A 238,581-nucleotide genomic window follows, 5' to 3' on the forward strand; every position below is an offset into this window, starting at 1 on the left:
GAGTTTAGCGAGACTGTCCTGTAACCAGAAGGACACAAGTTTAGTCCCCAAAGAGAAACACTGTGGTTGCATTAGCAGCCATGTGTAGTACTAAAGTGCTGTTGAGGACGATATTTAACCGCTTCATGCTCATCCATCATTGGCTGTTGAATAAGTCAAACAAATGCACAAATATAAATGAAATTCAGCAAAGATGCTTTATTGGCCGAAACACAGTGCTGGATCAGCACAATTCTCCCAGCATGCATGGACACGTCCTCTAAACAAGCAACGGATTAGATGTATAATTACATGTAGCTATCAGCACTGAATTTCAAACACTTTTATATAACAAGTTCAAAGTTATTTACTGAATATTTATATTTCCTGTGCTCACTTGGATCACTAACACTAGTAAATGTTTGATGTTTAAACCAACAAGGGTCAGCAGTTGGAGAAATGAATTTTTGAATTTGTGTGTGTGTGTGTGTGTGTGTGTGTGTGTGTGTGTGTGTGTGTGTGTGTGTGTGTGTGTGTGTGTGTGTGTGTGTGTGTGTATATATATTTGTGTCTTTGTGCGTCCTCTGCTGTCGGGGCCGCTGAGAGCAGAGGCTGCGTTTCCCTGATGGTTTTCGTTCAGGCTGCAGGGGGGGTGGTTGGTGAGAAGGGTTTAATCGCTCCACCTCAGTCATGGTTACGGAACAACATTCATCATACAGTTTCACAACTTCACCCTGGATTGTCCTGGTGCCACCCCTGCAAGCTCACAGGGTTGCCCCCCGCCCACACACACACACACACACACACACACACACCTCTACATATCAGTCCCCAAGTCCCAACGCTGCTCCTCTTCTCAGATCCACACTTCACGGTCCATTTGATATTCTATTTTTGTTTAATTACTCTAAAGTGTCCGGCCAGGTAGCTCCAAGGTCTTAGTATGGTGTGTGTGTGTGTGTGTGTGTGTGTGTGTGTGTGTGTGTGTGTAGGCCACTACAGGACAACGCTGTGGCTCATAATAACTAAGCAACTCGGATGTAAACACGGCAGTTTGATAATGTGTGTGCATGTGCGTGTGCGTGTGCGTGTGTGTGTGTGTGTGTGTGTGTGTGTGTGTGTGTGTGTGTGTGTGTGTGTGTGTGTGTGTGTGTGTGTGTGTGAGTGTGTGTAGAGTCCAATACAGGATAATGCTGTGTCTCATACTAACTAAGCTATTTGGATGTACAGCTATAGGACGAGATGCGACATAAGAATTGTTATGATGTAATGTGTTTATGTGTGCATGTGTTTTTAAAGCCTAAGAGCCTAGATCAATACCTTGAGGCTGTCCATCGCTCCCTGTTCACTCATGATGGCATGATGGGAAAATGAGTTTCTAATGAGACATTAGCTCAACCCCTGACCTTGGTAAGAGCATTCTGAGGATTTATCTTCCGTCCTGAGGGAGAATGTGGCATGGTTAAATGCATGGTCTTAGTTATTCATAAGACCTTTAATTATGGATAGCTGTTCAACAGTAGTAAACAATCCCAGTCTAGAGTAGGAAAACAAGATCCCAGTGAAAGTCTTTTCATTTATTATTCCAAAACTTAAAGCAAAATGACTGATGACCGTTTGATATCAGCTTTGGAAATTAAGTGTAAAGCTGTAAAGGTCTGATTACCCTGAAGAACTAGACAGTGATTGGAGGAGTTTGTCAGAGCAGGCTGCCAAAATCGTTTTGTACTCCTACTCACGGTGTAATTTTCCTTCTTCGAGAACAAGAGAGAGAAAGAGGGAGAGAGAGGGAGGGGAGGTTGAATTAAATTAAAATGAGAGGACACTTGGTTCAGATAACAGAGTCTGATGGAGCCAGTTGACTGATGATGCACCGTTTCAAATTTTCTCCACACGATTAGCATCGCCAGAGGATTAATTCTGGCTACATTTAAGGTGATTGATCATTTCTATAAAGTAATGAAACAAATAATAAATATATTAATAATGAATGAAGGATAAGCCTTGCCAGAAAGGCAACCAGCCATGCTGCTGCAATGCATCACTTTCAAATTTGTTATTTGCATTTTTTACAAGATTTACTCATCCAGGGTATTACACAAACACACATGTATGCTCATGGCTTCTTTTCAACACATCCCGTATTTTCTCATGGGGACTCACTCAGTGCACTGGAGTCGATGTGGCCTGTTTAACCCTTCACTTCTCCACTTCAGAGCCACTCAGTCGATGCCATCTCTCACCTGTGATTAAAGAGACAAGGTCAGAGATCAATCTCCTCTGATCCATGCGACAGCTTGAAATATTGACTCTAAAATATCATGCAGTGTTGCTCCCGCGCCAATGAAGATATCAGGGTTTGACCAGCTGAGTGATTGAGTCATTGAGTTGTTGAGCCCTTCTGCCAAATTTGTCGATGGATCCCCACTGACACCGGAGTGGAGTGCCAGGTTCCCCAGCCACAGAGAGAGCGACTAGCCCGGAAATTACATGTGCAGGTCTGCTTCAGCGTCCCATCACTGTCAGTACTGCTCTGCATCCAGCCCGCAGGAAACTTGTCCACTCATCACACTGACAACAGATCTGCACAGTGAAAAAGCAATTACTGGACGGAGCTTGTGATGACAGCTTACTAATGAAAATGGAAATTTCCATGTAATTATGAATTTTTTCAGAATCGAAGTAATGGTGGAATGGAGAACATGAATAATGACAAAATCATTTATTAATGGATTTTGATAATTATGGAATTTCCAAATTAGTTCATTCATACCTCCTTCATATCATTATTAAATTAATGATCTTGTTTTACAAATAATTCTTTACTTTATTTTATCTTCAGACTGTTTTGCAGTAGTTTTCATGTGTCTGTGTGTGTGTAGTGTGACTCATCTGTGCCTGTAGTGATTCGTGTCAGGAGGGAACTCTACCATTCACACAGGATGAGGAAAGCCCTTAGTGTTGAAAAGGTCTGGTTGGCACCCAGTGGTATTTAGTTCCAGTACGATGTCTTCAAATGATTTACACCTAGAAGAAAAAAACAAGAAGCTCTGAATTAATCCCACCCACCTCCACTTACTCAAAACTGAGACATCATTTTACAGTGCCGGCCTAATCTGTATTCAGGAGGATGCTTTTACCAATGTATGCATAATGATCTCTGAATCTAGACAGGTTGCCCATGCTATCTTTTTGCTTTTTGTATCCGTGACCCTGTGGTAATAGAGTTTGGATATTCTCCAAACTCATTTGCTCTGGTTTCCATCTGCAGTCTAAAGACATGCAGCTCAGGTGACTTCTAGATGCTAACTGTTGTGTATTAATGTTTTAACAGACCTGTGGTCTATCAGAGTTGTACCCTTCACCTGATGCTGTGGTTCCCAAACCTTTTGGCTTGTGACCCCCTAAAATAAAGGTGTATCATCACAGCTTTCATAGGTTGTGAGCAGATCAATTAAAGGGTCGAAGAGTCATTCTTCCCATCTTACATCATCTTCCCATATTACAATTTGCAAGAAGGAGAATAAGTCTATTTCCCAAATTGTCAAAAATATCAGTTTAAGAAATAACAATGAATTGCAAGGATACTGTATAATATTTCAATTTCAATTCAATAACTTGATTAATATATTCTCACAATTGTTTGTTCAGTCACAACATCCTGTAGTGTTGTGAGTAAAAGTTTCAGGAAGGAGGTTCAGAGTGGAAGCTGTAATCTTTACATGAATGCATCTTACCCCTCATAAGCTTCGTGTGAAGTTGTCATGGTAAAGCTTCAGTGGAGCAGAAGGCCTATAAAAAAACAAGCAAAGGCGTGTTTTGTTTGCAGTTGCAGTTTGAACAGATTTAGAAACATTTTGATGGATCCTGAAGTTCAGAGGAGTTCAAGTTCACCAAAGGGCGAACAGTGCACAGTTACCTGGGGACCACTATGAATCATGGGTAAAATCTGAATATTGCCTTTGGGAGCACATAGAGCCGTGTGAAGTCAAGCAAGTGCACAAGGACCTTTCTGCTGAGGCTAAGAGGCATACAAAGACCAGACATTGTGCTGGGGCCTAAAGGGGACTCATTAAAAATTCAAAATTGCCTCTGCTCTCTTCATCAGTCACTAGAAATGTAAGGTAGAGGAGTGAAGGGGTGGGGCCAGTTTTGATATTTTTGTCTGGGATTTAATTTCCTCCCTTTACATATTTTATCAAAAGCCCTCTCCCCCACTTCCTTAACCACCCCCCCTTCTACCTTTCTCTCCTCCTTTCCTGGTGTCTTCTGCCTGCTATCCATCATGCGATCTGACTTTAATATGCTTTACAGAGGAATATAAGCCATTCATCACACAGTGGAGAGACCCAGGACACTGCCATGCTGCACATTTCATAGGCCAGTAAGCCTCAGCAGTAGCATGGGCCATCTGTAGAGTTGCTAATGCCTCTATTTATTCCGCCAGGCAGGCCGGGTACAATCCGTCAATCCAGGCTCGACTACTCTGACTCTGTGTCATGCCTTTTATAGAGCCACGAGCTGCTCCTTAGTAAACATCTCTCTAGTCACCTGATTGGCCTTTTGTAAGGATGGATGAATGGGTAGATGGATGCAGAGACAGAAGAAAATGATGCATGGGAGGTGTGATGGAGAGTGGGGGAAAGAAGGAGCAAGCAAGACAAAGGAGGAAGATGGGGAAGAAGAAAATAAAGCAGGTGTAATTCCCAACCCTCTCATAGTGGCCACTATATTGGATAACAATTCTTGTAGGCTATATGCCATTTTTGGCCATCAGTCAACATTCAATAATCAATAAGGACAAAGTGAAAACAGGTTGGGGCTTTTAGCTTTTTTTTTTGGAAATTTATTAAAAATCAAATTGTGCCAAATTGAATTGATTGGACAAAGGAAAGGCACACACCTGTGTATATAGGCTACAGTCCCACAATTCACACTGTATGTCAGGATGAAGTCCAAGCAACTTTCTGTAGACCTCTGCAATAAAATTATGGCGAGGCATTGATAAGGGCAAAGGTATAAAACCATCTCTAAATCTTTGAGTGTTCCCAGGGCACAGTGGCCTCAATAATTGTGGATCCACTTAGACTCGTCCTAGAGATAGTCATCTATGGCCCCAATTAGGGTCAAAGATTTTGAACATGTAAAGTGATGTTCACAAATAATTTCAGTGTCCATAGTTGTAAACCTGTAAGATACATCTGCATGACAAAATTAAAGTTTGTGTGTATATAGAAAAGATTTGTGTTTGTAAAAGAGATTTTAAAAAAATATGACTGTTTGAATAACTGTGTGCCTTTTTGAAATGTGTACCTGTGTGCCTACATGCAAACTCAAATTTTCCCCTTAGCATTCAGTACATTACATTGAAAATAATTCAACAAACAACATTGGCATTATGTAAAAAAAACAAACATTTAAAGGGCTAAAATCCTGGAAATGAATGAATTTGATCAGGGTGATGAGTTATGATCAGGGCTGATGTTGGTTTAAAACATGTATTCAGTGACAGTGGAAAATATAAATGTACAACATTTCTTATATATATTATTTTTTGTTCTTTTTTCTTCATAAAAAACAACAATGGTATACACAATCTGCCATTTAGTGTAATTTTTTAAAGGATGCACAGGGTTAATGCAATCTTCCAATTGTCTTTGGAATGGAACTGATGCTCAGTTATGACATCAAGAGTTCTCTGTGCTATATTCTTCGTACATTTCGCTACACTGGTCAGTTTGCCTTCAGCTGCGCACACTTCACTACCTACAAACCAGAGTTCGTTGACGAAGTTACCATGAAGACATTCAGCTTTTTGAAAAGCATTTGTTGTGGCGGTATGCCATCAAGTTCTGATTCAGACTGCTGTTCTGAATCAGATAAAACAGGTAAGGAAACTGAACACACACAAACAGGGTAATGAGGAGTAACTAAACTAAAATTTACTCAAGTACAGTACTTGCTTGAACTATACTACTTTAAGTATTGCAATTTTATACTACTTCACATGTGAACTCCACCACATTTCAGAGAAAAATGTTTTTCCTCCATTACATTTATCTAACAGTTGAAACTATTACTGACTTTGCAGATTAAGAGTTTGAAAAATTGCTTTATCGGTTAATGTACATTTTTCAAAAATATGTACCTAATACATGATTTACAAAACAAAAATCTCATTTGTATTTGAATATTTTAAGACAGTAGTATTGATTAATCTACTGTAGTAAATTATCTGAACACTTAAGACCGGTGTAGCTTTTGATCATGTTTTTTCTCATTCAGTCTATTTTGTGCTTCTTAAATACCACTCAATGATGCCGTGTTCACTATTAATCAATTTCTTCTTCATGTTGTCGTAGAATGGTGATCAGTTGTTAATTTACATGAGCACGATGAATGCTTTGGTTACATTTGTGAATGCTGTGTGGAGTGAAAGATCCCCCGCTGACTCCATGTTGTCGCTAACCTTCACATGTTCTCCTTGCCTCTTCATGTACTGCTTCTCTGTCAGCAGTGAAAGGTGGAGACAAAAAAGAGGAGCGTTCTGAGGAGCAGAGGAGTGACATATTGTGCAGCAGCACAAATCGCTACCTCTTGCAAAACTACACTGGAGAAGGAAGCTTTGGTGTGGTTGCCAAGGGTGTGAATTTAATCACATCACAGGACGTGGCCCTCAAGATCCTTAAAACTGAGGAGACTTCTGATAGAGAGGTAGATCATTTAATTCCTTTGGATGATTAAGATTTTTTTTTCACATCTTCTTGCTTATGTTTTGTTTATGAAATTAACTGCTGACTCCATGCTGCGTTTTCCTATTTGTCCACAGATCAATATGCTCGAAATAGTGAGCGTACTTGACCCAGTCAAGAAAAACGTGGTTCAGTTCTATGAGGCGTTCAAATTCGAAGAACACACCTGTCTCGTGTTTGAACTGCTGGACAGAAGTCTTTTTCAACTGTGTGCTGAAGGAAACTGTGAACCACTGTCTCTCTGTGAGATACGGCCAATAACACACCAGGTAAAGACTATGTGGCTTTGATCAGTCAGTAATGGCAACATACTCAGCCAGCTGAGAAAGTTACATAGTGAAGTAACACAACTGTATTTCCACTTGATCTTTTTAAGCTTGCACCCTGGACAGTTGGATATTTAACCATCTGCATTGTGTCCTTTGTCTCTGCAGTTGCTGACAGCCCTTGACGCCCTGAAGGGTATTGGTGTCATTCACTCTGACCTGAAACCATCCAATATAATGCTCACAAACCACCCAAAGGAGCCATTCAGAGTGAAAGTAATAGATTTTGGCCTGGCCTTCTCCACCTCTGAGAAGATATGTGGGGAAACAGTTCAGCCTCTGGGTTACAGGTAGGTTTAATCTGCAAAGCTCATCTTTTAACATGTTTGCAGTTGTGTATTCATGCTGTAAATGATCCAGCAGAAACTGTGTCCACCTACAATACACATGCTGAATTTCACAATGTACTTAACAGCTCTTGTGATTCCTGTATGTAACACACAGGGCACCCGAGGTCATCCTGGGCCTCCCCATTTCTGAGGCCATAGACATGTGGGGTCTTGGCTGTGTATTCCTGTTTTTGTACCTCGGCATACACCCCTTTTCAATCCACTGCGAGTACCAGTCGGTAAGTAACCAAATATGTCTAGATTTAAATGCAAAGGCAGTTACATTCTGCCCCAGACACATGCCCAAACCCATCGAGGGGACTTGTTGCAGGATGTCGGCTGATGTGGTTCTTTATATTGTCTCCTCAGCTGAAAGGCATTGTGGACGCAGTGGGGCAGCCAGATGACCACGTCCTCTGCGCTGGAAAATTCACACACAAATTCTTTACGGAGAACCAGCACTTGGACAATCCTAGATGGTGGTTTAAGGTATTTTTTACCTTGTTCAGCTGTTCACATTTTTTTCTTTAATCTCCCAATTAGACAACTCTTTTAAAAAAATGTTTCACACATTCAGGAAGAAGTATCTAACCTACATTTTTTGTCCCTGTAGACAACAACAGAATACCAGTTTGCCAATGGCATTCAGCCTAGAGTACGGAGGGGGGCTTTTAGACGCCTGGATGACCTGATAGTAGTAAGGGACCATTTCATGACTACAGAATAAATTCATAGCAATTTGTTCTGTCGCTGAGATAAAGGAAGCAGTTGAACTGAAGTGTCACCTACTTTGTTTTTCAATCCAGCACTACCCAGACATCCAGGAATCCATTGAGCTGGAGGATCAAAGATCATTTGTCAGCCTCCTGAGATGCCTTCTCCATACAGATCCATGGAGGAGGATCACTCCAGAGAAGGCTCTCACACACCCCTTCGTCACTATGGCCCATCTACAGAATGAAAAAGACATCAGTTTGTAGTAAGTGACTGTGTGTTTTGGGTTGAGTGGGGTTGGATAGATACATGACTGGATAAGTGGAGTAATTTGTTCACTGATTGATCTATTAATCTATTGTCATATTTTATTCAGTGTCACAGATTCTTTTGACAAAATGCTAGTTTGTCAAAAGGACGACTTGGCGGAGGAGGCATCGCCTTCAGTCATACCACAATCAGATGACGCGGGCTCAGTCTTAAGCATTAAAATCATGCTTCACCTATTGGAGGAGGCACAAGGTGCTGCGGGAGGAGAGGCTGCTGGCCCAGCTGTGGAGGAGACAGCTGGTAGCCAGGTTACAGCCATTCCAGCTGAGGGGGCACCACCCAAAGCTGGGTTAACTGAGGAGGGTCCACTTCTCAAAGTGAAGAGGAGCCGGCTGAGGAGGATCCGGAAATTCTTTGGGAGGACAATAAGGACCTTGTTAGGACTAAACAAAGAGGAATGATAAATGTCAGAGGCCGAGGTGAACTGCAATGAGGCAGGAGGAGAGCACTGTTTTTGTTTTTTATATTGTAAGGTCTTGGACTTTATTTGTAAAGTTCCTTGACATGTTGTTATTAAATTGTATTGAACTGAATATTCTTTGTTTTAAATTGATTATTACAAAGCAACTTTGAATTTTTGAATTGAAGTCAAAATGAACTTCAAATCCTTTGTGTGTGTGTGTGTGTGTGTGTGTGTGTGTGTGTGTGTGTGTGTGTGTATGGACACAGGAGACGACACCATGCCTGTTTGTTTAATTCACCAATGTTGTTCAATCATTGCAGCTGAATGTTAGCAACCCAATTCAGCTAAGTGTCTTATTACATGAATCTCATTATGACCAAATAGCTGCAAAACTAATGACATTCCCATCAGCCTCAGCTTGTGTTTCATGCTAAATTCCTTCCTCCAACCATTGCACTCTTAATTTGCACGTCAACAGTCTTGAGCATGCATACTTGTAAATAACCGATTTGAAATCTAGTCAAATGTATACAAGGCAAAAACCCTAATGCTAGACCTATTCCCGAGAAAAAATCTATGTGGGAAATGAAGTTTCTCTTATCTCTTATCCCAATTACAGTAACCAGGTATAGTGTCAGCTTAAATACGCGTATACATTTTGATTAAACATCATCTCAGTGTTACATTCTTTTACCTAAAGAAATCCAGAACAGCAGTGGTCTGCATATAGGCGTGACACAAAGGGACAGGACCCCAATCTTATGGTCGTACAAACATTCATGAGCAATTATAAGACCCCACAGAGTCCTTGCCACTGGCAAAAAGTAGGGTGTGGAGGATCACTGGGAAATATGAGTCCATGGGGAAAATGAACTCATATTATCAAATACCATTCACGCATGGCTTTTAAATGACTGCAATTATTCTTTGAAGCATGATTAGCTTGTGGAGGATTCTCATGAGAACAGCGCGGTGGATTAACTATGTCAGCCTGACACTTGTGTAATTTGGCGGGGGATTGTGAGGGAAAACTGTACTGAGAAACATACAAATTACCGTATATTAATGTGACTTGTGTTGTGTGGTTCTGCGGGCTAATTATAAATCCTCAATCAATGAATTGAGTCATTTGAGTTAATTACAAACAGCCATGCAATAAAGGAAGCCACATGAAGAAGAACAAACCTTTGGGCTAATTAGCAGTGCTGAACCATGTCTAATCATAGGTCATCCAAGTGGCAAAATCCTCACGTAATCTAACATCACTAATCCTTAATGAAGAGATTTGCGCTGTTTAATAATTGCTGATCATTTGTGGACGGTGGACATGTTGAACATTCTTGATTTACGGGACTCGCCATCATCTAAACATGTGACCTTTCTCCATGTAAGAACATCTGACTCACAGCTGAAGTTTAATGCATGAAGTAACAACAAACTGTATGCACACGTCCTCCCAAACCCAAAGCATTTTAGCTGCTGCAACATTTGCCAGTATCATGTACAGGTGTCTGTGCATCTCTGACCTTGGGTCAGTTTGTACTATTTGATGTCCAATGTTCCTCTAAAGGCTTTTTATTCCTCCTTGTTGCTCACCTTTCCCCACTTTCCCTTTTTCACGCTCTACCCTCCTCCTCCAGTAATAAATCACCTTACCTGTCTGTCTCTCTGACCCTGACCTTGATAACTATTGATGAGAGGATGGAACTCTTTATTCACAACCTCATCTACCTGTCAAGCTGATGGAGAGAGAAGAGCAAACCAACCATAGTGTGCAGGCTGGACACGCACACATACCCACATTTAGCAGCAGAGAGTGAAGGAAAAGAGAAATACATAGACACTGCCTATAAGTGGCACCTTCACCCCTATGGAACAGGCCTCTGCGTCCTGGATTGACCTCTGATTTCTCTTAGTGCAGCCAGAAATCCTCTTTTTTTAATGAGCAGCAGTCCGTAATTTCCCCTATGCTAATGGAAACCTTTGACAAGCTAACATTTGTTTCCCCAGCCTGCTGGCCTCCATGTTTGATAGGACATGGAAACAGTGTGGAAAGTTAATCTAAACGCACCTCTGTCTTCATTAGAGTTATTGATAGGCGGTGGAGAGCAGTGAGGGCAACTAGACTAGCGGGGCAGTACCTGTAACCCACCTCAGCTACACAGCCCAGTTCTGATTTAGTCCTATGGATTAGCTGTCACTGCAGGTGAGGCGATGTGTCATAGTGTCTGCCCACAAGGCCCATGAGAGAGGGTGCAGAGGACAACACATATGAGTCATGGCACACTCACTGAAAATGAGTCATTTTATTATGTTGAACTCTAACATACCTCTTCTCTCCTCTCCTCTCCACCACACACTTCAATATGAATCCTATGATATACTCTGGTATTGCCCTAAGAAGCTGCTCATTCTCCATGTTCTAAAGAGAGTGATGAATTTCTTCAACCTACCCTCTGTGTTGTCTGCACTGTGTGGGGGCAGAAGTTAATGGCCATGTTTGATGCTTATGACAGCTTATGAAGCCGTGTGCGTCTGGTTAGGAGAGCGGCCTGTATTTACAGCCATGCTTCCCTCTGTTCGTCTACAGAAATTCTTCCCAGCAGAGGCTAATATGGGCACCTAGGCCACTAAATCTTATGACATATCAGACCCCAGAACAGGGACAGTAAACACAGCCGGCTGGAGGGGGTGGACAGAGACATTGGTTGATCAATAGAAACAGCATTTGCTTCCATTGTTTTCCCTCCTCTCAGCAGAATCGCCATTCTCATAAAGAATCTGCTCCCAGCAATTAGGCTGGACTCGCTGATGGTGTCTTGGGTGGACAGGGGATTAGATTTAGAAATAGAGGGTGAGGGGGTAGAAAGAGAGAGGTGATAATGGAATTGAAATTGTTGGAGACTGGCTAATGCATGAGATTCAAAAGGACGGAAAAGCATAAAAAATGATATATATATTTTTTTTTTTAAAAGGTAGGAAGGAAAACGTGTACTGTGAAGAAGCAGCAGTCTTTGTGTGGTGGTGTATCTTACACTGACAAATATGTCTATATATATATTGATGAATTGGCATTATATATGTACTGTGTGCATGGTGCCCATGTTTTCACACATTTTTTAAATGTACAAGGATAACATTTGATTAAATGAAAGGAACAATTAAACTACATTGAACCTTTACATTACTCTAGAATGTAGTCTTTCCTATTCATATTATACATTTATCATTTTGAGTGAGAGATGTGTTGATATTGACTGTGCTAGCTTTATGACTTTCAATATTTGATCAATAAAAAAAAAGACTGAGGTTAATGCTTAATTATGGTGATACATCCCCATTTTGGAAACCTGGACAGTGTCATGACACTGGTGGTTGTGGGGAGGGTGATGTTCAGATAGCATCAGCATCGGAAAACAGCATTCAGTGTCCTACACATGTAGTTAATTGTGTTAATAAAGACAATGCTGATGAGTCTATTGATTAGAGTTTACTTGAATTTTAAATATATCCAGAGGCAGGAGGCAAGAAGTGGTTTCTCTTAATAAACTTTGGCTAAGATACATTCCTTTTCCAGTTTCATGCCAAAAGGAAATTCAATTCAATTGATGTGAATAGAGCAAGAGAAAGAGAGAGAATATGATAATACACCTTGGCATTACATTACAGATATTTGCAGAATCAGCTGATTCGATTATTTATCTGATTAATGCTTTGGAAACATATATTTTTTTATCAAGCTGAACACTGATGCGACAGTGACAGAGAGAAAGGCGGATAAAGGAAGAAGCCTTGCCCAAAAATAGGAAACTGAAAGTAACATCTGAAAAAAAGGAATCTGTTTCATGACCTGGGCTGACCTGTATGTGCCTACGCTGAGTGTGATCCAGCCTGAGTGACTATTTATCAGCACCAACGCATGCAGACACACAGAGCTGTGCCTGACACAGCCGTACTGTAACAGCCATCATCCCACGTTTCTGCTTTAATGTTGGTTCTGGGAGTTCCAGCACGCCCGCCGCGTCCTGCTGGTCTCTGGACGTGCATGGCTGGGTGAGACAGGCGGCTGGTTAGAGCACTCTCACTGCCTATTACTGTTGAACAGGCACACCTGACCTTCCATAAATTTGCCGCCCACTTTCATTTACAATGCTAAACAAGTACTGTCTGTCTGTCTGTCAGTCCTTCTACCTCATCTCCCTTTCTGTCTCTCCCTTTCTCACTGACCACACTTCTCTATCTCCGTCCCTCTCATTTTTTATTAAAGGTAAAGTGATTCTTTCATAACACATGTCCAAAGTTGGCTCCCCTTCTCTGTTTGATATTGCTGTGCTGTCTGATCTTAGGGGACTGGAGCAATATGAAAATGAGATAAGGATATATTGACCGCTGACTTTCATTGGAAGACACAAAGCTACTCTATATTAGATCCTGAATATTGTGAGAGCTGCAGGATAACCTTTATAGGAAAAATGTCATTTTAATGTGAGGCAATATCCCCAAACAAAAACCTTAAAGGTCTATTATTGAACTGTCTTCAGCCAAAGGTACAAAAGCTACTCCACCTTTTGTCATAGTATGCTTGAGAAAAATCAAAGAGATTGCTATGTTGAGGAAAAAATAGACACATCCTGGTCACTACAACATATTGTAGATTCAGCAGGTACTTAAAGGGTCAGTTAAGCCAAATTAGCCACGCAGATAATTTTGGTTTTATTTGTCCTTCATTTGTTTGTGATGCTTGGAGCACTGAAAATGACATTTTAAAAAAATTATGAAGAAACGATTAAAACTGTTAAATTCTCTTCCAGAATTAGTGTGTCCATTACTAATCATAATTCACATTTTCATATTATTTTTTTGCAGGAAGTAGCTCAAATGAAAACTCTACCGTAACAATTTAATACACTTTCACCGTGCTGGGGAGGAAGCAGAAATCTAAGAGGAGATCTCAAAACGTGAACAACCACCAGAACTATCTGCAGAGCTAGTCTCTACTGGATCAGCGGCTCCCAACCTGGAAGGGTTAATATGAAGGGTCACTAGATGATTAAAGAGACAAGAAAAACTGTTTTCTCGCCGCTACATTAACCCCTCATTTTAAAGGTGTCATAAACCAAAAAGGTTATTGTTTTTTGTTTTTGTTTGTGTTAACTAATTCTTTAAATTACAATCGCTGAAATAGTTTACCTGCATTTACCAATTAACAAATATTTTTTTGAGGTTGTGGAGAAGATAACAGCTTGCAATGAGAAGGGATGGAAATGTGACTGTGAAAGTGTTGCAAGCCCAGACAAGAATACAGCTATGTTGCAATCCTCTGGTGATTAGCAGGTTGCCTGGGCACCGTGATGTTGTACGTGGTTTGGGAACAGTCAGACACACAGAGATGGACAAAGAAACACAGCAATAACCAAGGAATAACACATGTGCCCCACAAAAATACAATAATAAAACCCCCTAGGGTGTCTCTATACAAGAGGAGAACGGCTCCCACTTGTCCTCTGTTCAAACACTGTACCCCAGCAGTTCTCTGATGCACACAACCGTCCCGCATAATCCCTCTCTCACCAGGACACCCTCCTGACCTTTCCCCACACTGTTGTCTGACCACCTGTATGAATGTGAGTGTGTGTGCTCTTTCCTGTGTGCCCATGAATTGACATGTTGGCACAGTGCCCCACTGCACCGGTGAATCTGGGTCAGAGCGAGTGCTCATACATGCATACACACATACACACACGCACGCACGCACGCACGCACGCACGCACGCACGCACACACACACACACACACACACACAGACAGACAGACAGACAGACAGACAGACAGACAGACAGACAGACAGACAGACAGACAGACAGACAGACAGACAGACAGACAGACAGACAGACAGACAGACAGACAGACAGACAGACAGACAGACAGACAGACAGACAGACAGACAGACAGACAGACAGACAGACAGACAGACAGACAGACAGACAGACAGACAGACTCTGGCGACCTTCATTCGAGCTCTTTCCAGAAGACTTGCTGTGCATCGGGCACATCAGAGAACTGTTGTAGCATCCAGTGTTCGACTTTAGATCAAATAAGAACAATGTCATGTTGCATTAAGCCCATCTGAAAACATCTGATGCATAAAATTGTTTTTTCTTTGTCGCTCAGAGGGGTAAAATGGGTATTGCTCCCTGTCACTATATTTGCTGCTTGTATTTGATATAAGCAGATACAGAAAAATGATGCAGTATGCTTAACCTGAATAGTTTCTGCCCCAACAGCAAATGTATTAAAATACATAATTAGATGGAAGGAGGACTTGGGAAAACAACGATGCTGGTTAAATCGTCCTTAAGGACACTGAGTGCCAGGGGAGCTCAAGGACAGCACAGTTAATGGGGCATCAGACATATGACAGGGAAGAAAGGAAATGGTGTGTATGTTAAATAAAAGGACGGCTGACAGGCGAGGAACACTTGACGTCTGTTGGAAAATTTCCATTAGTGATATAAACATGAATAGCTAATGTAATATCCATGGAATAATACAGTCTTAACCATAAGTGGTGGGCAAGTGATGACCACAGTCAGTTGCTTTAATGGCATCACTTTGATCACTGATATTGTTTGTTTTTCAGTTTGTTTGTTCACTGACGTTTGGTTTCTGAAATTAATTCTGAAATACAGTCCAGAAAAATATTGCTGAAGAGACAATTTGTAAGTCTGGGAATCATTTTAACATCATCTAACAGTCCAAAAAATGTTTGATAAATTCTTAATAGCTGCTTCCATATTGATCATGCTTTATGACGTGTGATTTTTTTTTGTGAAGTTCTTTCTTCTTCAGCTGTTGTCACTCTGCTTGTTAGTCCTGCTGCAGCTGCCAACCTGCATCCGAGGCCACAGTGGGATGTCAGCACTCACTCGTCAAGTGAGAGAGTCTATGTGACACTTCTGCCCCACTTCCCTGGGACTTGACCTAGCACCACTTCTGTGTGTATGTGTGTGTGTGTGTGTGTGTGTGTAGAAAGACATATGCATGTGAGAGTAGCCCCCGGTGGACCAGCTGCATGGCTGTTACCTTCTTTGCTCTTCAGACAGTGACGTTTGTACCCTGTGTTTGTGTGAGTCAGAGCAAACTGTTAACTACTCGTGTGTACATCCCATTTATGCACTGGGTGTACAAGTGTGTCAGTGAGCGTATGCACTTTTGTGTGAGTGCCAAAAGTCCTTAGTCAGTAAAATCAGGAAAATCTTTCAAAGATGGAGCATTTTTGTAAGGTTCAACCCTCCCATAACAGTTTTTAGGGAAGGGTCTATATATCTACAGTTGCATCTAGCAGGTTAGGCATTAAAATTAGTTTGAATGTTAAAGTTATGTTTAAATTATGGGATTATTTGGAAAGGTGGTACTTTAAAAGGACCATACAAATGTTTGTATATCCTATTAACATATACGTAACAGTAGTAGAAACCATTTTCCAATCCATAGCTTTAAAGAATGATTTCCAACCTTATAGGCATCCACTGGTTTCACTTTACAGTTGCAGCTCATGACACTATGTAATGAAAATCAATCTAAAGAGACTTATTTTGTCAAATGACATTTTAGTTTCATGTCCTAACGCTCTCAGGTACACCAACACCTACTTACGCATCAAAGCAACAACATTTAAACCAAATTGATTATTTAGGACTATTTACACTGTCCAGGTTTAGGTCCATGTGTGTCCAGGTTTGATATTCTTGACAACATATCCACATGCATGTTAGCACCAACAAGAAACAGTTTTCAAAACAGCTGCTCCTGGAAACAGCACTGTCAGGCAATAATAAACTGTAACAAAAACTAAAGGTGACTAAATACTTAGTGTGATGGATTACTTTGAGCAAGCACATTTAAGGACTCCGCAAGCTCATTATCACATTGCTTTGGAGATATGTAAATCTGTCTAAAATTAAATCACTGTAAAAAGCTGTGGTGTATACTCACATGCATGTCAGATCTTCTCTTGGTCAGTAGGTGTCTGACAGGATCCAGCTGACCACCGCTCCCAGCTGTGAATTCTCTGTGATGGCTCCTCTGAATAATTGTGTGGAGAACGGTGCGTATGTGTGTTGCAGGGGTGCGTCATGAGCAATGAGCACAACATTGGGGAGCTGCAACCTCAGCACAGCTCAGCAACAGAGAGGATCCATCATCTAGGACAGCCCTGGAACAGTGGAGCTGCTGGTCCACATGTACAGACAGACAGACAGTACACATGCAAGCACACACAACAAGCAGGCTTGTTTTATATGCCACCCCCTACCTTCTCAGCCAAGGCTGCTGCAATCAATCCTTCTGTACAAGAGCAGGCCAGTCCAAATTCACATGACACTGCATGATGCTCTGCATCCCACCATCTGTACTGAGCTGTCTGACTGCTGCCACAGATGGTGAACAGCTACTGTGGTGTGATCACACCCTTTCATCTGCACCCTCTACCCAAAAGCATCTCAGACACATTAAAAGTAAAGTACATGTCCTGAATGAAGGTCTAGCCCTGTGTCTGATAAATTTAATTTGCTCTTTGATGAACACAGCCTTGGGGACATTGAAGGTTCTGTAAACTATCGTCACTGCCAGTAAATGTCGCACTAAACCCTCAGTATCCTAAACCAAAACAAATGCTTTGTTGGCCACAACCCCCCCACCCCCCACCCCCTTCACAGTCTCACTCAGCAAGGTGTTACAAAGCGAAGTGGAAGCAGCCACTAAACACACAAGAAGCACAACTGAATAAAGTTCGCCTTTGCACAGGAGAGCCACCAAAAAACACTCCAGCTACAACCAATAGCCCACGCTAGCATTGCAACATTTGCCAAACACATTTTTAAATTGGTAACAGGAAGTTAGCAAAAGGATAGCTAAAACAGACTTGTTACATCATGTACCAATGGAGTTATTTTCACATTTACACAAAAATAAGTGTATTGATTGCAATTCAGAGATTTTAATTAAGTTGGTGACATCTTACAGTGGAAATGGGCCAAATCCAGAGAAGGAAAACTGTATGATTTCCTTTGGCTTGACAAGAGAAGGACTCAAGGGCTCAATGTCACGCAGCTTTGTGTGTAAACTACATTCTTTGACAAATCAAAAGGTCCATAATGTTCCAACACAAAATAAAAAAAATCTTGTAATGACATCTTGTTGTCTGTTACAAATGTTGTCGTTGTTCACATTCCGAGTAAATATGTTGCACTGAAATACATGGATATTTGCCCACATGGCTAGCAGAAGACATGCAAACTGTTTCAAACACTACCCAGCATCATCATCCTGGACATGTGATGATTAATGTGACACGTTTGAGAGATTACTGGCAAGATTTGGTGCAGTCGGTGCAACCCCTATTGTTGTCCCCATGTCCAAGAGAGGAGGTCTGGGTTGCTGATTGTAGGCCTTATGGCTCTGGTGTGCAGTGCAACGACACAGCACATTGAACACATGTAGCAGTGACTTATGACCATTCACAACACAGAAGGTCAAAGGAACAGAAAACAGTGAAAATAACCACATATTATTGATGTTATTTGTGTCTTTTCTACTACTACTGCATTTAAGACTGATGTCGTTTCACTCGCTGTGCTATGGTTGTGTCTTTATCCAAAATGTGTGCAGCACTCTGGTCAACTCCGGTTGTTTTAAACGTGCCATATCAGTAAACTTGATTTGATTTGATTATCGATGCTGATGAGCCCTAAACTTGAAAAGTACAACGAGATAACATTAAATCTAATGAGTCCATTTTGGTCTTGGTAACATCAGGAAAATCTGATCTTTTTGTTACTGTGCATCCCCTCGACCAGGACAGCCATATAAATGAACATGTTCAGGCTCAGTGATTTGGTGTGTACCTGACTGCAATCAGGTTTACCTTACATGGGCAGTTAAACTTCATTCAAAGTGCTCTGGAATTTTACTATAAAAATTCACTCAAAAGTAGCCTTTTCCCCAAAGGAAATATTATAGCAAACGGAAATCACACTCTGGGACTTAATTTAAAAAAATAATTAAGAATTGCCCTAGAAGGAATCCCATGATATCCTCCAGATCTGAAGCAAGCTTAACCATTTGCGGGGTAGAGGCAAAAATATTTTGATAGGAATTTATTTTCAAAAATATCTGCCGGTGTGAAAAACAGGGGTCATCTTTACTTTTCATAATAAATATAGACTTTATCACAGTTAAACAATTATATTGGACAATTATCATACAAAAAGGATCGAGGAGAGCACTGATTGGCTGCAGCACCACCAACCACCACCACCACCAAGATGACAACACCTCAGAGAGGAAGAGAGAGTACAAGGTACAGATTAAACAGCGGAAGGTGGTATAGATGTTTGAGATTTTCAAGACCAAACTGCAGTTGAGGGGCTCAGGTAGAAATTTACTCCCTTCATTTTCACAATTTCTTCTCTCATACTTATAATAAAAGAGCTCAACCTAAGTTAAATAACTTAATTTATCCAACAACAGCTGTCCTGCACCATACAGATTCAATAAATGGACTGCCATGAAGGCATTGCAGAAAGTAAAGTACAGTTGATGACAGTTGTTGATAGACTACCGCCCCCTAGTGTGAGCCAGAGGAATAGTGTCAAGCATTCGAAGAAAACTGAACCCAAAGCCAGGGCAGTAAAAAAAAAAAGAGACAGTGAAGAACCAAGTGTTAAGCAGCACTTCCCCACAATGTTTCTGTTGTGAAGTGAGCCCTTGCCCCACTTGTCTGTCCCTCATCTCCACATGCCTTCCTCTCCCCCAGCCCTTCCCTTTCTTCCCATCCAGCTCCAGGGCATGTTCAGGTACAGTATGTTCTCTCCCTAGGTGAGTGTGTTTTGTGCTCATCAAAGAGTCTTAGAGGATCTGTTCAGTGCTAGATGCAGAGATGTCAAGTAGTCTCCAGGCAGCATATGGGTTGAGCTCCTCCTGGTCTCGACACAGAGCCCACACATACATCATCCTGAGCACTTTTTCCTGGAGAAAGAAAAACGGATGGGTGCATTTATTTTTAAGTGTTCAGTTTGTTTTAATCATTGTAAAACAACTACCAATTTTATATTATTAAAAGGTTTTTTAGACAAACCAAATATAAACATTTATTTTCGAGTTAGCCCAGTCAATACCCAGATGTCCCATATGTATGTAAAACCAATAAAGTTTGAAAGAAGAAAAAGATTTTAAAGTCTGTGACAAAACAAATGACAAAGGAAGGGAAGCTGGGTATGAAGTCCATAAGAGCAGAGTGTATTATCTAATGCCCAGGCTTCAGGATTCAGCTTACAAAACTCAGAAGACCAGTGTATCCACTATTAATCCTCTGGCAGGAGTATATTAATCTGAACACTGGGCAGGAGCCAACTGTATGGTACAGAGTGGACACCTTTTTACCAATCACAGGTGACCCTGAGGAGCACTGAGTGGACAACATGGCTGCTTTACAGCCTATAAAGCTGTAGTCTGTAAATAAATAAAATGAATGCCCAAACAGTAAAAGGTGGCTCCATTGTCTCATAGCATTCTCCTGGTGCTTCATTTGTAAGAACACATTTGTGATCATGACCAAATGCCACCTATGGCTTTGTATTCTTCTATAGCATTACACAGCAAAATGCCAAATAATTTGCATTTGCTGCATTTTAAGATGTTGTTTTTAGTTATCATATGGCAGATCTAAAAAAAATCAAAGACTGTTTTCTTAGTGGTATTTGTATTTTTGTTCAAATATGTGTTACTTACAGGGTCTCCCTCTACAACTTCTCCTTTGGTGTTTCGGATCACCATGACTAACTGAGCCTGGAAGGTGATAATCAATACTGGACCCTGGTCCATCATCTTCCCCATGGCCAACTAGAGAAGAAGATACACATGTAATTTACTGAACCAACAAACACGATTTTTACATTCATTCAAATATAAAAAAGGTTTATAGTGGAGTCATGAATATTCAAAAAAAAAAGAAAGAAATTGATGCAAAGATTTACATACAGCCTGAGAATAGTATCAGCCAAACATAAAATACAGAAAGTTAAAAAGTAACGAAGAAACTTGCTTGTAACTTTTCAAGATGTTTGACAACACTGACATTTGCCTGATTTGGTTGTCGGCCTATACTTTGATTCTGCATATGTGCAAATTTAAAAAAAACCTTGGAGTGCTGATACTTGCAACTTTATTATAAATCTTTTGTAGTGTAGTCTGGTGTTACTTACATCAATATTGTCAATGTCCAGGATCTTAGAGTGGAACTGAAGTCCCATGGCCTTAGCTTGCTGAATTGGGTGTGCCAGCTGACTGTATGTCTACACACCCAGTAAAGGTGAAAAAGAAGATTAGATAAAATTATGACTACACATTTAATGAAGACCTAATCAACTTCAGCCAACATGTGCATGACTGTTAATCAGGGTACTACATTGCTATGTGGGCACTTTGCCAACTGCCTGCACACGTAAATACTGAAAGAAGCATTTGGCATCTGTGTTTCAACACTTAAAGCTCAGAGTCAGTGTGTGAAAGGTCGTACCGCTTCATAACACCAGTCCTTCAGTACCTCCAGCTCCCCTCTGATCATCGCCTGCATGGAGACACAACAAACCCAGCCTTGAAAAAATAAGATGAAAACTTCCGAAATACATTTGGAAGGATCAAGAACTAATCACTTACAGAACTGTAGGTCAACCTGCTTTACATGTGTAGTTAATTTGGATAAACACGTAAAAGTATGTAACTGCATCCACTGAAATTCAGTGTTGACCAAAATAAAACCTTTCTTGATACAGCCTCTGGCTTGAGTCTTAAGAGGCTGGTATCAGCATTGTTTACAGTCCAACATACCTCCAGTATGTTAGGGATGATGTCTCGTTCACACTGCTTGAGGAAGGAATCTTTGTCGAAGGAAGGATCCGCCTTCAAAATCTCTGTCAGCACCTCAGACATCTCCGTCTTAGAAAACAGTCCGCCTAAACGCACATGCCCATGTGGAAAGAGACACATAGTTTAAAGGTAAGATTTTTTACACTTTCTTGTAGCTATTACCTGTATTTTTTTAAAGCAAACATTTTGTGATCAGCTGACTCAAATGACTTCAACTGTCAATATTTTCTTCCTCCCTTAAATAAACCTACCTTTATGAAAAACAAACAAACAAACTACTACCCAGAAATATCTATAAACTGCGAAATATAAATGACATAAAACCTTTAATAAAGACATGAAACATAAATACCTTGCATTAGACGTCTCATTTTTATCAGTTATCAAACAAAAGGTCTCTCACCTATGACGTTGGTCATCTTGTCGGTGACAGCACGCGATGCTCTGATAAAGGCATTGTCGCTCTCATCGTACTTCATCTTCATCTCAAAGAACCCTGCAGTGAGCATAAGAATAAGGTGAGTCAGAGAGAGAGAGAGAGAGAGATGGGAGAAAACAGAAAATCCTTAAAAATTCATAGTAAGTTCATATACAGAGGTCAGGCATCATTTTTCTTGTCAGAAATATGAATTCCCTCCAGTCAACGTGAGGAATGAAAGGGGTAAAACCGAGGCTCAGCAAAAGGCTGCTGTGCATCACTGTTGAGTGACTGATGAATTATCATAGTAATCCAATACATATCCTGATAAATAAACGTAAACACACACTCACATCTCTTCAGTTCACTCTCACACACAAAACATGTACATGTATTTAGCAGAGCTGGGTTTTGGTGCAAAGCTTTCACAATGGACACCTTCACCCCTGCAACAACAGCTGATGCACTGGGGTTCAAGAGGCAGTGCTGGACTCCATGCCTCTCTGAATTTTGCATTAATAAACAAAAAGCTTTTAAACAGAACATAGGCCATGTGATGCCACGAAGAAGCCACAGCGGGGTGCTGCTGGTGTATGCTGTGCAGGATATTGTTCAGATGGAGGTAATCAGTGAATGAAGCCACATATTGCCAGTTCTGTTGAAGTGACAAGGGTTAATCATGTTGCTGATTTCAATCAGCCAAAAAAGTCATCTGTCTCAGATTTCATCATCACTGGTTCACCTTCCGACCCTAATATTTAAGTTACAGTAAAAAGTGCTGATAATGCAATGCTTGTAATAGAAAATTACATAGCTGCAAATCTGTTGACTTTGACAAATGTCCTAACTGTAACCCAGGCAATTTTTTTCCCTGTCTGAATATTATTAATCATCAATGTTGTTTCCCTAACCAATGTGCATAATATCATCTAAATCAACCCTGTGATGAAAGATTATAAAGTGCCCATTCCACACACTCTCCATCTCTCTCACACTGAGCACTCTCTATTAATTGCCTCTTTCAGCAAATTATTATTAGTGGAGAGCCTCATAAGCTTTATACAAATATATGATGCATGTGTTTTAATACTTGGACAGATTTTACAAGAAGATTAATTTATCTCATCAGAACTGTGTAACCTCCAACAATAGCAGAATCACATGCAGGAGAAAGCCGAATGGTGTGGATTCACCCAATCTTTTGCAAACTGTTAAACAAGGCCTGCCACATAGCTAAACTTTGTCCCCACTCTGCAGTTAAATAGAGGGGTCCCCCATTCAATTTGTGACTCTTTTCCCATGCAAATTTGCATAAGTTAAGTCTTTGGCTTTATGCTACTTTAGGCATATCAGCAATGGAAAATGCTGGTATACTCATTAAAAGCTTTCTGTAAGTAAGCAGCCATGGTTGCAGAGACAGACAGAAAGATACAGAGATGAGTTATTCCTTACTATTGAACACCACATTGTTGTCTTTGAAGTCCTTCCACTGCTGGTACCATTTTGAGTCTTTATGGAGCACCACACCCATAGCTTCCCTGAAGAACACACAAAGTAAAAAGTTTTGAACAGCAGGCCGAGGAACATGGATGTCACTGATGACATGCTGTATTCATGCTGACCATCATATTTCAACACAGAAAGGAAAACATATTACATCAAGAACAATAAACTAAATGTAAAGGAAATACTGGGAAAAGTAACAAGGTTCTGCTCTGACAAAATCTACTCCTATCCTAAATCACAGAACAACCACTCACCAGTTTCTCTTCTGGCAAAAAACATTAGACCACAATTTTCTTATCTCTGCAAGCTGCGATTCCTAATAGTAGTTTGAATTTGCTGGTTCAGAAATACTGTATCAAAAATCTCAAATGGTTACTTCTGTCTCTTGTTACCTGACAAGATGTGAGTGTGGAGTGACTGATTAGACAGTGTGAGGCCATATGTGTGGTATTAGCTATCTCTGAAGCTAAGAAGTGTTCGCCTCTCACTAACAGGGCAAAGCAGTGGGCACTCACGTACTCATTGGCCTCGAAGACCTTGCTGTCATCGCCTCCACCCTTGGAGGAGAACTCACTCCTCTTCCTGAGTCTGGCAGGAGGCCGATAAGGGCCAGTGTGACCCAGGTCGCCAATCTCTTTCTTCACACTCTCCATGCCCTGAAATTAGGTAGCAGACAAGAAAACAATATTCAGGTTTATTATTTTCAGGACACTTGTTTGTCATTATTGTAACTTATTCTTAATAGTGGATTACTTACTTAATATTTAACTACATTCTTACAATGATACCCTTGTTAACACAGTCTTACATTAAAGGGCTGAGGATTATGTTTTCATGCGTATGTATCTTTACTTTATATAGCAGACATAGAAACCAATTAATCAAGTTTAAGTTCTGTTAACAGTAAAATATTTTGTATCTGCACCACTGAGAGTAAAGTGACTCCATACCTGAGATATTGCTCTGAACGCACCAGTCTTCCCCAACATCTCTCCACTCTTAGAGACAGACTCTGCAGAAGTCTTAGCTGTTTTGGCCGCTTCCTCCATTCCCTCCTTGATTTTCTTCCCAATTTCTGTTCGACTGACCTCGTCTATCCCCTGTCCACAAACACAGACATACACACACCTTGTAAGGGGGGATGTGTCAAGTATCAAGTTTACCAGCATCTATCATATGACAATGAAAAAGAAAGACTGCATCTGATTGAGGTACATGTCACTTTTACCTCTTTAACTGTCTCAGAGATGGTTCCCAGCTTCTTCCTGAGAACCTCAGAGGTCTTCACAGTTTCAGACTCTATATTTTTCTAGGAGAGAGACAGAGGAGAGGAGCATTGGCAAAAAAATGCAGACCTAACACTTGTTTTTCAGAAGAACACAAATAAAACTTTGTCTGTAGTGTAGCCATATACTAACATATTTCCTTCGAGCTTGTTTCAAAGCATCTGACTCCTCCAGTTTTTTGGCCTCTTCTCTGAACTTCTGGATGCTTTCTTTCATTTCCTTGTTTTTGTTAAGCTCCTGTTTCAGGTTGTCCAGAAACTCCCCCAAGAACCCTTTTCTGCCACCACCTCTCTCCCCTGACAAATACCTTACTTGCAGAGGCGGTTGCCGAGGCACCTGGGTGATATGAAGCAGAAACCACATTAAGGGCAACTTATCAAAGCATGTTTGGAGCAGTTAAATTAAACTTGGATTTATGTCCTTAGTGTTGCTTATGTGCTCTGACGAGTAGAAGTAAATGTAGAAACCAAATGTAATAACATGCAAAGAATGGGAGCACCTTCGAATGACAAATATGCAGCATAGTAGACTTTATTACAAGAGCTGATGTTGTCTTCTTCAGGTCTAAAAACATCAACTGAATTGTCTATGCTGCATATCTATTACTCTAAAATCCATAAACATAACAAAAATATGTAGGACAGTAGCATAGGTTACGTCAGGTGTTTGTACCTGTGAAGAGCTTGTGAGGAACCCACGTATCCTGAAGACATTGGGTCTGTTGTGATGTAGCAGGTAAGAGGAAGGGAACGCCACCAAGCCTCTTCTCACACATATCTGGAGACAGGTACAAAAACAGCCTCAAACTTCAGTAGACTGGTTATGTAGTGACAATCAGGTCAAGGACAAACTCCTGAACTGTGCATCACACTGATAAATCACTTCTGCAACGAACTTTTATAATTTTCGATCAAATATCGGCATAAACATATGACAGTATCACTTGTGAAGAAGCAGGATTTTAGGTATGAAACATAAAAACCCAGCTCATTACAAGACATAGCTGAGAGTGAATACGTGTAACTACCAAAGTTGAAGTTTTACTAGCAAGTTACGTTTCCCGTCGTTGTCCTGAGCCACAGAGTTCAAACACCGGTTGGGTATCTTAACATTCAAAGCTAACTCAGCTAGCTAACGCCACGTTAGTAGCCTGGTTAGCAAAACTCGTAACATTTACTGTCAGTAATAAAAAGTGACACTTCGAAACTACCGATTAAGTTCCCTTTTATTATTTAGTCGTGTTTTAAGTGTTGATATTCAACACAAAATGTACCAAGCACTCACCTGATAACACTGACACAAGGGGGTCGCCATCTTGAATGTAGTGCCTCTGACCTTCTTCCGGTGGTGACCTTCCATGTCCACGAGGGGAGGGTCTTCAGAGTCACGTGACACATCCAAAGCATAATCTCCCCAGTGCGATTTCCCTCCACATGGCACCATTTAACTACGTTTGCATGTTACGCAATATTATATACATGTAGGCGTACTCACATTTTATGAAAATGTAACAAACCATCCACTATACTGACACATAGTGCAATAACACAAAAAGCCAGCAAAGCACTCCAAATATTGAGGTTTATTTATCAAAACACCTTATAGAACAAAGGCAATGACAGGTGAAGCATGACAAAAAAAAAAAAAATTAAAAATTTGGTCTCTAAAAAAAACAAAACAAGAAAAACAAAACAAAAAAAAGAAAGTAAAATTTAGGCATGAACTAAAACATGAACTTTCATTGTTACAAATTACTAACTAAAATAACATTTGCACTGTTACAAATATCTAACAATCCAAGTGTATATATGCTGAAGGACAATTCAGATGATACAGAGCATTTGGACATGAACTAAATGAGAAGTCAGATGTAACACAGACAAGTAACTTATGCATTCCTATCAATCCTAACATCAATCTCTCTTCCATTCAGCCGGTAGCCGTTCATTGTCCTGCAGGCGCGCTCAGCAGTTTCAGGGTTGTCAAAGCGGACCACACCACAGCCCTTGGACTTGCCGTTCTCCATCTTAATATCAGCATACTGGACCATGCCTGCAGAGGGAAGAATGCCAGTGTTAGAAGTCTTCTGATATGAAATTAACACTCATGGTTAATTTTATATACAAACTATGACTACTCTTACCACATGTATTGAAGGTATCCTTCAGCATCTTCCAGGTGAAGTCAAATGGGAGCTAAAACAAAAGTAATTCAAAACAGATTAAAATCATACACAAGATATTGGTCAAATGAATTAAGTCCCAAATAACCTATAGATACTTACATTTCTGACAAAGATCTGGCATCCCTTCCTGACATTGCCTCCCCCGGTTCCAGGCCCGCCAGCTCCAGCTCCTCCAAAGGAATTACCACCAAATCCTCGATCCAGGTCAGCAGAGCGATCAAACTGGCCGCCAACGCCTCCAGATCCCATCCGGTCCATGCCAGAGCTCATGCGGTCGAGGCCACCTGAGGGGAAGCGGTCAAGTCCTCCAGTGGAGCCCATGCGGTCGAAGCTGCTGGCCATTCTGTCAAGACCGGTGTTGCCCATGCGATCCATATTCATTGGGGAACCAAAGTCCAGGCCAGAACTCATGCGATCCAAACCAGACGGGCCTAAGCGATCAAACCCAGCTGGGCCGAGGCGGTCCATGCTGGAGCTCATACGGTCCAGGCCAGGTCCTAGCCTGTCCATACTGGGCCCCAGCCGGTCCATCCCCGAACCCATCCGGTCAAATCCAGAACCCAGCCTGTCCAGGTCAGACACGCGGTCCATCCTGTCCATGCCCATCCGGTCCATTCCTGCCATGCGGTCCATGCTGCCTCCCAGCCGGTCCATTCCAGAGTTCATGCGGTCCATACCCAGAGAGTTTCCTGTGGGGGAAAAAAAAAAAAAAGTATTAAAGAAAGGTTACGTAGACCATCTCAGCTGAAATAGGCATTACATTGATGAGGCTTATTGGAGTACTTGTCAGAGGAATTTCAAACAAAATCCTGAAAATACGAACCCATTCCTCTTTCAAAGGACTCTCCAAAATTATTGCGAGACATTCCCATTTCATTTCGCCCAAACTCCCTGTCAAAAGCACCACCAATCCCACGGTCCATCTCTGACAATGCAAGAGATGAAACCATTAGAAGTGTCCAGCAAAACGTGAAAGTCATTCACGCTTGCTTTGGAGTGCTTAGCACAGCTCCAAACATCTCCTTACCGTTCATTCTGCCCATCCCTGAAGAACCGAAACGATCCATGTTGTTCATTCCTCCAAAGTTCTCCATTCCTATAACACAAGAGAAGAAAGTCTTAGTACAAGGGGACACCAGAAATGCATGGACAGGCCAGGTATGGAATTCTGATGCCAGAGGAAGGGAGCTTAAAATATAAAACGGTTTTACATTTCCATTTTTTCCCCATGCGCTCTCTCACAGTTAAGATGCTTGTAATGGAGATTACCTTCCTGCAAATGCTTCCCAATTACTTGAGGGATCTAAATGAGATTATGTCATGAATTGTTTTAACGTTTTAAATGTGACAAGTTAGGAGAGGCATCGAGTTTGCTCTCGCATCAAAAGTGGCAGTTGACATAAATACAGTGAAGGGCCACAGCAACTTGCAACATTCTGGTACGTACCTCCTCCCATACGTCCTCCCATGTTGCCAAAGCCCATTCCCTCCATTCCTACAAGTAAGAGAAGTGATGATTAGTCAGATTCCAATGGGGTCTTCTACCCAAGAGTTAAACAAAAACACTGCAGCAAGTTACCTCCAGGGCCCATGTTGCCCATTCCTCCTCCTCCTCCTCCACCACCTCCTCTGTTGAGTTGGGTAGCATCAATGGGCTGGCCACCAGGCCCCAGGCCCAAACCGACACCACTCAGACCACCTGGGAGAAAATGGGTACACTATTTTGGTCTGCAGAAATGGACTTATTCAGTATTACTATTCTTCAGTATCAAGGGGATCTCCAACATGTTCATTCAATATAAAATGTTCTGCACAAATTTGAGGTAACTTGATATACATTTTAATTGGCATATAAGAAAACGGTTATAAGAAAATTATCCACAACAACAAGTGCCATCTGGTCCCCCAGCAAAAGTGGCTGTAAATACAGACCTTGGATTGCACAAAAGTAATCTTAAGTACTTTACATAATATTTACAGTGCATTTATCTTTGCTTCAATATTTTTTATCCTAATGAAGAGTAGACTTACGAGGAAGAGCAGCAGCTCTATCAGGTGGTCCAAAATCTTTGGGCAGGGACTTCTCATCCTGAAAAAACCCCATAAAAACATATTCAGACTATGCTCTCAGATCATAATGTGATCCAATATACAAAGAGGTTTAGACAACATACCAGTTTCACATGCATGACCCTGTTGAACAACAGCTGCCCATTGAACATAGCTGTAAAATCATTAAGGAAAGTGTACCAGACATCTTGAAGCAATGTAGTTATACTGAATAAACATTCTATGGTTACAGTAATAAAGGTATTCCAATCAGCCAACATTTTTCAAAAGGATACAGACAGCTTGGACTGCTTCAATGGGCATATCAAAAGTTACTGTGCCCATGCCTCTGCTTTTCCCATCTTTGTCCTCCAGAATGTCAGCCCTCACCACCATGCCTGCCATGCTGAACACCTCTTTCAGCTTCTTCCAGCCCACTTTGTAGTCAAGCTATATGCACAGGGAACAATTTAAGAAATGGTTACTTGTTTGTGCATACGCAAACTACACAGTTTACACATAAATAATAGTTAAATTACAGTTGCTGATACCATTAGTCATTCTAAGTGCTTAGTTGGCTTACAAGGAAAAAAGGTTTTAACCAATTTATCAAGTAACTTTTTAATCAAGCACAAATACCAATTATTTACTGGGTAGTTTTCAAATAAAACAACAAACAAAAAGAATCAAACAATGACAGAAATGTGGAAGCCTCACATTAGCCACAAAGACAGTGCTGCCAATCCTGCCAGCCTGGAGACCATGGATGATCTCGTTGGGGATGTTGGGGTTGTTCATCAGGCTGGGAGGAATGTTGATGGGGCCATTTGGTCCAGGGCCCATTCGATCCATGTTCATGCGATCCATTCCACCCATTCCCCCCATTCCCCCCATTCCTCCCATCCCGCCATGGCCTCCTGGAGGGCCTCCACCTTGAGCCTTGTTGATTTCTCTCTGAGCAATCACACCATCTGGGTCCTAACAAACCACATGAAAATATGACTTCAGCAAATTCACAACTTTTACATCAGTCTGATGGGAAAAGTTCACAAGTTGTTTTTCTTATTATTCTTGCTGTGACCTACCTCCTTCACTTTTAGGGGTCGTCCATTGAGGTTGTGTTTGTTTACCTTCTCCACTGCTTTTTTCATTAGCTCTTCAGTCCTAAACTCAACAACACTGACAAACATATATCCAGTGAGTACAAAATTTTTATTGACAAGCCCGTCCAAAGATCTGCCCTTAACATTTCAATTTTGTCAATCTGAGGTGCCAACCTAACCAATTGTAAATGATAAATGAATAGAATACTTACGCACAACCCTTTGTTGATTGAAGAAGTCAGAAGAGGCCGCACCAAGAGGAGTAAAGAACAATTCAAATTAGTAAAAGCAATAGTTATAGTAGATGTTTAACTGACACAAAAATTAGGCAAAAATAGAGAATTTCATGCACAATCAAAAGTTCAACACCACACAAGCCTACAGCCTTGGCCACAGCCCTGTTCTTCCAAATAAATTATTAAAGTGTCACATTTTCCCCATCTCTAACACAATGCAGGCATGTCTGGTGACTATACAAAGTATTTTTCCAACATCCAAAGGGCAGAAAATCCACAGTGAGATAGGATTCCCGACTACTAAGACATTGGAGGTGACTTTTCCAGTAAAGCAGTTCTACAGAATGAGTTTTATTTAACAACCATCTAACAGCCTTGTAACAACCTCTTTCATACTAGATCCCTTTAGTTCATAAGGAGCAAATCCAGCAACCAAAAGGGAGACTGTCAGCTACTGCAATACCACAGGATTGGCTGCGAAGAAAGCTGAAGACCTGTTATAAGAGCATCAACCCTCCGGATGGCCTCAAGACAGTGCCACAGACGACACCAAATAAAACACGCCTCTGGCATGTCACCATCTCACACACACTCCACCAGGCTTCTGAATCTGAACAATTCCCAACAATGAAAATAAATAAACCAAAGCTGACAAACACAGGTTTGTCTAGGATTATTCATATTTTTTATTTGTATGTATTTGCACTTACCCTCGATTTGCCTTCTGCGTCCATTAAGTGTTCCACGTACGTTACCTCACCCACTACAAATCAGATTCCAGAGACGACACACACCAAGGGGAGAGAAGCCGAGAGAACAATGGGGGTTTAGAGCAGAAACACAAGTAGGGCGGCCGGTGACAGTGAGCTCGGACTGCCAGTCCGGTGTCTTCCCCCAGCACCGCAGCAGCACAATATGGTACAGGTCTACAAAAAGCAAGCTTGGGTCTTTTATTTATTTATTTTTTAGAAAGAATAAAGACTTCTTAGCCTGTCCTTGTTGGAATTCTCCCGAAGCACCAAAAGCAATAGACTGAGGACAACAACTATTGAAATGGCCATCAGCCTTCCTATTTGGATATAATGCCGCACACCACCTTCTATATGAAGAGAATTAACCAAAGAATTTCAAGTCATCAAAACCCATTCAATGCCTCAGTCCATTTCATTGCAAACCTGCGCATTCTTTGTCAGATGTCGCCATTTTAAACCTCAGGCTAATGCATCACTACATTTGCCCATCAGCTGAGCCTAAGAGGAAACCTACAGCTAGAAAACTAACCATAATGTTAATGATGACAAGCTCTTAGGGGACAGAAACTTCTCTAGACCTGTTCCTGGAACGCACAATATCAGAATTTTGATTCAGCGTCGACCACAGCCACGCTTTCGTTTCAGATCACGTTTCTGATCAACGAATGGGCATCCGTGACCAAACCTCTAGAGACAAGGACAGTGCATAAGAAGCTGCTTCATTTTGTAGACCTGTACCCCAAAGAAATCCCCAACGCATAGCTGTGTTTGGCACAACATGGAGATCTGCTGAGAAAACATTTGCTTGTCAAGGTCAAACCTAAAAAAGAAAATGCAATTTAACTCCACAGTCAGTTTTGAAAAAACAAACACCAGGCACTCCTTCTGAAAGAGGATTGTACCCATCTTGACACATGCTTTTACTTAAAATGCCAATGTAGTGCAATACTTATGATTCATCTGAAACTTTCCAAAACCGATCACTAAACAACTACTTTCACATGAATAACAGCACATTAAAATCCAGTGTACTTTTAAGAGAAAACTTTAAACTAATACCTGCTGAAATTCAAAGTTGCTGAAATACAAATGATTTCATTGGACATGTCTCCAGAATTTTGACCAAATTATAAATCATGAGAGCCCAGGTTTTACTGTTTGTTACATGTTGTAACAGAGAAACGTGTTCCTTGCTCCTGGGCAAAATAATTACACTACAGCAAAGTACTGTATATTCTTTCATACATTTCTTGGGGGAAAGCCTCTCATTGTGCCCCTTATGATCCCACGCCACTGGACTTTCACATTAGTTCACCAGCTTTGCACATGTACAAGTACAACCTTCACGTCGCAAAAAAACCCACAAAGGGTTGTAGTAGTCTCAAGGGAGAGTAAGTGTTCAGTCTACCATCCAGGTTCGCAGCACTTGTGCGAGTCTGCAGCAACTCTTTTGTTGGCGGACAAATAAGGGGGACCTCATCCAAAACCCTTTTCCAATAACTCCCACGAAATCTCAAGCAACATTGTACAACTTAAGTACCTGAACAAATTCCCAAAAGCCCTTCAAAGCTGCTGTGGTCAAACAAAGTGACCATGGATCTTTTTGTTATGTCCAAAGCTGACTGAGTCGGACCCATGTCAAGACACCTTACCTTTTTCTTTCATCAGGTCTTTGAGGGCTTGCCATTTCACATCATAGGGGATGTTGCTGACAAAGACACGGTATCTTTTGTTCGCATTTCCATAGGGTTCGTAGCGCCCGCCCCCACCTCTCTTCTGGGGTCTCTCCTTCCTGCTTGAATTGGACTCATGCTTGGCTTTCCCATTCAATTCTCTGTATAAAGAGATCAATTAATGCATTGGATAAATGTAAGGAACAAAAACACATTTCATGTTAGCATGTCAACTTTCTTTTAGAACCCAGTAAAAGCACAATTGGATTCTGAGAAGTGAATTCCTAAAAGTCTTAATAAAAAAGGAAAAAAAGGTGGCAGTGGACACACATCTGCTAGTTCAGGTTACGACCAATGAAATCACACTAAAACATAATACCATTAAGGTATCTTTGCTACTGTATAGGAGCCCAAAATGGGGTCACTGTTGTTACTCAATCCAATAGTAAGAGTTTCCTTTGTTCTGTTAGTGCTAGCAGCCTCTTCTACTAGATAGATTGTTTAAGTGATACAAACTGCAGTTATTTATATTTTTAAGAACAGGTTTTATTTAAAAACCAGTACAATTGTTTGACTTGCAATAATAGCCTTCAACGCAAGGTTGCAATCGGGATGATTGAACTGAAGTCGCATGGCAAGGCCGCTCTAAAGGCGCACTAGGCCTTTATTACGTTAGCAATCAATCGTTTCATAATTTGCATGCATACAACCAAACAGTGAACATATTGGGTCGGTAATAGGCATTAAGTGGCTAAGTAAGCGGACAGCTAACGTTAGGCTACTTAAAATTACGTTACGTAAAATGGGCCGATTCTCCTTGTAAAAAGACGGGCACCAAACACCGTCGCCTAAACGCATAAAACGACGAAATTTAAACACATTGTGGTCGTTAATATAGGATTACCTCGAGTGGATACAATTATTTGATCTTTTTCATTAAATATTGGTCAAAGTACGACATTCCCGTGTATCAGAATCATTAATTAGCAAGTAGGAGCCAACAAAGGACCCTGGATGAATGGACTTACCCCTGCTGCTGCGGCTGCTGCGGCGGCTGCGTCTGCTGCGGCGGCGGCTGCTGCTGCTGCTGCTGCGGGCCTGGTTTCTCGGTAGTGTTTTCGGCCTGCTCGTTAGACATCTTCTTACGCAGTTTAGTGTCTTGCAAAAAATGAAAATGGTATATTCTTGAAATTAATTAAGTTGCGAGTAAGTGACCTTAATAGTAGATACAACAGCTAGATGAATGACTGCGCCGACCACTACTGCGACACCAACTAGGGAAAATGGCGGAGTGTGCAGTCCCGGCCAAACTAACGGATGCTGGGAATTTTAAAAAGGTAGTGACACAATGGTCTACATCCGGTGTCTTCTTCAAAAGTAAAGCTCATCGTGGCCATAGACTGTATAAAAAAAGATCGTGGCCCATAAAGGGATTTTCAGAATAAGAGTGCATCGAATCCAGACAAACATATTAAAACATCAAAACTTAAATGTAAAATGTATGTTTTGTGAGTGTCTGCTTTCGTGTTTTTAGAAAAAAACGAAATATGTGTATTTAGTTTATTTAGTTATTTATCTATCTACTCTTTAAAAGCTCACCTGTTTCCATATGATGATAACTGAGTACTTATACAGATGTAATGGCTCACAAAACCAGGCCAGCAAGTTGCCAGCAGGTTTTTAGTTTTCATGCCCTTCATTATGGTATACTCAGCTGTATGTAGAAATCGGAGTGCTTACACATCTTGGATTTACACTGGTAGGCCATGGAGCTGTACCTTCAATAGTTTTTCTTCACATTGAAGAAATAACTTGTTTAACTGTTTTATGTCATACAGCCATAAATGTATCAGAATCCCTCTGTGTCTCACCTCTCTTTGTGACTTTCTTTCATTTTTAACATAATATATTTAATATATCATACACTACTGTTCGTAGTATGACATTACTATACTATACTATACTATACACAAGAATGAGCAAACTCTACATTCTGAGGAACTACGTCTTCCAATGTATGCAGCAAGATGCTGGAGATCTTCAACCAGTCTATAGGAGCGAGTGTCACTGTATTGTGGTCTGCTGGGAGAACAGCATCTGTTTCAGAGATGCCAGCAGGAGCAATAACTTTATTTTCATTTTCAACCCTGCTGGTGTTTAGAGTTTCATGTTCAGTTGCACTGGTAAACTATGTATTTATTATTATTTTTAAATATAAATTTCTCTTTGAAATAAATAATTTCTGCAGTGCACCGCCAGACCTCACGGGGGCGACACAAAGACGACAGCGCGACCGGAAATAATGGCGGTTCAGATGGCCAGCTAGTGTTCACCTAGCCTTAACAATAGCTTGTGAATATTCTTTATTAACTACATCTCTTGTTTTCATTTATAGTATAAACGTTCTCGGTAATGCTACAAAATAAATATTATAAAGTCGTTAAGTGGCTGTTTGCGGCTCTGTGCTAAATCAGCGTAGATTAGAAATGATAACGTTAGCGTTAGCCTTTAGCTAGAAGCGTATTCTTTGGATAGTACCGCATAACTGAATGAGCGCCTGTGAATGAACAAACAGCATTTACAATTTGCAAGGTGCGAGAAGCGTTAATTAAAAACATATTAAGCCATGGCTACTGGTGCTGATGTTAGGGATATTCTGGAGTTGACCGGAGGAGATAATGACGGCCCCATCAGCAAGAAAGACCTCATTAACTCAGACAAGGTGAGTAATAATATGAAAAGATATCCACAGTGATACCGGTCCCAGTATTCACAAGTTTCCCCAATGATCTTACTCTTAAAACTGCATTAGCTGTGGAGTTCGTAACGTTGACTAGGTGGATCAAAGTTATCTCAGGACGTGAAGGGACTGTAAACATCTCTGAACAACTACTAACCTTAAACCACAGTTTACACCTCAAACATGTAATAACTAATTGACTTGTCTTTTCTAAAATTTTGATCCAGTATTTGAAGAGTTACACATACTGTGTTAGTCAAACCCAAAATCATGCCATTTCTACAGCAAGAAATTGAGACGATTATTTTAGAATATTTGTTATTTTGTGGTTGACAGTATTACCAAAATATTTCTTTGAAATAATCAGTTTTTCCATCTTGTCTCAGAAAAAAACCAAAAAGACGACTGAAACGCTGACCTTCAAGAGACCAGAGGGAATGCACCGAGAGGTCTATGCTCTGCTCTACTCAGATAAGAAGTATGGTCTCCTGTTTTGAGATTATGAGTTTGTCTTCAATTGATGTACTGAGTTACCCTTTAGGTTTGGATTCAATCATCTGTGAAATCACTGCTTTATTCTTAAAGATTCTAAAAATTCTTAAAAAAACTGGTTCAATGTTTTTCATTCACACTTGTAATTATTTTCTAGTGTCTAAATCAAAAGCTATGACCAAAGACAGACAAGTGATTGGCATGTTCAGTGAAGCATTGGAGGGGTTCACGTTTAAGTCTCACTGAAAGGGAGAGCTTGTCATTTGTCTGTTTAGAATGTTCTATAACAAAGACTTGTTTTTCCTGTTAATTTCCAGAGATGCACCCCCTCTGCTGCCTAGTGATACTACTCAAGGCTACAGGACAGTGAAAGCCAAACTGGGTTGTAAAAAGGTGCGGCCCTGGAAGTGGATGCCCTTCACTAATCCTGCTCGCAGGGATGGGGCCATATTCCACCACTGGAGACGTGTAGCAGAGGAGGGCAAGGACTACCCCTTTGCTCGCTTCAACAAGGTAGGGATGACTATAGTCTCCTTTTTAGTCTAATCACTCACGCAATACAAGTATAAACAATTGATGGATTTTTTCAGCTACCCATCCTCTGTCATCTCCTCTATTTTCAGGCATGCTCACTCATTTATTCTTTTCAGTTTCTCAACCCGGTTGCGTGTATTTTCTCTGTTCTTCTTCTCTGTCTCCTTTCATAGACAGTGCAGGTACCAGTGTACTCAGAGCAGGAGTATCAGATGCATCTGCATGACGATGGCTGGACTAAAGCGGAGACAGACCATCTGTTTGATCTGTGCAAGCGCTTTGACCTGCGCTTCATAGTTGTCCATGACCGTTACGACCATCAGCAATACAGAGTAATCAGTTACTAACCTCCAGTACCCACTGAGGATATATTGCAAAAATCATAATCCTGAAAGTTAAACATATATTTGTCGTAACATTTTTCCATGTATGGTTTTCAGAAACGTTCTGTGGAGGATCTGAAAGAACGGTACTACAGTATTTGTGGTAAGCTGACAAAGGTCCGCGCACCCTCAGGGACAGAGCCCAAGATCTACATCTTTGATGCTGGCCATGAAAGGCGTCGCAAAGAGCAACTGGAGAAGCTCTTCAATCGCACACCTGAACAAGTAAGTAATTTTTTCATTTGATTAGGATTCTTAATACAGTTTTTAAATTCTCATAACATAAAAATTGACCAGTCAAGATGAGAAGGAACATGTCAAGCACAAGCCAATTAAAAACCACAGTAAGATGTTCACCAGCCTTTTAGACATTAGATTGCACTTCTCTCCTTTTTCCAACAGGTGGCAGAAGAGGAATATCTTATTCAGGAACTAAGGAAGATTGAGACTAGGAAGAAAGAGCGTGAGAAGAAGGCCCAGGATCTGCAGAAACTCATTAAAGCAGCTGACACAACCACAGAGTTGAGGCGAGCTGAGAAGAGGGTTTCCAAGAAGAAGCTTCCACAAAAAAGAGAAACAGAAAAACCGGTACGACATTCACCCATACAAAAGGAGCACAAGCATTTGTGAAATATTTACCAACTTATTAAAGCACCATTAAAAGGAAAAAAATTAAAATTAATCAGATGGCACAGCTGTGAAGCACATGGTAGTGGTTATTCAGTGCAGTGGTACACTGAAATAATTAAGATTAAGCTCAGTCTCAATATTTTGTGTCTCAGAGTAACTATGAGCTCTTTGTCTCAGTTTGTGAATCACTGTAAAGGCCCAATTTATTTCATAAAAATTGCTTCTCATCTTTCATCAGTTATTACTTTTTTCTTTAGGCTGTTCCAGAGACTGCAGGGATCAAGTTCCCTGACTTCAAATCAGCAGGAGTCACGCTGCGCAGTCAGAGGGTGAGTATAGCTAGATCCTACTGAGGTATTAAAATTACAAAAAGAGTATTCTGAAACATATATTCAACTTAAAACTTCACTATGTTGGTTCTCAAATACTAGTGAAGAAAGTAGATTACTAATCTGAAAAAAAGAACCTGAAACTACAATGGTCAAGATAATCCCATAGATCTATATCAAGAAATTGTATTGTATTGTCTGTACTGTGCTGTGGAATTGATGTAAAAACATTAAAACGGCTGGAACTTTTTTTTTTTTTTTTAGAAGATCAGCTGAGTTTTGTTTGAACAACTACTAATGTCAAAAGAATTTTAGTGAAGCTTGAACCTGCAGTTGATGTATGTGAGAAACCAGAGAGTCTGACTTGAGCTTGCCATCTCTCATTAGCACTGTGATGATTAATTTTGGTAGTGACTAGCTAATATCTGTAAGATCTAGCAAGGGAGCTCTTATTCATCTTCAAGACTGATGAGGAGCTGCAGCTCTCTATGGAAAATGCATTAGTGTGGCTAAAGAAGTGGAGTGCCCCTCTAGCTAATCAGTCAGACAGAGTTCAGTGGATAAAGACATTTTGATCTGGCCTGCTGAAGTGCATTTCATACGAATTAAAAGCCCCGAGGTGGAGCTGTTTATCCTAATATCCCCAGCACCTTAAATCACACCCTTGTGTGTGTTGCCGTGTGTGTCTCTCTGTGTGTGATTCAGATGAAACTGCCAAGCTCAGTAGGCCAGAAGAAGATCAAGGCCATTGAACAGATCCTCATAGAGCAAGGAGTGGGTGAGTGTGAATAAACATTTCGAAGTTTTGTGTTTAAACTCTGCAACAGATTAACAGTATAATGATCCTAAATAATGCATTTAGTTTCAGCACAGCAGGGAAATATGTATGTATTTCTTAATTTCGAATAACGTTTTTGAATTGTGTACAAATAGCACAGTGTGTTAACAGCAGTAAGTTTACACCTAAGAGCTTCTCATTCACCATCTCCACCTGGACACAGTAGTTGAATGCAGAATCTGAAAGAATGTGTCGTCATGTTGTCAGTAATCTCGTAAAGATGTGGCTGTCATTTGCATTCATCATACCAAGGATACTTCCTGCTATATATCTGCTGGGATGAACTGACCTACAAAGGCTTTGCCAAGCAAGTATAGTTTTTAATCAGCTTTACCTTTGTGTCTGTTTGTGCATCCAGATCTTAACCCCATGCCCACAGAAGAGATTGTACAGATGTTCAATGAGCTGCGTAGTGACCTGGTGCTGCTGTATGAGCTGAAGCAGGCCCACAGCAATTGTGAATATGAGCAACAGATGCTGCGTCACCGCTATGAGGCTCTACTGAAGGCTGGCAGCGGAGGTGGGTGTGGAACTACAGGGACAGGACTAGCTATCGCAGCACCAGGTGGGGAACTCAATGCCACCAACAGCACTTTAGCATCCACCCCAGGGGGTGAAATTCAGTCCTGGCCCAGTGTAGACGACATCAAGGTGGAAGCCAAGGAGCAGATCATCGACGTTGTAGGAGCACCGCTTACCCCCAACTCAGTAAGTCTATATTGCTTAGACCCAAACTCTTCCAAACATCACTAACAGTTGGGTGAGGATATCTACCTTATGCAAATGTTTAATCAATTCTAGTTCATGATTCACATGTATTTCACAATTAATGTGGGTTTTAAAACGGTTTTATTAATACAGAAGCCATAACAGGACGATCTAACCTTGAAATCCCCAGTCATGGCATCAGATTTTAACTGAAAAAACAAGGCTCCGCATAACTAATTGAGCAACCCAAAATGCTGATAGAGGCAATCCAAGACAGTGTGTCCATGTCTAAAAAACTATAGTATAACACTAGATTACCTTGCCATGAATGATAACTTTTACTGAGAGATGCAAGAAGCCAGTTGATCACTTGCATCACTGCAGGTAAGCTGTGTATTGCCAGTACTACGCAACTACTTTAGTTTAGAGGCTGATAATTTACACCAAATCTGAGCTTTGAATGCAGATGAGGGAGAAAAATAAAAACATATTTTGGGGATTTGAAAATGAAAAGGTCCCTCGTGCAACTTCAGTCTGTAGCCGATAGGAGATCTTTTCTCCCTATCACCCACCTTATCATTGAGCAGTGTTAACTGGGAGAACCCAGTATAGGATCCAGTCCTCCTTGTTGCCCTAGACTCTTTGTGACTGGTTTCCTGTATGTATCTGAATAGGTGGTGTGGACCTCTATTCACAGTACATCTTCATATTAAAGATTTGTGCTGGAAGATAAAAACAAGTAGTTGGTTACTCCAGTTGTATTGGTTGAAGACACCTGACAGTGAGGAATGCAGAACAAGGAGAAAATTCCTGTTAAAATACACACTTATGTGATTTTGTGCATCACATTACAGCGCAAGCGGAGAGAATCGGCATCCAGTTCGTCTTCAGTAAAAAAGGTGAAGAAGCCTTGATGAAGATGAAAGCGCCAGCTGGTACATGGTGGAGTTACTCTGGTCACAGTGGAGATGCACAAGTTTTATGGTGGGACAAAAGAGAGACGGGGGAGCAGGACATCATATCGCTGTTCACATAAAAGGCACCACTGACTACACACACACACACACACACACACACACACACACACACACTCACTACTTTTCACCTTCTAACCAGACCTCTCCAACCCCTCCCCATTTGGCTCTCCCAGCATCTTTGTGACAAAGGCAACAACTGAGTGACATTTCATTCCATTACTGCTTGTCTTCCTGCCTCCACCATTGCTCGGCTTTAGATGAGGAAAGATCAACTGTAAATTGCCGGGCTGAGCTAATCGGGACATGGGGAAGAAGGTGGGAATGACTGGATAATTGAAATGAATTGGAATGAAGGAAGAGACTCTGTGAGTGGGAGGACCTCCAGCCGCAATGCTCATTTGACCCATCTGAGGGTTTTTTGTAGCCTAATCATGCCATAGTGTTTACTGGAAATGTGTTTTTGTTTTAGCCTGTAGTACCGGCTCCCTCTCGACCTAGGAAAGAGATGCCACTTCCATCTGCTGCCCGTGTTTTATGTTGGACTCACAGGACTGATTTGTGTTGTTTGTCCTCAGGTGACCTTGAAGATGCTTTAGTCAATGATTCAATAAACCTCATTGTATTTTTTTCTTACCCTGTTCCATGCATGTTTGTGCTGTGGTTATCCCCTTTATATTTCAAGCTCTTTCTCAGATGAGATCTTAACTTGGAGGTAATTAGTGTTGAATACACATTTGCCAAGGAAATTGTAGGATCATGACATTCTTACCTTACCTGTCATTTAAGTTAAGTGACAACTAATGACTTCATTAATATGATAATTAAGCAGTGATCATTCTTCGGTTGGCACAGCCACTGAAACTTCATTAGGTCTCCTCCCCATAATATTGCTAATTGCGTGTCAATTATGTCGTTTAGCCTACTTAGTGATTAATTTCTATGCAAATTTTGAATATGATTGCCCAGAAGAGGGGATCACTGTTATCTGGGCATAATGTGCGTATTAATATATCTACCTCTAGATACATGCATTTCAAAATTATATAATCTTCAAATCCTGCAATCTGCATACAAACACATAATTTAGTCAAACATTTGTTGGATCTTCTTATTTGTTCTATTTTATACATGTTCTTTGCATATAATTTTGTTGATTTGACTGTTAGTTATTGCAAAAGAAACAATTCTCAACAGCTAGAAAATAGCAAGTCTTTACCGAACTATCTCACCTTTTTTTTTTTAAGTCTTGGTCCTCTAACAAATTCAGAGGGTTCCTTACTTAACTGTCATTGGTGAAAACACTCAACAACGTAGCCACTGAAAGTTGCACCATCACATCACCGCAATCAAAACATCTTCATTATGAGCTCTAATCAGCGCTGCTAAAGTTGCAGGAGTAAACCCATCCACACACTGTAGACTGTTTGATTGAGAGAGAGAGAGAAAGAAAAGGAGTGAGAGAAGGCAAGTAAACATGGGTAAAATGGATTCTCTGTGTCTATATTTCATGTTGAAAATTGGCTCATAAATCCAGTGGTTTGATCTATGGAACCCGTCGTTGCTTGAAAAAACCTCCGTAAATGTGTAATTTCTCCCTTGACAGAACACAGCCGAAAGGCTATCTTTCTTTTGCTTCCTCCTCCCCTCTCTCCTCCCCTTTTTCTCTGTCTCTCATTCTTGCTCCCTCTCCACCAGCCTGGTGTTGGATTAATGCTTTGCTCTCTTCCCCTCTCTCCTTTCATGCTCCTCTGATATCTTCTTTTCATCACTGCTCATCCATTTATCAAAACTGGGGCTCCGCTCTCCCTCTCTATCTCTCAATATCTAAGCCAGTCTTAAGTTATATGGCAGGTATCTTGTAAGATGGGGCTTCAAGAAGGTGGAGGTTATTAATAAATAATAGTCCAAATTGAAAAGAGGTCGGCAAGGATGCATCACCAGCCATGTGTGAATGATAAAGACCCCCAGCAGCCACCATCTAGGTCCGTCTGCCATGAGCTCCATCCGGGCTACAGTGTACGTTCTGCAACACTGATGTGAAAAGCATGAAGCAGAACACCAGCGTCTTATAGTGTCTTATAATGTGGTTGTGATGGCATTGAGATGGGATCTCTTTATCAAGGCCAGGCTGAGGCTTTAATCACGGCCTAAGAGGTGCACTGGCTGTTTATCATAATTGAACTGTATCCAGGCTAATCGCTGGCATACGTCACTGTCGAGGGGTCGCCCGGCCGCACCGGCAGGCGAAGCTGGTGTTGGTGATTGAACACACAGTTAAGAGAAAAGATGTGTACTGAGGGACATAAGGCAGGAAGAGGCAGGTAATAGCAGATGTGATAGAACCCTCTTCAAATACATCACACCTTGAGGTAATCGCTGATGTGACAATGATTAGATTGTGGACGCCTCCTTTTTGTGGCAGAGTGCTTTATACCCATCATGTCACATACAATCACTGATTACTACAAGGAAAAGAGGCAGGGATGGTGCAATAGGAGTGTAAGGACAGGGTTTGGATAATTTCCTTCCTGGGCTCAGGAGTGAGTGCTTTCTATATGGGCCATAACAAATGTCCAAAACAGAGTTTCACCTCCATGTCCCTCTCTCATCTCCATGTCTCTCACTTTGACTTTCACCCCCTCCAGTATTTAGGTCACCTTGAGGGAGAAAACTTTTAATCATTGTTCCACATCAAATTCACCTGTGCCCTCTGGGACACTGAGCTGCAACAAAAAGGAAGGGAGTCAAAACCGCAGGTTGGAAAATCACAAATGCCCACAGGCCTGGACAGTGGAAGTCATTTCCACTGGATTTTTTGCTGGTGGGGGAAGGCCTGCTACAACACAAACCCAATCACTAGTGCTAAGCAGTGCTTACAGCTAGGCATTAACCCCACTGTCCACTCTTCACATTAAAGCCCCGGGGAGGCAGAAGAGAGTGGAGTGGAGTAGAGCAGAGAGAGTAGGACTAAATCTAGACTTCCTATTCCCAAGGACTGTGCTGCTCTCGGGAACATCTCGGGTCAGGTGTTGTTGTCTTTCAAGGTGTCCTATACCTTGAAATGAAGGAACATGGAAGGGATGGAATAGAAGAAAGTCATTTCAGGAGGAGAACTTTCCTTATGTATTCATATACACAGAGTGTGCAAAAGACAATTTCCAACAAAACAGCCTCACGTGAACGATTTTTTCTATTTTTTTCCCCCCATATTTTATTCAATCTATTAAGACAGAGCAAATATGGTAGCAAACTAAATGTACCTGTATTGACATATGAGACAAGATGCTTAACAAACACATTGTTTAAAAATATATTTTTGTCTGAGTTGTTAAATGGCGATATCTGTCTGTCTGTCTGTCTGTCTGTCTGTCTGTCTGTCTGTCTGTCTGTCTGTCTGTCTGTCTGTAGGTCAGTCCAACACTTGGGTGCAGATTGAAATATGTCATCCACTGTTGGACGGATTAGAAACATTCATGGTCTCCAGAAGATGATAAGAAATCACAAAATATCTTATTCGGACTCATTTAAAAACAAAACTATCAAAACTCAATGAAAGCAAAGAAAGATGTGGTGGTGAGGTGATGGGCAACTGGAAGATGATGGAACAGCACTGACCTTATAATTGTACAGTATACAGCACTTGTGTATGAGTTGACTGGACTCAATTTTATCTTCAGCTTGTACCTGTATTCTCAAATTTGGTTTCGGTGTACATGATGAACAAAGGGAGGCACATCGGGGTGAGCAGAGTGCGGCCTGTTTAGGTCAGAGCAGTGATTGCATGTTGACAAGAGCAGGTTGGACAGATCAGCCTCACTCTGTTCTGCCACCAGCCCTCAGAAACAAACCGGTTTGATTTGATTTGTCAATGAGAGATAGAGACGCCTGTGGACAATATGTGACAGAGTTACCTCGCCAAAGCAGTACAGCGAATGTCTTTCTCCCTCTCTTTACCTGCCCAAGCACAATTCTAACAAAGAGGGAAAAATCCAATTTACCATGCGGATCCACAGCTGTCACGGCTGGGGAATTAAACATTACCCATAACTCACTGGGGGTGCTGAGCAGGTCAGCGGATGGCAGGGATGGTAACATCACTCTGGGGTGCAATAACAAAGGATTTTAACCTCTGACTCCTTCACTTGGGCTGCTGGCAGATCATCCTCCAAACCAACAGCAGCTTTCACCAAGCTAGTTAACAATCTCCGGTTGAGTTGATCACTCAACTTACCAGCACACACCTTACTACTCAATTTTATTGCTCAATTTTATCCCTAACATAAACAGGAAGACATGGGGAAATGTCAGCATAAATGCAATGTTTTCCACCCTGCTGGGTCCTGGAGCAGTTCCTGCACTGCTCCATAGGGGGTTGCTGGGATCCTGTAGCTGCTAGCGTCCCGGTGTCATCACCCACACAGGCTGACTGCTTGCCTGGCTGGCCCGCCACCACCAGAGCCTCAATTACCTGACTGACGTTTCATTAGCGCCTGCAGCTGATCCCGCGGCTGAGAGGCAGTGGGGCGCAGAGGAGCATAGAGCGAGCGAGAGAAGGGGGGAAGAGAAGGAGGCTTCAACGCATTACATTCTCATGTGCTGTCAGTGTCACAGCTCTGAGTACAGCCACACAGCCACTCATTACATTGCAGTCATTTAGTACATGCTCTTATTGAGCTGGACTGTATATACTAAAATAGAGGTGGTTGGGTTTTATCTGGTGACAACAGTTCTGAGCTGAAACTCACATATCTGACATGGATTGTTGGAGCAACTGAGAAGTGTGAGAGGTTGTAGGTGTACGTGTGTGGGCACTTTGATATGAGTTAGCAGCTAGAGGGTCTGTGGGACAAATCAATCAGGTGCAGTGTACTGATCAGAGGTTTCTCTCTCTTCTTGTGTTTCTCTGTGTGTAATCTTAAATCTGTGGAGCCATATATGTGTGGTTGCATGTCTTGTATACATACCTGGGTTTGTGTGTGGTGTGTGTGGCCTCTCCATCCGTGGGGTTAGTGCAGGCCATGTCAGAGATGATCCAGGGCGGAGCTGAGGGGGCTTAGTGAGGGCCCCGGCCTGAGCCTCTCCACAGAGCCCACGCTTGGCTGGCCTCTCCTTCCCATTTGTCATCCTGGGCCAGTAAGACCCCCGGAGAGATTAGGGCAGAGCAGAGAGACTGGAGGAGTAGCAGGAATAAGAGGATCAGTTAAGCTATAAACACAGACAAGTTTGTGTCTCTCACCCACTCTGGCGCAGTGACAGTTTGTAATGGCTGTCAAAAGTTCGTTCTGTGTTGTACATCTTCCTTTAAAGGACACTGCACTGCCTGTGTGTGCCACACCTCATGTGTCGGCAAACACAGCAGGTATAGGAGCTTCTTTCAGTACGGTCAAATGCAGCGTGTTGACTCGAGTTGGACATTAAAGAGAAGAGTTAGCTGCATTGACCCGCATTGACCCAAGCTAATGAACCATGACCCAATGCAGAGCAAAAAATGCAAAGGTTTGCCTATAATTAGAATTATGTGGCACAAAGACCATTAGTCAAATCCTGAGAGCTCCTTCATTTCCATATTTTTGAATATTCTACTTAATTATGCAAAGGGAATAGTGAGGTAGATGAGAAGTTTTAAGAAAGCCTCATAAAGTCCTTATTAAGAGCAGAGGGGATTAATGACAGTTAATATGAGGGCAATCAAACATTTAATGCAAGGCTCTCCTGCAGGCAAACAGTATTTAAATGAGTCAATTAGACATTCATTATCTACAAGCCTATAAGTGGAGTCAGATCTGCATAAATGTTGGTGCAGAGAATCACTCCCCTCTAAGAAGGAACTAATGAAATATTAAAAAAGTTAACAACTTAGACATGGAGAATGTACAAATATTTATTGCTAGAGGGCTGGTTACATGTTGTCGTCAAATCAGGGAGAATGTGCGATATCCACCGGAGATTATCTCATAAATCATAATTATTGAGTTAGCACAATCTCTCCTCCCAATTAGCTATGTAGCATTGTTGAAGTAGAATGAGAGAGGGGAAAGGGGGAAGCCCTCAATTGCCCATTAAAAAATAACATCAAATCCTACACATGAATTTCTCCAGTTTTACTGTAACTGCCTCTAACTTATTGTCATGCTAACAAACCACCTTAAAATAAGAAGACATACACAAAAACATACATATTCTGCAGAGGATGGCTTGAATAATGTACCAAACTATGCAGATATATCATTGTCAGGACCTCCTCCTCCCTCCTCCTCCTATCCTTCTTTCTTTCCCTCTCTCCATGTCTGAGCCTCCACTCTTGTCAGTTGCCCCAGCACACAATTACTGTGTGTGATTGCTATCAGGCGGGACGGTCGGGGAGGCTCCCAAATTAGGGCCTAAATAGGATTTCCTACATGGCGAAGGGCACAGGCCTGGACATGGTAATGAAAGCCTATACATCACAATCAGGCCGACAATCCTATTCATACTGCAACACATTACTCTCACTCCTCATAATTATAGAGGGGTGACAGACGGGCCTGTGAGGCATGGTGGAGGAGGCGCAAGAGTGAGGAGGAGGAGGAGGCGATGGGGGAGGGAGGGGGAGAGGGAGGTTTCTGGGAAGGTGGCTGAGGTGGCTGTCAGTTAGTTTCAAGTTGCTTCTTCTCTTCACTTATGTGATCTCTTGATACCTGAGCTGACCCGATTAGGTGGGAGTCCACTGGATTCAATTCTACATAGTTCCAGCATGCGATCCCGCCACCTATAGATCTGTGTAATTACAGAAAAGAGTTCTAATTTGGGCATTTTCTCCCATTGGGAAGATTCTTCCAATGGGACACTGACCACATCTTCCATCAGACTGACTGACACAGGCACAAACTCTCACACACACACACACACACACACACCAAAACACACACACCAAAACACACTCCCCCACACAGAGCGATGTGATGAGATGTGAGGGGGACAGCTTTGCGATCAATACCATGAGCAGGAATCAGCGATGGGGAGAATAAGACAATGGCCTATCAGATTGAGGTTGACTTCTCCTTGTATGTGTGGCAGGCCTGTGACAATAGATTGGCCCAGAAATCCGATGGCACTCACCGACAGAGGAAAAAAAAGAGGAGACAGATGAAAAGAAAGATTGCTAATGCTCTCCAAGCAGGCATTTTAATCTGTGACAGAGGAGGGATTTGGTGAAAGCCATTATCACAATTATCTGGTGTTGTACGAGCAGCGCAGCACCCCGCGCCCCTTTCTCTTTCTGAATATAAGACAACACTGAATCAAGATAGAACATGGCGTTGGGGGAGAACGTCGTGTTGTGTGTGATGATGTAGTGGTGTGGTGAGTGTGTGTGTGTCGTGTGTGTGTGTGTGTGTGTGTGTGTGTGTGTGTGTGTGTGTGTGTGTGTATGTGTCCGCACCTTTGCATGTGTTTGTGTTACAAAATGGGATATTCCAAATGCGATTCATCGGACCCAAGAAAGCCCTACTCTAACGATGTAAATCACCTTAAGAACTCAGTCAGACGGTAAGCATCGCAAAGTGGATTCCAATCACAATAACCCACTTCACCAGGCAAAGAAACACCCCTGACAACATGAGGCGCATTGTTACATCTGTTCGCTGAGGCTCGAGGGAAGCAACCACCTTCGTTTTGTGTGTTTTTTGTCCTGTGTCTCACTTGAAGCTGTAGAGGCACCTCTCATCTCATGATCACATCACAAGAGAGATGAGATGATGATGGTGTCTGCCCACCCAGGTCACATATTCACCCCTGCTCTGTCAGCTAGGCCAGGTGCTGGAGGTTCAGAAATATGTGTGTGTGTGTGTGTGTGTGTGTGTGTGTGTGTGTGTGTGTTTCTGTGTGTGTTTGTGTGTGTGCGTGCGCACGTGCTTGTGCATGAGGCAGCAGATGGAGAGATGTGTATGACATGACGCTTCCTGATGTAATGGACTGACAGAGGTTAGCTGCGTATAGCCGAGCTGACAATGTGTGTGAATGCATATACTGTGCTGTATATGTGTATACACATGTATTCTTGTGTCTGTGAATGTGTGTATGAACATATTTGCATGTGTGTGTGTGTGTGTGTGTGTGTGTGTGTGTGTGTGTGTGTTTGTGTGTGTGCGTTGGACAGCAGCCTATATCCCCACTTAGTGTGTGTGTGTCAACATAGTGTCCCTTCTGTGATCAGGACAATCCATCAGGCCTTGCCGCTCATTAATCACCAGACAGACACACATGCACATACACACCTAGACAGACACACACATACACACCTTTGGGATCAGGGCAGGCAGTGATGAACAGTAGAGTTAGTTTAGTGGAGCACTAACAGCTGCACCACAGAGAGCATGTCGGCACCAGGCGACACGACATGTCTGCAGACGTGACCAAGGCCTCAGAGAACTTCCTTACATTGTGGCTTTATAATAATGTTACCCCACTTCCTCCTTTGCTTCAGACGGACAATAGTCATCATTTCTACAGCTGTTAGAAGTCTTTGTCCCTTGAATGTAAACATATGTTGATTTGGGGGATTTGCTGGAATGACTGAGTTGTCATTTTTCTTGTGAGGACAGTCATGGTGCTCTACATACAAAGTTTCTTGAGGAGATCAATTTGAGTAGGTCACCACTGGGTAGTGGATGTGACCGTTACAACCCTGAAGTCTTCTTTGCCTCTGCACTCGTCTCGAGTGTCCACTCACGGCCTTTTATTATGGATCATCAGATCAGAGCTGAGCAGACCTCCATAGAACCAGCGTACTGGCTAATTCACTATTGATCCTATCCCATAGACCAATTTCCACTTGTGTTTGGTTTGGAACTACAGTTTCGGTCACGCTTCGTCTCTCCCTTAGGGGCCAGGGAGGAGCCCCTGCCACTCTCTTATCAGGCAGAGAGCACACACACAAAGAGTGTGTGGGATGGAGAGAGATGGGTAGTGAAAGGCGAGAGGGGAGCGTTACTAGCTTGCAGAGAAAGGGAGAGAGGTCATTAGTGGATGGTGATGAGTTCCATAGTTTGAGAGAAAGCAGAACGGCACTGGCTTTGTGCAAGGTCGCAGTGTGTTATGTACCTGTGTGACTTTGGAGGACTGGCCGCCACTGATTCCCATAGTGCAAATCTTTGTGCCAGGAAAATGGGGATGTGTTGAAATTCAAGCAAAAGATAAAAGAGAAATACAGAGCTGTCCATGGTGCTGAAAGGAGGTTACATATTTAAATGCAAGACTTCTTTCTTTCTTTCTTTCTTTCTTTCCTTCTTTCTTTCTTTCTGTCTGTCTCTGTCTCTCTCTCTCCCTCTCCCTCGCTCTCTCTCTCTCTTTTCCAGACACTGAGGCCAGTTATACCAGGAGGTCATTGGTGGTGGCTCTGTGTGTGTGATGGGTTGATATGACTGGGGAGATTCATTACGATTGTGTCACTAAGTAAATGTGTGTTGACCCAGGCCACTGACAGACAGACGAGCTCCCCTGATACGACACTACAAGCCAATCTCCTTCACACGTGCGCACGCGCACACACACACACACACATACACACACACACACACACACACACACACACACCAGGGGATGCTTCAGAGATCAAACCTGTCCATGCCTCACATTCCTCTTTTACCTTCCTCCATCTACTCACCCTTCACTCTCCATTGCTGCTGTCTCCACATCTCTTCCCACCTGCCCCCACCTCCCCCAAATGCACCTTCTCTCCTCTTTATCTACACACCTCTCACTCTCCATCTATCCACCCTTTCCCTCCCTCTCTTCCTATACCTGTCCATCCTGCCTTTCCCCCCTTCTCTGGTTCCCTTCTGTCTCTCTTTTTCTTTCTCCCAGTAACAACATTCCCTGGACTAATTGCAATTCTGTCAGCAGGTAAATGCTTTGTGACCAGCCGCTGACAGTCACGCCAGCCAGCTGCTGACAGTCATTGTGGGGCAGCCCGGACAGCCTCGGCAGCGTTGGCAGTCAGTTAGCAGGCAGTGTATATGGATGTGGCCTCTTAGCTGAACAGTGAGACTCCAACTGTCTGCTAGTGTGTGACACTCCCATTACCCCGCCACAGAAAAAGGTAGACAGCCACAGAACAGCTGGATAATGCACTGTCTGACTGACGATACACTCTACCTCTCACACACTCTGCTTCTCACCTCGTCTCCGGGCCTATGACAACGGCATCTTGATACTGTCAAGTTAGGAACCGGCAAGTGTGACATGTCAGCGCTCACACAGGTGACTCCTGATGTCCAATATTAAAGCAAACACAAAGGCACAGAGGCTGGGCCGGTGGGGGTGGGGATTGATGATGAATGATGGATAAGAGTAAATACAGCTGTAACAGTCATATTTTTATACACAGTTTAACACCTGTCACATTTGAATTAAATTGTAGTATCAATTTGTACACAGTATGTTCTTAATAAACAGCATTTTACATGTAGAGTCAGCCTTAGCATAGCTCCTCCTGACCAGGCGTAGCTAATTAAAAGAGGCTGTTGACAGTTGTCAGCGTGACCCTTAGCACGGCGCTCCCCTGGGGGTCCTGTTAGCATGCTAATGCTAATCCCCAGTGACGGGGGACAGGGCAGGGCTGTCCCCTGCAGCCCCTGCTGTTGTGACCACAGGATGTGTCAGGACAGGCACAGTGATGTGCTAACATGGAGATGTCCCCATGTGCATGTCACACATCTGTAATTAGAAAAGAGGCAGGCAGCGGGAGAGCTGGAGGGGACAGTTGTTGTGGGACCCACTTGATCTCTGTTCGCGACACAGCTTGGAAAAGAGCAATCTGTGCCTAAAACGGGCTTATAAAAGAGCAACTGGTTTCACAGGCTTTAATGCGACAATTTGCCTTATGTGAGCTTTGGAGGCATGTTTGAAATTTGATGTGAGTGGGTTCAGAGAGAAAGGAGCAACACAAGGCTGCACAAAACACAACCACAATCCAGTTAACGTTACTGCTGAGAGGAAAAAAAGAGCACTTGTCTGTCAGTCTATCTGTCTTTCGCTCTCCTCTCCTCTCCAAGGGAAGGTCAAGGACACATGCATATTCATGGAGGAGCCTGGCACAGGATCGATGGCTTTTAATTGTTTTCTCTTGGTTGGTGGAGGGACGTGCCAGTGTCTATTGATCTGTTTGAGCAGAGGCCACTCACAGAGCACGACTGGGAGACCTTTACCTGACTGAACACCGATAGACTGTGTATGCGTGTGTGTGTGTGTGTGTGTGTGTGTGTGTGTGTGTGTGTGTGTGGAGGGGCTGAGGACTGTGTGGTGATTAGGATTTTGACACACACAAAACCACAGGCAGCCCCATGGGGTTTAGCGACAGACAGATATACACAAAGGTGACACACTACAGCAGAGGTGGTAAAGACAAGGGAAACATACTACTTGGTTTGGTAGGTGGGGATTTGAATTATTCCCTAACAAAACACCACTGAGGATAAATGAATAAATACTTTTAGTCCAGCATCATATACCAATGGGTGCCGATCCCGCATTGGTTTAAAAGGCTCACTTACATCACATTCAAGTATAAAAGCAGGCACATATAGTACAGGTGTCATTATGTTTAAAACATGATATATTTTCCAGAGGTGGAAATTAACTAAGTGCATTTACTCAGTACAGTATCTAAGTATATTTTTGAGGTACTTTTCTTAAGTATTAACATTTATGCAAACAGTGAAGAGATGACAGGAAAGAAAGATGTGACAAAGTTCCCCAGCAGGACTTGAACCAACGACATTGAAGTTCATGGTTGGCATCTTAACCTCTAAACCACAGGGATGCCTGTGTATTGACATTTTATGCTCTTTTATACTTCTACTCCACTTTTTTTCAATTCACAATAAAATTATTTGAGAGCTACAGTATATGAATACTTACTATTTACAGTCTATAACATACAATCCATTGTCACAGGTTAAAATCCGGGAACAACAATTTTATTAGTGTATAAAATTGTTAAAACTAGCCTCACCTTGACCAACTACAACAGTAAATACTACTTCCAAACTGAAGCATTAGATATATTGAATAATGTAATTATAATATATCAATCTCAGGAGGCATTTGTCTGTTATATTAACACACATTTTTTAAGACTGTACTTGTACTTTAGATTTTAAATGAAGGACTTACTTGTAATTGGGTATTGTTACATTGATGTGCTGGTACTTTTACTTATGTAAAGGAAATGAATACCTCCTCCACCAATGACATTTTCATAGATCAGTGGTAAGCCGCTAACAAAAACGAACAAAAAAAGCCCTCTATGTGAACATCATCATTTATGTTCTTCTGACCATTTTTCTTAACATTTTTCCAATAACAACATTGGTAAGGTTTCAACTTTAACACAGTTTTTCTGCTTTTCAAAACCATTCACATCTGAATGTTTACATTGTGAATAGCAGCTGAATGTGTTCACCTGTCCGTCTCCCAGTCAGCCAGATCTTTCCCTCTGCAAAGATTATCCCCTTCAGAGGTCTCTTCCCTCTCTTTCATTTATTCTTTTGTAGCTGGTTGAATTTGTCAATTTGAACAGGCAAAGTTGGGAGATTGGCAGCAAGTGTGGAGTAAAAGGAGGGTGCACAGAGTGGAATAGAGAGGGGGAGAGAGGAAGAGAGAGCGAGAAAGATAAAAAGATTGTGACAGTCATCCATTTGACCCAGGCTGTTGAGTGAGAGCAGTCTGGCTTGTCAAATCTCTGTGCTAACAGTGAATAGCCATATCTGTGCAGAGCATAGAAGGGTGTCATGCACTATGGTTTCATGGTTCAGGATAAGGCTGGATAAAGCCATTGGCTGGATGACACACAGACAGACACACTTTCACTTTCTCTCTAACTCCCTGTCTCGCGCTCTCTGTTACTGTCTTGACCTGAGAATGAGAAGCGTGAACACTTATTTCAATCAAGTCTGCCTATTTATGTGGAAACCGACTATCAATGAAAGCCCCTGCTGTATATTTAAACAGAGGAAACAGTTTCTTGCTCACAGATTAAACCTTGCACCCTCTGATTATTGAACAACGAGAAACCTCCACCCCCCACTCCACCCGTGCCCTCCTTCTCTTCTCGCCACTACACTGTAATATCCTCCTCATCCCCACACACACACACACACACACACACACACATACACACACACACACACGTGCACACAGGATGTATTACCAGCTCATTAGCCTGAATCATACAAGAATTAGACTCCAGCCTGCTGACAATAGCTCACAGAATGGGGAGTTTTTTGCTCAGGAGTCAGGGGTTAAGTTACCAATCAAAATAGCCAGGCAGATGTATTCCGACATTTTAATATTGCCCATTGTGGAAGCTCTAAAAAATTTTAATCTCTCACTGGCACGGCTGCCCCCCAAGGCAACTCAAATAACAGTCTTCAGGAGGGGGGTTGGTGTTCGAAGAATTGATGTACCCTGTGGCATTTGGATAATTGTGTTGGAATTGCTGCCACCTTGAACAGTTTTCAGGCTTGCCGCCCTTTCTTCTTTTTACCTCTTTGCTTACCTGGACCATAGATCTCCCTGTTCTCTCACTCCTAATTCTTGGATTCAAGTTCCTCTTCAGCCCCGACTCTGGAACCTGTTCTGCTTTAAATCCCTCAAACCAAGATGCTTCAGATGGAAATCAGTGGGACACAGCCCACACTAGGAACCAATATACTGAGAGTGCTAACACAGACTGTGTTGGCACTCTCAGTATATTGGTTCCTAGACAAAGTGGGCCAGGTGATGCTGTAGTACCACAGTTAATATAATGTAAACCACCAGAGGGGGCCAATGATGAAGACTGGGCCAAAAGAATCAGCTCCAACACACTCAGACATGCGAGCTCACAGCACTGTTTTACATGTTTTACAACTGCTAAGCAGATTACTCGCGTCTCACCTGTCAGGTCTCCCTTCCTCCTCTTCATTTCCTCCTTCTACACATGGTATGGCCCTCCTCATCATCCACACCCTCCCTCCCCCTCTCGGTGGTCCTGTCCTCTCCCAGGGTTCAGACTAATGACTAGTGACAGTCCACTGAGGGGAGCGAGCTGTTTGCAGTCAGCAGTGCGTTTGTTGGTAATTATTTTCCAGAGTGTCACATTAGTGTCAGCCTCATGGCGGTGAGAGAGGAGAGAGGACGGGGGCCCTGGCTGGCTGGATGGGTGAGGCGGGGAGCGAGGGGAGGGGACAGGGTGTGATGTTTGGTGGTGGGGAGTGTTGTGTTTGTGTGTGTATATGTGTGTAGATTGAAGTGGTTGCAGTGGGCTGAGGACACAGGCTGTCACTGCTCTTTACTGTTCGCCTCGTGGCTACATAAGACTAAAGATTAGGGATGGAAGTGAGCGGAAGAAAAGGAAGTGGTGTACTGTTTCAGTTTTCACGTCTGTGCCTGTCTTTCATTGACACAGTAGCCTTGAGCAGGCATTCGTTTTATAGGATAAGGCTGGCAATGAATGTCAACAAACCTCATGAAAAGACCAATGTATTACTACTAGTACAAGTTTTACTATTATATCATTATTTCAAGTATATGTCATAGACCTCATTGTTGTTCAAAAACACATCAGCGAGCCACAACATTGGGTGACACTGGGTGACATGTCCCTTCATTACGATGAACATGGACACTGAAGTCAATTTTGAGTCAGTCCAACATACACTGCACCGCTACTGTAAATATTCATTTTAGCACATCAGGTGTGTATTAATATACGGCTGAAAATAGTCACCAACAAATTTACACCTATTTGTGTAACTGTGAACAAATCGTGCAGCATCTCCTCCGTTAGTTCTTGCTCAGCATTGTGGGCATGTCAGTGCTCATAAGAGTAACAAACAATGTTTTTTATTTTTGCACCTGTGATATTTGAAGCAAGGGTCATATAAAAGATGGATTGTAGAAACTAGACCTGCATCGTCTGGTATCCCACAATGCCTTGTGAGGTGATTTTCATGCATCCCATAGAAAACGAAGCGGTTATTCACCATCGCCATCATCAGTGCTTTGCTGTATAAAGGAATGTCTTAACCTTTTTAAAATTTGAAACTACACATTTGTGACCCACTTGTGACCCAGATTTATGTCTTAAGGAGAAACAAATGGGTTTGGAGCTGAGTGCCACAGACAGGAGTCAGAAAGTATTGTAAAAGAGCTAATGTAATTGGACAGTATGTTCCCTGAAGTCACACACTCTGCATTGCTTATTCTCTTTCCCTATTAAATATTTTGCCTCTTGTAAAACCACTTAAATACACAGTGTTCTCATAAAAGTACTTCTAGTACTACCAGTAACTTCAGCAGTGTAGAAACAAAGTTGAGTACATGCAAACTGTATTGGCCCGCCGACATGGGGTGTGCGGAGAATGTGCAAACATACAGGATGCTGGCGTGTGTGTGTGTGTGTGTGTGTGTGTGTGTGTGTGTGTGTGTGCATGCGTGTGTGTGTGGTGGGGGTAGTCACCAGCCCTCTTGGGAGGAAGCGATCAATGATTGAGACCATAATGCACCTCTCTGTATTCCTCCTCACATTCACGCTCACTGGCTGCTTTGGGGAGCTGTCACACACACACACACACACACACACACACACACACACACACACACACACACACACACAAACACACATACACATACTCCCCCCCTCACACACACACACACACACACACACACACACACACACACACACACACACACACACACACACACACACACACACACACAAACACACATACACATACTTCCACCTTCACTCACACGCACACACACACACACACACATTGTCACATGTTCGACAGCTCATCTCTCACACGTTCCCTTCCACTCCATCTTGTAGCTGTCTGGTCGATGGCCTCTCTCTCTGTCTCACTTCCACTGCTCAGTCTTTGGCAGACTGCTCTGCTCTGGCGCTGTCTCTCCCTATGTTAATATAGTAGCTAACCTCTCTCTCCATAGCACTGCTACCAGACAGTCTCTATGTTGATATACTGAGGAGAGTGTAGCACTCCGCCTTGCAACTACTACCCAACTGACTCCAGAGAACTGAGCACTCTTTATCTCCACCACTGTTACTGCCACTGCGAGGATCCTGCTGGGGCACTCCGTCGTCCTGCACACTTGTTGTTTCAACTGCGGAATCGGACACATCTCTCTTTAGCTTTACCAGCAGGTGCAATCATTTCAAAAAACAATTTTCATTTTTGTCTGTTTTTATATTCTTTTGCTTTTGATTAGGTGATTGTCTGAATTTTGAAGGCAATCTACAATAACTGGAGATTGTGAGTCTCACAGCAAAAGGTAATTATCGCTAATTGGTCTGTGGAAATGATTACAGCAGTAACTTAGTTTACTGCTTGCTCCCCCCAAAAAACAAGATCTGGGAATACAGGGGAAGAGAACAAAATAAAGGCAAGACTATTTACTGTTCAACACTCTAATTACACATACAGAAGGTTAAAAGACTCCACCGATGACCTCTGGCATCGTAATAAAAGAAGTGGAGAACTCTCATCATGTTGATTTAATTTGCCTCGACTCATCTCTTATTTGTCGGGAATTACACACCACGGAAACTAAGCTGTAAATTTTAAATGTTATTAAATTTGCTTGAAAATGATTCCAAACTCTATTTAATGTCAAAAAACAAACAATCTTAGAGACACCAGACATGGAGTTGTGCAGCTCGCAGAACCAACAAAGACACGAAAAGAGACCAAATCAGAGCATAAACCGAATGCATTAAGATGTTATGCTCTGTGCGTGAATGCTTGTGTGTATGACAGTCAAGAAGACAGCCAAGTGACTCACCTCCTGCCAGAAAATGAACACATACAATTAACATCACATCCCATCATCCTCAGCTGAGCGAGCAGGCCTGTAATTGGCTGGCTGACCAGCCTGCGTGGCTCCGGGTGGCAATTTATTCTAGGAGCCATGCAGTTTACCCTGGGCGGCTAACGGCCCCTGTGCCATAACCTGGCTGAGGCAGCGGGCACATCATTAACACTTCACTGGGCCTGCAGGACACACACCCATCATCCACTATACACCACCCACAGCCACTAGCACATGGGGCAAATTGGAGGAACAGGGTAGAAATAATAATCATAATGTCAATTGAGCCACTTGCAGCGAGTGTGTTCACTGATCAGCAAGCAAATAAGGATATTTTTGGCATTTCCTGCTAAAAGAATAGATTAACAGTTTCCTAAAAGATCTGACAACCTGAAGATGACCTTTGATTATTGATGTGTAATGAAACAAACGTCATCCTTCCCCTGAGCAGATTTGATTTGGGAATCTCAGTTCAGTTTGGTCTAACCCTGACCTGTGTGTGTGTGTGTGTGTGTGTGTGTGTGTGTGTGTGTGTGTGTGTGTGTGTGTGTGTGTGTGTGTGTGTGTTTGTGTGTGTGTAGTGTGTGTGTGTGTGTGTAGTGTGTGTAGTGGCATTTGGTTGCCTAACCTCAAAACAATGTGTGAGGGAGAGGGTGCTCCCTAAGTGGAGTAATGACCTTGCCTTGGCACAGAGAAGACATGTGTTACATGCTTCCATATTGGTCTGAGGGCAACACTGTTAGAGAGTCAGTCTGGACTCTGGTTTATGTGTCCATTTAAAGGTCTGCATCTGCTGTCTGGCCCTCTACCTCTTCACCAACTGGCTGTCTTTCAGATTGAGAGGAAGCGGTGCACATGGGGGGCTCCGTCTCAGGGAACACCTAAAGGATGTGAGGGACAGATGAACTGTCCAGGCTAAATCATGGCTCTCTTCAGACTTAGGTAATGTAGACATGAGAGTCAATATTTATTTTTATATCTCAATTATCCAGTGTGTTTTCAGGCTGAGTTAGCACCCACTGATTTCCAGCTACGGCTCCCCGCAAGCCTCCTCTGTATGTCTTCTTCTTGGCTGTGATATTCCCCATTCACTCATTTCCTATCTCAGGACTTTCTCTCTCTCTCTCGCTCTCTGATTACACACACACACATTCACACACACTCACACACACACATGCACGCACACAGGCTCACAGCCAAATGGCTGTTCATTAAAGACAGGGACCTGAGGGGAAGCAATCGTCTGAGAGACGGAAATTGCGTGTCACATTAGATTAGCAGTGTAAAGCCTCTGGATTGGCTCCGGGGAATAAGGAATTATTTCAATTACATTATTTCAAAAAGTCTTTAAGCAATACCAATACCGATAAAAACAAATTAAGAGTGATTTGGGCTGATTTGTGGCGCTCTGAGCTGTGCTTTCTGACAATGTGCTGGAAATCAGATATGAATAATGTAGATATTACGCTGTGTGTAATGTGTTGAAGTTGAAAGCAGATTATCTGTGACAAATAATACCATTGGTTTGCATTGTGTCTCATCAAAAGGGAATGTTCTCAAGTGTCAGTCACACAGGCTGGAGACTGTAGGCTCAGTGAGCCACAGAGGAGAGGATGACTCCATCACCTGCCATTCACAGTAACAAAGCAGTGACACCAACACACATACTCAAAAAGTGATGACTTGAGTGGCTTAACTTGTTTAACTAATGCACTGAATTCAGGCTTTAATGGTGAAAAGTCTTCATGTGGAGTATGTGTGTCCTTTCACACCTCTGACATGAGGGGGTCCTCCAAATCTGAAGGTATTTACAGGTGTGATCCTTGTAAAGGTTATTATTACAAAGCAATAAGACAATGATTGTAATAGAGGATGTACAGGTTTTTTTTTTTTTAAAAATCCAGATTTTGGATTCTGTATTCCCAGTTATATGATCTGGCACCTATAGGCTATATGCCACAAGCTTTTCTAGACTTTTTTTTTCCTTCTGCAAAAATACTGCATTTTTCTTTTGACTCAATTTCACTCTTTACCGAGGGCAAGAAATTGAATGTGTCCATCGCAGGCAGTGCGTCTCAGGGGGCGAGAGCAGGCTGTGGGGGGGGGGGGGGCAACAGAGAAAAGAGGGCAAGGGAAGAAGGGGGTGGGGAGGGGAAGGGAGGTCGGGAGGAGGGGGGGGGGGGGGGCCTGTAACACGGAAGCGCATGAAGGAGACCAACAGAGGCAGACCGACCCGCAGCTAGTCCACTCACTGATGCCCTGATCCTTCCCACAAAAACACAGCGACTACACCTCTCTCAACTACACGGACCTCAACTCCTCAACACTCGCCACATCTGGAGGAGGAGGACTGGGGGAAACCGACGCTGCCCGCACATCAGCTGCACGTCCTTTTCTGTCTTTCTCTCTCTCTCTCTTTTTTTTTTTTTTTTTACCTTTTCTCTCTTTTCCTGCGCCACCAGGAGAAAGTGCCGCGTCCTTGAAATTATAAGTTGAAAGAGAGGGAGAGTGAGAGACAGTGTGGGAGAGAGAGAGAGAGAGAGAAAGAGAGAGAGTTGCTTAACGGCGAAATAAATCCCGCTCTGAGTACTTCATCACGGTAAGTGGCGGCTGATGCTGCGTGATAACACAAGTGATCACAGCTTCATTTGTTTTAATTGGTTTAATTGCTTGTGTGATTGCCATGTGCTCTGTCGGGTGTGAGGCTTTGTGGTGTTTTTTTTTCTTATTTCTCCGAGGTGAGGGAACTTGTTCCCCGTGGCTGGAGAGCTGCGGACGCTTTTGAGACGCGCGTGAAGACTTTTGAGAAAATGTTATTTCTTCACGAATTGAAGGGTCAAATATCGACCTCCTCTGCGCTGTTAGATGTGTGTCATGGTATCTGTGTATTGTCACTGAATCGCAAAGTATAGGCTGTTTTGTTTTTAATTTGTTGAGAAAAAAAAAAAACTCGATTGCACAACTTCTTATCTCATCCTGGTTAATTACAAGAGCAGATGTTTTGGTTCATAAACCAGAAAAAGACTGATGCAAGTTCAAAAAAAGTGAATCAATGGACGGGAACATCACTTTCATATTTAGGCCTCTTTTTCAGGATTAATGCCAAGTAGATCTTTTTTAAATTTCAGTTTAAGAAACAGTGAAATCGCAAATTAGATGAAGCCGGGGTTTTTTTTCGATTGGAATTCATCATTGTTCAACTTTTAGCTTGTCATTTAAAAAATTACCTTCGTTTAATCCTTTTAGGCTGCGTTTTTTATAGATTGTTGTTTTACATTTTAAGGGCAGAAATGTTAAGAAACTTTTATTCCCGAGACCGTTATTCTACTTAAAAAGACCCACCAATGAGTTTATTTTATTGGCCACAATCAGCACCATTTACAGTTTATTGATTTACTGAGATAATTAATTCTTTACAGAGAAAAAAACAAGACAAATCCTACTTTTTCCGAAAGTATTTAGAGGATTTTCCCAAATCTAATTGCTTATACCTCACTATTAAATTTATCTTTTGCAGGCTTCGCCTACATGTGTGTTTTATTGGCAATTTATTCCGTTGTAATTATTTACAGGCACAGTAGGCCTCCTCCAACCCTTTTAAATGAAATGAAATTAGTCCAAAACTGTAATTGTAAAAATGCCTCCAGAGTTGCAACTGGGTGTGTTTCATAAAATGAAGAGATGAAGAATTTTGGCTCAGGGATCATAAAACAATTTCATTTTTGACTTTACAAAATTTAAATAATATTCGATTTCAACCTAAATCAAACTTATTTCTTCATAAGATAGCTCAAATTAATAAGCCTGTTACAATCCAGTGAAGGTGAAAGGAAAATAGTTACTTTTTGTTTGTCACCCTTTGAAACAAGTTTTTCCCTTTCATGTCCTGATGTAGCTCAGCCTTTACGCTCCACCTCAACTCTGTCCTCTCCCTCTCCCTCTCCTCAGGACCACTAACAGGGAGGTGAATGGACCTTCACCGCCCCTTCAAGATGGACAGCCCCTCCTACCTGCCAGCTCCACTGGCCTCCCCTGCCCTGATGGTCCTCGCCACCACTGCCGAGGCCGGCCGAGACGCCTCCGTCCCCTGCCAGGCGCCCAGGCCCTTCGGTGTCCCTGCTTCTGTAGAGAAGGACCTCCACCTTCCCTTCCCCTCAGCCTCCTACACGTTCACCTCCATGTATCAGCGACAGGGCCCCATGTCAGGCACCTTTCCCTCCCGAGACTTCCCAGCCTCCCTGCTCCACCTGCACCCCCAGTTCACCCCACCGAACCTGGACTGCTCCACCCTTGGTATGCTCAACCACAGCGGGGTGGGCGCCTTCCGACCTTTCGCCTCCCCGCCAGAGGAGAGGGAGTCGGGGGGTTACCAGTCGGCTTTTACCCCTGCCAAGAGGCTGAAAAGCTGCTTCCCGGAGGTGGAGGGGAAGGAGTTTGACTTCGGCTCCTCGGGAGGCTCCCTCAAAACCGGGGAGGACTCGGGGAGGAAGCTGTTCTCCATGTCTGGCCTGCTGTCTGACGGAGAGGCTTCATCGAGCCCGGAGGAGCGCAAAGAGCACAGTGAGTACTCACTCGACTCACAGAAACCATACACGCGTGCACATGCATGTTTTGGTACGCATCCGCATCTGTGTCTAAAGCTCACACAAAGTCCCTCATCTCACATCTTAAAAGTATGCTGTGAAATATGCAGCGTTTAATTGAGCACATCAAGACCTCGCTCACACTGACATGACAAGGCGGATGAGATTTACATATCCTCTACAGCTGCGTCGACTAAAGGTGACAAATTGAAAGGAGCCTTTATGAGTAAAGACGTATCTGAAAATATTTTCCCTTTTGCACTCTAGTCTTTATCGTCTAGTTGGGCAAAGTGTTTACAGCGACTGGCTGCAACTGACTTTGACACAAATAAATTGAACAGTGTCACTTATACAGCTTAGTGATCATTAGCCACATATGACCATTAGGCCTATTGGAAGTGAGACTTTTCTTGGCGGCTGAGGAACACAAATACATGGGAGCGTATGGAGGGTTGACATAGGAGGAGTTAAGAGTTGGAACGAATGACACCCTGTCAGAGATAACGAGGTGGCAGAGATAGAGGAAAGGATGGAGGAGGATAGAGAAAAAGAGAGAGGGAGAGAGAGAGAGAGACGTGGCGATGCGTCTCAGCCTGAGCTTCCCAACGACAACCCTCAGCTCAATATGGCCGCCCACACCAGCCGTCTGATTTGTTGACAAATGAGTGGGAGAGGTGTCAGTCAGCTTGCCGTGGAGGGAGAGACGCTCCTCATTACTCCCGGGGATAATTGCCCAACGACGCGGGGGCACAACACTCGCCTCAGAGGGGGAGGAGAGGGGAGGGAGAGAGGGAGCCGGAGTCAGGGAGGCAATGCTAGGCATGATGGGAAATCAAACCCCCTCAGTGGCGGCCGCCAAGGGGAGCGCCTGACAGATGAAAGGGACCAGACAAAGACAGAGAGAGAGAGAGAGAGGAGAGAGAGCACCCAACGGCTCGGCAGATCAGAGGGGGACACCATCGAAAATAATGACAATGAACGGGGGGGGGGGGGGGGGCAGAGATGGAGAGAGGCGAAGGCAGGAGGGGGAGACGCTGATACACGCTCTCATACATATCACCTAAAGAAAACTTTCATCCCACACATAAAGGGCGGGAGCAGGGACGAGTTGTCTTAAGAAAAGTTTGGATTGTGTGCCGTGTGTGCTTCTGTGCATATGTGTGTGTCTTTGTTGAAACTTCCTGATTTTGTCGCCGGTTGGTGGCTGAGTGACAGGGCCAGGGAGGCGGAGTGGCAGGAAGGAATCTCAATACGGAATTTTAATAAGGACGGGAAAGGAAGAGATGCCAGCCAGCATGCTGGTGTGAGAGGTGTGTCTGTCTGACAATGTTTGCTCTGTGCACTCGTGCGTGCGTGCACCCCTCACCTCCTGATTTTGGGAATCTCATTTGGGGAATGTTGACAAGGACAAAAGACGAGATGGAACAGAACATGGGGAACATCTATCCCCCCCCAACCCAAAAAAAATAAAAAATGGGGGGGAAAAAATGGATTCGAGCACATTGGAAGCTGCTTTTCCAGCTTTATCCAATTAGATTGGAGCTCAGGCAAACTAAGAGCTTTAATGCAATTGAGCTCCCAGCACTTTTCTAAGTCTGACATACACTTGTTCCTCTTGACTGGGTAACAGACAGTCACTTCAGGACCAAAAGTCTTAAGCTTGAAATCTTCTTGGGGTGTGAGAGCGTCTACTGCTCGTCTACTGCTCGCATACTGCAGCGGCGATGGCAACGCACACACTCACTCAACCACAAACTAGACCATAAAATCCTACTTTCATACTTTTTAAGTTTTCTTCATTAGTTACTGTCTGTGCGGGTTTCCAATGACGCTTGTGCCAGCTGTCTTCTGAATAACAATAAAAAGTTTTGTAGAAAACACATTGAGACAACATTCATTTTCTTCAGTTTTGCAACTGACGACTTGTCTCGGAGATTTGCACTTCTTTCTAGCACTTCTTTCTAGTGCTGACTACAGAAGGATGTGTAGGAATGTCAGCTTGTACACAGTGGCACACACTGTTGGATCAAGAGTGTGTTAATGTGGCACAGATTGCCCAACAGGAACATTTTTTTTTTTTTTTTTTACCATATTCTCCAGTTCTGAGCACAGATGATCAAGTGCTGTAGATCCTCTCTTAGCTTCTAAGCAGTCTACACAACAAGCGGGTAGGGGCACCTCTTCCCATCTGCCTCGTGTGCCTTTGCCAGTGGACGTCACCTTCCGTCCATTTAGCGTCTTTCTTCTGTCGATTTTCCCTCCCAGACTTGCTTCTGTTTTATCAGGGAAGGTCTGAGACGCACGGTGTGCTCTGACAGCTGTTCAAACAGCCACGCTCGCTTTCAAAGGGCAGATGTCTTCACTGGAGCGAGTCATGCTTATTTTCCTCGGGGAGATGCTTTCCGCCGCAGGCCTGAGCTGGAACTAAAATGGCCCTTTACCAGAAACACAAGTTGGGAAACCGGAGGAGTGGAGTGGCAAAACACACCACGGCCAGACGCTGACAGAGTGGTGTGCGTGTGTGCGTGCGTGCGTGTGTGTGTGTGTGTGTGTGTGTGTTTGTATCTTACTGTGGTGAGTGAGAGCTGTGATAACTGGAGGCAGATGTTTGAGAGCCCCTGTGTTGTGATACTTGTAACACGGACTCGAACTCCTGGATGTGGCTGTCAGAAAAATGAAAATCGTCAATCAACAAACAAAAAAACATAAAGGACAGATCAGTATTTCAGATCATCATGTCATTTCTTTTTCTTTTTCCTTATTCAAATGACAAATCTGTCCTACAGACTTTTTTTGACAACAGCAATTTCAAAGCACTTCTCCAACACAGATCGCAAATGGTGGCAGCTTTTCATGATTTTGTTTTTTGGCCCCATATAAACTTATGCCTCTCTTGCGTGCTCATGCATGGGTGGTCGCAAGAATGGCATTTGTTGTGATATGTGAAGCACATCAGAATTAACGGGAAAGGAACTTATCTCATGCATTGGATGCAAAACAAACGACACAAAACTTGTTGCAACTTTTCATTAGACTCAGTTTGGACCATTATAAACAGATTCATGTGTACAGGGCTTTTTTTTCATACTTGTCACTCTGAGATGTTTTATTAGAATTATTTCAAAACATTACTTTTCCAAACATCATATTGCACAATATACTTAACATGCACAATTACTGAGTATTTCTTATTTGTATGAGCTTAAATAGAATATCCACTCAGCAAGTATTGAATCTGACCACAGTTGTTAAACATGGACAAAACTCCTCACCAGAGCAAAATCTGTGCATCAGGCCTTTGAATCAGACACAGAGCATCAAGGACTTCTGTTCCTGGGATGAGAAGGCACTGAGAGACTCCCCAAATCTTCACCTGAGTGAAAAGAAATCCTGCAGGAAGTTAATAGAGGGCAAACATTTAAGCGTAACACACACTTAGGGATTCTCTGCCAGATGCGCTCAGTGTGTAAGTGTCCTCCACGGTCGGTTATTCATGGGTTGTTAGCGGACTAGTGCAGCGCCCGGACAGAATCAATATTACATAGATTCATCTTAGATTTGGCACATGGATTATCTCTGCAGTGAAGTTTGATGGGTTTCTGCTTGTTCCAGACACAGCTTACATGCTGTGTGTGTGTGTGTGTGTGTGTGTGTGTGTGTGTGTGTGTGTGTGTGTGTGTGTGTGAAGGCGGTAGTATTCCTGTGAGTATATGTTTAGATAGATGTCACTTTGATTTTTAGTATATTACTGCTGTCAGGTGAAAACCTCATATCTCCAAACTGTCCAGTTTTGAGGAATGAACGAAAACAGTGTTGTTTTTAGCCGGACCGCCGAAACAGTTTTGAATCTCTTCTAATTGCTTATTCATTGGGCCAAATGTTGCAGAATGACCCCACAGAGTAGCTTGTGGTCATTCAGTTATTAAATCATCAAAATCATCAAAATTATTTCCGTTACACAGCTTTCACCCAACGACGATGCATGTTTGTGCATATTTTACATACACTTACTTGTGCATATAAGTTTGTATGGTATGTCTCTTTCACACACACACACACACACACACACACACACACACACACACATGCACACACGCACACACAGGTCACATATTCTAGCTGTGTGTGCTGATTTGATAAGCGTCTGTGCGCTGTGTTTTCTGTGAAGCAGTTGACGGCTGCTTGTATTGAGTGGCGCTTCCTGTTGAAAGACACAGTGTTTACATCCCGCTGGCAGACCACAGGAGATCAATAGCAACCACTCGATGCTCATGCATACACATATAGTATCTGCTGCCCACTATTATTCCCATGGTGTATACTCCTTATCACGTGGACTTGCATGTGCAGTCCGTGCATCAACAGTCGCACTCACCATATTCTTATGCCTAGTTTTTTCATGCTGTTTTTCTTCGTTTGTTTTGTTGTTGCAGACTTTAGAAAGAAATCTGAAATAAAGAGGCAATAAGAGTGCAGAAACATGAACAACACAACTGAGAAATGTTGGCAGGCAGATGTAAAGAAGGAAAAAATTACAGTTTTTAGTCATTTTAAAACAGACTGAAAAGAAAGAGAGAAAAAAAAGTGAAAGTCAAGGTACATGAATCTGGCTCCTACAAATCGTGGACTCCAGCTTGAACAACACTGCAGCCACAGTGTTGTTCAGTGTCATTTCAAAGCCGTATCGTCCCAAATAAAGTGACCTCCGCAACCAGCTCTCCGAATGACCACACTGGCTGTCTTGATTTCAAACACTCAGAGAGGGAGCATTACAATATTAATGGTGGTTGTGTTTGATGTGAGAGCACGCCGCGGTTGACTGTTCCCCCTCCTGTTGTGATGGTAGTTTGTTCTCCTAATGTTCTCCCAAGTAAAAGAGGCTTTCATCCTGGCAGGAGGGAAAACTCTTCTCGGCTTTTTACCTCCTTCCCTTCATCTTATAAGGACTAGAGAGAGGGAATGTGGAAGGTTTTTCCTCATGTATTTTTGATTTATGTGTTGTCTGTGTGGTCTTATATGTGTTTATACATTTGCAAATACATGAGGAGTGCAGTGTGTGTATCTGTGTGTGTGTGTGTGTGTGTGTGTGTGTGTGTGTGTGTGTGTGTGTGTGTGTGTGTGTCACAGCTCCCATGCAGGCATCTTCAGAACTTTCAGGCTGTGTCAGGCTGTGGACCACACGGCTTGTCGGAGACAGACAGGATTTCTATAAGTCTGGCACTAGGCTTTTACAGTAGCAGGGGGAAATCTGTGTGTGTGTATGTGTGTGTGTGTGGGGGGGTCTTATTGCAGTGACCATCAGCACCTGTTAGACGGTCAACAGAATGTTCTGCTGAAACATGAGTCATAACACATCTCACATCTTGTATCTGCTCCATGTCCTACTGTGATCGGCCCACACGAACAACACTGCTTCAGTGTAGAGAGAGGGAGGCTCGAGTTGACAGAAAGAAACACAGAGACAGAGAGAGAGAGAGAGAGAGAGAGAGAGGGGGTCATAATGAGTTGCAGGGCCCAGGGGTCGTTAAAACAACAGCCTTGTTTTAACAGAGGCCATCTTTCCTTCTTCCCGGCTCTCCGTTTTTCCCTCGTTCTACTTTTCTGTCTGTGCACCTGATCGACCTGCATCTCGGCTGCCTCTGATCTCACATCAAAGACGTGGTTTGTGTGTATATGTGTGTGTGTGCACGCACACACGTGTGTGTGTGTGTGTGTGTGTAGGAAAGGCTTCGGGTAAAGGCAGAGGGGGTTTTTCTGTAGATTGAATCGCATATGCGTAAGAAGTGGCACACACACACACACACACACACACACACACACACACACACACACACACACACACACACACACACATCCTCCATCCTTTCCCCGGAGCCTAACAAATCAGTCAGGCAGATAGAGAGGGCACAAAGGCCAAATGCTGGGGTTAAACACATGCTGCTGAGGAGCTGAGGAGACAGACAGCAAGACCACACCAACCCTGCATGCCTGGATGGCAGCCTAAAACCTACACACACACACACACACACAGATATATATATATATATACATTCACAGTGCATGTGTGTGTGTTTGTGTGGTGTATATGTGTGTTTGCCTAGTGTCACACACAGACCTCATTACGGCATGTCACTTGTGCTTGTTGCAAGTCTCCCAGCTGTGGAGAAGCTTGACAAAAGCCAATACGTCAAAGACGTGCCAGGCATGATAGCTTCCACTCACAAAAACATGACGGCCCGACATCATTCAGCAGCTTTATAAGCAGGATTTTCAGCCAAAGATAATGTGCAAATTTTTTTTTTAAAAGTTTGAATAAAAGTAAGACATCTGTAGGGAGCTGCAGAGTGTCATGGTGTTTCGTATATGAGCCACTCAAGTGTACATGCTATGGACTTTTCTTTTTTCATTTCACTGTGGGAATATTTTAGGACCCATAAATGTCACTCTCAGAAATCAGACACTCAGGACGGTGGAGTCTAAATATAGTGCACTACAAAGTAAGCAGGGACACAGCCTCAGAGAGAAAGTTAATATTTGTTGGGTTATATAACCACGTCCATGTGACAGTTCAAACACAGATTACTTACACATGCATCCTAAAGACCCTCTGATTGATTAAGTCACACCCAGTGCTGCTTAGCTGTTCGCCAAACTCCCATCAGCGCCAGTGCACCCCTGCCTTAAAGGTCAAAGTTTGCCAGGATTGACCTCTCACCCCGCTGTGTAGGGGTGTAAACACTCCCCCAATTCTCCTCAGAGAATAGCATTGGGTCTGGGCCATAAATCACACGCCTGATAATTGGTAGGAAAACAGCAGTCCAGCAGTATATAACCTTTTACGTGTCGTCTCAACTCTTTATTATGGTGCTAATGAGTGGCCGTGGATCAGGGTTAGAGCCGCAAGCAAAGTGGGTGGAGGGGTGGGGTTGTGTTGGTGGTGGTGGTGGTGGGGGGTTCACCTCAGTGAAATACGGGCTACTGGCTACTGACGCACTCACAGTGGTAGGCACACTCACACACACACACACACACACACACACACACACACACACACACCAGAGGGCAGGCAGACTCTCAACTACACACAGGAAGGCACACTGAAGGATATGCGCGTATGCAAACATTCCCTCACACACATGCATATGCAAACACACACACACACACCCACACACACACACACACACACACACACACACACACAGTGACTGGCACGCTCAGCAGTGTCCATTACTGACTACCATTAGTATGGAGATTGTGCTAATTGTCCCCATAGACCACACAGGCAGAGCTCGGCAGGCCTCGCTGTGAGTCTGTGAGGCTGAGTAAGAGCAGGGACTCTGCTTTACACATCCTATTGTCTCGGTCGTGACCCTATTAGTGCAATTACAAATCAATCACTGAATGATTATGGGATACATGCTGTGGATTGTTTCAATGCAAATGACACCATTACAGCACATCAAGTGGCGATGCTACTGTAGCTGAGTTTCACGTGAGAAAAGTTGTACAGTCGTTTTACCTTGTATAACACTGTAGAAAACCAACCCTCCATGATAATCCAGCACACAGCAAGTTGAAAAATTGTCCACTGGGATCAAGTTTCAAGTACAGTTTCACCTGTGTTGAGAATATCAAGAAACGTTTAAAACAGATGTAATAACCAAGGCACATTTCTTCGGTCTTTAAAAAATGGCTTAATATGAAAACAGCTTTTCGTTGTAGAAGATCAAAGTGTCACTGGGTGCAGCAGGTTCAGTTCTGTTATGGAGAACACAAGTGTTAGTGTAACATTCAAAAGTAAGGTCAGACTGATTTCTAATGCGGATTCTCATTTGTCTTACACTAATCAGAAATACACATTAAATGTATACATATTCATGCGTATCTGGGTTTTCATGGAAACTTTAATGAGTATAAAAATACTCTTGTCAAATACATTTCCATTCTGCCAAAAACTGACTTAACCCTTCTTAAATCTGTATCACAAACACTGACTCTGTCTCTCCCTATTCTGTAACCTTTGACTTTAAAATCTTTGAGCAGTTATGATTTTTAATTACTTTTAACCTGAATTCCATTTTGAAATAGCTGCATGCATCTGAGTTGGACTCTTGGACTCCTTTGCTCTGGGTGGGCTGGTTCAGGGTCCTGCAGACTGGAGAGGGTCCATTCTCATTAGCAGCGGCACAAAGCCCCTGATCAGTCAAGTAGAGGGGATTGAACTGTGAGCGGCTCCTGTGTGACCCTGCTGAGTGAGAACACAGGGGAGAAGATCTATACCCGCTGGCGCTGCCACAGGCCTCTTTGTTCTCCTGTGTCTCCTGTGTTTGCTGACAGGGGGGATCGGAGGGGCGTATCGATGTGGGCTCACACTGCGCTGCGCTCACCAGGGCTACACAGCAGTGTGTGTAAATGATATATACATGAGCACGCACGCACGCACACACACACACACACACACACACACACACACACGTTTACACTCTTTCTCACACACAAACCATTACAATGTGTGCATATTCACACTCTTCATTTCACTTCCCACACAAACACACAAACACACACACACCACACACTCATACACAATAAAACTAGCAGCAAAAGCAAATTTACAGTCTGCTGTATAAGGTCAGCAGTCCACTTAGAGTGTTACATTAAAGCTCAATATGTCTTTTTCTCAACAAGGCACCGGGGTCAGGAGAGAGGAGTCTCTCTGGTGCTGGGATACCAGACACAGCACACAGAGATTTATTTTATCCTCAAAAGAAAACAACAACTATAAAAGAATTATTTACTGCTGACATTTCCTCGCAGTTTAATGCTTAAACCACAATAGAGTTCAACAGTTGGGGAGCACACTCGCAAATCAGATTTGTAATGCAGAATTACAGTAAAAGAATTTCATCATGTTCAAAGTCAAATTGAATCCGTTATAACAGCAGTGCAACATATGTTTTATATTGTGATGTTCATAATGTTTCATTTCTGTTGGGACGTGTTGGTGCTGTGTGTCTAGTGCTATAGTATTTCTATTACTCTAATAAAATGAAAAAATCTGCTAAATATAACAAGTAATTTTCTATGTGTTAAAACGTTTTCTTCACTTTTCAATAGTTTATTTACAAGGAAATAAGTAATCCTCTGAGATCCTGAGTCCTCTTTCCCTTTGTGTGTGGGTCACTGAAGATAAGCTGCTCAATCGTCTCTATCTTTCCACCATTTGAAGATAAAACCATCGTCATCTGCCGTAATTGTTTGCTCATCCAGGCAGACACAATAACATCCTTTAGGAAGTGTGACTAACCCAAACACAGGTGTATCACACAGCGCCAGGTGCTTGTGTTCCTCTCGTACCAGCAGCAAGTCAACACTGCGTTTCTGACAGTATCAGATGTTATCTGGAGTAGGGGTGGGAGGGTGATGTGGCTTATCTCTAATAATGCCCGCTGATGAGGCTGAAAGGAGGGTTGCTGTGGCATGGTGTCCGAAAATTTCAACAAGTTCTGACTGGTGGTCTGCTCACACCACGATCAAGGCCCAGTGCGGGGCTTTGTTTTTTTTTTGTTTTTTTTGGTCACAAATGTGGCATAAATCCTGGGAGAGCCCAACAATTTAGATTTTGTTTGAAGTGTACTACCAGCTCTCTCTCCCTGTTGACTGCTGCTCCCTAATGGCTAAGGTTTCCGCCGCTCACCTGCGCCGCACAAAGTGTATGTGGGACAGGTGTGTGAGGGGAAAGCTGGTGGGTGTGTTTTCCGTGTGTGAGTGTGTGTGTTATGTCAGCTGCCTGAAATTACCACCTGAAAGGGAAAATCTACTTTAAAACATGTTAACTACTCAAAAGCAGCAGCTGATAGAACGTGCCTTCTCTGGTATTTTCGGTGTGGTGGTGTGTTTTTCTGGCAAACACATTATATCATATTGTCTGTCTGTCAGAATCAAAACGGCAAGAGCTTCTTTCTTAATTCATTTTGCTGGTATAGAATATGTTGCTTGGTTGACGTGAACTGTGTTGCTCCCTCAGATAGATTTTCAGATATTTTCATGTCCTAATCTATAACTTTTGTGCACAGGACAGCGTCGTGTCAGTATTTTCTGACTTTGTTGCGGACAGATGTGAGGAAATTTGCATTAAATTTATGAACCCTCCTCCTCCTCCTGCTGCTGCACTGGATACCTTTCTTTTATTTTCTTTCTAAGCTCTTTCTTTATAAGCTCTTCTTCTGGATGTTTCTCGTCTCTGCTCTTGTGTCTTTCCTTCATATTCTCTCTCAGGGCCTTTTCATGTTAGGTATGATTGCTTTGTACCGTGCCTGAGTACGATTTGCCCCCAAAAAAATCAAAAGAAGTGTGTCTTTTCCAACACACAAGAAAAGAACATTCTTCATTCCTCTCTTTGTCCTATTTTTTTTTAAAGTCTTTCCTTCTCTCTGCTGCTCAGTTTAGCGGAGTACCTTTTTTGCTACATACTACAACTATGCCAATAACTATACCTTAAAACTCTCACCACCATCTGGGAACCTCATCTAGATCTTGAGAACGTGCCTCATGCACCTGATAGCAGCAGTAAGAACATAGTAAATCCACAGTTTCTCCTTGCTGAAAAACCATTGTCTGCTGGTGGATGTGTTCACTTTATTCGCTCTGACTGAGACTAGCTTTATTTAAATTGCCAAAAATTGTGCCGTGATGTGTTAAGGAGCCTTAGCCGGAGCTATGGTGCGTGTATATATAACGCTGAATGTGTCAGAGTTGGCACTACAGTCACCTGCTGGATGCTATAAGTACAGGCGTGTTTTCTGGTGGTTATTATTTCAAAAGTATTTTGGGAAATATATATTTTTTCAGTATTCAAGCGAGTTTTTCTGTGTGGAAGCTTATGTCTGCCAAATGATCAAGTATGTGGGAAGAACTTGCCTTTATAGGCTCTATAGTTGTTGTTGAGTCCTGGCGTAATTAAACTCTTGAGTGAGTTCCACACACAGTGACACAGTGTTTGTCCAAGACTATTAAGAAAAGTTGATGCAAGCAACAGAGCGATCCTCTCATTTTCTCCTTGTTAACCACTAATTGAGAGAAGGGGAGGGTGGGGGGGTGATGAGGAGACAATGGAATAATAAGAGAGAGAGAGAGACAGAGACAGAGACAGAGAAAGTATTAATGTGTATTAATCAGTGGTCCAGGTAATAGTGATCTGTATTTTTAGAGCCAATCTAATTACCCTATAATGAGGGGTTGTGATCTGTCTATTAGTTTCTTTATATCTCTCTCACTCTCTCTCTCTCTTTCACACACACACACACATACACACACACACACATACACACACACACACACACACACACACACACACACACACACACACACACACACACACACACAGACACACACACAGCAGCTGAGATGATCATGACAGGAATGATATATAGATTTGAATTAATGGGATAATACATGTTTGCTTCAAAACACACATACACAGTAAAAAGAGAATAAAATATATTGCAGCAATCACACCAGGACATAAAACACAAATACCTCACAGCGTGTTTACACATTTTCCTGAGTTACTCACTAACTTGAAGTTTTTTGTGCCAATTTGTTTCATTGCTGCTAAAAATGCCAACAAGCACGGTGTTGCTGCTGTCTGCAAAATGTCGACCTTTTGCAGAAAAAAAAGTCAGCAACAGAAGCACCCTTCAGCTTGGACAATATTTTTTTAGTTCAAGGGTGTTTTATAAGTCCACGTGTGGTAGATTGAACCCACACCGTTGCATCCCTAAAATTGAAAGAAGAAAAACCATCACAGTGTTCTCATGTTCTTCCTCTCCCTCTTGGTGAAAATTTACTTTAGTCGAACTTAAAGTGCATATAGGAATTGCTGTCCTGACGTTTGCTGAGACAGGTTGAAGTTGTGACAGAGCGATATACTGTGACAGAGTTGGATCTCCGTATATTTCATCCGTCTGGCTTGCGAGTGCGGAATGAGTGACAGGCCACCGGTGAACAGCTCTATATCGGTGTCCGCTGTCAGCGGCTTCTTGATCCAATGCGACTGCTCTGACTTTGACAGACAGCAGTCGGCAAACGGGTGTCAGAGGCTGGATTTGGCATTTTGCTGCTCCAAGTATGAGCTCGATGACGTCTCAAGTCTTGGATTGAGGATCATAAACGTTCAGTTTCATTGATGCCTTTCCTGATTTTGTTTTACTTTTGTGGGGCAGTTTCATGCTTTTATTAGAGACCACATGACAAGAAATGAGGGGAGAGAGAAGGGGAAAGACATGCAACAAAAGTCCCCGCTAAGACTCAAACCAAGGACATTGCAGTTAATAGCTGGCTCCTTAACCCCTAAGCCACTTTTCCTCAAATTCTTTATCAGTTTTTCAGGAATAAGGCAGATTCTGTCAAGGGGGCACAATGGGCCTGAAAACAAACCTGTGGAAAATTTACCCAAAACCAATTAAAAGAGACTCACTCCTAAAGAAACTGAAGGAGAACAGCTTAGTCCTCATTCACAACGCCTGAGGAAGAGCCAAACAGAGAGAAAATCACATCCGTGTTGTCATCTTTGTCAACTATTTGCATGAAAGAAGTGCGGATTTACCTCTTTGTACTTCATGTTCTCCTTACATTTCTTTTCCTCTTCCTCGTGTTGGGAGAGATCATTTTCCATTTTTCCCATTTTTTCAAAGTTAGGCGAGATAAGAGCTAAGATAAGTAGAGATAAGTACACATATTGAAACACAGACAAGAAACAGACAGAAAAAGAGCAGGACAATTATAAAAGATGTTTTCCCATGGTGTGGCTTGTAAGTAGCCTCATATAGGTGCAAATACCCAAGGACAGTCCTAACTTTCCCCCTGACTTCCATTCCCTCTCTGTAATCTGTAAGTCACTATCAAAGATCATTGAGCCATGCATCTCAATGAGGATCAGATTGATTGGTAGAAGCGGAGCGGAGGCAGGGTTCGATCTTTGCCCTCAGGTCCTGAGAAGGGAAATACGGTCACAGGGACACCGTTGCACAGCTAGCCAGTCCACTCTCCATCAACGAGATGATTGGACACATACATGCCGAGCCACGCCCGCACCTGATGGAACAATTGTAGTGACTAATGGAGAAGATGAGAGAGAGAAAGAGCGAGTGGGAGAGAAATTGGGGTTTGTGCACTGATTGACTTGTGGTCAGAGAGGTTATGTCCATTGATCTGTAGGGCAGAAGAAAAGGGCTTTGGCCTGAGGTGCTTCAGAATGAGTCTATTTGGAGTTTAGGATTCCTGTCCATTCCCACCAGGAGCTTTTTCATCATCTGACTCCCCAGGACTCGCAGCTGCCGTCTCCTGTTGTCCACGTAATGCACAGAGCACTGCAGAGGCCAAAGGCCAATCAATGTTCTACAAGAGGTTGATACAGATCTTATTAGTCAATGAATGATCATTAGCGGTCTAACGAGGCATTGATTTGTGCACAGGCCAAAGGTTGTGGTGGTTGTGGTGAGTGTCTTTAATACATTAAACACAATTGATTGCAGAGTAGGGATGGATATTTTTGAAGGATGCTGGAATTAGATTGGACAGTGAGAGATTTGAGGTCAGGCCAGGAGAGGAAGTGTACCTTCATCGGCCGTTGAATGTGGTTAGGATTGAACATACAGCCTAGCAGCACGTTTGTCTTTTATATATTACCGGTGTAGCAATTCTGCAATTAATAAAAAGCAGATATCTAGAAGTACTAAGTCAAAGGCAACTGGACTTGCTGTTTCAAAGGCTGGAGCAGCAGCCTTTGAAAGCTGAGGAAATGACTCTGCTCATAGCAGATGTGTTACTACAGGGCCTATTATGTTGCTCATTAAATACCCAACCTCTCAATAGGCCATTATTTCCCCAATAAAAAACAAACGGCGGCCTGCATACTTTCCCCTCTCCCCCCTCTGCTTCAGAGGTTAGCTCTACCTCACAGACGGCGAAAAACCCTGACTAATATCCTGCATGTGATGCTTTTAAATAGGAAGCAGGCCGCGGGATAGGGTGGGGTACAGGTGTGGCAGGAGCCAATGGCTTTTATAGCCCTCCATCTCCTCTGAAAGTGTGCCAAGGACCTGCCTACACAACCCACCACTGCAGTGTTAGCCGCCAAGCGTTAACTTTACTCCCCCCGCCAATCTCTACATGCCTACTGGTTATATAGAGTCTGTGCTTGTTATGGCTTTATAGAGGGATTTCTGATGTGCTTAGAGAATTGTTTGATGATTGGGATAATGATGCCAGTTGGAGTGAGTTGTCTCAGCACTTTATCGCCAACGAACACAGAAAAAAACAGACCCAGCCGATGCAGACCGAGCTCCACATCCTCCCCTGGATGCTTGCTTGTACGTCCGCTGCCATTCAAAGCCGTCCAATCCTCCCCACGTCAATCAGAATTATACCACGTCCACAGGTCTGTCACCGGGGGGACGTTCGTCACCATGTCTCCCCTGCAGAACAGCCTTTTCATGCCCCAGCATAATGTCAGCGGGTGACATCCAGGCCTGATGTGATGTGGCATTCACTAAAGGTCACGTTAGGCATCTCCGCTCCGTCTGCATCAGCAGAACTGGCAGCCGTCATATGGGCGCTGGCATCGGCCATTACCCAGGCCCTCAGGGGGACTCGATGCTTTGAGGATTTGTCAGCGGGATTCAGATCTCTCTGTTTCTGTGGCGAGTACTGAACCCGGGACAGTCACAGTCCGCGTCTTGATGCAGAACAACAGAAACTGGATTTGACCATCAATCACACAAGAGGAGAATGATGATGGCAATATATTTCTTTTTGTTTCAAAAGATGAACTTTACAATGTCATGATGCTCTTGATAGTGGGGATGGTGCAGACACATATCTCAGTGTTTTGATGGGTTACTCGCTCCAGGGGTGTGTTCTCTTCAAATCTATGGGGAGATAAGATAGTGATTACATTCAGGCATGTTTGTGTATGCTTATCGGTCCAATTCTTTCCTGACAACAGCTGTATAAAAATGGATTTATTGTCCATGCCAGACCAAATGTAAAGGTTTTCCAGTTGTATATAAGTATCATAGAAAAATAATTGTCAAAATAGTCCATAGTCAATTTTGAAGTGAACACAAAATAGAGGTAAAAATCAAACTGTGCCATTCTGATCCACGCATTTTGTTTCATAGGAACAAGAGTTAAATATAGCCGTCGTATATAAACATCCTCCCAAGTGGGAAGAGTGCAAAAGGCAGCTGGCTAAAGGGCTAGACAGTCAGGAAAGGAGGTCCTGAACTGGCGAGACACAAAGAGAGAAAAAGGAAACAATCAGAGACAGAGACACAGTGAATCCATTAGGAGATGGGCCAGTCAAACTCGGCACAGCCCGGTGAGAGAGGGCCAATCCATCCGAGCCAGTTGCCGTAGTGAGTGAACAGTTAACAAGCCCCACAGGCAGGTTTTACAGCCCCCTGTTGTGTGTCTGAGACCCCCCAGGGTGAAAAGGGGCTGAGGCTGACTGATACTGACAGGGTTTATGTGGGCGGGGGCGGAGGGCAGCAGGGGGATGGAGACGTGTAAAAAGGTGGTCATGAACCAACAACTGTCACTTACGAGAGCGCAGCACAAGCTCTGAGACATGCCGCGGCAAAAGCATGTACCCACACACACACACAGACACACACACACAGACACACACACACAGACACACACACACACACACACACACACACACACACACACACACACATAACACACACTCACCCACACACACACACACACACACATAACACACACATAACACACTCATCCATACATCCAAACATGCACGCAACCACATCCATTAAATCTGATGTTTGTGTGGAGCAGAGGTGAATGGTGGGGATGAGGCTGTAGAGCAAGGGGGGCTTATCCAAAAAGTGGACCAATAAAACACCTGAAAATCAAATCCCATTGCTCTTATCGCGGCGCCATTCAGAGACGCTATCTGTGCAGGTAATGTAGTTATAAATTCAATTTCAGCCCAGAGATTTCATTGTTTACTGATGCCTGCATGTTCCGGGCGGCAGAGCGCAGAAAGCTCAGGAACGCTCGATGCGTGTCGAGAAAAGTCATTTAGGCTTCCGCGAGGGGATGCAAAAAAGGCGAGAGACAGGAGGGTGGTGGGGGTGGAGGGGGTGAAACCAGTAGAGCTGTCACTCTCCCAAGGACACCTGACTCCGCTTTCTATTTTCCACCCCATGTTTTATTTAGAGGCCATTTTGTCCTATTTGGTTTCTCATTATGGGGCTCATAGCTCAACTGATGTCAGGGGACGGCACTTACCTACAGACAAGCTTGTCATGTCGCTGGTCATTTGGAGTGGAGCTGGGCAAAGTGTTAGTCCAGTGTTTGGATAATAGGGTGCTCAAGGAAGTTCAGTCCGCTGTACTCCACAGTGAGCTGTCAGAAACTGTCAAAAATACTAACCTGTTTGTAATGCTCTATATTAAAAAGTGTTAAATTGTGATTGCCAGCCCTGTCATCTGTTTTTCCTTGACTGTGTGCTGATGGGAAATTAGGTGCATCTTGCCCACTAGCTCTCTCCATGTGATTGATGGCTTTCAGGAGTAAATCACCTCATCTACTAGGTAAAATCTTGATATAGTAGAGCTCCTCAGGCTCCCAGCTGGCTGCTTATGGCAGTAATCCATCAGTGGGGCCCAATGGGCCGAGTGGCCCTCCTGGGTAATGTTCCTATTGACAGCCTATGATGTCAACACACTGACAGCAGGGGGCCATAGCAGTGTGTCTGTGTGTTTGTGTGTGTGTAACCTTATTTTACTCTCACTCCCACTGTCTGTCAATAGTACAGATAGGTCTACTGAACACACACACACACACACACACACAGGTACACAACTGCAGGGCATCTACAGTATGTTAACAAATTGCAGTGGTGGAAAGTAATTTCACTCCAGTCTTCACAGGTGTTTCTACTTTACTTGAGTATTTCCATTTAATGCTAGTTTAAACTTCCAATACACTTCAGAGGCAAATATAATACATCTGACAGCTGTACTGTTCTTACTTGTTACTTTATTGATTAATATTCCACATGCAAAATGTTGAGTGGGATATTAGCATGTGCTGGATTGTTAAATATTAACCCACCCAGCAGTAAGATAATGTATATGACGTTGCTCAAAACAGCTCCATTCAACCACAGTGAAATGCAGCTTACATATCAATGCATCAGTAACAAATACATCAGAAATTACCCCAAATGAAGGCAATATACAAAAAGAAAGTAAAAAAAAGGGAAAAACTACACCTGCAAGTTTTTGTCCATTCCCACATTGAGCACTATCTCTCATCGTGTTTTCTGTGGCACAGCTTTCTTTACTACATAGCCTGCCTTTACTACAAAGACGCTCCCATAGCCTGACAGACCAAGACAATATGAAAATCACGATACAGGTCCTCTGACACTTCCTTTAACCTTCTCATTCCTCCTCTATCCAGTTAAGGTGAAGGGTCTCTACGACACTCAGGCGCCAATGTGTCCAGTCTGCCAGGCCATTCTGCGACCGGGAGAGCTGCAAGAACACATGGAGCAGGAGTTAACCAAACTCGCCCAGCTGCAAATCAGGTATCACACTCACTCAGGTTTCACTACGATCACTCTAAAATCTTATTTTCAGTCCGTTATCTTTATTTTCCTTTACTTTATTAAGGTTTTTATACACAAATGTCTTTTTTCCTCCAACTTTTCACTTCTCCCATTTATCCCTCTGTCATTTTCCTCCGGTTTTGCATCCCAGGCTTTCTATTCTCTTCAGCTTTCAGAGGATAATTAATGTTGACAGTCTTCTCTGTCACCTGTGTGCAGTGTTTACAAGCTGCCTCATTGTTCCCTACATATTTCATATTACAGCCTCCGGCCTCAAGGCAACATCTCATACAGCGGGGGATAATGTCCCACTAATGGCTGCTTTGAGGCCTACACACACACACACACACACACACGCACAGTCTGAAACATACACAGAAAGACCAGAGGTGCACACACACACACACACACACACACACACACACACACACACACACACACACACACACACACACACACACACACACACACGCACACACACACATACACACATGCATACACACATTACCTGCTGCTTAGACCAGAAGAATGATTCCTCCAATAAAGACATTACACTCCAAATCTGCTTAACGACCGCTCCGTGGACAGTAATGGTTTCAAATTGAACTTGGCCCACGGGGACACTGTGTGTGTGTGTGTGTGTGTGTGTGTGTGTGTGTGAAAGAGAGTGTGTGTAACTGTTACAGTAACATAAAGTGAGAAAGAGTGAAATGAGGTTATACACAGTCTCAGATACAAATTCAGACAAGATAAAAGCAGAGGTTATTTACAAGATGACATTTAAAAGATAATATTATGTTTGTATGTTGTATAAGAAGATAGTGTAGTTGATTTATATGTGTGTGTGTGTGTGTGTGTGTGTGTGTGTGTGTGTGTGTGTGTGTGTATGTGTTGCGTGTCTGTCTATTTCCAATCTTGTTTAACATACATGCTTCTGTATTATTTGCCTCTTTTCTCTACAGTGCCACTCCGGTTCAGCACGAACACCTCTTAAGGACCCCAAAGGTGACATCTTCATGAATTTCAGTAAAGAAAAAAAAAAAAAAAACATCCACCATCATCTTGCCTTTGACTCTTACCCTCTCTCTTCTTTCTTGTTTTTTCTGTCCAGTCTCTCTCTCTCTCTCTGCATATAAAGCGTGAAGGAGGTTCTCCCACCTCACCCCCTCGACCAGCTGAGGACGCCCACTCTGACCGATACCAGGTGAAAATCAGTGTCAGATTTATCAGGAGGAGATTTTCACATGAATGTCCAGGTTTCAAAGGAGTGCACATGGTCGTGAACGTGCATGTATTTCCACTGGAGTTTAGACCTGGATATAATAAATGAAAAATGAAAAAACTTTACAATCTGTACAACATACTACACTCTTATTTCTTGACACCCTCAATTCAGATGAGCAGAAATAAGAGAAGAGAGGGAGTGACAATATTGAGTAAATAAAGTACAAACAGAAAATGTGTGAAAAGAAGAAAACCATACAAAGACATGTTTGGTGTCAGAATAGCAGTCACTTACTTCTATGGTCTATGGTGAAGGTTACTATGGTGTTACACCTATAAATCACAAAGAATGAACACATCTGGTGAAGCATTTGGAAATTCTCTTAACATCTACCGAACTGTTGTTGATTTATTTCAGTTTAAATATCATTTAAAAAAATGTTAAGTTTAAAAGCAACGTGACAAAAAAAAAAAAAAGACACATTCTGATGTTGCTCTTCTGTTTGTTGCAGACGTTTCTCCGAGTGCGGGCCAACAGACACACAAGACTAAATGGTACGTTAATGCATGCAGAGTGAACTTGTTGTGTCTCATTGCTGCTGACTCAGTTTGTCCTTAAGAGAGAGTTCAGTACAGTAGAGTCAGGTCTGCAGTTTTAAATGACTTTAAATTTATACAAGTAAGGAGGCAAAGTTTAAAAAAAAGAAAAAAAGAAAGAAAATTCTAGTTTCCTTTGTTCACACTGATGCGCCCAGTTGTGTGTTTCGTTCCCCCACCCTCCTCCCTCACCAGTCGTTCAGATATCACCCTTTTTCCCACACCATCTCCACTGGCCTAGCGCCCACACGAGCAGAGGAGCTATTAACCTTTCAACTTTGACCTCTTGATATGTTAACAGTCGATGACCTCTGCTGGTGCAGGTGCTACGTCAAATCTGCCCCATTACGCCCCCACAGCGCAGGAGCCCACCTAGACTGCACACAAGCTGGTAAGACACACCAAGAAGCACTTTTTTCATCCCCACACTCATTTTTTCGAGCAGCTAAGTGCTGGATTTAAACTGATGCAAGTTTGAATACTTTTACTTTCCCGAAAATACACACACTAGACAACACTATTGTCTTGTTTAAGTTATTTATTAAGTAAAACTGCAAAGTGATGATTTACTAGTTTTAAAAGTGAAAGTTGATAAATAGTAATGATTTATTCTCTAACGTCACTCTTGCACCTTATGAGCAATGTTTTTTTTTTTATGTTACTATGAAAGACATGAGTTTGATTATTCAGTGTGTGATTTTTATATGGGGTCACATATCATTATATATTAAAATTGAATTCATCTCTCATCTTTACAGTAATGTAAGTGTGGTCCACATCATCGAGCAGTTATAAACCATTAATAACGTTTGGATTTGGTACTTTCAATTTTCCAACTGAGCCCCATAAATTTTAAAAGAACATATATTTTTAATCTCTCCCATTACAGCCGGTTAGACTTGCTCATCTAACAGTTTTAAAAGTAATCTGACAGTGTCTCTGCGCTGATATAGACATATAGATCGACAGAGCAACCTTAAAAGCTGCAGCTGACACTACACACATCTTACTACTGCGATTATTGCTGCAGAGATTCTCTGGCTCTTAGCTGAGTCTTGAAACTGCCAGTGCTGTCGAGGTCTGTTAGCCTTTATTGGGCCTTATAACAGGACAGCATAATGAGCTTCTAAATACACGTCAGGAAAGAAAAAGAAGAAGAGGGGAAGAGGAGGAGGAGGGGAAAGGGGGGGGGGGTTGCTCCTCTGTTGATTAATCAACCTCTCTCTCTCTCTCTCTCTCTCTCCTCTCTGTGTTTGATGAGGTCTTCCTCATCTATGACCGTCTCTTTAACCCTCATTATGTTCGCTGGGATGGCAGCACTCGGGTCATGGCCACCAGCTCTCTGGGTGTCCCCCCCTCGGGGGCCACTGTCATCCAGCAGGAATTAGAGGGCCCTAAAACTTAATGTCCCCTTATGCAATCTGCAGTCAGTCAGGTCAGAGTGAGAGAAGAGGTGCAGTTGGTGTTCTGCCATGTTAACTTTTATATCAGAGAGGAAAATGGGGGGAGGGGCAGGGTGGGATGACAGGACCGGGATGGGAGGAAGGTTTTGCCTCCAGTGTTGAAAAAACCTGCAGCTGTTGTGTATATGGAGCCCTCATTTGTGTAAGTGTATTTCAGGGTCTGTGTGTTACTGTGATTGTGTTATAGGTTAGTCCACACATAAGCCGAAAAGAGTTCAAACAATGTTGTACATCAGTGGTTGTCCTACTGGCCTCCACAGCCCTGTCACATGACCTCAAGCTTCATCAACGCCTGCCCTGTTCCAAATGTGTTCTTTCAAAACGATTTTAAAATGGACATCAGACTGGTTACAACTGTTATTTTCCTGCAGGATATCATGATCCTGGCCGTGTCTGTGTTCGGCTCTTGTTAAAACCACGATACCCCTGGTTAGGGTTAATGAAATGTAAAAGTCACAAGATTTTCATATTCACTAAATAGAAAATTTTTAGAAAGTAGAAAAAATGTTTTCATGAATATAACAGTGTTGCAGTAAATTGCTGCAACTTGTTTAGTAGTTTACCTTAATTTAAACATTAATATCTTAATGGAACTTCAATAAGACCCCTATACAGAGACAAAACTGTAGTCCTCTTCATATGGCAAAGTGCATCTTTATGAACCATGATGCAACTTAAAGTTGTCTCTTTGATGCAACTATTTATATAGCTAATTATTTTTTATGTTGCAAAAAGGCTGGAATAAAATATAACTTTAGGATGAGAACAAATATCCCCATAGTCCCTTCCCCAAAAAAGTCAGTAAACCAAAACCTTCAGCCAAAAAAAAATCTGCCCTCGTCTTTCCCTTAATAACTTTCATACATGCTCTTATTTTGTTTGTGTGATAGATAAATAAATGAAGTCACTGTGGCCTTTAAGTAACTGTATCACTGTCTCTTCCTCTGTTTGTTCCCAGTCAGGATTGGAAAGCTGAAGAGGAGGAAACCAGAGGAGGGACAGGTGTGTGTTTTTTTTTTTCTTTGAGCAGACAGACAGATGGAAATATTTGTTTCCTTGACATTTCTATTGTAACCAGAGATTAATACGTAAAATGTGGAGGGCAGGTTGAGAGAACGGCGGCGGTCTGAACCCTCTGACACCGTTGACTGCCTTTGTTCACGTAGCATCAGGATCACTGTCAGCTCGGTGTGTGTATCCATGTGAAAACACTGCAGGCGTTGGTTCACAGCTATGAAAACACAGAGGCAGATATGCAGCTCGAGGCTATAGGAGGCATACGGACATATTCATCCAGACAGTGAACTTGTGTTCTTTATATGTTTGTGTGTGTGTGTGTGTGTGTGTGTGTGTGTGTTTTAGGAGGGTTCAGCGGACTTGGTGCCATTGGAGGACGAGTGGAATGAGAGGAGAAGGATACAGATGACGTCTATAGTCGGAGGGCTTAAAGGTAAGAATAAATCTTAGTGTGTGTGCGGGTGTGTGTGTGCGTGTGTGTGTGTGCGTGTGCCATCGAGGTACCCATGTGTGTGATCTTGTTCAGTGGAGCGTGAATAATGTGACTGAGTGGCAGTTGAAAAACCACTGAACTTTTCAGTCCAGATTACAGCGGAGCGGGATGCCTGGAAGGTTAGCTTAAAAGTAACAGTTTCCTCTACCCGAGAAGAAGAAAGCTCTGACCTGCAAACTTGTTATACTCTGACTGACAGAAACAAGCGGAGGGGTAGAGAGTTGGGCAACAGAACACTATGCGATTCCAAAATTCATCCTTATTGTGAACTTATAAATGAGAACAAATCCCTTCTCTGATTTGTCCTTTAACAAGCGTCTTCATACAGTCAGGTAGCTGTTTTTTAAAAAAAAAAAGAAGTCTAAATTCATCTAAAATTGTCTTATCAGGTGCAATGCTGGTGAGCACAACTTCTAAGGATTGTCGAGACAGCGATGCAGACCTGGACGTGGACGGAGATGATACTCTTGAGTACGGCAGAGCACAGTATCCTTTACAATGAACGCACAGTGCAACAACAACGCAACATCACAGCATTTTACTGTGTGTTCAAGTTTTATAGTGAAGTGAGAAAAATCAAGCTACAAAGTGATTAAACTATATTTTTCTAATCGATTATGTTGAGAGCAATATTGTCTTGAAATGCTGACTTTAAAAAGTTGATGAAGAATGATTCAAAAAAGAAGACACTTGGAGAAAGTTTGACTAACAATTTTTTTTTTTTTTTAAATCCTTTAGTTTTAGGTAAATAATATTTCTCAGAATTTTATAGGTCAGATTTAATTGTATAGGTCTTACTCCCAACATTTTCCTGAGTTTTATTGTCAGATACACGGACACAGATGTGATCCCCTGCTCAGGAGAAAGCTGCAAGGAGACGACAGTGAAGTATGTTTCCTACCTGAAATAATTATATGCTATATTCCTTATAGATCTTCCTTCAATTTTCTCAGTTTTCTGGCTTTTAAATTTCTGTTTTGTTTTCTTTTACAGCAGCAGCAGCAGCGGCGGCAGCAGTACATTGCCTGATTCCAGAGTAAACCTAGACTTTTCCAAATGGTTAACTGATGGTGAGTTAAGCGAACTCTGAACGAATGAAGTGATTAAATAAGGAAAAAAAGAAGGATTGACTCTTGAGAGTTCATAAGAGCAGGTTTTGCAGGTAGATGTTACTGAGTTTGGTCACAATTTATTCTCTTAATTGTTGTTTGTTCATTCACTCAGGGAGTCCGTCTACCAGCAGTGGAGATAAAGTGGACGGCAGTTTAACTGCTCTGCCCAAAACCTGCAAAAATACTGAGATAGAGATGTAAGTTTGTCTGATTAGTTTCACTCACATGTCTGTGTCACACTTCTCACTGCCAGAAACACCCTCACTGCTCATCATTTCAAAAGTTGTCAGTGTAAGTGATAATAACTTCCTTTGTTTGAATAAATAGTTCTCTTTGTTAGTCAGTTGGACTTCACTACATCTGTCTGCACATACTGTTTGAGATGATGATGGTGATGAAACTTTACAAAAGGAGTTGTTATTGTTCTTACTTGTAAGCTGACGTGGTTTGGGTCACAGGGGTGAGTTGGGTGTGTTGGGTTTAGCGAATTGCGTGTGCTGGGACACGCATGAATCACATCTGAGGAAGTGTAACCATCCCTCTCTGTAGAGTGTATTTTGGCGGCCCGGCTCTCTCTCTCTCTGTGTCATATACGCTCAGACTACCTGCCCCTGCTCCCACCAGCATGATACACAATACTATATCAATGTGATGATATCATCAATCAAGGTCATAGCAGGCAATGCACACATGTACACACATTTCATCACACTTAATGCACTGTAGCCCGTCTGCCTCCATGTACAGTATGTTTGCACATAAAGTCTATCCGGTAATTGTGAGAGTGTTTGTGTGTGTGTGTCTATCTCTGTGAGGACCCTGACACCTCACCGCCCCCCTCCCACCCCCCCCGCCTCACCTCACCACCCCCTGCCTACACTTATGATAAATGAGACAGCGAATGCAGGCAATGTGATTGCTGCTAAATTTCATGCTCAGTGTCCATGTTGGCCAGCGAATAATTTAATCTGTCTTCGATTTATAAATGACTCTCCAGTGTCTGCCTAACTCACGCACCCTCCCCTCTCCCCTCCTGTTACCGTCCATCCATCCGCGTGTGTGTGTGTGTGTGTGTATGTATCTATGTATGTATGCTTGCGTGTGTGTGTATTTGTGTGCACAGGCTCTCAGAGGACTCCACACTGACAACTCTGGATGCACTTAAAGCTCGGATACGGGATTTGGAAAAACAGTTGTCTAAAGGAGACAGATTTAAATGCCTCATCTGCATGGTGAGTACGAAGGCAAATTAAAGCGACAGAGCGGACACACAAAATGGAGATAACAGCGCAGTAGTGCAGAAACTGATGATATTCCTGTAGGGACCTGTGTTTTGAGCTGGGCAATATATCAATATTGTTGGTCATGGTAATATTAAAATAATATTTAAAATCGTAGGAACATGTGTCTGACATCACACTTCAATTACGGTGCAGACTCTCAGTATGATAAGTTGACATGAATGTCATGTGTCAAATCTGTATTATGTTAATATAGATTGATTCATAAATGTAAAACAAATCTGGATCTTGAAACCTGGCTCTGACACCTAGTGTAAATATACTGATTAGATTTTTTTTCAAGACCGTTTTAGTCCAACGCCGTATATTAGTCAATTAATTAAATAGTTTCTATACAGAAAATTAATCTACATCATCACTTTATCATCTAAGTAATATAATGAGCAAAAATGCCACAAATGTGCTTCCATATTCTCAAATGTGAGAATTTGCTGTTTTTTTTCTATAATGAATTAGTTGCAGCCTTATTTTATATACCATCGTATCTCTGGTATTAGCCAAAAATGTAAATAGCTAAGTAACTGCAAAAAAAAAAACTCAGAACATTTAAATTGCTGTTTCATATTTTTGTGAAGCCCTGTGTCCAGGTGGACCTTTGATCAGAGTCCTGTACATCTGAATACACTAATGATCCATACTTTTATTTTGAAGGAGGCAAGTCAAAGAGCTTTTTAAGTGATGGGCTTACCTTGCTTATTTTGATATGAAATGATGTGGAGAAATGCCAAAGCAATATGTATTTTATCATCTGTTAAAAGGGAAACAGCGTAATAAAGCAGTAAACACCCCAGCTGGATCTTTCCGATCATTAAAGGGGCTTCAGTAAAAGTTGATGTAAAAGGAGCGTCTCCTCCTGTAATGCTCTTACTGTAGTTTCACATGGACATCTAGGGGCAGCTTTTTGTACTACAGGAAAGAAATCTTCACCTGTATCATCTCTGCCTCTCTGCCTCTCTCTCTCTCTCTCTCTCTACAGGACACCTACACAACCCCGCTCACTTCCATCCAGTGCTGGCATGTTCACTGCGAGGAGTGTTGGCTTCGGACGCTGGTAAAACATGAGATTCATCTTGATTGCTATAAACATGAAAATGAAGCAAAATGCCCAGATGCATGTTTGATGCAAGTGATTTTTTTTTTTTTTCAGGGAGCAAAGAAGTTGTGTCCTCAGTGCAACACCATCACTTCACCTGGAGACCTGAGGCGGGTTTACCTGTGAGAGGGGAGGGGCTTCTTCTCTTTTAGCCAATCAGGGGTGGACTTGTGGGCAGCTGGCCTGTCATAGACTCCCACCCTCCTTCTTCTCCTCCTCCTCCTACCTTCCTGGTCATTTCTTTACGTCAGTGTACTCCTAAGTTCTAAGTTGAACAACAGCAAACGTGACCTTTGACCTTCCTTTTACAGCCCTGTACAATATCCATGTTCCTGCTGCAACATCAACCAGATCTGAAGACACATTTAAAACCGACTGAGAGCTCAGGCACTGAAAAGACACATAGAGGAAAATGCTTTGGGACAATATTTATCGATTTTATAATCCTTTTGTCTGTTTTATGAAAAAAAAAAAAAAGTTCAATCACATTCAAAGCACATGTACATACTTTTGTGTATGTTTGGATTGGTGTGTGTATATGATGTTGACTAGCAGAACAACCTGACTGTATTTACTGTACAGAGTCTTTGATTAGATCATCTATTATTTGTTTAGCTCCTGCAGGTTCACTAACAGTAATATCATAACATCCAGGCTCATTTTGTCTCTGTCACTGACGTGTTTCTTTGTACAGGATCATTAAATCTAATTTTATCAATGTTACTACAATAAAATGTGTGTCTAAAAACATTGTTTCACAAAATCTTTGAAAAGAGAACGCAAAAGCATCTTGTGTTGGTTATGATGACTGTATGTGGTGTATTCGCCCTTTAAGAAGTGGGTCGGTGTAGGATTAGCCAGGCAGAGCCCATCGCAGCTCATCTGGAGTGGAGGGAACACTAAACCCTGCTATTCTGAGCTTTTACTTGACCACTCGAGTGCTGAGACAACCAGGAGTCAATCACACCACACACAGATGGAAAACACCACCAAATGCACAAGGGGGAAATTGTTAATGTCTGTACCATAATGATATAATTTAGGGTCGATCAGCAGTCAGTTAACAGAAGCTTTCAACTGCATGATTTATTTATTTTTCTTTAAGTTATCCAAACGTAACTCCATTAGTGTGAAAAGTAAAAGAGCAGAGCAGATACTTCCCTCATTTCTGCCACGTATGTGCCCTTGAGCAAAGCTTTTAACCTTTAACTACAAGGCAGCTTCCAACTATGAACCTTCCTGTGAACGAACCTGAAACTATCCTGGATAAATAAAGATAGATTAAAAAAAATAGTAAATAAATAATAAATAAAAATCTTCAACCCCTACTTTGTGATGATTGATTTTTTTCAATTACAGGTCATTTACCTCCTTAATGTTCACCTGGCTTTTTCTTTCAAAGCCAAAAGCCAAAATTCAAAATCTGGTGCTTCAGCAACAAGTCTCTGGAGTCTCAGTGGAAACAACTTCACCAAGTGAATTTGTACAAATCTTCTGCTGCAGTACATCGTAGTGGATTTAAACAGTGTCACTATCATTTGTTCATGAAAACCCTCTTGTCTTGTGGTCTGTACGAAGTGTGCCCTGCATGGACGGTGTGGATAAAAACAAGCCAACACGCACACATGTGATTGGTCGCTGAGCTGAAGGGAGGTGGTGGTAATTCAGACTGACAGTGAGCTGCTTCAGTGAATCAGCGTGACACACACTCACACACACAAATACACACACATTGTATACAGTCCATTAAGAAGCCTTGCTGAAGAATCATCTGCCTCTGCGACACAGACGATACAGACAGAGACAAGGTAAGGTGGAATTTTTACTTGTTAAAACCTGATCATGCAATGATATGCTTTAAGTCATTTACTAAATTAATTTGTACAATGAAAAAACACACAATAAAGCTTTTAAACATGGTGATATAGACACTGACAGAATTACTCCTTACTTTATGCAGGTGAGGAAACTTAGTTGAAGATGAGTTCTGGTTTACACCTCAGCTTAAACTAGAAGAAAGGTACATTAAAGTTGTATTCCACTGTTCAGGTATTTGAAGTTATAATGCACATTCAAAATATAGAAGTTCTAGCCAAAATAAACAAGTCATTTGACACATTTCCATGATTGCTAAGAGGAAAAATGTCCTTCATAAGCATGTTCAGTAAAATGCACTTAAAACACCAAAAATAAAATGATTAAACAGCATTTTAACACTGTGTAGTTGGTTGAGGGGTAGCTGTTTTTTTTTTATAGCTGTAAGCTGTATAGTGTAAATACTGACGTACCACTAAAAATTGTACTAAAGTACAATACTTGAGTAAATGTACTGTTACTGTCAGTTTATGTGCTATTTTTTAAACTGGTACAGATCCTGTGTTATTAAGTAATTGTGTTAATGGGGATTCTAAATCAATTGATTCAACAACATCCCTGAAACATCATCCTCTCCTAGCACAGCAGGTAACTGGGCCACCTGTCCAGGACTCTTTGTGCTGCCTGGCCCAGATCCAATTAATCCTGCTGACTGACCTGCCATGACTTCATTAAGAGGCATTCTTAACATTAACCCCAGGGCCTCTGGCTGTCTAACAAGTCAGCAATTAGGACATGGATGTGCTTTAATATTTTAATTAAAGAAAAAGGACATAGGAAATTTCTAAGTGTTAATTTATTATGAGTGGAGATTAAAGCCACAATAATATGGGAGCAAAGGTCTGCTTTTAACCCTGTACAGTATGGGCCTGTTGGGATGTTTCCTCATGTGTAGTCAGTCAGTGTAGTGGATAAGAGAAGCTTGGATCAAAGGATTAGTCAAACTGCACCTTAGATCAGGGGAGCTTTACCAGCACTGCAGTAGTAATGTATATGAAGAGAGTTTAGCAATGTAAAATACTTCATAGAAACAATAGTTCACCACTCAGGGGTGATGGTAATGAATACTACGATACGCTGTATCTTATTCTAAAAATGGCTGCCATACCTTTAATGCTGGATTTAGTCTGGCACAAAAGATCTGCTTTTAATCCGCTTCTGGCACAAACCTGAGCTCACTCTGTCCCTGTCTGTGTTTGTCTGTCTGTCTCAGAATAATGTCAGGACTGAGGCCCGTGGTGCTGAGCGGCCCCTCCGGAGCAGGGAAGAGCACTCTAATGAAGAGGCTGATGAAGGATCATGAAGACGTCTTTGGATTCAGCGTGTCACGTACGTTTGTGTGCCAACTGGTGATTGGCTTCCTCCATGACATCCTGTCTGGAGGAAGTTGGGCAGGAGGCAAGGCATCTAATGCTGCATTGGCCTGTAGATTTGTGCGACATCAGTAAAACTTGTAATGTGGGAACTGAGATTTTTGCAGCAGCTCAGCATTCCACTTTGATATCCATCAAAAGCAAAATTACTCATGATTTATTGCTTTATTTCTGGATGGGTTTTAATGCTGAAATCCTCTCCTCACAGACACAACAAGAAACCCTCGACCAGGCGAGGAAGATGGCAAAGGTACAGTTCTGGCTCGAAACAGAGCGGTGGTTGACATTTTCAGCACCTTCATGCTGTAGTAGGACCACCACGCTCTGAGATTCACCAAGCAGCAACCCTAGGCTTGGATTTGAATCTGTAGTGCTGTGATAAAAGTATATTTTCTGAACTAGGGTATTTGACAATACACCTCTTTCCTTTTGTGTCTATACCACCGGCCTCCCCGACCTGCATGGTCCACAACAACGCCCACAATACTTCTTACTCCCAAGTGAACTGCACAAATGGTTTTGTCCCCGCTGTATAGCTCCCTTGATATAAAGGGATAAACCTCTTTCTGTGCCTTTTTTGCTTTCTCCATAGGGCTGAACAAACTCCCCATGCTTCTGGGGGCTACTTTACTGCCTGTAGCAGACGTCTTTTCCTCTGAAGACTTAGAAATGTCAACTTCATTTTCGTGTCCAAACGAATCAGAAACCACAGATGAAGGTGACCTCAGTGTGATTCCTGATCAGTTTTTTTTTTTTACGGCAAGAGGGAAGGGGGTTACTTTCATCATCCTGGCACGCTCTAATTGGATTCATAGGAACAAGTCATGTGACAAACAAAAAAATCGAAACAAAAAAAAAAAAAAAAGAAAATGATATGATCTCAGGAATCAGGACCAGACAGTCTACACTTTGGAGTAAAAAGCTTTTGAAAATAGCCCCCTGTGATGCCTCAGTAGTGAGCCCCATCTCCAGTCCAGTGACGTTTAACTGTCCCATTTCCCACTGTGGCCGATAGAGCACTGATGATTTGCAACCATTAGTGTCACAGGATTCAGCAAGTGCATTTTTATATATATTATGTGTCTTTATATATATATATACACATATATCTACAGGGTCCATCTGACCTTTCTAAAACGTTACATCCGTTTAATGTGTTGAAACTTCATGAAAACACTCAGGCAGACGGTCGCATGCTATTCATGTTTCTTCTTTTTTCATACACTGACAATAAGACACTGAATATAGTTTTATTAATCCAAAATATGAGTAACACAACAGTGGATTGTTTGGACCAAAGTGAACTTTTGATCTTGATCATGTACTGCAGTGCCATTTAAAATTTATTGTCTTGCTTTCAAGCGACGGCACAGTCACTTCCTGTTCTATCCAGCATTCCCTTCAGATTGTTACTTCAGTCTCAGCAGACTCCTTCAGAGTCGTTATTTTAATGATTGCGTGCTATCACAGTGGCTGCTCGTGGTAGTAGTAGTAACGTGTTTGTTTCTAAAACTCTGCTGTTTTAGATCTCCAGAGGTTTTGATGTTGTGAAGATGGATCGGGTATGGACAATAAAATGTGTGTGACTGCTTACACTAACGGCATCTTAAGAAAATATTTGGCTAAAAACATATTTCTCACCTTTGCACGCTTTATGTTTAGAGAATGTCTGTTTTTTTGCAACTGCATCACAGTTTGAAATTTAGCTCAGAGGAGAACATCATGCACATAAACACAATCTAAAATATTGGTTCATAGGATTCTCTTTAATTTTGCCTGTGATCACTGTGACGTTCACTATTTATTGTGATAAAACCGAGGTCATCCTTCACTAAACTACAATTCCTTTCCATTGTGCAAGGTTTAATGTCAGATCTAGATTTATTATTAATGTTGCATCTTACAGACTACCACTTCACAACAAGAGAGGCCATGGAGGAGGGCATCAGCAAGGGCGAATTCATTGAGAATGCAGAGTTTTCCGGCAACATGTATGGAACAAGGTAAATAGCCTATTTGCATCTCAGCATGAATGTCACCATATGTAATCAATGGCATCCGGATTTCCAAAAAAAAAAAAAAAAAAAAAAAAAAAAAAGTATATTCCTTTTATATCTCTGTGCACATTTTTCTATTCATTCACTTGCAAAATGTATTTTTTCTTAAATATTATTCATTTTTAAAAGTATCCCAGTTCATAAGAATTTGACTGTTTTACCTGCCAAATTAACTTCATCTGTATGATTTAATTTTTAAAAAAAAATAGATTTAAATACTGTTTCAGAAGCTTTTCCATCCTGCCTACGAGAATGAAAGTAATACAGAGTAAATGAGCGAAAACCCAATAAGATAACGGGATATCAGTGTCAAAATTGATTAAAAAAAAATGAAGTCTGCTGCCTTGTATAAGAGGAGACTCTCAGATTGGGCCACAGGGATCAAAAGGCTATATAATAGCCTTGTGACAGATGGAGCTTTAACGCCCTTTAGGTCAAAAAGAGCAGCGCCGCAGCTCAGCACCTTGTGTGTCACATTTAATCTCTTGCTCTTATTCTGAAGATAACACACTCACTGCGGTCTGAGCAGCACGGATCAATGCAGCGATCCTCTTACCTTAGTCACTACATGTGAGGAGCAACAAAATGCCATGGTTACACATTCAGTACATGTTTGGAGATTATCAAACCCACCTCTGTTCATTTCTGTGGTCCTGGTTATCTAAATGGGTTTGTGTTTGGTGTAATTTCATACTGTAACACTGCACTGTTTCTGCAGTAAAGCTGCCGTAGAAGACGTGCTGGCCAAGAACCTAATCTGCATCCTTGATGTGGACATCCAGGGGGTGAAAAGGATTAAAGAGACTGACCTGAACCCCATCTACATCTCCATCCAGCCTCCTTCCATGGAGATCCTGGTAAATGTCCAAATTTTTATATTGCATTAATGTAATACTGTATATTGCAATATTTCCATTTCTGCACTTAAGCTCGTTCCATGCTTGTGCGGATTAGAAAGTTGTTCGTTTTATACTTTCGATTGTCATGTTAAACAGCAGCAACCATGATGTTATCATATAACTGCTGTTTTGTTGTTTCATGGAGCAGCTCTCTTGCTTAAGATAATGACTAGTTGTAATGTTTTTCTCAGGAAAAACGTCTGAGGGACAGGCAGACAGAAACAGAGGAGAGTTTACAGAAACGTCTGGAGGCAGCACGCATTGACATGGAGCTCAGTAAGTTTCTCGGCAGTTCTGCTCACACACGATGCTGAAATAAAGACAATCGTTGCAGCTGATTCACGTCTTTTTTTTCTAGGTAAGGAGCCGGGCGTGTTTGATATTGTTATCATTAATGATGACTTAGAGAGGGCCTATGAGGAGCTGAAAGATATCCTCAATGAGGTGAGTAAAAGAATAAAATGAACCGGCTGTTTTATTTAAACAAACACTTTGCTACTATTGTCTGCCAGCTGTAGAATACAGATACTTTTATATTCACAAATCTCTGGACAAGACCATCAGTTTATCAGCAAAATACTAAAGTAGTCCTCATTTCTCTTTCTACAGGAAATCCAAAAAGTTCAGGAGGCCAAATCATAAAAAGGAAACAGTAAACTCACCTGAAATTAACTCCCATCTGAAGAAAAGTTTGTTTTTCTTTTACCCTCTATGTAATATCCTCAGAGATGCTCAGATGGAGAGGAGGGACTCTGAGTTGAATGGTAGAATGTGTTAGATTTGGAGCAATTAATGGTCAATATCTATGTAAGAAAATCCTAACCCAAGTTACACATCAAAGAAAAACAATAGAAACAACTGCCAAAACCAGTGAAGTGTGGAGTACACACCTGCATCACCAGACAGTACCTGCTGCGCACACCACCACCAATAGTTAGAAATTGTTTGGAAATTAATAACTTTTTTTTTTTTTTCTGTTGAATTCTAATATAGTGGAAATAAACTGACTCATAATTAAATGTAAAATTTAAAAATGTACTGACATGCTGAATATTACTCAAAGATTACATGACGCTAAAGTCACTGCGTATATTTGTGTATATACTGTATGTGGGGCATGATGAGCACATTCAAAACATGTGCATGTATGTTTGTGTGTGTGAGACTGAATAAAGAATTTGAGGACAATCACTGACCACTTTTGTGCCATTTAATTAATCTTTCATTCACTAACTCATTCAGGTGGGTTTTTGACCCAATATATTATTAATATTAAACTTAGAAGCGTCCAGTAAAACCTATAAATCTAATCAATTTCCCATTTATACATTGCAATCTTAAGGTAGAACATGTAAAGATTTAAATAAAATGCTGTAAAGAACTCAGAAATGTATCTGCCTTCTGTTTGGAGCAGAATGGCACAGAAAATATCTTATACTGTCAGACCAAACATGTGCAGCTGTCTGATGCTGAGGAGAAAAACATGTCACAGAGCAAACAGTGTACGCTCGTGCATAGACTTAACCTTATCCCTGATCTGTTTCCATGGAAACCAAAGCAAACAAAATGCACCGCACTCTCATGTACAAACTAATAGACAAGAACAATTTGGAAACTCATTAAGACGCATTACATTCTCATAATCAGAGGATAGCAAAATTATTTAAAAACGGACCACACAGCTGAAATGAAATGTATCGGTTATAAGGCTGCATATTTTTTTTAGGAAAACCTGCTGGTGAAAGAAAATCCTACTTTTTTTTTTGGCATCATTGCTTTACTGGAAGAAGGGACCCTGCAGCTTGGTGTGGACCAGGTCTCGTTTCTCTTCCTTCTGATTGAGGTAAGCTTTAAGCTTGTCTGTGGAGAAACACACCTTGGATTGTCGGGCTTTGTGTGGCGCACGAGGAGCACGCAGCCATGGGTTCTGGAGACACTCAGCTGCAGTGGGTCTCCCCCTGCAAAATTTAATTTCATAATTTTATTGAATATACACATTTATGTTCCTCATCCACTAATGCAACATTTTACACTAATAATCTTTGGTTTGGTTTGCATCAGAAGAATGACTTCAAAACATGCAGACTACATTTTAACAGATACACTTACCAGGATTTGTTATTCAGGCTGGTCTTCATGAAGTTTAAGGCTCCCTCTGACAGACCAGGGTAACAGCGTCCGAACTGGATCTTCCCCTTCTTGATGTTTCTGTCTTGCTCCCAGCTGAGCTCTGCATGAAACGGGCTGTCGGCGCTCAACCTAGCAAAGAAAGCAATTATACAAAAACATAATACATGCATTACTAAGTAAGTTAATCATTTTGCCTCAGTGAAGTACAGAAGAGTTTGTCTGCAGCACTGTTAACATTTATATTTACTCATAACTTGAGCAAATAAACCTACAGCCTACCTAAATAACAAGAAAATATTATGTACAGAAAGAACATTCAGACATTTTAATCTGTAAAACTGAAATTTTGTCAACTACCATCGCAAAGAATTTGTTATGCTATTGTTGATTGTTGCTATTTTGCAAGAATGGGTGCCACCTTTATCAAATCATCAGTATCTTATTTTGGATTCTAAATGTTTTCTTTTTTTTTTTTTTTTAACTCAGTAAACATGACCACATATTTTCTAAAAGTATATATGTATATGCAGCTGTTCCACCTGTATGTTTGGACTTACATGATGAACGACAGAACTCCAATAGCCCAAACATCAGTTTCAGGCCCGACACCCTGACCCTCCAGGATCTCCGGAGCTTTAGGAAGGACAATATAAACTGGCAAAATAGACAGACACAGGACATTGTTCATAAAGAGTTGTGCTTTTACTGGCTATGCCACATTCACTCACATTTTTAATTTTCTATTTTAAGAAAATGACTAAAATCAGAAAGAATTGGATAAAAAAAAAAAAAAATAGTAAAATGGACTTGGGCTTGTTAGGTTATGGTAGCTAGGATCTGCTGAGGTGGATGAAGTTAGGCTGAGTTATTTCCATCCATCAATCCGTCCTCCCTTAAAGAATATGTACCTTTGCTGCGGCAGTCTGTTGAAGGCCATGACAGTCAAAGGTTTAGTACATTAGAAGAATCAACAACAATGCGAGCTTTAATATCTCACACAATTTAATTTCCCTTTTGAAATTAAACAAGGAATGCAACAGTACCTTTGCTCTCCGACAGGCCCTGGATGTGCTCGATGTTGAGGGGCTGTCCGGGTGTGTAGGACTGAGCTGAGCCAAAGTCCACAATCTTTAAGTGGTTACCATCATCCACCAGCATGTTGTCAGACTTCAGGTCCAGGTGGATGACTCGACGGCTGTGAAGGTAATCGACTGCACTCAGAATCTGAACCAGCAGCTCAGCGACATGAGTCTCTGCGTACAGATCTCTGAAAGGACAGGGACACAGACAGGCACGTTTGTACAGCTTAGTTACAGTATGTGATGGGTTGCTACAAATGGCTACAGGTTGCATAAACATAAGACATTTTAGACATAGGTCTGAAAAAGCCCTAATTTGATCAGCATTGCTCATGAAAACTGTCTCAGTGAGGTCTCCTATTTTGGAATCATGTTGTAATCAGTCTTGCATGGAGTATTCCTCTAACAGGCTCCTCAGGACAAGACAAGGAGGAGGCTTTTTTCACTGCAATGGACTGAATGAACTTCCTTGATGAAATAGTGGAATTGTGATCTGATGTATATCCACTAGACCAGAGGACTGGGGCTCATTACAGTCATTAAGAAACCATGCTCACAAAACCATGAACATCTAGACTGCCTTTTTTGGCAATATGGCATGCTCTGGAATAAAGTGTGAGATAGACCAACCCACCAAGTAGTAAATAGTCAAAGCAAGGATGGAGTTTTCTGTTTGTGAGCCCTCTTTTACCTCGCAGCCAGACTGTAGAGCAGCTCCTTGCCGGGACAAAGCTCCTCCACTAACACCAGGTAGTAGGAGGTGAGGTAGGCAGTGTGCAGCTGCACCAGGTGTGGGTGATGAAGCCTCTTCAGCAGCTGGTACTCCCTAAGCACCAGCTGTCTCTGCTCTGCCTGGTAAGGGGTGATCTTGGCTGCAAACACTTTGCTCGTTTCAACATCTCTACACAGGGTTATTACACTGAAACGACCCCTGACAGAGAAAAGAGCAAAAGATGGAGACGAACAGAGAAAGGCTGTGTGGCAAACTGGTGAGATAAAGGGAGATAAAAGACAAGACTGCTCTGAACCTAATGCATGGTGGAACTGGTCCCAGTCACTTGTGACCCTAAATAAGCAGTATCATTTTGAGTACCATTGGTACATACAACTGAAGTGATTTTTATGCCATACCAAGAATTAAAGTCTGTTGGAAAACACAGATACTTCAATTTTGTCATAAAAGTGGAGAAAAATAAAGATACTGAATATCAGCTTTAAAAAAAAAAAACAGGTTTAAATCAGAAATATCAGTTTGTTTCAGACTTAAGAAACTGGAAAAGTTACACCTAAATTTCAAAATGAAAGCTAAAGGAAGAAAAATATCATCATGTGCCATCAAACGGAAATAAACACTATAGTAAAAATAAAGTATTTACACTACATTTAGGTCATTATGAAGAAAAGGGACGTTAAAGCTCCTCCCTTGGATTTAATTAAAAATCCCACCTGTTAATCTCAGAGAGGAAGCTGTAGTTCCTTTGTGTTGTTTGTTGTTCTGATCCAGTGACCTTTGACCCCAGGGTCTCAGTCAGGGTTAGAGAAATGTGAGTCTCTGTACAACAAAGCAAATAGAGGTGAAAATGTTAAAGCCCTCCATGTAAGTGGCTGATGAACATATAAACTCTCATTGCTGTAAATACTCTGTGAAGCAAAGTCCTAATGATCACAAATACTAAATATGTGAAAAATGAATGAATGATTGAAACCACACATGCAACAGCGAAAATACAACATCGTGCCTGAGAGTATTTTTCTCACCTTCGGGATGAGTAGCCATAACAACAGGTGCTGAAGCGTCACTGAAAGGTCCTGCTCCTGTCTTGGTGATGCAGCCCACCCTGAACACATAAGACGCTCCTCTCACTAAGTCCTTCACCACATAGCAGCTGTCTGTCACATTGTCTGACAGGACTGTCCACGCCCCACCTGCAGGAACACACGATACATGGGATTTACTGCACTGATATTAGTGATTTTGTACTATAGGAAATATAATTTTTAACTTAATGGAACTTTAAGATTAACATGAAGACAAGTACTCAAAGTCAAAACAGTCACAGTGTGAACTTTAACTGGTTGTCAGCTACATGAAATTGAAATAATCTAAAGATGATGGTGACTGAAAAATATCTAATAGTCATTCCAAACACCATGTTCTGCACATGATGAAATGCTTGTTTAAATGCATGGATTTTCATTATGAAATATTTTGACCATATATACAAATAGATTACATTTTATATTTTATTAACTGGAACTATTTGTCGAACACAAACAACTATTTGGTTTCCTTTTAACACAAACTATTAATGTGCTGCTGTACAGTCTCTGTAAACTCACCATCTGAACAGAACTGCACACAGTAGGTGAGAGGGTCACTTGACTGGATCGGTTTCCAAACCAGCAGGACTCTGCCTCCATCTAACTGCAGAACTTCAGGCTTGTTGGGACGGACTGGCAGATATGGAAATAATGGACAAGCAGGCTTATAGCAAAAATGATGACAGCATAGCTATTTCAGACAGCAAATATTTGATCCACAGAATGTAGCTTATTCACTACCTTTTGTCTTTTTGAATGCAGGTATTTTGAAAGAAGGAAGGATTTTGGAGGTCTTCTTTTTTGGACTCTCAAGACCAGCACTACGCTCCCTTTCAGGTGGGATGGGAGGTGATCCTTTTACTATTGGCCCTGTTATAATGGACAAATAAAAAAAAAAATCAGGTTGGATAAAATGTACAGTACGATGTTAATGTACAATATATAGAGTGCAATAACTCACCTCCTTTACTCACATCCTCCTTAGATCTGGAAAACAGCTTGGTCAGGCTAGAAGCTGAAGCTCTCATTTTCTTCCTCAAAGACATGGTGGGTGTATCGGGCGTCATGATCTCTCCTAATGTGGGTCCTAATTCTGTGTCCTCCAGCTGAGAGTACGAATGGCCAGTCCAGGACTGCCTGCGGAAGATCTTGAGCAGTCCCAGCTTGGGTGACTTTCCTGTGGGTGGTCGGGCTTCCAGGGCTGGAGCAGATGCATGCCTCTGCAGGCCGTAGCCTTCCTTCTTGTCCCTGGCCCTGGGAGGCCTCTCTGGAGCCTGGAGAGAAGAGAGGCTGGGACTGGGGCTCGGCATCAACAGGGGCCCTTGCTGACCTCTGCTGTTTGCAGATAAGTTTGGGTTGGAGCGGGTGCGGTTTCGCGGTGGGGCCTGAGGAAACGAGCCTCTGGGTTTGACTTCTTGGAATGAGCAGGGAGATGATGAAATCAGAGGCTCCCCCTGGTCATCATACCCTTCACTCTCTCCTGATCTGTATCTTCCTCTGAGATGACCATGACTCAGCTCCTCGCAGGAGCCGATTCTGCTTGAAGACTCTGAGCCACCGTGCTCCAAAATAGATGACTCAGCCAGGGACCCCTGGGAGCCAGCAAAAGTATCGCTCTCTGTCTGGTCCTGAATCAACCTGGTGCCCGTTCTGTCTCCAGCAAGGAAGTCTGTGGGAACAGTTGTTCCGCCCAGTGTGCGAGTCGCATGTACAGGAGTGATGGAGCCACGTCTTCTTGCAGGTCGTCGTGGGCCCGGGATGGCCAACAAGTTTCTCCCAGCCACTTCATCATCTGTGAAATCTTCCTTCAGACTTTGAGAGCCTTCTTCTTCCCCCGGCATTGTGCGCTTGGGTGAGCTGGGAGACCGGCGCGAATACTCATCAAGAGACCTGCTCCTCCTGTGAGGGGGTACGTTGCCATGGATGAGGCCAACTCCACTGTCAAAGGAGCAGGATTTCTGCATCGTGGGCTGAATAGATCCCCGTCTTTGGCCTCGATTAGTTTCTGTCTCATCCTCCACATATTCAATAAGAGGTTCATTGAGGCGTCCTGAAAAGCTCCTCCTCAGTGGTTTGCGACCTCTCTCCTGTTTTTTGGCCTGGAATTTGTCCCGTAATGACATGTGTCTGGCAGACATGGGTGAAAGCTGATGAGAGGTGCTGTAGAAAGTGCTTCGGATGACGCTGCCCCGAGGGATACGACCTCCGTCACTTCCTGAACCCTCATCCCAGTCAGAGAGGTAGAGAGATTGACTGCTGTCTTTGCTCAACCTACGCTCCCTCTGAGGTGTCTGTTGGCACGACACGTCTGATGACGCAACTGACTGCCTGCTCATACTCCGCTCTAATACACTCGTCCTTCCTACCATCTCCCCATCCTCTTCCTCCCCTAATGTCACTTCCTCCTCTTCCTCTCCATCTTGGTGGAGTTTGGCAAAAGGCTCGGGGATCTGTGCTCTCTCCATTAAAGGATCATAATCCTCCTCTGTTTCCTCCTCCTCCTCCTCAGTCGGACTGTAGTGCCGGAAAAAGTCCAAAGCGTCAGCTTCATCATACTCAGATGATGAGCCACTGCTCAGAGAGGTGCTGCTGTGTTCCTGGAGCTCACGAGGCACCGTCACAGCAGTCTCTCTGAGAGGAGCGTCCAGCAGCTCAGGGACAGGCCTCAATGTGAGAACTGACCCAATGCAAGTCAACGAACGCTGAGAAGATACAACGGTAATGATAATGGTAATGCTTAAGACATAATCTTAGGTAAACTATATAATCTGATGTAATCATATTAAACTTCAAGATTATCAACATTACAAGAAATGATAAATGATACAAGAGAGACAACTCACCTGCCATTTCATTTTTGAGATAAAGACTTTCAAACTTCTCATGTTGATTTCATCAGTATCTTCTCCTGTATGTTTGTCCTGGACACAGTTACAAAGATTTGAGTGTTTAGTTGCATTTGTAGTATGTTTTTTAATACAATAAAGCTTGATTAAAAGACCTATTGTGTACTGTTTCCTCTCACCTGGAACCATTCATGGCTCAAGCACTCAAAGGCAGACGGTCGCATCCTACGTAAAGGAAAATTGGAAGTGCTCAGATATATGTGCTACGTTGCACCTGAAACCACACCTAACAGTGTTGTTAGGGTCTAAGAACTAAACACTGGAGTTCAGCAAAAATATGTTTGATATCCACATTGAATCAAATGACTGTCTTTCATGTGAAATAGGTACTAGCATAGGCACAGAGAAACATCAGCCAAGTTAATGTAGTTTTATGCAGCATTCAGACACTTTTTAATTCATTGTTTTATTTTTTTGCCAGTTTTTTGGTTGAGCCCTACAAGGTCTCACTTTGATCAGTGAGGGTTCAGCATAAGCTAAATGCAGCTTTAACAGGAAAACTGATTTTTTTTTTAAATTTTGTTTTGCATTTTTGTGATATGTTTGATTTGAGGAATCAGAATTGGCATTAACATCACTGTTGTTCCTTTATGCTGATTTGTCACATGAAATGGGATTTCTTTGTCATTTGCACAAACTTTACTAGAATATATCTTTGATTCATATTATTATTTGATGTGTGACTTGATTGATAAGTGGTGGTCTCAGCAATAATGAAACAGGTCTCCTACTCTGGATCTGGCTGAAGGACCAGGTGGAGAAAGTTCTGTGCCTCAGGACTCCTGTATGTGACATCAGGGGCGTCCCAGTTCAGGGTCCCCTCCCCCACTCTCAGCAGTGTTGCCCGGTCCGTCTCGCCCACAAAAGGACATCGACACACCAGACTGTCAAGATAAAGTTAAAACCTGATGTTAACAGCTAACAGAAACTCGTGGGTCAACTGCCCAGCTTATTGATATATTGTGTATTTAAGAATTTGAATTTTAAATGTTTTGAATTTTGAATTATCAAAAATGCAGTGATACGTACCATAGATAGGCTATAACACCCACAGCCCTGACAGAGAGAATGAAAGATATTATTGTAATATGGTCTAATTTTGCTCTCTAATTTACAACGGTGCAAATCATTTTTAGCTTTTATTTAAATCTGCTAGTTATACCAGAGTGGCAGTTCTACAGCAACATCAGATAACACATAATAAAAACACACACTTGCATCTATTTGATTCAAGTTTTAATTGACCAGGTGACTCACCAAATATCAGTGGCAACAGTGACTGGTTCTTGGTGAACAATCTCGGGTGCAACGAACTCTGGTGTACCAAACATGCTGTACTGGTGTCTGGATGCGTCTATTTCTTGGCAAAAGCCGAAGTCACAGATCTTTATCTCATCTCTGGGTGGATACACCATTAGGATATTATCCGGCTGAAGGAAGTGTAAATAAAAATGGAGAATTAAGAACCGCATCAAAAATAAGGCCACAGTCAATAATGCAGTGTTGACTGGGGACTGGGAATCTCACTTTAATGTCCAGATGCAAGATGTTCATGCTGTGAATGTGACCAACACCTTCAAGGATTTGCTGGATGTATGACTGAACCTGAAATAAAATGTAGAATATTAGTCAAGAGCCATACATAATATTTGCAAGAAAAAAATATCTCAAGCTTGTACCTCTCTCTCTGAGACGGATCCTCTGAGTAATAAATGATCCAGAAGTCCATGAGAGCAGCAGCTAGAAATGGTGTTAAAGAACTCTTAAAACCAAATACAAATCAAACTTAAGCTAAACACACTGCAAGGAAAAAGGAGTGATCACATTGTAATATTTAACAGGGAGGATACATTTCTGTGATCAGCACCAGAGTGCGTCTGGTGCAAAAGAAGTCCAGCAGACAGGCCACTCTGGGATGAGCCAGACGGGAGAGTAAGTCTCTCTCCTGGAAGGCCCTCGTCCGAGTGCTGCTCCGCAGAGGAAGGAACTTGGCAGAAAAGACTTCACCTGTCCTTCTGTGGACGACACGCTTCACTACCCCAAACGTTCCCCTAAAACAAGAAACGCATGTCAAACCTTAGCAGAGATCTTGAACAGCTTGGACTATGTCAGTATAATCTAGAGGTTCACCTTCCAATTTCCTCATGAACATCATAGACAGAGAATAACTTCCTTCTCTTCCCCAGCTCCACCTCTCTCTCCTGACACTCCAGTGGGCCTATAGAGAAACCACACAGACTAACAAAATTAAATCTAATAATAATAAAATCGAATTCATCTATGCCTAAAACAAAAACAGTCATATTTAACAGTGAATGCTGTGATCTCACCTTCCTCCACCGTGAGCTGAGCCTGGCATGAGGCATGGCCGGAGTCATTGTAGGCTAAGCAGGTGTATATGCCGCTGTCCTCACCCTCGGAGCACACTATGGTCACTGAGCAGCGGGCACCAAGCTGTACTATCTCCACATTCTCATTGGCTGCAAGCTCTTCTTCATCCTCCAATCACAACAGAAGAGTGAAGTTTTTCTTAATAGGGATTGTCTCTTTTATCAGTAAACTTTGGTCTAACGTTTTGCACTGTAATCTCTTAAAACAACGTGATGACCTCCTGCAACCTGTCACATTGTGAGTGGGAAGAGTGGAAATGTAACCATAAAAAGATCTGCTTCCTTTCTCATGGGAGACAGAGAAGCAATAACATCTGGTATTATAGGAATATGATTTTTCCCATCCCATAAATTGCATATTTGCAAACCCTTGCAATCAATCCGATTTGGAAATCACTGATCTACACTGCCCCTACCTTGTACCACTGTATCTTAGGAGTCGGTCGTCCTGTGATGATGGCTGTAAATGTAGCTGGTTGGCCGGGCTCTACACACAGGTCCTCAGTGGGTACCTGGATGGAGGGTGGAGCTGAACAGGAAATTAGATCACTTAGTGAGCATACCAAATTTGATAGCAGTCATATTCTTATGTATACTCTTATGACAAGAATACCATCTGTAATTTCCTGCATTGGTTCTGAGATGTAAATCTCCTCCTCCTCTTCCTCCAGGTAATACAGCGGCTGCTGAACCACCTGATCCATGGATGTGGCAGCAGGAGCTGTCTCCTCAGTGCTACACTCTGCTCTGGACACAAAGAGAGGACAAACGGGAAAAGGTAATTATCAAATTCTATTTATCAGTCATAACGATGTATGGTAACATTTCAATTATTAACAAAACCACTTCAATTTACTCCACTTACTTTTTACATCCAGTACTAATTTCAAGGCGGGAAAGTAAGGTCAATATATATAAGTGAGACTTAACTTACTGTTCAGGGTGTCCAGGAGGGAAAAGCACCTTGGCAATAGAGGTGGGGCTGAAATCAGTCTGTAACCATTTCTTCACAAAGGCAGTGGACCAGCCCTCTGAGTCTGCATCTACCAAAGCCAAACTGCCACTCAGCCGGAGTTTAAGGATCACAGACTTAATATAACAATATATTTTCTAACTATATTTAAAGGAATTATCACTTTGCCTTGAATGTAATTTATATGTACTGCAACATTGGAGAGTGAAAAGTGAAAAAAAGTACATTACCTTAAGTACCACCAGCAGTAATACTGCATTTCTTACCTCAGGACTTGAGGGTTTTACCCCACTAACCCACCACATCAACAGGACATGGGTGCATGCCCACTCCTGCATGGGCGCAAAGGGAGCACCCGCCCAGCACATGACCATCTTGTGTTCGTAGGAGTGAAGAGTTAGCTGGGCATGCGTTGGCAAGAGGAAAAAGGGGACTGTTGAGTGGTTATTTGTTATCATGACAATGATGACTTACATGGAACGGTCCATGTGAGGAACTTCCTCCTTTACTACTAGTAGAAGGAAGATGGAGAAACGTGTAGGATATGGACAATGGAAGGGAAAACACCGTGAACCAGTGTCCAAAAGCCAGAAAAAAAATATGTGAGTAAGACAACTTTATAGTCAATATAAAGTATATCATATGTCAAACTTACAGCAGGTTTTTCATCCACTCTAATAAGTCCATTGAATTTGGCTGAATTCTATTATTTACTCCATTATACTAGTTGTATTTCTGACCCTGTGTGATAGTAACAGTAACAGTAAATTCATAGATACTAGCACAGTTTGAAAATCGCTACATAATATAGGACAGTAATACTACACACTATATTTAAATTACTGCTGTTAGTTATGGCACCTCGGTGGCTGGGCTGACTTTTGGATGATAACATGAGTCTAATGGGGGGAAAATGATCGAGTCTGTTTCAATCCATGCCCTGTGTGGAAAGTGGAGACATGATGAAAAACACAAAATCATTCCATACAATAAATGTATCATTGTGTTTACATGAGTGAGAGGAATGCTGGGAAATAAAGTATGGTGCCTATGTTGAATGATACCCACTAGATCCCACTGGGTTATGGCAAATAAAAGCTTCTTTTGACATAGAAGTAGTTATACTTACGAGTTTTTTTTTTTTTTTCCAGAGGCAGGGGTTAAAGTGCCTCAGACTCAACACTAGTTAGTAGAAGAGATGGAGTGACTAGTGACACAGATTAAGGATCAAAGGGCAGAAGTTAGCATTGGCTATGTGTAGGTATTAGGTAAGAGATGGTTATGTTTAAGTATGTGTTTAGTGTAGCTAAGGTCACTGTAGTAGTGTGAGAGAGAGATGAACCACTCTCACGGCATTCAGAGAGAGAGAGAGACAGAGAGAGAGAGAGAGAGAGAGAGAGAGAGAGAGAGAGAGAGAGAGAGAGTGTCCTTTCACCTATAGCATGCATGATGCACTTAACTCAAATGGCAGCAGTAGAAATGGAGAAATGAAAAATGACAGTGTAGTTTTATCTCAGGCATACCACTGTATAATGCAGTTAATAGTTGTAAATTCAAATTTGCCGTGCCATGCAGACAGAAACTACTTATTCTTTCCGTTTCATATTTTAGGCATTCATCTACAGGCTGCACTCCATGCCGTAACCCCAGGGGATCTAGTGACAAGTGGTATGGTAGTTTGAACTACTTATGATGTGAGTGTCTGTGAAATGGGAAAAAGGAAAATGTGAGTAAAATCTCAAAATGGTGTGAACTTGAATCGAATGGATGAATGGTAGTGGTTGAAAGTGGAAATTGATGCAGATTGTTGCAGTTTGTTGTAAAGTGAAGAGATGTCACATGACGTGATGCAGAGAGGGTGACAGGATCTGAAGTGAAACTGGACAATGGCATGTGCTTCATCCCTTCTCAAACACGGCTGAACTAGTGAACGTGTCGATCAGCCGCATGAAAACCCTGCCACTAGTTTCCATCATATGTGGAGGATATTTACCTTCAGCAACTTTGCCAGTCCTACCTTTAGGGGGTAAATCCTTTGGTTGGTCATCCTCGATGTCAGTCGGTGGTATGTAAGTGGGGCATAGACCTGCTTTGCACTTGACACAGCCAAACTCATTCCAAAGCTAAGCAAAACAAAACATTTGATATACTGCATCTTAAAAGAAGATCTCTGACATTAATAATGCCAATCATCTTAATACATTGAAGGTTTTATGTATGTGGGTTTTATACCTCACACTCATACTGTCCAATATCTGCCGCTGTTGCGCAGATGACCGTCAGACACAAGATTCCACTCCGAGCATCATTCAGGATCGAGTATTTTTGCTGGTCAGTCAACTCTCTGCCATCTTTCAACCACCTGCCAAACCCAAAGATGGATGTGTTTGACGTATTCACCTCACAACCACTGCGGTCACAGTCATCTTTGCTTTTTTTCTCGCCATACCTGATTCGTGGTAAAGGAGTACTGAGTGTGGAACAAGAGAACTGGATGTCCTCTCCTTCTATTAGACAAGCACTCTCCAGCCGACTCACAAATCTGGGTGGAGCTAGAGAGAAGAAAAAATACATTAAATTGTCACCTGTGTCCCTATAATTAGAAACAGGCCAATAATGGCAGTTTTAGTAGTGGGGTAATGACAATATTAGAAGGATCAGCAGTCAAAGCAGCAATAGTAGTAGCAGAGGAATTAGCAATAGAAGTGACCAGTAAATCAGCCTGCAGCAGTGAATGTATTCACAGTAATATTATTAGTAGTAAATACAGCAGTAGTAAGACAAGTTTTAGAAACTACAGTAGCAATTATAGTAGTAATAATAACAATAGTAGTAAGTGTGACAATTGTAATTACAATGGCACCAGTAGTAGCAAGAGTTGCATAATAGCAGTTGTACAAGTAGTAGAATTATTACTAGCTCTAGTAGTTGTAGAGGTCATTGTAACTCTACTATTAATAGTAGTAGTACTAGTAATAATATAGAAGTAAGAGCAGTAGTAGAAGTAGTGGCAGTATTTGTGCTTGTAGTTGTAGATATGCTAATATGATGAAAAAAAATATGAGGTCCGTCATCTGTCCTGTGTTCCTTTGTGACAGTGTAGGTGTTGCATGTAAGGCATTCATCTACAAACACACATATCGCTGTATGGTAACGAACTACTGAAGTGACCCAGGCTCATCCACAGACTCACCCTGCACCACAACCTTAGCCAGAGTACCAGCAGTGCCCATGGAGCTGGTAGCGTAACATGTATACTGTCCAGAGTCCTCTGCAGTGAGATTGTCCAGGATGACACTGCAGGTTCCAGACCGGTCCGCTGTGATGATGTGACGGGGGTCATCCTCCAGAGGAAGGCCATCTGAGAAGCAGACATCAGATATTTTAACTGTGAAACCATGACTTGCTGTTTTTTGCTACACATGCTCAGCAAAACCTACTCTGATACATTAAAAGTAAAGAATTTACATGACTATTTTATTATTTATATTTTAGAAAGCATTTCCAGACCTTTGAGCCAGCTGACCACTGGTTTGGGTGATCCTGTGACCTTGCATGTCAGTTTAATTGTCTGCCCTATCTTTGTTGTGCAGTCAGACAACAGTGACTCAAACACTGGTGGGCCTGTTGACGCACACACAAATACAGAAATTACACACAAAGCATTTGGTGAAAATATTTGCCATATTATGCCACAAAAGTTTTGTGACCGTCTGTGACAATGTTCAGTTAATGTCATCCTGTTGCTGCCATTGTCATTTTAAGATAAAAACATAAATTTAAAATAAATAGGAAAATATTTGTTTATTTCTTATAATTCAATGTCAAACTTCACCTGGTGTTCACTTTGACTTACTGTTAGTGGGCAGACTGGAGCGTTGCTGGAGCTCCTTCAGGTCTTTGAGCCAGGGCAGTTTAACCAGCGTGGAGCGGCCCTGCAGTGTGTACCTACGCATTGAGCCCCTGTGCTCATGCCACAACCCCCAAGACTTTTCATCTCCACCCACAGTCTCCTTTATTTCCACATCATTCAGCTGAGCAGATAACAAAAGCAAAGATGACAGAGACAAGTGAGAAGGATGGTGAGGTCAAAATGTGGAAAAAGAAATCAGAGTAAACTGTGCTACAGTAATCATTATGGAGTGTGAAAAGCTATGATATTAAACAGTTTCTTTTTTGTATTGCCCCACAAACACAAGTAGATTTAGTAGGAAAACAGGAGCATAGATGCTACCTTCATTTTGTTCTTGAAGGTGTAGGTGTCACTGTTCATGCGAGTGTCCCTTTTCAGTTTACACAGTACGATACATTCCTTGAAGAGAAAGACTTGTCTCTGATGCCCTCTAGAGGCCGTCTTAATTTCTGGAGATTCCTCCCACACTGTGAAGACTCCCTGGAGGGAAGAAGGCAAGTGAAGACCATACGATGACCATATGTCAGCCTAACTCGGAGTTTATAATGAAAACATGTCAGTCGTCTGTAGGTACCTGTCGCACAGGCTCGCCCAGGGCAGTTAGAGGAGCTGGGTAGTTCTCGATGAGGGACACTTGATGCAGGTTGTCAGACCTCCAGGGCAGACAGGACACCGTAGAGAAGGCATCCTCTAACAGACAGCAGCTCTGACCACCTTTGGCTTTGTTCTTGATAAACTCCTGCCAAAAAAATGTTTTTCATTTACATCCCAGGCAATCAGGTGACAAATTTTCAAGAAGACACTGCCACGTGTGCAACAGCAGAACAAGCGGAGCTCGTTAAATATGTTTAGTTGAAATAAATATCCAAGATACAAATATTCCTGGTTCTCTACAATATTCCTGTTTGATTGTGAGGGGCACAATAAAGAATCAAACAAAATTTTGTCAAAAAAGTTTAGTCTGTGGAATTCTACACAAATTTGTAAATGAAACTGTATGCTGACCTTGAGTAAAGCCTGGTAGGTTTGAATCCTCTCCACTGGTCGCTGGAGGAAGGTAAGGACATCCATGACAGGTGCGTCAGGCTTACCAGATTCTGCTAACTCCTGAAGTGTAATGAGCAACATATTAAAGAAATAAAGAACATTAGATACGTGCAACAATGCTGCTACTCAGCACCTTAGTTTCCACAATATTCATGTTAAAGGTTTATGTTTAAATCCAAACAGATTTTGTCAATACTTTGAAATATTGCTGGGTAGCCTTGTCGGTGACGCAGGCTTCAGCTTGAGCTTGTCCCACCATGTAGTGAAGATACTTTTCAAAGTCCTCAGTGTGCTTGATCAGATGCATGGCCACATCATCGTCTGTGGCACAGCCTCTCAGACCAGGAAGGACGCACCTGGAGTGAGAGAAGTGAGAGGCAGTGTCAGGAAAAAAAATTTAAAAAAGACAATGCTTGACACTGAAAACATCAAAATCAAGAAGTAACGATTGAGAAAAAAATAGAATGAATTACATACAATATAGTAGAAGTGCAATACATTTCTGTGTGTGTGTGTGTGTGTGTGTGTGTGTGTGTGTGTGTGTGTGTGTGTGTGTGTGTGTTACCTCTCATGCAGAAAGACAATGTCCTTGATATTCCTGAAAATGATCTCTCTCTGGTTGAGGATGTTAATGGGGACGTGGCAACTAGAGTCCAGATAATTTAGCTGGTGAGAGGTGAACATCTTCATCTCCTTTACAAACTCCTCCTCTCCGTCAATCAGGCCTTGGATCAGTTGGCTAAAGAAAGAAGGACTTTCATTCAGACTGGACATGGCTCAGCAGTATTAGTTTTTTGCAGTTTTCCTCTGAAATTTGCAATTAGAACAAATTCAGTCTCCATTATCATAAAATATCCAAATGTAATTGTCCAAATACATGTAACCAATCATAATGCATTTCAATAAAATTTCAATAAAATTCTAAATCTAATCCTAAATCCTAATAAAAAATAAACTGTCTGGTGACGTTCCTCCCAATTTTTTTTTTTTATGTCAACATATAATTGCAGAATAACAGACCTCATAGCTCTCCGATATTCTTCTCCTGTAGACCCTATTCCATCAAGATCCTCTTGAGGTGCTCTCATTTGTGGGAAGGTTTCCTGTTCGAAACAACAGTCATGTATTTATTATCTTAAGTCTTATCTTAAGCAAACCTAAATGGTTAATGTAACATGTTTATTCAGCATTGGAGAAAAAACATCCGGATCTATACATCCTACCTTTCTCTTCTTTTCCAGGTAGGCTGGACACACCCATCCCTGTCGAGCAGGGTTGGTTTTGGTGGGTTTGGTCCTCACCAGCCATCTGTCAGGATGAACAGAATCCAGGACCTCTACAAACTGGCCCTCCTTCAGGATGAAACTGTTCTTATTTCCACTGTTAGGACTGCAGTCAGCTCGAGCCACATACATTTCAAATGTCTGAGGGGGACAAAAATTACATAATTTACGGCTTAAAAAATTAAATGTGTAATATTACTTTGTCAGATTTTGACTTTATTGAATCACATTTGTTACATTAATATTTATAGAGCAGATAGAATAAGTCCATAAATACATCCATGCTAGAGCAAAATACGCAAAAAGTACCTCTCTGCTATCCTCTTCCCCCTCTGACTCTGATCCAGATACCGTACTTGCTAAGGGTGTGTGGGCACGATGGTGCTTTGGAGATGGTGTCCTCATTCTGCCTTCATGAGCTCCTACAGATTATAGAGGAAGAAAGCTCTGGTATTACCTGACAGGAAAGTAGAGAACTAGTAATGGAAAGGTGAAAAACAACAATGAACAAAATCAACATAGCTTACCTTTGACCTTTAATAGTTTCTTAGGAGGTTGTGGAGCAGCTATCTCTTCTTTATTGTCCTTCGCAGATACTTGATCTTGTGGTTTTGGTACTTCCCTGTGACAATATAAAAATATATTTTGGGTATTTTCATGAGAACAAAAGACCAATTTTGCACTGAAATTCAGATAAACAAATCTTTTCTTCTGCACTCTGACCTTGAAACAGCAGGAACAGTTTCAACAGGTTCCATTATATCCAGAGCCGTGTCATAATCAGAGGGACTTGACACTGTTGAAAGCACAAAATCATATGCACTATACTGTAAATATATGACCAAGCAAATCCATATGTTTTGTCATCACACCCGGTATATAAGCGAGTTACTCACTGGAGCTGGCAGCAATGAGTGATGATCGTCTCCTCTCTTCCAGAGTCATCTGTGCAGTCAGCTCCGTCAGGTTGTAGGCCTCCCACAGAGAGACACTCACACTTTCTACATAGTTTGCAGCATCTGTAGCTGAAGTGGGTATCTGTGCTTGAGTCTGAGGAAGATTCAGAGTCTGTGTTTTGGCCTGGACCTCAGGCCTTGGTGGGGCAAGTTGCAGAGGAGTTATGGCTGCAAGGGGTGGGTGCACAGGCTTCTGGGCTGTCGGAGCAGCCTGCTGAGGCTGTACTACCGTTACGTTTCCATTGTAGGAGGTCACACCAAACTTATTCACCACCTCACAGGTATAGATTCCACCGTCACTGGTGGTAAGGTTTTTGATCACCAGTGTGCACACGCCCTTCTCTGTAGTCTCAGTACGGCAGCGCTGGTCATTAGTGATTTGTTGGCCGTTTTTCAGCCAGCGCACTGTGCTGGGTTTTCCTTCTACAACACACACTAGAGTAATTGTACCATGAAGATCTGCACTCTGGTTCTTAAAAACCTCTTTAAAGACAGGTCGCATGTCTTTGCGGGTTTTGTAGCCTTTAAAGGCAGCCTGGATCTTGACTGCTGCCTCTTGCATTTGTGGTTCATCCTCAATGCTGATGTCAATCTCTGGTGGAAGACCAGAGGGTTGAGTTGACCCCTCATTACAAGAGCCAGTTGGGTGGACCTTCCCTGGTATTTCCGTCAAAGCCTCTGAGAAAGTTTCGTCTTCAGAAATATACAGAAGGGGAACATCTTCTGTCATCTTCGTCTGTTTTTCTTCCTTCCTTCTCATTGGCTCAACTGCCAGTTTAATTTCCTGGTCAACTTCAGGTTCTTTTCTCATGGGTTTTACTGGTTGTTTGATCAGCTGTTTGGTGTTTGCATCTTTCTCTGCAGCTTTCACAGGCTGCCTTATTTTCTCAGCTATCTCACTGTCTGTTGTTACTGAATGTTTCCTCTCAAGTCTGGGTTTCTCTTTATCCTCTTTTCCCACAGACCTTATTGACTGTTTTACTGGCTGATCATCCGTTGTTTTCACCACACCTCCTGTCAGCTCTTGTCCTTCTTGATCTGTTTCTGTATCCCGTGATAATTGTTTTTCCATTCCCCCTTTTGTTTTACCTTTTATCCTCACAGGTGGTTTTGGAGGGGTAAATTCTGCCTCTCTTTCTGAAGGTTTTTCTGGTTGCTCTACTGACAGCACTTGCTTGAGTGGCTTTTTCCCCCTCTCTGCCTCTGTGGACACTTGTTGTCTCACATAGTCTCTCTGTTTATGGTCTTCCTCAGAGCCATTTACTGTAGTCTTTAATGCTTGGGTAATTAACTCCTCAGGTTCTCTTAAAATATGCTTTATTGGTTGCTTCCCCTCCATTGTCTTTCCTTTAGATCTTACTGGTGGTTTTAAAGGTTCCTCTTCCATCATGCCTGCTGCACCTTCCTTTACTGTAGACTTTACATGTTCCTTTATTGTTTCTTTTCCACTTGACTTTTCTAGTGCTTCAACAGGCCATTTTTCATCCTCACTGTTCTTCCGCAGAAGCGTCCCAGGATGTTTCACCTTCTCCTGAATTTCACTTGTTTTCTCTGAGGGCTTTCCTGCTTGTTTTAATCTCTGTTGTTCAGCCACAGTGTCACCCAGAACCCTCTCTGATTGACTTACTTTAAGGTCAGCTTTAACCATTTCCTCCAAATTCCTTCCTTGTTGCTTCTCCAGGAAAACTTCATTTTCTGTTTCCATAGACCTCCCTGGCTCTTTGACCTTCCTGTCAATCCTGTCATCCTGCTCTAGTAATCTCACTGAGTTATCGGCTTTCTTGTAGCCCTCACTCTCCAGTTGTGTTATGTTCTGTACAACATCAAAGTCTTTCTCCATAGGCTTTACAGGTTGGGTTCCTTTTTGGTCTTTATTATTTTCCTTCAGCACAGACTGCTTTAGGTGCAATACTGGCTCCTCATCTTTTTCTGAATTTGTAATAGATGCTTTCCTATGAGATCTCTTTTTGGGCTCTGGAGGAACAGGTTTGGCCTCTGGGAGGCCAGGCTCCTCACTCTCGGGACTAGGAGTTGTTTTAGAGACAGCACCCTTTACCCGAGGTAATATTGTGGGAGGCTCTGTGTTTGGTGGAGCAGATTGTAGTGCTAGGCAAAAGAATGAGAAAAAAATGTTGACAACTTATTTATGTGTGGTGGAAGTTGAAGAAAAAGAAAATGAATAAACGTGTGTTTCTTTAACTGTAACTGTAACTCAGGTATCAAGATTCACCCACCTTTCACTGCCACCATTGCAAAGGTCTCTGCACTTCCTACTTGACATGTGTAGCTGCCACTATCCTCAGATTTGAGCTCCTTGATGTGCAGCTGGTGGAGGCAGCCATCTTGTTTTATCTCATACTTCCTGTTTGCTCTCAGTGGAAGCTTATTCTTCTTCCATTGCACTGACACTCCAGGCTTAGACAGCTCACAGGACAGGGAGGCTGCCTCTCCCTCCTCAGCCTCCACATTTTTTAGTTCTTTCTTGAAGAATGGAATGAGCTCTAGGTAGGTGGGGCAGAACACAGCAAAAACATTATTTGAGACACTGATTTAGCTTACATACTGTATGTGCCTAATAGGTAGAGTGTGCTACAATGGAAAATACAGTGAGTTCATACAATCATACAAGTATCTGAAAAAGTATAACCTCTATCAGTGAGAATTTGAGAGTAATACAACAAAATTTCCCATGTATACGCCCACAACAACCATACGCACACACACCTTTCACTGTCACAGTTGCAGTGGTCTCTGCACTTCCTGCTTGACATGTGTAGCAGCCACTGTCCTCAGGATTGAGCTCCTTAATGTGTAGCTGGATGAAGCAGCCATCTTGTTTCATCTCATACTTCCTGCTGGCTCTCAGTAACAGTCTGTTCTTCTTCCATTGCACTGACAGCCCAGGTTTAGACACCTCACAGCACAGGGGAGCTGATCCTCCCTCCTCAGCGTCCATACTTTGTAAGTCCTTCTTGAAGAATGGGGGGAGCTCTGTGAAACAATGTCATAAAGAGGAGGAAAATGTCTTTACCAAAAGAGAAATAGTGCCCAAGACATTAGCATATGTGTCTACCTGCATGTCCTTTAATTGCTTTGTTACAACTTATAATAAGTCTCAGAAAGTTCAGTCAACTCAAGACAGTACTTAGCCACTGACAATAACATTACTTTTCTGTGGCTCGAGTGTGTGAAATAGTAAAGTTTGCTTTGCACATTGCCAAATTTACACACCTTTCACTGTCACAGATGCAGTGGTCTCTGCACTTCCTACTTGACATGTGTAGCTCCCACTGTCCTCAGGTTTAAGCTCCCTGATGTAGAGCTGGAAGAAGCAGCCATCTTGTTTCATTTCATACTTCTTGTTGGCTCTCAGTGGCAGCTTGTTCTTCCTCCAGTGAACCGACACTCCTGGCTTAGACAGCTCACAGTGCAGGGAGGCTGCACCTCCCTCCTCAGCCTCCACATTTTGCAATTCCTTGTGGAAGAATGGAGCAAGCTCTAGGTAGGTGGTACAAAGCAGACAAAAACATTATTTAAGACGCCAGATAAAGTGCCAAATAAGATCTGAAAATATATTCAGTTTTCATGTATTGATTTTGCTTGCTACTCAGGAAAATTTTGTGTGTTCCAAACAGTTCAAACTATCACATTTAAGTAGTTTTAAATTTTGAAAAAGGATACCCTCCTATCATCAAGAGCTTAAGAGGTGGAATACTAAAAACTTTCAGTGAATACACCACAACAGCAACAAAGCACCTTTCACTGTCAAAGTTGCAGTGGTCTCTGCACTTCCTGTTTGACAAGTGTAGCTGCCACTGTCCTCAAGTTTGAGCTCCTTAATGTGCAGCTGGAGGGAGCAGCCATCTTGCTTCATTTCGTACTTCCTGCTGGCTCTCAGTGGCAGTCTGTTCTTTTTCCACTGAACTGGCACCCCAGGTTTAGACACCTCACAGAACAGAGAGGCTGTAGCTCCCTCCTCACCCTCTATACCTTGTAATTCTTTGTTGAAGAATGGAGCAACTTCTGCGAAAATAGATATGGATTGGAAAATATTTTCAAAAATTATACATCCTAAGTGAAATTGGACAATAAAAAGCCTGAGATGTAATTGTTAAAGACTTTTGATCAACTTACAATGAACATTCAGTTTTGTTACGTGGTTAAAAGCATACAGAGCAAACACTACATTGTTCACTGGCAAATTCACACACCTTTCACTGTCACAGTTGCAGTAGTCTCTGCACTTCCTGCTTGACATGTGTAGCTGCCACTATCCTCAGGTTTGAGCTCCATGATGTGCAATTGGAGGAGGCAGCCATCTTGTTTTATCTCATACTTCCTGTTTGCTCTCAGTGGAAGCTTATTCTTCTTCCATTGCACCTCACAGGACAGGGAGGCTGAACCTCCCTCCTCAGCCTCCACACATCTTAATTCTTTCTTGAAGAATGGAGCGAGCTCTGGGAAAATGGGCAAGAAAAACAACATTATGGATCTATAATGTAAAGGGAACAATGCTTGAAACCTCATCAGGACAGCATTTGTAATAACTTTTTATATATTTTTTAAGACTACCTATAGGTAGGTTAACATAATGACTACTAGGGAGATCAGAGAGAACATGGAAGTTTTGTACAATAAAGTGCATGAAGCTGTAACACTAAAATGTTCTGATATAGTCAGAATGATCCAAATTCACACACCTTTCACTGTCACCGTTGCAGTGGTCTCTGCAGTTCCTGACTGACATGTGTAGCTGCCACTGTCCTCAGGTTTGAGCTCCTTGATGTGGAGCTGGAGGAAGCAGCCGTCCTGCTGCATCTCATACTTCCTGCTGGCTCTCAGTTGCAGTCTGTTCTTCTTCCATTGCACTGACAGCCCAGGTTTAGACACCTCACAGGACACGGAGACTGAACCTCCCTCCTCAGCCTCCACATTGTGCAATTCTTGTTTGAAAAATGGCAGGAGCTCTGGGAAATGTCAAGTGTTTAGGGAGTAACTGAGTGGGATGTTTTAGCATAACAGAAATAGCATTTTAGACATTCTCAAAATCAGGCTAAATAAGGTGCTGTAAAAAAAAAAATATCAGTGATAGACACATGATTTTTGCTGTTGTTTGAAGTTTAGATTAGATTAACAATTTGCTGACATTGCAAAAATGTATCACATTTCCAAATTCACACACCTTTCACTGTCACAGTTGCAGTGGTCTCTGCACTTCCTGCTTGACATGTGTAGCTGCCACTGTCCTCAGGTTTGAGCTCCTTGATGTGCAGCTGGAGGAGGCAGGCATCCTGCTTCATCTCATATTTCCTGCTGGGTCTTAGAGGCAGCTTATTCTTCTTCCATTGCACTGACAGCCCAGGTTTGGACACCTCACAGCACAGGGAAACTGAACCTCCCTCTTCTTCCTTCACATTCTGCAGTTCCTCTTTGAAAAATGGTGGGAGCTCTGGGAAAGATAAGAGGGTTGGAGTGACCAAATAAGTAGTATACATCATGTTAATGTTTTTATAGTCTACTTATGCGATAGATGAGTAGTGTTTGGTCCAAATAATATCAAATTATTCTGATCGTCAGTAAGTTTAGATTATCATAAGAACTATTTCTATGATTCAGATGTTACTGACACGGTCACATTTGCCATGTAAATCTCCAAATTCACACACCTTTCACTGTCACAGTTGCAGTGGTCTCTGCACCTCCTGACTGACATGTGTAACAGCCACTGTCCTCAGGTTTGAGCTCCTTGATGTCGAGCTGAAGGAAGCAGCCGTCCTGCTTCATCTCATACTTCCTGCTTTCTCTGAGTGGCAGTCTGTTCTTCTTCCACTGCACTGATACTCCAGGTTTAGACAGCTCACAAGAGAGGGAGGCTGAACCTCCCTCCTCAGCCTCCATGCGTCTTAATTGTTTCTTGAAGTATGGAGGGAGCTCTGGAAAAAAAGGGTTGAGCGGGAGAAAAATGAAACATCTTTATGTTTGAGTTGTCACACAAAAAGGCAGAATGGTCATTTGTTATCTTACTATTTTAGCATAAGGGTACATGCAGTATTTACATTTCAGGCAGGTTCAGACAATCATAGGAAAGTAATTGAAAGTTACTGTACTTGACACTAGTATGTGGGCTGTGTACTGACACCAAAATGTACAGTGATAAAGTTACATTTGGGAACATCTAGGCGGGAACTGCTATGTTGGAAAATGTAAAGAGTTCAGAAAGTCCACTCCCTGCCATGCACATATCCAACTTCACACACCTTTCACTGTCACAGTTGCAGTGGTCTCTGCACTTCCTGCTTGACATGTGTAGCTGCCACTGTCCTCAAGTTTGAGCTCCTTGATGTGCAGCTGGAGGAGGCAGCCGTCCTGCTTCATCTCATATTTCCTGCTGGCTCTTAGCGGCAGTCTGTTCTTCTTCCATTGAATTGGCACTCCAAGTTTAGACAGCTCACAGTACAGAGAGGCCAAACCTCCCTCCTCAACTTCCGTATTCTGCAATTCTTCCTGGAAGAATGGAGGGAGCTCTAGGAATAAGAGTTGGAGACATTTGGTGATATAAGAACATTTCATAGTATAATTTGACAAATCTAATCAATGTTCAAAGAAAGCAGGTACAACAATTAGCATTCCAAGGGAAGACAGAAGGTAACAAGTAAAATTTTACAGTATCTGCATCTTGTTAATCAGAAATGTAACATCAAAAGCAAAAATATTTGCATTTTTACCTGTTACAGTAAGCTTGGCACTGCTTTGCACATCTCCTGTATCACAGGAGTATATGCCAGTATCCAGGGGATCCACATCATGGATAAGTAGCAGGTTGACTTTTCCCTCCTTACGCAACTCATATTTATCACCATTGCAGAGGGGTATATGGTTGCGTGTCCAGGTAACTGGTGAGGTATAGTCGGAGATTGTGCAGGACAAAGTGGCCGTCTCTCCCTCCGTAAGCACAACGTCTTCAGGCTTTTCCTCAAATAAAACTGGAATTTGAAATCACATGCCAATTTATGATAACAATAACATAAAATAAAGGAGATACACTATGTTTGTAACAAATGCAGCATCAAGATTGTACTTGATAAGTGTTGGGTTTCTCATTCATTATGTAACAACTGACTGTAAGCTGTGGAAGCTGGTATTAATATCAAATATCTTTCTACCCTATATCTCTTATGTTTCTGCTCACCTTTGGGCTTAGGGACCACTAGCAGACATGCAGAGGTCCTCTCATCCCCAATCACAAATGCCACGGTGCCCGTCTCCTCAGGTGTTGTCATGGTGAGGACCAGTCGGTGCTGGCGACCCTGGCACATCATCTGGTTCATCTCGTTCCTTTGCAGTGGGCTGGAACCGAGCCACCAGACACCTTCACTCACGTCCGAGTGGCTCAGCTCACACACAAACGCCGCGTCCTCTCCCGCCGTCACCGTTATGTCTTGCAGCTCTGTAACAATCCGCACGCGCTCTGTGGAGGAGGAAGGAGCTAGATACAGCTGGCTTTTTAGAGATTGAATCTGATATATGTACATGAACTTAGCTGAGAACGGCCTGTCGGTTATTTTCATGCCACATTTCTTTGAAAGTAAATGAATTAGCCAAATGTATCAGTACATGATAGATGAAATTCCACTGTAGTATCCACATACCCCTCACAGTCAGCTTGGCAGTGGTCTTCTTGCCTCTGGTGCTACAGCAGTACTCTCCAGCATCCTCCAGAAGTAATTTCTTGATCTCCAGAGAGTGCGTGGGGCCTTTTTTCTTTAAAATGCACCGTCCTCCTTCTTCTACCACAATGTTGTCCTTCTTCCAAGTAACAGGGACATTAGCACTGGTAACTTCACAAGACAGCAGCACAGGTTTCCCCTCCATTACCACTTGGTTCTCCAGTTCCTTCTCAAAGAACACACCTGCTGCCGCTGATGAGAGACAGATAGGAGATAATGTGTTACAAAAAGTGGAATTTTAACTCAAGTATAATAGAAACAATGGAATCATCTGCTTATTGAGGAAACAAGATGTGATCTAATTAATCAGTGGTTATGATCAGGGTTTGGCAAATGTTGAGTAAATGCAATTAAGTCAGACAACTCATGTGGAACTGGTTTGAATACAAAGTTTATATTTAGCCTGAGGAGTCATACAGAACCAGAACCATGGGTTAACAGTGGCTTGGTGTGAGAAACAAAAAACGCAAGCATGTCAAATACCTCTCACGTTCACTTCAGCCACTGTCCTCTGCCCTCCAAAGACACAGCTGTACTCTCCAACATCCTCTGGCTGGATGTTTTTGATGTGCATCTCTGCTACCTTCCCTCTCAGCATCATCTGATACCTCCCTCCATGATAGAGCTGGTCCTCTGACTTCCACCACTGCACAGGCACCCCGGCCCTGGACAGTTCACAGCGAAGGGTCACGATGCCTCCTTCAGGGGCCTCCTGGTTCTTCAGACCCATTTTAAAGGTGAGGGGAATAGCTGTGAGTTTGGGGTGAAAAATCAAAGTTCACGTTGTGTTTTGAGAGCAGATACAAAAGGCAATTTTTATACAGTGAAAACCGGTATAAGAGACATACATAATTCAATAATAAAAGAGATCAAGAAAATTCCCACTGCTTGGGTAGGGTTGTATCTTTTACTATTTTACTTTAAAGACAATATTGTTCTACTTTTACTCCTTTTTAAATTCAAATACATACTTTTAAAATCTACATAATCACAAATCAAAATTTCTGTCAAAATTGCCAGAATTTCTAAAAAGAATGCAAAAAATACACAAACATGCTTGTATTTACAGTCTTCCCTTACATGTAATGGTGACGTTGGCTGCGGTCTTGGCATCACCATAGATACAGCTGTAGACACCACTGTCCTCCAGCTGTGCGTTTTTGACGGTCAGCTCCATGACACTGTTTCGGTTTTTAATCTGGTACTTGAAATTATTCTTCAGAAGCTCTTCTCCTTTCCTCCACTCCACAGAAAGGCCAGGCTTAGATAACTCACAGCTCAATGTCAGGCTGTTCTCCTCCTCCACCTGCAGGTTCCTTAACTTCGTCTTGAACGTGATGGGAGGAGCTGCAAGGGGATGTTTTGAGAATGCCCAGTTAATTCATAGGAGTTATTATTAATTATTAATCATGGTTTCGGTGTAAGATCTCTGTCCTACCCTTGACGCTGAGCTCAGCAGTTGATTGGCTGTCTTTGGTCTTGCAGGTGTATTTCCCAGCATCGCTCTCCTCCACATTGTTGATGATCAGTTTTGTGAGACGTCCCTCTTGTTTCATCTCATATTTGTATCCAGGTTTGAGGATGACTCTGCCTTTCCTCCAGTCCACTGGAGCTCCAGGTTTGGAGAGCTCACAGCAGAAAACTCCACTCTCCCCTTCCTTCACTTCCAAAGTCTCAACCTCTTGTTTAAATGTTACAGGGAGCTCTGAGAAAAAAACAAACAACAACATTAAGCAGATTTCTTAATAGATCTGCTGTGTTCGTCATATGGAATACCAAGCCTATATCACTGTGGTTAAGACACAAAATCAGCACATGAACACTGTCATTCCCTGTTATTTTTCATCTGTGTCAGGTGTAGTGAAGCATACCTCTTACTTTGATGTCAGCTGAGGTCACAACAGTGCCAGCAAAACAACAGTACTCTGCAGTGTCTGTGAGAGTTAAATTTTTAATCAGCATCTCGGCCACCCTGCCCTCTTGCTTCATCTGATATTTTTCTCCCTCTATCAGAAGTTGAGCATCTCTCCTCCACTCCACTGGGACTCCTGGCTTAGAAAGCTCACAGCGCAGCGTCACACTGCCCTCCTCCACAGCTTCCTGGTTCTTCAGCTTCTGCTTGAAGGTCACCGGGATCGCTGAGGAGTGATACATCAGAAAGACATGGAAAAGTGCAGTATAAAATGTGAAAATTACCAAAGTATGTTTTGTTACATAGTGATAGCGTAGAACGCCTCTAACCAGTGATGATGATGGTGGCAGTAGTTTTTATGTCTTCACAAACACAGCTGTATGTGCCACTGTCCTCAGGCTGGCTTTTCCTGATGAGGAGCTCCAGTGTGGAGCCGTTCTGCTTCATCTGGTATTTCTCTCCGCCGGTCAACACATTGTCTCCTTTCTTCCACTGCACGGGAGTGTCAGGTTTGGAGAGCTCACAGCAGAGACTCACCACATTGCCCTCCTGCACCTGAATATTTTTCAGTTCTTGAAGGAATTTGATGGGCCGTTCTGGAGAGGTCCACGAGACAAGCATTAAAATGACTGAAAACATGTCGATAAATATCTGTTTTGCCACTCTCTGTTCCTGGCGGATAAGTCAAAGTTACAGTAAATTACATGTAGTTCATGAAAGTTTTCACAATTTCCTCTTTTTCCATTGACACATTTTACATCTCACATTTTGTATCTGCAGCATCACCGCTGTTTTCTTTGGAGTTAATGAGAAAAGAACTGTAACGTTAGCAGCAAAAAAAAAAGAAAAAGAAAAAAAAGAAAACCAGAGACAGAGAAATGCAAAAGCTATCAAGAAAGAGGTGACAACAGAAACCATACTGTAATGGGAAAGATATCACCAAAATGAAAACAGCCGAAGACAACTTTCAGAGAACTTTGTGTTTCATATTAGTCTTCAAAATTCTTAAATAATGAGCTGAACTGTACTTCAATTGTGCTAACACAATACCAACTTGTTATATCACCCTGCTGTACTGATATAGTCCATATTTCAGAGTCAAATCCTATTCAGTGTATACTATATAGATATACAGTATATACAGTGGGTACGGAAAGTATTCAGACCCCTTTAAATTTTTCACCCTTTGTTTCATTGCAGCCATTTGCTAAAATAAAAAAAGTTCATTTTATTTCTCAATGTAAACTCAGCACCCCATCTTGACAGAAAAAAAACAGAAATGTAGACATTTTTGCAAATTTATTAAAAAAGAAACTGAAATATCACATGGTCATAAGTATTCAGACCCTTTGCTCAGTATTGAGTAGAAGCACCCTTTTGAGCTAGTAATGCCATGAGTCTTCTTGGGAATGATGCAACAAGTTTTTCACACCTGGATTTGGGGATCCTCTGCCATTCTTCCTTGCAGATCCTCTCCAGCTCTGTCAGGTTGGATGGTGAACGTTGGTGGACAGCCATTTTCAGGTCTCTCCAGAGATGCTCAATTGAGTTTAGGTCAGGGCTCTGGCTGGGCCAGTCAAGAATGGTCACAGAGCTGTTCTGAAGCCACTCCTTTCTTATTTTAGGTGTGTGCTTAGGGTCATTGTCTTGTTGGAAGGTGAACCTTCGGCCCAGTCTGAGGTCCAGAGCCCTCTGGAAGAGGTTTTCTTCCAGGATATCTCTGTACTTGGCCGCATTCATCTTTCCTTCAATTGCAACCAGTTGTTCTGTCCCTGCAGCTGAAAAACACCCCCATAGCATGATGCTGCCACCACCATGTTTCACTGTTGGGATTGTATTGGGCAGGTGATGAGCGGTGCATGGTTTTCTCCACACATACCGCTTAGAATTAACGCCAAAAAGTTCAATCTTGGTCTCATCAGACCAGAGAATCTTATTTCTCATAGTCTGGGAGTCCTTCATGTGTTTTTTGGCAAACTCTATGCGGGCTTTCATATGTCTTGCACTGAGGAGAGGCTTCCGTCGGGCCACTCTGCCATAAAGCCCCAACTGGTGGAGGGCTGCAGTGATAGTTGACTTTGTGGAACTTTCTCCCATCTCCCTACTGCATCTCTGGAGCTCAGCCACAGTGATCTTTGGGTTCTTCTTTACCTCTCTCACCAAGGCTCTTCTCCCACGATTGCTCAGTTTGGCTGGACGGCCAGGTCTAGGAAGAGTTCTGGTCGTCTCAAACTTCTTCCATTTAAGGATTATGGAGGCCACTGTGCTCTTAGGAACCTTGAGTGCTGCAGAAATTCTTTTGTAACCTTGGCCAGATCTGCACCTTGCCATAATTCTGTCTCTGAGCTCCTTGGGCAGTTCCTTCGACCTCATGATTCTCACTTGCTCTGACATGCACTGTGAGCTGTAAGGTCTTATATAGACAGGTGTGTGCCTTTCCTAATCAAGTCCAATCAGTTTAATTAAACACAGCTGGACTCCAATGAAGGAGTAGAACCATCTCAAGGAGGATCAGAAGAAATGGACAGCATGTGAGTTAAATATGAGTGTCACAGCAAAGGGTCTGAATACTTATGACCATGTGATATTTCAGTTTTTCTTTTTTAATAAATTTGCAAAAAGTTCTACATTTCAGTTTTTTTCTGTCAAGATGGGTTGCTGAGTGTACATTAATGAGAAAAAAAATGAACTTTTTTGATTTTAGCAAATGGCTGCAATGAAACAAAGAGTGAAAAATTTAAAGGGGTCTGAATACTTTCCGTACCCACTGTATACTGTACTATAAATATGGACATTTATACAACAAGATGTGGCCCAGAAATTCCTTCAGTAACTCCACACTGTCCATTTTGCATTTAGTTCTTGATGTCGTTTTACTCTTTACTTTTACCCTTACTTTAAAACCAGCAACATTTACATGTGCCACATTTACATTTTACTTTTTTGACATACTGTCAGGTCATGACGTCCTTGAGTACTTGCAAAAGCATTAAAGCAACAAAATGCACCCTGCTGTGTTGGATGCAGTGCTCACCATTCACCATGATCCTAGCTGTTGTCCTCTCTTCTCCACATATACAGGTATAATCTCCAGTGTCATCCAGACTGAGGTCCACAATCTTCATCTCCACCTGGAGGTCCTTCTTCCTCATCTGGTACCTGTCTCCATTCTTCAGCAGCTCACCTCCTCTCCTCCACTCCACCGATGGGGCAGGTTTGGTGAGCTCACAGCGCAGAACCACACTGTTCCCCTCCATCACCTCCTGGTTAACTAGCGGCAGCTTGAAACTTGGCGGTAAAGCTGTCAACAATCGAGAATGAGAAAAAATGTTTAAGCACTTGTACAACAAATGTGAAAACCTCCTGAAAAGCTTAAAGAAGTAAATACTATGGCTCGAATGACCACATTAGAGATTAGCCAATAAACCCCAAATGAGGGTTTTTCACATGGTACAGCTAACACAAGGATACAATCTAGAGGGAAATGAGAATGGATGGAGAATGAATACACAAAATGACCCTTCTAAATTCCCCCTGCTTCAAAATAACTAGGGATGATAACATGGTAACAACAGTCAACATAACAATGAACAGAATAAATACTCCACTGACATGTTGCAGCAGTGATGTAAGCAACATGGCAGGTATACCTACAAGACAAGTCATGCTCATAATCAAACTATTATATTTACATTGAACAGTGGACACTGATGACGGATTATAATACAATCCATTATAGATTATTTAATAATAATGGATTAAATTATATTCAGTTATCAGTGATTAGTTAAATCAAATGTAATATTACTTACATGAAAAACACTAATGCTACATGTAATACTAATGCTACAGTTTAGTTGCGGATCAAAATTCAAACTATTGTCTAAACATCCCATATGACATGAGCCATAGTCAGGCTGTCAAGATGGATGACTAGATGGGCAAAAATAGACTCTCCATTAAGGTTTAGTGAGACTACAGTACAGAATGGAGGTCACACAGTGCTAGCACCTACTGGGTCTATTTTGTTTTTATTGTACTATTTTGAAGCTGACCTCTTTGTCGTCTGCGCTCAGGTGATTCTGTTGAATACATTGGGAAAATTTACAAAAGGAGAAAGACAAATGTTTTACAAGATCAGGAATCAAAAGTTTGAGAGAGAATTTCTGACAAGAACCTGTCTCACCTTGTACGGTGAGTTCAGCAGTTGATTGGCTGTCTTTAGTCTTGCAGGTGTATTTCCCAGCATCGCTCTCCTCCAAGTTGTTGATGACCAGTTTAGTGAGACGTCCCTCCTGCTTCATCTCATATTTCTCTCCAGGCTTCAGGATGACTCTGCCTTTCCTCCACTCCACTGGAGCTGCAGGTTTGGAGAGCTCACAGCAGAAAACTCCACTCTCCCCTTCCCTCGCCACCAGGCGTTGGATCTCTCGTTTGAATGTCACAGGAAGTGCTGTTGCAGACACAAAAGAAACTTTATTCACCCTGCTCTCTCTGCTTACTCCAGGAATGAAGGAATTATAACTCAAATTCTATGAGCCCAGGCAGAGCCCTCTTCAAGACTCTTTGGGCTTTTCTACTGAATCCTTGGATTTTGTTTTTGCAATATGAGGAGCAGATACCTAAATATTTATGCTGCTGTTCCTTGTGGAAATAAGCCGTGCATTTTGGCATCATGGATATGTGATTTTTGACTTTACATTATAGTAAATTTATGTATATTTGTATTGTTATATAATCTAATGAGATTAAGAATTACTAGAAATTTTGAGAACACTGTTCAAAACCAACACCTGAAAAACTGTTCTGTAACTATGCAGTTGCCTTTGGAGTGATGATAAGGTCTTTTCATGCTGTAAACTTACGTTTCACTTTGATTTCAGCTGTGGTTTTCTCATCTCCTGTGATGCAGCTGTACTTCCCTGCATCTTCTGGTTGGACACTGAGGATGGTCATCAGAGCTGTCTTTCCTTCTACTTTCATCTGATACTTTCCTTGAGATAGCTCCTCAGAGAGCTCCTGGCCCTCTCTCTGCCACTGCAATGGGACTCCCTTCTTTGACAACTCACAGCGTAACGTCACACTGTTCCCTTCTTCGGCCTCCTGGCTCTTCAGGCTCACTTTAAATGTGGCAGGAACCGCTGTTAAACCAAACACAGATGCTGTTTATACATGTAAAGCAGAATACCGGCAATACTACTGACACAAGTGAACAAGTACGCAGCAGATTGCCATCACCACACACATCACACACATTGAGCTTACCAATAACTTTAACAGTGGCCTTTGTCTTCTGCTCTCTACACACACAGGTGTATACACCACTGTCTTCAGGCACAGTATCTCTGATAGTCAACTCCAGAGCAGAGGCCCTCTGCTTAATCTGGTACTTCTCTCCGTTCTCCAGAAGATCTCCTGAGAGCCTCCACTCCACTGGGACTCCAGGCTTAGAGATCTCACAATACAATGTGATGTTGTGTCCTTCCTCGACTTGGAGGTTCTTCAGCTTTTGCTTGAAGGTGATGGGAAGAGCTACAAGACGACATTAAAGTCATGTGATGGAAAGGAATAGAATCATTTCAGCCCTTGAAATCAAGTAACTGTATGCATATAATTTTGCTTTGGAATTACAGTTCTCTTTCAATCAATCTAAGGAAAACAAACCTTAAGTAAACAGATAAAAATAATCTAAAAAACCTAAAAAAATAATGTAAACAATTAACACCTACCATTCACAGTCAGAGTTGCAGTGGTCTCTATATTTCCACAGATGCATGTGTAGATATTGCTGTCCTCAGGTGTCACATCAAAGATCCTCAATTCAATCAGCAAGTCTCTCTGCCGAATGTGATATTTCTCTCCATTCCTGATGAGTTCATCCCCCCTCTTCCTCCACTCCACAGTATGACCAGGTTTAGACAGCTCACAGCGTAAAGTCGCTGTGTTGCCCTCCTCGATCTGCACATTCCTCAGCTTCTGCTTGAAAGTGACCGGGAGGGCTGGGGAGACATGGATGAACATACATTTAGATAAATAATTATTTAGAATTATAAACTTTATTTGTTAAAATTTAAAACTCATCAATCAGTCTATTGATAAATTACTTCCCACCAGTGATTTTGACAGTGGCAGATGTCATCTGATCAGCACACACACAGCTGTAGATCCCACTGTCCTGAGGCACAGGCTTCCATATCAGAAGCTCCAATGTGGTTTCCCATTTCCTTATCTGGTACTTGACCCCATTCTTCAGCAGCTCATCTCCTTTCCTCCATTCGACTGGTATTCCAGGTTTGGACAGCTCACAGCGCAATATGACATTGTTGCCCTCCTCTGCTTGCATGTTCTTCAGTTGTTGTATGAATGAAATAGGAATAGCTGGAAAAAGAGGAGGTGGCACAACACACATTTTCAATATAATTAATAGGCAAATCTAATTCAGATGCTGACATACTGTAAGATGTTAAGTCTAGCTCATCTGCAGTGATATTGTACCACGGCTGCAACATGGGAACTAAACTAGCATTCAGCATTCAACAATATCATTCCAAGTGAGTTTCACCTTATGTCAAAATCATCTGCACTATCCCTTTAAACACAATGTCAATTAAGTTGTCAGTCACAAAAAATACTTCATTGACTTTCAGTGTAAGTGTAACAGATTAAGCCCTCTGAGAAAAACGTGTTATGTAGTGCTTCACCACTGAAACCGGCCATTTAAATAATGATTTTATTAAACTGAACATGAAATTGAATTGAAATTGAACCAAAAGTTTTGAGTAGGATTTGGTAAAATGTGATGACAGATGAATTAAATGGGTCTTACCATGTATTTTGATGCTTGCTGTTGTGCGGTGATCTCGGCACTGACAGGTATATTCTCCTGAGTCCTCCGGCTTCACGCCTTTGATGGTTAGAGAGTTGATTGTCTTCCTCTGTTTCATCATGTACTTGTCTCCAGGCCTGATACTCTCGAAACCTTTCCTCCAGTGGAACTGGACCCCAGGCAAAGAGTACTCACAGGTCAGGGTTACAGTCTCTCCCTCTTTGGCCTCCACAGTTTTCAGAGGCTGAGTGAACTCTGCTGGGATGGCTAAAAAAAAAAAAGAGGGTACACCATTACTCATATTTTTTTTCAGAAACCTTTGTCATTCAGTGCTAGTCCAAAGCAATGAAAGTCCTGTAGCAATAGACTTTCCGATTTCTATTCATACCTTTGACAGTTACAACAGCCCTAGTTGTAACAGATCCAGCGCTGCACTCGTACACCCCAGCATCACTGTTGCAGACCTCCCGGATCGTTAGTCGAGCCTCACAGCCGGAACGACTGGCAAAATATCTGGAGGAGCTCCACATCAGGCAGCCATCTTTGTACCAGAGGATGTGACATGGCTTGGAGGTCACACAGGACAAAACCAAACCACCTCCTTCAATAGCCTCACAGTCTTCCAGTGCTTTAATGATGGTGGGGCGCCTCTCTGGGAACAGAAAGAGATGAAACCAAATCAAGGCCAAAAGAAACGTGACATAAAAGCACAGATTACAACTCTGATCAAAGACTCACCTCTAACCAGTAGTGAAGCGTACGATCTTTTGTCCCCTGCTGAAAATGAAATGGTGCCAGTGTCTTTGCGGGCAAGCTGCTTAAACGTGAGGGTGTGGTAGCCTCCGGGTACCATCTGAATCTCATTGAGCTCATTGGTGTACAGCAGAGTCTCATCCAGGTACCACCTGACCCCGATGTAGTCACTGGGACAGATTCGACATCTGAATGTGACCGTGTCACCTTCTAGACACTCAACATCCTCTAGTTCATCCAGGATCAATACCTTCTGGCCTAAATGAAACATGGAAGACATTGAAAAGTCTTTAAAACCAATACACATCACATTGAGTAGGTACTTGAAGCCTCAACCAACATCCTTAATGTTTATTTATTGAGTATTATACTCAATAATGATAAAACCTGCATTATTTTTAGACTAGCATTTATAACCATGTTAAGGATATTGTGCTGACATGTATCAATTTGTCGATATGTTGGCAGTTCTGTTAGTATTGTTAGTATATAACATGTATCAACTGCATCAGTATTCACTTTGTAAATTAATTCATCACTCAGTTAATAATATATCCCAGAATTTCTACCACTGAGCTGACAATTGATGTAAAAATCTGTCCTGGTGTCACCCACAGCTACCACTTGGCCCCAGCTGACTTTAGATGAACACAACAAAACCACAGTGATGCAGTGCCCAGTGTTCCCTTGCCCTATGGTCTCACCCTGCACAGTCAGCTGTGCTCGGCTCTGCATGGTACCGACATCACATGTGTAAACATCCGTGTCTGACTTCTCCAGGCAGGTGATGGTCAGGGACAGCACCACACCCTTCTGCCTGATGACGTACTTCCTACCAGACCTCAGGTCCATCATTCCTTTCAGCCATTTCACACGCTTGGCTGGCCGTCTGGTCTCACACTCCAGGGTCACTTTACCCTTTTCCTCTGCTCGTGTCTCCCTCAGCTCCCTTGCAAATGTGTGCTGGAGTTCTGAGAGGTATAGTGAAGTTCAGAAAATTGAGTCAACCTTCACACTGAGTACAGCAGTTACCGACCTACATTGTAAAATGGGACATCGGAGAGCAGCACTGGTTTGCACAACAGTGCAGTAAGGAACACTCCATTGCATTGTTATCGGATACCATTTATTTTGAATACTCTCACCTACCTCTGATCTCCAGCTTGGCACGAGAGGCAACACCTTCGGCCTCACAGCAGTACTCCCCAGAGTCTCTAATGGTGGTATTCTTGATCACCAACCGCGCCAAGTTCTTCTCCACACTCATCTCATATTTAGGGCTCTTTCTGATTAGATGGCCATTTTTCAGCCAATGGATGGTGGCCTCTGGTTTGGTGATTTCACAGCTCAGCTCAGCGTCCTCGCCTGGCACTGCCTTGACGTTCAGCAGGTCCCTGAAGATGTGCATCGGTTTCTCTAAAGTAGGGGGAATGCGTTCACTCACATTCAGGCATTTTTTGTATAAATGCATCTACAGAGTTGCTCTTTTCAAAATAAAATGCAGAGACATGTATCCTCACATATACAAACTTAACTAAAATTGCTGATAATTTTATCTGACACAGCCAGGTATTCACCTTTTACAAAAAGCATGGTCCTACAGCTGAGGTCGTTAATTGTGAAGACCACGTCTCCAGCGTCAGTAAGTAAGGCATCTTTGATGGTCATCTTATACTTGCGGCCATTGTTGATAACCTGGACACGGTTGTCAGCGGCCACCACCTGGCCATTGATCGACCAGAGAGGCTCATCATCGAGATCGTGAGAGAGGAGACACTCAAAGGTGCAGCTTTCACCCTCCAGAACTGAGGTTGTCTTTATACGTTGAACAATTGTGATGTGTAAATCTGTAGATAAATATAACAACACAGTAGCTCTATTACAGTAAATATATCTTATCAGTGGAACTTATATTTAACTGTACCACCTGTGTACCAGATCTCAAAGCTGCAGAGAGAGAAACACTTGACACCACAGAGTCATTTAACATCTTTGTAACAGAATGGCATCCAAGTGTCATCTGAGGTTACAGCTTAACAGACATCTTTATGTATGCAGAACACTTGATTTTCAAGGAATAGAGCTCTTCCCAAATAACCAGCAACATATTTCCTCCTCCTCACCATGTACTGTAACTTTAGCCTTAGAATGGCTGGTGCCCAGGTCACAGGTGTACTGTCCAGCATCATCCTTGCTCAGTGAATGGACAATCAGCGCCATGGACTTCCCAAACTGGAGTATTTCATGTTTATCATCAGCTGTCAGGACCATACCATCCTTTCTCCAAACAGGGGTGACCATCTCTTTGGAAATTTCACACTGCAGGCAGACCTCCCCTTGCTCTTCGCCTACTGCATCCTCCAGAGACCTCAGGAACACTGCTGGGCGCTCTGGAGACAAAGAGCAGCATCATTTCATTAACGGTGTTCAGATGTTTCTCAGAAATTAACAAAAAAAAAAAAAAGTCTGTTCATACACTTCAGTTATTGCTATGGCTGACCTTTGACCCTTAAGGTTGTAGTCTCAGAGAGAAGGCCTGCTTTGAAGGTGACCCTGCTCTCCTGTGGCCGCAGCTTCTTGATTATGAAGCTGTGCATTGTGCCCATGTGCTGGATCCTGTTGATGGCGTTGGAATAGAGGCGGACATTGTTGAGAAGCCACTCCACGTTGGCGACCACATAGTTAAGCTCACATGAGAAAGTGGCGACTCCATCTTCCTCAATTTCCACCGGCTCAAGGTGTTTGACCAACTTAAGTGTTCGTGCTACAAAACAAAGACACAAGTGATTATATAAAGAAATTAACTGAACTAACGTAAAGAAAGCAGTATGATAAAAATCTGAATATATTGAACAGTACCATATAGCACCTTATAACCCAGTTTTCCCAAATCATGTTTAACCTACCTTCTACCTTAACATGTGCTGTGCTCTGTGAACCTCCAGCCATGCAGCGGTACTGCCCTGAATCCATCGCTGTCAAGCCATGAATGGTCAGCCCTGCTCGTTTCCCCTCTCTCTTCATGCTGTACTTGTTCGAAGTCTTCAGAGCAGTTCGACCTTTAAACCACCGCACCACCCTGGGAGAAGGGGCAAACTGACAGCTCAGAGTCACAGAGCTGTTCTCCTTCGCCTCCACATCATCCAAGTGGTGAAGAACCTGAAGAGGTCGCTCTGCAGGGGAAAATATGTAAAGAGTGCTTAAAGAGACATTCCTAAAAATGTCCACATTCATTCACTTTACAGTACCTCTTAGCACTGATAAAACATTAAACAGGAAAGGTTTCCAGTCCCTTGTAGGGCAAAGACACAGAGTAGGTACTTACAGTTCAATGCCTGTTTTCAGAGATGCTCTTTTGAGATGAAAATTCAGTCTGACAACAAAATTACTTCTTTTTGTATTACTATATTATTATAATTTAATTCGCGTCTCCATGTATGCTCCATCCTCCTGTTGCAGAGCTAGTAATTCCTAGTTACAGTATATGAATAAATAAAAACAACAGCTGATTATTGCTAAGTCAGTGCAAAGATATGTGATGGATGTGGTTGTGGTAGGCTAGACAAAATAATACTCTAAACACTATATGATATTTCATTTTCATTTTTTTAGATTAAGATTAAGAACATTTCGATACTCACCTTTCACAGTGAGCTGAGCGGTGGAGCGACTCTTTCCAGCTACAAAGAGCACAGGGCCGGACATTGAGCTTTCAGTGGAGGTGAGACAGAGACTGTGGAGGGTGCCCTCCCTGTCGATGTTCACCGCTGCGCATGGCTCCAGCACCTCACCGTTCAGGGTCCACTTCGGAGGCCTCCCTGACTTCAAGCTGGTCTCCACGTGGAACAATGCCGGCTCTGGCTCCATCACCTCCACTGCGCTCATCCCCCGCACTATGCTGATAGCCTGCTCTGCATGTACAGCCATAATACACATTACCACTACTGACGCAACTCCTGACTGTTAGCATTCAAATAAAGTCTTCTGACTGTATAGTTCACACATGTGCATATGTGCATCAACCATTTGGTTAAGTATTGTAAAAGTGTAGCTACATGAATGCAAAGCATACGGTTGGCCATCAACTTGACATTGTGACTGCTATGATTACTGTGAAAACAGGTATCTCACCCTCTACCAGGAGCTGACATGAGGTTTTGTCATCTCCTGCATCACAGGTGTAGGTGTCCTCATCTGAGGAGCAGACATTATCGATGGTCAGCTGCCTGTAGACATCTTGGCTGATGACTTGGTACTTCGTACTAGGCAGGAGCTCCTTCCTGTTCTTGTACCACCTGACCTGTGCATTAGGCCGTGACACCTGGCACTCCAGTAGACCCCGGTGGTGATACATGGCTATCTTGACCTTCAGAGGACGCACAATTTGGACTGGGAGCTCTGAAGAGGAGAAGAAATAAGGACAGGCATCATTTCCTGCATAAATCCTTGTTATATTGTGATATGAACAGTCTGGTGGCTCACCTTGTACTGTGAGAGTTGCATAGGATGAGACACGCTCTGCAGTGAATCTGATCTCTCCAGCATGCTCTGGCCTGACTGACCTGAAGAGCAGGGTGTGAGTTTTACCTGCAATCAGATCAAAGCAAAATGTTTATTATCTTTATGTATTGTATTTACCCAGGTTTTTATTTCTTTCTTATATATTTACACCTAGGAACTCCCTATTACAACCACTATGCCCACTCAAACACAGCTTCTTTGCAAAGTTGAATGTAGGCCTACTATGACGCAAGCATTGGGGAGGATTTTATATCATTGGGCCGTTAGTTTCTGTAAAGACCATGTGGTTGATCACTTGCCCTGGTGTCTGATCTTGATGTTGTCCCCAGGTCGGATCCTGCAGTCATCTCTGTACCACCGACCATCCACATCCACCTGGTTGACCTCACACAGGAAGGTCACAGGTTGCCGCTCCATTGTGTCTACATCCTCCAGCTCCTTCATTATATGGATGTCCCTAGCTGGCAGAAGATACCCAAACCATGCCCATAAACTTTTCAGCAAGTGTTTGAGTGTTGCTTGTTCATTCACTCTAATGTCGTGGTTCAAAACGACTGAAAGTGTTAAGTGTTAAAACAAGTCTAGTCTACAGTGTTGGTGGATATGTGATACTGTATTTAGGCGCAGTGATGTTTTTAGCTGAATGCTTACATCATAATGCTAACATGCTCACAATGATAATCAATGTTTAGCAGCTATAATATCTACCATGTTCACGTCTTAGTTTAACATATTAGTATGCTAACATTTCTAGATTTGCACTAAGTGCAAAGTACAGGTGAGGGTGACGGGGATGTCATTAGTTATGCAGGTTCATACATTTAACTAGTGGACAAATTGAAATTCTGACCTGATGATGGTGCTAGATGATAAGTCAGGTGGATCAAAGCTATTACAATTCATTAGAATACATCGTCTGGGATCCATGAATGTCTATGCGAACTTTTGAGAAATCAATCCAATAGCTGTGGCTATATGGGGGTGGGTGGGTGCTCTGCCACTAGCATAGTGGACTTATTTACAGACTTATTTATTTGTTCATTTATAATTGTATACATTAATAAATCTTTTTAGGTGTATTGGGCTGTTACCTAAAGTGGTATGATCAGACATACTTATGAGGCTGTCCCATCATTTAAATGTTTAGACCTTGGTCATGTCTTGACTTGACTTGACATTGGAAGTAGTTCATTCTGTTGTGTTACCTTACCTCTCACACTGAGTCGACCTGCGGTCTGAATGCCATTAGCCTGAAAAGAGAACTGGCCAGCGTCACCTAGAGCCACCCTCTTCAATATGAGGGAGTGTTTCTTCCCATGCATGCTGATGCGACAGTTGGGCTTAGACTTGAGCTGCATCCCATCCCTGGTCCACACACCCTCGATGTAGGCCAAGTTCAGGGTCACCTCAAAGGTGCAGCTCTCACACTCGGACACCTCCACATCCTCCAGACCCCTCACCACCTGCAGCCGGTTCTCTGGCAAACAAACACACACACAATATCAGAGATCTGAAATCTTCTCACTCACACTGAAAGAACCACACTGAAAGGTACAGCTGTGTATTTGAGGAGCACTTACTTGCTGCCGCTATTATTCCTCCAGGTTTGTTGTCTCCCATGTCTCCTGCTCTTCTCTCAGTGTGATTTGGGAATCTTTGCTTTTTACCACAGAAATCACAGAAGGGCTAGAACTGCAATATGATTTAAAAAAATACATATCAGGTAATGTCTCATAATCCATCTTACCACTATAATAAAGAATTTTCTGTCCTACCATGAATCTTCCACCAACTCATTCACAGCTCATTCACATTGACACTGGCATTCAGCTTTTTTCAGGGACACTCTGTAGATAGAGTTTAGTAAATAACCTGTTGCAATGTATACCCTGTATTTGTTATGAGTACAACTATGTTTCAAATGACAAACAAATTCTTCTCATGCTAATAATGATATAAACCATTACTTCAAAAAGGCCAATCAAAATGCATACAAATGACTACGCTCTCATATGGTTGATCCCTGTGATGGTGTGCCAGTCCTCCTCAGTAATGAAGAGCAAAGTAATCTCTGTCACCTCACTTGGCTGAGCTCAGCACCACCAATATAGACTCAGCTGTGATGCCTCCTCTATCACGCTGCATGCACTGAACTCAGAGAAAAGGGAAGTCTTAAAAAAAAATAAGAGGGCAATGAGAACTGCCAATTTCTAAACTGATCGATATGATTGAAATGATAAAACACTCTCTCATTATTTGCCAACTAAAATGATATTTCATAATGCATCACACAGTGACACTAAATTTGCAAAGAATTATCTAAACTGCCTCTAGAGGCCTAATATGAGGTGATATCTTCTTCAAGATGCCACATAAATGATTAAATACTATGAAAATAAAAAAAAAATACCTTGGTGATTGTGAAATACTGTATTTACCTATTAAGACTTTAACCTTTTATAAGACATTTCCTAATATAATTGTGCAATATAAGACTCAACTTATCAAAAACTTCCATTAACACCATGTTCAATGGTGACTTCCCTTTGGTGCTATTAAAGTATGTAAACAAGCCAAACAAATAATGAAGAGATACACTACCAAAATAAAACCAGAACATACCAGATCACTTGATGTACCCACTCTAGAAAGAAAAGATCCTTGCATATTCTCTTGTTGCACCAATGCCCTTCACCTAAAAACAACTGGATAAAACATCCACCATGGCAACAGATCTGTCCAGGTCTTGTCTTGTTTTTCACAAAGCCTTTAAGATTAACAACAATCGTTCAGCCAAAGAAGAACATGTCGAGGTCTGCAAACTGCGTCCCAGTCTCTAAAGCAGACAGCCTATAGCGCTTTCTTTTTTTTTTTGCTGTGATGGAGCGTAGTGCTGAACAGCTGACATATCTCTCCCCACATACTAACCTCCAAAATAGCCTTCTGTCAGTATGAGCGCAAAGATAGCTTTGGCTTTAATTGTGTGAGGCAACTCATGCCCACCATCAATGGAACCATCGAAAACAATCAAAATGTATACAATGGGCTTAGTGTGTTTGATGGTTTTCTTGAGTGAGACACAAGTGCAAATTAGTTGAAAGCATCTGTCAGTGAAAGTTTAAGTTACCTTCACGTGGCATGATGATGTAGGTCAGTGGTCTGTATAACTTGTACCGTCTGCAGATGAAAGTGTTGTTTTACATACAATCAAACACTACCCTTTTTTTTGTACCAGGTTGCTCGCACTGCGATCTAAGATCTCTTCCAATAAAAATTGAGCATTCTACTAGTATACGATTGATGCAGTTTTATCACATGCTTTTTACAATACTGACCCATATCTGTCAGTGTCCTAAACCTCAGGTCAGAGAGATCAAAGTCCATGGATCTCCACAGGGAGTTTCCACCACTGCCACAGTTGAAAAGGTCACAAAAGATTAAGCAATATTAAGCTCCTATTTCAGCAGGTCATCACTAGTGAGTCTACACATGAAAGCCCATATGTACCTGTCCTTAAACATATACTGTATATATTACATAGAAAAAGTGGCATAGTGGTTGACCACTGTATAAAACCAAGCCCTGAGAGATCAAACTGAAAAGCACAAAACATTCAGAAAAATACAGCAGCCATGCAGTGTAAATGTCCATTCACCTACAGAACTGGTTAATGCCAATCAACCTTCCTCTAGCTCCTCCTTCTCCGAGAAATGATGGACTAAGGTGTTCAGTTTGTGGGGTTCCCTCATCCAGCCATCCCGACAGAACAAAGCCAGCACTGCCCAGCGTTGTGTTCATCTCAGTTTGATAGACAGCTCCATGTGCCACTGAGCACTCCTAAGTCCAGTGAAACTCTATCAACAGGATAATCTCTATGCAGTCCTGCTAGGGCACACAAAACAACTTGTCATCACTGAATGGGGAATGGTGGCCCACAGAAGCAAACCAGTCTCTCTTTTCAAGTCTCCAGCAGCCCATACATTACAAAGCTTTTAACAGTTTTCTCCGACATTTGAGTATGACAGAATAAAAAGTGAGTTTAAATACACATATAGACTTTTTGGTATTTTTATGTACCCCCAGCAGAACACTTTGTATCTTACTGGGTTAAAATTCAGGGCATTCTATGGTTTTTTGATGCTGGTTTCTAAACAGGATGCTATACTCTTCGAAAGATGAAGGAGGCCCCAAATCATGTCCTGCGACATTGAAGCCAGCGAGCAGCGATCTTGAAATGTGGGCCTTCACGTGTGCAGCATCCTATTGATGGTGCACATAGGCTAAAAATAGACTAATGTTAAAAGAACCAAGGCAATGTGAGGATGTGTTGAGTGAATTTAGAACTTGACAAAACAGCTGAACACTCCACCTAAGCCCCTGAATCCATGTATGGAAACACTCCCCCTCCTGTGTGTCACATTTCTTCTGGTCCAGAGTCTCTTCACCTGACAGCGGTCATAATGAAGGAATACCGGAATATAATAATATACAAATACTGTATATTAAATCACAAACTTGCGCCTACAGTAGTCATCTAATAATGGGCTCGGACTAGGTGACCCACAAAAACACTTCACCCCGCTGTTGGGTATAAGACCATGATGGTAGTTTTATTTCTGTCAGCAACATCCCAAATGTGGTACTCACAACCAAGTGTCATAGCCAGGCAGCTATAGCCATACAGCAAAAACATTGGATGCCCTTGAATGAAGCAAATAAAACAGACAATCTTGGCATGTCTAATTACAGCGTGGCCTTGGGTCTGATAACTATAGCCATAGGAGTTTGTCCTCTAGAGCCATGCCACTTAATTTATTTTAGATCACATTCTTATAAAGTATGTAGTTTGCTTGGAGGCATATGAGCGCCTTTGGTGGGTTATGTTACTGAGGTAAATATTTCATAAGGATCAGTCAACTAGTAGATCCACTCCAAACATATATGTAATCACATGCAGGAAGTAGTTAGGACAATGTTTAAAGCATCACATAAAATATACGATGGAGATAGTACACAATGCTGACATTCAATAAGTGACAACACAAATATAATGACTATTTATGTTCTCATTAGAGGAACTCTTAATTTGATTACAAGACAGATGTTAGCACCTTCCCATATGAATGTACAAAATCCTATTCGTAGAATGTGAGCTGTGGTGTTCTGTCTCCTTAAACTAAGTTTTAGTAATAGTACAAAGAAGATTTTATCTACTTTACATCATATTATATACCATTACAACATGAACAGGCATTTCACTGCATCCTTAAACTCTGCTCTCATGGTATTGGAAAACTCACTTTTTATTCAATTTTGTATTTATTTTGTAGAGAGTGGGACAGTGTTGTCTTCATCAGCTAATTCTCATTCGAGCTTCAATAAATATTTAACTACATTCAGCTGTGATTAAAAAAGGGTCACAAACTATTTTTTCCCTTTCTTCTTTGCATCTTTGCCTTTAACCGGGGCTTCTTCTTCTTCCTTTCCTGTGGCAGCCTTAATCCTCTTCTTTCCCAGGGGGGTCTTTGCGTACCAGTTCTGGTGACATGCAAGGAAGAAGTATAAACAAGCATGTTTCCATTAAAATAGACTGACAAATAAATAATCACAGTGATGAAAATGTAATGATGAATAAATTAAATATGACATATCCAATTTACTTTAAGGGCTTCTTCCTCTTCCTGAAACACGGGGTCAAACTTGGCTAAAGGAGCAACAAACTCAGCAGCAGTCAGGGGTCTGTTAGCCTGCTGAAGGATGCGACGCTTCGTGACAACACTCTGGACCACCTGGACCATGTGACCTGGAGTGTAGCCATCAGAAATCTTGGCAAGAGAGCTGAGGTCCAGGGCCTTGGTTACCTCACCTCCCTTCTTTTGAATCAGTTGCTTCCACAAGACTGAAGGCAAACACAGTCAGAGGAGTCACTTTTCATAACTACTTAATAAAGACCACAAACATAAATTTCAATACTAAAATTTCTCTCCTATTGTACTCTTTTCTTACTGTATCTTGAGCCGTAGTCAGGTCTTGGGATGAGGATGATTTTGCTGTACATTTTGCACAGTGACTTAATATCAGCACTTAGAGGGTCTTTAGTTGTTCCTACTATCAGAACACGATCTTCCCCTTTGATCAACTTAAGGCACTTGGGCAAATCTTTCTTCAACCGCTTAGGGTCTAACTGTTTACACACAAAAAACATTTATAATCACCATGTGACTAAATAACTGAAAAATTAGTGCAACATAATGATGCTACCCAGTGTTCATGATGCTCAGGAGTACCTCTTTTTCTTCCTTGGGAACTTTCTTATAGAACATTTTCTCTGCATCTTCAATCCATATTACTGAAGGCTGCAGCAGTCTCGCAACCTGTGCGAAGATGATTGAGGAACAGCATTTTTACTTTCTGGACGAGTCAAAATATAATAATTTTATGCTAAAATCACCATATTTTATACTTAACCAGCATTGCTGGGTATTACATGACAACATACTGCCCTGCATACCATATATAATGGTGGTAGATCTGTAACAATGTTAACCTTTACACATATAGACTTACGTTATAAACTTGCTAGATGGCAATGGCACTGGATTCTTTTGAAAACCAGTGTCTCACCTTAAAGACAATGTGAAGCATCATGGCGAGGCCACTCTTGCCTGGGTACTTTCCTGCCGTGTTCAGAGGTGACAGATCGAACAGGTTGGCACCTGTCTCGTGGCAGATTGCATGGACCAACATCTTCTTACCTACACCTCCCGGCCCTGTCAGCAGGATGGCCTTTATCAGAGGAGCATTCTCGTGTACCACCTGAGAGCCTGCAAATAACACACATCTTATATCCAAACTGCAAACCATTTTTAGCTATATTTATTTTAAATATAAAGTGAATAACTTTCATACCTAATGGTAAAATTGCATATAGAGTTAAGACTTGTCGCACATCTGACAGTGAAGGCATGGGCTCAATGTCATTTTGCCTCAGTGTTGTCCCAAGGTAGCTATAGTCGCCTAGGAACAGGAGGGAACAACTATTACACTAGTAGTTATTCATCTGCATGGTTAATCACTGCAAAAACTCCAAGAAAGAACTTCAAAATCTGCATTTGACCACAAAGATTACTGTGCTCATTTGGAATTGTTCATTGTGATCATAGTGCTTTGGCAGTCACCAACCAGAAGAGGGCAGCATGCCACTACATAATTTACCTGGACTATACAAAGTAAGAGTTCTGTATTGTGTCATTGCATCGATTGTAGTCACATTAAAATCTCACATACAATTATGATCATAAAAGACAAAAGACAGGACAAAAAAAGCTCTGAAAGATGACACACCAGTCTACACAAATAATATACAAAGTCTTACCCAAGTAATCCTGCAGGCCAACATTATTTGCCTTTTTCAACAAGCCCTGTTCCACCAGCTCCTGACAGAGAGACTCAAGAGTCCTAGTAGATGTGAATGAAGGATGTAATCGTTTTCTCCAGTATTTGCATTTACTAATTTATCCAATTTATACAATTCAAGTCTGTACAGAAAACCATACACTGTTCATCAGGTATAGGCTCTGTGAGACCTCACCTATCAGCTGTCAGATCTTTCTCCTTTTTCTTCTTCTTTCCACTCTTAGATCCTTTCTTTTTCTGTGGAGTAAAAGAACATTATCAGGAAACAGCTCAAGGAAATCAATGTAAACTGTGACCACTGTCTTTCACTTTAGTACCTTTGCATTTCCTTTGGTTTTACCACCCTTGTCTTTATCCACAGCTAGCTTCCAGTCAGCCAGCTCTTGTCTCATCTGCTCATCTACCTGATATAAGAAGAACAGACCACTGAGTGCAACAACAAGTGGTGCTGTTATCACTTTTAAACACCAGTGTCTGGGACACTGAATTGGCCAAACACAAAACAGTGTAACCCCAACTTGCAAGCACCACCCTGCAGTTTTATCAGCCTGTAAAAATGACAGTACTGGCTTTTTGCTTTAGTATTCTGTGGTCAGCATCACCTGCAATCGAATCTCTGTCTCAATGACTTTCCTCTTTTCTTCTTTGATCAGTTCCACCTCGTGCCTCTGGCTGAAATTTTTAGATTCATTGCGGGTTTTCCAAACATCTGAGGATGACAAACATTTACTTCAGGCCTTATCAGGAATGAGTAATGGCCACCTACTTAAACAACATACCCTCAAAGTGCTATTAACTACAGGATATCTTCACCTGTTTTTGATTTAAACGTACCTGTATAGGTTTTGTTTCCCACTTCCAAGTCTGACAGAAAAGCTGAAGGAAGCATCTTCAACCCTGCCTCCTCTTCCTGCGGTTCCAAATTCAAGTTCAAAAGTTATTTTGGTTCACTGAATGTGCAATGCAAAGGAGTGAAACAGCCAGCAAGAGTTGGGTTGAAATCCCTCTTGTTAAATACTTTTATCCATCTAAAAAAGGCTGATAACACCAGAAGTTACTCAATGTTATATCAAATAAATAAAAATGTATTTAATAACATTGAGGCCTTACTTCTTCTTCATCTTTCCCCTTGTCTTTTTTCCCCTTTTCCTTCTTTTCCTCCTTCCCTTTTGGTTTGTTGCTCGAATCCACCTCTTCCTTTTCAGCAATTTCTTCCATTAACTGAAAAAAAAAAATGTATACCCAACAGGATTCTCCTTCTGCAAACTACTGAAAAAATATGCAACCATACTCTTGACCGAGGGCTTTACCTGCTGAGGGTTCTTTTCTGCAAAAATTATAGCTGAGCCACCATCCTCTTCATCAGGGTAGTCTGGAAATGATCCGGTAGCATCACTGTTTAAGAAAAAACAAAAAACACACACCCACACACAGGAAAAAGGAGAGAACTAATTACATAATTAATGTCACTAAATGTGTAAATATTATACTATTATAGCAAAAATCATACCACCCCCTCTGCGCCACCTTACCGGCATTCAATGAACCACTGCCGAATTTGGTCTTTCATTGTCTTGCTCATGTCATGACCCTCCACATCTCGTAGTTGTTTTGTGACAGCTTCTATTGACTTTTGGTAGTCTTCCTCATGCTCTTCTTGTTTAATGTGCGTGTAAGCTTGATTGGCCTGGGCAGTGATTTCCGCAGGGTATGGCACCTGGTATTTTGGATCCATGACCTTAGATGGGAGTGACCAAAACATAATGAATATGTTAAAAACCTTTGATCGTCTCAGAAAGAAAATAAAGGACAGGAATGTCAAAAGTATTGATTCACTCTGAAATTAAACAAGGAAATGTGGCAATACAGCTTCAAGTTTTTAAAAATACTAGTCTGTCTTAACTTAAGCTCAAGCAAAACAAAGAATGATAGAATACAGATACACACACATATATATATATATATATATATATATATAGATAGATAGATAGAATATGTAGTTTTTCAGACCATAAGCAAAATTGATGAAACTCACCATTCCTAGAAAAATCATTTCTTCATCCCGAGCAATCTTTGCCCTCTTCCGCTCTATGTAGCCCCTCCACACCTACAAATCATATTTAACCAAATCTTTCAGCATGAAACAGACATGGCAAAGACAGAGGCAGAGAAAAAGGCATATATTACTATGGTAATAGCAGACAACCTTCTGAATGCAGACCGCAGCCGACTCAATGCTAACTGCTCCAGAGTCCTTGGTCCTGTACATCTTGTTCATATTTCTGCTCTCTTCATTCAACTTTGCCCTCAAACGTCCTTGGCGGGTCCTCTCCACCACTTGAATAATCTTAATGGCCTCCTCTTGACTCATGTCCTTGACCATTAGAGGCTATAGGTACAATAAAAATAAGTATATAAAATGACATTTGAATACATTTACTTATTTACATCTAATGAAATACAGTGGGTACGGAAAGTATTCAGACCCCTTTAAATTTTTCACTCTTTGTTTCATTGCAGCCATTTGCTAAAATCCAAAAAGTTCATTTTATTTCTCATTAATGTAAACTCAGCACCCCATCTTGACAGAAAAAAAAAAAACAAACAAAAACAAAACAGAAATGTAGAAATTTTTGCAAATTTATTAAAAAAGAAACTGAAATATCACATGGTCATAAGTATTCAGACCCTTTGCTCAGTATTGAGTAGAAGCACCCTTTTGAGCTAGTACAGCCATGAGTCTTCTTGGGAATGATGCAACAAGTTTTTCACACCTGGATTTGGGAATCCTCTGCCATTCTTCCTTGCAGATCCTCTCCAGTTCTGTCAGGTTGGATGGTGAACGTTGGTGGACAGCCATTCCTTTCTTATTTTAGGTGTGTGCTTAGGGTCATTGTCTTGTTGGAAGGTGAACCTTTGGCCCAGTCTGAGGTCCTGAGCCCTCTGGAAGAGGTTTTCTTCCAGGATATCTCTGTACTTGGCTGCATTCATCTTTCCTTCAATTGCAACCAGTTGTTCTGTCCCTGCAGCTGAAAAACACCCCCATAGCATGATGCTGCCACCACCATGTTTCACTGTTGGGATTGTATTGGGCAGGTGATGAGCAGTGCGTGGTTTTCTCCACACATACCGCTTAGAATTAACGCCAAAAAGTTCAATCTTGGTCTCATCAGACCAGAGAATCTTATTTCTCATAGTCTGGGAGTCCTTCATGTGTTTTTTGGCAAACTCTATGCGGGCTTTCATATGTCTTGCACTGAGGAGAGGCTTCCGTCGGGCCACTCTGCCATAAAGCCCCAACTGGTGGAGGGCTGCAGTGATAGTTGACTTTGTGGAACTTTCTCCCATCTCCCTACTGCATCTCTGGAGCTCAGCCACAGTGATCTTTGGGTTCTTCTTTACCTCTCTCACCAAGGCTCTTCTCCCACGATTGCTCAGTTTGGCTGGACGGCCAGGTCTAGGAAGAGTTCTGGTCGTCTCAAACTTCTTCCATTTAAGGATTATGGAGGCCACTGTGCTCTTAGGAACCTTGAGTGCTGCAGAAATTCTTTTGTAACCTTGGCCAGATCTGCACCTTGCCATAATTCTGTTTCTGAGCTCCTTGGGCAGTTCCTTCGACCTCATGATTCTCATTGGCTCTGACGTGCACTGTGAGCCGTAAGGTCTTATATAGACAGGTGTGTGCCTTTCCTAATCAAGTCCAATCAGTTTAATTAAACACAGCTGGACTCCAATGAAGGAGTAGAACCATCTCAAGGAGGATCAGAAGAAATGGACAGCATGTGAGTTAAATATGAGTGTCACAGCAAAGGGTCTGAATACTTATGACCATGTGATATTTCAGTTTTTCTTTTTTAATAAATTTGCAAAAAGTTCTACATTTCTGTTTTTTTCTGTCAAGATGGGTTGCTGAGTGTACATTAATGAGAAAAAAAGAGAGCTTTTTTGATTTTAGCAAATGGCTGCAATGAAACAAAGAGTGAAAAATTTTAAAGGGGTCTGAATACTTTCCATACCCACTGTATAACAAATAATGAATGATAACTATTATTTTGGTTTTCCTGATGCAATACAAAATATGTAACACATACAGGCTTTAACTAAAATGTAGCTCTTTTTCAACTCACTTCTGGGCTTTCAGTAACCTCTGCCATTTTAAGGATATCTGTGAGCATAGTCTTTCGTTCTTGCAGTTCTTTGTTGCGTTCAGTGATGAAGTAGAGAGGGATAGGGATCTCAAGGTCTGCCTAAAGTGACAACAATGAAAATAACTGTTGAGTTATGAAGAGACATTCCTGATAACTTTATTCAGATCTCAGAATTTCAATTCAGTTTAATAACTATGAAAAATTAAACTCACAGGTCTGAGCTTTAAGTCGTGAAGGACGTCATCCATGTAGTGGTACTCTGAAAACTCTTTTTCCACCATTTCATTCTTCAGCTCTATCACCCTGCCTATGACACCATCAAGCATCGCCCGAATAACTTGTCTCTTCTGAGGGTGGACCACCTGGTCATAGACCTTCTCCAGCTGTCTGAAGATTTGGATGTAGCGCACATAAAGCATGGCCAGACGCTGGAAGAACACTACCCTGTCCTTTTCTGGACGAGGTGGCTCAGCAGGCAGCTCCTCAGTTAGCAGACGGCTCAACTCTAACTGGGCCTCTGCCCACAGCTCGTTGTATGCCCTGCAAATGTAATAACAATCTTTTTGTGTTCAGTCTTTGTACACAATTTTTCCAAGACTGTCCTGAAACAATAGTCATGTGCCCATATTAACACTGAAAGACGTATTGCTTGCTGTAATTATTCCTCCTGCTCGTAGTGGTCATTATGAGATCCCTAAGTGATGAGGGACAAAATCCACAGTCATTCTAATTCAAAAATTCAAAATGAGGCTTCAGTACTTAGTCAAATAAAATGGATATCTTCCAAAGTTACAGTCTTTCTAGGGTAATTTCCACAGGGTAGATTCCACACTGTTTCCTTGCTAATCTGCGATGAAGAGGTAGCATCAAAAAAAGGGAAGTTAGTACTTTAAAGACAACTGTAACTTTGTAAGCTATCCACTTGATTTGTCTACCTCAAACTCCTAAAGCCTCATATAAACTTCAGATAAACGTTGCAATACAATTTTGCAAGAATTGCAAGCATTTGCATTTTTACAAGCAGAGCAGTAGTTTTTGCCCCATTCACTTATATTGGCCACACATAAGGGAAAAATCGATTCAGTAACAGTATCACGCGTCAGTCTTGTTGCTATAGTTAGTCACTGCTGCCACCCTGCTGCCATAAATGAGGTATGAAAAAATAGACTTTCAAATACTTTATTTACCTGTATTGCTTTGCTCGTTCGTATGCCATTACAGAAATGCTTTCAAATGTTAGTATTATTTTATTCGCCTATATTTTCATGTTTTACGCACAGTTTTAAAGTACAACTTTGCTTAAACGTTGTCGGGGCTGTTTGCATGAAACCAGCTAACTAGCTAAATTCACGTAAACTACGGTAGCCGGTGACCGTACAACATTAGCGACTGTGCCTGCTTGAAAGTTTACCTTTGCGACATGTCTCTGCCTCTGGAAAAAGGAAAATGCTTCCAATGTCTCTTATCAAATAACCAAACAAGTTGCAGACAGTTAAATTTAACTAAAGTAAGCCACAGTGTGTCGAACAGGAGGTCAGCTTTCCTAAGTTGAAACAATACTCGGCCCGTCTCCATAGTAACAGTGATTCCGGAAGTTACTCACCTGTTTTTAATTTACATTTTTTGTGGAAATCACTCACAATGTGACTATGTAACGGTTTTTACCCTTATACTTTAATGAAATACTACCTCCTCCTACTACTACTACTACTACTACTACTACTACTAATAATAATAATAATAATAATAATAATAATGTTAACAATAGCCTACGCCTATTGGGTTTACCCCCACTTTCTTTTTTAATAGAGATTGCACGATAAAATGTGCACTTTTATTTAATAAAAGGCCCACAAGGTCTCTGACCCACATCACCGCACAACAAGTGAGACACCACCAGGTGACGCCCTTCATGTTAGCAAAGATGCGGCTCTCGTCTAATATACAACATAACGTAGTGGGATGCATGCAAAGTGCAAATGCAATGTATTGCTGCAAAACGTCCTCCACATCTCGGCAGATATAAAGGGAGCTGTAGCAGAACATATTCCCCATTGCAAATTACAGGTGAAAATACGAACCAATCTGCAGACTTCATGCATTAATTAATTAAACTAATTTACATTACGCTGGTTTGTCTTTAAAGGGGTGACTTATCATTCAGACAGCTGAGCCAACTATTCACTAACTTTTTGGACTCTCTTTAAGATGCATCTTGAAATGTAGGCTACCCTAAAGTGTCATATTTCTTAAAAGCTCTATCACAATTATAGGCTTCTGTTCAAGGGTGGAAAACAGTCGGATGGCTGCTTCTGGAGGCGCATTCTCTGCTGCGCTTAGGCGGTCACAAGACTTGGACATCGGTGAACAAAAATATCGACACGCTGACAGGTCAGCTAGAAGCTTACAGGCCCACAGTTTCTTCTCTTCTCTGCGTTCAACATCCAACAAGTTGCTCTATTTGGGAAACTACTTTCTTGCGCGCTGCCGCGCCACGGTCTTTGTCGTTTATTTTTTCAATGGAAATTTCAGTTGGGCTCTCTCTTAAACGTTAAACCATTACTCTGTTTGGAAAAGGGTCGTTTATATCTGAAGTTTAATAGTCAATTTAAAACTACAACCAGTGATGATTGTGTGCGTAAAGGAGGGGCGCATGCCAAAGTGAGCGAATGCCACTGGAAGAAATTGCACCAAAGATGTCAACATTGCTTTACCACCCACTCGAAATCGATTGTATTACCTTCAAGAAGGTGGCTCCTCGTATAAATAGGGACGCATTATTTCAAGAAAGAAGGTGGTGAGCAGAATCTACTGGCTGTTCTCCCTCTCTCCGATCGGAACTACAGACAACGCCTGGAAGAATTTGCTCAAGACAACTGTGTCCACTCTCCGGGACATAAGCATCTTTAACGCCCAAACTAGTAAGTCTAAAGTTGGATTAACTGCATTGGTTTTACCCATGTATTAAACTGGAAGAAATGCGACTATTTTGTGGTGATTAAGTCCACTTTTAGAAGCTCTGTATGTTACCTCTGATTTTTTTTTGAGCAATTTGGGGAAAGTAAAGGATCTTAAATGGTAATGCTGATACATCTGTTGAGGTTAAGCATGGTCAAAGTGTACAGTTATATTTTTGGTCGTTAGAATTAAACAAATATGATGATTTTTTTGACTTTACAGAAATCATGTAACTCCTGAGTAACAAAACTTGTTTGCATATGTTTTCAGACAGTGAAGTCATGCAGGTGGAGAGGAAATGGCATATACTGTTGACTATCTTCTTTCTGCTCATCACCTCGGGCCAATGTATGGACAGCAAGGAGGTCAAGCAGAAAGAGAGAAGGACCCTTTTGGATCTAATCTTACAGGTTATCAGAGACAGCCAGCAACGGGACAAACCCGTCCCCAGGCGCTGTAGCAGTGGACTCTTCACTTCTGCCCAAGACATGAAGTTCTCCTCCCGTGAAAAGCCTTTCTATGTTCCAAGGCTGGATAACAGTAGACTCATAGGTAAGCTGATAAGATTTATTTTTAGGTCCTGATGATGAAAGCATAATCCCCATTTTACTGTGGGAGACAGCTGTCAATGGTCTGGCTTGTGCTGTACATCTTATTTAGGAGCCTTATTTAGTTTGGCTGAATGGAACTTCAGTGTATCGATGTTAATCAAAGAAATATGGAAAATGAAATTAGGTTTGCCTGTTCATATATGGTATTTGGCAAGAGTATATTTAAAAGACAGGGTAGAGTATCAAGATATTATTGTCCTTAAATGTCCAACTTAATTTTTTATAAGATGTAATGCAGGTATGCTTAATCTTTGGAGGACAAAGAGGTTATGTCACGTTTATCATAGTTGGTGTTCCTATTACTAATAGATATCTTTTCACCACGTGTTTTGAACACATCACTCCCTCACTCAAACTGATTGACTGATGAAGGGAGACGTGGATAGGTGCTATGAATTCATGTAGGAGGAGCACCGTCACACCAAACTTGTGAATGATTCATTCAGTATGATTCATTGTGGAATCTTCAAGATGAATGATGCCCCCCCCTCCACACACACACAGACACACACACACACACACACACACACACACACACACACACACACACACACACGCACGCATACAACACAGTATGGCATCCTAGAAACCCAGAAAGCATCGCCAATCATGAGTATCTCTGCAAGATGGAGCGAGGCTGTGCCATGTCACATCCATGTAACTTACAGCGGTGTATCACAGTCACTGTTACTCAAACACTGCTTTTGACTGTAATCATTCTCACGAAAATTAATTTTCAATTAATCATTCCCTGAAATGGTACTGAGGTTGAGGATGTGCTCGGTGTAGCTCTGCCCTTATTGGCTTAAATAAAACATTATGTCCAGATTTAAGCCATTTAAATAAATCTTTGATACATATCTCTTCAATTATCTGAGATCCAAGACAGAAGGTTGGCCCAAGTCAAACTGTATTAAAGAAAAGGTATCCAGAAAACCCTTTTATGTATAGTAGCTGTTTTGATTGCAGCAACAGATAAAGTTACCTCAGAGTGCAGTCCAGGATAGGTATGTGCAATAGGAGTTTATTAAGTGCCGAGTGAAGATAATGTGTTGGGTCCTGCAATTTCAGATTCTCTCAACCATCACTATCAATTAAATCATGTTTTAGAGTTGTTGAACAGGCATCGTGCAGCTCAAAGTCTCAGCCGCAGCTTATGCAATTGGAAAAGTACCTTTCTCAGACCACTGACTGGATGGAATTTATCTTTTTGAGGATATTAAAAGCAGCATATTAGCAACTGGTGCGTGTGACACTACCAGAGATCCGTGGTCACGCAAGGATAGATGCTTTAGATGCAATGAGGAGGAAGGGGTAGAAACATCTGTGAACCCACTGATGCGTTCACCCTATAGTTGTCCCTGTGTTTTTCCTCAAAAGTCATGGCTGTGTCATCAAAATGACAGCTATGACAAGACAACATAAAGAGGTCTGTATCTGTTACAGTTTCTCTTTTCATATGTATGCCACAAGAAATAAGCTTCAAACTGGCTGTTTTAGACTTTAGCATTTTATTGTTGTGGTCATGCATTTAATAATGGCCAGGAAATACAATACACAGTGCTTATGTAGTGAAACCACATTATCTGACTTGTGTAATCCTGGCTGCCCTTGTCACTTTTCACATCTGGGTTTTGGCTTGATGGCACAGTTGACTCTTACATGTCCATAACTCTTTTTGTTATAGTAAAAATATATATATGAAAATATAGGTGTGTATATACTTTAGGGTGGTTTGTTTCGGCTTTACTGTGTGTCCGGACTTTAAAAGCATTTAAAATAACTTCCTGTGATTGCTTTCAAAATTGGCAAAATTGTTTCATCTTCCTGCAGTTAAATGCATTTGCAGCATTACATGTTCCTGGGGCTGGGGGCTAATGTAATGTTAGCTCAGTAACTAGTTGCATGGACTTATTCTGATGAGCATTAAACCCCCATACAATAATCTCTTTAGCCTGTTAGCATGTGTTGCCTGTGTGGGCATTGAGTACAGAGGAGTTACCTGATGCCCATCTAGACCCTCTGAAATGCCTCCACTGATCTCCATAGAGAATAATGTCAAGGTGTAGGTACATCATAGAAGCACTACATATATTACACCACTGATGAGCATAATTCACAATGAGTAATGTTCATTTAAAGTGCTGTGTTTATAAATTGTGTTTACAAAAAATGCAGTGAGTGCGGTGAAGTACTTCTTTCACCTTCGGCCAGTGTAGGAAGAGCAAAGAGGTGAAGCAGAAGTGCAAGTGCACAGCTGATGAAAATGATTGTTGATTGACAAGCTAACAGTGATTTTCTCTTCCAGAAATTGTTCCTAGAGATGTAAACATGAAAGGCAAATTCATTCAGCATTTCACAGGTAAGAAAATTGACATCAAGTATAATATCACGGTTGCAAAGTTTCAGCCTTGATTTTATTTTGCTGCTGTCCTCTCCAGACATTGCAAAACTGTTTTATCTGGCAAACATATTTTAGAGCATTTCTGGCACTTTTCCCATGTAACTTTTGGCTGGAAGTTTAATGTTTTTCCCCTTTGAGAAAATGATTTTCGTTCCTGTAAGACAGCATACAGTATGTTTAAGGCATAGAAAGCTGTGTAAATACTGGCACTGCTGTGGGTCAGAAGAGGGTTGCCTGGCTAAGCTGTGGGGCTGTAGTGCAGAGAAACAGCACATGGTCTGAGGCCGACAGAATTAAGTTGAAGGCAGTGCAAGGTTAAGCTGATTATTTGTCTCAGGACCTATGAGTAGACTTCATTATTGGTGTGAAAATCTGGAATCTTAAATGTTGGTGCACAGACTCTAAGGTGATTATAATTGAAGACTCACTTCTTCTGTTCACTAAGGATAGTTGAACCCTGACTCCCTAATCATGTCTGCCATAGAGCGCTGTTCACTTTCACTTTGTGACTTGTCTTTTTTATCACTTGTTTACTCACATACACATACTGTGCTTGTAGTGTGGTTATACTAGCAGATTGGATAAAGAGGAAATAATGTATCCTTTGAAACCTTTTTCATTTTGACTGATGAGACCTTTTCTATTAAGCAGGACCAGTCAAGTTCTCGTCGGAGTGCAGAACACACTTTCATAGACTTTATCACAACACAAGGGATTGCTCAAGACCAGCATGTACGTATGGCTTTTTCTCTCATGTTGCTCTTTTTATAATAGTATAATAGTTTATAGTGCTCAATGTCTGACCTGTCATCCTTTATTATCACGAATATTATGCTTTAAAGGCCCTAAAAATCAGGATTGGTGGAACCATTGGTGGGTTGTTTGCCATTGTCAATCACATGTGGTTAAACCACACCCAGTGCTCAACTTTTTAAGTGCTAAACTCTTAATAAATTATAACTAAGGATGTCTTTCCCACACTTTAACTTTTATTGATGCATATTTAGTCATGAATACTTTTTAGTGGCGTTAAGCTTCCTTTCAATCAAAGAAAAGCATTTTGAATCGCAAATTGATGTTCTATAAGCAAATACGTAGGATTTAATGAGTGTGGCGTATTCTAAGTGTATACTGGATTTTACAAAGCTGATAACTTCTGATAATTGCTTTTTCTAAGTTGATAGAAAAGGGCAGCTGTTTACAACTGCTTTGGCATATCACAGTCTATTTCTGACCCTTTGGCCTTTTAGGTTGCATATTTCTGTGATTTGCAAGCAGTTAAACCAAAGAGGGATGTTCCCTTCATGGATTGTTTTAGAATCATGAAGATGTAAAACTAGCCAGTATTTCATAATAAAAAAGCAAATATTAGAAAAATATGTGTAAATATGAAATATGTGTAAGTGTTGAGAACTGCTGATACAGAAACACCCAGGGCTGTAACCTCAGTTTGCAAACTGAAGGATCGATCCTTCCCTCTGGGATGTTTACATTTGGGAATTAAGAAAATGACGTCAAGCAGACATTGGAGAGTTATTGCAGACAATGTTAACTTGTTGCAGATGGATATCTGTTTAACTAGACTTGTCTTTACTGGACAGAGTGAATCAGAGACAGAGGCCCCTCTTTTTGCTGCTGCCTTCTGTATCTCTGATGCAGTTAAGTAAGCACCACATTCAGTAGGCAGTTTGGTTTAAGCCAGGAGACATGATGGACAAATACAAATGACAACTGTGTCACAGCCAGGATTCAGTCATCTGTTAGACAGGATGACTGCAGAGAATTGTTGAATGCAACATTTATGGTTCATTTTATCATGGTAATTTAACTGTTGATGATATTAGAAAACATTATTAATTGTGTATGTCGTGTGCCGTGCAGAGCACATTATGGAACATTACCTATTTAAATGCTCAGGAATTAATATATCGCAACATCTCTGACATCAATACTGCTTCTTAGGTCTTTTCCATTTTTTCCCTCTCTCACTTTGACACTGACACTGGATAAACATGGATATTGAGTACTATGTTATATTTTTTATGTTTATTTTTATTTTGGTCCTTAAAGCAGAGAATAGGTATTAGGTGGTTTTAATGAAAGGAATGGTAAGGGACAAGGGAGAAGGTAGCAGGTGAAGGCAAGAGACTGGTTGGAGGGTGAATGGCTCTATCCAACTGGAGTTTTCGCAGCAGGTATGGAATAGAACAGGGGAGAAGGAACACAGGGGAATAACTGGGAAACACAAGGGAAGTTGTGAAAGCCCCCCACCCCCCAGATGCCCCAGGTTTGTCCATCCTGGATGAGAGTAGCATCCAAGGTTGAGGACAATCTTAAAAGATCCAATGTAACAGGGAGCCAACTTATTGGACTGGAGGAGCAGGTCATGGGAATGAAGCCATACCTTCTAACTTGGCCTGGTATTCAGGTGCAGGGGTTTGGTGACAGAAGAAGGGAAGACTGAACCTCTTTTCATATTTGACAACACCAACAGGTTGGCCTGTACTGATGGCACTGTTACTTGGAAAAAGGAGTGAGGCCAGTGAGGCCATGAATGGGGATGTACCTGTTGCAGCACTGGTGAGGGAGTTGAGGGTGTACTCAACCCATGGCAGCTACGTTGTTTATGAAAGTCAAAGTGCGATGAAAACCGGGGTGACTGGTAAGTTTGGAGGAATGTCACTACTGCAACACTTGACACCTGACTGAATTGGGCACAAACAGACAGTTGAGACAGGTGACCCGCTACCTGGGTTTGGCTGGGAGCGCTGCACTTTCTGCAGAAGGGACTTAATTTCCCAAGTTGCAGCAGCTACCACACACGAAGGTGAGTGAATGGTTTCAGGCCCAGTGCTTGGTTTCTCAGGAATGGACTGGCAAGAGAGGGCATCTGGTTACATGAACCTGGACAGTAGGTCAAAGTGAAATTAAACCTCCCCAAGAGCCAAGTCCACCAGGCGGACATAGGAGAAGATGGTAACTGGAGGAGAGACTGGTGATGGCCCCCAAAGCCCGGCAGACAGCCTTCCAGAAACCAAGAAAGCTTACTGAGGTCACATGAAATTCACACTTTTCCACTTTGACAAAACGTTTGTTTTCCAGGAGATGACAGAGCACTAGCCTGACATGTTGAACGTGTCCCTCCATGTTCCAGGAAAAGGGAGAAGATGAGGATGTTGTCCAGATACACAAAGATAAGGTGGTTTAGCAAGGAGTACATCATTGACCATGGCTTGGAACACGGCTGGGACATTGGTGAGGCCAAAGGGCATGACCAAATATTGAAAATGGCCAAGTGGTTGTTGAAAGCCATTTTCTATTTGTGTCCTTCTCAAATGCAAATGAGGTGGTAGATGTTTGGTAGATCCAATTTTGAAAAGACAGTGGCACTATGGAGATGCTCAAAAGCAGAATCTATCAAAGGGAGAAGGCATTTGTTTTTGACTGTTTTGTTGTTTAAGCCACTGAAAATCAATACAGGGGCAGAGAGTGTGGTCTTTTTTCTCCACAAAAAAGAAACCAGTTCCCACAGGAGATGAAGACGGGTGGATTATACCAGCAGCTAGGGATTCATGAATATATTTTTCCATGGCTTCTTTTTCAGGCCAGGAGAGATTGTATGACTCGTGGGTAGGGGGGTGCCAGGGAGCAGATCTATGGCACAGTCACAGGGTCTATGTGGAGAGAGGCTGTATGCACTTCACTTAAGTCATGATATTCAGAGGGAACCATTGAGAGGTCTGAGGGTTCTGTTTGGGGGGGACAGCTTTGACCAGTCTATGTGGGGATTGTGGAGTTTGGGCCAAGGCATTGCTAAAACTAATGGAGTATGGAGAGAGGAGATGACAAATAACTGAATACACTCATGATGATTTCCAGACAGTATGAGATTCAGAGGGACTGTACCATGACTGATGCTTGCAAATAGCTTACCATCTTGGGCGTTAACGTCTTTAGGGACTGGAAGGGGCTCAACGGAGAATTGAGCTTGGGCCACAAAAGAGAAATCAATGACATTGTCATCTGCCCCTGAATCCACCAGAACTTGAAGGGAAATGGAACTGTGGTGGCACAGAAGAGACACTTTAAACTGCATGCAAAATGGAGGGGCTAAAGCTGTGGAGGTGCGGCTGATAGATCAGCTTGAAAATGGGAGGTGAAGACTTACGGGCCGTCACAAAGATGATTATGTTACCATATGGATGGGAAATGAGAGATTCTATCTCATCTTTACTGACCAGACTCTGCTGCCAAAATCCTGAACTCAGTGGCATTTTCTGCAACTGATTTAGTGCCCTGGTGAAGGGCAAGTAATGTGCTAGTTGCCTCCTTTCCCCAGGATGATCAAAATTTTTTCTCATCTCAGCTAGGAATTGGGCATGAGAATTGCACAGAGTGGAATCCCTTTCCCATAATGCTGCAGCCCACTGAGAAGCCTTAAAGCCTTGCCTGAAGATAGACCTAGAATAAAAGCTATGCGTGACTTAGACGTGAAGAGTGGGTAGTCGGATGCTGCTGGAAGACCAGGGACCACTGGAGAAGAAGCTCCTGAGTAACGTTCAGGGGTTGGGAAGAAGGGCTCTCGGAGAGCGGCGCTGGAGCGGGCTGCACAGGAGATGCCACAGGAGGAGTTGAGGGGTAATAAGCGGAGTAAGCTGTTGCACCTACAGCTGGATAGGAGAAGAAGTGGGTAGTCACTTGGTCCATTTGGCCACTGAGTTGTGATGTGCTGGCAGGAAGGCCTGCAGTGTCCACTACTTCATGGACAACTTTATCATGTTGTCCGGCTAACGCCTCCGGGGATGCCAGGGTTTGGCAAAATTAATCTCTGTCCATTGTGGCCTGATTGTTCTGTGATGGTTTGTTATTTTTTGGACCTTAAAGCAAACACAGAGTATTAGGTGGATTTAATTAATGGAAAAATATGGGAGAAGGCAGCAGGCGAAGGCAGAAGACTGGCTGGAGGGTGAAGCAGGGAATGGTTGTGTCCGGCTGGAGGTGTGCAGCTTGAGAGTGAGCAGCTGAGGTGGCGTGAGAGGTGAAGGCCGGCTGTAAGCTGGCACGGGAATCCTAAGCATAGGAAAATATTTGTTAGAATTGAGCACGAATGACATCACAACAAACACTAGAAAAAGACTCAATGGCTGAGTATATCACAACATAACAATCTGGCAACGAATGGAAGGAGAACCGGGGTTCTTGAACTGTGAGGTGATGAGATGATTAGCAACAGGTGTAGAGTGGGGCCAGGAGCCAGCCGGGTGAAGCTGCGCCCACAACCATGCACACACGCATGCACACGCTTGCACGCACGCACACACACACACACACACACACACACACACACACACACACACACAGACAAAAGGGAGGAGGAGACTCACGGGAAATAAAGGGAAACACACAGAGAAACACCAAGGAAGAAACTAGAATAGTGGCAGAGCTGTTTCATACTATTTAGTAAATATTGTTGTATATAAGGTCCAGCATGTACATGAGTATTTTGAAAACACTGAAAACATTTAAAAACACCTGAACTGTATTACAGCTCATAGCAGAATTTAAAACTTGAAAAGTTAGTCCCAGAGAGATGTAGATTTTGGGGCTTTAATTACAAGGGTGTTATGATGTTAACATGTTAATGGCCTTTTTCCCGCTGTCTTTTTTTTTCCAGATTACAAAAGATGTGCAAGATTGCTAACACGATTAGCAATGAGTCCACTCTGCATGCAATCGTAGATATTGTATGTAAGTAAAAGTGTTTTCTCTTTTTGGGAGGGGGGTTCAGTTTGCAGTATATACACAATTACTCTGATTCCTTGTCAACCTCATGTAATGTGTCAATGTCAATGTGTCAATTTTGTATGTATACATTTATTACATTTTCTGTCAGCATGAAGTGGAGGAATTTCTTTGTTGCTCTTGGTCAGATTTATTCTAATTTGTGTCTGATGTGCAAGTGAAGAAAACTGATGCTTGTATAATCAGAAATGTATCTGTAGTACATCTGTCTGAAATTTGTATCCTTTAAGAATATAGCATTACTTAGTGTTGGACACGCGGAAACACTTAGTGCTGGTTGTCTGAAGTTACACACAAATCTGTTTCATCACATGCCGGAGACTGAGAGAGTGACAGAGAAGAGAAAGAAACAAATTTCACACATTAATTTCACTGGAATCATGATGCCAGAAATGTACATTACAAGTGTCTTTTGCATCCTGCTGCAAGAACATCACAAGAGAAGAACTAGTGATACTACTTACTGTATATGTCCCCCTACTGTCCCTGTATTACATGTTCAACACAATACTGTATGCTCGGTGTGCTCAGTCACCTACTGCTGATCCCCTTCGGTCATTCATTGAAAAAAATGCACTATGAGAAATAACGTGTCTGGTGATTTGTAGATGTAACCATGGTAACTATTTAAGGCTGCAACTAACTAACTTATTTTAATTATGGGTCAGTCTGTTGATGATTAATCAGTTCCAGAAAATTAAAAAATTTTGTTTCACAGATTCCCAGGGCCCATGATGAAGTCTTCAAATGTTTTGTTTAGTCTGGCCAACAGCTCAAAATCCAAAAGTTCAGTTTATAATGATATAAAAAAGAGAAAGACATTGGAGAAGCTTGAACTAGAGAAAAATACTTCAGTGATCGATTGATTATTAAAATTGTTGTTGACTTTAGTTCTCTTGATTGACTAATTGATTAAACTACTATATCAGCCCTGCAGTATCTCTATCACCTGTATCATGCTAGCTTTTGGCAGAGAATCCTCACATATAGCCTTTCTAAAACAAAGCATTTCATAATAAGCAATGCACGATCTCAGAGCAAAGAAAGAAAACTTGAACAAAATGGACAGAAACAGATCATGGTGTTTTGTTTCTGTTTTTTTAATGGACCAATTGTTATTGCCAGAAACAACTTCTCTGTGCTTCTTACGCTAACCTTAAAACTCAGCAAAGCTAAGTATAGCTGCTTTCAAGACAAAGGAAAAACTTGGACTATCGTCAGTGGAGTAATTTTGGACAGTCATAGTCATTCCTTTGTTAAGGTGATCTTCGATGACAGCAGCTCTGATGTGTTCACTGCCGTCTAGTCCTAAATCCAACAAGGGTAAAAGCATATGCTCTCAGTCAAAGCAATTAGGTTTAGCTGGTAAGTGATTGCTGCGAAAGAGCTCATCTACACAAGTGGCTATTTTGTGGCATAGGGTTAGAAAATTGAAGAGGCTGACACATTCTCTGGTATTCAGTTTCTCAAGTGAATCAGATAATAAGATCCTTTCCGCACTGTTCTAAGAATTCTGATGAATGTATATCACAATCGAGGGACTTTTGAAGGCATATTAAGTGATTCATTATTTAGTCATCCCGAGCATTTCTGAATGAGCTTAGACCTGACATTGTGGAATGTCGGTAATGGCAGGCAAGTAATGACTGTCTTTAGAAGCTGACAACATGACTTCGTCAGAAAGGCTGAGATGTCTAGATGTGACTTTGCCAATATTGGACAGAAGAATTTTTTACATTACAGAAACTGCTCTTGTTTAACTCTAATCAAGTTTTTTTTTTTTTTGTAACTTCCTTTCAGGTTCCAAAATATTGAAAGAGGGATCAATGTGTTGCCAAGGAAGTGCCTTCAAATCTACAGCAGTCATATGAACATTGTTGTGTTTATAGTGTTTCTATTTTTGTTGTTCTTGTTGTCATTACTGAAAATGCTGACGGACGTTGCTTGTTGTTTTTGAATGGATTTGCTTTTTATTTTAATGTACCTGTATGTACCATATATTTGTAAGGAAACATTAATTTAATATTAAATACACCTATTTATTGAAAGGGTATGTATATAATAATTACACAATCATTAAAAATTTGATTATTTTGGTTATAAAAGTTATATTTTAAGGAGATGAAGCTTTTCTCTTTTTTCCTCCTCATATATTATGTCCTCTTCGCTATTATGCTGATATTATATTCTGAAGGTGGTCTGAAAGATTTTACATGCTCCATAATTGTCTTCATTACATTTTATTTGGCACTTGAGTGATTGTTGACAATGAGAACATATGGAATGACAACAGTGGTGATAATGCACTGCAGTACTGAACAATAAAGAATATTGAAGCACAGCATATTTTGCTATTATTGAAGACACGGGGAAAGAGGGAAAAATATAAAGAGGGTTCGGAGTTGGATATGGATCCCTTTAGAGGCAGGCGGTATGATGGGTGTGACTGAAAATGCACTCAGGGTAGTGGACTACTTATTGAAAAACTGCCAAGTGTGTGTGGTCTATTCATACTTAGCTGCCCAGTTGTCACAGCATTGGGCAAAAAATGCACAAAGACTTCTGCTCAGAGTCATTTAAATTTCTAAAAAGCACTGGAGAAAACTGTGTTTCATTACAACCTTACTGCAGAGGGAATACATTTTTCTTCTCTCTCTGGCTTGAACATATGTGTTTAAGTTTTCAGCACTCACTGATGTAGTCTCCTATGTCCGTGCTCCTCTGAGCAGGTGTTACCATTACTGATTTCCCTCCTCTAACGGCAGTTCATTGCAAAATTTCTGGCAGAGTTTTGTGTTTGTCTCTGGCAATCACATACTCAGTCATAGCTGTCAAATATCTTACACTCTTGGACTTGTTAGAATGTTGAGCAATTTAAGCTCAGCAGAAGTGAATATAGGCTACTTTGAACCTGTAAACACTTAGGGAACTCCTTAAGTAATCACATGTGCAAAGCATTTTAAATGTTTGTAGTTTTCTATGGAGATTGTCTAAATTGTATAGCAATACTTTAATATAAGTGGATAATCCTAGTTTTATTTCCCTCTTGAAAGCACCCTTTTGCCTTTGGGAAGGCTTACTAAATTGCTTTGGCAAGAGTTTCTTGAACAGCTGACAAATGTAGTTGAGGAAGCACAACGTTAAAACAAGTTTTTTCCCAATCATTAAAATCCAATGGATGAAATGTGCCTGGCATTACAGATCTTGTGCTTCAGCCCACGTGTTACAAGTTTGAGTAAACTGGCTGAAATCTGATACACAGCGAGCATTATATCCAGCTTGTCTTGTATTCGCGCCAGACAAGAAAAGTGTTTATTTTCTCTCAAAAGATCTTGCATGTTCGCCTTTTAGGCTTTGTAAATGGAAAATAGCAAACACTATTTATGAGAATTTGAAGAGATCAAAGCAAGCAGAGCTGTGAATTCTTCACAGTGACTTTTCTAATGGTAGATAGATGCATTAGAGCTGCTATTTAATGGAACTAATTGATCATTGTGTATTTCTGCAAGGGCTTTAAATTAACTACCCTTACAGTAACAGAGTGTTGTAAAGTCCTGACAAAAATAAACAGGATACAACATTCTTCCTCTTGTCATGTTGTATCCGATTATACTGAAATATGTGCCTGGGGAATACTTACAGTGATTGTCTGCTGTTTTTATTTGGGTAGTGAAATAAATATTGAGCCATGCACGCATAGGGATGCTGATAGACTAGGTTCTGAAGAAAACATACGCTAAGCCAAAGATTACAACAGCTCAGTTCTCACGCCAGCATGTCTCTACAGACTCAGCAGGAACATTTTGTTACATTGGATCATGCATTATTCAAGAAAGTTTGGCTTGTTGTGGGATCATTAAAAAATCATCCACAGAGGCCGCCAGTTCAAAAGGTAGTGAACTGAAATTGCATTGAAAGGACATATTTTCTTGATGTACAGATCTCATCATTGTGATTGTGATCTCGATCCATGCATTGTTCTCAATTTGATATGAGATGGTCTTGTTCTGAAGGGCCATAAATGTGTGATTTCCGCTCTTCCACAAATCACAGCTTCTTCTGGAACACAAGAGTCCAGCTTAGAAATTTATACTCCACCAAATTCCTGAATATCGTCAAAACTGCAAAACCAAATAACTACCAAAAACTGATTGTAAGACACAGTTGAAAAGCCTCCTCTCTGGCATACTATATCATGATTACCTGACACAATTAATGGAAAAGGGTGATGTTTTCTGCTCGAGCTATAAAAGGATTAGGCAGCTAAAAATACAGCTTCTACCTCATGGGGACGGACTGGGGATCCCTTTCCCTTCGGGTGGGCAGGGCAGGGACACTAGATCCTAATCTGAGGAGGATATCACTTATCTGGAGACAAACAGCACAGATTAGGAGAGGAGACAGAAGATGCACTGGGGACAGCGTGTGGGAGGGCTCTAACTCAATTACACACAGGCACCAAATCCCTCCCCCGATACCTCTGAGAAATGCTGGTGCAATAAATAGTAAATAGAGACCAAAGCCGAGCCATTTCCTTCCTGTCAGACTGCACCCTGCTGCACTAAAGCTCAGCAGCAGAGAGGAGAAACACCTTAATGTTTTAACTACAAGCCACTGTTCTTTGAAACAGACAGAATAAGGGACAGAATTACAGATTTGCTTTATTCTGTAAGAGGAGGCTGTGATTAGGACTGACAGTAACACCAGTCTTACAGCAGACTTTGGACCTTGTAAGCAAACCCCAGTTCTGAGTTGATACCAGCTCACCAAGTCAATGGATTCTTCTGATTCTTGTCTTTAATTGGCTTTTAAATCATTCACACATTTGTAATTTGGTTAGCCTCTTGGCACTTATTAAACTATTTCATGCACCAACTATTCAGGGTAGATTATGACTAGAATATAACCTAAAACCTAAACATGGTTCCTTATGACGTATATCAAACTACCCCCATCCACAGAAGAATTTTGTGGCAAAAGTAAACACTAATCCGATTTCTTAGACCCCAAGGCCTCTTTCAAGCAAACCACCTTATTTATAGTGTTCGCAGTAGCCTTGATGGCTGTAAAATTGTTGTAGAGGGCTCATTGATTCACTCCATATCTCATGATTAATTCATGGATCTTCCAATGTCTTTTTTAGAGTGCATAAATCCCTACATGAGTCAACAATAATATACATTGAGATAATACAGCCTTCATTAGGAATTTGACAGTTGAAAGATGAATGAATTGTCATCATCACGGTGAGCTCTTCTCCAACATTTCCAGCGTGCCAAAATGAAAATCAAATGGATGTGAGTGACTTTGACAGATCTAATAAAAAAAGGAGCTTCTATTGTTTCATTGTGTGCAGTTGCCAAGATGGTTTGGATATGTGTTGACCCATACGCTGCACTTCCAAGTCATTATATAGACTCTGGTCTACGTTACGCAAGGCAGTTTGATGGGAAGTGAGTTGCTGCATCTCTGTCTGTGCGCCAGATGCAGTGTCTTTGATCCCATGTGCTGGAGGTGTTGGCACAGGTCTGCCTGCCACCCCCTCTGCATGCCCCACACTGTGTGTGCTCTGAATCCTGCCATGGCTAATAATGAAGACACTGATTAACTGCAAGGCATCTTTCAAATGAATCTGTTTTTTACCCTGACATGTCACATAGTTAAGTTAATTCACAATTAGCTTTGAATTTGAATAAACGTTCATTTATCAAATGAGGTAAAAATAAATGCCTCAAATATACATTGCAGCACAAAGAAAGTTATTTTTATGAAAGTGATTTGTATATCTGTATCACCAGGCTGGTAATTTATATATTGTTGCATTCATCATCCTGTAACTCATGCCTAAGGTTAAAATTAGCAATGTGACACCATCCCTATGCTGCAAGTAATCTATAATGTCAGTACATTATTTTCCTACAAGTTGCATTTAATAATTTAGGATTTATTTTACTTTTAGATAACTACAATTTAAGTTTGTGCAGACTACTCAATTGCCAGTTTATTTGATCAGCCCCATTTATATCAACAAGGGTAAGCTACTGTAAATAACAGAAACAACTCTTTGTATATACAGTACAACAGAACAGACTACAGCGTCAAATGATCATGAAGGTAAAAGTAAGGTTTCAACAAAAACTGAACATTATAACCTTCATGACAGTAGGATTTATTGTAGGACTGGCATATTAGACATTATTTTTAGCTAGGTGTTCCTAATAAACTGGCAACTTGGTGTGGATGACAATAGTTGCAGAAGCATACAGACTTTCAATCTTTTCCCAACAATAGTATAACTATGCTTAAGTTGCATAATAAAATGTTTGTACAGTAACTTTAATCAATCAATCAAGAATGTTTAATTATATTTTCAATACTTTTCATCATGTTATATATTTGGCAGGCAAAAGCAGCTTCATGAAAAAAGGTGTTTTTAAAGCCACAGGGATGCAGAGATGCAAGACAGTGACACAGAACAACCATCACTATGTTGAGACAGTTGAGGTATTGAGTTATTTTATTATCTGTTCCAGATGAGAGGTTTGTCAAAAGTGAAAATTCATCAAGGCAATTATCAGCAATGTAGTATAATATTCAATGTCACACTCACTAACACACATATCGAGAGCCTTTACCACGTCTGTCTCTTTGACACACGCACGCACACACCACTTAGTATTTATGTCATTTTCATACAGCACATATGAATTATAATTGGAGCAATACAACAAACACAATACAACCTAATAGATTACCTAATTTCATGTGTGCACATGTAATAAAAGGCAATTTGCTGTTTGGTCATTTGAAAACCAAACTGTACAATAAGTTTATAATTAGCATGTGAAATTTGGTGTGAAAATATTTAAGAAAGTCCATTTATCTTACATTTTTGGTAATTTTTCCAGCATTTCTTTAAAATTAAAATATCACGTTCATTTCATTAAGCAATTAGCAGGGAAATCATATTAATTTAATGTGTGTACAGGTAAAGAGTGAAAGGCCACTACGGTCAATACTGTATCTTGCACCAATTTACATTTCACAGGCAACATATACCAGTAATAGTTTCCATCCAAGCCTGTTTATGTTCACATATTATTGCTAAAACTTTCAAAAAACAAGATTATTCCATTCTCTTAAATATCAATGTGTAGGCAACAGCATGAGACTTTATGGCTAAAAGACAGCAATATGCCATGTCCTGGTTAAGGCCAAAACCCTTCCAGCTGCATATACATTGTGTTATAGGTAACATCTAGGCCATTGTGTCATGTAAAGAAATGGCAGGACAAAGTCAAATTTTTACAACACTGTGCCTCACTTGCAAGAGAAAACAATTGTAATGCTGACATATATATATATATATATATATATATATTGGTTATGCAAAGTGTTTGTTGTTGTTTAATGGCCCAAGCCATAATGAGTATAACATCAATAACAACAACAATGTGATCAGTCAGAGAATAGGTTCTGTGTCATTCCAGTTGACAAATGCATCTGTCCATCTAAAAAAAGAAAATAAAATAAAACATGTTTAATGCATATATGGCTGACCCAGGTACAAACTATATGACTGATATTTTTTACAACTTAAAAACAGTCTTTATAGAATGCAGGGAATGTGAACACCCTTGATAAAAAAAAAAAAAGACCTATAAATGTCAAAACATTTTATGGTTCTTCTCCAGAGGTACATATCACTGTGCATGTGGGAGTATGTCCATGTGTTACCTTGTTCGGATACAGTGCTCCAGTGGAGGAATGAGATCAGTGTCAACATCCTGGCAGCTCATGGCCAATTTTCCAACAGCTACAAAGGAAAAACAACATTTTCAGTTGAGGCATACTTACAATTAGTGCAACAGCAAAATAACTAAATGCTACTCGGAAATCAACATGGGAAAGATTCAGATAATTCAGATGACCATGAAAATGAGAAATGAGAAAGAATAAATGTGTATTAACATCTAGTCAGAATGGCTTGAACTACATCATAATCACTAGGGTTCATACACATTTTACCAATAAATTTCCATGACTTTCAGGAAAACTTTCATGACCCTGCATTCACTGAAACGCTTGTGTATACATGAAAAATAATAAAAAAATAAATATCAAAATTTACCACAGTACATCTTAAATAAAATTAATGAAAGCTACGTGGTTTTATACAAAATAAACATTTATTTAAGTAACACTGACACACCAGTAAGATGTTTACAGAATAAAATGTGCCAAACCCAGAGAACTCCATTGTGTAACTCTTTAATTAACATAAATGACCAGGAGACAACGATGTTTGAAAAATAAATAAGTATATAAAAGAGTCCTGTAACACTGACATTAACTTCAGAAGGCAGCAGTGTCAGAGAGAAACTGTCTTTTGGAATACAAGATTTTGTAACTAAGAAGATTTTAAACCAACAATGCCTCCTTTTTACCATTAATCTAACTGAGCATCAACAGAAGATAACCTTGCCTGTTTGAACCCCACAAACAACAATCCACACAGTTTATGTTTTCATATCTACAAGCTTCTCATCAATACACCTTTTCATTCTTCAGCAGAGATGCTTTCTTTTCTTCTGGAGTTCAGCAGAAACTGTTGAGGTGATGAAGGTGAGTTTGCTCTTTGCTTCTACTTTCTCAGCGTATTCCATAAATTTCTCAAAGGCACAAATCTGAGCATTCATCCTAGCCCTTTTATTTTTCAAATCATCAAGGACATCTGTGAAGGCCTTCCTCTTCAAGTCAACAGCTTTATGTTCTTTCTTTCTCCTTTCTCCATCCAGGTAGCCATTGTACTGCCTGACTCCTGCAGCTGAAAGGAGCAGCTCTTTCATGATCTCTACCATGCCCCCAAAAGACCTGATGTGGTCAACAATGAGCCTCTGAGCTACCAGTCAAGGCTTTGTGAATGGAAAATCCCCTCTTCACAGTGACCTGTCCATGTGACAAGACAAGTAGAATCTTCACCACATCCCATTCTGGAAAATGATGGTTTTGTCCTCATTTTCTCTGTCCACACGATCTGTTTTGGGGTCAAATTCCCTGAATTTAGCCTCAGGAGCAGCTGAATCACAAAACTCCCTAAACTCTCTGAGGATATCATCACACATTGCCTCATCTATGTGTTTAGCTTCAAATAGCAAGTGCAGCATTCTTCTCATCTGACATACACACAGTTCCATAAATTCAGCCATGCATCTTGGGACAAGGCACTGCATGTTTCTCACTACTGTGGGATGCACTGGAGATGCACTGGAGCCTTTTTCAGGAACTTCTCAAGAAGTGTGATCAAGAGTATCTTGCACTCCATCTTGATTGCCAGTCTCTGCCTCTCTGGAATGTTCTAGGAAGACCGGGCTTCTGCTGCAAATCAGTATTCAAGTATCAATCTGAGAACTGTCCTTGTGCAGACTGCTGTGCTGAAAAGGGACATGGGGGAGCTGAGCATAGATGTAGCCTCTTGCAGGTGCTTCACCTTCAGAAATTGAGTCCTGTAAATGATGAAAATGAAAATGAAGGGCATTTTATGTTTCAGTTTGATCACTCATATTGTCAAATTTACAAACCATAGGTCAAATGTATTTCCCATTAATTTCAGTTAAATACACCAAATGAGTGAAATTACACATTCATAGCTTAGGTGATACAAACTACAGTGCTGTACGCTGATTCAAATATGTGCATTAAATAATCATTTATTTCATTTCAGTCATTTAAAAATAAATACATAATGTCGTATGTAAGATATACACATTATCTTTATTCTACACTATAATGAGTGTCACGTATTCCTTGTAGAGGCGAAAAATTTGTGTGGCTTCCACATTGTTATGGTTGGATAATTTTTCTCTGCTTATTGTTGTATTGTATCCATTAAGACATCAATAAAACTTACTAATTGTTTTTCCAGAAATTATATACAAATAAAAACCAAACCTAAACATGTGATGGACAACAATGCTGTTAAATTGCCTGTGACTGTTTATGCCTGTTGTGCCAGCCTTATGGTGTTTTATTAAGCTATTGTACTTTTGCTCTGGAGCTGTTATACATTTGTGTGTGTTTCTAATAGACTGTAAAATAAAATATTAGCAATCCCACCATTGTCCTTACCTTTAATTGGTTTGTGCATGTCCTCAGAGAAGAAGAGCAGCATGGGCTGGTATGCCTGATACATGGTGAGGAAGGGGTTGATTTCTCTTGCAATGCTGTTAGATATCCCCACTTTCAGAAAAGAGAAGAGAAGATCAACACAGCGGATTTTCACCTCCTCAAATGACTTCACTTTTGGATTGGATAGTTCACCTCCCCTACCATCTCGATGTAGTGCTTGATATGCGGCCAGGGCAGCAATCCTTTCTTTGATACGTTGATATTCTCAATCCACCGGTATTAGCAAAACTAAAGCATGGGTGTGCTGCATCCAGTCGCCGTCATAAAATCCATGTGCTGGGCAGGTCAATCGTGGAACAGCCAGACTCTTCCCATCCACGGATTTACATCCATCTCTGGATGCAATGTAGCTGTGTTGTGCAACCTGCACAAACTGATGTTTATCAGAGACTTCCCCACATCATTCTGCATTTGCTTCTGGGAGATTTGGACGAGATTTGTGACTGTGATCTCTGAAAGCAAGTCTTTCATTTTCTCAGCAATATCCTGAGCTGACAACCTGACGCACCAGATGGTTTGTTACACACAACCATCTGGGAGAGCTTTGTTGGAAACAGTTGGAAAAGGGCAGATACTTTCAAAAAAACATACTTGGCAGGTGATTGGATGAATCATCTGTCTATCATATGATGTAGTAGAAGAGTGCCAAAGAGGAAACCCAATGACAAGCCGCAGTCTAAGGAGCTTTGAAAGCTAGGTAGCATGTCGGTAGATGATTCTTGCCGTTTTTGTAAGGAAAATTTTTCATTTAAAAGGCACTTAAAAAACAAAACACAGCCACTTCTCCCTGGTTGCCCGTAGTTCCTCCCTCAAAGGACACTGAAGGTCAATCCACACAATCACAATATACCATCCATGATGAGGGAGAGCATACAGCACAAGATGAACATGATAAGCATCAGGCCCCAATCAGATTGAGCACCTTTCGCAGGTTGTAAAACTGGAGGTGCACCAAAATGCACATATTGTTGAAGTGTTATTTTGTTGTGAAGTAAACTCACAGGTCTGTACATGTAATTTAAATATATAGGCTACAGGCAGAGAGCGCTTGCTCTGGCTCTGATTGAAGTTGAGAGGTTGTTCTCAGCCAATATGCTGGACAGGGACACAGAGATCCATGTGGGTATATGAGACCCTCAGAAAAAGAAAAAGAAAAATCACAGGGAGTGCCACCAGCTGGTCCGGGAGCTTCGCCTGGATGATGATCGGTCTCAAAGGCGAGGAGCCCAGGGATGCATAAGAAGTGCACAAAACGCTTATTGCCTATAGCAAAAAAATGAAAAAACATGCCTATCACTCGAAAAAAGTGTATCCTGTCTGATTAGGTTCTAAATCTCCTCCAATAAACTGGCATTGACACACCATTGCCATGTTAGGAAAAATTTTCAAATGGAGCTTCATTGAGATGTCAAATGAACATTTTACAATACAAAGTGTTTACAATACAATATAACTCTATGAAATTATGCACAAATACACTCACACCATCTAACACAGCAGATAAACAAGTTCATGCATTCAAACACACTCATACCTCTCTTTCTCACTGTGTGTGTTTGTGCTTATGTATTTAACTTTGTCTCTGACAGGGGATGTTTGTATGGTAGAAGAGGATCATCTAACTGTGATGGAAGAGGATCATCTGCCTCAACACGATAACGAGGAAAGCCTACCCCCCCAGCGCTAGCATCAGCAGCACCACCACCACCAAGGGCTCAGAGGGAATTGGAACATGTACAATATCTGATGACCCTGCAGAATGGCCTAGTAAGATACCAGATGCAGAGCATTGTTTTCTTGTCAGGAAAGGTCTCATTCAGGTTACTGACCTGGAGTTTCCTAAAACATATGGATGGGAATCCATGAAGAGCAAGAGATCATTAGAACAGAAATATGAATAAATGGGGAAAAGACTCTTGGGTCATGGCTGCTCTACTCTGTAAAAGCAGATGCTGTGAAAATGCACTCAGCAAAAGGTTCAGCAGCTGGAAGAATTTAGGGTGTCAGCTTAAAGAGCATGAGTTCTCAAAACCACATGCAGACAACATGAGATGCTGGCATGACTTGCAAAAGAGATTGGAAAGCAGGACAGCAATCGATCAAGTCCAACAAGACTTGATGCGGCATGAGGTGGAGTACTGGAAGGGTGTCGTCAGAAGAATCATCACCATCATAAGGCATCTAGCTGAAAGGAACCAAGCTCTAAGGGGCCATAAAAATGATCTGTTTGACAAACACAATGGAAACTTTTTAGCACAGATTGAATTAATGTAAAATTCAATCCAGTCATGATAGGGCATGTGCGAAGAATCCAGAAACAGGAAACCAAAGTGCATTACATCAGCATAACATCTATAATGAGAGTATTGGTCACTGTATTGTTCTTGATGTACAAAACAGAACTGCCTTTTTGACATGCTTCTGGAAAAGCCAGAATAGTACAACCTAAATATTTCAGACAGTTGTGGCCAGTCCTATGACAGTGGGAGCAACACGATGGGACACAAACAGGGGGTTCAGGCAAGAATACTGCAGTTGAACAACAAGGCATTGCGTGTTCCCTGCAGCTGTCACAATCTGAATCTCGTGGCAGATGTAGCAGAAGCTTCGGTGCTGTCCATGTCCATCTTTGGCAGAGACAACCTTTTTAGTTCTGCAACAACATGTCAAGGACCGCGGGACCAGTGAAATCAACATCAGTGACATGATGGGAGGCGAGGATCGACAGTGTGAAGGTTGTGCGGTACCAGATGACAGAGATGGTACAAGCACTCTCAGTACTGAAGGAATTTACTGTTGAAAAGAAGGACTCTGAGGCAATGTCCTCATACCAGATCAACCATGCAAGCAAAGCATTACAAAGACCTACTGTTTCCATCTAAACACTAAGAACAGAACTTGGACGAATCAAGAACTACCTTACAGACTTCCGGGATAATGGGCTTAACTTCTGCCAAACAGAAACAAGAGGAATTAACATGAAGCTTCCCAAAAAGAGAACACCAAGAACATCAAGGCAGTTTCTATATGAGGGCAGAGAAGAAACACTGTCTACACCAGATGACCTCTTCAGTCAGGATTTTTTTCTTCCACTGGTGCATACTGCCCTCAGTAGCATCACTATTATGTTCTTAAAGATGGAGTATATTTACAACCTGTGTCTCCAAACAGGAAATGACAGAGGCAATTAAGTCTTGAAGGGTTGAGAAGCAGTCTTGAAAAAATTTTTAAAAATTATGGATGACACTATTTGAGAGGAGATGATGATGATGATGGAGGTCAGGGCTGCTATCCACATATTCCCTTATAATGTGTCTGTCTCCCAAAGAGAGATGTTGGACTGACAAGGTGGAACTTCTAGATCTCCTTGAGAATCTCAGTGTTGCTGTTGCTCCTGTTAAGTCTTTCTGTCACTGTTGCATCTGGCAAGAGAAACTTCTCATACCTGAAGCTTATATTTACCTGAGGTCCACCATGAGCCAGGAAAGGCTTTCAGGGCTGGGTCAAATGTCTGTAGGACAAGAGGTCAGAAGGTCTTTGGGCCTGGAAGATCTGGTAGCAGCATTTGCTACCGAAGGATGAAGACGGCTTGTGTGTGTGTGTGTGTGTGTGTTTAAGCTCTAAAAGCAGGGGTACTTGGGAGCTAAAGGTGGCTAATTCTCATTATTCCTCCATTCCTTCCATAAGTCATGTAAGGAGCCAAGCCAGCTTTTTCAGGCCATGTTCCCCACCAACCAGATAGCTGCCAGATTTGCATGTGGTGAACATAAGTGCTCATATATATGTACATATGGACTAACTCCTTGTTTTAAGAAACTGACTTTGTCTAAAGTATTGAAAAAAAACCTTATGGATTGATGGTGCACCGGCCAACCAGGATTTCAGCCAGCCAGCCATGGCCAGTCCGCCCGTGCCCTGGTCTTATCTCATTTCTTTGACGGAGGCCTTCGTAGTTTCGTCATGGATGAAATTCTTAAAGGTTGCAGAAGATGCAGAAGTGCATCTCTCTGCGCCAGTCAACAAGCGATTCTGCTTCTCTGCTCTTCTTTTAATTACACATAGAGCTGATCTTTATACTAACCTCATGAATTTATAACATATGGCTTTTTATGCGTTCCTGGATAAGCAGGATGTTGCTTATCCAGGAACACTTGTCTATTCTAAACAGTACATTTTACAGTTAATGGTCCGTTAATGAGCGTCGGCAAGAAGTCAGAAAAAAAATTCAAAATTAACATCCCTTATAACTGAGGTGAAAAAGCTAGTGATGGAGATGAGAGTTGATTCACACACAGCAGCGGCTTGGTGCTTAGCTCCAAGCTAGCATTGCCTCTCCCATGTTCAAAATGTCAAACATTTTACTGGACAGTCCACATTTTCCATGTCCCGGGTCCTGGTCTTTCTCATGCCATGTCTTATACTTGTCCAAGTGGAGCCAGCCATTATTAAATCTGCATTTTCCTTGCATTGTGCAAATTTACCTTAGTCCGTTATGTTAACCCACACAGAGAACAACAACAATTGTTGTGATTGATCTTCCTGGAACATTTAAGTATAGTTTAACCAATATAGATTCTTCTCAGTCAATCTTAAACAAGTGGCAACCTCCAGGGCTGGAAAATGAAGCCAACATGGAAGTGCCAAAAAAATGCAGTTCCTCGAATGACCACTTGAGGCTGGCTCCAAAAGTGAGTCAATCCCTATAGACTCCCATGTTAAAATGCCCAGAAATAAATGTCTACAGCTTGGTAAAAAAAATGGTTTTGGTCTCTATAGATAATTTACTGCTTCATGACAACTGTAGGGAGGAGAATGTTTTATATAACTCACCTGTTTAAAATTTATTAAGGCCTAAAGTTATGCATGATTGAAGGCATTTGTAGCTTGCCACAAACTAGCATGCACCAAAGTCTTGGCTCCAAATTCCATAATTTTCCCCAGGTTTTTCATGACCGTAAAAACCCTGAATTACAGAAGTTATACCCAAATCCCAATGCACATTTTTCTGAGTGGTCATTCAGTGAGGGGAGGTGAGGGGATTATAAGAAACAACATTAAAAAACAAAGTACACACGCACTGAGACAAGTGGGACAAGTGATGTTACATACAGACAGTGAGGCGGATCTCCTCCTGTTGATTGGCCAGTCCGTCATAATAATAGAGGTCAAACTCCAGACCTTTGCCTGGATTGGTCAACAGCTCCCTCTGCAGGCCAAACAGCACACTGAAGTGGCTTTCACTGCATACCACCCAGATAGGGTAATGGGGAGTCTTCAGGTAAGCTCCTACCTTAGATAGAAGAAAATAGAACACAAAAGAACAAACTAGTATTAGTATGTTAGGTAAAATCATTTTGAGAGTTTCATCTACTCACATCAGTCATATAGTTTCATGAAGCCATGGTACACATATTTTCTCCAGTCATAGGGAAGTGTCATATGTCTTTCTCACAAAAGAATGTGTTGCAGTGCACTATGACAGTGTGGCAGTGAGTCAGTATTCAATTACAAGGACCATGAAAACAAGAAGCTAAATGGAATTCAGGCATCATCAATTTTATTATCTATACCTGTGTTTTTCCTGCTGTGACATGTCAAATGTCTTCTGTGAAAAAGACCAATTAGGATGATGTCTTGCTACTGTTCTGTATTTCAGTGTGATAAAGGATACTGGTGTTAAACTGTTAAATATGCCTTGCTGCTACCAGAGTGGGAGTGAAGAGAAATTAAAACAGTACAAAAAAAAACACATTCACACACTGGTTCCCCTGTCTGCCGTTAAAGTTTGTACAAGGTCCATGACACTACTTCCTCTCTATTTCAGGTTCTGGTACATGCCACCAAGTATCTAGTCTCTCTGAGTTAGTTCAAGTTTTTGAACGTTGGGTGTTTTATCCAATTCCAATTGAATAACATCTTGAGGACTCAATAATTAGAAACGTCAGGGCAAAATCTGCAATTAATCAGTGTTTCTTGACGGCAGATATTTTTTTTAACTACTACTCTATTTTTCCACACATCAAACTCGTCAAAACATTTTCACATGTCCATGATGTGATTATTAACCTTCTGATTATAATCTACAATTATGCGCCTCAGTGATCCTTTTCTCATGCATGTGAACCACTTTGAAGTGGGCATTTTCAGGCTGTGTATGTGTTGTTAACTAACATATAAATCCCAAAATAGTCTTAAAAACATTCTTCTCTGTGATTATGGGCACATCTGTGCCGTTAGCAGCACAGATGTGCCCATAATTACAGTAAAGACTGCCCCCTAAGGACTTGTGTTTTAACCTGAATCTGACTAGTATCTGGTCTGCCAGTGGCAGGGAACCAGAGAGTCAGCCAGCAATTTTGCTCACCTTACAGATGTTATAATGTTCAAACAAGGACAGTAGGCCAACGTCACAGTGGCCTTTGATTCCCTTGAGTAGAGTCATGTTGCCATTGCCTGAGTCTAACTCCATGTCATTGTCAAAGACATTAGAAACTGCTCTGCCACAGAGCAACAAGTTGACCAGCTCCTGGTGAAAACAAACAAAAAAAGGAATGTTAGTACCAGAATAAATTTTGTATATTGCGTAGTATAAGTGCAATAATATTTTTTGTGTTTCACTGAGATTCATCTGTTGTTGTGCCATCAACACATTCTACGTTCTGTGTGCACATCTGTTACTTGATCACAGCACATTTTTAAATGTTTGGTTTAATTTTTCAGTGACAATTATTTGCAGTTGTTGAATTATAGAGATGACATAGCTTTGACGCAACTCTTGAGAGCTTTAAAAAAGCAATTGACTTGGAGAAATACAAGCAAATTGATGCTGTTAACACTTAAAACCACTTTATTTCAACATGATGAAATCATAAACCAGTGGCACCCAGAGCAGTTTCTTTAGATTTATTATTATCTGAGTCACAAACAAACACAATCCCCAGTGCTCCTAACCTATTTGATTTGCATCAAACCTGAGTGCAGTAACCATGGGCTGCAATGAGTGTGGTGGTGGGCACGTCCATATCCTCTCTTATTCTTCAGAAAAAAAGAGAAAGCAAATTTAATGATGGTTGTTTCATCATCTGGCTCATACCGATGTATACTGCACATTTTCTTGAGTAATGGTTTTAAAAAGGCTCTGCATACTTTTCAATAGATCGAGAGAGAATGGCAGATATGGTCAGCAGAATGCATCCTAACCCACCAGTCTCGAACTGTGCGAAAAAAGATAGATTGAAAGAGGAAAGCTGGCAATCTATTGTAAATCTGACAAGCAAAGTGAAAATGCAGAAGATGATAGTGAGTCTCTCACCTGCTCAATGTGCTGCTCCAGAAACAACTGCAGGTCCTTGATATTATACACAGTGAAACATTTTATCTATAAAAAAATTTAACAAAAAAAAAAAAAGACACTGCATTGAAAATAACAGCTTTTCTCTAAATTAGACATCACCAGTACAGTCAAAGATAAAAAGTAAAATGTTAATTTGTAAATGACTTATTTACAAAGCTACACCAAATCATTACAAATAAGAACAACAAAGATAATTACCAATGTGCAATTTGATTTTTGCAAATTCAAATATGGTTATATATCAGTTTCTGCAATAATATTTTAGACATGGTGATATTCTAAAAATCTAATCCTGTAAAAAGCCTCATTATAGAACAGTTGAAGTCTGATAGAGTTGCTGCTGCATTCAGTTGAAATATAAGTGTAAATTCTATTCGGCACACTTGACTCTAACTGTACTACAATACATACATTTTGGCAGGTGTGTATGCAGTGGCATGTCTATACCTTTTCAAGCACTCCTTCAGATTTGTAGTGTCCTGTTGGGGTGAAATGATTTCTTCCTGAACTTCTGTTTGAAGAAATAAAAAAAAAAGCAGACAAATAGGGTTAATCAATGCTCCAGTAGATTTGTCAAGTAATTCTGAGATGAAGGAGCCTGACAGGTGCAGATAAAGATAGGGATGGTGGTTGAAGTCTTGGCTTCTAAATGCAATCTAAGCTCAATTTAACTAAGCAATTGTGTGAGATCTGGATGTACTGGATTAAATAGTAAGATCTTACATTGCAATTGTGGCTTGTTTTTCCTCACCAGCCCTCCACAGGATTTCAGCCACAGCTAAAACAAGACACTTTCTTCTGGTATTGCTGAAAGGTCTTAACCTCCTAAGAACAAAGTTGCATTTGGGTAAAAGCAGGTTGTCTGGGGTGATAATACAGTTAATACCAAAGTGCAGGGAAATACATAGCAGTAGCTACAAAGGTCTCCTTGATGTGAATTAATGGCTGTGAAAAGCATTCAAGTGACTACAGTAGGTCAAAGCTCTGAATTGAAGGACATACTGAAGGCCCGCGTTACTGTTTTCCATGTTTTCAAACAGCAGTTTCTTAAGAACAAAGGCTTGGATTGATGCCAGAACTCCACAAGGACCACCCTAGAAAATAAAAGAAATGCACAAAAATAAGAATATAATGCATAATACTAAAATTCAATAAATTGTATGAAAATCAGTGTGCTGGATTCCTGAACTTTAGCAGGACAGGAAGGTTGAGCCAACCTTTTTCTGCACAATTCCGTATCTCAGGTCATGTGTTTCTGAGAATGTGAAACCCTGATTTCTCCACTCAATGCTGAAACAATTTAGGCTGGAACCAAGAAGAACCATTTTCAGTTCCTGGAGAAAAACAAAAACAGAAAACACACTAAAAATGAAAGGCAACTGCAGAAACTGTCCCCAGCACTTCGCAAGAAACACTGCTATAAATCACTAACCATGGCAGTGTGTTGGTCCATTGGGCAGCCTGCATAGCTGTGCTCTGCAATGGTTCTCTGAAAAGACACTTTGGAGAGATCTTGCATTTCCTCATCATCATCAATATCATCTGGAAATATATTCACATACCATCAGCTTTGACAAACCCAAGGCAACAAGTTGATTGCCAAAAAAGGCTTAGACATATAAAGCACCTACCTAACACCATCTCAGACACATCCAAGTCAGCTACATTTGGCCTGGTCTTTACTCTAAGAAAAATGACACAACACAAACTTATGAAGAAAATCCTGAAATTTGAAAACATGTTCAACTGTGTGGAACCATGAGGTCACTGGTTATGAGGATTGCAACATCTTAAAGCTCTTTACTTTCTTGTCTTCAGTGAGGCTTGTCGCACTTTTTCAAAGCTGTTTTCACTCTGCATTCTCTCTTCTCCACTTCGCAACTCCTGTCTCCCTCCTACGCAGTTCATTTCAGTTAGGCTACTTTCTAAGCTTTTTGTATGTAAGCCAGTTGTTGCAAGTCCATCCCTAGATCGCCTGTGGTCTTCTTCTTTTCTCAGCAGCTGCGGGGGAACTTCTACCCTTTGACTCTGCCTTTTTTTGTTTGATTCCTAAAAGGAAAACAATCAGTTAAGGACAAGAATTTGATGAATATGGGATCAATATGTTTTTAAGAAATGCATCAGAAGTTCAGTACCTGAGGTGTACTAGCTATTGGTCCAGCCATCATTCCACGTTTAATTCGATTAGTTCTGCTCCTTTGAGTGCTCTCAGTGATGGGAGTCTTTTTTTCTGGCTCTCTTCTCATGAAGCTCTCATTGTCCTGGACAGGGGCCAACAGTGGATAGCTTCTGTGGTGTCCTGACTGATAGGCCCAGCAACCTGTTTGATTATAGCTGAGACTGTCTGTTTCAGGCAACAATGAGGTATATGTAGGCTGAGAAGGGGAGGTTTCCCTTATATCAGACCTGTGAGAAACAAAAATCCTGTATAAGTTCAAACCATTTTTCAAATAGTCAAAACAGCACAAAATAATGTATTAAAAACAATGCTTGTGAAATACCTCAATTTGATGGGTTTGCTAATAACAAAGGCTCCTGTGCTACCCTCTGTCTTAGTGGCATTCACTGCTGTTGGTGTTACTGCAGAAGTAAGTGAGCTGGTAGCTGGAGCAGACTGCTGAGGATCACGGTCACTACTGGTGATTTTGTCATTCTTAGGGCCCGAAATGTGATGCTTTACAATAATCTCCAGTAATGTTTTTAGGGGGGAGCTCTGAACCTGGAATGACAGAGTTGTTAGCTACAGAGTTTTTATGTTATTCACTTACACAGCTGCCAAACTCCAGCTCTTAAGACTGACCTTATTCTCTCTGTAGAGACCGTCCATATTGAGAATCTGCCTCAGGTGAGACCTGTTGTTGATACTGGTCTCTGTGCGTGGATTCTCCTCATCCATACAGGCAATGGTCCTCTTAAGTCCCTGCACATCAGTATCATCAGGAGCAGCGTTATACCGTACTCTGACCTGAATTTCAGCCATTTGGCAGCTACGAAAGTTTTTTCCATGATCATATTGCCATGATTATACGTGACCCTCATCCTAGCTAAATACTATACACGGGATCACAAATTATACATTGGTATCCTGGTTGAATCTGGTCCAGCACAGATTTCTACAAACAACGACATAAACTCTTTAGCATAGCAGAACGGAGGCTAACACTAGCGATGTTAGTGGTTTGCACAGAAAAGCCTGTTCACCACCTAGCGTTAGCTGACTTACCTTTCGACTCAGGTATTCCCGCACAAGGGACGAAGAAACCTCTTCAACTGAAACAACCATGATGGGAACATAGACTCATTGATTCTACTATAGATCATCAACAAGAGGCTGTTCTGACTGTGGCGCTAATGGACCGACTAGCGAGCCTTAACGCGGCGATGGGATGCACAGATCTGCACTATGGTTGACGGGGCCGTGAACGTTACGGATACGGTCCATGTGTGCTAGAGATCAGTGAAACTGCGAGTCTTGCAGATCTGTTGTTCACCAATGTGCGTTTCCATGGTGACATCAGTCGCTCCGGATCTCCACTGCGGATATGGTCAGTGGATGAGGTATACAAATATGGCGACCTGTTGTTTCCGATGAAAATGCTCATCTGAAACGAGTTAAATGCTGCTGCCTGCCCAGCGCGCTGGAGGGAGTATAAAGACATATCAATTCAACAGTAAATTCTGTTTATCTTTTCTGAATCTGTTATAATCTTTGTTTCTTTACTTATGAATTTATGTGAATTTTACCTTTTTTTTGGAAATTTGAAGGAAAATCACTGGTTGAACTGGCAACAAGTGGTACTATGTGAAACCTATGAGGAGCATGGACAGCATAACCTCTTTGGAGCCCTGGATGAGAATTTGGCTGAATCCAAATGTCTGGCCTTCAAGCACTTGCAGAGGTGAACTGTCCAAATCCACACTTCATTAAGTCGACAAGGGCCTCAGAGAGACTTCCACAGAGTCTGCTTGGCGTCCAGATTTCACTTGGCTTGGTATAGCAATGGGGTTGATATGATGTAAAAACAAATAAATAAAGGGTGGACATTTGGATTCAGCTTGTGCTGTTGAGCCCCTACTGATCCTCCACCCAACACCCTCCGAGCTATTATCTATCACCTACAAGTTCAAGTCTGGAGCAACCACTCCCATGCGGAAATAATATTAAATTTGTGTTGCTTTTTGGCAATTTGATTAAATACAACTCGATCAGGAAAATGCATCATGTGAGCACGAAATGAACAACAAAGCTCTAATAAGGTAACACAAGATCCCTCTCCAAGACATGGCCAAAAAATTAATTAGTAAGTTAGCAACAGCCTTAATGGAAATTGTACTTTAGAGGTACAAATTCCCAAACAAATTTGAAGTTAATTAAATTACCATAATCAACTAGCATGCAGGCCCCCAGGGCAGTTGCCCTCTGCCTATGGTGCAGAGTGTTACATGACATGCAGTCCCGACTTTGGTCACTATAATAAAATATTCCTCCACAGCCAAAGGGAACTGTCCATCTAAACCTAAAACCTTCACCCAAAAGCAAAGGAAGTAACATGTACGACAGATCAGGTAGCAGGTAGCAGTTATTCAAGTCTTCCCTATGTAACAACAAAAGACATCACAAAAATTGTGTTATTTTTGTTTGTTTTATTAAAACATTTTCATTTATAATATGTCACAAATATTCAGGCTAGCCTATGTTTTTCATTATCAAACCATAAAACGGTTACCTACTGTCCAGCACAACTGAATTATGATGACTGTATCAAGAGTATTACATTTAACTCAAAAAGACAAAAGGGGGATTGGTGCATGAAAAATCAACATATTAAAATTGTTTATATGCTGCAATTAAAAAACACTTTATATGGACCTAAAGAATTTCATTGAAAATTCGGATGTACATAAGTTCAAATTGTTTTGTTCCTCCATTATGCTGCTACCATTACAATGTCATATCATTGTAAACAAACCCCACAGAGATGACTAACATGTTACCCCACAATATAATACCAGGCAAGTATCACAATACCATTGACTAATATAGAGAAGGGTACAGAAAACTACATGCTGATTGATACTGATGAAGTTGTTGAGCAGTAGTAGAATACCCAAGCAAGCATGTAAGATGTTTTACTGATATTTCCGCACATTGTTCTTTATAATCAGCAGACAAGGGCATTGCATTTTTTTTTACATTCCAGTGTCTCAAGCATCAAGTTTGCCATGTATGGACCATAAGGTGTGATATTTACAATACAGTACTATGATACTTAAAAATGGCTGGTATCACAACTATCATTGAAGGGCCTCTCAGTGAAGATAGTTTTGAAATTTTTGCAATCCTTGGCATAGGAACAAGAATCATGTCTGTTTTTGGCACAGTTATCATCCTACTCTAACAGGGAGTGCAGCTTTTTACAATTGAGCAATACGTAAACAACATCTTGCTTTTTTTTTTTTCTTTTGTGTGTGTGGGTTTGTGTGTGTGTGTGTGTGTGTGTGTGTGTGCGTGCGTGTGTATCCCTCCCTAAGGAATGCCAAGCATACTGCAATTTTCTTCCCTCTGCTGTTTGACCATACCATACCATGAGGGACAAAATTTTACAAAAGGAGTGAGAGACAACAGGGAAAGTTTCCAGAATGTGGAAGGGCTTCAATCAGTAGTCATAAGCTGCAAGAAAGAAACAGAAGAGCAGTTAACCACAACTGCCACTCAGTCCGAGTTCACGAGGAAGAGGAGCATGCGATCCACTTTATAGAGAGATGTTGAAATCCACATAGGAGGTATCATGCAGACATGCAATCACACCAAGGTGGTCTTACTTTCTATTGTGAGGATGCAGGTGCTGGCTGCTGTGCCTCTGCTGTTCACAGCCTTGCACATGTACTCTCCCTCGTCCTCTGGGAAGGTCTCTGGCAGGTACAGGCAGTATGTCTCTCCTCTCTCTATATACTGATAGTCCTCACAGTCCTGGAGCATCTCTCCCTCAAACCACCAGGTCACCTCCGGCTTCGGCTCCCCGGTGATCTTAACGGTGAACCGAACTGGCTCTGAGTCCACCACTGATTGATTCTTAAGGGGCTTTTTAAACCATGGAGCCCCCGACCTGGCGTGATCCTCCTCATCTTCATAGGCCGCAGAGCCATTGATGATGCTACCCTCTTCCTCCCCATCATCCTCCTTTTTCTGTAAATAGATGACAACAAGAAGCACAGATATTTACTAGGGCCAAAGAAACTTTAAAGCGAACTCTTGCTGAGCTGTCAAACATTAGGAATACATATATGGTCATAAACAGGGAAGATTTACTTTTTGGAGGGCAGCATCAATCTCTTGCTGCTCAAACTGCATCCTCTGCAGCTTCTGCTCTTCTATCCTCCTCCTCTCCTCCTCCTCTCTGGCTTTGGCCATTTGCTCAAATCGGGCTCGCATGTCCACCTTCTGTTTGAATGGAGACTCCTCGGCCCTCATCGGAGTTGATTCTCCTTCCTCATCCTCCTGAAAAACACAGAAATTTCAATATGTGACCCTGAAACAGAAGTGGGTGTAAGTCACACATCTGAAAATCACATGCAAGTCTCAAGTCTTAACCTTAAAGTCTCAAGCTAGTCCCAAGTTGCTGTGGTGAGAATAAGTCAAGTCAAGTCCCTGCTTTAAGTCAAGAAAGACAAATCAAGTCATCAAGCAAGTCACAAGTCAAGTCAATAAATTAAATTCTGTTGATCGAACCCAGTTTCCACATCAAAATCAGTTAAAAGACGTGGTCATGAAAAGTTAAGTTTTAAAAACTGTTTGTTTTATAAAACCTTTTAAATCTTGCTGATATTTGACATTTTGTGGCAATGAGTCCGGATCTGTCACAGCAAGCCACCTACTGCTACAATTATTATTTTTAGCTTTATCATTATCATTATTGCCTCCACCAAGGAGATTATGTTTTCACCGGTCTCTGTTTATTTGTCAGCAAAAAGTACTGAACTGATTTGCATCAAATTTGGTGGAGGGATGGGGCAGGAGCCAGGGAAGAAGTCATTATATTCGGGTGCGGATCCAGTTAAAGGGTCGGATCCCATTATTTAATCACCTTCCTTAATATGTAGGATTGTTTGGAGGTATGTGCTCATTGTGCTTGTTCTCTTTCTTCCTGCAATCCAAATTTGAGTATTTTTGGATGAAGCTCCTCCCTATGACAGCTGTTTTGCGGGCATCGAACTAGAAATCCCCCAATCATTTTTCAAAGACAAAATGTAAAAATATGTAGAAAAACGCACATTCTAATGGTCATTTTAATAAATCAAACTTTTTTGATCTGACCACTGTTTGTGGCATTTTGTATTGATTGATTCACATTCCTGTATGATGCGGGGGTATTCTTACCTCCTGGAACCTCTCAGCTTCTCTCTCTTTAATTTCATCATCAACGGCCTTCCTCCGTGCTCTCTCCATCTCAATCTTTTTCTGAATTTCCTCATCAGTCAGTTGCTTGATCTTCTCAAACTTGGACTTGAGGTTTTTGGCCTGGATGGAGCCGGTTCTCTTGAGCTTAGTCAGCTCTTCATACTCTTTGCTTACAACATCTGAGCTTTCGTTTATTTCGTCCTGTGAAATTGAAGCACATTTAATTGTCATGGCAGGTAGTATTTTATAAATTCTGGAAATGTGCAGAGCAACAAATGAAGAGGTTAAATTTGGAATTGCAATGAGGTGCCCCAAAACGCAAGTTCTGCATGTTTGTGATGTGGAACTTATGTAAATTGCATTTGTTTAAGCTGATATTAAAACAATCAAGTAAACAATTAATCAAGTAAAGTAAAGTATGCTCCATATAAATTTTCAACTGTTCCATACTGACCTCGCCCATTTCTTGTCTGAGTTGTTCAAATTCCTGCTTCTCCTGCTCCATTTTCTTTTTACGCTCCTCCGCCTTACGTCTTCTCTCAGCTTCCTCCTTCTCTTTCAGCAGCTCTTCAAAGTTGATCTCCAGTTTTCTAGGGTGCAGTGCTTCCTGAGAGTCACTCTTCACCAGCCCTTCTTCCTCATCTGGTGCCTATAAACACAAGCACACACAGGCTTAAGTTTGTAACAGAATTGAACTCCAACTACTTACCTAACATTGAATAATGTAATAAAACCAGAAAAAAATGAAGCAGGTGCCATTTCTATTGTTGCATATACCATTTAAAGACAACATGCATCCAACAAAAAGCCACAGCATCATCTGGATGACGTGTCTCTGTGTCCAGGTATTTAGATCAGATGTATTATTACTGGCATATCCTATACTGTATGAAGTGTCATTTCCTCTTATGTTTCTGTGAAACAAGGACATTTGAAATTGAAAATATCTTACTGTTTCATCTCCATATGCAGACTTTTCCTGATCCAGGCCAGGGCTCTTAAAAGAAATAATTTGGACAAGGGAACAGCAATGCAGGTGTACCATTTGAGCCCATAAGAATGATATACATGAACAAAAATGATGAATCCACATCCAATTAGAATCCAATTATAGATAACACATTACATATGTAAAATAAGTGTTAGTTTGACCAAAACTGCTTTGGTCATAACTGATATTTATTTATAATGAGTTATATGTCCTAAACATAGCCATGATAATAAGAAATATGTACAGTTTATATGTGTATTGGGCTATTTGAAATTTTCTTATGTTTCTCCCTGTTCTTTTACCGAGGAAAGCTCAGCAGCTCAGCAGCAAATCAAGTCAAAGGTTGAACAACAATAACAAAGCTCTGACATGTTAGTGATCAGCCATATGCATGCACACTGTACGGCTTTTCGTCACTAAGCCATGTGCACTTACCATGCTCTTGCGGGCCTCAGCAAAAAGCCTCTTCTCCTCTTCCAATCTCTTCTTGGCCTCCTCCTCGGCTTTCTTCTGCTCCTCTTCTCTTCTCTGGCGCTCCAGCTCCTCAAAACTGGCGCATATTTTCCCAGGCTTATTTCCCTCCAGATTCAACAAGGCCATCAGCGCCTCATCATCCTCATCTACAAGCTGAGTAAAAACACAACAAGGTAAGCTTTGACGACTGTGTATAAGAAGTGGCGGATGGCGTAATCATCTTTGGCCAGTTTTATATAACTTTTCAAAATATGGACTTGTAATTGTAAAAAGTGCAAAAGCTAATGAATTGTTGCACATTTTGGTAAATACACTTATTTGCTTTCTGGTGAAGAAGTAAATTAAAAGATTGATACCACTCTCAAATCTGTCTGGTAAAAACAAAGCTACAGCTGGTTAGCTTACCTTAGCACAAAGACTGTAAACAGGGAAACAGCTAGCCTGGGTCTGCCCAGTGGCTACAAAACCCACTAAAGCCTCTAAAGCTCATCACTTAACATGTTATATCTCATTTGCTTAATCCGTACAAAATCTGTGCAAAGAACAATTCGCTGTTTACTGGGGGATACATGCTGGACTATTTCTTGGCCCTGAACAGCCGTCAGACTCCAGGCAGTTACTGCTTCCAGCCCAGTCTAGATGATAACCCACTATAAAATAGTATTGTTTTTACACTTTGGTTTTTGTACTGATTAAACAAATGAGATATTATTGTTAATTCAAGATATTTAGAGGAAGTGATAGAAGGCTTTTGTTACCTTCACAAAAAACCAGGCTAGCTGTTTCCCCCTGTTTCAAGTCTTTGTGCTAAGCTAGGCTAACTGTATGCTTACTGTAGCTTTATGAATAGACAGACATGAGAGCCCCATCAATCTTCACATCTAATTCTCCCATTTTTATGATCATTGAGAACTTGTCATCCCTAACTTGAGTTGTTGTTGTGGGGAATTTTGTACTTATTTATTGAAAGCATACTGACCATGCTCTTCCTGGCTTCAGCAAAGGCTCTTCTCTCCTCCTCCATCCGTCTCTTGGCCTCTTCCTCTGCTTTCTTGCGCTCTTCTTCAACTCTTTGCCTCTCCAGCTCTTCAAAGCTCAACCTCAGTTTTCCAGGTCGGAACTCCTCCTTGTCTTCTTGAGATTGCTGGGCGTCATCCTCATCTTCTCCCTGATAATACACAAACACACCATAAGCACTGAGTCAGCTCAACAACAGTTCGAACATTCAAAAATCCCCTACACAAGAAATCTACATGTGGAAAAAGATGAGGTGTAAATGGATTCTAATGTTGTAGGTTATCAAAACGGAAAATGAATTTGTCTGATATTGCTGTTTCAGTGTCTGTTTACCATTCCCAGCCTGGCCTCCTCAAAAGCTTTCTTCTCGTCTATCAGACGGCGTTTGGCCTCCTCTTCAGCCTGCTTCTTCCTCTGCTCCTGCCTTTCCTTCTCTATCTCCTCAAATGTCATCTTCAGCTTTCCAGGAGTCACCTGCATCTTCTCAGAGGGCTTCTCCTCTTCATCCTGAAGGCAAGGTGTGAGGTTGAAGGCATTTTTAACACATGATTCTCGATCCACATTTTATGTAAGCTGAATGTTCACAAAAAATGTCAGGGTATCCATTTACCCATATTCCTACCTGTTCAACAACCGAGCGCCGCTTGGCTTCCCTGAAGGAGCGTCTGTTTTCATCATACCGTCTCTTCTTCTCTTCCTCTGCTTTCTTCTTCAGTTCCTCCTCTCGATTCTTCTCCATGTCCTCAAAGTTCATCTTGATTCTGCCAGGAGGTCGTGATGGTTTTGCTGGAACCACCCGTACCAGGATTGTGTCATCTCCTTCCTAAAAAAAAAAATGTTTGTTCAAAGTAAGCTTATCCAGGGCACGGAATAAGGAATTCATTAAAAATAAATAAACGATGAAATATAGACCATGTTGGCAAGTCATGTGCAAGGGGTTGAGCTCTTATAGATACAGTGACACACTGACTATTCAGAGGTGGAGGAAAATTTAGGTCACTCGCAGTGCATGTGCCCAATACACATAGACTGGGAATAAGAGTATGTGGGTGGTTTTGGTAGGCAACTTTATTGGCCAAATGTCACCATTTGCAGTAGGTCAGAGGATGGGTGTCAGTCTAAGATAGCAGAGTCTAATTCAGTCACAGTAAGGAGGTCTAAAGCTAATTTAGTCACTGGGAGGTGTGGGAAACAGTTGCCAGTCATATGCTGTCTACACCTGGCAGCTCTGTTCCAGTTGTTTCTAGACAATCAACTCAGCGCTTCCTTAGATTTAAACAGGATCATTTTAATTGTGAGACATATATCATTCAGTTTTGTTGAAAATCCTCAGATGGTCAACAGCTGCTCCTAAATTCAGGACAACCAACTAAACTAAAATGACTGTCTCACAACTTTGTCTGTCATTTTCTGTTTCTAGGAAACCTCCAAGTCAATTTGTCACAGTTATAGACCCAGTAAATAAACATCACAGTTTAATTTCCCAACGTGAAGGTCTAAAGCCCTGTCCACACTACTAGGAATACAGTTCAGGTGGTGAAATGGAAATGGTGAAATTAGCTTAAATAATGTCTAATGTTATGTGAACTCCGACAAAGTTGTTAAAACCCCTTAATTCCAAATGAAAACTCTAGAGGACATGGTCCCAGTCCTATGGCCTAAAGGCTGAGTTATAAAGATATATTTCAAGTAAAAAGCTGAATTAAACAAATGCTTTTATAACATATAAAGATTTCTATATAGCTGTTGAACATTTAAAGTATTGTTAATGTTATTAGAAATTTGACTGCTCTCACTGTACTAGATCAGAATTAGGGCAAAGAAGTAGCAGGTAATTGCCTTTAATTGCCTATCTGGTACAAGAATGCTTATGTAACCATTCCCAAGAACTACACTGTCTGTCCGAAGGTACAGTATAATAAGCGTAAAAACAATGTTCACGTTGTCTCATCTGTAACAAGTCTTACTCAGTGAGATGAAATAAAGGTGATCCATTTACCATGAGTTCACATGCTGGTCATGTCAACAAGGCTCCTAGTGGTTTCAGACCTATATCCAGCCTCTGCTCAACTGTTTGGATCTCAGATGCCACTTAAAATAACTCATCTGAGTGGCAGCTGAGGATTACCTGAATCATTACAGATACAAGTACGCCATTCTCATCACAAAGGCAGCACTGAACCACTTAGACATGCTGTCCCACTTCCCAGGACAAGGAATTCACCGCAGGCTCACTTACCTCTGCTGCTTTCTGAGCCAATTCTTTCTTGATTTTGGCTTTTTCCAACTTGTCCTGGGCTTCCCTTTTCTTCCTCTCTTCTTCCATCCTCTTCCTTTCCTCCTCTTGTCTTTGTTTTTCCATTTCTGCAAACTTCCCCTTCACACTACCTGAGGATTTAACAGAGCATGACAAAAGTCTTCAACCTCCCCCTCCTTCCAGATGAATATCCATCTATTCTACCCTTTGTACCCTTTGTTTTGTCTTACCTGTGATTTTGGGAACGTAGGATTTTTCAACCTTTGCTGGCTTCACCTCTTCCTCCTCATCACTGGAAGCAAGTAGTTCTTTTATCTGTGGTAGATCAGATGGAGAGTATGGTGAGGTTACAGTTTAGCTGGGATCATCTCCTTTGCCACTCAGGAGCCATGCTGGTCCCAGCAAGAACAAGGGCCTAATCCCTGCTAATAGCCGGATCATGTGACCTGCAGGTGGGTCTGTGATTGGGCCATGATGTTGTTGCACAGAGAGGAGATGAGCGTAGGTGTCCAGGTCTGGCCAACTATGGCACGACTGTACACAGGAAGGTTGTTCTGTCTGAGTATCACTGATAATCCACTCACATAACACCGTATCACTGCATTTGTTTCACCACAGTCGATCTCAAAGTCAAGCTGCCTTAACTCTTGATTTCTTAATCTCTTACATTCCCCATTAATTTTCCCACAAGCAGCTTCTAAGTCAAAAAATATATCTTCCACACTTCATGTCAGTATCATACATGTATGTATTCTGTTTTTTCTAGTGCATCAATGAAGGAGACGTCGTCTTTTGCCCACCTCAAAACCTAAAGATATTCTGTTCACAATAAAATAAAATAAAACAGATAAAAGCAGCAAACGCTCACATTTGTACATTTACTCATGTACTGTACTTCTACAAGTTTGAGGTATTTCAATTTTCTGTATACCATACTTCTACTCCTCTACATTTCAGAGGAATATATTGTACTTTTTTATTCCACTACATTAATTTAATAACTTTAGTTACTAGTTACTTCGCAGACTCAAATTAGATTATACAGAATATAATCAACAAATTGGTTGTATTGGTTGTACAACTGGATGTACTGGTAAAGGTTAAGATAAGACTTTACTGGTCCCTGGGGTAAATTCACAAGTTACCCAGCATTATATAGAGTCATTAAATTACCCCCACCTTTACCAGCTGCAACATTAAAGTGATGTTCACATGAATGCATTCCTAATTATATCCAACAATATAAAGTTGTAAAAGCTTTGAATGCATGACTTATACTACACTGCTGTGTTGCTGCTTTTACTTCAGGAAAAGATCAAAGTACTTGTTCCACCACTGAGCAACACATAGTGTTTGCTGTTTTTCATCATTACACAAAACTGTTCACGATTTGTTTTGAATAGTTTCAGCATTACTGTAGATGCATTTAATGGTTTTAACGTCTTGGTTATGGTTTAATGGTTTTATGTTCATGTCTTTTCCTTATGAAGCACTTGGTGCATGTAATTTCTTTGTTGCAAAGCACTTTGAGCTGTGTTTCTTGTATGAAAGATGCATACAAATAACATTCATTATTATTACTATTATATTATTTCCCTGATATTTTCCCCTGATGTATTTGGTATATCCTAAAATTTGGGATCTTGATCACAATTTAAAATGAACTGCACTGAGCTGAACAATGTTTGGCTACACAAAATGCAATTTAAATGATGAGGCTACTGGAGGGCCAGTGGAGTTCTGAGTTCTGTTGTTTAGTGTTCCTTTTGCACATTGATAGAGTTAAAGTTACATTTAAAAAGCAAACAAACAAACGCTCCATCTTTTTAAGTCAAGCACAAAGCAAAGCTGAATGTTATATGAAGTAAAGATAATTAATAGGTTAATTGCATGAAACACTGTGTGGTCAATGTTGCAGTGCGGTGTATAGAAGACAGTGAATTCTCACTCAAACTGGCAGCCTTGTCCACCCGTCATGCCTCATCATGCCATGCAGGTCACGGTCAGAGGTTAATGGGGTTATCTGTCTTTGACCTGCTGCTTCCTGCGATTCCATTCTCTCTCCTTGACGTATTGGTCTTTCCTCTTCTGCTGCTCATCCTTGTTCCTTTGCCTGCTGCGCTCCTCTCTGGCCTTCTGCATGGCCTCATACTTGTTTGTCACATCCCCCTTGTCTTTGTTCATCTTGGGCACGTAGCTTCTGGCCACCGGCTTTCTGGATCGGAGGAGTTTCTGTGGTTTAACAGTCAAAAAAGAGAAAATGATAAGAGAAAGTTATCTTAAGTAACAGGGGGAATGGTTTCTCTCAAGGGTAATATTCATATGGAGGACAATCACATCATCTAAGATGTTGTAAAACTAATGTTTATCATCTTGGGTTTCTGTCTCACCTCTTTCTTAAGAGCCAAATCAGACATATTCTGATCTTCATTTGTGTCAGGTTGTGCATCCTCCTCCTCCTTCTTTCTGTCCTGTGATACTCCATTAACAGCTCCTGATTTTTCATTTTTCTCTTTGGCTGTGTCGTTTTCTTTGTGCTCCACACCGTTCATATGTGGCTTGTCAGTCTCGTCACTCTTTTCTTCATCATTCGTGTGGCAAGGCTTTTTGTCTTCTGTGTGTGATGCTTTCTCACTTTTCTCCTCAGTGTCATCATCTTCATTAACCGCCACATCATTCTCCTCATGTGTCATATCATCTACCTTACTTTCAGTTTCGCTCATGCTGTGCACGTTTTCATTAGTGACATCATCCATGTCGTGGACGACTGCAGCCACAACCTGCGCCACCTCCGTCATGTTTGTACCACAATGACAAGTTGACAAACAGGCTTTTTTAAAATGTCACCTGTAAAGCAAAGGAGGAACAGGGCAAATATTACTGTATTGTTGCATAATGCACAATGGATTTACTGAAGCCAATCTGCTTTAAACACAACAAAAGGGAAGAATTTTGACCATATAACATGATGCATCGCTCATTTCCACTGAATTATCAAATGTATTGCTTTTTAAATACAATATGGAAAGGGCTATTAAGCAATTAATTGACTGACATTGCAAAAAAAAAACTTAATACTTCATATTAATAAATTTATTTGAAAAAATTCAAGATAAGTAGCTGAATATCCATATGTGCTCTCACTGGATGTTACATGAATTTGTCATTTAATGCCTGTCCCTTCGTGTTAACAAGATTCACTTCTTTTTTTGACAAATTCTTGGTTAAATAGTTCATTTGTAAGATCTTTTCATAAGCCAGTTTTATTTGACAGTTAAATATCTTTTTTTTATCAAGTAAAACGTTTATGGACCTGATCTGGGGCTGGGATTTATATGTGCAACAGGCCCCTCTTTACAACAAAGTTAAGGGCAAAGAGAGCTGCTCCACTTCTCAGTATGTTGAGAAAGAGCGCAATGGAAGCTCTTTGACCTCTATTTATAGCCCACTTGTGGGTGCAGGACATGTGATCATGGCTATTTCTGACGAGTGATAGGCAGTTGGACAGAGCTCAAGTTGGCACCCACATGTCGCCCCACAGACCCTTGACAAAATGGCCAGACTAAGAGCTAGACAACTGGATGAATGAGAGACTGTTTGGACTGTTAGTCATCCAACACTAAAACTGTTGCTGTTTATCAGTGTCCTCAAATACCTATTCTATTCAGGTCTGAAGATCATAGTGTGGCACGACCCTGCTAATCAGGAGCTTGGCCATAATGTGTTGCATGGTATACAAATAGTGGAAATATAGAACTATGAACCACAGTCTATCCCATATCACTGTTATTTGGCCTATGATGCTCAGCACACAGTCAATGGAGTCCACAATGAGGTTTGACCACTACAGGCCTCAGAGGTGTGGTCAATGTAAAATGAGATTCAGAAGTCATCGGCCCAGCTTCACAACACAATAAAAAAAATACTCTCATGGCTGAAATTAATTAATTGTATTTTTCTCTTTATTATAGTTTGTAAGAGTCTACATGTGTGTTCATGCGTCTGTCAACACACATACACAGGATTTGCAAATTTGGCAAAATGTTTAAAATTAGAATAACAATAAATTTATAAGTAGTGACTATGACATTAAAGCAAGTTTCATAACATAATCATGGTGCTTGCTTAGTGCTTATTGATTGTTATCGGTTTTGATTCCCTTCATCTCCCAACCTCAGTCCTAGTAAGAAGTAGGTAAATGACAGGAGACTGAACAAAATAAGAGTTGTATCAGATCCTCATCGTCCATTTTGAAACTGCAGCAAGTGACAGTGTTTCGTCTGTTGTGTATTGATAAATACAATTTAGAATACTCAATGAAATAATCTTTCATGATTAGTTCTCAGTTCCTCTGAGTTAACTTTCTAAAAAAAAATCCAGTTACAGGTTTTAGGTTTGGCTGGTGATGTCCTATTTCTGTACTCAGCTGGCACAAGATATCATGACTCTGTGTAAGAAAAAATAGTTTGACACATATACAAGTGGATTAATATGGTAATGTATCATTCTGACAACTACAACCTATACCAATCTGAATTATATTGATTCTTTCCGTATGACTGGTTACATATTGTGGAGTAACTAATACTATATATAACTGTAACTCACCACAATTTTAAAAGAAAATAGGCTGATGGATTTACACATGCAGATGCCAGATACATCTGATGCCTCAGGCTACGATCTGTTTAAGACAACTATCAATTAAACTCAAGCAGCTTTGACCTTGCTTAATCATGGCGAACAGGCCAATCTGTGTTTTTTCAGACCTAATCTGGCTACATGATCTATAAAATGAGAGTTTACCTCTTTAGCGTGATGTCTTCCTCCTGTGTATGGTTTTTAAAAAAAAAAGAAAGAAAAAGAAAGAAAGAAATCCTCAGGGTAGATATAAACCAGAAGAAGTGAAACTCTGGGCCAAGCGGGACAAATCCGAGATCTGATCACCCGGTGCACCAACTCGACTGGCTGCTGGTTGTGTGGCGATGAGCCGTTTCCATAAAAGTACCGTTACTTTCTACTGGATACTGCATTCCGCGCGCGGCTGCCACAGGTTCAGCTGTTGCCTCGCGCGGGCGTGTGCACAGACACACACATGCACCCACTCAGGCCCATCCTGATCACTTGCAGTCACAGCTGCATAAATAATGTTAATAATTTGTCAATTTTTTTGTTCGAACTAATGGGACCAATTACTGTGTTGTCAATGGTTATTTTGTAGTGATTTATTGTACATAGTTACTCTTTGACCTGAGTGATTTCATTTATTCTAGTCCCAGTTCCCACACATTAACCACAATACACTGTGTGATAGTGTGTCTGCACTACAAAAGTTTATTTATGATGACTATGGCTGCAGTTCTATAGCCTACCATAGAATACCACAATGCCAGCAGGATTTTGTTTTGTTTTGCATAAATTATCTTATCTCCAAATATCTCCAAATTATGGCAGTGGTTTTGATGTGCAACAACAGATCCCTTAATAATATGCCTAATGTTAATATGCTGCTTATTACTTATTGTCTTTGTCCTTTCTCCTGTCTGCCTTGATTTTGTCATCCATTTGCCATTTTCTATTTTCATAGGTATTTAGCAGTTATAAGAAGTACCCTATATAAAAACTAAATAAACGGTTTATAACACCTTATAATGTAGTTGTGTGCTGGACATTTTAAGTGCTTATTAATGCACAGTATTTGTCAAGAATGAAAACTGTGCCTATAAATACATATTATTACAATTATCCTGTGGGCCTCTACTTATGGTAGCCACAGAAGTTTGATAGTTGTTATCAAATACATTATTAAACACTGAGATCTGGTTACCACTACATTATAGGGTGTTATAAACAAGTATTAACTGTTTATGTAGTGCTTATAGATGCTAAATATGGGGACTTAAAATGTCGCTAGTTTTATTTTCACCAGGGATGGACTAACAAGAAAAAAAGTAGGTGAATTGTCTGATACAAGAGAAACTAGACACTCTTCTGGTCATGTCTGTTTGGGAGCACTACAGTCTAAATTCAGACAGACATGTTGGCCTGTTACAACCAGGATTCCTGACTTATCAGTTAAGAGGGACACCGGCTTGCCCTTTGCTGTGATAATGTGATAACCTAGATATTGCTGTCATTCTGCTATGCGATGACGGTTGGAACTCATATCATCATGCAAAGAGCCACTCATCACCAGTGTTTCAATATGGTCACATGCAGTCAGTAACGATAAATTCCTATATGTCAGATATTTTGAAGTAATATATAAGCTCACAGGATAACATATTCATTATAGTCCTGACACGCTACCCAATGGGTAAGTCTCATTTGAACTCTCACTGTGGACGGATGTAAATAGAATCCCTGCTGCAGACACACTTTGTCTGCTCCACTGGCTCCATCCACAGCTGCTGACTCACTGACCAAACAGGCCTGGGGGAGAAAATACAGCAAGTCCCCATTCAAGTATTCTAGGAATGTTACAGACTTCTTGAGAAGTGGCACACAAAAGCTTTTGGTAAATTTGCAGTTACACAAATTTTTTATCAATATGTAAATAATCATAGTATATATATATATATATATATATATAATATATATATATATATATAAATATATACAGTGGCTGCTGAAAGTATGTGAACCTTCCAGACATGGTCACTGTTTTTGTAAAAAACATTAAAAGAACCTTATTTACACAGACATCCAAATCCTAATTTGTAAAGCACACTTTCCAAATACTGGACACACACACAAAAAGAGATATTTTTCCATTATGTAGTTCAACAAATGTGGTTTATTCACAAAACACTGAAAATGTAACATGTGCAAAAGTATGTGAACCCTTCCAATTAGTAGCTTGTGGCTCCTCCTTTTGCAGCCATTACTTCAACCAAACATCTTCGTGTAACTTCTAAACCAGTCTCTCGCATCTGCTCATGGGGATTTTTGCCCAACTCCTCCTTGCAAACTCGCCAGTTGAGAGAGGTGGAAGGACATCTGGCATGTACCATCTTCTTCAGGTCTCGCACAACAATTTCAAATAGGATTTAGATCTGGACTTTGACTGGCCAATCCAGAGTACGAATCCTCTTCTCTGAAGCCATTCCTTTGTAGTTTTGCTGGAATGCTTCGGGTCATTGTCTTGTTGCATAATCCATTTTCTCCCAGCTTCAACTTTTGACTGATGGCAGGAATTCTGGTCCAAGAATATTGTTGATATGCCTGATGATATCATTACCCTGGATAATAATGGAGTCGCCCAGTTCCCAGAACCAGAGGTAGAAGCAGCCCAGATCTTCACATTTCCACCACCATGCCTTCACTGTAGGGAGGAGGTTCTTTTCTTCATTTGCAGTGTTTGCTTTTCTCCAAACATGGCGGTTTTTTGATTGTGACCAAATAACTCTACTTTAGATTCATCTGTCCAGAGATTGGACTCCCAGAAGGCCTCTGGTTTGTCCAAAGTGCTCTTTGGCAAAGTTTGAAACGGGCAGCTTTGTTCTTTTTTGAGAGCAGAGGCTTCCTTCTAGCAACCCTCCCATGAATGCCATGGCTATTCAATTTTCGTCTGATCGTAGACGCATGCACATTTTGTCCCAAGATGCTACCAGAGAGGTCTGCAACTCTGTAGAGGTGATGTGTGGGTTGGCCTTTACCTGACTTATTATTTTTTCTGGTGGCTTCTGGGTGATAGTTTTGATGGCGCCCACTTCTAGGCAGAGTTGCTGTCATGTTGAAGGGCCCTCCATTTGTAAATTATTTGTCTTACAGTCGATGGATTGAGCTGGAATCTTTTGGAGATGGTCTTATATCCCTCCCCAGACTGATGGGCTGTCACTACCCTCTTCTTCATGTCCTCGGATATCTCCTTTCCTCTTGGCATTGTTGATGCTGTATGGGACCAAGTTGGGTTTGGTTTGGTTTTCCTCTCTCTTTTAATTAGTGCAGGCCAATCCCTTTCCCAAGGATGTCTCATTTCATTGGTCTACTGAAATGATTAATTAAGCACTCAAATGTATTTCACCTGAGTCTGTTACCTGCTTGACTTAACCAATGCAGCGGGGATTCACTTACTTTGCACATGCACTAATTCCATGTTTCATGTAGTTTTGGGCTACTTAAACAAGTTCCACTAAAAAAGTACAAGCAATTTGATAAACATATATCTGACATTTCCACTACAAAACTAGTGATGATAAAAATAAGAAGATCATGGTAAACAACAGAACATACTGAACTGCTCAAGGGGTTCACATACTTTCAAGCAGCACTGTATATAGTTTGGTACACTGTAATAGGCTATGACATTCACATGGAAATTATAATGTGAAATTAACAGGTTGAAGGTAAATGTCAGGGTAAGTACGATTGTTACATATTTCAGCAATCACTCACTGTGAGGCTTTGGGAAAACCCCAACAAGAGGGCCAAAGCTCCCACTAATACTTTACTTAGAAGTGAAATCTGAGAGCCAAAGTATAATTGGAACAGAAAGAAATGGGTGATTCTTTTGATAAAAGGGATTGGAAGGTCTCTGTCTGCGAAAAGTAAAGCCTTCAGGTGTAGGCAGAGAGAAACAGAACCGATTAGTGGTTTTAATAATTCAAATATAAATAATAAATGTACTTCAAACTCACAAAGCAGGCGCAGAGTTTTCAATTGTCTTTATGTTGTTCTCTCTGGGCTTCATTTTTCTACTGTATCTGATATATGCACTGACATGGATGCATGGGTTTTTGTTAGCCTGCTGTGTCTAAATGTGGGAACATGTAAATGTATTCTATTCAAAGTTACATTTGAACATGACAAGAAATAATTTTGGAAGAAAAGCATGTTTTGGAGTTGCTCTTTTCATTTCCTGATTTATTCACTTCCTGCTAAGAAGGGGCTCCGTCCTCCTCTGTTCTGCAGGACATCAGAGACAACAAGGGGACTGCTTTAAATAGCACCACAGCTGTGGCAACTAATCAACCCTGCACGGACAGCTAACCTGAGTCAGACTGTGCGTTACCCTCAGCTGCTGCAGCTCAGTCCTGACACCCCTATGAACATTTTTGCAGTGGTACAGCCCCACACCCCCTGCTGAAGCCCCAGTAGACTAGCTCAGCAGGTCAAAACTGTATCAGTGCTGGTGGATGGACACATCAGTGCCACCTGTCCACAGAACCATTTTCACTTCATATCAGCTGCTATCAGATAAAAAAAAAACAGCTTATTCTGTGAACAGTGTCTCCCCGTCCACTTTCACCAACCACACAAACTGTCAACAAATCATCCAAGATTTTAAGCCTCCCCCTCCACCATCTGAAACACTGTGTAAAAAAAAAACAACAACAAGGAGACACTACAGGTTCCTGTCCACCAAAACATGAGAAACCTTCTTCATTAATGTCTAACATACAGTATATTCTGCTGGAACTCAATCGTGCCAGTCATGTCTTGACCTTGCCTGGGTGCCTATAGGGATACTGGTGTTGTTGAAGTGAGTTTTTCAAGAAAATAGAGGAATGCCACTGAGCTGCAGTATAGTATGCTGTTCATGGATAACAGTTTCTTAAGACAGACAACTGTAAGATGATCTGAAGGCTGAAGAGATGTCGGGACGCTCTACTGTGTTCTTGCTGTGGGTTTGCATATGCTAACCAGACTAGAGTGTGAGCAGACCACATAGGTGATGAACTCTGGTGCACTCTGATGAACTATGGCGTCTCTGTCTTTTTTCCAGTTGTACAGGGTTGACTGAGGTGAAATTTGGTGCTGCTGAATTAACTGGCCAAAATGCTGCAAGCTAAAAACTACACAGATAAGTTTCGCTGTTTTGCAGAAGACCATCAAGTTCTCAGCATACAGTGCCATTTCTTTTTAACTTATCAATGTAGAGATACTGCAGAATTTATCTCTACAAGGTTTGCAATTGAACCATTTCTGTCTTGAACTACATGGGTAGAAAGTAATGTCATAATTTCCCAGCTGTGACCACTGAGTTCTCAGCTGTCATGAGGGAAAAAGGCAACTCTACCACAGAACAGGTGCTGACTGTGGGCAGAGCAGGCCACACTCTTACCAGGCTGCTTTAAAGACAAAGCAAACTTTTACAAGTGAGAAAAAAAGTGCTTTTTTCAACATGAAATTTTGCAGAGAACAGGTAATGTAATTAAATTCAGTACTATATGCAAAAATGTGAAAAGGGACTGATATAATTTATATAATATAATCATTTAAAGTCTGGCAACAGTACACTGCAAGATTGTCTTTGAAAATAACTATTCCATCCACAGGTAGGATGTGGTCTGAAACAGCCCAAAGTTAATTTGAGCCCTATCAGTTAACAGGCATTCCTAAGTCAGACATAACTCTTTATGACTGGTTTGTTGACAGTGCTGCTATCCATGACTGGCCACAGTCTCACAATCTCTCAGTCAAACTCAATCTCACAACACCAGCCACTGCATTGTCAAAGACATATGATTGTGCACCAGTCTATACTTGGTACCATGCTCTGATCTCTTATACAGGCGTTTTGTTTGACTGTTTTTCCTTAATCTGTTGAAATAATGAGGAAGGATACATTTTGCCTCCTCAATTGTTCAATTAAACCATAATGCCGTTTCCTTTACAGATACCACTCAAGTTCCTTCCTGTTATTAACACTGAGGTGTGAGTGCTTGTGCAGAATTCATGGATCTCTCACTGCCCCCTAGTGAAAACAGCTGGAACGTTACAGGTTAAAAGTCTTCACTTGTGTGAGTAAACTTTTACAAGAAAAGAGCCCATAGCCTATTTTGTTTATCTTTTGGAAAAGTAAGCCGAATGTGGTTTTATCAGTAGATTTTTGCTTATTGGATGTCCTCACAGCTATCACTGAATTATTTTGACACTGACAAAATCTTAAAAACCTGATGATCAGGCAAGTTCCGAAGCCTTCCAATTCCCTTTAGTCTACATGAGAGATCAAGATCTCATAATAATGAAATTTCTCATGACTATGACATAAGTCATTATGCACTTGAGTCACTGATGTACATTCAGTATTTCATGTGCTTTAGCTCAAAGGCTCTTCGCAGATAAAAGTAGACTGAAACATGGAAACACGAACTTAATAAGGGAGTAAATGGTGGTTGTGTAACACAGTTCCTTATTCTATCAGAGATTACAAAGCCTGTTTTTCCTTCTACATTGTTTACACATATTTACATTGTGGCATCAGATCATGTCAGCACACCAGAACCAATTATCAAGTCATGCAAAATGAATTTAGATCAGATGACTGATCTTTTCTGTTGCTTATGTAGGCTGCACACTCACACAAGCGTCTGAAATATGGCATGTGATATTGTTGGGGCAACACATTGCAAGAGCTGGTTAGGCCTCTCTTTGAGACTAGGAAACAGAGCTCATCCTCTTATTTCATGCTCTGGCTCAGTAACACAGTGTGAATGTTTGAGTTCCTTCCTCATAGAACAATGTACACAAAAATAATCATAGGTGATCACTATTGCCAACTTCCAGTCAGTTTTGAAGTGTGTAGCAAATAGCATAATTAGTCGATGTATTTGCTTCTAAATTTGTTTGTTTTTACATTATTTTAGATATGTTTTTTTTCACCTGTTTATGCATCTTAACTGGATATGATAATGCCTTACTTTAAATCTTTGGATTTCATAAGCGACATATAAACTGTTAATAAACAGGAAAAATGGTGGAGGTACAGTGTCTCATTTGAAAATATCTGAAAAGATGAGATTGCAGTCCAAATGTGGATAATGAGTAAGAAAAACTAGAGGACATTAGAGGACAGTATCCTCATGCAAATACTGAAATATCTTAATACCTTTACTGTACCACTGAAAGTAAGTTGAATCTAAGTGATGAAATGAAAAGGGTTAATATAGTTTGGAGCCAATGGAGCCAAAGATAAGAACTTAACATGGTTTTAAGGTGCAGGACCACTGGGCTCTCTCTACAATGTCTGATTTTCATAGGCACAGAAGAGTATGCTACAGGCAGAGAGGGAAGATGAGGTAAGAGAGCGCCTCCAATCTGCACCAGGGAGTGTTAAGGGACTCAACCCAATTAACAAGTTAAAGAATGTGTGTGTGTACAGTAACTTGTCGTTTATGATGTTTAGTGTAATTTTGTTACCCTAATTACAATATTAATGATGTTTGAAAAATAATATTTAATACATTTTCTGGTATTGGAACTGGTATTGGCTGAACAAAAGAAAGACCTATAGTTTGTTGAATCACGCAGGATTATAGGTAATAAGCAACTTTTAAAAGAGAAATTTGTGGCCATTGAGTGAAAATCTGTAAAAACTGAATGGATTTCTGCCTTACGATTATCAGTGGGGCACGGCAAAGCACGCACAGCGTCAATTCGTCCGATTTGAACAACTTCCTGGTCCGGGAAAATCTGACATTATCGCGATAGACAGCCCGTCTGTGTGCAGTTCCGCGGCGGGGGCCTGACGCTGGAATGCGAAACTACAAGTTATTTAGCCAAAACAAAAAAATTGACAAACCTCGGCGCGCCATTTCAGACATATCTCAACTCTCCTAGAGACTCAGCTATGGTCTGAGCCATGAGGGAGACGCTTAACATATGGTGAGTTTTAACAAGAGGTTCGCGCTAAAGCTCGCTGACTTTAGCATGGCTAGCTAGCTAATCCATCAACACCCAGGCTTGTGACAGCTGACCAGCCAACAGGACCGAGCTATGGCTAGCATTAGCAAAGTTAGCTGGCAGGCAGTTGACGAATTGAGTTAATCTTATTTAAACTTGTTTAGGGGATTGTCTTGCTGAATTAGTCACAGGTGACATTGGACAATCTCCCAGCGGTGGTAATGTTGTTTGCTGTAGTAGCCTCGCAGTATACCGGCTTGTTTGTTTGTCTGAGTGATGCACGGAGGCTAACTGATGCTGTTAACTAGCCTGCTAGCTAGCGATGGTATGTCGTCGTTGCTTGGTGCAATAGTATGGCTAAACAAACAACAACAGACTGACAGGCACCTTGCTAGCAACCGTGTGCTAATGTGAATGAATATCAGTGACGCTGGCGTGTTTTCTTTGTAGTTGTGTATTGTATTGTATGCCATTTCGCCTCTCTTGATGAATAAATTATGCTCTTTATGAAAACTCAGGTTGACATGCCTCACATTAGTATTTAATTGAAATATTCACTGGAATTACTGCTGACACATAGGGTGTGTGACAGACATTTTGCAGGCCAACAGTGCTAATGGGATTATTACAAGCATTCCCCTGACATCTGAGTTTTGTCTTCAGATTTGTCTGTCATCTCTGCACCTTCAGGGGATGAGACGAGATCGGGTATTTCCGCAACTGCAGCTTTGGGCTCGTTGACTCTCTGTGTTGGCTCAGGATGGCGCAGGGAGGCTCTCAGCTCGACTACCACATCCTGCAGGACCTCAAGCAGCGTTTCCCAGAGATCCCAGAAGGGGTAGTGTCACAGTGCCTTCTGCAGGTATTCACATTAATAAACATACATATTCCTGCATATGCTTAAAAAGCTGTTTGGAGAATGTTGAAAATTTGTGACAGTGTGATAACCACTTGGGTAGAAGGTTGTTTTATTGTATGCTATTTCTGTACTACTCTATTACCGCTTCTTGTATTGTCCCTTATGATGTATACTGGACAGTTAGGAAGTAAGATTAGTAATTAAGCACTTAAACACTCCCACTGATCCAAACTGTATGCCTGAGACCTTTCTTTTTCTGTCTCAGAACAACAACAACCTGGATCTCTGCTGCCACCTGCTGGCTCAGGAGAGTAATAGATACCTGTATGGAGAGTTCCATCACAGTCCAGAGGAGGGACGACTTAGCCGAAACCACATGCTACACATTAGCCTGGGCTACCCAGGCTCAGAGGCAAGCAAGGCAAATGGAGGAGCAGCAGGAGTAGGGCGCTCTCTAGTGCACAGCACTAGTGACAGTCACATCGAACCCCAGCGACCCAGCTACCCTGAGCCCCTGTCAGCCCCTGCCACCATGGCCCCCTCCCCGGGTTACAATCCTTTCTTTATGAACGATCAGAGTCGCTCGGCCAGCACTCCCACTCCTCCACCCTCAATGCAGGGCATGTCTCCCACATACTCCCCTGTCCCACGTTATACTATGAACCCTATAACAGTCACACTTTCACAAAGTATACCTACTGTCCCACAGGCTCTGCAGATTCCTCCTGGGCACTACGCTAACAGCACCAACACCACCCTGTATATTCGACCCTCACCCTCCCAGAGCCCACAGCCAGCGCCTTGGTCATCTTCAGGAGCGGCTGTCTATCAGCATCAGCAGTCCCCCTACAGTACTCCCACATATGGCTCACCTTACAGCTCCCCACAGCATCAGGTCCAGCCCCAACCACAGCCCCAGCCACAGCCCCAGCCACAACCCCAGCACCAGCAATATGTCTTCCTTCCTATTAGCTCCCCAACCATTCCCAGCATGCCCTACCATCACCAGCAACAACCCCAGCAACAGCCAGCTGTTTACAGACCCTACCACACAAAAAGCTCCCTAAAGAACCAGATAGAAATTACCCTGGAGGGTCCAAGACCACGCAGCAACTCACCTGTGCATACCCCTCACCCCCAAGGAGCGCTTTACATGCCCACCAGCCCCTCGCCCAGCTCCCCTTCGAGGGGCATCACTATGAGTGGACCTCCAGGCCCTGCAGCCTTTCACCCTGGGATGTACCTGCAGCACCAGGGCGCCACAAGGCCTCGGCCTGCCTCCTCTCCTCAACCAGGCCAATCAGCCTACACTTTCAAAATCAAAGTGTCCCCTGGAGGTCAGGCCCAGAGGCCGCCCAGCTCACCTCCTGTGGCCGAAGCTGAGTCTCTTCTCAACATAGTAGACCAAGGGGAGCACAGTGCTGCCCCTGCACCCATTTTACCCATCTCCGCTCTACCAGGGAACATTGCCAGTCAGTTTCACCAAATGCCCCGACGTTCAAGCTCAGGCTCTGATGACTATGCCTACACACAAGGTAAGGGATTCCTGTTTTTTCTATTACCCTGCATGTGTGTGTCACTAATGTTCTCCAGTTGGAGTCAATGTTTGATGTGTGTTTGGGGCTGTGCTGACGAAAATAAAGACTAGGCCAGCATTTAGCCTGATTATAGCTGATAGAAGACATTTAACTTTGTAGTTGTGTTCATGAAACCCCTGTTGAACAGAGTTTATCAATGCGTTTCAATTTGGAATTTGATGATAATTTTGTATCTTGGTGTTTAATACGTTTTCTATGTAACAGCAACATCCCAGTTTCATTCCAGCAGGATGCATTTGTTGCTTTTCGTAGCCCTTTCTCTGTCCCCATGTTTACAGTAGTTTTCACTCAAGTGATTTAAAGGGTTACGCTGTAAACTTTTTAATAATTGCAACTTTGTTACATTTTAAATTGGCATCTTTCTATTTGAAACTGACAAATACCTGTTGAATAAGAGGTAAATGATTATCATTTTGTGGTGTTAATCTGCTCTCTTGGCATACGTGGAACAATTTCCTATATTTGAGACTCTTCCCTCAGCCATATAAATTATGTAGGCTGTGTGACTGCTTTGTGTCTGTCCTCTTTAACTATTTTTGTTGTCTTGTGCTACATATTGTTAAAGTGGAGATTGTAAGAGTTTTTCTAAAACCAACCTAATGCAACTTTATCTTTTGTTTCAAGATCTGTCTGTGTTACTGCCTTTTAGTGTTTTTTCATGAGATGTTTTTGTCCAGCTTGCGTACCTTTTAATGTCAGTGGTTTGTAAATTGATGAAGAGCATTAACAGAGCACTAAAGTGAGACAAGGTTTTATATAAAATTTTATTATTTACTCTTGAATCTCACGCATTCTTGGTGCGTTTCCCTCCAGCTCTCCTGCTCCACCAGCGGGCCAGGATGGAGCGTCTAATGAAGGAGTTGATGCTGGAGAAGCAGAAACTAGAGCAGCTCAAGGCTGATGTCAACAACATGGAATATGATGCCCTTCAAAGACGCTTTCGACGAGTCAATTCGACCAGTCTTATACCCAGAGTAAGGACTGAGCATGTACATTGACTCACCAGTACATTGTTGCTAGTTACGCATTTGCAAATTTTATGTTACCACAAATCTTTTTATACATTTTGAGATGCTCACAATAGATGATGCACAACCACAGACTGTGGAATGAAGAATGATTTTATCAGTTCAGGGGAATATTTTAGACTCTGTCTTCATCTGTCATGGAGGCTTGGGAGGGTCTAGCAGGTACATTGCAATTGACAGTCTGAGTTTGCATCAGCCTTTGGACTTCTCAGCCATTTCAAAAAGCAGAGAAGGATTAAAGTTAACATTACAAACAATCCAATTTAGTTGTCCAGATGCAGGGAAAATGTAGCCATAAAAGTAATGATAAGGAAAATTGCATTATTGTATTATACAAATTGATTTCTTACCAATAAGAAGTTTGAAAGGGGCAGTTGGGAATGTTTGGTGGTCTGTTTTTGTGTAATCTAACTGGGTTGCGTGTTTGCACTGACTGCAGCCTGAAGAGATGACCCGATTGCGGAGTCTGAACAGACAGCTTCAGATTGATATCGACTGTACCCTGAAGGAGACAGATCTACTGCAGTCTAGAGGTATACATAAACACACACACACACGCCACATGAACACACAGAAATGCACATTCCTACAGAAACCTTTGAAGTGTTCCTCTGATTTATTTGAAAGCATTGATCTTGAAAGAGCCAAGCCCAGAAGCAGACAGAGTCGGGTCCAAAGTGATGGATGGGGCTCCATCTCACTGCATACAGATGCAGCATTCTAACATGACCGGCTGGTCTGTGACAGGACACAGGCTGATCCATGGTTGACCCTCATTGGGTCTGTGCACAGTGTTTGGCTGGTACGTGATCCTTGTTGATTACGTAATTGATAACAGTACTGCCTCGAAATGCCCCTAACCACACTGTGGAAATTAGTTGCAATGGTTTATCTATTTACCTGGTGTGGTGAAGTTAGATGCTGAAACACCGTAAATGGCAGCAGGATCCAGAGTGTGACCAATTTACTTGCAATTAGCCCAGTGCCACTGAACATTTGGGCTGTGGTCTTTTTGGAAAACAAATCCCTTCCAAAGTCACGGTTGTCTTGCAGACTGCAGCAGGGTTTCCTCCGGGATTTATTTGTACTTTACTGTGTTTATCTGACCCTCTACCTTAACACGCTTTGCAGGGCTTTCTGTAGAGAAGCATCCCCACAGCATGATGCTGCCACGTCAGGCTTCATGGTTGGGATGGCATATTTCTGGTGATGTTTGGATTAGAGCCCAACCGGTACAGGATTTTTCAGGCTGATACAAATTTTGATATTTGATAAATCTGATAATGATGTATTGGACAGTATTAGTATTATTATTATGATTATTATTGTTGTTGTTGTTTTTACAAACGCATGAGAACAGATTTTTAATAAATATCCTTTTCATTTAGTTATTGAGAGAGGATGGGGACTGTCTGAATCAGCTTTCATTGTCATTCATTGTCATTGTTTATGTCAAGTATTTTTCTGCTGGTCTAATAATATTCCCTCTCATATAACCAGTTCTAGCCAGCTGTTTTGAAATGTGATGGTCAGACATTAATTATCAAGGTTTGTGTTAATTCTGAAAAGGTGTTGTGATTCAGTTTTAAAATTTTGAGACAAACTACCAGTATAAATATCTTTGGTCAAAGTTGTGATTGTTTGCAATGCACTGACTGTAACTGGACTGATGCGAGTGGATATATTTACCATTATGTCATTTAGGCAGTATGAGTATAATGCTATATGTTAACGGCTTGTTAGCTGCCTTCCACTTACAAGCCATGACATTATCTAGAATCGTGGCTAACTAATTTAGCAAGCTGTGAGCAAGAAAATTAACTGTCTATTTCACATTAACATAAAATCAAATTTGTCAACCTATAGCCTAAATAGAACAGGATTAGAACTGTTTTATGTTATAAATACAACTAAATACCATTTCTAGAGCTGCAACAGTGATGTTCACAGCAACTCTATAAACTCAATATCTTACTGGAAAGAAATCTAAAATGTCAGTAAAATAAATAATACATCTGACATTATCTAAAGTTTAAAGAGAATGACAAACACAGACATCAGTAAGTATTAGTCCTTCCTTCTGTCCCCTGTCGTCCTCCCTCTGCTGCTGGTGGAGATAATGCTGGTAGAGAGAGGACGGGCTGCTTTGTCTCAGCCAGTAACTCAGTTAAAGATTTGTGGAAAACTGAGATAATCAGTTAGACGACATACAGACAACTTTCGTTTTAGCTTCTTCATAACAAGACGCTATTAGCTCAACTACTGTGCTGTGGTTGTGTAAAGCATGCTGGGAGACTGCGGACAAAACAGTAAAAAAAAAACCAAAAAAAAACATACATTTTCTACATGCTTGTTGAACAGGTTTGATAATGTACTTATTGGCCTTTTACTTTTTATTGCACTGTTGCACAGTAACGTAAATTACAGTAGGCTAATAGTCGCCACCTTGAGTAATCTTTGAGTTATCTGTTAGTCAGGGTGTGCATGAGAGCGTGCTTAGCATATGTGCCAGGGGACTGCTCAACCCTAGCTGTCCCAACCTAGCTGAGTTGTTATTTGTTTGTCACAACATGAAGCAATGGAGCTTGGCGATAAAAATATTTCCAGGGGAGCACTTTATATACGGTATCTCAAAACAGCCTGTTCAACGAGAGAACTTTGTTTGCAGAAAGTTCAATCCAATTGCAAAAATAAATCGATAAATCAAGTTAACATCTGAGTATAAGCCTGTAGCAGTTTTATATTTCTGCTTAGTGCTAAAACTGCGTAGTCTACTCTAAGCAGACAATAAAATCTAATGTTGATAATTGTTTCATAAATCATATTTGGAAAAGCATCTCTGGTTATATGAGCACTCAAGAAAGAGTGAACTTAAACGGTGTCTCTTATGTCAAGTGAAGAAAAAATAAGGCGCCACCTTCTGGTAAAATCCTGTAAATGTGTGAATTGTGTTTGAGTTGGCTTATTTATTGTACTGGGGGAAAAAAACGCAAGAAGGGCTGAGTTGGTTGGGGCATGTTGCTTCAGGTGCCAGTGAGATGATTAAATACAATCCATGGATGGTCAGTTTGACCAATGGAACTATGAATTTTTGGATGCCAAAACATTTCACGGCAGTTTATAACACAATGAGACAGGGTTTTACAACTCAAGTTATTACTGCAATAATCATTTTTATCTCCCCATCATGATGATCCTGATGTAAACACCAGAATTAAGTTGTTCATGTTACAAATTGGTCTAACAGGAATGTGTGCGCACTTGCATAAATTTGATTGACCAATATAGTGCGTAGCCAGACGATGTTTCATTATGTTGCTGTAAAAACTTAGCTAGGTTCAGTTTTTTTGACCCTGCATTCTGTTTTTTGTCTTGGTAATGTGCGTGACAATGAATGAGGAGGCTGCTTTTGTATTTCTGAACACAACAGCTTGTCAGGAGGCCCAAAGAGTGAAGCTGGATTTCTGGCTGGGATGGGCACTTCTAAACAAACTTCAGTATCTGATTTCTGCTTTCCTCCACAGGGAAGTTTGACCCAAAAGCAATCAACAACTTTTATGACAACATTGAGCCTGGTCCAGTTGTGCCGCCTAAACCTGGAAGGAAAGGTGATTGTCCAAAGCCATTTTCAGGGCATAAACATGAGTCTTGAGATATTTTCAGGATGTGCAAAGGAAGAAAAATACATGTTCTTCAGGGTAGGATCATATGTTAATACTGTTGCCAAGATACAGATTTGAGTTCCAGCACATTGAAGATTTGGGACATTTTTGTTTGAAAACCAAGAATAAAAGCTTAACTGACTTTGGTCTGTGTTGGCCTCCACAAATCTGTTGGCATGGAAACTAGATGAGAAACCTCGCTATTAAGTGAATGCACATGTCTATCAACATTTATACTTGAATGGTTGATGCTGGAATGCGTGCCTCACACATATTTGTTGAGTGACAGCCATGGTTAATTCCAGCCCTGAGTTGATGACACTTAAATTGTTGTTACGTTATGCTCTTTATCGCACAAATAAACAGTCTTTTTCTTGTCCTGCTTCTTCGTGTTTTTGTCAGAAGGGGAGCAGAGCTCCAAGCCAGTGCCAGGGCCTCAGAGGGATGAGGACTTTGAAGGCGCCCAGTGGAACTGTGAAAGCTGCACCTTCCTCAACCACCCTGCACTCAACCGCTGTGAACAGTGCGAGATGCCGCGCTACACCTGAGCTTAGCTCTGTGCTGTATTGCCCACCCCTGCCCCATCCCTCGCCAATCCTTGGATACTATAAGCCACACCCCTCCAGAATCTGCAGAATCTGTCTAGAGGTCTTCCCTTGTCAATCAATATATAAGCCCCTCTTACCTGCTGAGGAAGAGCCACTATCCCTTTCTGCCGACTTGTCCTGTTCCCATCCACTACTCCTGTGCACTTTGACCCTTGTTTCTGTTGGCGGATGATGAATCTTTTCCTGGACAGTTGGAGACTCTTCTCATGGCAAATGTATAAAAGAGGGAGTGACATGCTGCGACTCTGGCAGTGGTTGGGACGGGGCTTCAGAAAGGTCAAAGCAATTGAGGTTTGAGGAGGAGCTATGGTTTACCTAGCTAACATTCCACGCAGAATGAGTGACTGCCCTGTTTACACAACTGCGCCCATTCCTGAACTGAAAATGGAGGAACTTCCACTTTAACCCAGGACCTGTAACTCCCTCTCTGACAGTGGAACAGTGAAAGCAATGGTATATAAGTTCTGACTAATGCGAAATGTAGACTGTACACTGTATCTGGCTCTGTATTAGAGCTCATTTCACTGAAAGAAGAACACTAAAGAGACTTGCATACAAGTATATTCCTGGTACTTTTATGCATATTATGCCACCCTGTATTATGTGTTCAAAAGATGTCGATTTCCTGTGCAAATGCCTCAACTTGCTGTACTTAATAAAGGAGCTGATTCTATGTGACTTGACCATGCACAGCTAGCATGTGAGCATAGTTTGTCACAATTCACATACGCTCCTTTTTCCCAAATGAACCAAACACACTTTTTTTGCACAGTACATGTTTATTATGTTAGTAATCAAACCAGTGGAAATACAGCAGCAGATTGTAGTGGCATGCACACACACTCACTTTCACTAATGTTGCAAGAGGGAATTGGAGAAGTTTCTGACCACCTTGAATGAGGTTTGAGAAGAAAGGCATTACCAGAGCATTTCTTCTGCCCCCCCCAAGTCTCACCTCCCATGACCACACTGTCCTCCTTCAGGTTTGAAACTTTCCAGTTTCACCTTAATTGATCCAGAAATCCTCATAACACTACTTACCCACAGCACATTGCACTCTGGCATTTCCTAAAGTACTGTATCAGGGACCTTAATTTAGATGCAAAACTAAATATATTGACTTTTTCATTAACTTGTGATTTTCTTCTACAGCTTCTCCCTGTCAGAAAACTGTTGTATTTTTTTTTTACAGTGCCTACCCTACTGAGAGCATTCCCCTTCCTACAGACTGGGAAGATAAGGAGGCATCACATGGGGAGGTGTGTGAGCACATGCCGTGTGATGTGATCATGCAGACATGCACACACACTCAGCAGACATGGTCATTTGCCATCTTCCTTCCCACTGGTCTGCTTGGAATGAATAGTACTTCATTATACTTACTGCACATACTTACATATAATACAACAACTTTATCAAAAAGCCGGTATAACGGGTTATGCTGCAGGCTTACATTGTTGGCCAAAGCTTTTACTGCTATTTACATGTGACAGACTCTGCTGTTCATTCACCAGTAAATGCTCCTCTCACCAGTATGATATGATTTGGAAGGTGCCTGTGGAATGTTTTTACTGTCTTTAGGTAGCTGACCCTTTTAAATAAGGCAAGAGAAAATAAAGCCAGTCCATTGGAACTTTCACCGTGCTTTCACCCATCTATTATACTCTACTGGAGGAAGAAGATGGCCAAGTTCCAAATGTTGTGTATCTCTGGGGAAATGTAGCATGTTGCATTTCCTTAGGTGTGCCCTGTCTCCCTCACTTAGTCATTCTCGGGATATGACTTCAATAAGACATTTTCCTGCCTGGAGCTGTTAATTCCCTGATTGGCCTGAGTTTACATCATTCCTTTGCCTCCTCTCCTCTGATTGGTTAATTAGTCCACCAATTCGTCCTGGTATGGGGTCAGTGAATCCATCTGTTCCCTCCAGATTTTCAGCCCAAATCTAAGACCTACTGGAGTTCCACTTAAAGGGGACGCAGATTTATCTGAATGATGACATTCTCTCCCAAATTAAATGGACTGGTTTTAGATTTCTTTTTCACAGCCGGGTTTTCTGCCAAAACCCCTAAGAGAGCACGCGGCTTCAGTCCAATAAGCGAGGATAGTCTTTGAGACAATAAGTTCACAGTATCAAATGGAAGAGCTCATTTCCAGCTCTGAAACTAACAGTAAGCATTTGTTTTTCCTATTTTTCTAGTCTGTGGTTGTGCACTGTGTAACAGACAGAAAGTTCCTATTACTGAGAGGACATTGGTCAAACAGAGAGTCCTGGTTTCTCCTCTTGTCTCACATATTTTAGTAGTAGTCTTCATAGTTCTTCGGGTTGAGGCAGTAGAGGATGGCCCCTCCGAAAGAGAAAATGGTGGATCCCCAGGCCAGGCCGTAGCCCCAGTTAAACTCATGGTACACCCTCAGGCTGACTGTCTCAATGAACTTAATGGGGAACAGGACCAAGCTGCAAACCTGAAGCACCACTGCAAAGGAAAAAGGGGGAAGAGAGAAGGTACTCATGTCAAAAATACATATAAAATGATGAATATTTAAAACACTGACCAACTTACAAAAGCTGGAGAGAGATACGAGCCATGCTAATGTCACTAACGTCCTACATTCACACTTGAAATAATGAAGCCTGATAGCCAACCTACTATGGACATACATTTTTTTGTCATTGTTTTTGTGTTTTTGGATTATGCCTCAGTTCTCCCTCTTCTTCTTTTTTGCTTCCAAAAGGACCCAATTTCTTTACGTACCTGCAGAGAACAGCATGACAGCCACGGGCTTGTAGCAGCGACTCCTGGAGCTGAAGCACAGGGACACGAGCGCCACGAGGAAGGAGAGCAGGGTGAGTGCTGCCCCCCCTAACAGCAGGGCCAACGTGGCGATCTGCCAGTCTGAGACAAACACACACACAAGGACAGAGAGGGGGAGGGGGGGGCATGAAATCACACTGAGATAGAGCGTGACATAGGTAGCTAAAACGAGGTTACTCTGGAGAGCTGTGTCTGCGCTGTTGACAGCAGGGAGAAAAGTGGAGAGATATGTGAGGAGGGATAAAAGGAGAAAAGAGAAAGGCAGCAGAGTGGGTCACAGGCCATATTGGTGAGCCACAGTAACACTGCCATGCTCAATCTCACACAAGAGAAAAATAAATTACCGCAGAGTAAACACAAACTATTTGTGGTTCAGGGGCTGAGCCAACTCCCCGTTCATATTCTGAGAAGCTGGCGATGGCTCATAATGTTTTGATGTGAGCCACTGGGGATCCACCGGGCCAGTGGCAGAAGAAGAATGTGAACCATGCAGCGAACAACCCTCGAAACCGAGCACAGCAGTTTGCGGCTGACAAGAAACAAACAACAAATGCACGTACGCTTGGCTACGCTCTGATTTCACCAGCTCAGTAATGGATCCCAATGCAGCAGAAAGACAAAGTGATTCTGTGAGGTGACTCAGATAATGAGTATCCCTCCCTCTCGGCTGATGCCAGCTCAGCAGCATTCTCAGCATTTCATTCAGATTTACTCCAAAAACACTCAACTGGAAAAAAAAAAATACAGTGACAAACTCGCCTCCTACCCTCATTGAAGTGGACACGAAAAGGGAACAAAAAGGGGAAGCCTTGCCTGTCAAAAAGAGAACAACATTATATAGGAGACTTTCATTTGCTTTGTGCAAATGAAAAAAAAAAAAATCACTTTATCAGAAGAAAAACAGATTTTTAGAGACATAATTAGCCACGGGACGTTAAATCAGGATTTTTGAGAGACACGCTATATGTTATTGTTTGGAGGTTAAGATTCTGTTTTGTAACTTTGCTGTGTACTCAAGGAAACAGGAGGTCTATATGTAAACAAGCAGAGGATATTATGATGAAGCATTTGATTGCACAGGAGGAAATCATTTAAAGTACAGTGGGTGGGAAAAAAATAAACAACATCAAAGCATAAAGGGGACTGGGCTCTACATAAGTGATTCAATATTACAGTGGGTGGAAAAGTTAACACTGACAGACTTCAGTTTGAGTATGTTTTGTCTTTTTTTTTTTTTTTTTTTTTTCAGTAAGAATACATGGTATTGTCTATTATGGAGCCCAACAAATAAAAAAAAGATTAAGCAATGCCAAGAATATTTCCTCTCCATTGAGGCAGAAAATCATTAAAACATTCACCAGCGGGGAGAAAGTGACGGAGCATAAGCTGCTTAAAATACAGTTCCCACTCGTGTTGGAGGGAAACTTTATTCCAGGGGCCAAGCAGCTCAAATATAAACAAACATCAACTACTTTTGACCAAATATGGTTCAGGATTTAGAGTTTAAAAATGGGCCCTGTCACCACAGGATGTTGGAACGAACCCACAAAAAGCAGAGCACCCGTTCCCTCCAGCCTCCAGCTTGCACAACACGAGGCCCCCTTAAAGACTGACCCCTTGACTTTCCCTGCCACTGCCTCACTGTCTGCCTCTCAGGAAGAGGGCCACCGCGACGTGACCTGCAGCTGTCACAGCAAATTGTTGGTGAGATATCTTCTCTAGGTCAGTTTGGTGCCTTCAGCCCAGCCAGTCTGCAACCAAAAGCCTTATCAGTGCGCCCCCATGAAACAGGAGGATGCAGAAAGTCATCTCATCTCAGATTTGGAACACACCCTGTACGCTGTGCAAGAAACACAGCCAGAGTTGGAGTGCTTAAAGGCTTCGAAGAGCAGGGAGCGCCAAACTATTAATCTGAGCCCCGCATGATGACAGATGGAAAAGGAGATACAGTACACAAGATCCAATCTGAGCATTAATTATAGTCCCCTGTGTGCATGTCAGGGACTGTTGGAAGTGTTATTTGAAAAAATCCTTAAGGGCCCCATTTTAGTTTCTTTGTCTGAGACAATGGTGGGAAGATTTGTGTCACAGAAGAGCCTCGAGTATCTCTCTGGCTGTCACACACACTCAAACTCACTCGCTCAGGGCAGCAGGATGGAGAAGTGTAGGTAGCGGGAAGATCTTCAACCAGAGGTCCCTGGTGCAAGAGCCCAGAGTCCTTAAGCCCTACCAGCGCTATATAGCCCACACTGTGCCGTGACCCCCCTCTAAGAGAAGACAATCGCCACAAATACGGGATCGATAACGTATTATATTATTAATATGCTTTGCCATAACTGCGTCTGATAGAGCTGGACTCACTCGCACACTGGCTCCACATTTGTCCCCTCATCTCGCACCAGCCTGGCATCCACACACACTTCTCTTGCACGACCGTTCCACATTCCTAGCTCTGTGTCGAGTCTGTATCTTTTATACTTTACCTCTGACCCCTATGCCTAAGTATGTGCGTGTGTGCGTGTGTGTGTGAGAGAGACAGAGCGAGAGAAACGGAAAGAGATATGTGTCTGTATATTTTAAACACTTCATGTGCCTGTAACAAGACAATATCTTATGATGTCTACTTTCTAATTCACACCGCATATTATTTTGTTTTCCCAGACACACGCATGCAGGCCTTGCTGTACAAGCTCAAAACATCTGAGCGGCCAGCTGGTGTTTCAGACTAACAGGATTTATTTAATGCCCGGAGCATGACACTGAGGAAATATTGGGGGGCTGACGAGAGGGGGGGTAGAAACTGATTACTGGGATTCAAATCAATAAGCCTAGCCAAGCACAAGCCTGAGGAAATGGGCAGTTTGCTGTGTGCATTTACTGTGGTATGCTGCTGCTGAGAGCTGAGAGCTGACACGGAGACTGCATGTCTTTATAAGGCACCAAAGTGCACTTTGTCTGCGCTGACAGAGGAGGATCGGGGCCAGCATGACCCACAGTTACTCATCTCTCAGACAGAAAGAAAACGTTTTGTCAGTCGAACACAAACACAGTTCACAACTTAGAACACAGGAGGAGGTCAGAGGCGGCAAATAAATATATATATATACAGTAGGAGCACACATAGACGCACACAAAATGTAAGCACCTATAGTCAGGGATAAAGTGCAGGATGAACCTGCTTTTATATTTGCGGAACAGAGTTCAGACAACTTTTAGCCTGGTAAAAATCATACTGAAAAAAGCACACACAAATATATATATATCTATATATCTATATATCTATCAAATATATGAGGCTATGATCATTTACAGCAGGTGGACGCAAAAAAAAAACCTAAAGAAAAACAATGCAACCCCATTAAAAGCTTGACAGAAGTCCAGAACTTTTAGTTTTTCTTATCAATTTTGGCAATTTCAAGGCTACATATTGTGGTGCTTGTATTGGACTTTGATTATATTGTAACATTTTGTAATTTGGTGCACCTTACAATCCATTGCAACCTAATACCACAAACTGTGGCCTAACGACCTGCCAGAGCTGGATCAGTTGCAATAAAAATGAACATTAAAGTAAATGACTGTTGACTTAGATCACATAAGAATTAATAGTTGCCAGGTTAAGGCATTTCCTGACATCATTGATTGTTGTTAATGCTGCTCAGTACAACCACCTTCTTTTTTTTCTCCCCCGAATGACCAGCTGTGGTGGAAATATGAAATGCTTCCAGACAAAGCTTAATGGGGACTCCATAACAGAAGTTTCCCTAATAGAGAAAATCAGCATTTCTGGAGTGCTTCACTTGTTTCCCTGGTTACTAATCTCCAGGCATCTGGATCTCTGGGGAGTTCTCTGCTCTGAGTTGCCCTCGCTCCTTGGCCGGTGAAGAAACCCACACAAAGGCTCATTTTGTGCGCAACAAAAGGCCAAATGAAACCCCAGCTGGACCGCTCCTGGCGGGGCAAAATTCCCACATCTTTCAGTGTCGCAATGGGCAAATGTTTCGGGGAAAAACTTAACTAGCCAAAAAAAAAAAAAAAAATCCAAGGTATAAAGGTATATTATTCATCAGACTTTCTTGGAAAACAGTAATGTGCACCCCATTGTTCACTGTCTTATTTCATGTAGAAACATTCTGCAGTTTAAATTAAGCAGGCAATAGCTAATTATAAAGTAATTAACATTTAGCACTCTCTAGGGTGGTGTTTTATAATTCTCACCCACAGAATAGATTGGTTCAGCAGCTCACCGTCTGCAGGGACCCTTTGTTATCCCTGCGCGCGGTGCATCTGACTTTCATTTGAATATGAATGTGGGTGTCTGTCTGCACCCCATGTTCTGCCATTTCCAGGGTGCAACATCCCTAAAACTACAACACCCAACCGGTGTAAAAGTTCCAAACAACATGGTGGCGCATCACCCCATCACTAGTGTAGGCTACAGGCACATGAGCGTGTCTCTCACCCGTGGCCAGAGTGCTGTTGCAGGACCACTCCACGGAGCTAACGGGCTTCCAGCAGGACACCCACAGGGACAGGTAGTACTGGTCATCTGCCGTGACCCACGCCGGGCTCACCATGGCGCCGACATCCAGGCACAGTGCTAGAAAGACGCACACCAGTCCCACCAACTTCAGGGGCGTCAACGCCGACACCCGGACCTCCTCTCCGCCGCTCACGGATGAAGCCATTGCCTATCTAAAGTAGCTCACTCATTTAAAACAAAAAGAAAAAAAAGAAGGAGAAGAACACGTGTGTCAACGCCGCGGGGGGTATGTGTCGTTCTTCAAGTTTACAAAACGAGTCAGGTTGAAGTTGTGGTAGTCCCCCCTGCCCGTGCCCGTGCTGTGGGTAGCAGGATGGGGACCGCCGCTCACTCCGCGTCCCGAGTCCAGAAGACGCTGCTGCCGCTGCTGTGGTCCCAGCGCTCTGCTGACGGGAGTGAGCTGAACATCACTGAAATAACACGGGGCTGCACCTGCTGGGTCCTAGTGCCTGAGTCTGCTCCCAGTTACGCAGCATCTCTCCCTCTGTCTCTCTCTCTGTATAGTCCTCATGTTCACTGATGAAGGGACAAGAACAATGTGGGAATTGAAGTGTGCAGCTTTTCATGGATGGATGGTGTATTTTAATCATTTCCACTGATAAACAGCCGTGGTGGAGGAAGTGTTCAGATCTCTCTCACACTGTTGAAAAAATACTTATACAGCCTAATACAAATAGGCCACTAAAGTTACAAGTAAAAGTTTTGCATTCATATTTTGACTAAAATAAAAAATAGCTACAGATGTGTTGGCAACAAAATTTACTGCAAGAATCAAAGTAAAAGTACTGAATATGCAGCAGAATGGCTCCTGTCAGTATTATCAGTATTCTGTCACATAGACTATATATATAACTTATTCTTAAGGAATAAATACTGTAGAATATTTATTTCTTAAATTGTATCATTTAATAAACATTTATACACATTTTCAAACTGTGTAGCCTATAATAGACTATTAATCTGAAAAGTTACCAACAGCTATAAAAAAAAAAAGGGGACAATCAAAAACATAAATTAAAACACTTCATCATACTAGTAGTGAACATAACAAACTGACTTAACTCTATCAAATGCTGTATTACAAGAAAAAAAAACTATTTAGACCTATAACCTGGTCACATCATCCACAAGAGACCACAGTCAAAAGCACAACAGAGAAAACTTTCAAACTTATCAACCTTTTATTATGGCTTCTTAAAACCTATTTTTTATTTCAAGGCTTTATGTACAATATGAGTCTTTGTCAGTGGATATTGTTGTGCCTAAAGACAGTGTGTAACCAGGAAAATTGTGGGGGTGAAAATGCTGTTTTAGAGGTTTTGCTGCTGTATTTTTGGGGAGTAATGTCAAATTTCTGTGGGATATTGCCAAGACTGCAGCCATTTAACTTCCATCCAATGTGGGAAAAGAAGTTATAGTGGTTTTGACTGCTTTTCTTACTCTCTTTCTCTGCTCTGTCTCTTCAGGTTATGCTTTGTTTAACACCCCATTTTCTGTCTTACACACACACACACACACACACACACACACACACACTCTGAGCTGAGGGAAGCTTACACTGCTCATTTTTTTCCTAATTGAACTTGGCTAATTCTTTGTCCTTAGGGAAGAATCTCGGAATGAATCCATATTGATTAACACAGACACGTACCCACACATGCACATGTGTCTGCACACACTTTTTAAAACAAAAGAAAATTAACTTCAGAGTTACATTTAAATAGAAATACAAACATCTGTGTTAGACTCCTTGTTAATTCCCAGTCAGTGCATGTAAAATGTTATTTGCCGGTTGGTGAAACCACTGAATTAAAGAAAACAGTGATGAATAAATCAATTTAATCAATCACAACCAAATACATGTATTACTTCTTTTATAGGCAGGTTTATATTATGATGGGGAAAATCCCACTTTCAGTCCTTCACTGCAGCTTTGATTTGGGCATGCGTGTGCGTGTGCGTGTGCGTGTGTGCGTGTGTGCATGTGCGTGTGTGTGCGTGTGTGCGTGCGTGTGTGTCGTTGTGTCTTTGAGCTACAGGAGTGTAGGTCAACTGTTCCTGGTGGCAAAGTCTTTCAACATCATTACTGATGATTACAGATTGTAATCAGTAGAGACTCGATGGGTGCAAACAGAAGAAACACACACACACACACACACACACACACACACACATACAGAGAGAGTGTTCTGGTCTAACCACACAGCAACAAAAGTCATCAATGCTAATGTAACATTGCTGCTGAGGGGTTACATTAAAACACGTGATCACATGTGTGAGGTACAAAATGCTACTGCTGAGATTGAAATTTTAAATTGACTGACACAGAACATTAAGCAAAAGTTAAACCGCATGGAAACAAATTGATGACTCTTGTCTCTTCCTCTGCCATCAATAACCTGCTGGCAGTGCACCACAGCTGATTAGTTGATGAGCAAAAAAAGTAAAAGCAAAATTAAAGCAGGTGGGGAGTCTTTATTGTCCCAGAGGGAGACTTGTTTTCACAATCAGATGATATTCCACACACAGAGACGTACAGATGTGCACATTATGTCAGGCTAATACTGCAGAAATATATATTGTGTAATAATGAATAACTGTAATTCATTGGAATGGGAGGAGATACAGTCATCTCTTTCAAAGAAAATGATTCAAAGAAGAACAATCTGTACTAGAAGCTGGTGCCAAAAGAAGCAGTTGTTGTACAAACTGGATCCGGTGCTGGATGATGGAGTTTTTAGAGTATAGGTGGCAGGAGGTGACAGGAAGAGGTAGGCACAAGTGGCGGGAGGGCACACAGTTCTCACCAGATCAGCAACAGAGCAACACAGTATTGGAAACTGGTATGTTCATCTTATTATTCAGCTGTTGCAATAAACTACAAACTAAACCGCAAAAATGTCTGAAAAAGCCAGTCTTTGAGTCTGCATGAGCTCATTTGTCATCCCCAACTGTGAAGTAACGGCAATTGGAAAGTGGGCAAACCAAACTTTGGAAAGTAGAATTGCCATTACATTATAAGTGCATGAACCTCCTTTTGTTTTTATTACCAATAAGAGGAAAGATACAATAGTTTTGGACAATTCTCTTTGTAGTGAAGATTCCAAGTTACTTTGGTTCAAAGTGTCATGTCATTTTTTTTCAAACTTGTGCAACTGTAGACCAATGCAGTTTTGTATGGTGTATTTGTCTTGAATTTGAACTGGAACAGTGGTTGCAGCAGTGTGCGGCTTTGGTCTGTCTTTCTTTGCCCAACTCTCCTGAGATTGAGTGAAGTCTTTTGGTTGCATGGGTTTACGGACTAACTGCTCAGAGAAGTTACGAAACATGCTGTATCTCTGTATCTCCCCTGTAGAGAGCCCTACATTTTCGTCCCTGGCCTCAATCGATCCTGCTTTTTCAGAATTGACTGATAAACAATTCCAAACCATCTCTCCACATGGCAGTTTGTGTTCCTTTCAAATTCCCCAGCAGCAGACCAGGGGGGACCACCAAGGGGTAAATGCCAAGGTAGCCCCCAAAAAGGACATCAACAACACCTGGGCAGAAGTATGGACTTTCCTCATCATGCGGGTCTCGGCATCCACTTTTTCAAGCTCTCCCTGTACTGTAAGACCTTCTTTAATTCAATTCAATTCATCCATCATCTTCCTCCTGAGAAAAGGGGCTGTCTTCCAACTTTTCTATCTCTTGCATGTCGGGAATCTTGTGTTCTTTTATCAAGTCCTGCATGGTCTTCAGATTATCCAGAGCAGTTTTAGTGTGGTGTTTGCCAATTAGTGTCAGCACACAGTGAGCAAAAGATTTTGAGTGCTGTGGTCATTGAGGTAGTGTTTTGCAACTTGGAAAGTGCAAATGTTGCAAAATCCTTCTAACCTTTGTCAGCTGTTTTTTCCCCCATTGACTGAGTGACAGCTTTGAGCACGTGTGCAGAGCATTTACAGTATGTAGCACTGTGAACACTCTAATATCCTTCCACGTCTTCCGTTTTAAACAAAGAGCAAAACCCTGTCCAAGTCGTTGACAGTGATTGGTGGTATAGTGTTCATTTGTCAGCATTTCACAGACTGGAAGTGGAGGTGCAAATCTGACCACTTCCAGGAAGAGTGAGAAAGTGGTAAAGGAGTCTTTTGGTCTGACCAGGAACTTTGGATGCAACATTACCTGTACCTGCATTCAGGTATAAAGTCTATAAGGTCTTTCTCAGGTGTTGCACAACTATGCTTATTCCTGTTTCAGTGTACACATGTACACCAAAGGGGTCAACTTGAAAGTTCTGTATGTACCCTGGAATCTTGTTAAATTTAAAGTCACATTCCTTAATGATATTTTGGGTGAGGTAAATCTCCATGAAAACATCATTGTGAATTCATTTCCTTTTTCTAACCATCTGTTTTTTAAAGTTTACTATAGAAGAGCTGGTTCACTATAGTACTCTTGCAATTCTCCCTCTTCTTGTGTTGCTGCTGGTCTGAATTTTCTTTTTTACTTGTTTTACTTGTGTCAGTTTTCCTCTTTGTAGCACAGATATCTTAAACAGGCTGGCTCCCTTTTCCTTTTAAAGAAGTATTTGCAGGAGGGGACTGTACAAACTGCACTGATGTTCAAATATGTACTTTTTAATTACCAGCTGTGATTTTGATATGATTATTTGATATGCTGGCTTTTCCAGGCAAGGGTACAACTGTGACTTTTCTTTCCGAAACTGTTGTACAACACTGTGAGTAACCTCGGTAAATTGGTATAGGTTGGTAGGTACACTATGGAAATTATTCCAGTCAGAATAATTTGTTGTAGAAGAGTTACTGTTTCCACAACTTAGTTCTATAAACAGCACAGAAGTGTATGTGTGGTCTGAAATAAAGATATGGAGATAAATGGTATTTATTTTTATTTCATTTTTTATTAATTTATTTAAATTTCAATTTGAGTAATATTTCATCACATAAGTAATCATGTGCTTTTATCTTCGTAGCCTATACAATTTATTGTCTGATATACATGTAGAAAAACAATACATTTGTTTAGAGTTTAAATTCAGTAAATATCCAACATTAGACCTATTTCAAATTTCAATCTCTGAGTCCAATTAAGACAAATACTAAGGCTGTTTAAATTCCGTTATCTTGGGTTACATATCCGTAGTGATAGTATGTTGTCAATAGTGATAAGTGTAATCTGTGTTGATGTGTGGACTGTCCCTTTAATTGGGGGGAATGGGCAGTTCATGATCCGCTATACGCAAACAGAGCTGATGCGCCTGCGCCGCACCCAGGAGCAGCAGAGAGGACAAGGGACCGTTTCTGCGAATTTTGGGGACGAAAAGAGGTAAACTGGTGTGATTAACTTTAATTTCCGTATTGACAGACTGTTTCGACTCGAAGCAAAACCTGTCGTATACAGCGGAGGACTTTCTATCTACCCCTGTGTCGTTTGAATCGTGTGTCGCTCGTTAAATCGCATCCGAGGCTGGAGGCGAACTGATCCTACAAATCATGCCCAGCTTGTCAATACACGGGGCGCTAACCACCAACCTCAGCCCGCTCACCGACCTACCGCCGTACGGACGAGAACAGGCCGGCAACAGCCGCAGTTAAGCTTAGCCAACAGTGTTGAACAATGTTGTTGAACAATGCAGCTTCCATTTGTTGATTCGTCGCTCTGATTATGTGAGTAACGGGGCGGCGGCGCTTTGTTACTGATGTCTCCGCTGCTCTATTTTGGGCAGCTACGAGCAGGATTTCCGTAACACATCCATGTGTAACACTGGCCTATAGCCGCCATTGGTCACCGACACCTCTGTCAAGGATGTCTCACTTTCACAACGCAGCAACGCCCTTTAACAGCAGCTCGTTAAAACAATATCAGTAGCTATCACTTCATTTTATCTTCAAGTGTTATTTTTCTCCAAAGCACGTAGGAAATATCTGACATATACAACTATTTCTATGTACTGTATTCACTTTTAGTTAACCTTAACTATCCACTTTTAAAGGATTTTTCTTAAGCTGAGTAATGTTATAAGTGATTTGACTCTCTGTAGCAGATGGTCAGGACATTCTTGAAAATGTGACATTATCCACTAGTCACTAGAATTTATTAGGTCATTTCTGTAGTGCAGGAGTCAAATACCCAACAGTAATGCTCACTGGCTCTTATGCCACTTTAAATGACTGTTTATCTTAAGAAAGAAACGGAGGAAGAGGTGTAATTTTTTGAAATGGGGCCAAAGTTCATTATTGTCTGGTGTGTATCTGCACGTTCAAAACTATTTATTAATGTGTGTTTGTTTTTCTGCAGACAAGTCACCCCAAACAGACCCGCAGGAATCATGGGGAGTGGTAAGTCTATTGAGATTGAGATTTACATGAACTTCATCACTCGGTATGTTTAGAAACTCTTTTCCAATTTTTTGTTCTTTATTTTCCTTTTCTATTGTGTAGATTTTCAACATTGTTTGACAAACGCAATTTAGTCATTGGAATGTGATTCTTCAGGTTTTTTCTGTTTTCGTTTGCACACAATGCTCCATTCTTTTCTAGGGGTATTTCTTGTTTTCCTGCATTTTTGCTGCTTATTTATTATTATATTATTTTTTTTTTATTTTCAAGTCTTGTGCTGATCACACCTATGAACTTATGAGTCCCACAGAGGCCATTACTTGTTAGTACGGTAGCACATCATACATTACCAGGGCATGTTGTGGCATCTTGTGCACAGTTTCTGTTGGAGAGTTTATGTTCTTATCCTGGATGTGTGAAACAGAGCGACGCTGTGTCTCACTAAGTTAATTCCTCCAGTTTCTCTTATGTGGCCCATGGATGGATGCCTAAATCAAAGGAACTTTTGTTTTTATGCAGAAATGTGGGCACTGGGTAGCGCTCGGCTCTGCTCTACTGCCTTTGTTTCAGTCCCCACCTCTTTCTCTCTCCCTTTTTTCCCCTTTTTGCATTTTTTTGGCATCTCTATCCTCTTCTATTTTTCAGTACTCTCTATCTTTGCTTAATTCTACCCTTGTCTCCTCCCTGCTGTTGTGCTTGCTGACTCACCCCTACCCCTAATGTCTCCACCTATTATCTTGATTCATGTTTTTTTTTTTTCTCACAAATCTCTAAATCTCACATCCTTTCCCCCTCTTTGCCCTTGTCTCTTCTCTCCACCTCCACTTCTCCCCCTATCACCCTCCTCTCAGTGTTCCTGCCGGCGGATGCAGCCCACTCTGTGCTGCGGCGGCTGCGCAGGGCCAACTTCTTGCTGGAGGAGATGAAGCAGGGTGACATCCAGAGGGAGTGCCGTGAAGAAATCTGCACCTATGAGGAGGCCCGCGAGGCTTTTGAGAACAATGAGAAGACGGTGAGGGAACGAGTGAAACACCACATCAGACCTACAATAATTCCTCTCCTGAAAACTAAATACACACAGTACATACAATATAATACAATATAGGGATATTAACTCCTGCAGAAAGTCATGTGTTCAGAGATTTCCTGGTCAGCTTGTGACTGGGCTGACAAAAATTCATCACAGCTCATGCGGTCATTAAACAACAAGTACAAGCAACAACACAATAAGCAAAAACACACAAGTATCAACAGGATAGTACAAAAACTCTGATTAATTTTTATTTGGAACAGTAGCAGGATACAGGAATCCCAGCCAGAGCTAAAAATCCACAAATCAATATTACTACTGCTGAGTAACTGATACCAGCCACCATATGAAAAAAAATTCAAGCTATTCCTCTCAGTGCTCTTTTGTAAGGTTCATATGTCCAGTAATAAATCCTGTGCCAAGACTGGTAGCTTGTGGAATGTTGGTGTTTTTTCAGGAAGTGATGTTTATCAGCAGGAAGAACAGCCGAGTGCATGCTAGAGGGCGGCGTATTTGTGAAACTATTGTGAGCGGCCAGAGAGCAAAGTCACGTAGATAGACGTGCAGTGGTCTCTCTTTTTGTTTGAGTGTTGTTGTCTGCTGCCTTTGTGTTGCAGTGATCCGTATAAAAAGTATTCATACAGTGGACACTGTGTGTGCCATGACTTTGGGTTTTGGAAACAGTTTTTGGACACCATGATTACACTGTAGCTTGCATGAATGTAGCAGAGTATTGTCTTGAAGAAAATATTCTAGCAATCTTTTTGACTGTATGTGTGTTTGTTCTGACTGGCTGCAGATACAGTTCTGGGAGGAATATGTGAGGGAGAGCAGTCCATCTGGAGGGCTGGAGACAGTGGTGGGTGGAGTCCACTCTCTCTACTTGATAGTGCCATTGCTGCTGGTTGTGTTCATCATCGCCGCCGTTGCCATCACTGTTTGGCGCTGCCACTCTCGCAAGCGCTCACAGCACAGCCCCAGCCTGGGACACTCGCATCACGACCATGTCCTGTCAGTGGTCTCTATGGACCATTGGGGGAGGGATTACCACCATGGTGACCAATCAGAACTCAGTGTCCACAGCAGCCCAGCTTATCCAGGCTCAGAGATCACATCAGGGAGAGGAAGTGCTGGAGACCCACCGCCATCTTATGAGGAGGCTGTTGGCCATGCAGACGTCCAGATAGAGACGGAGCCACCTCCACAGTACGAGGATATAGTCACCACCAGCACTGCTAGTGTCAATGGCCATGGGAAGTAAACCTGTCCTTCACTACCACCCCAACAAAAGCCCTAACCTACACTAAGACTATCTTATCATCTAGCAAAGCCACTATTGTGGTTTCACCAGCCTTCCTCATTCAACACAAACAGAAACACTAATAATTGTCTGGTCAATGGACTAATGCAACCTTTGCCAGAGCCAGTGCTGTTGAAATTTGCACTAACTTTTCATCAATGACATGAAGTGATGGCAGAAAGGAGCAAATAATACTGCAATACCAAAACCAACCAACACCTCTGCTGAATTTCCTAAAGTTGCATCTATGCTGTCACTCTGTAGCAAATTATTTAACTGCAGGCATAACAAATGTTGCATGTGGTGTAAAGAAGAAAAGGTTAGGGTTGCCATAATGAAGGACAACTATTCTAAGTGTATATAGGGTTTGGACCAATGCTTTATTGAAGGTTAGTGCCAATTTTTAGACTTGAATGCTTAATAATAGATGTTTTGCTCCTATTTTTACTATGTTTAAATTTGACTGCTCAAAAGTAAGTACTCACTGTTTCCATTTACAGTTTTCTATACTGCAAAACTTTTGTTTTGCAAGGTCAAACAAACAACAACATTTAAAACCACAAAAAAATTCCAGTGAAACTCAGACTTATTAAAGTTGCATTAAATTATTTTTGACCACCTGGGGGCAGAAGAATCAAAAACAAATTCAAAATCAGGTCTATCGTTTGTTATAGCTAGCATGTTAGAGTGGCAAACTATTTTTTAATCATACACATAAAAGTCGTTTATGTCTTTACACCTGTCCATTTCTGCTGCATCCAACATGCTGACTACGAAAACCAACTGCTCACTTACCCTCTAATATATCCCAGGCCTTAAAATGCGCCATTGTTACAAGATAATCCATGTTACTCACCTCATCTTCATCAGAGCAACACGAGTTTTATACAACGGTTCACTCCTAGATGACTAATCTAAGTCAAGTACTTTTTTGTTATTTCTGGTTTGGTTGACCAGTTCATGACAAAAATATCTGGGTCACTATTTGCTCATTTACTTCAGCTCTTTGCAGGGCAGGCAGTGTCAGGCAGCGATGTCTGGCTTGTCTGAGCTTGTAAACTGGTAAATCACTGTCCACAGTTTTATATTGGGGGGTTAAGGAAGCATTGTGATGCAATACTAGTGACTCTTCCATATTACAGTCACTAATTTGATTCATTGTTGATATCAAAAATACCATTTAATGTAGGTTTAAACAATCAAGTTGTCAAACTAATGCATTGGCCCAACTTCAGTATACACTTGTGAATGTTTCTGAGCTCAAGGTAAAGGCCATCAGTTCTAAAGGGTGTGCTGAAAAACATTTTGTGGATGTGTGTCATATGTGCTTACATTTTGGTAATGCATGCAGCTTGGTCTGTACACTTGAGGTTGGATCTGGTTCTGCACCGTTTGTTGATGGTCAGTGCTCGCTAGTCCATGCTCATGTTTGGGCCGCTGACAGTTGCTCAGAGCCTGCTTTAACTGTGAAAATCTTTCCCCTAAAGCAAATGTAACTGAGTTGAATATTGCTTCAAAGTCTTCTGCTGTGCTAGTTTCACTAAAAGTACACAGAGGATTCTTCAAATAGGTTTGCAGCTACACAGTAAATGTAAGTTTTGGAGTGACTTGCACAGGAATGTGGGACAGAAAGCAATAGACACAGAAGCTTTTGGGAAAAGAGTTATCAGAGGGGAAAGGCTCTGTATTTAATTTCATTATGGACAGAGTCCATGTTTAGCATGTGTGATGTACCTGTATATAAATATGTATAGCCTGTGTGTGAAAGTAAGTTACAGTGAGATTGTTTTTACTGCATAGGAATGCAGTGAACGCATTGATAGTAATGTGATGATTATACACTAGTCTGTGAATAAAAGAAGGCACTTTGTGTGTAAGCTCAAAATGAGCTGTTAAATGGAAACTAGCAGTGTGGTTTGATATCTTCAGTGTGACTCTCAGCAATAACGATGTCACTGTAATCTGAAAAAAAAAGTGCTTATCTATATGCAATGTTGCTGCATACACTCTAAAAACCAAATATGTCTAATTTTCACTTGATACTGATAAATGTTACACATTTCCTATCTACACCTCACAGACTTTGAGCACTGACTCTTATTGTTATTGTACTTTCTACTGAGTTGACCTTTGAACCTCAGCACTTGCTATGACCTTGAACTGAGTTGTGCTGGTAGGGGTAGCCATTTTGGTAAGGTCAGTTGTACTATTACTTACAGAGCCCTGTTTTTACAATGCCTTATCAAACAAACAAAATGTTATAACATGAAATACAAGGGAACTTGTTATAAATCCTTGATATGTGCAAAAGCTTGAATTAATTTGTAATAAAACGTTTTAAAATAGTCCGTGTTGAATTTCTTTCAGTTTCTCAAGAACATAATCAAATGAGTAAAAATTTATTTTTGTACTTGTACGCGAGTGTCTAAACCAGTTTTCTACAGTTCTTCCTGCTCGATTCCCCAAACAGTCATCGTTTTACAAACAAGACAATGACACAGTCCTGAGCTTTGTTCAGTCTCTCACAACTGACTCAAAGTTGTGAGAGACTGAACAGAGGAACATGTGTAAAATGAGTCACACGAAATTGAGAATGAAACTGTTACAATGGGTCTTGGATTTGAGTAGTTAACTCAGTAAAAGTTCAATGTACTTTGAATCAGGTGCTGCAACAAAAAGATATACACTGATCCGCCACAACGTTAAAAACAGGTAACTGGTTTTAATGTTCAATGATCAATGTTAAAAAAAAAAAAAACATTTTTTAGTTTTCATTTTTTCCCCATGGCTTCATGGCTTTTAAGTAAAAAAAAATACATATGTAAGCCACAACATTCAAACCAGTCACCTGTTTTAATGTTGTGGTTGATCGGTGTATATAACTCAGAGTGGAAAAAAAGGAAAGTTTTATGTGGAATATTAGGTTAAAATGAGTTAAAATACACAATTCATAACTAATAGCTATATATTATTTTTAAAGGACACATCTCATGAAGGGTTGTTATGGAGACAGTCTTCTGTCTTCACGGAACCACCTGGCTTGTGATCCATGTTTGTCCTCTCTGTGGAGCATGATACAAGATCCAAGTACCGTTCACCTTTGTTCAAACAAAGGAGGAAGTGACTCATTAACTACAAATGAAAGACCAACCACAATGTAAATGGGAGTCAACGGGGAACAGTTCATTCATATTATTCAGCCTTGATTGTCAAAAATAACCCATTGTGTTGAGCAGATGCTCTTAAACATCAAAACCAGTTTTATTAACAGTTGATGTGAGTAGTACACATACAAAACACAGTGGCTGTTTGTCCTTGTTACCCTTTCAGTGCCTTGTTAAAGAGCAGAGGAGAGTAGAGCTCAGACAGCTTCAAGTAGAGCAAGCCACATTTAGCTCAGGCATAGGAAAAAACACACACACACACACACACACACACACAGCTAGTGTTTGACACAAACACTTCTTAAAAGGGGCACATCACCAATGTGAGATGACCTAATGGCCCTGTGAAGTTACATTATTTAATCTTGCTTTACTTTGCCAGGCAGTAATTACTGGCACAAAGCTCAGTCATTTCATTTAACAACACAGTGTCTAATTTTCACTTATTCACATCCCCAGTGATTAAGTGTTAACAAGACTGATTTGACAAAACGTAGCAAACAGGAAAGAGAAAAGTACCAGCGGAGATTCAGGCTAATGCAAAAAAAAAAAAGTTCATTTTATTTTGGTAAACACGGTGTTAACAGCTGCTGATCGCGTCACAGCTTACACCTTTATAAAATCCAATAAAGACGGTTTCCTGGATGTTTTGTCCATATTGACGCGTAAACCTGTGTACACTGCGGTCACACCCACTCCTTGGGGTTTCGTAACACTTCCAGCATCTCAGCCTCCAGGGTACCTTTGGCAGGCTCGTGCATGTACTCCCACCTGAGGATGGAAGGTGAGTTTGTTACCAAGCAACACAGACAGCTCATTACTGCCACATAAGAGCAGAGGCGACGGCTGCCTCAGACAGGTGATGTCTTACCTGGCAGTGAGGGGGAGGGACATGAGGATGCTTTCAATTCTGGAGCCAGGCGTGGCCAAGCCAAACTTCACTCCCCTGTCATACACCAGGTTGAACTCCACATATCTACAACACAAACAGACAAAAACTACTGTAGACGCATGGCCTGATGTGATTTATGACACCTTAATTTCAGATCTGTTGTGCTTTATTAAATAATTAACTCGTCCACAGCAACCTGCAAACCATACATTTTGGATTTTTAATGAGGATTTAGTTTCATTACAGCCAGCTTTTGGTTTGTTTTCAAGTACTATATGAAAACAGACTTGATTTAAAACTTGCTTGAGCTATGTAGGCAATCCAGCAAAGTGAATATTTATTATTTATTCCTTACTTTTGGTAAATGTTATTGTTGGACAATGATTACTTTCTTCCAGGTTGATGCATTTATGAGCTCGTCAATAGCTCAAATGCCTTCAAAGTCACTCACAACTTTTATGCAATATGTACAGTTTACTTAACTTCACTGATTAGACTGAGCCAAGGCTCACTCACACCATTCAGTCTAGTGTAGCCTCTTCTTTCTCCTCCTCCCTCCCCATATTATCTCACCCATCCAACCCCTGTCTCAGTTTCTGGCTCACTACCATGTGTCTTCCCTTTCATAAACTAACTCTTCTGCTCATTCTCTGTGTTGTTAGTCTCTCGCTAGATGACTCCCCGCTGAGGCAGTAAGCTCTGCCAGGATCTGCTCCAGCTTTGGACCACACAGGCTGTGCAGGGAGTCTACACCAAAGCTTTTTCATAATCATTTTCAAATAAACGACACTAAATATTAACTGCGATGGATCACTTCTCTTAAAGTTCCAATGTTTGTGTTGATACGGTTCGTGTGACTTTTTAAGATGTAATTTTATGTGTGGAGGAGGGAAATTTAGCCTTTACTTATGATGGACTCAAGGATCAAGGTTAGGTTTGTTAAGTATAGCTAATTTGAAAACTGCAGCTTCAATAGCTGAGCAAACAATGCAAGTGATGAGTGACTGAAAGCATCTACTAAGACTTTAGCAGATATTACTGTAGATATAGAAGTAAAGTAGTACGTTATGAGTGTGCTTTCTGAAACAATAATAAGAAACTGGAGTCTTGAGTTATTGAACTGAAATTATAAAATACAAAATTAATTTACAAAATCTCCTTTTAACATTTGCCGATGTAAAATGTATGCATTACTAATTAACAGCCACGGGTTCGTTTGTGTGTCTTTTACTCACCTGCCTCGTCGTACCTGCTGCCACGCCTTTTCGTCATCAGTAACGGAGTCATTGAGATGTTTGTATACGATGGGCAGGTAACAGGGCACCACGGTGCGGGCACAGCTCTTGACAAAGTTGAACGCTTCTTCCTGAGTCGGGGAGTCCAGGTCATCGAAGAAGATCCCTCCTATGCCTCGAGTTTCTCCTCTGTGGCCAATATAGAAGTACCTGTCACACCTAGAGAACAGAAAAATTGGTTTGGAAGATCATTTACTTTCCATGTCAGTCTATGTGTCAGGTGCATGGTGGAAGATTCAGTTGTACCGTGGAGAGCCAAACATGCACTACATGAGGTACGTGATGTACGTGATGATGACAAAATGTACTTATTATGAGCCACATCAGATAAACCACACCCATTCCTTTCATATGCTTTGTGGTCATTAACTGACCAGCCTCATGGCTCAACGGTTTTTCTGCAACTGCAGATTTTAGGCAGAGACTTCCTCTTATCATCATTTTACAGCGAGGATACACCCATTGTAATCCACACACACACATACACAGAAATCAGGCGTGCAGATGAGTGCTGAAGTTAAAACATGCATATGTGGAGCTTCACTAGCAGGGGACTAATCTTGAATCAAACTGTACCATTTCTTAAAGTCGGGGTAGTACTGCGGGTGGTGTTTATCACAGGCCTCCTTCAAGGTGTTGTGAAAGTGAAATGCATCTTCTTTATTAATATAAACTGGAGTCAGATCTGTTCCTCCACCGAACCACCACTGCTTAGTGCCTGGAACACACACACACAAAACATACACAGACAAGGAGGAAGGAAACAAGGGTTATCATTCATTCACGTACTCAATAGTGTCACTGACACTAAGACACAACTGCTGACGTCATGGACTGACAGTCACACACTCACCATCTTCCTCCTCTATCTCAAAGTATCTGTAGTTGAAGTGCACTGTGGGGATGTGGGGGTTCTTGGGGTGGATAACGGAGCTCACACCCATGGCACAAAACGGCAGCTTCCCTGAGAGAAGACACAGAGCACAATGTCAAAAATTCAGACATGTTTTACTGTTAAGGGCAAGACGTACAAAGTAAGAGCAGAGCTCGGGTAGTAGATGTAACAATCAGTTAACATCTGAGTGTGTATGAGAAGAAGTGATGAATACAGGTTACCACACGTCTTCTGCTCAAGAGCTCACCATCTTTCCCTTTGAGGACTTTCCCTCTGCTCCTCATCTGCTTGGCGGCCCCCTCTGTCAGGTTTCCAAAGACCACTGACACATTCACCCCTGCCTTCTCAAACACCTTTCCATCCTGCATTACACAGCTAATTCCTCCGCCACCTGACACACACACACGCGCACACACACACAGGGTCATGAGTGGAATGAACTGAAAACGATTGACATGAAATTGGTTGGTAATTAGCAGATTAGGATTTTTGTCAGTTTATGATGCAAAAACATTCAGCAAGCTTGAAACACCAGTACTTGGAGAATCTCATAAACACCATGCACTTTATGATGAATTGGATGAAAATGATCTGTCATGCTCCACATTGATCTCTGCAATTTGTCGTTACTTTATCACCTTCTTTCCTCTCCCACCGGTCCACCTTGAACACCCCACCGTCCACCTCCTGCAGGGCTCTGCAGAAATCGGCCTGCGTCTCCATGATCAACATCTCCATCCTCGTAAGCATCTCCTCTCTCCGCCCCTGCAGCACGCCGATGTCGGTCACCGGAGGAGACATGAACCCCCGGCATCTCTCCAAGATGTCCCTCTCTTGCTCCTTCTCCTCAGCGGCTGGGGGGACTCTCTTTGCCATATCTGCACACTGGAAGTGGTTAGCATTGGCTAAAAACCCGGCTACAGCCGCTGCTGCTGTAACTGCTGCGGCTCCACTGAGCGCCAGAGCTCCCCTTCTTATTCGTCCTGCTGCGGATCTGCCTGCGTTCCCATGGGACATAAATCTTACACCGGTAGCCCTGGAAAACCATCTCGTTCCCGGAAGCAAAGTCACTGACGGGCTGTGAGTGGAGGAAAACAGCAAGTGCGTCTCTCTTGCATTACCAAACCTCTTTAAATGTGCAATCAAACATTGTCTCGTCGTGGTCTGAGCCATTTTGTTCGCTGTGCAAAAGACGATGGTGGCCATTTGTAAGAGAACCACCCGTTCTATCCTCGGTGCGTACCTGTCGTAGCTATAGTGTACTTATCAACTACTCAAAACATTATCAGAAGTTGTGCCTACGTGCTCTCAGTCGTGCTTTGAGTCAAGGGGCGTGTAGATCTTTGGTAGTGACCGAGGCATCACGGGAGATGTCGTCCTCTGCCATTCGCGGCACATTGCTCTCCAAGTGGTGAAAGCCCTCAGCGAACATCAAAACCCAGAATGCAGTGCGTTCGAATCGAACGTTTAAGTACTGCTTAAATGCTCCGTCTTCTGTGCTTCGCAGTAAGGATGGAATCAAGTGCTGCTTCAGCCCGTTACTTTTCATCTGAGTGAAATGTGGTCAGGTTGTGTAATTGTTAACCCAGCCCAAACCAGAATCTCGAAGTATTTGTTGTTTATCATCATACAATCTTTACAATGTCACAGGTTTATTTCATATTATCCAATCCTTTTTACTGTGGACATGTGCCCGGAATGAAGTTGATTGGCTGTTACTTCTGTTCAATGGTGATGTGCTGTCAACATGACTAAACATTAACCTGAAAATGAGGTGGGTGCCCATTTACGGTCCGTGAATGACGTATAATTCTTCTGCAGTTGTTTACGTTGTATAATGAAAAGTCCTAGTTTAGGGGGTATTGCCTAATTTCATTGTCATACTTGTGCTAAGTGCAAATATATGTTGACATTTGTGAGTTCCCACAGTCAAAGAAATGCACATTAGGCTAACTTGCAACTCCAATTGACTTTTTAATGCCTTAGTATACTATGACTTTTTTTGTATGTCTTACTGTAAGATGATGTTTTTATACATTACTATACTGTAATGTTTTTATGCATTACAATACTAGGACTTTTTTATGTTTTACAATACTATGTCTTCGTATACCATACTATACTATGACTTTTTATGCCTCCTACACTATGTCGTTTTTATGCCTTACTATAATGTGACTCTTATGCCTTACTATGCTGTGACCTTTTTATGCCTTGTTATACTATAATTTTTTATGCCTTAATATAATATAACGTTTTTATGTCTTTTTATGCCTTACTTTACTATGACGTTTTTATGACTTATTATGCTTTACTATAGTATGACTTTTTTTTAATGACTTTTCAGGACTTAATATACTATGACGTTTTAATGCCTTTTTATGTCACAATAAAATGACGTTTTAATGACATTTTATGACTTCCTACACAATGACGTTTGTATGACTTCTTATGCTGGACTATACGATGATGTTTTTGTGCCTTACCATATAATGATGTTTGTATGCCTTACTATACTATTAAATTTTAAAGCCTTACTATACTATGACATTTTTATGAATTTTAATGACTTATTATACTATGACATTTTTATGACTTACTAAAAAATGATATTTTTATGACATTTTATGCCTTCCTATACCATGATGTTTGTACGACTTCTTATGCCAGACTATACTATGATGTTTTAATGCCTTACTATATGATCACATTTTTATGACGTTTAATGCCTAACTATACTATGACTTCTTATGCCTTACCATACTATGATCTTTTAATGCTTTTTTATGCCTTCCTATACCATGACGTTTGTACGACTTCTTATGCAAGACTATACTATGATGAGTTTATTCCTTTTTGTGCCTCACTATACTATAACGTCTTTGTGCCTTACTATACTATGACGTTTTATGGCTTACTATATATGTTTTTAAGACTTTTTATGCCTTAAAGTACTATGATGTTTTTATGACTTATTATGCCTCACTATTATGATGTTTATATGACTTTTTATGTCTCAGCATACTATGATGTTTTCATTCCCTATTATAGTAGGACATTTTTATGACTTTTTAAACGTTACTATACTATGACGTTTTATGACTTTTTATGCCTTACAATACTATGATGTCTTTATGCCTTACAATACTATGATGTCCTTATGCCTTACCATACTATGACATTTTCAAGACTTCCTATGCCTTACCATACAATGACTTTTTCAAGGATTTTTCTGCTTTACTATAATATGATTTTTTTATGCCTTTTTACGCCTCACTATACTATGACGTTTTAATGCCTTACTATTCTATGACGTTGTGATACCATACTTTACTATGACATTTTTATGACGTTTTTATGCCTTCTATGCTATGACGTTTTTATGCCTTACTATACAATGTCATTTGTATGCTTTACTGTACTATGGCTTTTTTATGCCTTACTATAAAATACTATACTATGACGTTTTCATGACTTATTTTGCTTTTTTATGCCTTACAAAACTAGGACATTTTTATGCCTTAGTACGCACTGACCTTTTTATGACTTTTTAGGCCTGACAATTCTGTGACATTTTTATTATTTTTTTATGCCTTACTATGCAATGACATTTTTATGCCTTTTTATGCCTTACTATACTATGATGTTTTCATGACTTATTATGCCTAAATATACTATAATGTTTTATGCCTTTTTATGCCTTACTATACTATGACGTGTTTATGACTTATTATGCTTTACTAAACTGCCTCACTATATTATGAGGTTTTAATGGCTTATCATACTATTACTTTATCATGCCTTTTAATGCCTTACTATACTATGATGTTTTCATGACTTATTATGCCTGAATATACTCTGACGTTATTATGCCTTACTATAATATGACTTTTTTTTTTTACTTTTGATGCCTTACTATACTATCACATTTCTATCACTTTTCATGCCTTACTATACTATGACTTTTTTGTGACTTTTTATGCCTGATTATAGTATGACATTTTTGTGTCTGACTATACTATAACGTTTTTATCACTTTTTGTGCCTTACTTTACTATGACTTTTCATTACTTACCATACTCTAGTCACAAGAACAGCTTCTTCCCTACTGCGCTTGGCTCATTAACAAGGCTAAAGACCCTCATTGTCACTGACAACCCCCAACCCAGCAAACTTTTGCACCTCTCCCCCCATGAACTATTGGGTAACCCCCAGTCATTTCGTACAGTGTACATATTTGTATTTTATGTATTTACGTTCTTTTTTTTTCTTTTTTATAATATTTCTTCACATTTCATTGTAAATATTTAATCCTGTAAAATTTTCAATTTATATCTAAAATGTCTGACCTGCAGTACTTGCTTGTTTCATGTATGTTTATATTTCTTTCCTTCTGACTATGTCTGTTGTTATGCAAAAAAACACCACAGCAAAATCTTTGTATGTCGAAAACCTACTTGGCAATAAACCAGATTTTGATTCTTATTCTGATTCTATGGTTTCTTTTAAGCCTTACTATACTATGACTTTTCATGCCTTACTACACTATGATGTTTTTATGACTTGAGTATGACTTTTTATGTCTTACTATACTGTGATGTGTTTATGCCTTTTTGTGCCTTACTATACTATGTTGTTTTCATGACTTTTTATGCTTTACTATACTATGACATCTTATGTCTTACTATACTATGACGTTTGTATACCTTATTATACTATGACTTTTTATGACTTACCATACTCTAGTCACAAGAACAGCTTCCTCCCTTATGTACTTGGCCTCATTAACAGGGCTAAAGACCCTCACTGTCACTGACAACGCCCCAACCCAGCAAACTTTTACACGTCTCCCCCCATGAACTATTGCACGACCTCCAGTCATTTTACAAAGTGTACATATTTGTATTTTGTATATGTATGTCTTTTAATTTGTTCTTTTCTATAATATTTCTTCAAATTTATTGTAAATATTTTATCCTGTTGTTAAAATATTCAATTTATATTTAAAATGTCCCAACTGCAGTGCTTGCTTGTTTCATCTATGTTTATATTTCTTTTTTTCTTACTATGTCTATTGTTATGCAACAAAACACCACAGCAAAATCCTTGTATGTCGAAAACCTACTTGGCAATAAACCAGAACTTGACTCTAATTCTGATTCTATGGTTTCTTTTAAGCCTTACTATACTGTGACTTTTTATGCCTTAAACACTATGATGTTTTTATGTCTTACTCTAGTATGACTTTATATGTCTTACTATTTTGTAACTTTTTAGGACTTAATATACTGTGACGTTTTTACGCCTTTTTATTATATACTATACTACTATGGTTTTATGACTTTTTATACCTTAATATATGATGATTTTTATGCCTTACTATAGTATGACGTGTTTATGTATTACTATACTATGACGTGTTTATGACTTTTTATGCCTTAATATACTCTGATGTTATGATGTTTTCATGATTAATTATGAAGAAATATACTTTGACATTATTATGCCTTACTATACTATAATGTTTTTATGCCTTTTTATGTCTTACTATACTATGACGTTTTTGTGACTTTTTATGCCTTACTATACTATGACATTTTGGTGACTTTTTATGACTTACAATAATATGAGGTTATGCCTTACTATACTATGTCGTTTTTTTCACTTTTTTTGCCATACTATACTATCTCGTTTTTTCATTTTTTTGCCATACTATACTATGTTGTTTTTTCACTTTTAACGCCTTACTATACTATAATGTCTTCATATCTTAATATTCTATAATGTTTTTTGATGTTTTTACAACTTATAATAGTATGTCATTTTTTTCACTTTTTTTAAAGAATTTTTTGGGCTTTTAATGGACAGGATAGTAGAGAGACAGGAAATGGGGAGGCAGAGAGAGGGGGAATGACACGCAGAAAAGGGCCGTCCGCTGCGGGAGTCGAACCGGGGGCCAGCTGCAGCGAGGACTGTAGCCTCTATATATGGGGCGCCTGCCTTAACCCACTGCGCTACGCGACAACTGATTGTCTCTCTCACTTTTTTTTGTGATACTATGCTATATCGTTTTTTTCACTTTTAAGGCCTATCTATACTATAATGTCTTCATATCTTAATATTCTATGACATTTTTTGATGTTTTTATGACGTATAACACTATGTTGTTTTTTCACTTTTTTTAACATACTATACTATGTCGTTTTTTTCACTTTTAAGGCCTAACTATACTATGACGTCTTCATGTCTTACTATTCAATGGCGTTTTTTGATGTTTTTATTCCTTATTATACTATGTCGTTTTTTCACTTTTTTTGCCATACTATACTATGTCGTTTTTTTCACTTTTAAGGCCTAACTATACTATGACGTCTTCATGTCTTACTATTCAATGGCGTTTTTTGATGTTTTTATTCCTTATTATACTATGTCGTTTTTTCACTTTTTTTGCCATACTATACTATGTCGTTTTTTTCACTTTTAAGGCCTAACTATACTATGACGTCTTCATGTCTTACTATTCAATGGCGTTTTTTGATGTTTTTATACCTTATTATACTATGTCGTTTTTTCACTTTTTTTGCCATACTATACTATGTCGTTTTTTCACTTTTTTTGCCATACTATACTATGTCGTTTTTTTCACTTTTAATGCCTTACTATACTGTGACGTCTTCATATCTTAATATTCAATGACATTTTTTGATGTTTTTATGCCTTATTATACTATGCTGTTTTTTCACTTTTTTGCCATACTATACTATGTCGCTTTTTTCACTTTTAACGCCTTACTATACTGTGACGTCTTCATATCTTAATATTCTATGACATTTTTTGATTTTTTTTTTACTTATAATACTATGTTGTTTTTTCACTTTTTTTGCAATACTATACTATGTTGTTTTTTAATATTTTTGCCATACTATACTATGTCTTTTTTTTCACTTTTTTTGCCATACTATACTATGTTGTTTTTTTCTTAAAGAATTTTTTGGGTTTTTTGTGCCTTTAATGGACAGGATAGTAGAGAGACAGGAAATGGGGAGGCAGAGAGAGGGGGAATGACACGCAAGAAAGGGCCGTCTGATGCAGGAGTCGAACCAGGGGCCAGCTGTAGCGAGGACTGTAGCCTCTATATATGGGGCGCCTGCGTAACCCATTGCGCTATGCGACTACCAATCATTTGTTCCACTTTTAAGGCCTATCTATACTATAATGTCTTCATATCTTAATATTCTATGACATTTTTTGATGTTTTTATGCCTTATTGTACTATGTTGTTTTTTCACTTTTTTTGCCATACTGTACTATGTAGTTTTTTCACTTTTTTTGCGATACTATACTATGTTGTTTTTTTTCGCTTTTAACGCCTTACTATACTGTGATGTCTTCATATCTTAATATTCAATGACGTTTTTTGATGTTTGAATGTCTTATTATACTATGTTGTTTTTTCACTTTTTTTGCCATACTATACTATGTCGTTTTTTTTCACTTTTAAGGTCTGACTATACTATGAAGTCTTCATGTCTTACTATTCAATTACATTTTTTTATGTTTCAATGTCTTATTATACTATGTTGTTTTTTCACTTTTTTTGCCATACTATACTATGTCATTTTTTCACTTTTTTTGCCATACTATACTATGTCGTTTTTATCACTTTTAAGGCCTATCTATACTATTATGTCTTCATATCTTAATATTCTATGACGTTTGTTGATGTTTTTATGATTTATAATAGTATGTTGTTTTTTCGCTTTTTTTGCCATACTATGTCGTTTTTTCACTTTTAAGGCCTAACTATACTATGAAGTCTTCATATCTTACTATTCAATGACATTTTTTGATGTTTTTATGCCTTATTATACTATGTCGTTTTTTCACTTTTTTTGCCATAATATACTGTCGTTTTTTTCACTTTTAAAGCCTTACTATACTGTGACGTCTTCATATCTTAATATTCTATGACATGTTTTGATGTTTTTATGACGTATAACACTATGTTGTTTTTTCACTTTTTTTGCCATACTATACTATGTCGTTTTTTCACTTTTTTTGCTATACTATACTATGTTGTTTTTTTCATTTTTAACGCCTTACTATACTGTGACATCTTCATATCTCAGTATTCTATGACATTTTTTGATGTTTTTATGCCTTATTATACTATGTGGTTTTTTCACTTTTTTTGCCATACTATACTATGTTGTTTTTTCACTTTTAACGCCTTACTATACTACATTCTCTTCATATCTCAATATTCTGACATTTTTTTATGTTTTAATGTTTTATTATACTATGTTGTTTTTTCACTTTTTTTGCCATACTATACTATGTCGTTTTTTTCACTTTTAAGGCCTAACTATACTATGACGTCTTCATATCTTACTATTCAATGGCGTTTTTTGATGTTTTTATACCTTATTATACTATGTCGTTTTTTCACTTTTTTTGCCATACTATACTATGTCGTTTTTTCCCTTTTTT

The 238,581-nt window shown here is 41.3% G+C and overlaps 14 protein-coding genes across 24 annotated transcripts; 6 read left to right on the plus strand and 8 right to left on the minus strand.

The window, feature by feature from the left end:
* Window positions 1–17,822: 17,822 nt before the first annotated feature.
* On the minus strand, window positions 17,823–26,283 carry LOC111217452 (mitochondrial import inner membrane translocase subunit TIM44-like). The gene is made up of 13 exons (XM_022739330.1): window positions 26,254–26,283; window positions 25,642–25,746; window positions 25,102–25,305; window positions 24,912–24,992; window positions 24,634–24,783; window positions 24,203–24,339; window positions 23,630–23,715; window positions 22,163–22,255; window positions 21,721–21,845; window positions 21,410–21,460; window positions 21,096–21,185; window positions 20,623–20,733; window positions 17,823–19,860 (listed from the first exon to the last, which is right to left on the minus strand). Exons 1-13 carry the CDS (start codon window positions 26,281–26,283, stop codon window positions 19,741–19,743), a joined length of 1,383 nt encoding a protein of 460 aa, XP_022595051.1. The 3' UTR covers window positions 17,823–19,740.
* A 250-nt stretch (window positions 26,284–26,533) lies between these two features.
* LOC111231583 (heterogeneous nuclear ribonucleoprotein M-like) lies at window positions 26,534–34,258 on the minus strand. 2 transcript variants are annotated; one of them, XM_022758767.1, is made up of 16 exons: window positions 33,996–34,258; window positions 32,947–33,128; window positions 31,253–31,305; window positions 30,519–30,526; window positions 30,289–30,382; window positions 29,921–30,181; window positions 29,500–29,653; window positions 29,329–29,378; window positions 29,186–29,243; window positions 28,734–28,853; window positions 28,602–28,649; window positions 28,182–28,250; window positions 27,978–28,079; window positions 27,254–27,843; window positions 27,113–27,164; window positions 26,534–27,021 (listed from the first exon to the last, which is right to left on the minus strand). In XM_022758767.1, exons 1-16 carry the CDS (start codon window positions 34,103–34,105, stop codon window positions 26,858–26,860), a joined length of 2,115 nt encoding a protein of 704 aa, XP_022614488.1. In that variant the 5' UTR covers window positions 34,106–34,258; the 3' UTR covers window positions 26,534–26,857. The 2 variants fall into 2 exon arrangements, with proteins under 2 accessions (XP_022614488.1, XP_022614574.1); XM_022758853.1 differs by lacking the exon at window positions 27,978–28,079.
* A 1,014-nt stretch (window positions 34,259–35,272) lies between these two features.
* Window positions 35,273–41,227, plus strand: dmap1 (DNA methyltransferase 1 associated protein 1). Its single transcript, XM_022770321.1, has 10 exons — window positions 35,273–35,689; window positions 36,094–36,185; window positions 36,517–36,712; window positions 36,907–37,065; window positions 37,174–37,341; window positions 37,519–37,704; window positions 38,004–38,075; window positions 38,781–38,853; window positions 39,272–39,621; window positions 40,476–41,227. The coding sequence occupies exons 1-10, from the start codon at window positions 35,594–35,596 to the stop codon at window positions 40,533–40,535; spliced, it is 1,452 nt and encodes a 483-aa protein (XP_022626042.1). The 5' UTR covers window positions 35,273–35,593; the 3' UTR covers window positions 40,536–41,227.
* Window positions 41,228–60,008: 18,781 nt separating this feature from the next.
* LOC111239477 (E3 ubiquitin-protein ligase RNF220-like) lies at window positions 60,009–88,105 on the plus strand. Its single transcript, XM_022769394.1, has 16 exons — window positions 60,009–60,048; window positions 61,398–62,009; window positions 79,526–79,652; window positions 80,636–80,678; window positions 80,785–80,877; window positions 81,410–81,452; window positions 81,796–81,885; window positions 83,916–83,959; window positions 84,320–84,407; window positions 84,857–84,953; window positions 85,296–85,355; window positions 85,461–85,537; window positions 85,692–85,776; window positions 86,703–86,811; window positions 87,857–87,931; window positions 88,028–88,105. The coding sequence occupies exons 2-16, from the start codon at window positions 61,418–61,420 to the stop codon at window positions 88,097–88,099; spliced, it is 1,695 nt and encodes a 564-aa protein (XP_022625115.1). The 5' UTR covers window positions 60,009–60,048; window positions 61,398–61,417; the 3' UTR covers window positions 88,100–88,105.
* A 1,600-nt stretch (window positions 88,106–89,705) lies between these two features.
* LOC111239565 (guanylate kinase-like) lies at window positions 89,706–95,354 on the plus strand. Of its 2 annotated transcripts, XM_022769498.1 has the most exons (9): window positions 89,706–89,781; window positions 91,062–91,177; window positions 91,430–91,471; window positions 91,814–91,939; window positions 93,128–93,224; window positions 93,997–94,135; window positions 94,369–94,453; window positions 94,536–94,621; window positions 94,787–95,354. In XM_022769498.1, exons 2-9 carry the CDS (start codon window positions 91,066–91,068, stop codon window positions 94,817–94,819), a joined length of 720 nt encoding a protein of 239 aa, XP_022625219.1. In that variant the 5' UTR covers window positions 89,706–89,781; window positions 91,062–91,065; the 3' UTR covers window positions 94,820–95,354. The 2 variants fall into 2 exon arrangements, with proteins under 2 accessions (XP_022625219.1, XP_022625281.1); XM_022769560.1 differs by lacking the exon at window positions 91,814–91,939.
* Window positions 95,355–95,954: 600 nt separating this feature from the next.
* LOC111233166 (obscurin-like) lies at window positions 95,955–136,034 on the minus strand. Its single transcript, XM_022760958.1, has 75 exons — window positions 135,995–136,034; window positions 135,625–135,891; window positions 134,714–134,875; window positions 134,376–134,480; window positions 134,025–134,291; window positions 133,535–133,804; window positions 132,800–133,066; window positions 132,394–132,657; window positions 132,017–132,283; window positions 131,471–131,740; window positions 131,043–131,309; window positions 130,598–130,864; window positions 129,879–130,151; window positions 129,529–129,792; window positions 129,141–129,407; window positions 128,486–128,692; window positions 128,044–128,313; window positions 127,580–127,846; window positions 127,180–127,455; window positions 126,501–126,767; window positions 125,349–125,615; window positions 122,683–122,910; window positions 122,274–122,540; window positions 121,841–122,107; window positions 121,483–121,749; window positions 120,886–121,152; window positions 120,325–120,594; window positions 119,865–120,143; window positions 118,933–119,199; window positions 118,342–118,608; window positions 117,858–118,124; window positions 117,376–117,543; window positions 115,907–116,173; window positions 115,400–115,666; window positions 114,910–115,176; window positions 114,167–114,781; window positions 112,616–113,269; window positions 112,029–112,141; window positions 111,660–111,860; window positions 111,457–111,539; window positions 111,002–111,175; window positions 110,633–110,792; window positions 110,395–110,496; window positions 109,964–110,128; window positions 109,711–109,869; window positions 109,333–109,510; window positions 108,987–109,100; window positions 108,670–108,837; window positions 107,926–108,028; window positions 107,709–107,838; window positions 105,777–105,877; window positions 105,438–105,560; window positions 105,117–105,250; window positions 104,920–105,032; window positions 104,444–104,612; window positions 104,244–104,331; window positions 103,964–104,164; window positions 103,793–103,853; window positions 103,641–103,718; window positions 103,371–103,543; window positions 103,143–103,169; window positions 102,845–102,997; window positions 102,233–102,278; window positions 102,051–102,128; window positions 101,524–101,909; window positions 100,169–101,478; window positions 99,949–100,077; window positions 99,727–99,849; window positions 99,145–99,312; window positions 98,833–98,938; window positions 98,078–98,317; window positions 97,351–97,574; window positions 96,865–96,961; window positions 96,287–96,436; window positions 95,955–96,135 (listed from the first exon to the last, which is right to left on the minus strand). The coding sequence occupies exons 1-75, from the start codon at window positions 136,032–136,034 to the stop codon at window positions 95,955–95,957; spliced, it is 16,464 nt and encodes a 5,487-aa protein (XP_022616679.1).
* A 3,643-nt stretch (window positions 136,035–139,677) lies between these two features.
* On the minus strand, window positions 139,678–147,400 carry iqca1 (IQ motif containing with AAA domain 1). Its single transcript, XM_022737984.1, has 19 exons — window positions 147,390–147,400; window positions 146,191–146,518; window positions 145,958–146,077; window positions 144,037–144,219; window positions 143,866–143,937; window positions 143,363–143,568; window positions 143,141–143,225; window positions 142,941–143,051; window positions 142,665–142,740; window positions 142,433–142,539; window positions 142,148–142,234; window positions 142,006–142,067; window positions 141,790–141,872; window positions 141,324–141,431; window positions 141,039–141,238; window positions 140,702–140,788; window positions 140,421–140,598; window positions 140,075–140,313; window positions 139,678–139,952 (listed from the first exon to the last, which is right to left on the minus strand). Exons 1-19 carry the CDS (start codon window positions 147,398–147,400, stop codon window positions 139,839–139,841), a joined length of 2,457 nt encoding a protein of 818 aa, XP_022593705.1. The 3' UTR covers window positions 139,678–139,838.
* An 876-nt stretch (window positions 147,401–148,276) lies between these two features.
* LOC111216691 (protein ALKAL-like) lies at window positions 148,277–160,066 on the plus strand. 2 transcript variants are annotated; one of them, XM_022738311.1, is made up of 6 exons: window positions 148,277–148,899; window positions 149,207–149,488; window positions 151,856–151,909; window positions 152,600–152,683; window positions 157,626–157,699; window positions 159,554–160,066. In XM_022738311.1, the coding sequence occupies exons 2-5, from the start codon at window positions 149,218–149,220 to the stop codon at window positions 157,688–157,690; spliced, it is 474 nt and encodes a 157-aa protein (XP_022594032.1). In that variant the 5' UTR covers window positions 148,277–148,899; window positions 149,207–149,217; the 3' UTR covers window positions 157,691–157,699; window positions 159,554–160,066. The 2 variants fall into 2 exon arrangements, with proteins under 2 accessions (XP_022594032.1, XP_022594039.1); XM_022738318.1 differs by having other exon boundaries at window positions 157,626–157,695.
* A 4,189-nt stretch (window positions 160,067–164,255) lies between these two features.
* On the minus strand, window positions 164,256–178,651 carry mindy4 (MINDY lysine 48 deubiquitinase 4). Of its 3 annotated transcripts, XR_002665250.1 has the most exons (19): window positions 178,519–178,651; window positions 178,096–178,215; window positions 177,797–178,014; window positions 177,431–177,701; window positions 177,100–177,344; window positions 176,927–176,979; window positions 176,728–176,837; window positions 176,513–176,629; window positions 176,298–176,389; window positions 176,019–176,120; window positions 175,743–175,806; window positions 175,254–175,319; window positions 175,088–175,155; window positions 174,913–174,976; window positions 174,306–174,467; window positions 173,051–173,231; window positions 167,882–167,992; window positions 166,310–167,259; window positions 165,494–165,569 (listed from the first exon to the last, which is right to left on the minus strand). XR_002665250.1 is itself a non-coding variant. In XM_022749509.1 (18 exons), exons 1-18 carry the CDS (start codon window positions 178,576–178,578, stop codon window positions 165,216–165,218), a joined length of 2,121 nt encoding a protein of 706 aa, XP_022605230.1. In that variant the 5' UTR covers window positions 178,579–178,651; the 3' UTR covers window positions 164,256–165,215. The 3 variants fall into 3 exon arrangements, 2 of the variants coding, with proteins under 2 accessions (XP_022605230.1, XP_022605309.1); XM_022749509.1 differs by lacking the exons at window positions 166,310–167,259; window positions 167,882–167,992 and adding an exon at window positions 164,256–165,264 and having other exon boundaries at window positions 165,491–165,569; XM_022749588.1 differs by lacking the exon at window positions 165,494–165,569 and having other exon boundaries at window positions 166,093–167,259.
* Window positions 178,652–179,930: 1,279 nt separating this feature from the next.
* On the minus strand, window positions 179,931–192,396 carry nexn (nexilin F-actin binding protein). 3 transcript variants are annotated; one of them, XM_022749301.1, is made up of 15 exons: window positions 192,240–192,396; window positions 189,824–190,280; window positions 189,468–189,665; window positions 187,664–187,748; window positions 187,416–187,564; window positions 185,799–185,999; window positions 185,510–185,683; window positions 185,139–185,327; window positions 184,121–184,312; window positions 183,647–183,691; window positions 183,149–183,343; window positions 182,674–182,895; window positions 181,606–181,794; window positions 181,119–181,482; window positions 179,931–180,966 (listed from the first exon to the last, which is right to left on the minus strand). In XM_022749301.1, exons 2-15 carry the CDS (start codon window positions 190,229–190,231, stop codon window positions 180,953–180,955), a joined length of 2,625 nt encoding a protein of 874 aa, XP_022605022.1. In that variant the 5' UTR covers window positions 190,232–190,280; window positions 192,240–192,396; the 3' UTR covers window positions 179,931–180,952. The 3 variants fall into 3 exon arrangements, with proteins under 3 accessions (XP_022605022.1, XP_022604940.1, XP_022605104.1); XM_022749219.1 differs by lacking the exon at window positions 179,931–180,966 and having other exon boundaries at window positions 181,099–181,482; XM_022749383.1 differs by lacking the exons at window positions 179,931–180,966; window positions 183,647–183,691 and having other exon boundaries at window positions 181,099–181,482.
* A 7,482-nt stretch (window positions 192,397–199,878) lies between these two features.
* On the plus strand, window positions 199,879–208,493 carry tab3 (TGF-beta activated kinase 1 and MAP3K7 binding protein 3). Of its 4 annotated transcripts, none has more exons than XM_022750714.1 (7): window positions 199,879–200,042; window positions 200,724–200,922; window positions 201,185–202,454; window positions 203,331–203,491; window positions 203,985–204,078; window positions 207,070–207,153; window positions 207,610–208,493. In XM_022750714.1, the coding sequence occupies exons 2-7, from the start codon at window positions 200,821–200,823 to the stop codon at window positions 207,753–207,755; spliced, it is 1,857 nt and encodes a 618-aa protein (XP_022606435.1). In that variant the 5' UTR covers window positions 199,879–200,042; window positions 200,724–200,820; the 3' UTR covers window positions 207,756–208,493. The 4 variants fall into 4 exon arrangements, with proteins under 4 accessions (XP_022606435.1, XP_022606353.1, XP_022606507.1 ...); XM_022750632.1 differs by having other exon boundaries at window positions 200,751–200,922; XM_022750786.1 differs by lacking the exon at window positions 207,610–208,493 and adding an exon at window positions 204,173–204,347 and having other exon boundaries at window positions 200,751–200,922.
* A 67-nt stretch (window positions 208,494–208,560) lies between these two features.
* Window positions 208,561–215,542, minus strand: tmem47 (transmembrane protein 47). The gene is made up of 3 exons (XM_022750973.1): window positions 215,094–215,542; window positions 210,572–210,712; window positions 208,561–210,292 (listed from the first exon to the last, which is right to left on the minus strand). Exons 1-3 carry the CDS (start codon window positions 215,317–215,319, stop codon window positions 210,114–210,116), a joined length of 546 nt encoding a protein of 181 aa, XP_022606694.1. The 5' UTR covers window positions 215,320–215,542; the 3' UTR covers window positions 208,561–210,113.
* Window positions 215,543–220,435: 4,893 nt separating this feature from the next.
* On the plus strand, window positions 220,436–224,863 carry LOC111225982 (transmembrane gamma-carboxyglutamic acid protein 1-like). Its single transcript, XM_022751087.1, has 4 exons — window positions 220,436–220,502; window positions 221,475–221,515; window positions 222,367–222,527; window positions 223,345–224,863. The coding sequence occupies exons 2-4, from the start codon at window positions 221,506–221,508 to the stop codon at window positions 223,804–223,806; spliced, it is 633 nt and encodes a 210-aa protein (XP_022606808.1). The 5' UTR covers window positions 220,436–220,502; window positions 221,475–221,505; the 3' UTR covers window positions 223,807–224,863.
* A 1,404-nt stretch (window positions 224,864–226,267) lies between these two features.
* cpox (coproporphyrinogen oxidase) lies at window positions 226,268–231,382 on the minus strand. The gene is made up of 7 exons (XM_022751196.1): window positions 230,730–231,382; window positions 230,339–230,482; window positions 230,050–230,160; window positions 229,773–229,914; window positions 229,137–229,355; window positions 227,881–227,985; window positions 226,268–227,780 (listed from the first exon to the last, which is right to left on the minus strand). Exons 1-7 carry the CDS (start codon window positions 231,295–231,297, stop codon window positions 227,696–227,698), a joined length of 1,374 nt encoding a protein of 457 aa, XP_022606917.1. The 5' UTR covers window positions 231,298–231,382; the 3' UTR covers window positions 226,268–227,695.
* Window positions 231,383–238,581: the final 7,199 nt, after the last annotated feature.

This window comes from Seriola dumerili, unplaced genomic scaffold, assembly GCF_002260705.1.
Source record: "Seriola dumerili isolate Sdu_G_001 unplaced genomic scaffold, Sdu_1.0 BDQW01000002.1, whole genome shotgun sequence".
NCBI classification, from domain to species: domain Eukaryota; kingdom Metazoa; phylum Chordata; class Actinopteri; order Carangiformes; family Carangidae; genus Seriola; species Seriola dumerili.

Bases quoted from the DNA above. Each gene is read 5' to 3' on its own strand.
- tmem47 (XM_022750973.1), bottom strand. From the start codon at position 215,319: ATGGCTTCATCCGTGAGCGGCGGAGAGGAGGTCCGGGTGTCGGCGTTG. The intron at 210,713-215,093 runs GTGAGAGACACG...TGTTTGTCTCAG, and splicing joins CAACAGCACTCTGGCCACGG to ACTGGCAGATCGCCACGTTG. The intron at 210,293-210,571 runs GTACGTAAAGAA...TTTCCTTTGCAG, and splicing joins TGTCATGCTGTTCTCTGCAG to TGGTGCTTCAGGTTTGCAGC.
- LOC111239565 (XM_022769498.1), top strand. From the start codon at position 91,066: ATGTCAGGACTGAGGCCCGTGGTGCTGAGCGGCCCCTCCGGAGCAGGG. The intron at 91,178-91,429 runs GTACGTTTGTGT...CTCTCCTCACAG, and splicing joins CTTTGGATTCAGCGTGTCAC to ACACAACAAGAAACCCTCGA. The intron at 91,472-91,813 runs GTACAGTTCTGG...CTTTCTCCATAG, and splicing joins AGGCGAGGAAGATGGCAAAG to GGCTGAACAAACTCCCCATG.
- LOC111239477 (XM_022769394.1), top strand. From the start codon at position 61,418: ATGGACCTTCACCGCCCCTTCAAGATGGACAGCCCCTCCTACCTGCCA. The intron at 80,878-81,409 runs GTGAAAATCAGT...TGTTTGTTGCAG, and splicing joins CCCACTCTGACCGATACCAG to ACGTTTCTCCGAGTGCGGGC. The intron at 86,812-87,856 runs GTGAGTACGAAG...CTCTCTCTACAG, and splicing joins TTAAATGCCTCATCTGCATG to GACACCTACACAACCCCGCT.
- LOC111225982 (XM_022751087.1), top strand. The intron at 222,528-223,344 runs GTGAGGGAACGA...GACTGGCTGCAG, and splicing joins TTGAGAACAATGAGAAGACG to ATACAGTTCTGGGAGGAATA.
- mindy4 (XM_022749509.1), bottom strand. From the start codon at position 178,578: ATGGTTGTTTCAGTTGAAGAGGTTTCTTCGTCCCTTGTGCGGGAATAC. The intron at 176,390-176,512 runs GTTGGCTCAACC...TTTATTTTCTAG, and splicing joins ACGGAATTGTGCAGAAAAAG to GGTGGTCCTTGTGGAGTTCT. The intron at 176,121-176,297 runs GTATGTCCTTCA...CTTTGTTCTTAG, and splicing joins AACAGTAACGCGGGCCTTCA to GAGGTTAAGACCTTTCAGCA.
- cpox (XM_022751196.1), bottom strand. From the start codon at position 231,297: ATGGCCACCATCGTCTTTTGCACAGCGAACAAAATGGCTCAGACCACG. The intron at 229,356-229,772 runs GTACAGTTTGAT...TCTGTTCTCTAG, and splicing joins TACCCCGACTTTAAGAAATG to GTGTGACAGGTACTTCTATA. The intron at 227,986-229,136 runs GTGAGTAAAAGA...TTTGTGTTGTAG, and splicing joins CAGCAGGTACGACGAGGCAG to ATATGTGGAGTTCAACCTGG.
- tab3 (XM_022750714.1), top strand. From the start codon at position 200,821: ATGGCGCAGGGAGGCTCTCAGCTCGACTACCACATCCTGCAGGACCTC. The intron at 203,492-203,984 runs GTAAGGACTGAG...CACTGACTGCAG, and splicing joins CGACCAGTCTTATACCCAGA to CCTGAAGAGATGACCCGATT. The intron at 207,154-207,609 runs GTGATTGTCCAA...TGTTTTTGTCAG, and splicing joins GCCTAAACCTGGAAGGAAAG to AAGGGGAGCAGAGCTCCAAG.
- iqca1 (XM_022737984.1), bottom strand. The intron at 140,314-140,420 runs GTAAGAAAAGAG...GTTTGCCTTCAG, and splicing joins TGACTACGGCTCAAGATACA to TCTTGTGGAAGCAACTGATT. The intron at 139,953-140,074 runs GTAAATTGGATA...GCATGTCACCAG, and splicing joins AAGAGGAAGAAGCCCTTAAA to AACTGGTACGCAAAGACCCC.
- LOC111231583 (XM_022758767.1), bottom strand. From the start codon at position 34,105: ATGTCTAACGAGCAGGCCGAAAACACTACCGAGAAACCAGGCCCGCAG. The intron at 29,654-29,920 runs GTGAGGCTTCCA...CTGTGCATATAG, and splicing joins GCACTGTCTTTGTGGCTAAT to CTTGACTACAAAGTGGGCTG. The intron at 27,022-27,112 runs GTAAGAGTAGTC...TTCCCTCTGCAG, and splicing joins GGATACCTTCAATACATGTG to GCATGGTCCAGTATGCTGAT.
- LOC111216691 (XM_022738311.1), top strand. From the start codon at position 149,218: ATGCAGGTGGAGAGGAAATGGCATATACTGTTGACTATCTTCTTTCTG. The intron at 151,910-152,599 runs GTAAGAAAATTG...TTTTCTATTAAG, and splicing joins ATTCATTCAGCATTTCACAG to CAGGACCAGTCAAGTTCTCG. The intron at 152,684-157,625 runs GTACGTATGGCT...TTTTTTTTCCAG, and splicing joins GGATTGCTCAAGACCAGCAT to ATTACAAAAGATGTGCAAGA.
- LOC111217452 (XM_022739330.1), bottom strand. From the start codon at position 26,283: ATGGCGACCCCCTTGTGTCAGTGTTATCAG. The intron at 24,340-24,633 runs GTATGGAGTCAC...ACCTAATTTCAG, and splicing joins CGTTCAGAGCAATATCTCAG to GGCATGGAGAGTGTGAAGAA. The intron at 21,846-22,162 runs GTGAGAGACCTT...ATGTGCGTTTAG, and splicing joins CAAGATGACCAACGTCATAG to GCGGACTGTTTTCTAAGACG.
- dmap1 (XM_022770321.1), top strand. From the start codon at position 35,594: ATGGCTACTGGTGCTGATGTTAGGGATATTCTGGAGTTGACCGGAGGA. The intron at 36,186-36,516 runs GTATGGTCTCCT...GTTAATTTCCAG, and splicing joins CTGCTCTACTCAGATAAGAA to AGATGCACCCCCTCTGCTGC. The intron at 37,705-38,003 runs GTACGACATTCA...TTTTTTCTTTAG, and splicing joins AAAGAGAAACAGAAAAACCG to GCTGTTCCAGAGACTGCAGG.
- LOC111233166 (XM_022760958.1), bottom strand. From the start codon at position 136,034: ATGGGAGACAACAAACCTGGAGGAATAATAGCGGCAGCAA. The intron at 129,408-129,528 runs GTATGAATAGAA...TTTTTTTTTTAG, and splicing joins GGCTGTTGTAACTGTCAAAG to CCATCCCAGCAGAGTTCACT. The intron at 101,910-102,050 runs GTGAGTTGTCTC...GTATCTTCTCAG, and splicing joins TCTCAAAAATGAAATGGCAG to CGTTCGTTGACTTGCATTGG.
- nexn (XM_022749219.1), bottom strand. From the start codon at position 190,231: ATGACGGAGGTGGCGCAGGTTGTGGCTGCAGTCGTCCACGACATGGAT. The intron at 187,749-189,467 runs GTCAAAGACAGA...GATCTACCACAG, and splicing joins GGAATCGCAGGAAGCAGCAG to ATAAAAGAACTACTTGCTTC. The intron at 185,684-185,798 runs GTAGGAATATGG...CCTTGCCTTCAG, and splicing joins GGCGCTCGGTTGTTGAACAG to GATGAAGAGGAGAAGCCCTC.